At 40.2% G+C, this 285,535-nt stretch overlaps 10 protein-coding genes and 4 long non-coding RNA genes across 44 annotated transcripts; 5 read left to right on the plus strand and 9 right to left on the minus strand.

The window, feature by feature from the left end:
- Positions 1-18,079: 18,079 nt before the first annotated feature.
- Positions 18,080-44,268, minus strand: LOC147757340 (uncharacterized). 2 transcript variants are annotated; one of them, XM_086981384.1, is made up of 4 exons: positions 41,857-44,268; positions 41,620-41,728; positions 18,852-19,134; positions 18,080-18,716 (listed from the first exon to the last, which is right to left on the minus strand). In XM_086981384.1, exons 1-3 carry the CDS (start codon positions 41,925-41,927, stop codon positions 19,078-19,080), a joined length of 237 nt encoding a protein of 78 aa, XP_086837510.1. In that variant the 5' UTR covers positions 41,928-44,268; the 3' UTR covers positions 18,080-18,716; positions 18,852-19,077. The 2 variants fall into 2 exon arrangements, with proteins under 2 accessions (XP_086837510.1, XP_086837509.1); XM_086981383.1 differs by lacking the exons at positions 18,080-18,716; positions 18,852-19,134 and adding exons at positions 33,533-33,752; positions 34,013-34,192.
- Positions 44,269-44,418: 150 nt separating this feature from the next.
- Positions 44,419-48,317, minus strand: LOC111245409 (proteasome subunit beta type-5-like). The gene is made up of 8 exons (XM_022793745.2): positions 47,859-48,317; positions 47,206-47,278; positions 46,871-46,971; positions 46,464-46,549; positions 46,060-46,148; positions 45,747-45,903; positions 45,495-45,577; positions 44,419-44,668 (listed from the first exon to the last, which is right to left on the minus strand). The coding sequence occupies exons 1-8, from the start codon at positions 47,994-47,996 to the stop codon at positions 44,547-44,549; spliced, it is 849 nt and encodes a 282-aa protein (XP_022649480.1). The 5' UTR covers positions 47,997-48,317; the 3' UTR covers positions 44,419-44,546.
- Positions 48,318-49,415: 1,098 nt separating this feature from the next.
- Positions 49,416-56,421, minus strand: LOC111244143 (uncharacterized). 5 transcript variants are annotated; one of them, XM_086981360.1, is made up of 8 exons: positions 55,957-56,421; positions 55,010-55,211; positions 54,377-54,525; positions 53,602-54,130; positions 52,767-52,855; positions 51,004-51,363; positions 50,798-50,888; positions 49,416-50,211 (listed from the first exon to the last, which is right to left on the minus strand). In XM_086981360.1, exons 1-8 carry the CDS (start codon positions 56,032-56,034, stop codon positions 50,042-50,044), a joined length of 1,668 nt encoding a protein of 555 aa, XP_086837486.1. In that variant the 5' UTR covers positions 56,035-56,421; the 3' UTR covers positions 49,416-50,041. The 5 variants fall into 5 exon arrangements, with proteins under 5 accessions (XP_086837486.1, XP_022646612.1, XP_022646611.1 ...); XM_022790877.2 differs by having other exon boundaries at positions 49,416-50,208; positions 52,767-53,023; positions 55,957-56,418; XM_022790876.2 differs by having other exon boundaries at positions 52,767-53,023; positions 55,957-56,414.
- A 2,833-nt stretch (positions 56,422-59,254) lies between these two features.
- LOC111244142 (uncharacterized) lies at positions 59,255-159,247 on the plus strand. Of its 5 annotated transcripts, XM_086981355.1 has the most exons (28): positions 79,357-79,726; positions 102,149-102,299; positions 103,987-104,260; positions 106,668-106,882; positions 120,817-121,063; positions 125,085-125,186; positions 126,691-126,853; positions 127,369-127,529; positions 127,986-128,288; positions 132,575-132,716; positions 134,950-135,198; positions 141,038-141,238; positions 141,967-142,130; positions 143,651-143,761; positions 144,167-144,296; positions 146,428-146,575; positions 146,795-147,017; positions 147,731-147,829; positions 148,381-148,612; positions 148,810-149,796; positions 150,052-151,563; positions 152,772-152,926; positions 153,555-153,709; positions 154,420-154,570; positions 155,565-155,691; positions 155,957-156,043; positions 156,574-156,974; positions 157,949-159,247. In XM_086981355.1, exons 1-28 carry the CDS (start codon positions 79,585-79,587, stop codon positions 158,582-158,584), a joined length of 7,668 nt encoding a protein of 2,555 aa, XP_086837481.1. In that variant the 5' UTR covers positions 79,357-79,584; the 3' UTR covers positions 158,585-159,247. The 5 variants fall into 5 exon arrangements, with proteins under 5 accessions (XP_086837482.1, XP_086837485.1, XP_086837481.1 ...); XM_086981356.1 differs by lacking the exons at positions 79,357-79,726; positions 102,149-102,299 and adding an exon at positions 59,255-60,817; XM_086981359.1 differs by lacking the exon at positions 156,574-156,974 and having other exon boundaries at positions 79,356-79,726; positions 157,949-158,089.
- LOC147757341 (uncharacterized) lies at positions 61,784-69,585 on the minus strand. 2 transcript variants are annotated; one of them, XR_015322140.1, is made up of 4 exons: positions 69,147-69,585; positions 66,959-68,014; positions 64,998-65,134; positions 61,790-64,610 (listed from the first exon to the last, which is right to left on the minus strand). XR_015322140.1 is itself a non-coding variant. In XM_086981372.1 (3 exons), the coding sequence occupies exons 1-2, from the start codon at positions 69,468-69,470 to the stop codon at positions 66,995-66,997; spliced, it is 1,344 nt and encodes a 447-aa protein (XP_086837498.1). In that variant the 5' UTR covers positions 69,471-69,585; the 3' UTR covers positions 61,784-65,134; positions 66,959-66,994. The 2 variants fall into 2 exon arrangements, 1 of the variants encoding a protein (XP_086837498.1); XM_086981372.1 differs by having other exon boundaries at positions 61,784-65,134.
- LOC147757342 (uncharacterized) lies at positions 102,213-124,646 on the minus strand. The gene is made up of 4 exons (XR_015322143.1): positions 124,475-124,646; positions 103,972-104,224; positions 103,025-103,406; positions 102,213-102,567 (listed from the first exon to the last, which is right to left on the minus strand). It is a non-coding gene; the product is annotated as an uncharacterized LOC147757342 (long non-coding RNA).
- Positions 120,507-124,173, minus strand: LOC147757343 (uncharacterized). Its single transcript, XR_015322142.1, has 2 exons — positions 123,357-124,173; positions 120,507-121,045 (listed from the first exon to the last, which is right to left on the minus strand). It is a non-coding gene; the product is annotated as an uncharacterized LOC147757343 (long non-coding RNA).
- Positions 159,248-163,567: 4,320 nt separating the features above from the next.
- On the minus strand, positions 163,568-176,128 carry LOC111245973 (uncharacterized). The gene is made up of 12 exons (XM_086981375.1): positions 176,009-176,128; positions 174,000-174,267; positions 172,809-172,918; positions 172,253-172,384; positions 171,613-171,728; positions 170,386-170,613; positions 169,708-169,789; positions 167,028-167,173; positions 165,536-165,668; positions 165,086-165,175; positions 164,435-164,617; positions 163,568-164,162 (listed from the first exon to the last, which is right to left on the minus strand). The coding sequence occupies exons 2-12, from the start codon at positions 174,097-174,099 to the stop codon at positions 163,884-163,886; spliced, it is 1,599 nt and encodes a 532-aa protein (XP_086837501.1). The 5' UTR covers positions 174,100-174,267; positions 176,009-176,128; the 3' UTR covers positions 163,568-163,883.
- On the plus strand, positions 174,794-180,105 carry LOC111245974 (rab-like protein 3). 8 transcript variants are annotated; one of them, XM_086981381.1, is made up of 6 exons: positions 174,794-174,813; positions 176,336-176,563; positions 176,896-177,019; positions 177,593-177,717; positions 178,153-178,338; positions 178,954-180,105. In XM_086981381.1, the coding sequence occupies exons 2-6, from the start codon at positions 176,423-176,425 to the stop codon at positions 179,167-179,169; spliced, it is 792 nt and encodes a 263-aa protein (XP_086837507.1). In that variant the 5' UTR covers positions 174,794-174,813; positions 176,336-176,422; the 3' UTR covers positions 179,170-180,105. The 8 variants fall into 8 exon arrangements, with proteins under 8 accessions (XP_086837507.1, XP_086837503.1, XP_086837502.1 ...); XM_086981377.1 differs by lacking the exon at positions 174,794-174,813 and adding an exon at positions 174,814-174,952; XM_086981376.1 differs by lacking the exon at positions 174,794-174,813 and adding an exon at positions 175,032-175,193.
- Positions 180,106-181,609: 1,504 nt separating this feature from the next.
- On the plus strand, positions 181,610-212,936 carry LOC111245971 (protein-tyrosine sulfotransferase 1-like). Of its 13 annotated transcripts, XM_086981366.1 has the most exons (13): positions 181,610-183,570; positions 189,026-189,088; positions 202,879-202,949; positions 203,477-203,496; positions 205,747-205,902; positions 206,645-206,857; positions 207,062-207,222; positions 207,563-207,677; positions 207,927-208,085; positions 208,238-208,344; positions 208,550-208,696; positions 209,013-209,140; positions 209,499-212,936. In XM_086981366.1, the coding sequence occupies exons 4-13, from the start codon at positions 203,488-203,490 to the stop codon at positions 209,699-209,701; spliced, it is 1,398 nt and encodes a 465-aa protein (XP_086837492.1). In that variant the 5' UTR covers positions 181,610-183,570; positions 189,026-189,088; positions 202,879-202,949; positions 203,477-203,487; the 3' UTR covers positions 209,702-212,936. The 13 variants fall into 13 exon arrangements, with proteins under 13 accessions (XP_086837492.1, XP_086837489.1, XP_022650783.1 ...); XM_086981363.1 differs by lacking the exon at positions 203,477-203,496; XM_022795048.2 differs by lacking the exon at positions 189,026-189,088.
- Positions 197,857-206,651, minus strand: LOC111245975 (uncharacterized). Its single transcript, XR_015322141.1, has 5 exons — positions 206,530-206,651; positions 205,740-205,921; positions 200,814-205,618; positions 199,399-199,621; positions 197,857-199,109 (listed from the first exon to the last, which is right to left on the minus strand). It is a non-coding gene; the product is annotated as an uncharacterized LOC111245975 (long non-coding RNA).
- A 1,813-nt stretch (positions 212,937-214,749) lies between the features above and the next one.
- On the plus strand, positions 214,750-223,984 carry LOC111244124 (succinyl-CoA:acetate/propanoyl-CoA:succinate CoA transferase). Its single transcript, XM_022790811.2, has 6 exons — positions 214,750-215,096; positions 220,442-220,604; positions 220,922-221,156; positions 221,520-221,699; positions 222,083-222,337; positions 222,538-223,984. The coding sequence occupies exons 1-6, from the start codon at positions 214,925-214,927 to the stop codon at positions 222,952-222,954; spliced, it is 1,422 nt and encodes a 473-aa protein (XP_022646546.1). The 5' UTR covers positions 214,750-214,924; the 3' UTR covers positions 222,955-223,984.
- Positions 223,985-248,508: 24,524 nt separating this feature from the next.
- Positions 248,509-253,920, plus strand: LOC111244494 (uncharacterized). Of its 2 annotated transcripts, none has more exons than XM_022791697.2 (6): positions 248,509-250,051; positions 250,886-251,178; positions 251,410-251,566; positions 251,963-252,682; positions 252,939-253,147; positions 253,495-253,920. In XM_022791697.2, exons 1-6 carry the CDS (start codon positions 249,941-249,943, stop codon positions 253,559-253,561), a joined length of 1,557 nt encoding a protein of 518 aa, XP_022647432.1. In that variant the 5' UTR covers positions 248,509-249,940; the 3' UTR covers positions 253,562-253,920. The 2 variants fall into 2 exon arrangements, with proteins under 2 accessions (XP_022647432.1, XP_022647431.1); XM_022791696.2 differs by having other exon boundaries at positions 248,512-250,051; positions 251,933-252,682.
- Positions 253,921-281,663: 27,743 nt separating this feature from the next.
- On the minus strand, positions 281,664-283,183 carry LOC147757344 (uncharacterized). Its single transcript, XR_015321472.1, has 3 exons — positions 283,050-283,183; positions 282,748-282,865; positions 281,664-282,538 (listed from the first exon to the last, which is right to left on the minus strand). It is a non-coding gene; the product is annotated as an uncharacterized LOC147757344 (long non-coding RNA).
- Positions 283,184-285,535: the final 2,352 nt, after the last annotated feature.

A 285,535-nucleotide genomic window follows, 5' to 3' on the forward strand; every position in this document is an offset into this window, starting at 1 on the left:
AATATTTGTTTCTTAACACAGTAGCTACTGTCATTGTACGTCTAACCTGCTATGATTTAGGCAGCCAAAATCCTTTGTTTTTAATCGTAACACCTTGGTAGTTTATGTATTTGAATTGCTTTGTATGAAGACACGGAGTAGCAGAATGGCAGCGTTGGCAACAAAATCATTAGGTAGCAATCATTTGTGTTGGTCCGCTAAAGTGAAGAACGTCAGATGACCTCCGAGTGGCTGTCCGCCGTCGCATCACGCCGTGTACATAAACAATGACAGCATGTCAAGCGAAATGTCACGTTCTAGGACAATAGAGGCAAATGAAAATAAAAACGAATGGACTTTTACGTTGCCCATTGAGAAGTTATACATGTCGAAATAGCGCGCGTTCAACAACAACTCCAGTACGAGGCAGCCAGCTTGTCGGTGTGGACCTGCTTAAGTGTAGGGAATATTGAGTTTTTTTGCAGCTTCATTGAAGGACCTGTATCGGCGCTCATCCAGATAAAATAGATTTGTTGTTTCGATCTCTGACACGTAAAGTATAAGGGGAAAGTAGCGGTGCGCATAAGTATCGCCGTAGTCATCAAAATGACATAAACCAGCTAGCGTACATGCAGAATTATCATGCTGAAAAGTTGGGTCAGATTTTTCGAGGTAATTGATACCTATCTATAGCAGAAGGTAATGATGAAATGTGTTAGATGTGGGCTTTGGGTTTTAAGAGTGGCGTACGTGCTTATTCAGAACTGGCCCTACCCTGGGCTTGGCTGTTTGCTGAGTCAATCGCCTCCAAAACATGAGCACCGATCTATTTCAAGGATTACATACAGGTGTTCCATACAGCTTACTGGTCGCATGCAATGGTTAATGAAAGAGAGATTTTTTTCCTGCAGCTGCGAAGTCGTTGGTATAGTGAGCAAATTGCTTTGTATTAACCAGTAGGCCGTAAATAGCCTTAACGAAAGACTCCTGTTGAGGACTAATTGTTCAGACAAAACATAACGCTCATCTCGTGACCGAATAATAGGTGTCTCTATCACGTCCGTAGCCAACGATACTTTAAGGTATCTATCTCTACGCGGCATCTCTTACACGGCAAGAAAAGAAACTATTTTTCTTAGCACAATAAAAATTTCTGATAAAGAAAATAATACAAATGCTAATAATGGGTTTATATATATTAAAGTTTTATCAAGGTCCTCTGCTACAGCCATCTAATTAATATTCTCCCCCGCTTACAGGCGCACATGAGGGTTTCTATGTGTTATATCATATAACATATGCTTGGGAACGCTTAATGGAATTGTCGCAAGCTAGGTTTCTCCAATACCACATAACCGCATCCTCTAGCTATCGCATATTGTCTATATATGCATTATATGCTATCCAAGCAAGTCGAATCATGCTTGTATCTGTTATGCTTTGATGCTTTTGCTTAGTACCCATAGGCAGTAAAATAACGAACAATTGCGGCGCCCAGCTCACTTACCGATGTCTGACTCGAGGCAGTTCCCCGATAGAAAAAGGTGTTCATGAAGTACTAGCCCGAACCGAGGTGAATGATGACAGTAAGGTGAAATGGCCCCCTAGTTTCTCACTATTTCTAGTGGTGGACACGGATGGAGGCCACCCTGTCCCCACGGTTGTTACCGCAACGGCGGGGCGCTTTTGTCACGAACTTTGTTTTGGGGATCACGTACTAGTCAACGTCCAGCAGATACAATATAGTAGACTACGATCATCCATGGCGTACGCGTGGGAGAGCTGGCTGTTGGAGTGGCGTTCAAAAGGCCTTCCCAAGCGCTCTTACTGATACAAACCGGTATCCATCGGTATTCACATTGGTGGCACAATAGGGTAATAACGTGGCAGGCCAAACGAGGTACGATCCCTGGGTTGACCAGCCGGTTGTTGTAGTCTGTGGTTCCGTAAAGTGTTTAGTGCTGCTGCTGCTGCTGCACTGTGTTTTGACTGTCGCTGACGAAGATCACCCTGAATACGCTAATAATTCACTCCAAATACACGATGAGGTAGAAACAACAGCAAAAGCAGTGTTAACCAATCGTTGTTTTGCCTTTAGCCGTGCCCTTCCCTACCAAAAGCCTCAAGTCAGGCGTCCGCGTCAGGCCAATCTGGTCATTTACACGCTAGCTATATAGACGATATCCGATTAAATGCAATGTTGATGTATACGGCGTGACTGCATGTGTCACTTCGCAGCTAGATGGCATTAGTAATAATCATAGCAATAATAATAGATGCGTATTGAATTTGTCAATTATGGATTTGTCCTAGATGGGTCCTGGTTGTACGCTAGTATAGTTACGTGCGAACGTACAGCCCGTGCAGTTGTCGTGACAGTGGGTTGTAGCGAAATAACGCTAGCATAGGGCTTTTGCTAGTTGTTATTATTATTATTATGTGGGCTAGCTTAAAACCCCTGTATTAAAGCACTTAATGGAGTAACAAATTGCTATAAATAAGATGTTGTATAGGGTCGTACGTGACAAATGCAGATGTGGGCAAAATTTAAAGGGCAAAATTTTCGACGTTCAGTAATTTCAAGTACTTGAATATAGATTTTGGTTTGTGGAGTACCGCCAAATGTTTTTCGAAAAATTACTATTTTTCTTATTTTCAGGTAACGCAGTCTAATTCGGCTGAAGACTATTTTCGAAGGGATGACCTTTAGCATTTGTAGTAGAGTCCGGAGATTGTCTGAATGCGTTCTAAATATTCATGCATTTTCTGTTACGAGCGTGAAGACACGTGACAAACTTGAGTTCCTCTATTGCTTCTTAATTACTTCCTGGATCTGAATAGGACACGCGTGAATTCATACCGTTGTATAACTAAATTTTTGCAAAGAATATTTTTAGGCCTTAGTAACGTAATAGTAATAATCTTAAAGAGCTTTACACTGCAACAGAAAAGCAGTCGATGGCTGTTTCAGTTTCGAGGGAAAAGTGATCAGGGAAGCGTATCAACGTATTGGCCATAAATTGTATCCACATTGACCAGTCAATCAGCCAGCTTTGGAGGTTTTTGCATATTCAAGCCATTAAATATTACTTCAATGGTTCCCGAGAGCACGAAACGAAGTGTGTCTATGTCCGTATTCGAACCTAGACCAACACGTTCCCCAATCATATAAACACATGCTGTCTACCATGGAAAAACTACATAGACTACCATGGAAAAAGTGCCGGAAGCTGTAGATGTGGGTGGCTAGAGAGCTGAAGTTAGCATTTATCTGCTGACATTAGGAAACTATAGAAATAACCAGGTTTTTATTCACACAAATGATATTCAAAATCAACTTTAGCATTACAGACTTGTAACTGTTTTCGAAGTCCTGAAACCATGTAACTATGACAGGCAGCTCGTCCAATCTAACCGAGATCAGAATTCATTGGTTACCTTGCTAGTAATCAATTGATAGAAAATACCAGAGTAAATCTAGTTATTACTTAACTATGTAGCATTGCCCATGCTACTTCATCACGATCGCTTCGAACAGCTTGACGTCCCACTGAGGTAGCCGTATGCAGACCACTGCTAGTCTTCCTAGTTTTCCTACTTCATGCAGCTTTTCTGAAGTTGATAAGTACCTTGCTATAGACAAGCATGGATTTTATCTAGCTAGGCAGGCGATTTATTTGATTTCAATCCCTTAATGATATGTCATAGCTCCCTTCTAGCTGGACCCGTTACTACATCCTTTTATGGAATTTCCTGAGAAACGCCTATATTAGCATAAGGGTAAGTCTTTATCCAATTTTTTTTAAGTTACTTGCTTGAATACTGAAAGTAGTTTTCTCTTAGGCTTTACTCTACTATTGATCACTGCCAGTGACCAAAGTGACTTTTATAAAGCTAAATCTACTCTGCTCCAAAAGGCTATAGGAAACATCTTTAAATACTAGGAATTAAAAAAGATCAAATTCGCTTAAAATGATTATGATAGTAGGTATCGGTCGTTTGCCGGCAGCTTATCCAAACAAATCTTGTATTCTATGCAGTTAATCATTAAGGCACGTTGTTCACACAGCAGGAGAGTTTACAATATCGCGCACGATTCAGTTGCTAGTAAAGGGTAGTCGCGGCTCTTGTCGCATGGTCTATTTTCTGCCGGTATAAGCAAGTGGAGGCGGATATAACACCCTGCGTTGCGCCCATTCTATTGGCACTAAAATGGGGGGCATAAGGTTGTAGATGAAGGCTATGTTGCGAAACTAAGGAGGAAACGCGAAAGCAAGCAAGTGAGGGAGGCGCTTGTGCACTTCAGTGTACCCCTATGGAGAAGCCCAACAATCGGTTCGAATCCGCTTGTCATTCTCTAAGCGGGCAGAGATATCTGCTAGTAGCTCTCTCTTCGTCTTATGCTCCTTTTCTTGGAGAGAAGAAGTACTGGCTATAGAATACTGTCGATCCCACCTATCTCTCTTTATAGGTGTTCCTTCACATGGACGTACTCCACTGTTCTCGGCTGCCATCCCTGGCTGGTCAGGCAGCCCACTACAGGGTTGGTTGCTTAATCGGCTTTGCTTATCGAAGCTTTACACCCGAACGGCTGTGCGCACGGCTCATCATGCAGACGGCTGTGATGCTTCCAGCTAACTTTACTTTCATCGCTTCGTCCCCGGCAGCAGCAGCAGCAGCAGTGCTGGTGGATCCTAGCAGAATTCACGTGCAGGATTCGTATATCCATGGTCGACCCAAGTTCATGCAGCTAGCAAGGACCTCAGCGAGAAGTCCAGTTGTGCGGCGTGCGTGCGAGGCCATACGGAGAAAGAAAAGGGCACCGCGAAAAACAAGTCCTTTACTGGTGTTGATCGTACGTTTAGAGGGGCACACACGTACGCAGGCATCGAGAGTTGATAGGACCGATGTCATGACGAGATGGCCGGTAGCCTTGCTGCAGTCCATGCAAGAATCTACAAAGGAAGATGCAAAGTAAATTGCGAATGAAAGGGACGCAATTGTGCAAACTGTGCGCGATTTGGGATTTGGAACCGGGGGAGAGGGGCACAGGAGGGGTAGCTAGTGAAATCGGTGCTAGCGTCACAGTGGGAACTTAACAGGAGACAATTGCTCTATGCTAACACCACTCACGTGCCGAAACAATCTGTATCCTTTCTATGCTATCTATAGCACGATAGCTATAGTACGGATGCATGATATCGATGCAACGACAGGGGCGTGGGAATCGGTTAAAAGAGCACCGACGAGGTAAGCTGCCCTGGTGAATCTCGTTAGCTATAGCTTACCAAATGTTTGTGCATCAGTGTGTTATTTGTATAGCACGAAAGGAATATGGAATAACGTAATTATTTTGAGGTATTAAAGGGTTCGCTCTATAGTTCATGGCGCTGGGTTTTCTGGCTGGTCAAATGACAGCATTCACGGCTTCAACGAAACTAGCTTCGTGGATTTCTGAAGAAGGTGGATGTATACAGTGTACATACACTTATGTTAAGGTAAACTGTTTGCATGGGGCCTAAATCTCTTTCTAAGCCTGAGTCTATCGGTAGAATACGTAAATCGATCATAGCGAAACTATGTTCATTTCATCCGGAGCGTATCCAGTTAATGAGATATCTTTAATATTCGATCGGTATAATTTCGGTTAGCATCCAGTTTTAGCAACATCCATGTTTATGTATACTTTACGATCAAAGAGGACAGAATTTATCTCTACTGGCGCCATTCAACAGACGCTACAAACAGCCCTTTGATCTTACACGCACAAATATACATTACAGCCATTCGAAATAGCCTATAGGGACAATAGAAAGCATTCGTGGGAACCGTGCCCTTTACTCTTGCAAATACTTAATTTTTCAGTCTGATAAACGCTAATCCCTTTTTTTTTTGGACATACATGCTATATTCACTATGTTCGAGCGCGGTCTCTCTCTGTTGTTTCAACTTTCTTTTCTTTCAACTACAAATATAAAAATATCTCTGTACATAGATATACACTTTTGTATGGCAATTCCGCAGATGGTTCGAGCCGTCAGCAGCGGAACAAATCGCTATGTTGCAAAACGCCGCAGTAGACTCTAGTCTTCGGCGGTGCGTCTCGTCGTGGTCACATCTTGCAACCATCTGTGACCTCCCTATCCGACGCCTGTTTGGCAACAAGCGCCTTTGCCAGAAAGGCCGCCTCAACCCATTTCAATGCCTGTATATTCTTGAGTATACGGTCGTAAACTACTAAATTGCGCTTCATCTCTTTCTCGGGTCCCACAAGCTGACTTGATCCAATATATCGACATGGACGCATCGATATGCCATATTGCATGCACCTTGACGATCGAGCGTTGGTTTGTACTGTATAGTCCGCAATCCACAATGCATGCCCTAAGGAAGCTTTGGAAACCGAATGGACGCTACTGGTCGACGCAATGCATTTCTGTATTTTGCTCATCAAGGATTCTCATCTCTGAACGAGTTCGGGGAACGAGGATTCGATGTGAGCGTCGTTGCTAATGGCAAGATGCCGCCGCTCATCCTGCGTGCGGTAGGGATGTCACCACGCCAAGTGATCAGATTGGTTGGTCTTTATGTAATGCGGAAGTTGAAGCGGAACGAGTGCTGCGGTATCACAAAGAGCGTGTCGAATGCCTTTGACATGAGGAGAACAGGCAGACAACGAGGCAATGGGAGACGACGCGTGCTCTTTGCTAGAGCATCCGAACGGGAGGGGTCAAGGCGGTGGATGGAGTGTCGTCAGGAATGCCAAGGACTAGTCAGAAAGAGTTTGCAGGCTCACACTGGATACGCAACGAGTATACTGAGAGAAAACGAGTGGTTTTGTGGGGCGAAAAAGATGCTTTTACCACACACTGGCACCGCAAGCACTGAACTAACTGCGCGCTGCCGACAGCAGGTAAAGTAGCGGTAACACTTATTTGTTAAGATGCTGTATATATATATATATATCTAATCGCGTGTTCTCCTCACGTTTACATGACTTTACAATTAATTTTACTTTACACTGTCGGTAGGCATTTTTTTAACGATAGAAAGTAAGTAGTGCTGAATTGGTCAATAAATTAATGTGGTTACGTTGTGAGCATCACAAAACCAGAACTACCCGCGCCGAACAGTTTATTGTCCATACACGATTTGCAGCTTCAGAAGAAGTGGCATCACAAATTGATTTGTCATGTTCGATAGCAGCGCGTGCTTCGGACTCGAGGCCATGTTTCAGGGCTTCAACCGCTAAAGTCGCTGGCGTGCTTTTTGCTGTGGCTCCGCACTCGACTCACTAACATCCTCGAATGTCGCGTGGCGATAAAGCCTCTATTTTTTTTTTTTGCAACTTAACCGGATGATCAGTTACGAAAAGATAACGGTATGGCTGGCTATGCTTTGTCTTCCTCGAGAGCTTTCACGAGGTTCGTTGTATAATGTGCTCTAGCGTTTTTAGCTGTATTTCTCACTGTATCTGTTTTTGGCGTATCGAGTAAAAAGATCACGATCTTCTACTATACTTGGGCATCTTGTCCGGACTGAGAATCGGAGTGTAGACAAAAGAGAAAAAAGTGATATGTAGTGGGGAATCCCTTGAAACGGCGATATCCTGTGTTATAAGCTTCTTCAACTTCAACTCATCAACGGAGTTAGAGATGACCTGAACGAGCTAGGGCTGGAATGTTGCGGGGTTGCTGCCCTGCCAGACAGGTGAAGTCAGTCGGTGAGCCAATGGGCCTGCTGCTTGTGTCATAAGGTGTTCCGCGGATGACAAGCGGAGCAATGAGTCAGCCAAGGCTAAAGGAAAGACTAGGATTCTGCACGCCTCATGAGCCACAGGCATCCCGAGTGACACTTCTCTTAAGCTCAACTTTGAGGTCTTTTCCGGCATATGGCGAGTGTATCGGCGTACCTAGGGTTGTGCTTGAAATCACTGACTTTGTGGGCTTCATGGACGCCAGTCAAGTAAAGAAGTGTGGATGAACGGGTATTTCGTCTCGCTCTAGACGTTAAATAAGTGCAAAGAGTTATTACCGTCAACTTCAACTTCTATTCGCATTCAGGAATGTCGAAAATTTAAGTATGCCTGTTATTGTTTAGGTTGCAGGCGCGGAGCTGAAGTTTAGCTTATTTGCTCTGCGTAGATATATGAATGTTAATATATGTCAACCGATTAGCTCCACCCTGAAACTTAAACACCCAAATTGAGCCGAATTTAAAGATGTTTACCCTTCTGACGCCCTTAAAAACACGTCCTAGGCGAATATGAGTATGTGAAACATGCATGTCCCTAATCTATGAATCCCCCCGAAATCAATCAATGGGTATTTATTTTCGTCTACTTGATGGCGGTTTTTAAAAATGTGGCAAATATCTTAAATGGGAACGTTGTATTTTGAACGACCTTGACAGGAAAAGACAGAAACAAATAAAGTAGAATCTAGTATTCAATTCTACCCCATTATATTTAAGATGGCCTTCTGACCAGTTCAGAGTGGGGTATTATGGTAGAACACCCCTAGATGAATACTGGTTCTATGAAAACTTTCTGTATGAATGAGAAACCAGCAAAAACGGTGCGTGAATAGAATGTAGTTAACAGTTTTCTCAAAGGTTTCAACCAATAAACGTGCCAGCACTTTCACTTCTTATTCCATGTATCACATGGTATCTAGAATTATTATTCACGCATTTCCTACTGCAATCTAAGTTGTTTAAAGGCTAGCAAATATTTCAATTGGACCCTTGATAGACGAAAAGGCTAGCTAGCACGCAACGTTAGGTAATGCAGGTAAGAAATTTTCGCTAAAAACCATAAGAACATAACGAAATTTCACATTTTCCCCAAAAAACATTATCCGTTTTTGCCTTCGGCCTTCCCTTCGTTTAATAGTAGAAGTTGTAGTAAAAGTATTGGCCTCAGAAAGGTCGACATGAACCCCTCAAGACGCACCGGTTAGACGTAACCGGACACGGCCATCTTCTCTCTGCGGCATCGTCTTCCGCCCCGTTCCCATGTAAGTTTCATGACCGTTCTAATCGCTTGGTTCTCCGCTCTTCTACACCCCTCTCCGCGTTATGTGGTACCCCAAGCAATGTTCTCTCTGTTCTCTGTCGCTTCGCCTCGACCAAATCGAACTTGACCACGACCTCCCGAGAGGAAAAGCCAGCAGCAAGTTTCTCTTGTCTAGCCATAAATGGAATAAAGATTAGGGTCGGAATTTACGATAGATAGCGGTAGCGCGGGCCGACCACGGCACCGTCTGCTTGCGTTACCGTTCTTTCCTCAGCTGCTGCTGTTTCTGCTATTAAATACGCTGAGTCATTCCTGAACAGCTGAACCTAGGGATCCATCCCTCAGGACGCGAAGCTGCCCAGGCAATCAAAGCTTCGTGATGGCGATAGCTAAGGATCGAGCAATTCACATAACACCCTCTCTCTTTCTGTTTCTATCTCTCCCTCGCTCTCATACACCTGGATTAGTCCGTGACAGCGTTAGAGTAAGTAAGAGTATGTCGTAGAGGACTTCGCTGAAAGTGAAGTCTTTACGGGCGTTTCTCAGTGTGCACGACGCGACCTATAAAGAGTCAGTGAAGGGTTGGTCCTCGTTCGGGTTGATGTGGGTTTGCATGTCTTGAAGGGGGCATTTGTTCGGTTAAGTCACCGTCCTCTTTCTCTATTACCTTGCCTAAAGTCGGAAGTGCGGATGGAAGCAGAGGATTGTAATTCCTGCCGCTTTTCTCTGGGACACTGATAGCACGCCAAAGTAGATAAACTGGTCATACATTCCTGTCGCGTCTATAGAACTGCTCATACGCATGGTTACAGGCTAAACCGACTATCAGGTTCATCAAAGGGGAGTGGTCCTATATAATAGATTTGTGAGAGCGCTATGAGGTGAGTGAAATGGCTGCGGTCCTAGAGTAATAGCTGGGACAAAGAAGGGTTTTATCAATACAAACAGCAAGTATCCGAATGTATATGTAAATGTGCAGACGTTATGTAATACGGCTATTATGTAATACTAACGCAAGGATGTTTAAATTCGAACGTTTTTAATAGCGGGTAACGTTATCATGGAAAATATCGCGATCGTAGGCAAATTCGAGCGCCATGGCACTTAACGCATAGAGCCACTCAGCATCGTCATTGCTGCATAAAACCCAAACAGTTTGACTGAGAAATGTGAAAAGCTCTATGGTAGGTCAATTGCGTGCTATCGATGGTTAAAAATCGGATGAGGTAAGATGTTAAAAGTGGACATTGCTATGAATAGATAACCGATTAAAATGAAAATGTATCGCACCGTCTGCTCTTCAATTAACAACTTGTACGATTTAATATATATGCAGTTAAAATTAATATGGAGTTACTTAATTGGCAACCATGCCAATGCGAGGTATGCGAGGTGAGCTTCATTATCGACACGGAAGGCTTCTGTTGCTACCTTCACAGAGGGTTTGTCATTCTGTAATTAAAACAGCCCATAGGTTCAGTGTTTTAAAACACGGTTGTCAAAAAATATACTTTGCATAATCCACTAACGCAAATTTGCGTATCAGTATAAGCTGCGTGACCTTTCTTGCCTTTACCAATGCCTAGCTGGACGCTTTATAAGTTAGTCTCTGCGACAATCAGCTCCTCGAATCCCTTCGGATGCGGGTGCCAAATATCCAATAGTTTACTTTGATCGGTGACTGCGTCTCACAACAATTTGAAGTTGACTGGCGCACAGATGCCCATTTTTCGGTAGACTTTGCCACACCTGTGTCGGCGTTCACAACCGGTCAGCTTCTATTGCCGTAACTTCCTTAATGCCCTCTAGTCCCCCACTTCTTAACCATACTTCCGCGGTGTCTGCCTTCTTGTTTCGATATCGCTTTGTTTCTAGCCCCTGTTTCACATATTTTACGAACGATTTCGCACGAAACAGCCGCGCCAATGGGGTGGCTAGTCGTCAAAAAGTCGACCAAGGGATTCAGGATATGTGTACAAGTTTTTTGAGTGAAGTAAAGAAAAAACAGGAGGCCCGGTGGTTGGAGCGATTCCTTCAAAAATCGACAGAAACCCAATTGGGCAAATCTTGACATTTCACGCGGAACTGTACAGGCTTTCTTTGCTCGGTTGGCACCCCATTCCCCGTTTATCACTTTGTGTGCGACCAGCAGCCAATACAAGGTGCAAGCAGTTTGGGGTTTGAGGGGAGCATGTATTTGTCGCATGTGGTCAACGTCATTCCCGTCGAGTGCGCCCAGATTGCACCGAATAGGAATGGCCTGCTACCCAGTACCGACCCTTGAAGATGGTTTGTCCACTTCTTGGCTACCTCGTTCGACTTAAAACCGGTCGTTTGGAAGGCGATCACCCGCGGGACACCGTGGCGAACCGGCGGACTATATTGGAGCCGCAGCCTACGGTGTTACGGCCACTAATCGAACATTTCGACCATTTCGGCCGCAACTATGCTGAGGCCGGCACTGAAATGCGCCGTCGACAACTGCAAATGAAGAGTGCTATACACAGACTCAGAAGCGACTTTATTGAACGTCTTAATTTTTGTATTGATGCTTAATCCAGAAGTTCCTTCTTACATTAGTATTTAAGAATAATATTATATATCTTATATGCAAGCGCTGGCTGGAAATGAGATGGAAATCGGTGTTGTAAGTGGTAAAGGGACGTTGTTCTCGTTTAGTATGCTGATACGGATCTGTAAGGCTGTCAGGTGCCGGTAGCGGACATTCTTAGAATATAATAAAACGAGTAAAAAACATATATATATATATATATATATATATATGTTTTCGTCTAATATCTCAGAATGCCTTTTAACTTAGATTTATGGGACAGGCAGGATCTTCACATATGTTACACGCATGATCAGTTCTATCCATGTATAACACAAGCTCTCCAATTGACCACTGTTCCTTTATCCGCGATGCAATCACCATTAAATTATATAGATACTCGTAAATCGTTAGTCGTTCGAACTAAAGACAGCTGTATTGAATTGATTTAGATATAGGAATATAGACAGAGTTCGTTTCGTGCTTGAAGCCAGCTACCTAACGACAATACTGGCGCTAAAATTCGAAATAGAGATATTGAAGCCTGCCCCGTCGAATCACTCCCTCTCTCTATCTACAAAATCAATGCCATCGGTACGTGCGTTGTCAAGCCAAAGTGGATATTTTATTTGCCTCGGGCTCATTTCGACAATTACTACGTCACAACTGCACATAATGTTCTTAAGCAACAAGATGAATCGATAGTCATCGGTGCTTATGAGCTTCAATACACTCAGCCTCTCAATCGGGTTTATAACAAGTCACCTATTTGTAAAATCAGCTCGCAAAAGCACCGCAAAGGCTCAGCGAACACGAGATGACGATTAAGCTAGTAGCTCGCTGTTCAAGTAGACAGTACGAAAAGCCAACCTGTATATAGGTACTCTGTTGAATAGTTAGGTATTGCATCCAAGTGAGGTTGAGTTATTTTGACACTGACCATTGGGGCTGCACTGTTCATTCAGCGGGGTGTGCTTGTTATAGGCCACGCCGCAGCCTTTGTGTCCCCGAAGACAACACATCGTCACCACAAAGAGCCATGGTGCACACACAAGCTCCATATATGGAGTAACACTGTACCAGGCAAGGAACTTCGTTTACCTTTTCACTACTTCAGTATATCGTATCGCACCGTAGCGGCAGTAGTAATAGTAGATCCAACTAGAGTTGCATGCACTACGTTGTCATCACCCGCCGCGATAGCATGAAGGCTAACTTAAGAGCGAGAAACCAAGGAAATGGTCTCATTCATTACAGGAGCTGAAGAACGGATGGTTGACTACGTCTGTCTCAGAGTTGGTCGAAGATTTCGATTTCGTATTATACTACCGTTGGGACCAAAGCCAATCTAAGCAATCTACGAGCACTAGGACCATCCGAGCCTCAGCTAGGCTTAGTCCTACTCGCTCATTGGTAATAACAGGTGTCCGTATCGTTTCGCAATCAGACTTCTACTAAATTCGAGATATTTTACCCACAGCTTGAATAAAGCAGATTTAATAGAGAGTAAAATAATAACTTTAAACGCACGAGTAGAAGGTTCAATTAGAATTGAAGTTAATGCTGGAAAATTCGAGCGATGATGCTTTGTCGAAAATTTTTGCTAGAAGCATCTAGACACTGTACATATGAGCAGCATTATTATGGCTTTATGATTTAGCACCAACCGAATTATATGTGTTGAGACGCTGGCAACATACGGGATTCAAAGATGAAACGTGTCCCTTTTCTAGGTGTTTTCCTCATTACCACAAGCCCAGAATAGCCATATTACTGCTAATCAATTTTTAAGCAAAGAGGCAGGATCAGAAATTACAGTACAACCTGTATATAACATTTTTATACCATATATATTAAGTTTCAAAGGTCATGTTTATAATCGTTTAAAGTAGAAAAAAAAAACTGATCTTCGTATATGAAAGAAAACAGGTATTACAGCCTATTTGATCCAGGCAAGCACAACATCTTAGCATCAACATGGAGTAGTCCAACGTTAGATTTCAGGTCTTCGCCTACAGCGACAAATAGATCGTAGAGGTCAATAGTCCTCTCTTCTCTCTAACTACTATACCAGAAAACTAAGTTAATTGTTAGGTTAAGTTAATTATTTTTTCTCAGGCTGAGCATGTATTGTAATGTTCTTGGGCCCCTTCATACAGAAATTTGCCTACGTATATTGTATCCTATCATCCAAGCTTTGAAATGCCCATGTTCTTTTCAAGACACGCTACCTCATTGTCGAGGGCATCGAAATATTTAGCGCATTCTATTATATTTAGAAGCGAAATTGTTTTCAACTATATTTTGCGCAAATATTTTTCATATATACGGGAATAATTAATTACGCAATAAACCTATTATTAACCAAGAGTACTTTAAATAAATGATTCATATTTTACAGCACGAAACGAGGTGTGAACACATACGGTTTGTAAAGAAAACAACGATCAAAAATGCTCTATTTAACAATTATCATATGCGAAAATAGCAGTTCATAAAGAAGAAGCCTATGCGAACTTCTCAAATTCGTGACGCAAACAGAAAAGTCGCATCCATGGGTAGCAGTAAGTTTTACCTTGATTACCTAACCTTAATGCTTAACCTGTAAATGTGCATGTACCAGCCCCCAGACGACACTTGTGCAGCTGAAATTCGTCATTATACGAGGCAGCATATAGGCTGCAATGGGTAAACGGTGATAGGTGTGCAACTACCTATATTACTTGCTTTAGACAGTTTTATTTCTCGCAAGAGTTAGATGGTTTCCTCGTAATAGCGCAATGGGGAATGAGCTCGGAAAGACGTGGTGGTCTAGATTCGAATCCGGACGTAGACGCACTTTATTTCATGCTAGCAGGGGCCAGCCGTCATAAGTGAGGCTTAACGGCGCAAGTACTGAACATACTAGACGAAAAACATAAGCGTCAGATGCGATTTGCTAGAAAGCTGCCGAAAACGTTCAGAGGCTACCGCCAGGCGTAAGTTTCATCCAATTCAAATAACCTTCCCCTTCACTTGTCCTGGAATTTCGTTCTATTAACAATTGTCCACTGATGACACAGGACGTGAAGATAACTTGACGAACGCTATGAAATGACACTGCTACCGCTATTCCCGTTCTGATCATAAGCTTCACATCGCCTCGCCACCTGCGACATTGGGCAAGGATTGTACCCCGGTTTAGGAATTAGACGAGTCCCTAGATGCGCCTTTCATTGTGGACCGAAAAAAAATGTTTCTAAAATTTGCACTATAGAAGATAACGGAGCCATACCCCTTTCGTACAACGGACGATATCTTTAATGACCCAACAAATTTACAGTGAATAGGATAGCGACGGCTGGCTGAAATGCTTCAAGCAAACATTTGAAAATTTCGAGAACGGCTTCTTAAAAGTGACCTTTTCAATTGTTAGCAAGAACAAAAACAACGAATTACGCATTTTTATTACGTTCCGTATCTAGTGCCAGAAGGTGCAACTAAGCTTGGTGCTAAAGCCTTATGCTGAGACATTCCGGATCGTCCTGATTGTCTTACAGGTATCATAACCATTTCGTTGAGAGCGTCCTATTTTTTAGAAGTCGTAGATAGATTGCAATTCAGCGTTTTCATTGAGGTGTTTCGAAATTCGTTCAGGGGTAACCGTGTGAATTTTGCGTATAAAAATAAACAAAACAGTCTACGTATATTGAGTTGTGACTTTTAAAGGTGCCCGCTTTTATACGCTCCTGTCGATCGTTGATGTCCTATTGTAACGTGCGTCTGGACTAAGTAGAGATTCATCGTACACGTGCATATGGCAGCATGTGTGAGTCTTCCAACATCAGAGAGCACCGTTTCAGTGGATAAATGTAATTATTTGCCTTTTTCGTTTGGTTATGATACGTGTAAACACGGTGTCCCAAAAAATTATACACTGCTTTAATACATATAACTTCAATTACTTGTATTTATATATAGCTAATACTAATAAAAATCCATAAAAGACGTACAAGCGCAGATATTCAAAATTATTAGTGGTTTGGTCCATAGACTGCTGATAACGATTGTATTGATCCACAAACGTCAACACCATAGTTGATTTGGTGCTGTGTGGTATTAGAGCTTTTAAATATCTCAGTGCCTACAGTTTTCTAGCGTGCATCTTATTTTTCAGGGTATCCCAACAAAAGAACGTCCATTGGCCTGATGTGCGGGGAACGGACGTAGTAGTCCATCGGTTCATTCGATTTATTTGAAAGACTCTCATCAATATAAACTAACATACCCTATTTTTAGCAAAATTCTTTCTGTACACTCGTTAGTAATAAGTCATTGTATTGTCAAAAAAAGAACGGTGTTTTTATTCGAAACGGACCACCGCACTAGATTTGCTCGTGTAATGAGCCTGTATGGACTTACAGCTGCTCAGTAGGTGCAATTGCGTCGATCTATGCCATTGAACCCGATATCAGTGTCGTCGATCGAAATAATCTTCGAAAAGTGTGCATCCTGTTAACGTTTTTCCAAGTTGCAGAAACCATTTATAACTCTATATTTTTTTATGGGCAACATATACCGTTGTTGAATCGGAGCTTTTTCATTCAAAAAAGCTTTTGAAAAACGATAGACATGACTTATTGATGTCAGGACTTGATGAAGCTGTAGAATGCTTTGCTATAATTTTCCAGTAGTTTTTTTTTGGCCTGTGAAGTTTATTGATGTTTCCCACCTTTCAGAGCATTGTCTACGAACGTCCTGAACAGTTCCATCAGCTTCAAACTTGTATTTTATCCGAACAATTGTAAATCGCGCAGGTCGATCTGCCTGAATGATCTCTGCAATAATGTGCCTATACTCCCCATACATTGTAATACTTTATTGTTTAAAATATAGTTTGTACCCACTTATTATTTCCAATTAATCACACTTCAAAGAACGAAAAATCATAAAGTGATTACCCGTTAAAAGCCTCGTATATATATATATATATACATATGTAAATATCGTGTTTTTTTCATAATGGTCAGTCAGACACGATCGAACGGCTTACCCCTCTGTATTGAACACTGCATGACCTCGCTTATACGTATGCAACTCAACATATGTATATATATGTACGCGTAGATGAAAACCCGATACTCGTAGACATCCATCAATAACATCAATATATGCGAGAGACGTTTGATAATTAGCTTATTATCGCACCATTACCGCCATCCGTTAGACTGGGCGTATTTAACGCTTACGTGGCGTTGATTGGCGATGACGTGATACCTGCAAGCCGATAAAAATTTGATCATCCCTCATGTGATGATCGAATTGCGTCAGAAGGCTCAGGGCTCACGCATATGCTGCCATTTCGATGGGGAGTCTAGCTTTTCGCGTACATCACCAGTAGCTATAGCCGGCCAAGGGTAAGCTTTTTTATCCAAATTACTAAAGCTGGCAACAGCTCCTACATGTTAGAAACGTGGCTAAACTGTTTCAGAGAAAACTAAAGCCCGAGCCGGAACTAAAGCAGAAAGGAACAGAATTTGTAGCTTCTGCTGCTATGGAAGCTAGTGGGTATTGACGCTAGGCTGCACTTTCATCCTCGTACCATTAGTGGCATAAGGTGCTCTTCTTTGGCCGGCTGTCCTCGTTCATCCTAACGGGGGTAGTCGTCAAAGCAAGGCAGCTCGGAGTAGTTGAAAGACAAGAAAGAAGGGACGGTGAGACGACCAAGCTGGTCGTTTTGCTCGAGTATGTTCGGTTCATGCCCTATCTCAGACGCCTATAAAAGAGGAAGTAACAGGCGCCCAGACTGATACCTATTACAGGCATAGGCGAACATAGCTGTCTTTGAACAACTAAATGGTTTCATTGCTTGTCCTGTCTCACCGCTGACTAGAATGTCACGGGTATGCACCCACCAACAACATGAGTGCGTGTGCCTGTAAGTATGCAAACGTTATTCATCCATTCGAGACCGTTATAGTAGGCGTCGCAATTGGTAAGTTAAAGGCCTTTGGCTAACGACTCGGACAACGGCTTCACGTTCAGCTATTCCAGCAGTACTTGTATATTAACGGCAAACCAGGGTGCTTACGATAGTCCAAGACCATTATGGTGTTGCATTGAGATAGGGAAATAATAACAGAAAGAAGCACGAGAACGGGAAGCGAGACGAAGCCAAAGTCGGGAAGATGCTTGGCATAAATATGTGATTTGCGTACCGAAAAAGAAGGAACATATGGATGAAAGTATATGGACGTAAGCGCAAAAAGCAGAAACGATATGGTTTAGAAGCAAAGTAAATGATGTTCGAAATCATTAAGGTTGACGGTAATGAGAGAAAGCTTTAATTGTGCTATTATATATTATACTACATAGAAATATCATCTAATTAATAATTGTAACATATTGAATTTCGGTTGTGCCGGAGCGGATCATCAATCCAGAAGAACAACGGAAATTTCATTCCAAGGAGAGCAATGGAGCAAACAATATAAATAATGTTAAGTGATAACAGTCATTAACTAGCTTAGGTGTTCAAAACCCGTGCGTTCGTTTAAGAAACATAAAAAATGGTTTTATTGACGAATTAAAAACGCGACCCTTATGTTAGAAATCGGTTGCTGATAGCAAGGTCATTCTAAATAATAATAATAATAATACTAATGGTATAGTTAGAGGAAATTTAAAGTTTCTTGGAGGCAGCAGCGGCTGCAGGAAAAAGATACTTTATCGAGGTATTGAATTGTTCCATATTAGTTCACTTGCAAGTTTCGAATCCGCCTTTTCTAGTTTGCTCGGGAGGTTACAAGAAAGCTTTAAATATACGCGTAGAAACGCCTCATGGGCTATGTGTACATCTCAGCCATAGGGCGCGCCGTCCTAGGTAAGACTTTTTTGTGTATTTGGGGTCCACATGAGTCTACTTTTGTGTTATATAGTAAGGTAAAGGTGGAGCAACACCGTGAGAGTGGCAACGCTACCTGATTTATCTTGATATGCGCAGGCTGTGCATGGAAATGTCGTTCTACCGAGCTTCGAATAGACGGATAGCGCTACTTGCTAGAACTTGTCGGCGATGAGTTAAGGCTGAGTCGATGGTGACCGCACACCAGGCCCAACAGCGTGCAAAGACGCGTAGCAGTTGTGGCTCCCGCAGTTACAGATAGCCGCTGGCTCCGCATCGAGACGACGCTGTATACATAATAGTTACAGTTGTATATCTATACCTCATGCCTAAGTGCGTGCATAGATATTAGCCACAAATTGTATGACGAACTATGTATCGCATGCAACTGCTAGCAAGATATCGGACATAAGATTGCTTACAAAGAACTGTCGAAAAATAACTTGTACATCTTCTTTGTTGGTTTGTTTGCCTGCTTCGTATTATCACAGTGGTGGGTTTGGGCGGACGAGCGAATACAGGGTTGCAGCCAAACTATGTCTCGGCGCAATCTAGAGACACAATTCCGTCACATCTCTGTTCCGTAGTCATCGTCGTGCTCGCCGGCGGAGTCAGAAGGCGACCGCCTGTTTGCAGGCGGGAAGAAGCTCACTTCATCGGTGACGATATAGAAGAATTCGACTTCTCCGGGTGCTCGTTCGTACGCTAAACAGGGAACAGTCCATCAATACTTGACTATTAGACCTTGCTGGATCTACGCATATACTGTTCTGTCGTCCTAAGTGCTACTTGCTATTTGGTACGCGTATCAACAGCAATAGCAGCAACAGGACCAGCAGGAAGCGACAGATCGTATGTGCGACGGAAGCACGATGCAGGGTAGCAGCTTGGGTAAGGACGCTGTATTGGAAATGTAAATGATGTCATTTCTTGTAGCAAGAGTAGATGCGCGATTTATATGATAAACAGAGAGAGAGAGAGAGAGAGAGAGAGAGAGAGACAAAAGCCGAGTGGGGTACCGAAAAAAGGAAAGAAAGAAATAAAATAATCGCAGCCCGCTGTTCCCCGCGCCCCAGTAGATGTTGTGAGATCTAGTATATTGGAAATGTGTAGTAACATATTGCACAGTTAATATAGTCGAAATTACCACAGTCAGATAGTACGACAAAAGCAGCTAGATAATAATACCAATGCTGTTTAGAGAATTCATACAAAATATTTAAAATACATTCTGACTGTTGGCTACTGTTATTGTACTATTCCGGAATCGTAACTCCAGCTACGAACATCTCCTAAAAAACAAACAAATGGCTTTAACGCCAAGAGAAACATTTAACAAATGAAATCCTAGATCGGGTTCTCCGTTAAAGCATTCAACCAGCGTAGTTAGCAGACACTGCTTAAAGGAATCAATTTTACCTTATCAACGTCAGACGTCTTAGGTGAAACAACTGTAATAAATTCTCGAAAATGATATTTTTAAGCTGTATTTAGCGATGAAGGTTGAGCACAAATACAATTTATACATAAAAGCAAAGGAAAATATGACAAAAAACAAAAATAAAAATGAACTACGTGAGTCTTCGACCCCGTGATGGTGCAGCACTAACGTGGTTGCTTATGAAACTTAAAGGTACGTGGTAGTTTAGGTTCGTAACTTGGCGTGGACCTTATTTAGTCCTCGGAGGCTGTCGCCCGAAGCAATAACTAACAGCTTAGGTACATAACGTAATGTCGAAACATTTAATCATGTAGTGTCTGATATAGAACTCTTTATATGACAAACATATGAACATTGCAAACAGATGAAATTAATAGAAAAGACAGCCTACGTATCTGTGAGTTAAATGAGGTCCGCTTTAACATATATAGACCCAAGGGGGAACCACCTAACCTTTGTTCTTATTATAAAAAAAAACTCACGCAATTTTTCAGTTTTTATAAATCAAATGGTCCCAATATGTCACTGTTTCCATCCGCAGGAAGCATTTTTTATTACTGTTTTAGCCGTTTCCATCAACAGGTTGAAAGGGGAGCGAATCAGCTGCATCCATATGCCACAGTGGATCTCTGACGATACTGCTATTACACGCTTCATATCGTGATGGTTCGTCGTGCACGATTGTCCATAGTGAGACGATCGTTTTAGACCAACATCTACTGCAATAGGCTACCATGCCAGGTGGCATTGAGGTTCAGGCGATGTGCAGGCTTTGTCAGGAAGGATATGAGTTTGCGCCCTAACGGCCCGGAACGACGATTTTTCGAAGGATGTCCTCGAGTCACGGACGCACGTGTTGAGCGACGGCGTATCTGTTGAAGTAGACGCCTGTCAAAGTACATAAGCGCTTCGGAGGAGATAGTACCTATGTTACGAAGGCACAAGCCGGAACAATGGTTGTGATTGGTTTTCTTTCGTAGCTGGTTTGCCCCGTTTGCTAGTCCATCTACCATCTGCTTTGCTTAGCAGCTGCTGAATGATTTTAGCCATCGGGCGACCGTGGCGCTGCCCAAGTGGCAAGTCAACCAAAACGCTGTAACTGCGGCCTGCTGTGATCGGTCGGTTCCTTTGTCTGTTTCAAGATACCGACATCGGTAGGGGAGTGCTCAACCTGCGGATCTAGTTAATCTCGCTTGCTCGCCTGCCTATTCGTGCAAGTGCAGCAACACTGCATAAAGGAAAATGACAGTAGTAGCATTCACGAGAAGGCTATCATTTCGAACGAAGAAAGGCCTGTGCACCGTTGAGACGATACGAGGAAGTAGAGGGTTCTCGCTGCGGCCAATACCGCTTGCAGCGTTGCCGCTCCTCGTGATGTCTTGGCACGTGTGTTCGGATACTTTTGTTGTTGTTGTTGCGGTTCAGTGCCAGTCTACGAGTCAACCCGTTGTTCAAAGGGATATCCAACTGCAGCCGGAGCGTTCCATTTTGGTTTGTTCGGGTTATTACGTCTTCTATAAGTGCGGCAGTCGTAGCTGGATCCATCACCCTTCAGGCAGAGTCGACTCGAAGATGTTTGTTCTGCTTGGAAAAACGATTCATTCAGAGGACGCTGCTTCCTGGGCTGAGGTTACAGGTGGTCGCGATGCCGTGGGTGATGTTACTCTTCGTTCCGTCGACCCTTCCAGCAGTTGTCCACAAAGATTGCCGAGTGGCATAGCAAGAAATCGTGGAGACACTAGCGATTCAAGTCAGCCTTACGACTCTACTTATCAAATACGACAGATCGAACTAGCAGCTCTATTAGTAGTTATATGTAAAAAGAAGATGAACGTCAGAAGGAGCAACTTTGTCGTATATATATGATAGTTGCCTGCCCAGCTTTATACGAGTGGTGGTTGTCCTTTTTCGTGGTAATCATATAATCTGTCGTAGAGGGTTTTTTGCGTAAGTGGACGCTATTGCCATTATTGGTGGGAAAATGGTGGCAAGCTTACTGGTGATGGTGACGATAATGATGATGATGAGATCGACCCAAAAAATAGGTCACAAAATAAACGATATTTTTACGATTTTCATGTATATTGGTTGGATATGTATTGTATTGTTTATAAACAAATACTTCGATATACCTATGAATATAAATAACGTGAAAAAGTTTTATTTTTCATCTATTAATTAATGTTTTTATTCTCCCGATGTGCAACTCGACTGTTCTAATTTTTTGGAAGATTCCGATTCTATGAAATAGTAGCATTCGAGCTAGAAATTACAGTTGTCTCAGCTGTGTTTCATCCTCTATGTAAGCCAGTGATCTGGCCGACCTATCTTATTTAAAATTGATTATTTTAAAGATGCTTATTTACTAGAACCTTTATTCTGATACATTGGCATCAGAGACGCATCGGAAAACACACACACACACTCGGTAACAGATATATATATATATATGTAGTTGTGTAATAAAAAATAGAAGAAAGCAACCATTCGAAGATCATTAGTTGTACATGTGTACCTGGAGAGGCACTTGTAGAACTATCATTCCCTTATCCGTTTTCCCTTTGACTATGCTGTGGAGTAAAGCAAGAGCATCCGTTGGGTAGCCGACAAGCCACCGAAGGGAAGAACCATTTTTCCCTGCTGGCACAGCTTTTCCAGTACGCCCAATCACCTACTCGTTTCTTTTTCCTTTCCTATTTTTCCAGTGTATGTCGCTAACCATTGGTCCCAGTGGAGACAAAGGTTGAAGCAGCGAAGGGCCAAGCTGTCCTTGTCTTTTACACAAGGGTACCGTCATAGAGATGGAGGCATCGAAGGCACGGAGTGGGTGTCCTCGGGGTTACTAACTCTGTGACCGCTGCTATCGTTCGTCAAGTGATTTGCTGCGGGAAGAGCTGGCTGCTTGCCCGCTTTCATGGTAGGTCCCAAAAGGCTGCATGTTTCAATTTCCTCCTTGTATCGCCCAATCTTCAACCTATTTACCTATGTTCCTTTACCATTGGCGGCAGCATCACGATGAGTCCTGAACTAGCACAAGCGCCATTCGACCCTCTATTCAATCGATATCCTGACTGGCTACGCCTGTCGTACCACTGTTCCGGTCGTCTACAGTTTGCCAGAGTAAAACGTTAGATCAAAGTTCTGATGAGTCCGTGTCCAGAAAACAGCAGTTCAGGTTATGTGCCCCTGTACCACTTCCAGCTACTACTGGCGCGCTTAAAGGTACAAACGGGGAAAAATGGGGTGAAAAGAATAAGAAGCAGGAACGGTGAAGCAGAAAAAGTGATGTTAGCAAAAGTACTGAGCTAGTTTAGAGAAGCGGTAAAAAACGAATGGTTTCGCCATGCTTTATCTACCTATCCGTCTGTCTGTCTGGCCGGCGGATTTCAGGACTCACCCCTTAAAGAGCCATTTAGCATGGGAAAAGTTGAGGACAGACCAGTACTTTACAGCATCTAAATGTATTGGTCAAATGTTGATCAGGATGTCATTCGTTCAGATCTGTCTAGTCAGACATTGTTGAACACTTTTTAGAGAAACGTTTCAATAATATATAAGTATTCCGGGCACAAACGGATACGGAACCTTTTTTCATAATGAACGAATTGTAAGACGACGTTCTACTCTAGCTTCGCCAAGCCCCAATAAGTCATTCTAGGACATTAAACATTAGCTTTTCTCACCGTCTTCTCCTGTTTTCTTTTCGGACCTTAAGTTTTTGTTTTGCCGGTCATTACTGAAAAAAATAAATGTATTGTAATAAACTAATTAACTTTGTATGAAAACAAAGTGACTATTAAATGTAGCCAAAACCCTAACTGTTCCTTGATGACTGCTGAAGTTGAGATATTTGTATATATATGATGAGATATTTATATATATATATAATACAGAAAGGTGCTCATATTAGACCCTGTAGTGCTTTATGGAGGCGTAGTTTTCCGAGGTGAAACGGCTAGGTTCAGGAAGTACTAAGAGGCAAAAACAATTTGTTTTTATCCGAAGTCACGTATTAGTATTGCTTAATGTTGTTTAGAAGAGAAATGCCTAATACTCATTCAAACAAAAAACTGACATTTTTCCAGAAAAACCGAGATATTTAGACAAGTATACTTAGACTTAAAATGCTATATGACTACTTGATTGCTTCGCATATAATATGTACATATATATATATATATATATACATTTATTGAGGTTGTACTATCGATGTTTCCGATGAATTTGAAAAATCATCGGTCCTCTATAGTTCCCCAAAACCAGCAGGTTAATAAGCAGAACCATCACCTCTACAGCAGCTGTTGTCGAAACCCTACGCCGTTTGTTGTTCTTTTTTTCGCTTTTCCCGTCATTTTATTTTTATACGAATCGGCGAATCTGTCTGTTTGTACTTAGTACGATTGTCGACGCGTACACGCCTGGCGACGCCTAATATATAGGTAGTACTATGAAGTAGAGAAGTCCCCGTCGCGAAAAACGGCTGTCTGCAACAAGATGATAGCGACGACATCAGTTACACACTTAGCTTCTATTTTTGCCCGTCTGTTCATAACAGCGGTGGTCCGTAGCAGAGCCTCTGGACACAGACTTTGGTCTCCTGCTTTTGCCGCTGAGCCTTTGCCTGACTCACACGGTTTGGATACGGCCAAAGAACCATCCAAGCGGCCGAGGAAGCCGCGTCCGTTTCACGTGCCACCAACGCAGACATGACGGCCACGTCGTACCGTCTAACTGGGTCGGCAGATCCCACTGACGATGGGTGAAACGAGCTACGGAATGGCGGATGAGAAAAACGGCTGTTGTTGGTCGTCGGGAAGGGAGGGGGGGGACGCTCGTTGAGGGGGCGAACGTTCGTCGAGGGGCGAACGCAGGGTGAGGAGAAACTAGGATCATTCATAGGGGGTAGTAGATGAAGGCTGCGAAGAAAGACAAAAAGTCATAGAAAACGAGGAAGCAAGGGGGAAATGTGTGGAAAGGTAGAGAAGGACTATAGCACAGATGAAACGAAACTTGTTGGTTGAGCATAACGTGCTTGTATCTCTTTTATTAAGGGAAATCGCCATCGCTGGGACAGTCGCACATCTGCTAAATTCCGTTTATTGCTAACGGCCACAAAAGCGTCAGCCAGGGATAAAATACCTACTCCAAATGCTGCCAGCTTTCCTCACTCCTACAGCGGTTGACGGCTATGGGGGACTGTGCGATCATTCCTCTCTCATGAAAACTGACGGATACGCGTTCGCCTCCTACCACCCCGCTTTGCTCGCCCACTACCAAATTAACTCAGGAGATTTATCGGCGCCAAATTGCTCCCTCGAGTCGTTGCTGCTGCCACTGCTGTTGTTGTCATCGTCTTCACTCGTTAGAAGATCGTCGAAGTTTTTGCTAAGAAGAATGGAGTCGAGAACACTATGGCCATACGGGTGGTATGGTGAGGCCAGGACGGATACCACTGCTGTGTTTGCCGACACAGCAAAACCACACTCAGACCATTTTCTCTATACCAGTTTAATTATGCTGCAGTGTCATCATTGGAGTCGTCCACGTCGCCGGTATCGTTCTCATTTGACAAAGCGAAAGGAAAAAAAATTTGCGTTACAATAGACTAACACTTGGCTTGGGGTATTTAACAGTTTCAAGCGTTAAACACCGAACGGGCTGATTTCGGTTTCTGTTCTGCTGGCTCAGTCGAACTTTCGCCCCGTCTAAGGGATTCCACACATTAATTTTTAGCGAAAAAGATAACCCTATGATCAGAAATGAAAAGCATACATTTAGTTCGAGAATATAAGATGAAGGGTGATAGAGTCGCACAGGATTGCGTCATACTGGCGAATTCCACAGATAGCTAACATATAGGCGAGGAGGCAATGCAATGAGGGGGAACAGCAGGGGGTTCTAGTGAGCAAAAACGGCAGATGCCGCGTACAAAGGCCGCGAACACGAATATGGTATTAAAAAGAAATGATATCAACACTATAGAACGAAGCCCGTAATAGATTATGCTTTTTTTTTTTGTTTGAACTCTTGAAGGTAGACAAGGAAACCGTACAAAAAGATTGTCAGAAGAAAGCGAGCACCACTCGAACGCTATTAAACAGACGAAACGGTTGAGGGCAATCGAAACAAAGATTTGTTGACCGGAAACAAAAAACACTAAAGTGAATTTGCTAGCAAAAGAGGGTATGCTTTGCGGGAGGTCGACAGTTATGCCAAAAGGAAAACCTCTCTAAACGCAAGTGCCAAACGTTAAAAATTAATGTTTCTCTAGGGATTTGATGGCGTCAAGGTGACTCGGTCGAGGAGGGTCAAGAACGAATAACGCGCAATAACTCGCTGGCCGAGTCGTAACGGAGGGGTTTAAAAGGAAAGCGTAAGCTGGTGTTAATTTCAGTAGAGAATGAATGATCCACGAATTGGACGGGTGTCCTGACATGCATGTCTGCCATTTAAGCTGACATTATATGAGCGGACACCGAGGATGGACACTGACGGTGTTAAGTCAGTCGTTCCGTTACACCTCAGTCATTCCAGGTATATTCAGCTGTACAGGAAGGCAGACCGTATGAAATATATCACCGCATAAAAGGATCAGGTACCCCCCTAAATGGAGGTGGTTTTCGACTCTAGCAGCGCCAATGGATTTTAGCATGTTGCGTCATTTAACGTACTAACAGATATACTGTCTTGTAAATGGCATGGCTGCGTTATTACTAATATTTTCATGATAATGAGCGTTTCCTGTTTCAACATTCGAAATTAATCCACATGGTGCCTTTTAAGGCCCGCCCGTCCCTCTCTACAGGTACATAATTGTTGCAACTATAGTTTCAGTTTATTCTTCTTATAACTACAAATTGACTTCTGCAACTCATTGAAATAATATTATATAAACTATATAACGTTTTTCCACCCGATGTATATTTAGCATTTATGTCAGCGGGTGTTTTGGACATAAAACTTCTACATTGCTTTTGATTTAATCGCTTGTATCAATAATATTATTCGATTAACCCATAAAGCGTGTAGAGCATATATAATCGCAGACTATAAAATATCTGGCTTAACCTCAACATAAAAAACTGAAAATAAATACAGGGCATAGGTGATCTCAATCGCCTCTTAGGCTCACAGGGGTATCTTGTGTTAATAGGTAAATATAATAAAATAAAAAGATTTTAACGATTAAGAATAAAGAAGAAAATGCGTTTGATTTTTTTGTGGAACGGCGAGGAAAATATCTAGACGACCGTCGCACACAGTATGTAAAATAAGAACAATAGAACTACCACAGAAAGTTCACCTGTATTGTAAAATTATCATACTACTTGATAATTGATAAGGTACAATGAACAACTTTGTTAAAAAAAATAAAACACTACTTGAAATATTGCTCTATTTATGCCAGCAGCCTTGCATACTGTGTTACGTAAGTACTGTTTATAAAACCTCCGAATGATCTACCTTGGGGAACTCACTTGGTGCAGCATAAGTCGGGGTTATTAAAAAAAGTACGCTATCTAGCGTAACGACCTTTTATGGATATTATTGTATTATCATTTTCGCGTAATATATAATTCGTTTGACCTAAATTATGGGTCCCGAGTTATTAACACCGGCTGCATTGATTTCTTAAACTTTGCCGTTTAAGATAGCTAACTATCTTAGTTGCAAATAATCAGTAAGATCTTTGGCGGGTTGCCTTTATCATTTATAACAGTATTTTTCAGAGATTATTTTTTCGTTTTACAAAACCCTTTAAAAATTGCACCGGCTAAACCAAGAAAAACTTCACAATTAGAAGAAGTGAATGGATAGTGAACTATGAGGATATGGCGCCGATAGTTGAACAGCTCGTTTGCCAGAAAAGAGCAGTTGACATAGTGTTAGTTTTTCGCTACGAGGGCAAACGTTTGGAGAACGTACTAGACGTCATGCTGTTAAGTTGTCTAATTACCACGCACGACGTTAACGAACAAGTTAAATAGAATGATTTAGACAGCCGAACACGTTTGACGATATAGGCACAACATGCCTTGGTACTGATCTTAGACCAGGGCTCTGTCAATTTTTGTAAACACTGGTCTTCCACTAGGCTGGCTCTATATCTTAAAACCTGTCTATAGGCATTCGTTAATTACAAAAAAGTATAGAATTGCAATCATACGATCTAAACCCACATCAAAGCAAACTGTCTGAAGCTATTTAGCTAGCCAAGAGATTCGAACAGCTTCTTCCATGGTTAGTCAGAAAATTCTACATTAAGTCTTTGGCTATGTACAACTATACACAGATTGAGTGTGCACCAGAAAAAAGGAACTTAAAGGCGGATGCATCTGTATGATTTTTCTCGTGAAGGTGCAAGCACTGACAGTGTCCATAGGAGGTCGGTGAAAACACTGAGCAAAATACTCTCGGCAAAGCAATTACTCGTTATCAGTGCAAACATTCTAAAAACGGAGATGGAAATGTCGAAAACCACAAGGGAAGTGACTATACCACATAAACTCCAATAGAAGGACGTGTTTCTGTGACCATGGAGACTTCTGATTACCATAGACCATAGATAGAGCACTTATCGGTACAGGAGTAATACATTTGAAACAAGGAAACACTGAATTTAAGGAAGAAAAGCAAAAAATGAATTTCAAAAATCTGCTCAGGGCAGATGAAAACACGTACGTGCTTTGAAGATAATTTGCGCAGTTACTACTGGAAAAAAGCCCTGTCTAGAATACACCGCCGCCATGGGCGAGGTATGGCCAGTTGGTACCAGCAAGACGAATGACTAGGTGCGAAAATGACATCGAATAGGGAACAAAGCCATTTCAGTGGGAGCCCCACACAGATTCGGACGCGGGGTAATGCTGACTCTCGCAATGGACATCAAGAGTAATCGTTATGATGAGATATTGCTTTAGGAAAATAACCGACGCTGCATCATAACGTCCTAAAAAGCCACGATGCGATGTGATTACTCGACGACAGCGCGCCCCGACATCACCATACCTTGATCAGGACCTGAATCGAACGACGGTCTATATATACCTATGTTCTTCAAATTTAAGCGCGCGTGGTAACGTAGTGTATCCCATTGTCGATTTTCAAACCACCCACGATAACAAGATTAGGTATGACAATACAAATCTCGAATATACAGCTACCGAATACCTGTTAGGGAGACGCCCTTAACGTGTGAACAACAACAGGGAATACATCTAATGTATACCAAACTATTTCAGTTTTACTTTACGCAAACAAAAAGATATCCAAGTTTTCCGGAGAACCTTGTTATATACATAAAATATTAAAAATATATAATGCATAGTAGAATAAGCCTTAGGCTTACTAGTTCTGCGTATTGTCCCGTTTTCGAGGTCGATTATAGCGGTCACTTAATAGTAACAACAAGAGTAGATACTGTCCGAATGGAGTGACCATACGATACGACTGAGCGGGACTTCGAAACGGTGCGGGGCGAACGGTGCTTGATTGAATGTCTTTTCATTAATATTTTTCACTTTTTGCAAAGTTTACTCTTACTAGCTTCACGCCGTAGTTCTGTTTTAGTAAACGGACCCACCGAGAAAGAAGAGGCGAGCAATGGCAGCGATCGATGACGGTAGTCAGTGCAGCCATCACAAACTGTCAAATCAAAATGTCTCCACCAGCTCGTACTCCCCTGTCAAACGTTAAATCGATGTCGTCTCTCTAATAATTCACTAGATTAGATTAACGTATGGAGCTAGATCTAATCCACCGCAGAAAACTCATTACAGACTTGCCGAGCTCTTGTATGCAATGAATGCACACGGATTACATTGCAATCGTTATTAGTATCCACGACCCTTAGTGAGATTGACTTTATCGCCTCTACCAAAACTGCATTGATTTATACGCAACAGGGTAACGAATTCAGGTTGACATATACAACAGGCCTCGCAACTCGTCTTTTACACAAGCTCATACTGGGCTCACATTGTACGGAGTTCAGCGGAACAGCTTAGACGGTAAGCTGTTGCACCGAAATCTATAGACACTCGTCATCGTACGTTCAGCTGTGCTGCAGGCGACAATGGCCATCTAAACTAGTTTTCTCTTTTGCTAACAAAAAAGATGTTTGTATTGTACATAGTAGTAGGTATCGGTAAATTGACATAGGCGGCCTATTCGCGGGTGACCTTAAATTCTTAGTGTGTGAACTTGAGTCTGAAACGGTGCTATTGAAGTCCTATTAGTTTACCGTTGTTTACCTTTGAAGCAGAGCAGTCTAAGCGCTTAGATGACGATAATTAGTAAAATCCTTTTTCTACGGATTCTATGCGCGTTTTATAGATTAGTAACAAGATGGCTTAGTCTATTATAAACTAAGTTGAATGCTCCATGTTATTGAAATGATACTTATACGCAAACATATCCGATGTCCACAAAGAATAATATTAATCGAATAACAATCACATTGATACGAGGTTCATTGCGATAGACATAAACAATATCTTACATCTAACGTGTGAGCAGTTCAGTATAAAAAGGCTTTTCAACCGATACATGTTCAACATTGACCAGTTAAGAACAAAAGCCTTCGTTGCAGACTGACGCGTAAAATAATAACGATAAAATATACGTACGGAGAGCAGTGTTTCTACGAGTTAACACCAGGAAAAGTAAACAGTGCAACACAGCCGCTGCATCAGTTGGGCCTATTAACGGCCTTGCACTGCCTGCAGTCCAAGTACCCCATTGGGAACCAGGCTGGCTAGCCTTGCAACTAATATCAGTGGCGTATAGCAGTGGTACTAGATATTTCTCCGCAGCCCTTTCAATACTCCTCCCTGAAAACGTACAGTAACGGACAACTAGTAGCAATAGTTCGTACGTATTTCTACACATAAAAAAGGAAAGAGACGGGAGACTATTGTCGGTGTCACCGTATCAGACAGCGTGTCGTACCCCGGCGGATGTTTGGACACAGAAAGCAGAAACTTGTTTAGATGGAGGGGCGCCCATGCATTCGGCCGCGGTATTTTGCCATCAAGTGGAGAAAGGAAAATTCGTGAAGCAAAAGAAACAAAACCCGCGGAAGGGGGTCGAGGGAGTGTTTGTGCTGCGTATTTGTAAGACGGGAAGATTCAATAAGTTCACGACTGAAAGAAGTCGGCCGAGTAACTAGATGGCAAACAGAAATTGCGAGTGGGGCCAGACGGCGGCAGGTGATGATATTGGTCTTAGCTGAACACAGCACAACAGACCAAATTAGGGGATAGCGGCCCGCTTTATACTTGCATGTGCGAATGATTCTAGCTTGGCAGCGTTAGAGACGGCCGGAGAAATAGGACGAGGCGAGAGGTGAAAAGGGTGAGAACCGTATAGCCCCTTCGTTGATTCGGATATTGTGATCATATCGGTGAAGAAAATAAACCAAGCGGAAAGTAGCTAAGCTGCCCGAATCGGAACACCTAACAAATGTGCTTTTACATTGGACAGTATTAAAGATCCAAAGCAAACGCGTAGAAGTCCTACGTTTGGCCTTTTCACTCACGCTGACGTGTTTGACAGGCGCATGCCGTTACAGTTTTTTCGAATCTCAGCAGTTGCATCATTAATTAATCTTGAATTTTCCGGCTCAGGGTTCAACTCGCGTTTTATGTTTCATTATCCTAAAAACGTTGTGTTTCTTTCAAATCGTGAACTATTTCAGCCGACATAAGCCTCTATATTGTGCATCCAATTCTCAGTGGTCTCGCTTTTACTCGCAGGTTACTTTTGTTCTAGGAACTCGCAGTCGTATGAGCTAACAATGGATAGGCTGCCAGGTTAGAATAAATTGAGCGCACAGACCGGAACAGAACTAACAATTTGGTACAATCTTCTTTCCGAGGTTGCACTGAAAATATCTACAACGCGTTGTGGAGAATTTAACCTAAAATACTACTAATGCATAATATTATACCATTAATAATAATAATATCAAGGGTTTTTCGAGTTTGATATTCGGTACTTGAGCCGTGAGGCATTGCTTCATGCGGCTCGCTCCTAGCATGAATTGAAGTATACCTACGTTCCCTTTTAGACCGCTACGTGTTTCTAAATACGGCAGGCAAACCCATTCATCGTTATGCTCGCACATGGAATTGTTATGGTGTGTATTCTGCTGCATTTTTATTTATGAAGTTTCTACTAATACCGTTGTGCCCTCAATAGGAGTCTCCTCAATAATCAACTGGCAAGTGACATTTCAAGATACCATAACCGTATATAAGCTTAATCAAATGAAAAAAATGGAAGCACAGAATTCTGTTTTTGTTTCATATGCGTATGGGAAGTTTGAACGAGAAGTGGCTTGGATACACTCTGGAGAAATTCTAGGTAGTTCCCGTTGTAACGAGGAACTAGTCATTCTAAACAGTACCTTTAGGCCTAGTTTAAAAAGCTCAAGAAATATAATTCCTGCGATAGCATGGTGTGTTAAAATTCAGCTTGATGGAATGCCTTACAGCGGCACGAACCGCCAAATTTGAAACATTTAGTAGGCAAAATTTTAGTAGAAAAAAATAGACTTACGACCTTTAATGCGCAAAGTTGTACACTTACCTGCTGTTTTTTGGAGTGTTCATGTTGCGAATCTCCCGCACATATTGTCTCGAAAGCATCAAGAAAATTCTAAAAGATAGCTAAGAAATTTCCTTTAGGATATTAACCGGGTTGCTCCTACAGCTCATGGCAGATTTGAATCAGACTGCGGTAGAAGTCGAACCAGTCAGAAAGAAGCCCCTTGAGCAATTACAAGATGAGTAACTGGCTGGCTATAAAAGAATGGAAGCTGACTTACGCTATTCGCTTTTAGGAACGTTGGCGAATATACTGATTATTATTATTATTATTATTATTAGTACAAATTGAAACGCTCACAAAATTAAGATACCTTAAATATTGAAAATTGTCAGTGGCTATCAAGTACTTCCCAAAAAATTTATGAAACATAGTTGAGTCGGTAAATGTTCTAAAAACATAGTGCCGTAATATTTTTTTAGAACCTGATATCGAACCCTGTTCTTGTTTTATAGTTACTCATACTTGCTTCTCACTCCGTTCCGCCTGCAGAGTGTATATTATATGCCCGCATATGTGGCACGAAATGCTGGCAACTAAAGCTGTGTATCTACGCTACTGCGCGGGACGCCTTTATTTTGAGCCTGGATTTTCCGTAAGTTAGCAGGAACACGTGTCTAGACTTATGTGGCCAGCGTAAACACCGCGCGGTTCGCTGCGGCTAAGGATATAGGAAGTTCTGGTTGCAAGTAGATTGAATGTATGAGCAAGAAGGTGCATTACGGAGAACTTCCTTCCGCTTCGTTCTTCGCGAGTAGAACCTTGAACTTTTTACACAACAGCCCCACCAAATGCTCACGGTCAAACTGAATTAGGCTGTTGTCTATACGAAACTGAGGCGGTTTCATTGATGGTGGAAACGCATAGGAGACCAACACCCTGGTGAGTGGTACACACTCCTGAGGTTGCCTAACCTGATACCCTATCAAAAGCCGGCAGTCGTTCAACGTTGGGGACTAAGACACGATATGTAGTCGTCACATTACAGAAGGTTATAGGTAATGCAAGACCTTATTTATTTAAATTGTGGGCCTCAGTAACCTGATGGTCGCCACTACTTCGGACAACACTGGAAGAATCAACGGACCTTTTTTGGCCGAATAAGAACGAAGCACAGTACCTTATTCACTATTCACTATTCACAATACGATGGCCTGGTACTCGACGGTCGTATACGCAGATCGGCTGTCCCTCGTCGCGGTCCTCCGGCGTACAAGGCCGGGCGGTCTGGATTAGCGCACTTACGAAGCCGGTCAGTCCCCGCAGTGAGGCTCTAATAATGGATAGAAAAACTATATAGTCATAAGCGAGTTCTACGCTTAAAGCGTCTCATCCCTTATCTTTTTCCGTTCAAAGAAAGTCTCGGTGGGCCACCTTCTTTAGAGAAAAACGTAATTTCGTAAACGTAACGTAATTTCTGCGTTCCAACTACGACCTCTAGATTTTACCGTACTAACGCCCAGCCATGTTGATCCGACACTAAACGTTGTATTACCTGTTCTAATGGTCATTGTATATATGCAGTAAACGTACCGTCTCCTTTAACATTGGTAGGATGATTTACGTCAAAAAGTAAGGCTACGGCCTCATCAGTTTTCTGCAGACTCTTACGAAACGGCGGACTAGGTCATCTATACTTTCTTCGATCCCACCGCTGTTGCCGAATTTGTAGCAATGACGAGGTTTTTCAGTTGAAGACCCGCGACTGATCCGCTGGCGAGAGGATATTATATATCGCATATACATACATATATTTGTATGAAAAAAACAAGTCTATTATATAATATAGTAAGTCGCGTCGCACTTTCCAAAATCTGTGTGTGGGAAAGCGTTCTTATGAAAAATCATCGTACAAAAAGTGTTACATTGCACAAAGCATTTTACATGCTTGTATTATTATGGTGAGGAAGTTGAGGAAATCGTCGAACGTATCTTAAAAAAAAATATTATCTACTGAGATGAAATGTACTGTAAGCGATCCGCTTATTGAACTATCGTTGACTTATAATACTCTAAGAACCCTTGTTTTGCTTTATGTGCCTTGGTCGCATGCCCGCACAAATTTGTTGTTTATTACCAGAAACAAGCATGTTATTTTATATATATATATATATAAAATAACATGTAATAATATAATAATAATAAAGATATATATATATATATATATCTTTATGTCGCATTTTATTTTTTCTTCGTTCGAAAGAGACCCGCCTCAGTAAGGCAGTCGACCATTGATACCCAAGATTGGTCTTGCAGTGCCCTAAGTTTCAACCCAGCTATAACTGGTAAATTCAATGCCTGTATTACATACATACACTTATGATCGTGTACAGAAATTAATCGTAATTCACGTAATGTTCATCGAGAGAATTGGGTCGATGTATCGAAGTCAAGCGCGACGTCGTCAAGTTTTCAAATCTCTGTAGCTTAAAACAAGTTTAAGCGAATACAGAGCCCGCTCTGCTGATTTCAGACTAACAACTAGGGACCGATGAAAGCTGGTTAATCATTACACAGCTATTGTGCAAGGATGCTATTTCTTTCTACGGTATATGTGTGTTTGAACCATCACTTACAATAGGTTCCAAATTTTACTATAACAGTACATTGCTTTTAAAGAAAGCTCTTAAGATTTTAAAGAATTGGTTAAAAGCTGATTCTCAGCTGGCCCTCTATAACGCAGAGGATTTTGTTTTCTGCATTGAGGTATTATTAGTAAAAAAAAAAAAAAGTTAGTTCTGAGATAAGCGTTAATCAACAGTGAAGTGTTGTGTTCTAGTTTTTTACGAATTTGGCTCATCCTGAAACACTGACAGATGACAAATATATACGCTTAAAGTTCGAATATCCATGAGACCAACACGTTTTTCAATCGAATCGTATCCACGTTCCTTTTCTTTTGAATAACGTGAAAATTTCTAACTAAAAAATATTTCTTTCGCATTATGATCCGAGACACCTGTGCAGATAACATTAGAGGCCGCTTAGAGGCCGAAAACGTTTTTTGCTGGTTTGCTTCATATCGATTAATTCAATGTACTAATGGACAATCAATGAAAGTGAAGGAGAGTCGTTCGCCATTTCACAAATTACCGTCCCGCAAGGATTTTTTAGTGATTTTGACTAATGTTAGCTTTTTTCTTCAAGATCCCTCGACGGTGGACCTAAATCGGCCCCAAAGAGCTACTCTCCAATGTTTTCTAGTAACGGCATCTATCTGATATATTGTAGTAGATGTTTTGACTTCACAGTGTTCTTCTCATAAATTGTTGCTATTACTTGATGCCATGAAAAAGGCCGGAGGTAAAAGGTGTAGGTCAACTAGTTTTGCCCCATTACGGTACTGATAGGTTAATCGAATTCCGAATTAAGTAACGATAATGATACTATTGTACTGAAGCATCTTAATTAATTGCGCCGTTCTTACCATTTCCAAACAGATACATGCATTAGTGATTTTAACAAGAACAAAGGACAAACTTTGTTCTTTGCATAGTTAGTTTCTATGTTTGGATCGAAATTTCATACACTCATATGATAGACTTTTTCCATGCTTTCTTTTACCGTGTCCGTGAAGGTGCACTGCATGCTGAAGGACACATGAGGTGGTCTAAGTTTAACACTTAGCTTCGTGCTGGCAGAGGCCTGTCGTACTAAGTAGAAATGTGCGGCTTAAGTACCGACTGAATGCATGAAAAACCTTATCCCTGTTACATTGTACATATTTTGGTCGTACTCGTGCAATCTTATCTCTACCACGAAGATATAACACATATGTGGAAGCATTCACCCAACACGATACTTTTTGCTGCCATTCCTCACTGGAAAAGTATGGCTAATATAAGCTAGACCGTTCTTCAGATTGGAAATGAATGAGCAGAAATTCGGCAGCGGAAAGAAGAACCCTAAAGAAAGGCTGGAGATCTTGATTTATAATATACAGCACACTTCGGACGGCCACAGAAGCATGGATGATGTAAAGTACAGATCTGCTCTGCCTGTACATAGGTCGGTAGATCCTAAAGGCAGAAAGATGTTTTAAACATGAATCCAACAAAGGTGCCATTGCCTTATTGAACATATTCAAATTGTCTGGGCTGAACAAAAAATCGGAGAACGAAGTCATTTTTGCATAAGATTAGCACTGGAAAAAACAAATATTTTACGACGATCTTCAGCGCGCGATAACTAAAAAATTAATTAAGTCGCAAAATACCTTTTACATTACACATTTTTATGAACACCTAACGGCACTGCGTAGGATCTAAAAGTAATTCTTTATTATAAGCTTCTTAAACGCGGTGAAAATGTGAATACAGGCCGGAACTCGGTACAAGTCGTTAGTTAAACTAAGTCGAATAATTGACAAAGAACACCTTGAACAGACGCTGAGTGGCGCAAAATGATTTTACTGTTCGACAGCGTTAAGCTCAACGAGACTTTGACGAGCTGAAAAATTCGAAGAAACAGCGAAGAAAGTTTCGCTTCCGCTTTCCAGCACAAAGCTTGCTTGAGAAGAAATATACCCTTCTATTTCCATGTAACATGGCAAAGGATTCAAAAAGGAAACAAACAGACTCCTCAACAGATAGAAGAAAAGCAATTAAATATTTTTGCTTGAAGAGGATTATTTTTCAAAAAGTTAGCGACATTTAAATTCACCTAAAAAACGTAACGATCTTCTAACAAATCTGATATTAATCCACCTACCTGACAGTTAAAATTACATTAATTAATATAGTAGTATTCACTGTAACTTTACACATTTTTGTGCCAAGTGATAATTTTAGTTGTTTTTATAGCACCACAGCTGAAGGCTTTCTGGTGATGCTGCAGAAACCATCAGTAATAAAATCGCACTTAAAATGAATGCGTATTAAATAAACAGTTCGTCATTTTTATCTTAGTTTGTTTTGCCTGCAATCGTATCTTTCGTAATCCCCATTTTTAACTCAAGCTTCATTGTTATGGGTTTTGGCTGCTTTCCTTAGTCTTATGTCTCCTTTATTGGAAACTATCGAAATCCTTCGATATGGATTGGTATGGGTATCTCGTATTATTATGCACGGGGATGACAGTCTGCACTGAATTGATGACAACGGTAGAGAGACGTTTCTTGAACAACTTCGTGTGTCTTTAAAGCCATGTGCACGCTCTGAAAGATATGTTGAGCACTGCGCTCGTGCTCAAAAAGACCAAGACGTGTTTGCCCGCAGGTTGACGGAAATATGAAATCCAAAGAATAATTCTATACCAGCTCAAGTGAGATTAACGGCACTCAATTGCACAAGAAATCGACAAATCGTCAAAGGTGTGTATAGGGCAATAGAGTAAAATTAATCAACTTTGTTTGCTTTCCTTTGAATAGATAGTGGGTTTTACATAACGAAATTAGCGACCCTCTATAGCAGCAGAGTTAAGTCTGAAGTCAAACTGAGCAAAACTTGAGACTTGAACACCTTTTTAGGTGTGATTTACAAGAAATGCTTTATTCCACAAATACTTCGACCCTTTTAATTTATTTAATATGTACAGCAACCTGAGCGTGCAATGGGGTTATTATCAGTCTAATGAAAACAGTAAAACAAATGGGAATATATCGTGCGGTTTTCTGCTATAGGCCCTGTTACAATGGAGTATCGACAGTGATATCAGTTTCCTACATTGGCTCTTGTGCTGCCATTAAATCCTATTGAGACAGTCGCTGCCTGTTAAGATGACAATATTTATTCGCAGGCAATTTTCCATGAACTTGTGCCAGGCAAGACCAGAGAATCAAAACAGATATGCTTCAAGGGTACTGGAACGGCTAGAGAAAATCGAATCGTTGTTGGAAAATCTACTTACTGGTACATTTGCATCTAACGCTTTGGGCCGTCGATGACCGAGGTATTTGTGCCTGACCTTATTTACCGACCCAGTTATAACCAGTCATTTTAAACAGAACTATGTTTTTACTTCAGAAGTTATGTAGAGCAGCGGGGAAATTTTTACACGAGTTCACTGTTCCGCAGGTGTAGAATTCAATATTCAAGAATATCGTCATAAGATATTCGATATTTGGCCTGACTCAGATTGAGGTCTGTCGTACTGTAACAAGGCTGACACGGCAGATAGAGCCGATCTTGTTACATGGCAATATTTGGACAGATAACACAATGTTTTTTGCACCCACACTTTAAATATTGCCCACGATATGTGTTAATGAAAAATGAAATGAAAATATGAGTAGATTGACCGGTCAGCAAAAAAAAAATTTGTAAATTAATTCATCTCAGTTTCATTGTTGCTTTTGTGTTCAATGTAATTTCTAAGATTGAACTATATTACTATTATTCTACATTAATACTATGTAATAGTTCACCCATAAAGTGAATAATACCTTAGCAAATAAATTTAAAGATTAATATTTATTCATTCAAATTGGAACAAACCTATTTTCTCTTCTATAAGAACGTAGAACTCGGTAAAACATAACGTTTGTTAGATACTATATTAATATTATTATTCGAGGCTCTCTAATACTATATAATAATATCAGAGAGCTTCGAAACCCAAACTCTCTTTATTCGACAAAAACATCCATTGTAAGTGACTTCAGAGCTACCGCTGCGTGCAGCGTTTTAATCTTGACATTTCTGTAATAGTAGCATCTTATGGGCAGGCATTATCAGCCTATCTGGGTCAACACCAATGTTTTATTTGAAATTGCCTTAGAAAAGATTGTAATAAAAAAATAGTTGACTGAAACCAGACAGCCTCCTTCTACAAGAAATGTAGAAGGATATGATTTTTTTTTTATTTATACGAATAAGCTAAAAGGAAGGTGACATGCAAAACTGACTGCCATTTTTATTAGTATCATAAAATGTTCCAATTGGTGCATTTCTTATATAGGAAGATATAAGAGAAACGGTGTTTTTTTTTTCGAATTAATTAAAACGCATTTTTTGTGCGGGATACTTATGTCTCCTCAAAAAAACACAGCGCAAATGAATACGAATATTCACATACTATGCGAACATATCTGGCTGCCGGTTATAAGGCATAAGGCAAGCAGAAGATTGGTAAAACAGATATAGATAAATTGCAGGTGCGAAATTAGGTCTGAAGCCCATTATTGCAGAGGTTTGCAGATTTGACAGTTTCTCTTTCGATTATTCCCAGCATCAGACTTTATGTTTTTTTTGTGAATCGTCTTTCACTCGTTTTTTTTTTATAAATTTTTAAATCCTCCTCGCACCTGCAGCGGTTAGTCAATCCGCGGCAGTTCAGGCCTTCTATGAATCTCGACCAGAAATGGTATATATAATCTAATTTATACAGACATATCCTAATATTAAACCAGTTCAACACCTTATTTTAGATTTTTAGGGTAATGGCAGTGCGCGCATCACTCCTACTTATCATATGAATGTAGGTAAACCTTCATATAAACTTGATAACTATTCTATAGTTAAACCTGGAGCTTGTGGTGCCTTTTCTTTTAGCCTGCGGTAAAGTCTCAATACGGAGTAAAAATGAGCATCATGCATTCTATGCAAGCGAATTGATTAATTCAATTTTAACCTATTATAAGTACTTATTTGACTGATTTCCAAATATAGCTTTCTTATAAGACACAGATTACAATAGTATTACATATTCTGTACCTCGTCAAACTGGTATAAAAGAAACTAATGGAGCCAGAATATTTTCCTATTCAGTCACATGATATGCAGTTAGGACCCGAATAGGTGGATTTTTTGAAAGTGATTATGAAGATCTTACAGCCAATCTTGCCTATATCCCACCGGAAATATATTTTTAGCCTTCTGGGACGTAAACAACATGTTCAATTACTTTGCTATATTCATAATTAGTTTACTATATTTCTCTTTGAAGAACAGTACAGTGATAGACACATATTAGTGTAAAATATACTAATCGTGAAAATCTACTTCTTAAAAATTACACATGCTGTGTAGAACATGTCGATAAACGTTATTCGAAGCATCTAAAAACAGCTTCATTAGTATTACGCCGTGTAAATTATTAATATGCTCATTAATACTGTAGTACATGGTGGATAGCCTGGATGACTTAGCCTGTGGCTAAAAAAGGTTAACAGTTGCTACTTCGAGTTCCGTCGACAACAAACAGGAATAACTCCGTAATCTGTGTGAAAAAAGAGCCTCCTCATTATTGCTCTGTAGATATTTTCCTGTCGACTTACTTTTTCGCTTAATCGACATCCCGACTCCCCATTATATTTTCCTCTATAGTATCTATATGCCTTTCTTTCTGACACGAGCGAACTCGTATTCGCACGTGATGAGTTTGTTAAGTTTGACCCGCCCATTAAAGACGGGTCCATCCCGTCTTCTTTAGAACATGTCATCCAAAATCTATTCACCATATCTGTATGTTTATTTTCTCCGCAAGTTAGCATTAGGCGAGATTGAACGTCTTCGATGTTGTACAGAGCAGGAAACTTGATACAAAACAGAAAGCTTCTTAATCTCAGGCATTGGTCATTGGCATTGGTATTTTTCTTAGCTAAATACTGGCACCTGTAAAGAGCTGAGGATTACCTTCTTTTGTGATACGGTTGATTTTGTTAGGATGTTTAAAAATACTACCGATTCCGACATACTTTGTATAAGAATTTGTTTTGCCGAAAATCGACACAAAATTAACCCAACACAGGAAACGTGCTGTATAACAAAACCAGGCCAAATTTTACAGAGCTGTTTTATACAACTGCGTATCCATACGATAACATATTCGATTGGCTAGCTCTTTATTGAAGCATTTCGACATAAAAGGCGCTTTCGTTACGAGCAGCAACAGTGCGCTAACCTCTTGACCAGGAAGAATCCTCAAGCTTGCAGCTTGCTTTAATAGCTTCAGGAATGTGATTTCGATTGTTTGACCTGCACTAAAAATCAATGCTAGAACAAATAGCCTTTCGTCGGACTATTTTTATTCTTAGCAGCTATGCTTATAAATCCCCAGGATTCCTGTGGGGGACAATATTTACCGAGAATGTCCCCATGTATTAATCCCGTTCAGAATGTCTTCTTAAAACAGCTCTAAAGTTGAAATAGAGTCATAACTATGACATCACCGAAATAATGAGTAAATAATGGTAAAAAAACCTTTTGATGCATTAACTTCTTGCTCGGCAGGCTTGCTTCGACATTGTTCGGCCATATAAGAGCTTCGGCTTCCAACAGAAGCGATTTCATAAGGGCAAATTCATCGGATCTGTTAATTGGCATCACATGAAACAAACCTACATCACCAACGGAGCGACCAGCGAAGGCAGTCAGATATTAACAGCATGCGTCATGCGAACCAAACGAATCCAACTGAGAAGAGTTGATCTCGCTTACCTGTATTGCAACAATTTCCTGCAATATTCGAGCTTTTTGTATGCTGGGTTGCGACGCAGGTAGCGTGACATTTCGCATTAGACGTTCGCAAGCTTAGTCTGTTGTTTTCTTAGCTGTTTAACGTATCAGTTTCATAAAGAGGTTGTTTTTTGGTTGTATTACGGCACAGGCTTTACCCTTCCTCCGAACCATTTTAGCAGAAATACAAAACCACTTGTAGTAAGACAGTGGTAATGGAAGACACGTGCACTTCCTCATTTCGTTTCTTTGTCTTTTTCATCAACCTGCATTCACGCTCGAGTGACGCTGCCGTCTCCAATTGCCTTCAAATGTACCCGACTCCATTCCTTTTTACCCTTACAGTTAAAGTCGTTGCGCGCTCCTCAAACCATATCGATTTTCTCATGAGCTTATTGCTCCATATTACCATATTCTAAACATTTAATTTCCTTTGAGTGATCGCTTTCGTTGGCTAATACGAACCTTTCTTCGAATGTATTCTCTCAAAGCTGTTCCAAAGTGATTAAGGCTTCGGCAGGTTGTGCTTTTACGAGCTGGTTTCAGTAGGAAAGACCTCTATTCCCTAACTCGTCGATATTTTTCCACCTTTGTCATGATTTTTTAAGAGAAATAAAACCCAAAGAATATGAAGAACTCATTAAGTCTTAGCTAGTAATAGAGTTGGGACATTATGGTTTTGAGCTTCTCCCATCCAGACTCTACGGTAGCAAAGAGTCCTATCGTTACTAAAGGTTCTGTATGACTGATTCTCCGCATGCTGAAGTGTTCCAGTTTTTTCTTTTAATCTACATATTTATTAAACACTCCGTCGATACTTCTTTTAAATACGTATATGATAAGGAAATAGCCAATCTTTGACTTTAGTCCTGAATTTTAATTTCACTACTGTGGAAGCTGTGGTGTGAGCCCGACGTAGGCCGCGTACAAAGCTATACAGCAGAAGTAATTGAAAAAAATACGAAGTGCAAAAATTAACAAATAATATTTAACATATACGCACAAACAATAATCTACATATAAGGAGTCGACAATTTGTACTCAAAACAAACAGTGAGCCATGATGAAAACTAACGTAACATACTCCTTTACATTTTCATGTTTTAAAACTATACAGAACTATCTAGACTAATCAATGACTAACCAATGACTCAGCCTACAAAAGTACCAAAAAAAAAATTGTAATAACCTGCCACTAGAAAAAGTAATTATCAGTAAAGTACATGGCTACTCGTACAAAAACGACAGGTGTTTTTTGAACGAGAACATGAATTGAAGTAAAGCTTTTCGAATTAGTAACAAAAGTCTTCACGTTATAAATGCTAACAAAAACAGTATTAGACAGAGCTTTAGGACCTAAAACCTTTTAGCGTCGATAGCTTCATAATAATATTATAATGTCTCTGACACAGGAACAGGGTTGCGCAGTTCAATTTTTACGTTACGAAGAAAGTACCATAAGGCAATAACCTCCGCCGCGCATCTGAATTAAAGGTATAACTATATACATAATAAATAATAACTATATACATATAAAGGTATACTAAAAACCTTGGATAGAAACGTGTTAACGATTTTAAAGGGTAGAAGAATTTGGAAGTGGTACCCAAGTGATAAATTTTAACGCCCTCTTTGAAGCGTCGGAGCCGTACGATTCTCATATTCTGACCAAGGTATTCAATAAAAATTAAACATTTCCGTAAAAAATCCAAGTTAAAGAACAACTGAGCAACTTCTTTCTGCAGGTAATACTCATAGCTTCAGTAGAGCTGTGCTCAAGTTACGATAAACGGCAACCTCCAAGAAGCATATCATCAAGCACAATGCCAATGGATCTATTGTAGAATCGACACCGGGCACATTACTCCAAAGTACTGTTAGGACTGAGCGTTGGTCCTAGGCACATAAAAAATTATGTAGAGGTGTTAATTTATGTCGGTTCTTGTTCTCTTTGTTGGTCTTATCCAGTAAATTACCATGCCCTGACTTATTTTAAGGTATATACTATCTGCGTGCAATAGAGCACTGAGACTCTTTCAGGTAATAGGAAATTACAAAAAGCCCTAGAAGGTTACCCTCTAGTAGCTACAGATCTAGCCATATCGAATGTGAAGCGTTAAGGCAATAATATTAAACTATTTTGGCCTAAGTTTTTACGTGAAAAAAGCTAAAGATCGCTACTTCAAGCTCCGGTGACGACATATACTGCACCAAAAGTGCGATTAAACAAAGAAACAAACATATTAAGTGACAACGAATGATAATATAATGCTTTCTTTCATAATATAGTGGATGTTCGGCGAGTTCGCATAAACGTTTTTCGAAATTTACTTAAATTTTACAACTCGGCTTTTTGTCACCTTAATTTTCTACCCACCTTGAAGATCATGAAAGTGTTTTTTAGCAATACTCCTTACAATGAAGATCCACAGTTGCGCATACTGCAACCTCAACACTCGAGCATCATATTTGAAGTTTTACAAGTGACTTCAAGGAAAATAGTATATGCATTTTTCTCATATAACGAAAATGAGTAAGATCAGATAAAAGTGTAAGATGATTTCCAAATGTATTTATTAATAAGCTTCCACGTGTTGCAACCGCCTGTCGTTAACGTTCAAACACCACGTAGTCGTCGCATGCAGATTTAAAGGCGCTTAATGGTGCCGCGTTCATTGTTGGACTCCCCACCTCTCTTTGTTTTCCTCTTCATACTTGAAGTACAGTTCCATGCAATCCGTGTCGGAAACATGCGTCCATCCATCAGGCTTCATATGGTAACACCTTACGATACCTTTGCACAACATATTGCAAATATGACGACAAATTGAACGGTTGCTTTTAAAATCAGAAAATCTAAAAAAAATCCTCTTTTTCATAACAATAGGTGATATATTCACGATGATTATTAATAGGTCGAAGAAAGTGGCAATTTTCATTTACTATTTTGTCATGTATTTATTTTATTAGTTTTTTTTTGTCCGCCGTCCTATCATCGCTTCGTCGTTATTCTGTTGACTAATGTCATTTGACTAATGTTGCGAATCCTGTTTCTACATAATAACTCCGACATTTTATAAAATAAAAACTATCTATGAAAAGAAAACATGAGAATATGAAACAAATATGAGAAAAATTAGAAGCATTTTAAAAGTATAAATACGACCGACAAATCAGCAAAATTGACGTTATAAAAATCGAGTTAAACTTATTAAGTTAATGATAACAAAGTTAAGTACTAAACAGATATAAACCGACAATAAGAACAAGAGGTCACAATCGTATTAACTCTTTTTAGTTATCTCCTCAAGTTTTTATTTTCCTCCACTAATTTCGCTGTTTTTTAGATTCGATTTTTTTGCGTACTACATGGTTATCAACAAAAAAATTGAAAGAGAAAGCGATAAGTAAAAACCGCCACCAACTACCAATTAACCTAATATAACAATAATTATTGTAGCTATTATTATTGTTATTATTATTATATCATTAAAAGATACATTTTAATGACACAGTTCAGTGTCATAAAATGACCTTTTTAACAGCTATAAATACTAAGTAAAATTTTACTTTAGGTAATTTGTTACGTAACTATCCGACATACTTTTTTCCTTTCTTACCTCCAGAAGCGAAATCTCGGAACGTGGCTGCAGTGATTGCTTTCCTGCCCAACTCGTACGCCTCTTCATCAGTCATGTCAAATCTACAAACGTTACGACAAAAAAATTATTAATTCACAACATAATGAAGGCTTCTACTGATTTTCTTTCAGAGTAGGAGGCATTACTACTTTAGAGAGAGAAAGAGCTTTAAAAAACCGACTTTTTTTTTTAATAAATATTAGATAAAATTGCTGTCGTGATTCCACGCACCGGTAGTTGGTGTCGAGGACGCCGAGTGCGTATGGTGATCCAGATCCGCACGAAAATAGGTTGCCTGACATCCGGGTACCCGAATTATCGACCCAATACAAACCAGGTCCACGTTTGTCGTAGCCAATTATCATAGTTCCCATGGATAGACCCATACCTGTGAAACATAGAAAATGGCGAATTCAATAACAATAATTATCATAACGTTATAAGTGTAGTTATTGGTAAACTAATCATGCCGTACACCGTGAATGAATTAAAATAGTATGAACGCATACAACAAAAAAGAGCAAACTGAACTATTTCTCTGCACCTTTGTAATTGTAGAGAATGTTTGCAAGTAGTTTTGAGGCAGCTGCCACCGAGATACGCTCCTTGTTACGGAGTTCATACATACGACACCTGTACGCAATAAAAATCATATTATAAAGAGTAGACTAATGTACTGCCTTATGCCGGTTGCGGATATTTATCAATATGTTAATTCAAAACATTGAACGGTAAATATACAGAGAATTTTATTTCACTGGGTTGCGTTACGGCGCCTATGTTTGTTCTATATGTAATAGTTTATTTACATATTCATCAATCGTCTATATTTTATAGATTTGGTATCATCAATGCGGCTAAACTGGTGAGCGATAAGCACTTTATCAAACTGCGGATCCGAGATCTTTAATTTTATACCAGCTAGTAATTCATTAATTAAATAATTACCTTTCAGAAAGGATGCGAAGCCAGTAAGTGCAATCGGCAGCTCCTCCGGCCATTGTGCCCAATAGATAATCGTTGATTACGATCACCTAAAGTAACTCACCGACAGAAAAAGGTATAAACAGACATATGCTAGTGCGATCAGTACGTGCACATTTCTGCTATAGAGCAATGTAAACCTCAATTAGGCGACAAGACAACTACGATATGATTCCGAATTCTCCCAAGTGACTATTTCTGTAAAGAACAAATATTGTCCAAATGATGTATGAGCATGTAACACGTCTCAACTGCCTGTCGCAATCGCCAGTTTACCAGCAGCAGAAAGCGTTTTTACGTAAAGAGTTCCGAATGATAGAAATCATGTTGCAATTAAAATTTCTTTTCTAGTACCATGGCTATAATGATACCTTTTGAACGGACCCCGATGCTATATAGTTTCCACCAGTTGCTCGGGAGTCAACGCAGATGCATACGCCGCCCTGATACTTGAACGCGCACGTTGTCGTTCCTGCAACGCAATTATAATTAAAAAAAAAAAAATATATATATATATATATATATGTATATATATATATAACTTGGACACAAAGATGGCTATATGTATTGCGCATCGCGGAACTAGACAAATTAGCTGTGGAAGAGTGAAACTGACTTGGCGTTCCAGGCAACAACTATGATACTGGACCTCTGACATAGTGCATATGTTCTTATACTTAGATCGATTTGTAAGAAATAAGCACACCCTTGTTGAAGTTCAGGTTCAATGGACGACCATGCTCGTCCCGCTGCTTCAGATGAGCTAACGTCTCTACAGGCTAGAATAAACAGCAGCAGTAACATCACATCTTAATTATATCATTCAGCTGAATCATTTAAGTTATTGCAAAAGATCAAAAAAAATATTTCAGTTGAGTACCATTGCACATTTGAGTGCATGAAATTTATGGTGATAGAACAGATTTAAGTAACCTCATTCTATCATAGTAAATTTCCATGATTAATATAATAAAACTGGGATGTCTTATCAACTGCATACCTCTGCAATCACATAAAAAAGAAAATTAGGTAATAACAATAGAAATATATTTCAAAGAAACAATATAGAAAAACAATAATTCTCAATCATTTTTGAGTTTCAATGTGTGACCGTGGTAATGATAAATCTTCAGAACTTTATGAAGACATTAGGTTCGGTTCTATCTATCTTATTTATCTAATAATAGCCTATCGAAAGAACTAAACAGGCAGACGTCAAAGGGGTTATCTCTCACCTCAATTCAAAGAGAAGTACACACCCCACCTTAGCAAGTACGAATTTATATGGAGCTGTTGCAGCGATCCGAAACGAAGCTTAAATTGACAACTTGAAAAAAACTGTATCGAAAGCCCACCTACCTCGGAAAATGGAGGCACACAAATTTTTGAATGAAACTTTATATTATCATCCACATCTTCCAGACTTTTCAGCTCATCATCGCATCGCGGTTTGAACGCTCGTAGATGATCGAGTCTCACGAGACTATCCAAAGCCATTTTCTTCTTCACTCACGGAATTGCGTCAATGTAAATAGTTAGACACCGGCGTTCGTTTAACGACAGAAATATCCACCGCAATTGTGAACTGTCACTGTTTTGGCTGCTAAATTCTGAGCCTGTGTCAGTATCTTAGCAGACGACGTACAACAAATTACTCTGTTTTTGGCTTCGCTGGGACAGGCAAGGCAACTGGGCACAATAGTATTTTTCTGTTTTACACCCAGTGTTACCGTTAAGCATTCCATCAGACGGCTTACTCCCAGTACGAAACGAAGCTGCTTATGTCCGGATCGGAACCTAGAGGAGAACAATGGCACCTTGCAAAAAGTTATCGCGGAAGTGAATATGAAGAATATAACTGAATGGATGAATATCGGAGTTTAGTCGAGCATGGAGCCCGGCAAACTTTGAACTTAGTCAAGTGTTAGTAACTGTCAATCGCAATCAGTTTTGCATCTGTTGAAAAGAGTTGTCACTTAAATGTCGGACTAAATCACTCAGTTATGCGAAACACAACGAGGTTGCATATCCTTTTCATTTATGTATGTTAGTTAACGCATGACTTTGGTTATAACTGTTATGTCTTAGCTGTAATAGATATGAATACTTAGATGTTTAATAATTATGATATCTAAATGGCAGCACTTAAAATTCATGACCTATATTTGACGACATATCCTATTAAAAATGCCCTATAACTCTTCCAGTTTCTTTTAGCTGAGAAGGATATCGGGTCAGTGCTTGAAAGTGTATCTTCTACTGTATTGTTACCTGTTGCACAACCAACAGCTTTGCAGGGATATTCCAAAAAAATAAACCTTTATTATATTGGTTGTAGGTTCATTCAAGTTCGCAGCACTTGATATTAGAGACCCTAGCTTAGGAGATAACTGCTTGCTTTTAAAGTGGTGTAACATTTGGAAGCGATTGGATAAACGTTTATTACCTGCCCAAAATAAAGCATGCCCACGAACTACCAAAACTATTTGTATCCGCCAATATATATATATATATATATATATATAATGTGGTAGCGAAGCAAAATGTTTTTGTATAATGCTGTACATAACAAGTACTGAGTGCTGTATACTTTAGCGATGAATCGCACATTATTTTTAATGACTGGCATTTTTTTTAGTTTGAACTATGTGATCATTGTCATTGACCTCACAAAATATCACACAGTAATCCCACCGAGGCCCTTGCAGGGCTGCCGACTGGTAAAAGGGGAAAAGTTATGCTAGGGCGAAGCCAAACGCGGCAGGTTGCGCGTCTGTACTATATACTAGCTTTTCACACTAATAGACAGTTACACAGATCTGGATTACTTTTTGCTATTGATATCAGATTGGCTTGAACCTCGTTCAGAACACAATGCCATGAACTAAACTATACAGATAAAATATGCAAACACAATTGATTGCACTACTGTGAATCAATATGCGAGTACAAAAACATTTCCTTTTTGTACCGTCATAGTTTTATTTAAGTGAACGGTAGTACAAAAGGACAAGTAACACATCGCTACCTAATGTCGTTAAACCCGCAAGGACCGTAACACGGTTTCGATAATCTATATAACGATATCTATACATGCAGACAAATAAATATAAAGAGAATGCTAACAACAGCGCGTCCGTTTTTCCGGAGATACACTTCTATAAACCTATTAGCAGACAATAGATATTAATAATACTAGTCAATCAAGTATTCATAATACTACCTATTATATACAAACAAACAACATTGTCAGTGTGATTGAACTAGCTATATATAGGGTGTACATGAGACGGTCATACGTTGTCCAGCCGTAGTAAAAAGAAGTAAGTTAAAAATCAGAGAAGATGCTGGATAAGTTACAAAGATCTGAATTTCGCTAAGCAGGCTAGTCCTTATTTTTGGAATGCATGCGAAGGACACTTAGCGGCGTTTCCAAAACTTCTAACTATCGTTGAACTTTTATGAGGAAAGTTACGGTTTTGCCGTTTTAGTTTTCTTCCAGTGTGGGTCTCTTTTTCGTTGGTCTACAGACGTGATCCTTTCTAGCAAATCACCTCAAAGCCAGCGCGGCGCCTGCTTCGGGTATTGTAAGCTGGGCCTTGTACGTTCTCGTACCATGAATTTTTCACAACATCACTCAAATGGAAGGATGAGTCTTGAAGTAATTCGCTTCGCGGTGTAGCGTCTTTCGGAGTTGAAGCCATTAGACCTTCTGAAGCACAGTTATACGAGTGAATTAAAAATGATTTAACCTTGCTTGTATTTAGAATGGATTTCTTGCTGATAGCGAACTCGAGGGTGTTATAAGGTGGCATTTATAGACCGTCCCATGAATAGTGATTTCTTCTTTACAATCCCAATGCATTTCATGCATTATTTCATAGACTATCCGCGTTATGTTTCACAAATGAAGTATCTATTTCATTCATCGTTTACAAACTACCACTTATAATCCTTCAATCTAATTAAGTAAATATTGAAATTATTACGAAAGCTAATTTTTCTCAAGATTCCGCTTGACTAGGATATTGTATAAGAACATACTGCGAGGTACTTCGTAGATACGATCAGCTAAAGCAAAGCTTCAAAACGAGTGAAATAATAGCTGGTATGTGTCATACTCTGGTAACTTGAGCTATTACAGAAAAATTGAAAAAAACGCGCCGTGGCTTTAAGGTTGTACAATAAAAGAAAAATCTCCCTTATCATGTAATAAGAAAAATGGTAAATAAAATACTGCAAATTTTTTATTAATACAATTCAAAATGGGTGTTTAGTTATTACACTTTATAACTTACCTATATTTGTTCCAATGAACGACTTATAAGTAAATGTACTATCGCAGAGCTGACTTAGCCTGCTGCGTCGTCCCAGTCCAATTTCCCTACTCTGAAATTAGACCGGAAGTTCATCATGCATGAAAAGTAAATAGTACCGAGAATTTTTTTTACTGGAAACTATCCAATCAAGAAATGCATAGAAGGTATGAGTAAACTATTCCCACCTGATTCTCGTTGTGAAAAATTGTCGAAGGAGCACTCCTATCTTTTGCGGCTTCTTTCGTCATTTTGGGGATATGCCGAGATCCCTCCATCACAAACCCATGCTTCCGTCTTTGTGCTACCAAGCCTGTGGGGTTGTCTAGCGACGATTTCGTATTTGACTTTTCAACAGTCGATGCATCGTAATTATTCGTTTTAGTATCGTTGATCAGGCGCCTATTTCCTGAGGAAGCTGTGTCATTGCTGCTGGGATCCCAGCTGCCCGTCGGCTCCGGAGGTTCCACAATAAGAGCACGCCGTCGAGACTTTGCGCTCGATAACGAGGACGTGCAAATGGCAAAATGCGCAAACGGAGAATAACCCTGACAGTCAAGGAGCGTTAGCGTGCAGTATGCACATCACGAAAAACAACAAAAGATCTACCATTTCGCGTTTAGAGTTTACGTTCGATACAGTAAGATGTTACGGTATGTTTATGTAAATAAGATTAGGCAAAGTCTATGCCGATATTCCCTATTCTGCTTATAAAGTGCAACACTCTGATCAAAGGGCACTACTAGAAAATGGTGTATTGCTTATTATTTTCATTCACCTAATGTTTTACTATGTTTACAACACCATCCCTTCGGAAAACGACACGTATGTAATGTGTTTTTATATCGTGTAAAGAAGTACATTTCTATTCACTAGATAGACTTAGCAGAGTGCAACGCAGATGCTTATGTGACGCATCAAGTGTAAGCCTAGTGGTGCCTGAAATCCAGGTCAACCGAAGCCAAGTTTGCCTTTCAAGGAATACAAGGTGTATGCGAAAAACGTGCCGATGCATAATCGTTTCTAATTTCTTTATCAGTTTTGTTGCCTTTTGAGCAAGAACTCTCCTTCGTTGGTACTGCCCGGTGAACGTTTACGTTGTCACAATCGATCCACGCTAATTGAATCGTACAAAATTCATAGCGTACATTAGAATAAAAGCCAACATTACACAGTTGTTTTGAGATCATTTCCCGTAACTAATTTTTACCGTTTGCTTAGTAAATGTTCATCCTAAATCTCGGATCACGATCGTACACATCACATACCAACATACATTTTTCTTAAAGGCTGGTCATACGCTAATGGAAGCTGCTTTGATGGTTAGGCTCACAAAGCACCCAAAGTTCGCGAGTTTCAAGTATTCTTCGTTATACAGATCGATGCGACTTTTTCGTCAGATGCACTGCCAATTCTGATGACCTGTTCTATTAAAATCTGCGGGTTTCCCTCTGCAAGCGCCGATGTAAGCTTCGCATAATTTTATAAGTTATCCAGATTACGGCTAAGTGTGATGCACAACGCCCGCATTTTCACAGAAAGTGCGCCACTTCTGAATGGTGCGTTTAATAACTATCTAGGATTCGTACATCGGGCATATTTCTGCGTCAACTTTTCTATTTTTAGAAATAAAAAAGAGAAGTCTTGGAATAACAGCTTATTAGATACAAACAAGCTCCGTGCTAACGGATAATTATAATCGCATTGTGTGTGTGAATAAACCACCTAGAGCATTTATCTCCAGGGCCAAAAGGTCAAGCAGAAAATTCTTTACGATCTTTTGGTATACCCAATATAATTATGTTGCAATTACACTTACGATAAAACAGCCTTGTACTTAAAAGTCACCTTTACCACTGTTAATGATTTAAGCCGACATCATTATCTTTATTATTTTCTTTATCCTTCAACGCCCTTTGTTCCGAACTGAAAGCTTTTTTTCAATACCAACCTTTGTAGATTCATTGTGGTAACCTGGAGCAACGATAATAATACTTTCGTCCAGGATCGTTTTTTGTGAGGTATCCCGTTTCCTGTTTCCTGGATTCGGAAGGCCTTCTGTTAATTTCGGCTTTCTCTGGCTTGTCGAGGGTTTTAAATAGGTTTTATCAAATTTAGGATCCCCATGCTGAAGTGGCAAATGGTCGGATTCGCTTGAATCGGATAAGAGTTTCATGGACGGGCTTGTAATAACGATGTCAAGCACTTCTGAAAATGTTAATTTGCCATACAAGTAATCGTAATAGCTGCAAATGGACAGCATAGAGGCCTAGTAGATTGATGATTTGCCTTGTTTTCCAGGCATGAGGGCGTTTATTATTTCTATTCATTAATTTATTCATCTCTTTACGCCTAACTATCGGCATCGCACATCCGCAATTCATAAAGCAAATTGACGTAGCGTTTGAAAGGATTATTTTTTTTATTATGTTTATTATTATTGTTAATGCTGTTCTGGTTATTATTGAATGTAAAAACAAGTGGGTTACAAGAGTCACCAGGTACAAAATGATTCAGCATCATTACGTACGATGATACTGAAAACCAACTCTATTACTGACTCGCAAAACAAGTCTTCACACTATTTTGCGCTCGGCGGTAGCATTGCATAGATAGCATCATCGTAATGATCCTTTCTTCAATGCGCGACAGCATCAGGCGTTACAGGGTACAGTCAAGTAATTTCAGTTGCTAGATTATGCTCTAAAAGTCACGCATTATGATAACTAGTAGAGCAGCTGCACTATAACATGCACCGAATGCGATATCAAAGCAATTTAGAATACCTGTAATAGGCTGTAATCCACTATCGAGTGAACTCACGGCTGGTCCGCACTTGTCCTTCTGATCGGTCCTAGTCAATCCAGGTTGTTTGTGAACATCTCCGACGTATTCAGTCTCTGCCTCAATAGCATTGTCGTCTTTTTCTTTTTTGAATAACATCCGCTTCTTACGTCGGCTGCGCTTGTCGACGTTGCAGGACGGATTGTCGGAATCAGGATTTTCGGCAAGCTTCTTACTACATTCGTCCAGCTGCAAGCGTACCTCAAACTCTTGGACTCTGTCGGATGCGCCGCAAATATCATGCGTCTCTGAGTTCGCTGTGGTTCTGGTTCTGCTGATTGCGGGTGGCTGGCTGGTTACAGGATCGCTCTGAGCTAGTTGCTCAGATAAGGTGGTCGTTATCCAATGGTTTCCGGAAGCAGGAATAGATTCCATGATCGTTGATAAACTTTCGCCGAAACGAAAATACTCCCGTTCAGGGCGATACGTGACCCCCTTGTTAAGTTCAGCTAATGATTCCATCAAGTCGACCTTAAAGAAGCAACAATAAAGAATAAGAACGCTATACGTTGCCGTGATACGTAGAAAATATTCAGGTCAGTTATTTATTATTTACGCAATTTTTGGCTTTCTTCAATAATTAATATAACTGAACAAAGGCAAGAGATATCCTAATGTGTACAATCGATACATCATGATCAGTAGTATATAAATGTTAATATTTTTTGCTTGGTGCATCTGTAGGTGCTCCTCAGTTGATACTGAGATGAAACCCACCTCCAATGAAACGGGAAAGGTGTCTTCGTTAAGCACAAAGGCCCTCATCGTCGCAACACTTGAACAAGATTGGGTTACACGCTCGATAGTGTCGAGTTGTTTACTAACTGCCTCCAGCTGAAGTCGAATCGCTTGAATCCACGGTCGACCTATAAGGGTAAGTAAGTCGATTTGATGGGTTCGCCGGCAGTTCAACTATAAACAGTCTATAGATTTAGCCGAGCAAGACTTTTCCTTCAGTTTTTACGCTAACGCACTACAATGTCACGTACGCATGTTTTTATATTATAGAGTTTTTAAAAAATACGGGTAAGAACAGTTCGATTTTTATATTTATTGCATAATTCCGAAAGGTGGTAACACTGCACGATTTGCGACACCGATCACGCTATACTTTTTAGGCAAGCCTTGCCTTTCAATAAACGGTGCTTCTGCAATGAACGATATCGTAAGTACATTCAAACATATGTTGGAAGAAAATAAGTAAATTCCACGTGTCCCTTGTATCCTACACCAATGGTTTTGGTCGCCAAAAAGGAAGACGGAATATCGAAAAGGTGTACACCTTTTTCCCCTGAAAAAGACGACTAAAAGGCCAACTACCGTGAACGATTTATATGTTCTTGTACTCACACTGTGCGTATTTGATCGCGAGCTTTTCAAGCAGCAACTGTTGAGTCTTAAAGGCTTCCTCGGATTCACGCAAGAGGTTCACTTCTTTTGCGAGCTGATGATTCAAATCTCGGTACTGAGCTCGCTCCACGTGGCAACGTTCGTTTACGCACACGGATCGATGTCGTATCGCAGTCGGATGGCGCTTTAGAATTATTCGGCCCTACCAAAAAGTGGTCTGCTTTACTTTTAACGTTAAAACATCCGAATATAGAAGGTGGCCTTCTTCGAACTCTCTTCGTTCTTATTTGTTGGAGACCTCATTGAAGCCGAAATCGCCCCACGGGCACATTTTTGCAACATTTTTGCCGCTACTTAAGTAGCGGCAAAAATGTTGCATTCGAATTGCAGTACTCTAGCAATGACGCGTTGCAGGGTCTCCCAGCATCAAGATTGTAGCAGTCTCAGAAAGCTACGGAACGTGGAAGTACCATATAGGCGTCAAATAATCAGTTTTTTTATTTTAGACCATCCGAGATACGTTACAAATATATTATAAAGCGCACAATGAGCTCGTTGTCGCCTCACAAATGTGTCCTTCTGGATATTAAGAACATGAAATTTTATTACACTGTTTGCAAATGCGATATTATTATATTCGGTGTGAGCGAAAGGTCTCTTGACGATTTGAGAGTTTCGATTCTGCATCTATACAGTGAATATGCTATATGTACAAATTGATCAAACGCATTTTTCTTCAATGTCAAAAAACCTTTGCCGCAGCATTTATAGCACCAGCAGGTTAGCAACATGAAATGACCTCCAATACCTGATTTTGTCCACATATAATTTTTTGCCTATATACACTTAAAGGAGACCTTGAAAAATGCATAGGACTATTAGACATAATTAAGCGCGGATCCATATATATGAGGTCTGAATCGTGACGACATTGGTAAATTACTCACTATGGCAGACTTGGAACGAAATGGGTTGGCGTAACATTTTCGTATTCCTTTTCGGATTTTGGCCTGCCTACACAGCATCGCTTGAAGCACAACAAGAAACTTAAACAAAAATCATTTAGCTAACTTTTTTAAACCAATCCGATCGCGTAACACTGGCGAGGCACAGAATATCGAACGTAAACAGCGAATCAGCAACGGGCCATTTGTGGCTTGACACGTTCATACGATCATAGCGTCCGCAGACACGAAACCATCAGTCTGTTTATGGTCACACGAGAAAACAGAGGGACGCCTTGGCCATTGTGCACGTCGATTTTAAAGCACGCTAGTCTGAATTTCATCAAAAGCGTTTGCTGAATTCATAACTGAGTTGGTTCCCTGCGCTCTCACGACGCAGGGACGAAGAAAATGATCGAAATAAAACATGCTCTCAATTGAAAACAGCAGACCATTTTCGTCCAACTACGGGACCTATGAAATGAGCGTCACCTGCACGGCGAACAGATGCGATTGCTGCTCTGGTTTTCTTAGATCTGTCATTCTTTCATGCGTTTTTAGATATTTCACTATTGCCGATTTGGTTATTCTTAGGAAATTATATGTGTGAAGCTAACTTAAACTGTTTAAACTTAAAGTTTGAGTAAATATCAATATATCATTATATATCATATTATGGTAAGTTAAGAGGATTATGGCAAGTTCGTATGTCTTTAAAGCTGAACGATTCCAAAGCAAAAAAAGCTATTGTTGTGGTACACATTGAATGTACATGTTTGTTTTACAAGCCATCTACGCGACGATCGTACTCCGTCAAATTTTCGCCATTTATCTGAAAAACAATTATATATATATATATATATATATACGTTTTAGGATAATAATAACTCGCAATATATAATAGCTTAGTTTTTTTCTTTCAAGATAAAATGTTCGATAAAGAATAATTGATTATCCTTGCTGGCACGTTTTATAAACATCTTATAGACAAGCAGCAATGGGGTCTGGGGGCATTTTTTTTTCAGTTATCACAAGCACAGTCATTTACCACGTTCCACCAGAGTGTTGCAGCCACAGCTGCAATCACAGAGCTCAGTGCGAAATAAGTTATTCCCCAGAGATACGACTCTTAGTTCATCAGTACTGACCCTCTTGTCTAATAAGTAGTTAAACGCTTAACGATTGATCATCACACACAAAAAAATCAATCAATTGTAGGCGATTTATCTGTGAGAACAAGTTTTCGTATTGTCAGCCATTACTCCTAGATGCAAAGTGTGGCAGTTCCCGATTGCTGAAAGTTGACTTCAAGCAGCAGGACCTTTTCTTAAGTAAAACTCTTATCGGTCTATGTGTAAATACCAGTGATCATTTGTAATAATGCCATATGCATATTGAAAGCCTGCTAATTATCGCAAACAGAAGGCATAACTCTGGCGAAACTAAACTCGATAAGACATTTATTCCTGTTTGCCGTATTTAATGTGTCTAGATCACTATTTGAAATGAACCCTCGATCTAATCGTGTGCAAAAGAGATAAACATATCAAACACGTCGGTAGCCGAAACAATGTGCTTTTGAATGGCCCGTCGACAGATGATTATAAAAATAGACATTTCAAAATAGCGTGACCTGATTAATAACGTGTTGTGATTTAGGCACGATCATAGCTAGAGGTGCTCTAGAAGGTCCTGTTTTGTGGGTCCAGTTTTCCAATATCAGCAACTCGTATGTTGTCGTTTATCATGTTTCTTCATGTGTAAGTTTATAAACTTTATACAGTTTCATTAACGAGCATCTATGAGAGATGATCCAATTTTGTGTGCGCATCTTTCTTTACCTATCCCACTTAGCTTACGGAAACTATAAAAATATTTTCATTCATTTATAAAATATTGGCGTTCATTTTACACATATGTATGTCTCCATGTTTCACAAACGATAGCGTAATTTGTATTGTACTTAGTTTTTCATAGGTATCGATATGGGCAAATAAGTTAGTAGTTTATCAAATGTCAATACCCTAGATAAGTTCTCGCAGTATATATATATGTACACAAAATAGATGGTGACCCTGGTTCCCTTTTATATAGTCTGCTCCTTTTGCAGACTCAGCGTTGTTAACTAGCGAGTGTTGATCGCCTTAGCAGGTACACCCTTTTTGTTGTATAACTTTTACCATTACTTAATATTTCAAGTTAGGCACGTCCTTCACTGGCTCTTGGAAGCATCCAATCGCAATGTCCCAATGAAATTGCCACAAGCTCCGACGAGATCTTATAACCTGATGGTAAACATTTCCTAGCCAGATGACGGAGCGCATGACCTAATATTGTGGTCCCATCAATGAAATAGTAGCACTTGAAACAACTTAGTAACTTCGATTGTATAGCCACATTCACAAACATTCGTTTTTGCATGAAACGCGACGATCGTGATCGACGGCAATAAGCGGGAACAATATTTCTAGTTCACCCTCATCCGCTTTAAGACACAGAATTTTGACGATACTAAAGCGTACATTAACATTGTATGTTTATATTATCCTTTCGACGAAAAATAAAATGTAATTTTACATTTATTTTTACGTTTACGGAGAAATGTAAATGAAACATAGCTGCAGCAATCCTAAAACGGACTCTCTCGGAAATCGTCAACTTTCGAAAAGTTCGTTTGAATTCCGAACTTTTGTTGATTGAGAAGTTACTGCATTAGTCTAACGAATCAGTAAAACAGTCCTTGCCGCTATTTTTTCGACAATGTCATTGTATACAAAAGCAACAGATTGTTGTTCAAATAACAGCTGTCACTCTGAGTTCCGGGCAGTTTCCGTCAGATGCGTCAGAGTTGTACGATTGCTAGCTTTCGGGATTGGATTATTATGCACATTTTTGCTACACAAAAAAGTCGTTTAGTCTTTTTGTTTATTTCGAGCGCCTCTAGAGACACGGGGTGGGATTATCTTTAGCATTTCGTCCTTTGCATCTATCTGTTGTCTTCCATTACTTATCTTCTTTCATGATGGACACTGTTTCCCAGTTTCAATCAGAATCATTACATGCCCTAAGTTGAGTCCGAACCGTACATTGCCGCTGCTTTCTGCACAGTCATAGATGACAGCGTGTTTCTGGATGATTAAAGCATAGGGCTCCAGGAGTTGCCTCTATGGAGGGTCGCCACCTATAGTGGGTTAACGCTTCGCTCAAATGGGCAGAGTGGTACTGCGAATGCTCAGCTGCTGCCCGTGGACGAAGTGTCAGGCCTGGTCTAACATTGTTAACCAGTCTGGTGTCGACTGGGCGTGGATTAGGGGGCCAAGTACGTCCGTGTTTGATCCCTTTTACCCCGTCTTCTACCCTCGGACTCTCTCGCCTACCCCAACTAGCCTCTGTACCATGGAGTCCAGCGTTATACCACGCCCCCAATGTTGACACCGAACTTCAGCGTACTTTAGCAGCACCATAGAAACCTACACATCCACCCACGCCCAACATGGTCCTGTATGAACGTACGGTGTCGCGCAGGACTTGTGAGTAATTGTACTATCCTATCTTCTGCATAGAGACACACACGGCTATTGCAGAGACTAGCGACAGCATGAGTTGCTATCGGTAGTGTCCTGTTTACACATACAGGACCACGAATTACACACATATAGACATAAAATACTGGGCACAAACTTGATCCTAAGCGAGTTTACATACTGATCCTAGATTCAGTTGAGCTTTAATGCTGGCCTGACGACCGTTCTCCAAGTCAGATGCGTCTAACTACTCTCGGTGTATGCACGTCGTCCCGCACCATTTAGTTGACATAGTAGTGCCGAGAGTCTTGCACCGCTTCGAAAGTTACAGGGTGGCGTGCGGCACGGTCTGTGCCCACGCCGGCATCTTGTGACCCAAGAGTATCAGGAAATATACCAATGACGTGAACGAACAGAAATACCCGAACAACCTCAAGCTCGATCACTGCCATTCGAGTGGTACGACTCCGATCTTACTGAAAATCGAAACGGGAAGCTAAGGAGTAAACAACCAAGTTTCGTGCCGAAAAATCCATGTCGTATTCATCAGCAAAAGTAAAACAAGCCCAGTGTTTTTGTGTGTGTGGGTGTGTGTGTGTGTGGGTGCGTGCGTATGCGTGTCAATACTGCAGAAAATTCTCTTGTTACCATTGCTTGTTGATCCCCATGAGCACTATACTGTATCTCTATACTACACACTACTTTTCTATACTCAATCGGCGCAATCTATATCGTTACTTATATCCAATCAAGAGTACAATTAGGGCGATCTAGCCGTAACCCTTGTCTGTCCATAAAAGATCCTGCAAATTCGCTGTTCCTCATAAAGAGGATTTTCGCGAGTTGTCGCTGATCATCGAAGTAGGATTGTTGTCGTAAAAAGAACAGGCTGTCTCCTTGTCAGCAGAGATCGTATAGAACATGCACGATTTTAGTGCCGAGCTATTATATCGCCAGTGTCCCGATTACGTCGTAACTTTAGGTGTGAGTCTGAAGCCTGAGTTCTTCATCGGCGCTGTTATTGCCATAGAGGGGTTGTGTCCAAGCAACTGATTGCAAGGTTATACGCAGTAATTAACAGATAATTATATTTACTCGGCATCGGTACGTAATAAATATAAAGAAAGTGAGTGGTGCAAGAGGGAGATTTGAATACTGTTGAGACGTGCTGGTACCTGCGCATGGAGTGTGATGATATCGGAACCGGTGGTGACGCCAGACGCGCTCAAGGATGCTATAACGTCGTCTCCACGCCACGTTTCGAAGGGAGGTCCTATGGATAACATCTATAAAAGCTACGTTTTTCTCATCCAGTCAGGCTTTGGATACTATTATACATGGTAAGCTTTAGAGATATATGATCGAAAGATATTTAAATGTTAAACAAGCTCGTAAGCATGCGCTATGCGATCATTCATTTTCACTAGTTAGAGGGTACAATAAAGAGTGTCGTAGCAGTCTGGCACAGCCCGACCATCCGTTTGGTTCAATGAGGGACCAATGGACTTGATTTAAGTATGTGGATGAACAGCGGGTTTACATGTTGCTGATGAATGTCGTTTTCCATATCTACTCAAAAATTGTGTAGTAGAAAAAATATCGTATACAAATTATGTGGTTTAGAACGACTGGAGATAATTTCATTCAGAGCTTGTTTATATTTTTTTTAATGATAAAAATTGTATTAGTTATATGGTGAGAGTGTTGTCTATGTAATGCTATGTCATTAGTTTTCTGTTTAGGGAGGACGCTGCGCAAAGTATTAGCTTTAATACGTTCAAAAACATACCCCATCTGCAATTTTATTGAAGGAACAGTCACGCTGCCAGGGCTTGATTCGTGCCAAATATAATTCAATAAAAATTCATAGAACAAATCAAAACTGGCTTATCACTCGATGACACACGAAGTCGAAGGAAGGGTTCGAATCTCAATAGCCACATGTATTATTTTCGTTTCTGTCTAGGGTGAAGTGTGCATAATAGTTCACTTGTTTTGGACATCAGCTAATCATTTCAGATCGATGAAGGTAATTAAGCTACCCTATCCAAAGGGCACATATCGTTTGCTATGAGCGAGCGATACGATTCAACGATTGTATATTGTCAGCTATTCGATCTCAACCGTATTAATATATATATATATATATATATATATATATATATATATATATATATATATATATATATGTTCCCAGGTTTCTCAGAAGACGAAATAGCTACAAAAAGAAAATTGTAAGTTAATGTTACAGGTAAAATTGCGACAGCGCAAATTAAAAATCGACAGCCTTGTACACGATGTAAGATGTATACGAATCAAAGATATCAATAATTCCATCCAATCCTCTTTTATTATAGGTTAGTTTATCGTCAGCTGGGAAAAATCAGACAGACCATAGCATAGTTTATAATTATTATTCTATAATAGTAATATAATTATTTTGAAGAGATATTGTCTATGTCATAACTGTTATTGATGATATCTTGTTCGGTTTCTAAAATACATCCGACGAGTTCAACGCGTTGCCTGCGCGGACGCTGATCAAGCGATAACGAAAATCAGTAAGTTGAATTTGTCAACACAGACTAAGCACTTAGAAAAGAACTTGCAGGATGTTATTTTTAGTCGTGAGTTATTTAGAGAAAAAAAAAAGTATTCAAAACAATTAATTATGTAGCTTATATACATGGAAATAGAAATTCATCGCGGTGCGGTTCTCGTATTTATTTGGCATTTTATAGGCCCCCTCTTCCGACCGCTTCAAGTATGAGAGGGTTACTGATCTCGATCTGCCGTTTCTCAATCTGTCAACCGCTATTCGCTAAGGGCCTCTCGTAGATGAAGGATAGCCTGAATGAAGCAGATCTAATGTACATGTTGTATGAGAAGGGTAGCTCTGGCATAACCTGAGAGCTTTTCGTCTGTGTTTCTAATGACTCTTTGATTTTTTTCAACAAAATACTAGCGAGATGATGCTTAACTGCTACCCATTAGTGGCTGAGCGTTTGCCGCGGCCGTCCTTTCGACCGTGATTTTCTCTCGCGCTGTCAGAGTCGCCACTCAGAGAGGTTTCGCATTCGTTGCATAACGTCCCACCACACCAGGCTCGACGGAAGCCAAAAATATGTGAAATTTATTCCAAGCTATATTAAATAATGTTTAAGTGGTCCTCTCATTTCTTTATTGCATCTATAAATACATCTAGATGACGGCAGAAGGGTTAAAGTAGGCAAATAAACTGGCCTGCAGCTATCAATTCTTCGAATGCAATTACCACTTCAGTATCATGGCTCAATAACTGTGACTGTTACGATCCTATACAAAGCATCTAAAGTGTTTTTCTTTTGCCAGTGTCTTAGATTAGATTTCTAGCCATAATGGTATATTTATTAGCATACAAATTTAGCTTTTAGTATGAAACTTCTGATTTCTCAAATTCATCCATAGAAATTAGACCTTCAGGCTAGGACGATACAAAACTAGAAAAAGGACTGGCTTAAGTTTAGCTTTGCCACAAGCAAGTAAACACAAGTAAAAAAAGTTTTGATATGACAACGGCACCGACATAACAGGACAAAGCTGTTGGAAATTATCATTAAAAGCTGTTATTCCAAAAGCATCAATTCATGTAACTCTTGATGTACAGCTCCTACGTCTTCTGGTCAAAAGAGCAATATCTTACAACCATACAAACAAGATGAAAGCTTTCTATCAAATAAACGTATCGTAAACGGGTACAGTTGTCACGCAGTAACATTACATAACTATCTATCCTATACAACAGGCGTGACTAAATAGATAAAACTATTTATCAATCAACTCCAATGAGTCACTCAAACTAAGGAAGTCTGCACTATTTAGAAACGTTAATGAGCGCGACTCTGAGTAATTCGCATTACGTCCTCATCAGGGTACAATCGTCGACATATTTCATTTTGACAATCAGTATCTACTTGCCTTTTTTTGGATACGAATAAGCATTAAGCTGTCTTCTTTCGCTCAGGCTTCAATTATGTGAATCTACGTCTGCAAAATATTTTATGGCATTATATGGAATATATAAATCGGTCGAACTGAACCTCTCGCTTGAATACATGATCCACTGGGTTGTTAATATTTTTATCATATATTGATAATATTTTAACGTAGTGATGTTCGTGCGCCTCATGGTGTAACCTGCACCCCGCGTGAATCCTAGTTCATGAATAAGAAAAAAATATAGTGATTGTCTTCATGCAAATAAACCAGAGACCTAAAATTCATTTTTTAAGGATCAGCAATTCAACGCGCATTACCTAATTTCGTAAGGTCTTTTTGTAAGGTCTGTTGAGAAGTGCGGATATTCGTGAGATCTTGCGAGTCTGCCTGGGTTCTCCATCCCGACTTAACGGCCTTGTTCCAAGCTGAGTTTACGTCAATTGTTACAAAGTTAATTGCGAATCTATGACAGAACCTTTTTCCGAGCTACACTTGAGTTGCGCCCACATGAGTTCAACGACTGTTGGCGATATCGTGTTCCGCTCAATGTGTATGTGCATGCATATGTCCCTAAACGTGGGCAAGCAGAATGGCCCAAAGGAAGTTGGTCACACGAAACTATAAGTAATTGATCAAGGTTTTAGCGACCTGATTTCGTGGGTGAATGAAAGGATTTGGAGAGATGTTGGGTTGCCATTAATTATCCAGCTGAAGCCAGTAGTTTACTAATTAGGGTTGGATCAGCATCTCTACATCTGTGTGTGTGTACTTTTGGAGGTCTAGCTCTCACAAATGACAGAGGGGCTAATAAGGCCGTTAAGATACAAACGAACGCAGCGCCCTCCGTCCGATGGCAGCTTCACCTTTGTACATACCGTATAGACTTGGTCCTTTTAGCTTCTCCGGGAGTGATAGCTCCGATCAATCGCTAAGGCTGATCAGGGTGCTTTGGGCTTGGACCTTTGATGATGGCCGAAGGACATCGACAGATACCGTTCATTCACCAAAACTCGAGAAATGTAATCAGTCAGAAATACCATGCCAGAAAAGCTAGATGGAATTTGTAACAGGTGAAGGTGCTTCACGTTAAAAATCATTTGCTGCAGAAGGCCATTGTAAGCGTGTATTTGTGATTACAGGTCGACAACATCGAATCTAAAATAAAAAAAAAGGCTTATTTCATTAGACCAATGGTCGGACTGTTCCTACTACGACTGGTGAAATAGTGCGATTGATGAACGGGACGTGCGTTGCTGCACGCACATGCAGGCGGGTTGTACTGCGACATTGCAAGGTTTCTTTAGGTGTAAGTAGGTGACACTACTTGGATACAGAGACGATTTAATTACCATTAGCACAATTTATTTAATGATAAATAGACAGAAACATTGCAGAGAGAACGAAAATGGTCAAGTCAAGTAATTATCGGAACGACAAATAAGTATGCTGTCGTCGTATAATATTCACCAGCTAAATAGTTAAACAGTAGTAAAAGATAAATAATCGCTCACTATTAAGTTATGAACAGCGGCTCATACTTACTGATACGTCATTGCACCGACGTGATAATGGTCAGGTCATCTTAGATGCACAGGATCCTGCTAGCAAGCAACTGAAGAACACGATCATTCTGTTTCAATCGATCAGGTGTAAATTGCCGGAAGAGGGCAGACAATGACCTGGAAAACGTTAGCACCATGTCGTATCGCTGCTCGTCGTATATGAGTTGATAGCTTTATACATTGCTGATCTGGGTTTACGTGTCGACCGCGCATTATGTAGAGCTCTCATTTGCTATGCTCCGATCTTCAACAAAGATATATTTAATATGGGCGTATGTGTGTGTGTGTGTGTTTGTGTGTGTGGTGTGTGTGTGTATGGGTGTGTGTGTGTATGGGTGTGTGTGTGTATGGGTGTGTCTGTGTGTGGGTGGGTCTGGGTCTGAAACTGTCTATTGAGTACAGCAAAACATCTTTTTTCGTCTGCTGAGACGAGCCAAGTCCAACTGCTCGTAGGTGCATTGGCTGACATCGATGTATTGAGTCCCTAACCAATGAGCTAATTAAACAGAATATTTTAATCGTAATATGAAGAACGCATCGAATCATCGTATAATGGACCAGCGAACACGGTCCGAGCTTTTCCGGTGCCAGATGATTCAAAAAACTTAGTTTTTGTTGAAATTACGTGTAGTGAAATTAATGGAAGTTAACTGGGGTTACATTTACATCGAAGTGCATGACCCACCCACATATCCCTCGTTATATTCCTCGATTGGTAGATTATCTAACTAGAAAAGTAATTAGGTGAGCCTTAGTGAGTAATTAGGTGAGAAAAAAGCTCGAGTAACGAAAGGTATCGTTTATTCATTGAAGATCCATGCGTGTATAAATGTCCAAGCTGGTGTGCATAGGATTCAATTGAATAACGTGTATTATAAAGGGCTGTTATACTATTAAGGAATAAAGCTAGTAAATGATCATATTTAGCCTAGCAGTCTAGGATTCAGTGAAGCAACAGATGGTAGACAATATTACTAGGCGTGACACAGTCGGTGACACCTTTTGACTGTCGTATAGTGGTTCGGTGTTCGTATCGGTATAGTGCCTATATACAGCGAACACCACTACTCAATGGACCCATTAATGGAGGTTGTGATGGTCCGGTGCGACAACTACGATTAAATCTGGTGAGTTCAGAAGACCAGAGATACACTGATGTAAGCAGGAATGCAAAAATGATCATCCAGGACACGGGACATGGATCACGAAAGCTACGAAGCGTAACTTCACCTCAACAAAACCACCTGCCAAACCGGTAGCTTAGCAGTAATATAATCCACCTGACCACGGCTCTATAGCTGAGTGTCTCGGGCTATTAATGGAGATGGCAAGACAAATCCCCGGGCAAAGCGCTGATGCTCTTCGCACGTCGGATGAGAACCCTTAGCGTCCAACGTGTAACACAATGATATTAACGCGGCAGTAATAACTCAAATTTCCAGCCTTTTGATTCGAATCGATTAGCTACCACTGTCGTCAGGTTCGACAGTCTGACGTACCTTATACATAAACTGCCTTTCTTTGAGTTAGTGCGCAAGCAGAGAAAAAACAAATAATCCTTGACTCAATTTTATAGACGATAGGAGCGTTCTTCCTGAATTTCAAATAGAGGCTATTTTGTTTGGCGCGTATTGTACGGGAATAGCAACTCGCATTACACATATTGAAAGGTTTCTATACTTGATATGCATAACAGAATATTTTATTCGTCACTTTTTGAAACATTTTATAATATCGTTTCGTTTTTTTTGTGGGGTTTCTGCATTACGTCGTACTAAACAATGGGTCACAGATCAACTCGCATTGGACATATATACAGAATTGTACGAGAAGGGCTAAGGAGAAATATATACAGACTGGGCAGACTAAAGACCCCTCAGTTAACAGAGTAGACCAGCCCTGTCATCAACAGCAAGGATGTCGAAACGATTTGTTACTTACTGTCGAATCTCAAATTTAAGGGTCCGTTTAGCCTGTCTAGCGTTTTCCAGGGTGTTTGCCCGTAACAAGCGCCATTCGGACACTGTACGGAACCGCATACGCAATAGGACGAACGAACGAAGCCCGAGGCTCAAGGCCGCGCGACATGTGTTCTACGACAGCAAGATATCCAGAAGAAGGGACTTGCTTGGTAGGGACAAGCGCATAGCCATGAGCGTGATCTACGGGCCCGTGAGGTATGTGAGCAAGCGCGTAATGCTGTGCATAACCTAGAGGTTGACGGCTTTCATAGGTATGACCTCGCGAATTTGATGTTAGTTTAGGTAGAGAGATTACAGACAGGGGTTGAGCATACGCAGTAGTTTTAACAACGCCCACTGGTCCCGGTGGTGCGATGGGCGCTGAAATTACTGGCTCCTTGGACACAGCAACGGAAGCAACGACCACAGCCTTTTTCAGGTGTGGTTCAGTAGCCTGCACTAGAGCGTCAGCGTGTCCACGAGGATCAAGTTCAGTGTGGATGCGATAGTGTTCGCCATGTGCAGCCTGGCCAATCGTGTGACCTGTCGCCTTATGGGCTATTTTAAGGGGGCGAGCAAGCATGTTCACATTAGCGGAGTGCTGTTTAGCGGTGCCTGGTTCATTCGTTATGACGGTGGCGCGGAATCCATGTTTGTCAGCAACGTATTCGACCTTACGTTGGAGCCCATTGTGATCAATGAACGAATAATAGCCTTTGCGACTGTTGTATTCATCGGCCTCCTCTTCACGGGCCTGTTTGTTACCATACTTGTCAAGGATTTTGTAACCGAACTGATAACGTTGGTAACAGTTGTGGTCTTCATGGTTGTCGTGGTCTCCATGCTCATGGTCATAATGAGCTCTCTCATGGACAGCAGTCGGATGATGATGGCCTTTTATGATGGTCGCGCTTTTAACGGTTAATGATTCGGTGTGCTGAGTCGGCTTATTGGGAACTAACTTATGGTGACCGACTTCGTTCCCATGATAAATCGAACCCAAAACAGTTGCAACCGTGCACGATATCACAATCACCTGAAAATTTAGTTTTTCTAGGCTCGATTACAGCTGACGATTATTATGACTGGTTCAATGTGCTAAGGTTATTATAGATATGCGGTGATTTAAAATAAAACAAATAAGAGGGAAACAGTATTAAATTTGTCAGACTAATTAGTTTTAAGTTGCTTCAGGCCAACAAAAAAGATGGGAATTAACGTGTTTTAGTTAAAAATTTAGACGTCACAAAAAAATCAGAAACACCGTAGGGCTGGAGGATAGGGAGCTGCTTTCTTATCCACTCAAAGGTTTTTACTTAATACGCTTTAATTTTTCAAAAATTTACATTCCCATTAAAATTTCATTGTTTAATAGTTACGATACGACAAACTGAGTCCTCCTATTTGAAGCAATTATTTGAAACACGATTTTTACGCACAGTTGATCCTCTGCTACGTTTGTTAGTTGTTGTAACTGCGTTTCTGGTGAAACTGTCACTGAAATAATTACTCTTTTATGTGATACAAGTGATTACAAGTGTAAGGCCAACGCATTTTTCATCCCTGACGTACCTAGGAAATAGTCGCATCGTTTTGGCAGACTGCCTTTGAAAAAGAACACGTTAAATGAACATATACACTTCACCAAAAAAAAAACAAAAAAAAAAAAAAAACACTACTGATAAGTGACATTACCGAAATAATTTGGTCAGCTCGGATATTTTGGACCAATTAATTCACTTCTCAAGATAAAAACTCTACAAAAAATATTTTTTTGTAGTTTCTAATTTAGAGCCTATTTATTGCACAATCGAAAGCAAACATATTATCAAAGCTTGTTATTTCCTTATCGAAGTAACCCATATATACGCGCAGAATGTATTTGACGTCGAGATGAGCAATGGGTAGCCGTCGTCCATATTAGGCATTAGGACGATTTATCTCGTTCAACCCTATCCGAAAAATGTTTTAGTCGAGCGTATCCGATATCGCGCGACCATACTTAGAAACTGACGTTGCCCTACACAAAGTCCTACCAGGTTCTGCTGAACACATAGGTCGATGAAACGTCACACATAATCCTTGTCATGGCAGACAACATGCAATATTCTGTTGACCTATACAATTCAAAGGATGTCTAGGTAGGCTACTCAAGCTGGAACACACACCTTACTGAACATCTTGTTATTGTCTGGCTTGACCAGTGTTTTGTCTTGGCGCGTTTTATTTGCCGGCGATTGAGTACATTCACTTCGCTCGTCTTTTTCACGAGATGCGTCCACGGTTTGCAAACGATGACTGCGCCAGTGGTCTGAGTCTGGTGGCTTTCGGAGGCGCCATATATGTATAAATAAATATATATATATATATATATATTTGTATATAAAGTTCCTTCTCGCAATTCGTCGGTAGTTTCGGTAGGCAGGATGTTTCGCCAGAATGCCGTTGGCGATCAATGACGACGTCTCAGTGAAGCGACCGGTGGGTGTCATTCACCAGGCTAAAGTCAACGATACCGTCAGTACTGTCGACTTTAGCCTAACCATCGTATGCATAATAGTCACCATCATTACCAGGTGTAGCAAATCCATTATCTACCCTAACCTGGGCAAAAATATCGTCATCATAACAGTCAATGGCAGTACTCATAGTCGGCATAGCAGCGGATAGTAGTGTCGGTTACGTCCAGAAGAGAAAGTGCCAGGGAAAGCGGGGGGAATGGAAATGTTCGTGCCGATTTGACGGTCCGATTGCCCGACGTACGGTCATTTGTACGCAACCAAATGTGTAATGCGCCATTTTGTTTTTATGTCTCATAAACGTTTCATGAGTTAGTCGTCAGTGGTCGATGACGTCTTATTACGGAAAACCAGAAGGTTATTGTCGTCATCGCAGGTGCTGATGTCCGCTGTATCAACACCCGTTCATGGCGTTCAGATGTATTTCAATTCATGCCTATACCCTCGACATCCACAAGCAAAACTAACTAAAACGGTACTAATAACGACAACAGTGATAGCAATAGCGAAAACCACAACAACAATAATAATGAAAGCAACAGGCTCAGTACTAGTTGTAGCCCTGTAAATATATAATAGCAAAATAGGTGCCGTTTGTTTATTGCTCCTGATGCTAACCACGATGCATACCCCAGCAGCTCGACCAATCTGCCTGGGAGACATTTTCGATCACTCGCTTATATTTATCGTTCAATCACTGCTTCGGTTATTCCTGTTGCATCGCGGTGCTTTGTTACAGTCGAAGCTATAATGTCATTTAACCTATTCAAAAATCCATGCTCTATCCATTAAGGACCACCTGGCTAGGGGGGGGGGCGGGAGAACGCCGACGAACGGGTAGGCCTCTAGTGGAAATGGTTAGAAAAAGGACAACAAAACATCAACATCGCAACATATGCACACGTAGACACCCAATTTATCCGGAGACATGCACTCATATACATGCGATTTATAACTATCGGCTCCCGAAGCTTCGGCAAACTCTGCGTGAGCATACCTGAACATATTGAATACGGGTTACGCGCTTCTTTGCTGCCGTCGCTGCGGCAGCTTCTGTCTTTATCTCCACTGTCGTTGTTAGCAGTTGGTAGTGTTGATATTTTACTTATTTTGTTGATGTTGTAGTCGGCAGTAGGCCACGGTGCTCGTAGCAGTAGAAATAGCGATTTTGATAGCGATGACACAATTCGGTCAGCATCTATGTTCATGCCGGCACGAATTACTAGTGCCCCATGGCTGATGCTTGGCATTTAGCGCTCTTCTACAAAACAGAACGATCCCCATTCAAAATATAGCGGCACTAGGTGCCGGCATAAACACAGCAGCGACAATATCCCAGATCGAGAAGTGACCAAGAAACTAAATGATCAACATGAAGGAAGTTAGCGAGTTATTTAGATAACGGTCTAAGACTGGGGCTTTGAGCCACGGCCTATCATCTATGTACGTTCTCACACACGTTTTCAAATGCGAATGCTCATACACAACCGGACATATTGTTGCTCTGTATGTTGCCCTCGTATAGATGTGCGTCGAAACATATTTGCCTAGCATTTACGTTGCCTAACAGCGAAAACGAAATGAAGACAGCCAGTGGCAAGAGGCTCGTTCATGCCCTATTATGCTACTGGATGTTCTTGCCTGATAAGGTACCTGTGGTTGGAGGATTTGACGTAAGATACGATACGATCTAGCTCGACATAACGGCGGCTAAGGGTAGTACTGCTACAGATAAATAATGCAGATACGATTATAGTGTTAACCTCATTATGACTGCAGCTAGTCTACGACGCTTCACAATGTTAACATATGCGCTGTGAGTTTCATGACTTGAGACTTTATGAAGACGACAGCAATGGCAGGTTGAAATCCACTAGCCATTTGATTATTTGACTGTCTTTCATCATTCGAAAACCCTGTAACATAGATGGCGAGCTATGTGTAAACTATGGTTTGGCTTATCGAATCATCTTCGGAAGATCTTTTCGAGTAAAATGTTTCTGAGAAAAGAAAAGCAACGAGCAGGAATCTAACTAAAAACATCCATGGCAATGGTCTACGAGTCAATGATTTTCATTTACCCCTTGTAGAAACGACAAAGACACCTCGATTTATCTCACATATATAAATGCAGTGACGTTCTTTAGTCTCAGTTTTTGTGGTGGTTCCCCCTTTTCCGTTATCTGTAGACGGGACCTCAAATTTTTTTTCAATGCATTTTCACTGCATAGTCCATGATATTCGCCATAGATAGAACAGCAACTCTGTTACTTGCGTGTATGCTAATCTTAAATGGAGAGGCCAAAACCGCGCTGGTGTATTTTTTTGTTAATGTATGGGCCAGCCCTGATCGGCCACCAAAATGCCCAGAGGACAAACTATGTTTAATAAACATAATGATGCTCCTAGATCGCACAGAACATTTCTTTACTTTATTAATAATTTAGTGACATTAAACGTCACACACAGCTCGAAGACAACATGCAGGAATTACCCATTATCCATCAAACCCCATATTCAAGTGAACCAGCCGCCCACACGAAACAATGTACTCCATATTTTCACTGAAGTGACCAGCGGTTCCTCTGATAAATAAGGCTATAACTGTGGCTTCAGAATTTATCTACGTTCCTCAGCTGGGAAACTTTTCCATTGGCCCATCAAATATAGCAATCCTTACGTCTTATTTCCACTACTATTAGACACATGGAGCGTTCTACCTAGTGCTTCATTCGTTAGGTCCTTCTGGCGCTATCATCGAAAAACAAATTTTCACTCCATTTACACAAGCAAACACGATCCGGATACCGAAATTGCTGATAGTGCGATATCTATATTTTGACTATTTATGACTTTTACCACCCACATAACGTAACGAATTACTTCGATTTATCCGTAGTCATTATTTCTTTCACTTCGCTGGCTACTGCTCGACAGCTGCTTTCGATATCATTCTTCCGTGGATAAGAAACTACCCTATAAGATACATGATTACTGGACGGATGCAATACTCGCCAACGAGAGGTACATTTTTCCACCAACAGTTGAACGATATTCATTATCGAGTTGGGCCAGCCGCCTATTACCCGATATAACGTATACCTTCCGCCTGATCCCAGTCACTCGAAATATTAGACGTTGATATACTAGAGCGCACCGCTACGGCCATCCGCGTCCGAGACCACAGTATTCGGTTTGATGCGAGCGACAGTCATCCGCCTCTTATTAGGATAATGTTCTTTTTTTTTCCAATCTTCTTTTTCAGTCTTCCCTTGCCCGCACCTTCTCCGTAAATTTGCTCGTGATATTTATCGCCAACCAATAACAGGACACTGCTACGAGATTTCACACGTCTATCCTGCCTCCTTAGCTTCATACGTCAGTGACGTATTGACGTTTCTTCGGGCGAGATCTAACCAGTGGTCGCGCGGACCTGAATCTACTCCACTGCCCCGAAGATCAAGGAGGCGCCTCTTTAAAGCATTGCAAATGGGCCGTGGGACGATCCACTATAGTAGAACATAATCATCAGTGAATAATACTCCAAAGCACTAAACAGCAGAAAAACTATCTATGGATACAATATAAACTAACCCTTATTATACTTATAGCATGCAAACTACGTTTAACTGGAGCAGCAATAGGTGCTACAGTCTGGTAACGTAGTGCCTGGCTCGCTCTGTATGATAGAACTGCGGTGTACAGTTGTGTACGCTTTACATTTATGCAGTTCGGCCATAGGAAGGGGCATCGCAACAGGGGTAGACAATACTGGTCGCCGTTTATGTGAGAGACGTTGAAGTCGTATATTTACCGCAGTTGTCGATGTGGCTATACCAGAATAGGCAGATGAAACCGCAACAAAGATTAAACGATTACATTAGGAAAACGCTGGCCATTCGGGTCTATGGCCTGACATCAACAGCGCTATTAAAGACAATTTTATTGTCGAAAAAAAAGCGCGAGAAATATAAGTTGACAATGTTGCTCGAGCTGTCGATGCGAGTTCTATCACAATCATATAATGGGCCTAAAAGTTGCTCTAAGATAAACAAAGAACTGTTAGAAAATAAAAGAGGGAAAGAGAAATGGGATCAATCGAGGTCGTAATGAGTGGTGACGCTCTTTCGGGACAGGTGAAAAGTGGGGCAAATGGTACCAGCAGTAAGAACTTCAAGATATATTTTATCATATGAGTGTCAGTAAAGTTACGCTCAACAGATGGTGATTTTTCTGTCACGGGTTTTATTATTAATTACATCTGCGATGTTGAAATCATGAAAGTCCTACCCCTATGAGTTGATTAGCGATCTACGGAAGGCGTATCCTAGGAACAAAACAGTTCCGTAACATTCTAGATGTACCCAGAGGATATAAAGTTTCGATATATCGCTACATAACAGACTTCGTAAATGTCTAACAGATTAATCGATGGTCGTTCTATCCAGATATTGAATGATATGCATTTCGTTGTACTGCCATTGCAGTACAACAAAACAGTCCACCTCATGGACCATATCTACGAACAATACGACAAAAACCATATTTTGTCTGTGTGAATCAATAAACCCAAACAAAGAATATAGATCGCATCAAGACAGATATTAACTGTTTCAGATAGATATTGATTTGTCTCATTGATGGCAAAATACATTATATTGATTTTTTTTTTTTTTCGGAACGCCTAAGGTCAAACTATTAGATAAGGCGTGAGCAAAGGGTCAGAAGAACATACGACGAAGTGAATTAAATAATTTAAATCATTAGATTGGGCTTATATCTCCATATTGTAGCATCACTGGCCGGTCATATTGTAACCCTATCGTACATTTGCATTCTGCTTGCTGCTCTTGCCGGTTCGTTGGCGTAAGGATCCAATATTCATAGTCACAAATACACTCCAGGTGTTTGTATCGTAGAAAAGCCGATGATAGAATATGAATCATACTTGACGTTCGTTCTAATAGCTCAGAATTAAGGGCAGGTTTCGTATTGAACAGTTGGACAGAAAGATATAGAAAACTGCAAACCGCCAGCCGTTTATAATACCATCAGGTAAACTTTGTCATTTGCAATGGAATCAATAGGCTTACTGGTTGTAAATAGATGCTTTCGGCACCGGTACACACGGCAACGGGCGTAACAAAAACGAAATATTATCGGGCTTGATAAGAAATGAGAATCAGCGAGCAAAACAATGGGTTTGTCCAAATCAATATAATAATAATAGGCATTCGTAAAGTAGTCCTTTGTGGTTCAACATCTATAAACGCCCAGTTGGTATATGACAGGTAATGATTGAAGCGTTATTTGCTAAAATTTTTGCGCTTATAATATTAGCGACTATTTCTGTTTTTTTCTTTCGATCATCTGTGCGCCTACTTCCTAGCTAAAAATACTGTTTCGGTAAAGGTGCTTCAATTTCATGAAAAAGAATAAGTAAATCGTGAACTTGTATTTCATTGCCGCTATTTATAAAGGACCTGCTGACTAAGATTTTACTTTGATAATTCGAGTTTCGATAAAAAGGCGTACTTTGTGTCCATTCATTCTTATTTAGAACCTCCTAATATTAATCTGACATTTTTTCTCCTTGAATTGACGGCTTATATATGCAGTACCAAGCGAATGAATGAAGACACTGAGATCGATGTTCTCCCGTTGTTTTTCCAGACAGCCTGCACTGCGCATTTGTGCATTAATAAAAGCCTAATGGAAATATATATATGGATGGTCTAGATTAATTTGTTAATACTTGTCGTACTATGGTTCTTTCTTTTCATTTTCTATATTCTCTCCTAATGAGAGAAACGAAATGCTCTGTTAAGTAACATTTACACAGCGATATCTACCGTCCTTTATAAAATGCAATGTTTCATCCATTAAACATAAAAACGTACTGTTACGCCGTATGCTTATATTTGATGTATGTGTGACGTTCACGTAACGTTTCAATGACGACTCGTCATAGTCATGTTGCCAGACATTATAGAAATGAAATGATCAAAAAAATGGCATCGCGCACAGTAACACGCATATACAACCACTAAGTTGTATATTGTAGATTTATATCTGAACCCCCTTCTTCTTCTTCTTCGAAAAACAAAACGATTCCCCCAGCTACCTTACCTGATGCTGGTGCACCCACACATGTATTGCTGACTCGCTTGTTGAGTTACCTCGACGTCCTCAGACAGCCACACGAACAGCTAAACTTCACACTAGTGCGCTCTGTTGTGTGGTCTACCACCAAATGCTGTGACAAATCTTTTATGCCTCGTGCTGGTACCAGTGTGCTTATTCGGCCAAGACGACCAATCGCGAACGTACACACGGGTACGAGTACGCGGCAAGTGCCACCGAACTCCGCTACTGTTCAATTCCCTCTAACGGCGGTCACACGCGTTGGCCATCGCCAGCTAACGCTTGTTAAATAGATATTTACAAAATGCTTCGTATGTGTACATTGTGTGCATGTATATGAAACGACGAAATAGAGATGGGCAAACTGCGCCCCAGGGGACATAAGTGCGGCTGACGCTTTCACCGCCGCCGTCTTAACCGCAACAGGGCAAACAGGTGAAAAGAAGCGAGGACAAAGTGTATAAAGGTATGACGTTGGTGAAAGCAGTCGTACCTAAAAACAACTGGCCGAAAGTGGATTTCGACAGTCCATGCCATTACTTTTGCTGAAAACTTCGTTGGCCTTTATCTGCTCGATCGGCAGAGAGACCTTTATTTGGAGCAAAGCAGATACGTTGTTATTTTAGTAACATTCATTCATACTAAATCTCTCATATGACGCGATTGTGTAAATAAGTCAAGGTAAGGTAGTCACTTGGTGTGATAGCTCGCTTTTAGCTGACTGCACGTCAACGTAAAAGCAACGTGTTTGCGTGCTTTTATTTTAATAAAAAGGTACTCTTTTTTTTGTTTTAGAAAAAGTGAGATACGTTTTCAAGTCTACGCGACATTTAACTATTGCTTCTGTCGTAAGAAGTGTATTTTAAGCCTTAGACACCATCAAGATTGAGATTTTTGCAGCTTTTAGAGCGGTCAATACATTTTTCGTAGGCGCTTATTGGGTACGGTCGATTTCGGAACGTACACCTCCTTATTTTCTAGAATACAACAGATAGTAGGCTTTATTTCCAGTAGGTTTCAGTCATTCCGAAGCATAGCCGACCAGATTTTTGGTAGGGTGCAGGTACTGGTCTAAGCCCTTAAATTGCCAAATATGCTGCATTCGTTTGTAGTCGATTATGTACTGGGTTTGTCTCGCATCACTCAGAGCGAGCGTATACATTCATACATAATGTTTTAGAGCTTATAAATTATAGTTTCACCAAAAGTACTAATTCTGACCTTTTTTAGCATCCTCAATATAGTAATTATTCGACGATGTGTCCACGTTGAACTCATGCAGCACAAAAGGCGAACTAGTCTATGTTTCTCCATTTGGAGCTAATTTAAAGTTAACAGCAATACAAGTTAAAGTTAAACGCCTTGTGTGGCTTTAGCCTGTTAATAATTTTGTTCGCAAGAATTGATAAAACGGTTTCTCATCTACTGGTACGATAAAGAACATATTATCGTGGTAAAGTACCTACATATATAGGTGATCGCAAAGCTGAGCCTACGTTTCGTCGATTTAGTAAAATCACACTGAACTGAGCTTTGATTCTATTCTATGTTCGTTCTCCTCCCTGTCCACCAATACATACAAGTATACACCTATTATAAAGCCGATGCCGACTGATTCGAACTTTCAGCGTCAGAAGAACGAAATATATACACATTGCATAAACGGGTGACGGTGACCACGCGAAATTGATCCATCTGATCGCTTTAAAGAAGCAACTGGCTTGTTTGTGGTTCTTGTGATGAAGAGATAGATGCCAAATTGGCTTTCAGCCTTTCTCCCGAATAAAACTGGGAAACTGTAAATTTTCATCACCGTTCGCACAGTTCTAAGGCGTTACGGATGTCTCATCAACTATAATACCATTGTAAATAGAAACAGAACTTCGTAGTCCAGAATCTCGTTTCCGAAACGGTTGAATAGACCAAATCCTATATATATATATATATATATATATACAGATATATATATACATATGTGATTGAAAATGGGTTGAGCAGGGTTATGTTAATGATGGGAACAGCTGGGGTAGGTCAAGGAATAACAGGACACTAATGGTAGCATCGGCCGTTTGTACGAAGTGCGTTTTTTCAGCGCTTAGAGGCCACACGAACAGCTGTATAACATGCTATTTCGGCATGCATATGATAGTGGCCAGCTGTACTGTCGTCGATTGATATCCAATACGCCTTGCCAAACAAAAGATATTGCTTTATGGAGACGTAAATAAGATGGCTGAGTTTATTAATTAACAGTGATTCAATATTCAAGTGAAATATTTCGATTGAATACTTGTTAAGTAATAATACGTTACGAAAGCGGGTAGCCTTCATCGAGGGCTTTTTAAGGTAGTATATTCTGTTTCCCTGTCTATTAAGCCTCTACTATTAAGCCTCAAAATGTTGGCGATGATTTGACGTGACAAGTAATAATGTTACCAAAGCTCCGATTCAAGTTTGATCATGATCACTTTTCTCTCCACATATTTGTTATAGTTCTATCTGCGTATAACCTATACGGTACGTACCGGAACTACTATACCATATATTGCGTACGTCGATTCATCTTGTGTAGGAGTCACTGTTTAGTGCCGATTATTTCTAAATGATAATGAGCATAACGATTGGTGTAGATTCTTTTATAGATAGCATACAGCGGGATTTTAGCTCTAAAGTTCGTGCACTCTCAAATTGTCTACTTTTTCCCCTTTATGTAGTTCCCCTAACAGCGCCAATAGTAGCAGTTGAAGTACTAGCTTGAAGACGATGCCAATCATTCATTCAGATGCCCTTGCTTTCATATTTTGGTAACCTCACTTTAATTGACTCGATGCCCTATTCGGTTATGTATTTCTCTATTAGCCAGCACTTGTTTGTACCAGCTTGCAAGCCACCATCCCTCCTTCGGCACACTATAGCGACTATATAAAATTGTAATCGTTTACAGTATTACACAGAGAGTATTTTTGCCACTGATTTAGCGCCATCATCTTGACGACCCTTAAACAAACATCATACTACGTCGTTGATGTTTATCTCAAAATGCTATAACTTATGCCTATCTGCCCCTAGGGCTGTAAAAAAAATAACGTAACTCTCATTGCTTACGTTACTTTTATTTGGTGCCAGTTTTACACGGTCTGGTCATCCAACGTGGTTTTGTATTCCCTTCTAGGCGGTTTAGGAAGGCACTAACCAATGTTTACTATACACCAGCTTTCAGATCCACGAATGGTCAGCGACTCACTCAGTGAGTGAATGAGCGAGAAATTATCATAAGTTCAATCGCTAGTCAGTCAAGTAACATCCGATCAGAGCCATTGTGATCAATTCTGGTTCAATAAACATCGATGAACGAGACAAAAGTAAGCAAAACCTTTATCCAAGATCACACACTGCTGAGGGCATTACTGCGTAGCCTGTCTCTGTTGGTGCTGTGATAATACCGTCGTTTATGCTGAGCTGTACTAGGATAGCAATTGGAGCTGTGTAATGCGCTCATTCTTCATATGATAAGCGTATCTATACAGGGAATCCGTTACGATGTATTTAAGTATGGTTTGGAGCTAGCACGCATGAACCATTTGGTGGTACTTTTGTGGTACGTTTGTTGTTTGCAGAGACGATTTGCCGACATAGTCGCTTCCCTAACTAATTTCAGCGCCGCGTGGAAATTTATTACTTGACAGCGGCAACGGCGTTAGTCCACGTTCGGTAGCGTAACAGTATCAGCCGCAGTAACCGTAATAACAGTACAGATGGCAGCAAAGCTTATGCGAACGAAATTTGTTCCAGATAATTCTACATAACGTGCACATTACTATTAAAAGTACCCTCAATTTTATGTCACAATCCGCTACTAAGTTTTAGTAGGACGGCTGGTGCCCAGCACAAAGCTAATTGTGTTTGTTGTCCCTCTTCGACATGCGGCTTACATAGACTTTTAATGTTTACAGACAGACGTGATTTGATCAAACTACCACAGATGTTGTTTGTTGTGACCGTCCTCACTTGCGATGTCCTGTGCCTGTTTTTGCATAAAATAAAGACCAGGACAGCTTTTATAGCAGACCACCGATGCACCAGATGTATGTATGCATATATAGTAGAACGTGAATGAAAGATCGATTCTTGTGCTTTGTGAAATTCTGTCTCATGAATGATGCCGGCACTATTCAGATATTCAACAACCCTATTACGGTTACCGCTACGACTATTAGTGAGTTCTTTTATAATTAATATAACCACGCATACTGGTATTGTACACCTCGGCCGCTGTTTCATATGAATATCTCACAATGCTAACGACAAACACCCAGTGTTCCCATAGGTATCACAACCGATTTGGGGCGCAACTATTTACTGTCTAACATTTGTATGCAATGTACACGGCGACGTCCACCCGTCGTGCAGTGGATCCTTCACCGGCAATGCGCTCGAACCGAATCCCTCAAAAAAAAATAGAAAGCCAAAGATAATAGTAGACGGCCTAATATAGGTGTTTAATGTAAATGATGTGATAACTTGCTCATCGCAAATATTTAATTACTACTGTTCTTATAATTAACAATATAAGCAGGTTATCTCACATCTCAAATTATTGTAGTTAAATGCAGCGGCCGTTAGATCATTGACTACTATCGATAAGAGTCCTTCTTCAATAGTCGGGCCTGCGATAAAGCAGAAGAGAGAAAAGCAATTATCATCAATGCCTTGATCAGTCACATGACGTTATGGGCGTAGATCGTTATACTATGTTATTATTGGAAAGAACACAGAAACGTTGGTAAGAGATTACATAGTGTAGCAATGAAGGAAACGACACTTCTTGCTGGTCCGATGCAGTTGTTACTTCGGTCATACGACATTCAATTTCATGCATCCTCTTAGCGGTTAAACTTGACAATGGATACTACTCGGTAATGCTACGGTGCGACTACATCAACGTTCATGAATCGTATCACTCACCTACCAAAATGATCCCTTAGATGAAAAAAAGTGCTTCAGATGTCTACCGCAAGGTATGTGTGGCTCGACCACACATCGGTTCGGCTTATTGCTACTACAATAGACTTTATTGTACACGCACGGCTACACTGTTGTGTTGACACGAAACGATAAATATAGACTTATATTATACACGTACCTATGCTCAAATCAGCGTTGAATGCACACTTTTATAGTAGATTGGCACTGATCGTTAGACCAAAAGATAATGCTGTACATATTAATCACGCTACTGAATTCCGCCGCTTTGCTTCTCCAAGTCGGTTTTCACTCTAATAGGTATTCGTGTAAAATCTCCACCTTTATCGAACGGGCTAAACAACGGCGTCGCACTATGAGCTAAATGAACGTTTCGAGTTTTATATTACTCCCGGTACTGCCTTGGTACGGCAGCTGTTTCGGACGACTGGCTCTTTCGTGGTCAAAAGGAAGCGTTGCTACATCCGGCTTCGATCCGAGTCCACAGCCTAGGAAGAGTGACTACTACTACAAAGTTTAGGAATAGGCCTAGTAGACAAACACGTTACCACTGGGTCGTCGCGGAAAAGCCTGATCAGGAGCTGGCTCAATAAAGCAACTTCTAACCCAACGACACCAACAACCGGAGTTTAATTTGTGCTTAATATACCAGTAAGCTTGGATTGTACTATATGTTCCAATCAAGTGATTCTAACCTAAAGAATAACCGGAAAAAAACGCTTGATCTTGTTATGCGCTTCGTGCATCTGCCATTTAAAATGTAACGCACACCACGATAGCCATGTGGCAGGCTTGCATTGCATCTGCTGCGGTTTTATTATTACCATCAGCCACGCTAATATATAACGGCATCAAACTGGCCGAACAGGAACTGGCGGCTCCCGGATTTTTCCATTCTGGAGTTGAAAACTAACCAGACCTGTCTTCTTTTTCTTTCTTTTCGCGTGGTTACTATGACCGCCACTGTGGCGGGCTAGTGCTCGTGACAGCTGTGCTGCTGCGGCCGAATAAATGTTGTTATCGGTAGGAATCCGTTTGTAGTTTTCCAGGGCGTCTTCACACAGACCAACATGTTGCTGCTGTCCAGCTGTTCATAGGCCTCTTCAGCTCTTCTAGGGTCTTCGCACCTGTTTCCCTCAGCAGAGTAACCTGAGTCTTAGGGGTCAAGCCGAAGCTGTCTGCTCTGGATTTAAGCAGCCGAACAAACAAACAAATCAGTTAAAAAGCACAGCTAATCCTTTTTCCTAAAAGTATCATGCATTTAAAAGACTACGAAAAGCTATTAGGCGATGACTATAAGAAGGTAAGCTTTTGTCTGGTTTTACCTGCACTAGCTTCTCAATTCCATGCATTTTTTCTTATCCTGATAACCTGACAGCTTCGTTAGATGAGTCTCCAAGACATGTTTCAAGTGTTAAGGTATGAGCCGGGCGTACGACGGCAGGGGGTTCGCTCCAAACTTCCAATACTTCTACTTCCAACATTCGTCCTGAAGCAGAAACAAAAAAAGGGCAATTAGGTCGATGTCAGTGCATTTTCCTTGCGAGCAAAAGGTGACTAACGAAACCACATCCTGCGTGTCGGCACTGAAGTACGAGAAATTGTAACTCAATCATATATATATATATATATATTGTAAAGTGACACTTACATTTCATTACAAGCATTCATATTGAAGTGTATATAGCATTTCCACTACTTGGTTAGATAACAGTTAGCTAACGATGCCGGTGCGTAAGTAAGCCAAAGTCGCAACCTAATATAATAATCAAATAACTTATTATTTTGCTTTTTAAATCGTCGTGTACTATCATAAAATGTGTAGCGTACTTCAAAAATGAAATAGTGATTACAGTGAAACTGTATAACGACCTTGCTATAGAATATGTGCCTTTAGCTACAATTTGCCTAGTTGGCCTACAACGATGTTAGCGTGGATCGTAAAGCGTACCCCCTTCCCGCCCCTCTCGACCCTTCCAGTAATAGCAAATCTGAAGAAGAAGAAGAAGAATATAAAAAAAATTGCCCATAAACGTTCGTTTTCATAAATTATTACAAGGCAGTATTAATGATCCGTTTATCAGTGTCGAAGAATACGGATTAGCTATTGTCACCGTACGTTGCCGGTCGTAGCCGTACAGCCACGATGTCGCAGTTGTTACATCGATAATATCCAGCATAGCGAAACGGCACGATACATTTATCCTGGAATTTTACGTATTTCTTATCTCGTTCGTTGTAGCGTTCTTCATTTTGGCACAGCACTGTTTGCTGCTTTTTTTTCTCGTGACTTTTTACGGCTCTAAATATTGTGCCTATTTACTTTAGTTCGATTTCGTAATCGACAGCGATTACCGTAATGATAACAACGATACGAGCCATATTTACTAGTAGCTATAGTACGAACCAATGCTGTGCTAAAACTAATTACGAGTGTTATTCTAAATATTGCATTATCTAGTTGTACCAATGTATCGAGTATTGATATCAGAAAGACGGTAATCACCGGCTTGCAAATGAAAATTATTGCGATTTTGTTGTATTTTAAATATGTGCTCTCATTCAGCTGTTCGATATCGTTATATCTGTAAAATTAATTCTTTTTAGATATATATATATATATCTAGATATATATCGTTCGCACGTCCAGAGTGAGGAATAGCGCTATACAATTGCATAAATCAAATGTCGTGGCAGATCATGCAAGTCTGATATGATTTTGACTAGCCCTGAAATCGAATGTAGAATTCCTATGTTTAGTCATAGAGACCTGCGTAAGGGCGAGGGAGGCAGTAAAAAGTCCGATTACGCAAGGGACAGGTTGCAATGGAAATGTGCGTGGACTTGAGCAAGGGGCAGTTGTTCATAATTATCGTTCAACTGTGATTTTTGCAATATTGAATTTTGCCCCTTTGCTGGAAAAAAAATTTTTTTTACGTAATTTTTGGAAGAGATGTTTTGAAATATTTTCAGGTTTGTACTGTAACAGAAGATAACTAACACTTCCATTGGAAAAAAATAAACGTTTTAATTGGGCAGGTTCCTTCTCGTTTGTATACATATATACATATTGGTCGAATCGATGCTACGAAACGCATATGACAAACAAATAGTAGAAAATGTCCTTCATAATTTCGGACACAAATCAGCTCTCATCTAACCTTTTGCATTACCAAAACGAACAAGGCATTTGACCCATAAGCATGTGATCCGGTTCGATTCCCAACCTGGCCAATGAGATTGCTTTAGCGCTACTTCAATTGTCAGTAAAAAAAAACTACACTCACATTTGCCATAGGACGTATTGGCAATTACGAGGATAGTAGTGCGAGAGGATTTAGCTTTGACAAAGGCGATGGATCTTCTGATCTTTATCGAAAGACCTACGATGGGCTCGTTATACCCTTCTATTTACATCTGTTTCAATTAACCTCTTAGTTATTTCGTGTTCATCGCATAATTCCGAAGACTTGAATGAGGCGTATCACTCTGAATTGTTTCTTCCAGTATCGCATTCAGCGTGAGGTCTGTCTATGCGATAAATATAATCGAAGCACTCTTGTCTAAACAAAATTCAAAGTAGCTCATGTGTAGACATAATTTATTCGGTTCGTTTGTTTGTTTGTTATTATTATATAACATTTTCGCTTATGTACACATTGCATAAATTTTTGACTACTTTTTCCAGAAAAAAATTGGCAATAAATTCAATCCACTTAACAATATAAGTGCGAACTATGTGTGTGTATATTGGTAGCATAGGGCCCGAGTGCCCCTTTGGCAGTTAGCTGTGTAGAATGATAGACGAAACAGTTTCAGAACTTCACTAGTTGTTTAACAATTAACTTATTATCTATTAGTTACGATTTTCAACTCTAACTGAATTCAACTCGGTGTCTAATACGTAAGTTCTCTAATGCGCGGCATACCGAACTCTGAATAGTTCCAGCTATACCAGAGATGGCAGAAAGTTACCTTTCCCCAAACAAACATTAATAAATCACTTTCAAATCTAATTCTACCATTGATTATTCTGCCGCTCCGCAATAATCCATTAAGCACATGTCTCAGTTACATTCATACGACCATCATTCATATCACTTTGTAACGTCTTTGGAAATTAATCGTTACCAGTGCTCTAATATCTTTCCACCGTTCTGGGTCTTCCCAGTTCCGACCCCTTTTAATACTGAAGTTGTCCCTTTTCATCCCACCTACTCTATTTTATCGATGGTGGCCGTATTCATACCCGCCGCTATAGGTAACTGGGTTAGCGATGTAGTGGGCATTAGCCGGATGCGATGAGACGGTTCCAGGCTCATTTGTATGAACCGTAGCGTGGAATCCATGAGCATCAGCGATATATTCAACGCGACGAGAAATTCCGTGAGCATCAGTAAACGAATACGAACCCTTCTTAATGTTTTGTTTGTCCGAAATTTCATGGCGGGATTGTTTGTTGCCGTATTCATCGATGATTTCGTAGCCGAATTTGTAAGGCTGCGGAGAGTAAATCTCATGGTGTTCATATGTACCTCCAGCATAATCGGCTTCATCTTCGTATCCGCCGAGGTTACCTGCTCTGGCCATCATGGCCACACAAGCAAAGGCTGCGAAAATCTAAAATCAGACACAAAAAATAATCGTGATAGAAATAAACTTGTAAAATAATAATGATAAAATACATAGGCTAGCTGGCTAGCTAGCTAGCTAGCTAGCTGCGTTGCAAAAAATAAGTATTCATACTTATTTTTTATAGATCGAGTTTGGATATTTTTTTTGAAAATTCATAATTTCTATTTATTTTCTTATTCGCTGCACTTTTTCTTACTACGTAGTTTTAAAACGCTAAAGTTTCGTAGCGCCGGCAGTAAAAAATAAGTTCGTCTGTAATATTGTCGCTGTTTACCGTTAATAGTGCTATTTAGTGTCTTATAAAGTGTGCAATTGCTAGTAAGCTTTTAGAATCGTCGAAAGTGAAAGGAAGTTATTTATAAATACGCCTTAGCGCGAAACGTTGCTTAGAAAGTACATATAAACATGAACGATGGGTAGAGTAAAAACGTTACGGTATTGGTAGTAGCTTACAAGGCTGTCACTGTCCCTAAGCAGACTGACAGTTGACAATCACGTTTACTTATCCACTCGGTTCTGTGTATATCTTATAGAGATCATGTTAGAGAAAAGGAAGAAGCTGGTATGGAGCTCTTAAGGTCCAAGGTCAGGCTGTTTTGAGGTTGACGCAGGCACAGCTACGTTAACAGATAATGAAGAAAATAAAGTATCCGTTAATGAAAAGCCACATGCACTGAGTAAAGGCACAAATGTGTACGCAATGATGATGATGATGATGATGACGGCGTCGGTTCTGATGGTGCTGATAAGTGCTGGAATGCCGTTATACTTAGGATCACCTTAACAACAGCTTGTAACAGCAACAGCAGAGGTAAGGTTTAGAGGTTATCCTTGGGTGCACGAATCCCGCGGTGATCAGTAGGTAAAAGCAATTACTAAAAAAGTACACTCTACAGCCACGAAAATAGTAGCTTGGCAACTTTCGTAGATTCTGCCCCGATGATAGAGGAGAAGTAGAGGCCTTGGTATAGTCGCAGGATAGGATACATCAGCTCGTTAAAACTCGACGTGCTGTTTTAGAGCGCGTATACGTGCTTTGGAAACTGTGTAGAGGCTATTATGTACGACGTTTGTTGTAACTTTGCGGGCGCCGGTTAGCTTTACCTTGAACATTTTTGTGGTTTGTTCGTTCCTGATGTCTGAATGATGTTTGTCGTGTTTCTCGGTCCCATTTTAAACGATTGCCAACGTCGCGGTCCGGCCAGCCCTCGACTGTGGATAACGCTCAAGACCCACCCGATCGAGCAGAGCGCCATCTAGTGGAAGGTCCGGACTGCGGGAAGACCGCGATGCCATTAGTTAGCACTGTGATAAGATCTAGAGAAGAAAGAAAGAAGCAGATTGTGGTAATAACAAAGACAACCGAAGACAAAAGAATTAACGCCTCACGACAGGGAGACTAACTGAGCACGCGGATCTCTTCAAAGTCGCACCGATTCTCGCATCAATCTGGTGTTCTGCTAATTTATTCGATATGCGTTGAGAAACAAAAACGTAATAGTAGTTGCAGTAAGAGTAGGGCTAATGCTAATAGAGCAATAAGTCTAAGAAATGCAAAAGATATCTTTGGTCGGCGCGTTTCGGTGCAGCTTGTTGGACGACGGATAACGGCATAACCCGGGGCAAAGTTCTGTACATTGTTCTGTATGCGCGCACACAACAAACGGCGATCAAGCTGTTAGACCAATACAGCACATGGATGAATATAGTTTATTTGGATAGGTAAATTCGATAACAATTTTTGCCGGTCCTACTATCGCCACCTGCATAGTGCCACGGTAGCAGCAGAATATTAAATGAAGCGCCAGTACATCCCGTGCTAGGCAGCCAGTCGATCGTGACAGAAAAAAAGCAGGGATTGGTTACGTTCCATTAATGGAGATATCGGGCGGGGCGAAGGATACACTTAACGTTTACAGAGCTATCGTTCAGTATTGTTTTCATTGTCATATATAGAACCAGCGGGAACGGCTGGACACATCTCAATACCGAAAGTTTTTACGCAGCTGAACGCGGACGGAGTAAGCGTGATATTTAATGGCCACATATTGGGCCTCACAGTAGTAATGAAACTCAAACAATAGTACTATATGTATTCGTTTGTGAACGCCCGCATAAAGAGCAACAACGAATGGCGCCGCCGGCAGTCCACCGGTCGAGAATAACAGTAATGGGAAAGGTAGAAATGTTCCAAAAAGCCGTTTTCCACTATCTCTTTCCACAGACGGATGCTGATCAGACGTCTTTGCCTGATTATTTTATTCAATCAAGCGCTTGTCACTCATGATAATTTTCCACCTGTACGCAGTCAGCATGAAGATTAACATCAATCGCAGCTGAACTGAAGATTCATCGGGAACTACAATAGCTAGGCAAATTTGGCTGTTCGTAATATGATGTAACTGTTCTGTTTTGTATGACTGTGACAAAGAAACAAATGTGGTGCCAATGAAATAAATGCGTTTCTGTCTTCTTCCAGCTTAAATGGACCTAACGTACTTCACGGCTGAGGTTACTTATATTCTCAAAATGATTTCTCCGCAGTATTCTCACCAAGTACTTGAGAAACCATTTCACATTAAAGAGAGTTAATTAAAATATTTCTTCAACTTATTTATGAGCGTAAAATAGCTAATAGAAGTGTATCGAGGGAACGTGCTGACCGCTTTTTAAATCGGCCGGACAGCGAGGGCAGAATCTGCAAATATTGGGGGCAAATGTAGTATGGCAAAACATATTGTTTTCTACTGACGAAATATTATCATCTGCTATTAACGCAAAAACTATGTTGGTCTTTAATAGAAACTCGTTGAAGCTACCGCGTAGGCGCGTCTACGCGATCATGCAATGCGTACAGAGAGAGTGCTCGCTTGAAAACTCTATTTGCTTTATAACAGAACAAAATGAAAAGATGCAAAACCGTCGTGTGTAAAAGAAAAATCAAATAAAAGAGGATTCATAGAATATAGTGTCTGTGTGGTCAGGAAGCAATTCGAACCTGTTCAGAGCCGTATAATGAAATCGTGTACAGCCTGATGGCTTTTATAAAATCAACGTTTTCAGCTTTACGTACTAATAGGCATTGCGTTCATTCCGCCTATCAAATGTCTGTTAACCTTTAGCATAATTTATCGCACTGGGTTGGGTCTGACTGCCAAATAATCAGGACACCAATGTTAACTAGCTCTCAGCGTATACTTGAAATGCGTTTTTGTTTTGATATCAAGTAGAAATTGTCACGAAGAAATCGGCCCACTTTCTTCTAGCTGGGCCGCTCCGCCTCCCTCGGACTTTTGTTATATCACGACATCCCGTTATATCTTCGTATGTGTGCTTGTTAAAAACATTATTATTTTTAATAGATATGCACAGCCTAGTGTGTGACAGTTCATTAGTGGCCGTCACTGTTTGTGTGTGTGTTTGTGCGGATATGTATATATGGAAAAGCTTACGAGATAGCTATAAACTGGTAATATGGTCGAGATAGGAAACGCGTAACATTATTACAATGCTGTATTAAACCTACTGTTAAATTTACCGTTGTTCAATACCATGGGCGACACGAATCCTTTTCAACAGAATTATGCCATTGGGATACACCGTTCTGAGCAGCTACCGCCGAAAACCGACTGTTTACCACTCGCGGACTGTATGTAATATAAACGTAGATGTTGACAAGTAACATGATTACAATATTTATATAAAATCATGCAAATAATCTATCGTCCACTCATATGTTTCATGTGAACCCAATCACAATCGTAGCTAAAATAGGCATGCGCGTAAGAAAAACAGTGTCGTATGGCCTTTTTTAGTTTTTTTTCTCTTCTTCTAATAATTCCAACGTATTTGGACAACAACGTAAAATATTCCAGCGTATAAAAATAGGATACAGTGTGATCAGGTACATTTAGCCAGGTTGCAAAACTGCGGCATAGAAATCGCGATTTGCTCAAAAATGTTAAAGGAAGAGATATTTGAAGCTTTTATCAGAAAAACGCCGTCCATTAATCGGTTTGCACTTCATTAATTTTTCGATGAAGTTCCTTATAGTCCATCAACGTTAGCTCTCACTATAGTCTCCATTCGCCTGCGTAACTGGCTAACTGCCAAGTTGGACTGAAGTCGATATCGCCATTTCGTTACGTTTTGTAATCCCCTTTGCCTGCGCCTCCCAGTTCATTCTCAGTAGATAGAGTGGAGGCCATGTTGTTGTCTGCTTTTTGTATGTTACATCTGTACTTTATAACGGTGCTTTGTATTATGTCAAAATACATATTTTACATTACCCCCCTCCACCTCCCCACTCCCCCCGCCCCGCCCTGCTCAGCTCCCCCATATTCCACTCGATAAATACATAACACTTAGATATAATGAGGCGAGGCTAACGGTAATTAGGATCCATTTATGACAGCGGGGGCGGTAGCAACAATAACAGCAGAAATAAGAAGGAAAGTAGATGTTTTTGACCTTTCCTACCTACCAAGTAAAAAGCGTTTCCCCTGTTGCACTAAATTCGCAGTTTACTAAAGCGAGTTGAGAACTAATCCGAGTCATGATCCATTCTCGTTTGTTTGGGGCACGATGTTTTCATATGGGCGTTTGCGTATCTGACATGTCATCGCAGACGAACGTCAAGCCAGTACTGACAATTTGAAGATGACTATTATAATTACTAGACTAGAGCACAGACGACATTCACCGATAATGCGTGGGTCATCCGCCCCCCCCCCCCACATCCTCAGACGTCGCAATTCATTTTCTTTCATTCAAATAACTACTACAGTTACTATAACTGTTGCCCTCTGTGTTTCACAACTGGAGGGGACAGTCATTCCGGCTTTGCTTGGCTGGTACGTTAAATTTCTTAAGAACTGCAACGCCAGTGAACGAAAACGATGACAAAGCCAGCCGCTAGCAGCTGGACTCGCAACAGCGGCTTAAAATGACCAACGTGCCCGACTCGTCTAAAGAAGATCAAGTGGCGTCCCCTCAATATTTCCAGGAACCCTTAAATGGGCGCCATTTAGTGTATCCTTCCCAATTCGACCTGGGTAGCCGTTGAAGTAGGAGAAAATAAAAAATCGCGTAACGTCATCATCGATACATTGTACTATCATATGATCAACTATTGCTACAACTGGCTAGTTCAATGTATAACGTTATATGTGTAGACAATATTTTTTTTAACCCCCTTGCGATCCGTCCCCTTTTGCTGCGTGATGCCGCGCCGATCTACTGGAATACTTGGTATTATTCGTATATACACTGCGATTTCGTCACCGGTACTGGGGCGCTCGTAACGACCAACTAAGTCAATGGCAATTGTGTCATTGCATAATATTATGTGCTCTGAGCGCGTAATAGACGGAGTTTTACCTGGGCAATGAAAAATGGCAACATGGAACTATTGATGAAGCGGAGTGGACGGGCGAGGATTTATTCTGCCAAGTGAGATCCGGGGCTGCTAGATCTGCGGACAAATCGCTTGATCTGTTCTATAGTACTTTAAGCCTGTTAGTGGCTCGCCGTCGAAGTTAATCCGTTGAAACTTGTTTCCTGACTTCTGAAGTGCTGTTTCGCGCCTGCTTTAAGAAGTTGCGGCTTTAATATGGGTCGTTCGAATAAGCAACGCCTTGCGAGTTCGTTCCAATGGATCTATTTAGAATAACCAAAATTAACTATAGAATCTTTACAAGGCTGGTTTTTCATTTGTAAATGGCATTGTTTTTTTCAATCGATCGATTTCTTCATTCTTCACGTTCGTCATAGAACTTTCTCCTATTTATATATACCTGTTCGCTAACGAAATAGAAAGCTAGCTTAATGATACCTGCTCGTGTGCCTATCAATGACACGATTTGACGCTCCTGGTTTGTCGATAGCAACTGTGCAGAGATATGTCGACGGCTAGCAGCGTCAAAGATATCGAAGCTAATTTCAGTTGGCGACAACCGCGAGACCTGTGCTACTGTCAACGGTAATCGCTCGACAAACAAACTACCTGGCCGGCCATTTTCCTCTGCACATGTTTTTTTGTTGTCGTTGTCGTTGTTGTTGTTGTTATTACTTAACGACGCAATAAGAACGCAAAAAGAGAAGTCTAAATGCTGCTAAATTTAATTTTTATATATACTCACCGTACCTATCGAAGCTATGTTATTATAGAGCATATTCAAATGTTGCGCGCACTTATCCGGCTGATTGACTGACTTCAGACAGCTCGAAATAGTAGGTCGCCGCACCGATTTACAGTAGCCACTCCTCAGTCAAATCGCAGAAATAATTATGTAACCAGCAGATAATATAGCGGTAGCGGAATTATTGCATTTAGTTTTTACTCCTGGGCCGCTAGGTAGGCGTTGAAGATACGTTCCTTTCAATGGCTTTCTAGGCAGAAACCCGGGAAATAAATGTAAGTGTTGATACAAAAAAAAAAATACAAATAATAATTGCCCTCGTACCCTGGTCGAAGATTAGCGAACTTTGATGTTGTTTAATAGACTATTCAACCGGTTGGATCATCATTCACTTAGTATACATCGAAAGAGTTTCATGAAATTTCGTTGGGACTACAGCCTTGTTCACTGCTTCAGCAATATGTCCTGAAATTGTCCGACGTTGGAGTTTTTTCTTGCTGAGCCTCAAACTTAGAACCAACGACTAAATATAATGGGGGAGAGGAGGAGGGGCGTGGAAATAACTTTGAATTATATTCATCTAAATGTAATAGTTATTTATATTGACGATGTTATATACTAAGAATAATACAAGCATATAAAGCATTCAATTTAATATTTCATCGGGGTGACATATTAATCTCCCGAGGCATAATTATATTGCCATTTCGTTCAAATTTAACTTAAAAGTTAAAGTGAATAAGATAAGTTCTTAGCACATACTTATTTGACGAATATATTTTTCAGGTGTATTTATAGAAATTACTTTAATTTCCTCTCGTATCGCTCATTACAGTCAATATCATTCTTAACCGTCAACTTACTTGTTCTCTAAATTATGTATTCTTTTTTTTCTCTCTTTATGTACACATATCCATGTATTCCTGCGTGCTGTACAAATAACCAAAGCCTTTTTGACGCAGCTTTGTAGCAATTTTTTAATGCAATGGGCCATTTACGCGTCACATGAAATTTAGCCTGGCTGTTGCGTATAACCATGTTTATTTTTTAGAAAAATACTAGATCTCAACTATTATCTTCTATTGTAGAATAGACCGCACGCATATTGAAAATTAAAAGGAACACCCTATTTATTTGGATTTCTCGCTCTCAGTTTAATTGACAGCACGATTTGTACAGTATTACCTCACACACTATATATATATATAGGTACTTCTATTTTATTTAAAAAATTCCAAATAAATATTATCAAGCTGGACTTCTCTTGGTTTTTGCTTTATACAAACCTATGAAATGGATAAGAATTAAAACTCAGCAGCTCAAAAATGTCTTTGTCAACGGCCGAATCGGGCGCAGTTTTCAGGCGATGCGTTCAGTAGTTGTCTGTGTTTTTTGCCGTTTTGGCAAATGCGTGACTGGTGTGTCGTAAGTAGAACTTTTTCAGCGTGACATAGTTAAACAACAACAATGTGTAAATAAAAGCTACGAATGGTGGCCAAATGCAGATTTCGCCTAGACACGCTAGCCAGTTCCAACACACATCAAGCAAATAAATCAATAGCGGCAGATCAGAGCGAAGACAAGTTATTAATAACGAAGTTCTGTTAAATGTTCTGCTTGATTAGCAAGTTCTTTAGTTGTTCCGTGTAGCAAGGTAATATTGCGTAGAAGGACGCGCTTGTTTCGATTTTCGTTACTTTTGTACTTTTCACATTTTTTAAACTCGAAACTTCGAGGCGAGCTTTTTCTTAAGGCTTTCCCTCAAGCGCTTCTCCCCTGCGCCGGTGATAATACGTTTGTGTCACAAATCGAATGACGATCGAACGATCGTTTGTTGCCAAGTTTTCCTCTACGCACCGCCTTGTCATGTCGTTCTGTTAGTGTTTATAAGCAGTTAAAATTAGGAATAGCTATGCTGGTCTACAAACGAAGGCCAGACCACAGACGGCTTCAGCGTTCGCTCAGAGACGTCCGCTATACGTCGAAAGAGAGATCATGTTCGTCCAATTGTATTCTGTTTCATTTAGCAAGTCGCATACCTTGAACCAACACAGCAGTAATGGCTGTCATTTGATTCACTGCTATCGTAAAAATAAAGGTCTTATTTAGTTATTTATTGCTGATTGTGACCATTATTTCGGAACATTAAATCACTTGAAAATAACAGGATTATGTTCCTGATGATTAGTTCAAACTTCGATTAAGCCACGTGCTTTATTCTAGATAGGAACAGATGCGTGACTTCAGACAGTCGTTTCAGAAGTAGCTAATGCAGAACTACGTGCAAGACAGCTTGTAACAATGAACATATGTATTGTTGATTTCTAAAAACCTGTGAACAAATTCCCGATTCGAAATAGGGCCAAATTTTACGGATTTGACCGAACATCGCACGCCGACTCGTTCTGCATCGGACATCAGATACCGGTTACACCATACGCTCTTACAGAGCGGCTCCGAGATGATGTCGCCGTTGACTTTTCTTCCTCACTCTTCCTTTGTTTTTCGCCGGGCCATTTAGTAAATCTTCCTGGACATCAACGCATCGAGTACCAACATGAATCGAATTTGCGTTTATTTCGCTGTCAACATTTTCAAATATCAGTTGCGTTCATCGCCATACCTTTGCGATTTGCCACTCAATAAAGCTGCAACTATGATTCAATTGTCTGCGCCAGCTTCATAGTTTAATTGAAAAGCGTTTAGTAAATATTTACGGACGATTTTTGCCGTCAGGTTAGATTACGTTTACTGAGAGTATAATCTGAACATTCACATCTCTTTTTTTTGGGGGTGCTTCCATACCTTCGGTTTCCAGCTTAGCTTGTCCAACTAGTTAGATCAAGCTGTGAAGCAATAGACAGGCGTTAATGAAGCGGGTGGTAATCGAATTACCGCATCTCTATATCCCGAACACTTTGTTAGTCCTTCAGAAATTCGAAGTTTGTGAAAAGTGTGTCGAGAGGTAGAGAAGCTGGTATCCATTGTCTGTCGGCTAGTGATGATGAGTCAGTGCACCTTCCTGTATACGTAACTGTTTCGGTCTACGCACGTCTATGTGATGCCGGCCGAAGGTCAGTTTGATTTTGAGATAGTGGATAGATTCGAACTACGGAACTCAATTAGATACTGTCCCAATGCTCACTCAAACAAGCTACCTACAAAGTCGATTCAAAGTGAAGGATGAAGGAAGAGGCAACACATGGAAACTTTGCCGACTGCTACACGTCAATACTTCAATGTCTTCATGATGTTATGTCACTCCCAACAGCTTTGGTCCAGTACAGATTGCCCATTGCTCCATTTAGTTCATAGATCAGTTGGACGACGGAACGATTTCGAAATGAAGTCGGTGCCGGCAGATTCGACAGAGCTACCCTCTATCAAGCGCCTTGATACTTACCAAATGTCATTGTCACCATTTGATTTCTCATGAAATTTTTTTACCGTTGTCTGTCGCACCGGTGCTGTGTATTTTTCTATATTTATCTTAATCAGAAAGAGCTCTGACGCATAAGGCGATGTTAATGCGGCTGATGATAGCGAGTCAATAATGTTCGGTCCGTCAAATCGTCAAACGCGAAATCTTAGTACGACCTTCTCGGAATGTTTGTGGAGCAGATGGGCCCAAACGAAGGTCGGTGGAGGCAATCGAACGAAAAAATAACCCAGTAAACTCTACTATACTAATCTGCTAAAAAAGAGAAAAATGGCATTTTGTTGCAGATGCAAGCCCTAATGTAGGAGTAATTTCACACTGAATAAACTAATGCTTTAATTATTGCTAGTCGGAAACATTGATCTGAAATATTACTCAACATGTCATCATGAGATCTGCAACAGCGTTGCAATTACGGTGTTTTCAATGCAGTGTATGTCCACCGATCGGATAAGTAGTTAGTATAACTGATTATAGCCTTTCGAAAATAGACGTTTCTCCTTACGTCGTATAATTCTACTTTCGGCTAACTAAAATTCAGAAGACATAAGTTCTGATTCGAAGTCGCTCAGTGGTCCATAGAAAGACTAAGGGTTTCTACTCTAAAATTTTTCACAAGAAGCTAAATGTTGGGTGTGGTCATACCGAGACTATTTTCTTAATTCGGCTGCAATCGTACAACCGTTGTAGACAATCGCCTTTGCTTAGCAATGTATTATCCTAAAGACGGAAGGGCATCGTTCCCGGAAAAACATTATTGTCTTAGGCCATTTTATGCTTCCAATTTGCGCGGTAAATTTCGAATGATCTCAATGTTATTAATTATTATTTGTAATGTTATTGATAGTCACTCGCTAGCTAGATAATTAGTTGAAATAGCAAAACGTATTGTAACACAGTTGCCTATCTATATGTAGTGATGATATTGGTGCATCACAATGATTTTTACCGATTTGGCTATGGATGGCTTGGATTGGATTTATGGAAGTAAAGCATCATTAGACGATTCGTAAGTGGATATTTTCTTTAATATGCACATAGGACCTATTTTTTTTTATTTGGATTTTCGCTATACGAAACTTATCACGAAGCCGGGATGCTAATTATCGTTCTGCAATTGCCTATCAATATATACAAGTACGTCATCGTTTTCGCACCATCAGCTTTGATAATCTGTTAACTACTGAATTGCTTTAGGTATTGGTATGTTTCAGATATTGCTATCTTTGTGCAGGACATTTTCTAGGAACAAACAACTAGTATTGAACATATACCGGGAACATCTTCGGTTGGACTCGGTTCTGAGATGGGAGATAAACTGATATACCGTTTGCCGATGTTGTGCGTATGAAAGCATCCTGAGTTTTTTTATTTGATTATTCGGTGTAACGGATAGCAGGCTCGCGACAACGAAGCGTTGCCTAAAAATGGGAACGAATTAACTATCTTCGTGACCTGGAGGACACGATCCGATTAGCGATTATTAATTACATTTACTTTGCGTCTACTTGATATTCAAGTGTAAATTCATCCTTGGCCTTTTGTCCTATTTTCACCCAGTGAGCAGGTCAAGTCAAAGCACTGGTCACTGCCACACTAATTCGCTTACGTGCTAAGCATTACCTTGTCCTATCGTTCTTTGTGTCGATCGCAACAATTCTTTAAAATAGCGCTATTTGAGTTTATATCGCTACGACAGCTGAGGACAGATCATCAGTGGTCAGAGGACAGGACAAACATTTATAAATTTTGGTAATTTGCCCCATTTCGGTCCATGATTAGCCTGACTATGATGTGTGCTCCCGTTGCTGTAAATAGCTAAAAAAATGCTGTAAATAGCTAGTAAAAAAACAATGATGCTAGCGTCATCATGATCTTTTCATCAGCCCTTTTCAAAAGCTTCGTTGTTCTTCACCGATATTTAATGGGTGACATTATAAACGAAAGCGTCTTATTTCCAGAGCATGGGACACCAGCATTCTCGGGAAGTGAGAGATAGCCCCATCGTTGGGGGGGACTGAACGCAACATGAAGATTCACAGAAGCACAAACGGGGCAAACATTTCTACAGATTTATAGCAACAAATAGACGAGAATCGAAGTAGCCGAACATTGACACAGCCGAAATTAAATTGTATTGGCCAAATACGCTACCTAAAGCGTTAAATAGTGCTTTAATGTCACAAAACGGTCGCAGCTACTGCAAATTCGTTTGCGATCTCATATAGAAGTAATAGCTACAAACAAAACAGATAAATATTGTATTTAGGTAACGACCTGCCGTAATTATATTTTTCTATAGAAGAAGGCATAACTTACAGATATAGTTTTAGACTATTACCTAACATGTCTGCGTATTATATTATATAGTACGGTATATTGGAAATAATTTGCAATATTGTAAACGGCACAATTGAAAATGAGTCAATCAACGGATGACAGAAAACAGCTGAACTACTGGAGATACCTAACCTAACCTAACACTCAATAACAAAATGGAATTCCTTCATACCAATAAACTTTTCTGCCAAGAGACGCTTGCCGCGATTAAATGCCGCGACTCAATTCACCCATCACACTCCAGCAGATACCGTTACGTTCCTAAACGCTTTGTCTCTTTATGCTCCTATTCGTGCCGTTACTGCCATTACTATCTTCTCTGCTTCTGCAGTTAGATTGTATACTGGAATCGTTTTTGTGCTGGACGAAGTGGCCGTGGTCAACGCGGTTTTTCTGTATTTCGGCAAACACTAACGAAATAAGCAAAACTATTGCCGTTCGAAAGCATCTGTCATGCAGTAGCTGTTATATTGTCGTTATTGCTGCTACTGTCAATTTGGATTGGCATTTACCTGTCAACTAGCGGCATAATACATTTCTCTACTAATGCTTAACCCGCAATGTTGATAACGGTCACAGTCCTACCGTAGTGTTGTTCCGTTTCTAAGTGGAGATAGTAGGACTGGCCAGGGTACGCGAACACCTTTTTGGAGCTTATCCGTTATTGTATACTTGATTGTTGAGGTTTCTTCATGCCGGCCGGCCGGCCTAAATGAGTGAACGGCCGTTGACGCACTGTATATTATACACCTGCATTTAGGAAATGACCTGTAAGCCGAAAGTGTTTTAATTGTTGGTGGGTGATGAAAGCGAACGAGAACCACTGTCGAATAAGCACATTTCTGACAGATTCCTACGTTTAGCGCAAAACGTAGGACTGAGACAAAAATAAAGGATGCGAGTATTTATTAGGTAGTGTTTAAGTAGCCTAGGTATCACGCCATAGCAACACCTTTGTCAAACATGGTAAAATAAAAGCTGCCTTTGTAATGAGTACGAGAAACATTTCTCTTTTTCTAGACACAACGAAAAAGCCTAGGCCAAGCCCAAGCTGAATACCTACCCTACAATGTGTACAGAATATGTGTTTTGCATCACCACGCTCAGCACCACGAACTCTATACGACTAATGGTACCACTCCTATCTAAAATGTACAGTATACCCAATTAATAGGGGCATTTTCGCTGGAAGGGTTTTTGTATGTCCATGTAAAAGGTCACTATTGTTTGGTTTTGCAAACCTGGGAAGGCTTTTAAATCTTAAAAAAAAAACTTCGATATATGTATGTGCTTCTAAGGTGCTCAAACGAAGCAAAGTCCCGATACGTGCTTAGACATAACATATTCCTTGTAGTGTTGTATAATAAACATATTAAAGTAAAAAAGGGAAATGTGCTTTTTCTTTTTGTTCTTATTGCATCTAAGTTGACTTAGGATCGATTATCCTGATAATTATCGTATAGGATGTCGCATGGAAGACAGCACTATGGGCTATACCATTGACCAATAAACGAATGATCTTAGCTACAGTGAGTCATAATTGAGCGGCTAACGTTTATCGTACGTTTAGAAAAGTCATTACGTCGTATCGAAAATTCACTATTGTCGGGGCTCATTTTTATACCGTTAATCGACACCTTGAAGCTTGGCGTTTGCCTGGACAGAATTTGACCTTGGGCTATAGTGGTCCTTGACCACCAACCATGCATTGCTCGACAATCGACAAAATGCATTTCATTTTTTTTGTTTTTGAGGCTACGGATCAGTGATTCGTATCCTAGCTAATCTGCGATAAGTACTTTTCTTCTAAGCAGCGGCCATTGTTTAATGCAATGCCACCTGCCTGCAAAGACCGGAGCATCAAACACGTTGAGAATGGCCGGGATTATTATTAACTGTTTAAAAGATTTTGAATCTTTAATTCTATGATGGTGCTCCGAATAGTCATTTTATGCTTTGATGACTCCTAATGCTAGCGTGTCTAAAAAATACTCTGTATTTTATGCAGACTCTTGCCTATGGTAAACTTTACATATGGCTGACTCTGGCTGGTGAGGAAGTATTATAATTCACAATGCACGTTCATATAATATAACCGTGACGCCTCTAAGTTGGACTACTTACCTTTTGTCCTTTTATCTATTGTATATGTAGCGCATATCTATTGTATTTGTTGAGTATTACATCAGTTGCTCTCATGGTTAGAACTGCCCGACTCTAGACGAATCGGAGATGTTGCTTCGAGGAACGGTCTTAGCGGTTAGGCAACTGCTTACCGATTTGAAATACTTGAAGTGAGTTAGGCCAATACTAAGGAAACCTCGCTAATGTGCCTTAAACCCAATACCTACAAACGAACGTAAACTTTAACATCATCGTGTTCGCAGACTTGCAATATCAACTAAGAATTATTGTCTTTATTTTGAGCAAAGAAGGAACTTTCTCTATTGATCTTTCTGTAACTTACCTAACCTAAAACTAAGGAGACAATTTAAAGCTGGGCAACTCAGTTTCAGTTAGTCTGGGCCTTGGAAGGGTCCACACTGTCTGGTCGTTGTTTTAGCATACCGTTAGTTTAGCTATATATGGACCTCTTTAATAGGATACAATATCGATAAATCTATTATGTATTCTTTATGCAATGCAGAAAGCGATTAGCTGGGACCTTAGTACAGTTCGAGCTTGCTGCACCGGTTTCATGCTAATACTGGGTCTTTAGGCTAGCAAGCGCATCTTTATTACAGCAACCAAATTGATGAGTCTATTTGAAGTACTCTGTGGATCCATAACCCGATCAGCTTTTTCATGCTGGAATTGCTTATCAATAACATTCAGACAGGGTGAAGCTTATATATATATACATTTAGAAGAAGCTATTTCGATCCACGGATTGCTATCGGTCTAATCTGCTTTCTACAGATTTTTTAATAATTGAGGTAATCAGTAAAAAAATTTTTGAAAGATCTCGGGCTGCCTCAAAACAGTGGACAGCGAACAGTTTATAACTAAGTTTCTCGTATCAGTACAAACTTGGTACGCAAACAGAAAGAACGACATAAAATATTAATGAGTATTACTATTATGTATGGGTAACGCCGTATTTTAGCTGAGGCTGACCTAGAGCATTATTACAACACGCGCTACAGAAATAAAAGGGAATAGTAAAAACATTTTCAAGCTACAATATAGATAGGGCGTTTTCAATGTTGTTTGTAATACTGCTGGGCTTGATTTTAATAAAATAAGACAGCGTAACTGTTGTGACATGAGACTGTTTTTCATACATCTATTTGGCGTTTTTACAAGGATGCTATCTTACGGCGTTCAGAAAAGTATGCAGCCAATCTTACGAAACTGTGTAGCAATAAAAATATTTAAAAGTAGTACAAGTTCGTTTGGGTGCCTTTATTTTGAGCATCTTCAAAAGTCACGGAAGCTGCAGAGTTTCTTAAATTCCCCGCAGAGTGTTCATGCGGCTCGAAACGAACCGCAATAAAATGATTAGGCGTTTTGGATCTATTTGAAAGGCTCGTCTGATCTAGCGAATGACTCCAGCCGATAAGAATCATTCGGTTGTAGTCTGGTTGCTGTCTCTGTTAAGAAGACTGAGTGTCAGATTTTCACCCACCTGTTCGGCGCCACAATACAATTCCAGGCCGTTTGAGGCAGAAGTTACAATAGAATCAAGGATCTATCTATCCCGGATTAAAAATCAAATAAATCTGATCTTCAGAAGGCGAGAACGATTCTATTGTCCCTAAAGTTTCGTATGCAAGCCGTCTTCATAACTAAGGCTTTGTCGCTAAAAACCACGCGTCTTTAGGAAACCAGAGACTATGTCGTAGGCGAACTCTATAGCTATGTAGACACGTATTCATCGGTCGATGGCACAGAGAGCATGCTACGGTTATTAGTGACAATGTCAAGGGTTTAACGAATGTCTTAGACGATATGAAGAGTCAATCTTTTTCCTTGCCCTATATAAGCAAGATAATATAATTACATCATATTTTCGAATTTTTCTATGTAGTGCATGACACTATTTACGTTTAATCTTATGTGCATGTGTCCTCGATTTTTGTAAGCGCCCAAAAAAATTACTTAGACCTGAGCTCTTACTTTAGCAACCTTAAGACCATTGATTTTGCCAGCTAGCCTACCAGAGACAGGGCATTCCCTTTGCAGAAGTACATTAAACTTGTAGTCACTGATACTGAAAAATTTTTACTTAAATAACACCTGCCCCGGTTGTCAAACTCCTAACATGTTGATTTTTGCTAAACTACTAAATAGGGCATATGACTTACTGACCCACTTACTTTCGTTACCGTTTAAAGTTTCGAGTCCTGCTAGGACCATTGTACAGTAAGTTTGCAATGATTATTCGATACAAACGATTATCCCTATAGGTCTCTATGATGGAGTTCTTCAATTTCGTCTCTAATTTTATTAAAAACTATAGGCAAAAACTTTATAGTTTCGCTAAAAAAACAGACGCCTATTTTTACCGTAGTCAGATGCTCAGTTAACTTGTGCAGATGTTATTACTCAAACCGAGCAAAGTCTAGTTGGAAAAATGATGAGTAAGCGGTCAATTGAAGCAAAAAAATCTGACATCATTTTTTTAATTCGTTACTAACCGTTTTTGAATTTTTGCTCGCGGAAGACTTCTTAAGATCTGGCATTAATTTCCCAACTCTGATAAAAGAGTCTAGTATTTTTTATTATCTCAACTCAACTAAACTTAGCCGTGATACCTTTTGAAAATAATAGCAAATTTTCGTATGTAAAGAAATAAACGTGTTCATGGCTATACATTAGAAAAAACACGCAGACATTTACTCTTTCGAATCCGTTTACAACTCAGGTGGTTTGTAGGCACATTGCTGCCGCAGATCGATTGCTCTATAAAGGGTCATACTTATAGAACACTTGAACCCATTATTACCCCTCACCACCAACCCCAACAGCCTTCAATCGCTCGCTGGTGCAGCAGCGCTGCCGACCTGGGGTCACGCGACCTGACGAAATCTTGCGAACCCTTCGAATGACGGTAGCTGAAGATCATCGTTGCCGCCCTCGCACCGGTCGAGGCCCGAGCCTAAACTACTATTTGGACAGGTACGAGATGGAGGAGGAGAGCGAAACAAACGGACGGGACGTTGTGACATAAATACACACATACACAGCAAAGGTCACAAAGGGCCAATCGTCTTATAGATCTCACACTTCCAAACAAGACGCAATATATATACCATGACGGCGTGTAGTACATGAGACGAATTCTATTTGCCGGATTAGCTCGTACACAAACCGTTTGCTTCGGGCAGAACCACGACCCACCGAGTTCGAATAAACAAGCGAAGGATCACAGGAGACCTTCTCACTCCTGAAACAATTGCACCGTTTAAGTAGCCTGTTTGATCCGATACGACCCCGACCATTGCGGATGGGTATCAACATTTGACAGGTGACTGTAGTGGTGGCAATAGTCAGTGTGGAATTCGTTGTAGGGTCTGTGCTAGAGGTTACAAACTACCGAATTTCTTTGCAATTTACTGACTGGGCTAGCTGGATTTGGTGGTCTCTAACGCCACTTTGGTTGTGCGTTAGCTAAGGACACGGATTTATTTAAAAATATATTTCCTGCTGATTAGGAATCGTCGATCTTGTGCGCAGCTAAAAGGATTATTTTCAAGTGAAAAAGATGACCACTAAAATAACTCAAATTGAAGTATGAGATATATTGATTGCAATGACAGTACTGATAAGTGCGACAGAGTGAGGAATTGTCTATGTTGACACCTTGTAAGGTATGATTTGTTGGTATGAAAGCGAGCAGTTACCTTACGTGAGATTAAGGAAGTTTTTCGCTGTGGAACTTCTCTGTGGATCTCTGCATGGGCATCAGTTGATCTTCGACGTATCTCTCAACACTTATGCAGCTTCTGGATAGAACAGTGTGACGCGGGGCCACCATGACCTTGTTGATGCCGTAATGAGGGTCAAATGATACCCATCGGAACCAAGTGTCAATAGCTATTATCGGTGTTTTGATACGATGGCTCAAAGGCAAGCTTAATATGTACGTCAGCGAATATATTCTTCAATGATCGTATACGCCGGCGGCGCATTATTTGCCTTGTGGTATAGGTTAATGTCAAAAATACATTATGTGGGCTCATGGTTACCGTCGAAATGTGCTGATACAGCACAGCCCCAGGTCAACTATAAACAAAGAAACATAATTTGGTAGTATTACGTTTAGTTGTCACACAAATTCTACTACGACCAGAACGGTTGGCACGACCATCTGGTTAGGCTTGACCAGCACAGCAGTCCAACATATATCGGCCTTTAGCAAAAATTCGCTGCAAAAAAGTTTTCGCGATATAGCTACGAATAGGATTTCAAAGGTGTTATTCATCTAAATTTATAACGGTTTACTGTGATTATTAAGTATACTGATATCCGACTATTTATGATGAGACTGCGGACTGTTTCATACTATTTTTACTTGACTACACTTGTTGATCTCTCGACATTCTGGTATTGCGAGAGCGAAGTTAGCGGGCTGGTACATATTTGGGCTGCTATTCTTCAAAGTTACGTAGCTCATTAACTTATTTGGAACCACATCAGTATAGAGTGCTATTTAAGGATGGCATTTATCACTGTTAGCCCCTTATTCTGATTTTAGAGAATATCGGTGTATATATATATATATACACTGTGACAAGAAGTATAGCACTCAAGAATAATGATAATAATAACAGTAACAAATCTTTCTGACTATATCTTTGCGCAGGAGTCCGTTTTACAATCCCGGGGGAGACGAGTCAGGACGGCCACCCGAAGAGGGCCCTCTCGGCGGAGGCTTTCACTACGGAGAACAGCTCGTCCCTGTAGAGTCTCCGTCTTCTTCAAAGATACCTCCAACGACCAGCCGCGAAATACCACTACCTCAAGCGACGTCGACGCCAAAACATAATTCCATTCCACCGCCCACGACGAGAAGCCGCCATAAATCTTCAGGCGCTCAAGACCTGATCGCCTCCACCACACAACCGAATATTAAAAAAGTGAGAGCTTGTTTGAGTAAGTCATTTTAAAAATCGTACGCTGGGATTACCTAGAATAATAAGACAACTCTAAACATCTTTATAGCAGTTAGTGTTTAATTGTATATAGGTGAGCGTTATTTTTTTGCACGGAATTACTCAACTTCGAGTGTTGAACCGAGCATTTGAGCGCAGAAGGGCAAAATTGGTCGAAATTTGTTAACATATTGTACTAAGGCATATTGTCCGAGAGGAAGTATGTGGCGAAACATATCAGCAGTGATCTATATACTACTGAAACTGTGTATTTGTTTGTCCGACGCAAATCGACCTTGTGAAGCTGTGGGATCGGCTGATTTTTGGCAGTTAGCTAGAGTATCATCCGCAATAGAGCTGCGCATGGGATGGTGCCGTTTGGATACATACTTTTTTCCAGAGGTAATTTACTTTTCATCATATAACGTATGACGTTTAATTATCGTTTTTACAACCTTTGCCATTCTTTGGTGTTTTTTTCAACATTTTTTCATACATGTCTATGAAAAAAGTATAGGGGCCGAGACGGCCAATTTTTTTGTGGGGCTTTTGTCGAGAAGGTTCTTCCTATAGGTGCCGAATATTCACATGTAGATTTGGTAGAGGAAATCGTTCTTGATGCCAATCGTCAACCCTAGCCGAATTGAATCAAAATGCTCTTACACCTAACTTTAAGTTACTAGCGAAACTTGACATAGTATTCTATGAAAAGGTATTTTTTTTCTCGAAGCTAAGCGACAGATAATGGTGAGCTGTAAAAATGCTATATTTCGTTTGTAGCAAAAACCGATAATTCGGCGTGAACAAGGCAAAAAACGAACATAGTAACTTACACTGGGACGAAAATTTTATACGTTGAAGTGGAGGTATTTCTTGATACCGAATGAAAGTTTGCCGACCTAAATCCCACTCCTTGGGTGAAAAATTAGAACTTAATATTCATATTCTACATAAGGGGATTTGTTGACGCAAGTCGATAGATTCGAATAGAATAGAATAGATATTTTTGAGTGAAGACTGCGTAAACTATCGTATTGGTTTCTCTATGCTCTCCTTCTAAAAACAGAGCCAACCAATCAGCACTACAAATTAAAGTTTTAGAAATGTATCTCGAGGAAGACTAACGAGAGGGTTGGTTGAGCCTCCTGGCAAACATAGAACGAGCTGATGGAATAATTACACAAGCGAAACAAACTAGCTGAGCAGGGAAACTGCGATAGGATATTTATTATAGTTTATGTTAGGTCGGGTAACGGGAAAAGGGGCTCGGGACGAAACCCGAGTGGTAAAGTTTGAACTTTGAAAAAGCGACGTACGAAAGACCCAAACTGATACCACAGGATGACAAAAACTCGACTCCTTTTAACTTTTGGGAGAACTAGCCAAATGAATTATTTAATGCTTTCAATAATCGCACTTCGTACAGGTTCATGGTGCGAATGATAATGCTAATATAAGTACCATACAAAGGTTAAAAGACATATTACGCTTTGCCTTTGTAATCATGCCATGCACGATACACGCACAGATAATTTCAGTCATATATTGAACGTGTAATTTAGTGATTACATGAGCATTTGAGACCCGAGAATAGTTACAGACCTACTTGGACCTACGTTTCCATGTGTTAGCGCCGCTTGTTCTCGGGGTTAGGATATAACTAATGAATGCATCTCACATTGATCTCTTGTATGTTCTGACCATCCGGACACCTGACTACCTAGAAAAAAACAATACGGAGTTGTTGGTTGAACCGTTACGCCCAGCTGTTACCCAATTAGGAAGTAAATGATAGATGTTTAGTTTGTCCTACGATAGTGGCCTGCCTACAGAAGCAACCACGACCCATACAAACTGAGCTCCACAAAGCAGCGTTCTGTACAAGTCCACTCGATATACCCAGTGAAATGACTTCCTTTTTAGATAACATCGCTCAAATGTCATCTACGAAATGCGGTGCTACGAATGTAACATATACATTAAGTGGTTACGGTTATTTAAAAGGTAAATGATAATTTACATTGTTTTGTATTTAGCGTATCAATGAGATAAAAATTTGGTACTAATTCTATCTATGAAAAATCAGTGTTTGTTTGTAGTCTAGGCAGCGACAAAACAGAGATGTTCTAATATGAACATAAATAGCTTAATAAAAACCATATTCGATGAAGATTGGTCATAGACATAAAATTATGCTTCCAGACACATAAGCATTGCATGCTTTAATGGCTAAATAATTCCAAATTCAAAAATCGATCGGACCACAGTGTTTTTCTTTGAAAGGATATCGTCAGAACGACTTGGGGGAACCATGTGCCCCGATTCGATCTGATTATAGCACAATGCAACGGCGAGTAACCTCCCAACGGGATCTGAAATTTCTGTGCTACAGATCCACGTAGTTCGAAGTCCGTACGTAGACTTGCCGCCAGTACGGGCCATGCGAGAATTGGCGTCGTTATCAACCCCGGGGTGTCTTAGTAGCATTAGAAGTTTGGGAACAGCTGAAGATCCCATAGCTCTGTGGCTGAAGTTGGGTGCATTGGACAAACTGGAACAAGCACTTCTTGATGGCTACTGGGAACAGCTTGTCGGCAAAACGTCCAGGTGAGTGCGATATATAAGCTTTTTTAAGAACAACTCAATGCCAATTACGGGTATCATATTATATATCATACTTCGATCTGTAGTTATTTCAGAACAAACGACCTGTGATTTATGATAAAGTGTCACATCTTTTGACAACGTTCGCTTTGGGCTTGAATTAGTGGAGTTTAGTAACGCGTTAAAATGGTGTATAAGGAAATTTGGCTTTCCCGGCTTGCTTAGTGTATATTATGGGAATTGAAGGACGTTCAGGGCTATTGCTTTGTTTGTTTCCACCATTTCCTTATTTTTGAAAAAGGCCAATTGCCCAATATCTTCGAGCCTGTCGCGAAAATAGTTCCATAACACAGATAGCTGTCCTACGATCGTGTTCGATTATTGGTTCAGCGCAAGGCCCCACGCAAGTAGTGCTTTGTTTTTATCGATGGAGCCGTGCACCAGAATACTTGTCTAATCGTTTGGCTGTTACTCCAGGTCAAAAGTAGTAAAAGTCTTCCTTAGAGATAACGACGTATACAGATCTCTTTGAAGAAAGACAAGGCAAACGGGACCGGTTTTTTGCTAGGACATGCCAAGCTTATACTTTTTTCACGCCATTCCTACTATCGCACCATAAAACGAAATTTCGAATTCATCATCGGCCAGGTTCTCCACCACGGGCATTCGTATAAACTTAGCCATTGCGTCTAATTGCAGTCGGCCGTATGTTGTTTATCAATACGTCAATGGTGGTCTATATCATTTTGATTTCGAAGGAGAATCGGTGGTTACGATATTCACAGACAGCCAAAGCAAAACGACACTATCGGTAACTGTCGTAGATCAGTTTTATAGTTTCGTCAACAGGCCTCGAGGGAAATTTTGGCCTCGGCTAGAGCCGTTAGAGATCCATGCCACATACAAATTCATAATGAGGGACTTGAAGCGCGTTTCTCTTTTACTAAGCAGAAAGGCAATCCAGTGCCGCTTGTCGTATAGTCCGTTAATCCTATAGAAGATAATAGCAGCTCTCGGGTACCAACTCAGGCCGCATCGTAGATTTGAATTCGTTCGTATGACTATACCCCGGCCATTGGAAACTATCGCGTGCCCGTGCGAAATATACTGACTTCCCTTCAAGTCCATTGAGTATCGTTTGGGAACATTCTACCCTCCGGGACCAACTGATTATCCTTAAAGGTTAACGTGACGGCCTTGAACTAAATTAGGTTCCATTGTTGAATCAAGAAGTGTGTATATTTAAATACGATCAGTTTGGTTTCAAATAGAACTGGGGAAACTAAATACACGTTTCGCTGTAGACATACATCACAGGTAGCGGATACGGAGAATTGCCTGAGCTGAACAATCTGAGTCGACTAAACTCTGTATGTACATGTACTGCTGATGTCGGTGACGCTATTGGATAAGCCTATTTAAATGTATATTGAAATGTATATTAGAAAAGCTTAATGTGATATAAAATCACGCCGCTGTTTATCTGGACTCCGTCGCTCACGAAGTGGGCTACGGAGCAGCATGGGCATTCGACCTGTCGCCGAAATGATTACACATTGTGAAATAAATATTTGTTCTATCCGTTGTTGGCGCAATGCCGTAGGTACTTGAAAAATCGCTACTGTGCACAAAAATACACCACATTTTATAACTGCATATAAAATTTATGGCGGCAATTATAGGCGCGTAATTAACTTACGAAGCAACACAAAAAAGTATCTTGTACCAAACAGCGGACCGGGGCCACAGGGCCAATGGTCCTGATCCAGTCGGCCAGCTAGTTCCTGCAGTTTGACGCCATCACACCCAAACACAATGCACTTCTGTGCACTAGATGAGAAAATTCTATGTCTATGGGCATATGAAGGTGTTGCATGGGAATGAGGACGACAAGAACCAAAGTGCAGAGCAGTCTTCGTCTTTCACCTCATGATCTTGTCACGCTTCAGATGTGATCGACGGGCTAGCTCACTCCAGTCTCTTTTCGCTAGACTGACTCTGTGATAGTGGGAGTCTGGTGGTAACTGTACGTCCTATTTCAACTAGCTGGTGATAAGCTTCAAAACAAAGCGCGCTCTGACGCTCCATTCTTACCGCTTTTTGCCTACAGCCGCTGGATGCCATGTCCTATGAGTCCCCTCTCTGTCAAGCGGAGGCAGCCAGTTGTTCCAGGGCGTACTCTCCACCATCGCGTTACGAATCTGATCGCTAAGGCCGACATAGATCAGGCCTGACTGCTTGAAAGCGTGTCATGATATAGCGGAACGGACTAGAGCTAGGTAGAGAGTTCTTATTTTTGCTATGCAGCAGGTGCAATCATGGCTTTTTGCACTGATAACGCATTTGTCAATTATTTGATCGCGAGGCAGTATTCACTTATCTAGCGATATACGGCACTGGTACAAAGCTTCGGTGCTGCATACTTCAAAGTAGGTTGCTTCACATGGTTTAGTGCGGACGGCATCTGCTCGTTATGAAAGACTTCTATCTTTTACTATTATATCTAGCATCGTTTATCTTTGCTTTTATACGTGTATGTGCTTTGTTCTTGTGTTTTTGTTTTGTGATGTTGTCGTGAACTTTGAACGAAACGTAAAATATTAAAATTGAATTTTTTTTGAGACATTTGACAAGTATTGAAGAGATTAGAAGTGCCTGTGATTTGAATATTGTGAACTGCTGGGAACTAGAAAAAAGTGATTATATGGAATTGTTGCGCTCGGCAACCTTAATAAGCTGCTGTCTAGCGCCTACTCAACGACGTACTTTTAGGTAGGTATTTGTTCGTGCCTAAGCTATATTTGGGATGATAGCGTTTCGTTGGCATTGATTGGACGTGCGGTGACAGCTCGCTAGTAAGGGAAACAGTTGCGTTTCAACATAAATCCGTTCACCATTGCGTTAATGCGTTTCTATTCATTTGCCTAAATCGAACATCGGCGCAGTAATTACAATCACTTATTGTTTCTTGTCCGGGGCATTGCTTAACTCGGGCTGTAGCCCTCTGTAGCCACTCCGACACCTGCAGAAGCTTTACTGGGAAAAATATATCCTATAAGAAATTCGCGTAGGTAACATTACTAATTGTCACCGATTAACGTGATCCCACAATTATTTATATTGAAATGGCCCAATCATGCGGCTTCATTAACCCATCAGAACCGTGTGCTCTCTATACAACAATGACACATCAATCGGTTTTTATGTCGGCTTCATTGGGTTGAAGACGAGACCAGTATAAGGTACACTACAACGTCACCTTCATCAGAGTTACCGAATAGTTTTTCGCGTCGGTCGGTCTGTCGGGGTCCTAAGATGTCAAATCGACGGGATGTCAGTCGCTTTAAGATTACTGGCGTTACCTCATAAGACGGTACTCAGGGTTTTTCTGTTAACCAAAGACGACCCCCCAATTGCATTTCGTGGCCACATGCTATGCGTCGTTGATAAAGTCGAAGGGCTTAGAATCAGGAAATCCATCTTGTTGGCCAGCGCTTGTACGAGTCATAGCACGAGATTACGGGAAGCTTCTGTCGTACCAACTGTTATGTTCCATCTCTTGCATTTCGAGGGCAGTGGGCCGGCCAGCGGACAGCACAGATGCACTCATGGATAGACTCGACCGTAACGAGAACAAGCGTATGCGGCATAGAAAAAATGATACGGAGCTATCTGGTCTAACAGGCCGTCAAAGGACGTCGCAAAAACAGAACAAGCAAGCACCGAAGCATGCGAACACTCAATATCGGTACGCAGTATAAAGCGGGCAAATGCGGCAAAATGTAAAGAGATATATCCATCCATATGTAAAGTATATAGAGGCATTGGATTTTATCGCGATATTTTTAGATTCAGGCTACCGCCATGAAAATGGTTATTTATAAATGTATGATTATTTAAAAAATGATATTGAAACCATTGCAGTATCCAGCAACCTCTGTGTGTTATCTAAATGCGTAAATCGATTTCTTTGCTTCCTAACTGTACACCAATTATGTACACATAAAATAAAGCGTGTCTTGTTCTTAGTACGACTGCGCTATATTGAATATTTAATTTTCCAATGATTCTCACAGAGGACCTTTGATCCATGATCGCACGGATTGAGTACACGATGCATACCGCGCGTATACAAGTCGTGTTAACTTAAACAATGTTGACCTATAGCAAAGCGTTGCAAATGCTATAGCGATTGACCAGCACCCTACCAACGAAACCCATCGATGATTAGCTGACATATATGTCGATCATATATTCGTCAGAAGACAAACAATTTATTGCTGTCTACAGTTACGTGATCTGGCCATTTATGTTCCATAATCTTGTATCAATGAGGACTGCGGTCATGTGTTTGACAATAAACCATTAGATATCATTACGACCAAGCAATAATAGTAGGCAAAAGATCGGCCCAGAAAGATGGCCATATGCACTCACTTCCTTATTGATTAATGAATAGATCAGAGCGTTTACATGCACAGACCGTTCGGACTTGCACACCGATATCACGGGAAATTGACAGCACGCTTAAACTGGTCCATCAATCAAAATGGGCAGCTTAACGCTTTCTGTTCGGTATAGATGCAAGTGATGCGCTTATCTATAAGGTGCTATAATCTTTTTTTTTTTATGATTTAAATATTTCGCCGACGTATTTCTCTTTTGGTCATTTCATAGCTGTTATGAAGACCAAAACGTCTTCCATAAAACAGTTTCTAGTTGAATAGGTAAACTATGCTATATATATATAACTGGTGAAACTGAAAAATATCTATGAACAAACCAGCTACCCAGTACCTCTCTGTTAATAGGAGAAATATCAACATATATTAAATTCCAAGTAACTGTTAGGAAGAATAGACTCCGTTCTGTTCATCTGCCCATCACAATGACAAAATTACCGCGTAGCTTATGAAGGCCGCAGATGACTGCTTAAGACTTTATCATCGTACAGTCCCTTCTAGAAAGCGAAGTAACCGTGCACGCCTAATGAATAGGGTGCTGATATAAGAATAGGTTTCATCTGATCGTTCCTATATCTAAATTCGTCAACAATCTTATAATCGGCATCTAGTCCGCTGCAGGTCAAGAAGCAGTGCTTGCCCACCACCATAGTCAAGCCTATTCATAGCTACGGCCGGACAAAGCTAGTTACGGTAAAAAACAAAAGCTATTGCGGCTTCTATTAACGCAATCCATCTCAACAGAGCAAAAGCTGAGTGCAAACTAAACTGTATTACATATTTATGTGATTGCCTATTAGCAAACGTTTTTTTTTTTCTATGGCGTACAATAAAATATAACAGCAACATCGTATTGTTTGAAATATATCATAGGAAAATGTTAACGAATTACATATTCAGATAGTCAAAAATGGTCTTCCGCGTTCACCCGCACCGTTTCCTTTTCTGTACGCGAAACACACGAAGAATCATAATACAAACAAGTATAAATACAAAAAGGATCAGTAGAACATCATACGAAATAGATAGCCGTAGCTAGCTCATGTTTTACGTTCTATACCGCCCGCCGGGCATTCTAAGAGATGGCTAACTTCCAACACAAAACGAAGTCTGTTTATGCCCGGCTTCGAACCCAGACAACAACGTGTCCCTAACATTAGCAAGCAAATATGTGACCCACAAAGTTATCACTGGGATAGATCCCATAAACCTAGAAGTTCGTAAGTTTCTAATGATAGTGATAGAAGTTGACTAAATAGACACCGAAATTGAGTTACGATTGAGCAATGTTGTATAGGATACTGATTGCAAAATATATCTGAAGGCTTGATTTTTATAAGCGAAATTTAACCACATCACACGTGCACTATCGTAACTTATACGGAATGGGGTTAATAATAAATATTGACTGGTTCTACCCATACTGTCCAGCTTGCCGGTTTACGCTGCCTGAACTGTTAATCATAATATGTGGCCTTAATGAAAAGACTCCTGGAACTTCATGATAAGCTTCAGGAGCATTCTATACAATTACGGTGATGCAGAGCTTTCGAGGGTTCCGCTACGGCTCTGGCTTGTTGCAGTGGATTTTCCTGAAGCTCCTGGAAAATCTCAATCCTTTTGAAAGCTGTTGTGATGAGTATGATGTATATTGACAAACTTAGAAAAAAATTCGATGGCCTATTTAAACGCAATTTTCATTTTTTTGCAATCTGTTCTACGGTCTCATCGATTACTGAGCTTCTAATGTCTTCATAACACCTGTCAGTTCCGATGTGTTCCGAATCATCTCGCAAACGATCCGATTTTTTAGAATTGGCCTCCTTCCATAATTCGATCTATGACGTAAGAATTTTCATAAAATATGGGCTCTTAGCCAAAAACAGGATTAAGCTACCAGTTTAGATACTACAATTTGGCTTAAGTTTTTTAATTTAAAACTGATGCCTCCATAGGAACGAGCGAGGTTCATGTCGCATATGCGTAGTATGAAAATACAAATATTTGGTTAGCTATTGTTTGAGATATATTTAGTATGAGAATGCCATTAGAACATCCGTAGAAAGCAATCTTATTTTAGTATCTCAAAAACAATTATTTTGTAACAGAAGAAGTTTGTATTCCTTGTTACATCCTTGTTATTATCACAGTAGCAAAAATCGATCACGTTAGCGAAAAGTTTAGTATTGTTGATGGAAACCTATGACCACAGATACGACATCCAGACCCGACCCATTCACTTCAAAGTAGAACTAGGCTAAATATCAACTTGGCTACTAAGTCTCTGCGATAGGAGTCCTGCTACCCTGATATGAGCTACGATATCAGCTATGAATATTATCATCGAGCAACCGCTACGGTTATAGCCCGACCTAATTCTCCTGTTTCTTCTACGCATCTGTATCTACGCGTCTAATAATTGAACTAACAACAATAGTTCCTATCGCTCGGTTTATCATGAAAATCACTGTATCGTGATGATGAAGTCAGTTATAATAAACAGACGCCGCTACTCACACCACGCATTATGTTAGCATTGAGGTACGACAATCGAACCTGTCGACCTTTCATTTTGCCAATAAAGGATGCAGACGAACATAGGATACTTATCCGCTGTCTTGTTTCTTGTACGAAGTATTTTTCTTATACTTTCAGCAGAAAAACATCAGCATAATGTCTGGCTAGCTTTCAATAGTATGATATTTACATGACCTTTTTTTCGTTTTGCATGGATACCCGCTCGCCTTTTAAACCTGTTACACCTCAGTACAGATCCTTTGCCCTCGGAGATTTCATGATGCTTGCCCCATAAATGAAACGTATGCGTCTAATTAATAACCAATGGTAAGCTACATTGTACTGTATCAACGCGAGCCGCCATCATACAAAAGTGGAGCAACGACTTGTAACTTAGATCGGGGCGTGTATTCCTTTGCACCAACATCTCGCTAGAATTATAAACTGTTCAAAAATCAATCTGGGGACAGATAGGAGTTAACCATGTCCAGGAGACTGGAAGGCTATAGAAGGATTTTTTTACATTAGTGGCTGAATGAGCGTTGCGCACGGCTATATTCGATACCATAAGAATAGCCTCAGCGGGAACGTGTAGAGTCAGTCAACCAGCTAACTATGAGCGACACAGGACTGTGTGCTTCCAGTGCTTTAATGCTTTTTAAGATGTTACCAAGCCACAACGGTGAAGACATTGTGCGTAAGTAGTGTTAGTGAGTCCGCTGTAGTCGTCTAGTTGGGCTGAGTTCGGAATCTGGGAATCCAGTCTTGGTAAGTCATGAACCCAGCTGCAGTGGCAGGAGCTGTGTAAAGCAGTCGTGTTTGAGGGGTCAGTTGGTGACCCGCTGACCCAGTTTGAGCGCCCGTCTTCTCTGTCTGCCGTTTGCAAGGCGAAGGCCCTGCGGACCTTTTTATTTCACCCTCAGTCTCCGGTTAAAGGCGTCTGCCACTTCAACCGCTCCTTTCTCCTATTTACTACTAGTGACATTGGTCGGGTTGGTACGGTGGGATGGCTCGTACGGCGCGGAACAGTACAGAGGCTGGGATGGGTTGAGATGAACACGGGCAAAGAGCAAAAATTATAATTACGATCTCTGTAAAATGCTGTCAATAGTTTACGGGGCTATGGCAGTATCGCCTTTTGTTGTCAACTCTCTTTATACTCTTTTTTTAAGTTTATTTTCTATTATTATAGTTAGTTGCCCCTCTAGTATATGGTAAGGTATTGACTATTGTAATTACCATCATCCTCATCAACTGACTGATAGTTGTTATTTGTTGTGTGTGTGTATTTGTATTGAAGTTGGATTATCGTGGTACAACAGGTACGTATTTACGTGAACATAAAAGTATTTTCTCCGAGCCTCTTACTGATGGGCCTAGTCCCATGAATAATAAAAACCAACGATAACAATTACTATTACTATCAGTTTGTGCTATATAAAAGTCTAATGAAACTCCACTTAAATTAGTGCCGCGATAAAACATCCAAGTGAGATGATAGAACGGAATCGGGTCGCTCAAAATATCCGTAACGATTTCCATTATAATCATATTGTCAGCAAGTAGTTAACTAATGAATACCTCTATATTTCAAATTTTACGTTTGTTATTGCCGTTAGATACTCCATCAGATGGCTGGTTCCCAGCACGAAATAAAGCCTGTTTATGCCCGGCTTCGAGCCTAGACCATAACGTGTTCCTAAGATCACAGACAAATACGTTACCCACTGACCTATCACGGGGACAGGTAGTGAATACCTACTTTTTTAGACAACAATTCACTTAAACTATTTTGTTTCACTAAAAAAAAATTATCTCCGAGCTCTCGACACTATCTTGCAGACGACATACCGCAGATGTCCCAACGAACGGCAGCTAACTAATTAGAGAAAACGCAAGCAATATTAACAGCAACAGCACACGATGAAGTCGGCTTTAATTAGCTCTTAAAATAAATTCACTCTTCCCTTCTTAACGAAATGGATCATCCTTTATGTCTACCTAGGCTAACTAATATGAGGTTGTATGAACATTTTACGGTAGCAGAACCGGCGGCGGCATCGACCACACAAGTGGAGCAAAATTGAGAACGAACATAATTCCCCATTCGTCCTGCCCCTCATAGATCGGCTAATGCATGTAGAGGGCAACTGTTGTTTGAAATTAAACGGGCTCACATACACGAATAAGCGAATCTGATGCGAATATGATCTTGGTTGGACACTCTGTAAGATGCAATGAATTACTAGCCAGTACCAAGGAGGATAATATGGATTATAAAGAGCTTGATGGTAAAGTTGAAACTTAGTAATGTTTTGAGGCGACAAACTAAGTTAAAAATAGGACGTGTTGTTGACGAACTTTCGTGCAGTAACTTGTGATGACGTCAGTCTGTTGGAGGACAACTATGTTCGAAGACAATAATACTATTTTTTATTTTGTTGAAACAATTTTCCCCATAAGTTCATCGGTTGCGCGATCGAAGCATATACGTTAACTTAATGTTCGCAACAGAACTAAGGCCAAATTAAAATGCGAAAACCATCTAATGTTCTGTAGATTCGTATGAAAAACTAAAGGTAGACAATAGTAAATATTTTGCCTTATACAATTTTTTGTAATTAATATCAACTTACTAAAGAGCAAATAGTTTACTATTTATATAGGTTTATATAGTTTATAATAGGAATTTGTTACACGGGATCTATTGTATGTGCAAACTTGATACTTCTTATTAAAGATACTCTCAAATTGGATAATCTATGGTTTTGTTGTTAATTTTTTTTCCCACCATGCCACTACATTCTTTATTACTCTGATTTGGCACCTAAGGGTCGAGGTTAGGTTTGATGAGGGTTGAGGAGTTTGATTATAGAGACTATCTTTCAATATTTAAATAGATTCCTTAAAACGACCCAATTTAACTTTGAACCATGGTGATGGCCGGGAGCACGCTGGAAGTTGAATTAAGATAAGTTGCTTGTACTATTCTGGTTCTGTTAATTGGCTGATTGTTCAATGTCAGGGTTGTATATGCTAAATGAAACTACTCACATTTATACAGATTTATACAGCTACTTTAGCCAGATTAGTATTTGAAAAGTCGAAACTCGAATATTATTCATTCAAGACTATTTTGAGGTATCTCTTCAAACGGAAAGCGTTTCATTTCAAAGGATTTACCATTCGCATAGCGTTCTTTAACATTTTCACGACCCAATCCGATGTGCCTTACTCTGTATACATGTAATGTAAACCCCGTAATAAATGGAAGACACTATTGATTTATTGAGATACATACACGTTGCTTGATCAAGATATAACATCCAGTCTTAGATAAGGCTGCCTCTACCTTGGATCACCTATAGCCATAGCATTAGTGATAAATCAGCCGGCCATGAAAACTCTTTTGCGAAAAGTCTCTATGTGCCTTATTGCATGAAGACTAGGACCTCTTAATTTCGATTTCGTGATCTGAGTCCATTAGAATTGAGCTGGCATCGTTCATACACACACACACGCACACACGCGAATAACAGTGACCGGATCCGTTTGATCTATTCGTTGTTCCATTCGCTGCTTTCTTGTATGTCTATGCTTCCTTTCTTGTCATAAAGGACAGATCTGGAGAACGAAACTAGTTAATAACTCAGACGAGCTTGATCCTAGCGTATCAGTCGTTGATCAAATATGTCCTTGCATAGATACCCATTCCAGCTAACTGCGCTTATGATTAACTATATTGTTTAGCTTCTCCGCTTTATGACCAATCCATAGTCGATTTCCGTTCGCCAAGCGCTACAGGTCCTTACTTACACAGGCAGTCTGACGGTTTCACACCGATCGTCCAAATGTGAACTAGCTTTGTCGCCTAAAACGAACAGGTTTTGTTGATTAATGAGTAACGGGTTTAGCCCTACGAATCTTTGCGGGGCAGTTAGGTCTAGCCGTTAAGGGTTACGTGGGGCTGAAGGGCGGTTGCGGGAGCTGTCGTTATATTACTAGAAATCAGGTCGAGGCCAACGATCCGCCAAATGGCGGCTCTCTCCCGCTCTCTGTTGGGGTCATTTCGCCAAATTGTCATGAACACGCTTGCCGCTTTCACTTGGCTGGGGTGCGTTATGTTGGCTTGCGTTGGTCAAATCCCTGTTTGTACTCTTTTCGACGGGATTTCCGTCACGGCTATGGCGACGCATGAAGAGTCACATGTCAGAAGCAACAGTGAGTTAGCGGACAGACGTCGTACATGAATCTCAACAGGCTAAACGCCAGCACCCGGTATATGAGTGTGGACTCCGTCGCTCTGAGGACTTCCCGGAGCGAACTGGGACTGTTGCAAGTAATTACATTAACCGCGTCTGACTTGACGTGGAGCGAGACTAGAAAAAAATTATAATTATCCATTCCCTAAAGTCGAGAAAACATTCGTAATAATGACAACTTGTGCACCATGGGTGTTCTCGTATGTTGGTTTAGTGCAACAGTAATTTTCAGTTTAAGGGATAGCGTAGGACACCTTATTTTTTAACCATATGTTCGTGCTTGGATAACAAAGATGGCCTGATTATGTGCAGGATATTTACTGATAAAAGCGGACAAGATAGATTAGACACTACATCATTAAGGGGAAATTTTCTGTCGGATATGGCTATACAAGAAGAAATTAAATAGACAGCTTATCATCTTATGATCCATAAAATTTATGATAGATAAATAGTCAATTATTAAACATGCCAGGAATATGGAACACAATTATAAAGTTAGTATAAAGCTTTCCAGTATGTACGTTTTCGCACACAATATAACTTAGGCTCGTCTTTGTAGCAACTCGAGTATCTCACAGGTAGCGTTCTAGATGCTACTATGTGTTTTTGCATTGTTTGTTTTTTCAGGACGAGATCAATTTAAACTTACCTATAAGTTCAAACTAACATACATTGTACCTAATTACTAATTAATAGTAAACATCATACGGCAGCGCAAAAGACCGAAGGAAAATGGCTCTCACATATTTTGCTTTTTTTTTTTCAGTGTAAGTTTATGCTTTAGTATCTCTAAATGGTTGCAGTATCATTATTTATTATTCAGGGATAGCATACAACCGAAACGTATATTATTCAGATACATGTATAAAACGCAAACGAAACTCCCAAGGTGTAGTACATTCATATCTGTGTATTTTCCTAATAAAATATTCTTTCATAATCGTTTTCATATAGAAAACGTGTTTTTTATTAAACCTAAATAAATTTATGTATTGAACTAAGTTAACTACTTCTTCTGTTTAACAGCATACGTGATATGCGCCCCCTTTTTTTTTGTCACAATACTCACCTTTAGGGCGCGGGACGCATTGTCTTTCTCGCTTGCTTTCATTTAAAGCAGTCAAACTTCTGTTATGGTTGCCTTCGCTCTAACTGATATAGTTAGTACCTATTTGCGTACCTGAGCAGAGTCCCGTTATCATATTCAATATTCCATCAACATGAAAATAATCAGTATAGATTTATACGCAGTTTATAAGTTAGTTTAGAACTGAGCTGCATAGACGCACCCTTTGTCTACGATGACGCTCTTACGAGCTGGTCCGCAAAAGTGTAGTTACGTGATTGTCACACGCACCGCGCGGAAGACGAATAGACAAAATTCAACTAAAAGGCCACTTTGTCCTAACCCCTTTTAAACCTCAAACCCTGATATAATTACAATAGGCGATCTTGAGGAACTTATGCTACTGTCATCGTCGATTCCAGACTGGCTATTAAAGGACAAATTTGAAAAGTTTTACCCGCCCTTCGAATAACTGTGCCTGTGGGCCAAACCAGACGTCAGTCCGGTCCATCGGGCATACTCTCGCGGCCTTCACTCGGAGGTTAAACGTCAAAAGAAGCCTCGCGGGGTTGACCACCCTCAGGGACCCAACTCGCATGAGGCTTGCGGGTAATCGTGATGGATTAATATGCGGCGCAAACTGAACGTTCAATAAACCTTGAAGCCCTTATTGCATGATTCTTTTCATTCTACGTGAGCCACATAATAGAGAACAGTTACGGAGCGCATGATGGTAACTCTTGAAAGCGCGCGTGCTCAGCTAAAATGTAACTCTGAACAGCGCCAATACAGATCTAATTAGGTTAGGTTATTTTATGAGAACTTAAAAATAATATTGTTTTAGATAGACCTCTGACTACATACGACTAGTTCTATCTAAAAATTAATAATGGTCGAGGATTATAAAATTTTCGAAATGGTCCAGTCTTTCGAGATGGTGCCTAAGTTTGGACTGGACGCTTTTGCTTTATTGAATCGGTTGGATTAATTATAGCAAGGTTACCAGAATAGCATTTCAAGTGCGCCATTAATTAACCTAACCTATCGTTACTGGTAACGTTCATTATCGTTAACTTACTATTTTTTTATATGTTTTACAAAGTAATATCACTTTTTTTTTCAAATAGATCTTGATCGCAAACTCTGCCAGGCTGGGCTTTCGCTTTTGGGGTCAATTTAAAATCTAGCGGTTCCTTATATATATATATATATATATATATATATATATATATCTAGTAGCATGCAGTATATGATCTTCCAGCAAAGAAAGTATATAAATTTTCTACCAAGGTACCACAATATTAAGAGACGTAGTATTCAGTCACCTTACAGCTTCCCATTAGTGAATAAGTATTTAGTATTTATTTGGAGCTTACAATTATGATCTTACCAATACAATATATTTATATAATGTTTGCCAATAAACATATTTGTAGCCTCATTGGCATCACTAATAAACAAGTTTATCTCAGTCATGAGCTAAACGAGATCGTGAATTTCCAGGTCACTTAACAATAGCGAACTTGAATTCACTCAATGGCGATTCACTCAATTACAAAGATATAGATCTGTCAAATATCTGGTGCTTGATAGGCTCATTGTTGTCTTTCGTTCATTGTTACTCAGGATTCCGCAGGTGTCACGCTTCCTCCGTCAAGTGCCAGCAGTTCAGGCCCGGATCGAAGAGATCCACGAAGCGGTTGTAGCTGGAAGACTCGACCTCGTTCGAAGATTGATCGAACACAAAAAGTTTGCATATAGCCGTGATCCTCAGGGAGCAACGCCGCTGCATAAAGCTGTCCTCTACCAGCACCCCGATATTATTTCCTTCTTCCTCGAACACTATCCAAGCACACTACACGCCCGAGATCACGTTAGTCATTATTTTGCAGATATATCTGTTATCGATATTTGCAACAATTGTCTAAAGTATTAAAAAGGAAACCAGTCTTGTATGAATTATTCGATAGGTGCGTGTGTGTGTATTGTTTTTGTTTAATCTTCTTTCTTTACACTCTCTGTATGTCGGCTTTCACTGTGGCAAAGACATCTTCATACATTGCTAACTACGAGTGGCGACAGACAAGTTAACTTTTCCCGAAAAAAAAAAATATATATATATATATATGTTATCTAGGTTTTTTCTAGGCGTTTCGTATTCTGCCAATGTGTTTATAGATAAAATGTTTTCCTCGAAATTTGTAATGCAAATACTTCCTGATGGATCCTACGTTTCACTACCTGTTTAGGTTTTTATCATATGTTTACTAGTAGTTACAATTGTATTGTATTGCAATGTATTTTAATACGCATTCTAATTGACCATATAAAAACATACTATCGATGAAGCCTTCAATGATTGATGCCGGACACAGTGGATGGGGGCATGAACCCGATCGACGCAGGGTCGCAGGAGGTATGCGGAAATGAGAAGAGACGAACTGTTTGCCCTCGTCGAAATTGGCGTTTTAACGATTTGGCAATTCTGGCTGAAAGGCACTACTCAAATTCCATATCCACCTCATATCGTACAAAATCAGGGAAAAGCAAGGGTAGAAGCTGTTTCCCGTGTGTAACGGTACACTGAATAGCTAAAAGAAGAGCTAGAAAAGTGCAATGAGGTGTCCTAGACAGATATTAAAACCATCTATCTTACAAGCACTAGAACCGACCTTCATTAATCAATACTAAAAGCTAGTTGGAAGGAATGGAATGCGCCACACGATTATTATTAGGGTCAACACCCATTCCGGGTCTGTCTGCGAGCCCGAGCGGTCAGCATTGCCAAGCCTGTCTGCGAGCCCGAGCGGTCAGCATTGCCAAGCTCTGCAAATCTGGCCATTCTAACCAAAATGTTTTCTGTTAAAAGCTTTCTGATTAAACTGTTCCGGTCGGCCAAATACGTCACGTCGTAATGCAGGAGGTTTTCTTGGCTGTTTCGCTTATTCGCTCCAACTAAGGGATACGTGCTTTGGAAGCCGCTGATTAGTGAAAAGTTAGGTTAAATCCCTCAGTTACAATTCGCAAATTATTTTATTTTTAACTTTAACAAGAATATCAACGAAACCTTTTATTAAAAGATAGATGCTAGTGAAAGACTGTTTAAAGTACTTTTCACTAAATGAGTTTCAAAAACCGCGCGCTGTAGGGGCCTCTTAGTTGAACTAGTTCACCGGTGCTAATTTGGTCCAGTCATTTGAATTTTTAGAACTTTTTGTTCGCCATGGTAGTCCTGTAAGGTTGAACTTGTTCTCTCTGACATTTTATTCTGCCGCGAATAACAGAAACAGTAAATATTCTTCCCAGAAAGTTTCAATAGGTATTATCCATTTGTGCAATTTATATCGTATGCAAAAGCCTGAATGTGCATATTTCTTGAAGCTTTTCATTTCCAATACTTCGTGTTTCATTATGTCTAAAATTATCCTAATTTTTTAAGATGAAACAAATGTAGAAAAGGCCAATGAGACCATTTCGATGATATGGGTCGAGTCACTAGACTCAACAGGAAATTTATATGTGACCAATTGCTCAAAATGTTTTTTTTTTGCTTTGTTATCTATGTACGAGCACATTTTCTATATGTCCCCTGGAAATTTAAGTGATTGCTGTCTTAAAAAAAAAGCCATGGAAAAATTCCCAATTTAGCTGAACCACCCTCTTCATTTTACACAAATCCAATCGTTTTTATAGAATTTTAGATATTTTTTATCATTTTCGTCAAATCAACTGTACCTAAGGAGATTCGTTTTCATCTGCAGTTATAATTTTAGTTGGTAATTTCATATTTAAGTGCAACGACACTAACAGCCCACTACAGTAAAGGCGTTTACTTTTATTACATTAGAGTAAAGTGGTATTTTGAAGTAGTTTCATCTTATATATCTTAACCTGGCCACATATCGGCGCTAGAAACTAATATTTTCGTATATTTCATGCAGGGTATTAAATGTGGTCACGGAATAATTTCGAATTTTTTTTAATATAAGAAGTATAATGTGACAATCGTAATAATAGCGATGGAAGAGCATACTCCTTGCTATATTATAAGCCTATTTTAGCACTTGGTGGTTGTCCGAAGCGGTGAAGCCGGATACACTGTCTATTTATAGCCGCTGTGGCCCAGATCTTATTCTTTACTGTAACAGTGTTGGAGTGCAACTCACATTCTATTTTGATGACGTTAGCATGAATATGTCTCGTGCGGGTCACCGTTCATGGAAGCTTTCATTATACATTAGTTGTAAAACAAATTGACATAAATACGAATTCTGGTTGATATTAACACAACTTCGCAGCAAGGTTCAGAGGTCTTTATGGCCACCATTTTTTGGCGCCAATTTTGTTACGCGTCGAAAGCACAACGTTTGCTTGGCCTCATTATGTTTCCCAACACAACTGGGGCACGTATGTAGTTACATATCCTGCACGGCACGACTGATATGTATCAGCGACAGCTTGTCGTACAGTGAGTCTAACTTGGGTTTACTATTTGCAGCTAGAAGAATGAAACGATCGATATCGCCAAATTCATGTTTGAGTCCCTGTCTTGCTACTGCTGTTACGCTGTCAATCAATACTTGGAGGTGGATAAACCTCATCACTGGCCCATATTCGGCGACTCATAATAACTGAACCATTCCCTAGTATCGATATGATACCTACTTCCATAAAGCACGTCGCACTCTCTACGTTTTGCGCATATCCTAACCTGATACAAAGCAGTTGTGTTGCAGCAAACTGATAACCGGTTTCTGACAATTTATCATAAACAAGCCATTTATCATCGATTGACGATTTATGGCAAAGAATTAGGCTGGGTCAGACTGGTGTCGGAAAATTGGGTTAACCCCTTCTGGCTGTTCTACTAGAAATGGTCGAAGCCGCGCATCGGGAACTAACTGTGTAGGCATAATAGAAATCAGCTTTTATGCATATTTGAGAGTTAAGGGTCCATGATGAATAGCGTCTACCTCATCTAAGTTGAATAGAAACAACCCAGAGACCAGATAATCTCTCGAAATATTCTCGAAAATATTACTGGGAATTTAAACAGAATAGATGTTTTGTGTTGTGATCCTTTCAATTAAGTGTGTCAATAGATGATCATTCCAAATGATCAGAATCCATATTTGTTAAACACTCATGTTTTGGCCAATAGATACATCCAGTAAGTAGAACAAAGCGAGCCTACTAATTTAGGGTTTGTCAAACGGCAACTCAAGTTGCGAACTTGCTGTTGCCAAATAGAATACTTCTATCTACGTGTTCGGTGATGACTGACCTGTGTGAGTGGCGAAGTAGTAGAGTCACCATCTGGCAGAGCTATATCATGAAACGAAATACTCGTTTAGATACGTGTGCTAGTTATCAGTTTCGGTTCGTTGTGTGCTAATCGATTTAGAAACTGACAACAAATGTAAACGTATAAATAAATATGGATCAGTATAATGCAGACGAATTCATACTGATGCAAAAAAAATGACGAGCTAGCTTTATCGCAGTCTTTATAGAACTAACAAATCATCAGTTTGGACACTTGTTGGTATAGTTTCAATCATCTTAAGCAGAACTTTTTTCTACATAAATTATTGACATTTGATTAAATTTGCGCAATTTAATTTCAGCTGCCTAAAATCCACGTCGATGCTTAGGTGCCCTTGTTTGGGTGTTTTCAGCTGTCATAACCTAAGACTCACAACTGGAAACTATAACCTATCTAAATTTCCATGTTTAAGTTCCCGTGTATAACTTGGTAGAATTTTTTCGTAGTACGTATAGGACTGACTGCATGTATAGTGAGAACCCCCGTACAAAATTCCAGTGTTTTCTTTGTTCTGCAAATCAAAAAGTAACGGAAACAAACTCAAGTTATATTCTGTTTATTGTTACAGCAAGGACGGACTCCGCTCCATTACGCAGCTGTGCTCGAGAAAGATCCGGAAATCTACGACGCGTTACTCGAACATGGGGCCGATGAGAACGCCACCGACGTGGCAAGTATTGTGCTATGTGGGCTTCACTAACTACTGCGAGCTCAATTCAAACGTTTCTTTATCGAAGACTTTGTGTACGGTGTGATACGACCTAGTTAGCGAAGCTTTCCAGAATGAAAAAATGCTTTGAAACAACATCCACTTCTGTGTATTTGCTTTACGGCTCTAAGCGTGCCGAACGAACAATTTATGTAAAGTCAGTCGTAGCAACGTTGTATGGTACAGGAACTTATTAGAAACAGTTAATCGAGGCTGTTAATTACACTGGGAACGATCTGACGTAGCGTCCTGTTGAGCTGTCTTACATACGGTCCTGAAGTTTGTGCAATGGCACTGATCTTCATTCACTTATTCTTAGTATTGTGCCGGACGATATTTTTTAATATATTGTGAGCTTAATAATCATGATGTACCAATTGCAAATGCTGTTTTTGAACTTACAGCGCCGGGAGAAACAACGCAGGACGAGTATTTTATCAAACGAATTAATTCATGTCACTTGACGTTACTAGACAATAGTTAATTGAAAATGTCGCATGGGCGCCTTAAAAGAGACCCCCTGAATTGATATCGATCTCAGCTTTGTTAGGGGTCGTGTATATTGAGAAGCGTTTACAAATCATCAGTTTGGACACTTGTTGGTATAGTTTTAATTAAGTTGGTACATTGGATCAATTGTAACTAACATGCGTTCCGTATTTCGTACAGTTCATCGAGCTCAGTTATAACCTGATCATCTCCTTAGATCCACCTAAATCGAATCGCTTCCTAGAGGCTTGCCGTCGTTCAGATTTTCTGCTAATGGCGAAAGCTATTCTCGAAAGCCATCTGACTAATTACCGTAAGCCTAACTATATACATTGTTGGTAATAGAGCAATGCCCCCAAACAAGATCTAATGCCACATGTAATCCATGGACGAATCTAGCCCACGCTTCTCGTTCTGCAACCTTTTGACAGCGTATAGCAGAACCGTTTGCGATTACATCAGTTTAAAGCCTTGGGTTAAAATAGGACAGTAGGCTTATCTGTAAATAAAACCGTTTTTAAATACTGGAAGGCAAGCCGGCGGTGCCCAGTAAAAGCTTTTATTGGTGAGTGACGCCATCGTTTGCTGTACTATACGCTATAATAACTTAATTTGTATTAGCTATAATTTACTTTGCTAATAAAAAAATAAAAAGAATAGGAAGTGCCATGACAGTGAGCTAGTAACTTGATTGTCTACGATGCGCGTACACGTGTTCGTAACTAAAACAACAAGAGATAGGTCACCCAGTAGAAATCAGCAAATGTAAATAAGTTGATATTCCGGACAAGGCTGGCCAGGATTTCGGACCGTCTGCTGATGATGAAATAAAAACTACAATAGGCTCTCATGAATTAATGAAAGCTAAAAAATAATTCGATACAATTTTTAGTGAACAGAGTGCAATAGTTAAGTACAATGGTTGACGACTATAGCCTTCTTATCTAACGCCTTGGCACCGAAAAACGGTTTTCAGTACGGTCACACTCCGACGTACTATCTGGAATCCGATGAACTTACTGTAGATCAGCTTCAAGAGGGCATGCACCGATCTGCCAGGTGTCGCGAAGGGACGCTGCACAAGGCGTCCCGCATCAAGCATCGAGAAAATTTTGCCATAAATAGAAGTTTTTCGGCCAGTAAGTTCTCAGAGGCTATATAATAGGCCTGGCAACAGTTAGTTCCAGGATCGAATATTGTTTAGGTACATGCTGTAGCGTTCAAGATCATGCCACGTGATGCTGAATTCAAATTACGGTAGCAAAATAAATGTAAACAACCCAGTTCTCCTGAAAGGCTGATTATCTCCTTTTGTTTGACAGCGATCGACGATCTAACACAGCCTTCGTATACACTTTGCTTAATATTCCGTCCATTAATTGAGCCAGATTATTGAACAGATCCTAGCGCACGTTGTTGTCGATTGCTATATACACTGGGCCGCTGCCTGCAGTAACAATAAGCGGACGACTAGTATCGATACCATCGAATAACTTAGTGCTGAGACTGGGTATCCGGGAACGAAAATGCTACGATTTGTACGGCACTTCTCGACTCTCGAACCGCACAAAACTAGGACGAGACTCTAAATCAGCGATAGAATCTCAAAAATGATGATATTTCCCTGATGCCGTAATGCTGCTACCTTTTGCAGAGCGGGCGGGTAATCGAAGCCAAGTTCGTGAAATGATTCGTCATGGAAATCTAGAAGTTTTGGAAGAGCTCGTACTTCACGGCCACGGTGATAAGTTACTGGGAGAGACTTCATCCGATCCTGTGGTTCAAGAGTTTCTTGATACAGTTCCTGGTTACATGGTAGGTGTCTTATTCTAGTTTAATTTAAACTACTGTGGTAACAAATCGTTGTCCACAGTGTGGTCTTCTAACATGCATTGCTTCTGATTTCACTACAGACGTTGCTAATTGTTTTTGTTTACTTTCTCAAGACACCATGAGTAGTTGTAATGACTGAAAAACTTGCAATTTAGTTCAGGCTTGATTATATTGGGCTTTGCGTCAGGATAGTTTTACTTTTAGGCGGCATCACACAGATACCTAAGATGTTTCGAAAATAAGGATCTCCAAATCCTAAACCTTTAAGAAAAAATAGCAAAAATACCACCGCTTCACATGATACGTTTCGTTCATAATGTTATCTGTTAGTTAGTAAGTACTATAGAACATACAAGGTCTTTGACATAATTCAAATTTGTTGTCAACGGAATTGTTTGCCTTGCCATATTTTCCTCTATACGCGTTTCATGTCCTCAGGAGCAAATTAACGACGTGCACCGAGCAGTCGTTCGGGGACGGCTGCGCGAGGTGCAGACATTAATCAGTCACAAATCGCTCTCGCTAGCCCGAGATGCGATGGGACTGACCCCACTTCACAAGGCCGTTTTGTTCGGACATTACGACATTGCCGAGCACATGGCCTTAAATTTTCCTGCGTCGATGGCCGCTAAGAGCCTCGATGGTCGCACAGCATTGCATTTAGCCGCTGGCCTACGCGACGGACAAAAGATCTACGATATGCTGATCTTCGCCGGCGCACCTGCCAATATACTGGATTCGGTAAGTTCTTTCGAATAGGTATCTATAATGTAATCAAGTTTACAGAGAAAATGGATGCAGGCATTGCGTGTATTCGTGCCATTAGTCAATGTGTACAACATAGCACAGAAGATAACGGGGCATCGCACATTCTTCATAATGATTGCACTAATTAGGTATCTATCCACCTATGTTATGATCGTTGTACGGTGGCTGGTATCATTACGTACTTAAGGTGTGTGTCTCACGGATAATACACAAAGGACGGGGAGTAGCGGGCAAGTGTTAATTCAGTTGAGATGAACAATGATTCAGGCTTACTTTTTTGTTTTCCTGCTGTCAGTTCTCATTTACAAAATTTCCCTATTAAACGGTTGCTGAACATCAACACAACGCCAATATCTATATGTAAATTTTCCGAAGGCGACACTCGTCCCCAGGCTCCGCAATATATACGGTGCGTACACACATAAATAATCGCTTCCTTGTGTTATCCAGCCACAGATTTTTTTTGGCCCACGCCTCCAGGGCGTGCATATTTGCTGCGGTGTGACGTTGAAGATACGAGAGCTTTCTAGGATGTCATCATATCTTTTACTGATACTACATATATAGAAGAGGTTTAAAATCCACGTGAACTTATTGATCGAAATCATTGGTCCTTAGTTCAACTAACGCTCCTACGCTTGACTGTCTCGACTGTTAACGATCAAAATGCAGATGAGGATTTACATGCAACTTGACATTGCTGTAGAGGACTGTAACCTTCTTGTGCGTTAATTGTTTGCTTATGCAGAGCTCTAGATAGCCAATGCTGAAATAAAAGAAGTATACTAACGTGAAGCTTTTTCTAGGTAACCGTTGAATTGTAAATTTAGAAAATTATCATATGAATGTGAAGACGAAGTCATTGGTTTCATTATATATATTTTGGCTAAACTAAATCTTTTTACCAAAGAACAGATAACATGTTTAGTTATCAACTCGTTAACACACTATCAATTTATTGGGAAATTAAGTATTGATTGTTATTAATTGGTTTGTTGCCTTTGTAAATATAAACGCGCTTTCTCTCTATAATTATGGTTCACGCCAATCTGCCGCCGTTTCATTGAAGCTTTACGTTGTTTCCTTAAGTTATTTTCTAAATTGGAGGGGTTGTGCATTGCATAAGGGGGACGGGATGCATAATCTCGTTCGCAGCTATTACAATTCGACCAGGGACAGACGGCACTGAAGTTATGGTTTTCACCATGCTGTCTAACAACTTCTATCACGTAAGTTTTGTAATCGTAACTGGCTAAATCTAGCCCCGAGGATCAATAAGCCGAAATTGCGATTCGTTGGAAACAAATGACGGACAAGCGTATGTTCAAGCATGAAGAATGAGTTAAATAATGACGGTGAATCGTTGCCACAGCAGCTAACGTAACATCCTTGTGGGCATTGCATCGACGTGTTTGATGCACCGTTCGGGCAAGAGAACCCAACGCTCTGTGCTCTCTGCTACCGTAAGTAATAATCGAGTTTGGAACTTAGGTCTCACCCGGTCTTCTTCTTAGAGGAAAGCAACCGATCCTGCTGGAGGGGATCGTCTGGGGCTTGCAGGGCATTAGAATTAATATGATGAATACGTTTTGGTGTACCTGCGCTTAGTATATACTCGAAACCTTCTGGAATCGGTTCCAGCAGACGCCATAAAGAGCCGTTCGATTGGTCATCGTGGTTTACGAGTGCAGTGATGTTAATTCGTGATTCGCGCTGTTTGGGATTCACCCTTTACCTTTTTACTGTCGGAAGCGCACCTATTTTTCCTATAGACAGTATCACTTCATTAAAAAATACGGCCAATGAAAGCTGATTTAGAACAAGTAGCTCTAAAGCATATGACAATATAACTTCTATATATATGGTTACATTGTATTAGCCTAATTCCTATGTGCAGCGTCCTTAACTCGAATGTATGGCGGACGTGTCACGTAGGGAGGGTTGCAACGTAGCCTGTTCTACATAAGAAAGCTTATGTTATTAAGTGCTCGGTTATCTTTATTTACAAAAGATGCGTTTTCTGTAACTTATACGCTACAGAGAGTGTTTACTAATAACAAATCTCAACCCGTGTATCTATACGCATATCAAAAAACATTTACGAGTTAAAACTACGCTCATGTATATTATGCAAAATAAGCGCTGTTTATACAGCAATGTGTTCGTTCATTAAACCCGAAACATCCGTTTTTGTAGGTTCAAAACTAGAATTTCGCGCTACCAGGCAGCCATCTGAAGCATTCCTTAACGGCTTAATGTTACAAAGCTGAATTGCCCATGATATTTACGGAAAGAGGCATACTCTATATACTCACGTCCACTAATTAGCTGGTCATGTCCACTTTGAAATACTCCCCTTGATTTCATCGAAAATTACAGAATAAGGTCACAGAATTCAAGGTCGTGCTTGAACCTGTCTCGAAACTAAAAGTGAAGGATCATTGCCTGCGTTCTAATCGTCGAAAGAATTTCGTGGATCCAATGCGTGAACTAGAATCCATCTATCTTTCTTTAGCAACCATTTCCGTAAGGTAGGCGATGTCTTTTTTTGTTAATGATACCAGCGAACCGAATCGACTGTTATTGGTGATGCGAACTTCATTAGCAGACATGTCGTGTGTCGCATCAACCCCACGAAGTGCTCGTGTAGCCTCGCACAGCGCTCCCTTTCCTTGTACCTCCCACGCTCAACGTCATGGTCGTAGCGACTGATCAAGCCCTAATTCTCGGCACAACTGTCACAAACCCATGGAACGATGGCTAGAAGTAGTGGGCAACGTGTTCTTGTTCACAGTTATCTACCATTTAAATTTTGGCTGTCGTCTAGAAGTATTCTGCTCTATTGGCTGAGTACGCTGTGACTGTATGCTGTAGCAATCTAGCAGCGAAACCCTTAGCGACCCCTCGCCCCCTTCTATCCACCTGTCTCTATAGACTGTATTGTAGGGCGTTAATCGTTAGGGGGTGGCCAAACAAAGAACTCATCGGGCAACCGTTAGCAGACAGTCAGCCAGTTTTTGCTTAACGCTCGCTGGAACAAGGACTTGAAACATTCCCCAATCAAAATCAATCGTCCGCAGCTGTTGTTTATTTAAAAGCGCCCGCAGCAGCCCCCGGGCGCTCTTGTAAGAATAGAAAGCTTCTGACATGACGATCACCGGTATCACTTTTACTACTCGGCGGGCGATTCGAAACGTACTAAGACGACTATAACACCAACGACCCCATCGTGGCTTGAGACAATCATAGAACGAGCCTAGGAAACGACAGAGAGAACGCAGTGAGACTGATCATGTGGACTGTGAATGAAATAGGTTCGGTCGCAGTACTGACGAAGCCGCAACTATCTTAAATAAATTCGTTTCGCTAATCAGCGATAGAAGTAAAGTCGATTACGATCGCACAAACGATCAAGCGGGTTAACACTAACGGCTGTTTTTTCGGCCTGGCTAGCTGATCTCATTTGCAAGTAGAGCAAAGTAGGACAAGACCATGTTTACGATTAGTACTAGACTGGCGTCCGCCTATATGACCTGCTGCTGCTGGCGCTGCGGCGGCTTGTTCCGTTGACACACTTATAAGCAGCTAAAGGTCTAAGTATAGAACAATTAAGGAACGTGCCGGCATTGAGTGCCGTCAGAACAAATACACGAGCTTAATGAGCGGTTTGTCGGAACTAAGTTGCGACGGACGGGTTGGACCGACGAAATGCGTCGTGTCGGCTGGAATTGGCGGTAAACAGACAATGTTTTAAAACGTGCAGCAACGGTAGATGTACATATTCCATGCATATATAGCTAGCCGTGCACGATTGTTGTAGAAGCTGTCGGGTGCATTAGCTAATAACAAATTTGTGGAGACGTTCTGTATGTATCTTGTATTTTGAACTATGCAACAAAAAAACAAGCCGTGCTCATCAATCAAATATAATTCATGGCTATTATTGCTTTCAAATTGTCTACATTTTTTTAATTTTAGGCCTTTTTAAGCCTATGATATATCAATTTTATGAAATATTTCAAAAAAATTTGCAAATATATTATTACTATTGACAATACCCTGTGTATCCTATTGTATTTTAAAGTGTATTCTATCTAATGTGGTTATACAATAAGCAAATTATTTTGATGTAAATGTTTAGTATAGTTCCAATCGGCGCTATTCAAACACACGTGTGTGTCTACGTAATGCTTATAATATGGCTGTAACTAGAAGCAAAACATTTCTTACTTTTGCACGCTTATCTTTGATCATTGCAGAAGGGGAAGAATGCAGAACAGTACCTGAATCATCCCGAATTATTGGACCTAGAGCAAACGATCAGGAAGAATCAGCTCGCCAACGCGACGTACCTCGGCAATACTATTTCGAAGCTTAAGTTCCTTGCACCTAACGTTACGAGTACGTGAACTTACGGCGAAGTAGTCAGTTTGTATTAAGATAAGAAGATGATCAACCTTAGTCATGTGTCTACTTTCAAAAGCAACTCACGCAATAGAATTCCGGTGCACGCTCTGCATCTTCAGTTTAATATTGAAGATAGGCGGTTCATGTTCGTATTAGCTTATATAGTGTGCTTAAAAGGATTTCTTCAATACTTAACAGTACAGGATGTCCACGCTCTAGAGAATCATGTTAAGGCTTCTGATATTGCAGGTCATTTCTAGGATCGTTACAAATTCACCTAGATAAGGTTTACAGTGTCCAACAACACCATAAAGCCGAAATCAAAGGGAAAGCTGCTTCCAGCTTCGTAGGCGATTCGAAGCAATTTTTATTTTTGATGTAACAGAATATAAGGTTAACACTTTATGCAGCGTTTCTGCGAATAGCGTTCTTTCCAAAATCTATTTAAAGCGCGTTTTGATCATCAGACTCGTTGGAAGTTGTCCAGTTTATTCAAGTACGTATTAATAGAAACTTGTGTGAGATGCCTTCCTTAAAAGAGAAAGGCCCTTAACATTCGTTTACAATTCGATCTGTGAAAAAGCCAGGAACACAAGACGTTGAGTGATGACCTTTGGAAACGTTATCATACAAAGGCATGAATACTAAACGCACCCAGCTTGATATTTAGTATTTAGGGTTCCAATTAACTGAACACTACTAAGATAATTACTATTAAAGAAAATTAAAATCTTGGTTTTGGCAGACCCACAGTGTGGTTTCGAATTAACCGTTAAGAAGGCCAAACCTAAACATCATAGCAAATTTCCAGGGACTTTTTAATTACCTGGCCGAATCCCATCGATGCATATCTATCTCTATTGGAGACTGATACAAGGCGACAATAGAGCAGTTTCGCTGTGACACAGATTCACTTCTTAATCCTACCGTTGAATGAGTCAATGGTTCATGTTTTGTAAAAAAATTGAATATGCATCATATATTATGTAATATTTGCAAATAAATGGTGCCTATTTCCAATTTCTAGAACTGCCATTAGAATATTATTCAACTGATAAGAATCCTAGAAAATTTTTGGCGCGATTTTTTCGCCCCCGAGCAATTTGGCTTCTTCTATTGCGATTTCGTGTTTAGCGCAGTAGAAGATATACGACGTCTTCATTATCAACACGGTGCCAAACGTCAAAGTAGTAGTAGTAGTAGTATGTAAATATTCCATAAAGCTTATAATGCATATGGCTAACACACGTTCAGCGAATGAGGGCGCCACATGTCGCCGTTGCTAAATTAACGCTTTTGCGTATACTGTTGCGATCTATTGCCACTGGCGTTGTATTGCACAACGATTCTCAACTGACTGACAAGCACCAGCAGGCAAGAATGAAACTAATACAGAAAGCGATTCCCTCTTATTTCTCCTGCCTTCTGACAATAGCTACTGTAGCTGTTGCTGAGGTCGTAGGCCTCGTGTCTGTCGTGCCCGTGCATCTCCTCGTCGATAGCCCTTCATCAGACGCCTGGTGGCGAGGGCTCGACCTCTTTAAGGGCCCGACGTACTTTTATTGATCTGTTTTGTCCCCGGATCCGCAGCCTACAGAACCAACTTACATCCTGCTGCCAGGCCAGTCGATCGTCGATGGGACACATTGTTGAACGGACCGCACGCACCGCCGCTTCTCCGTGTCTTCACATCGAAAGCACTCGCTCAGACGGCCGGACGCCGTCGGCCTCTTCTGGTTCAGTTTTAATCATCCAACCACCGAACCGTTGACTGGCCCCATAGACACGGCTACCGATAAAGGACTTCATGTGCGGTTTGCTGGCTGTCATGTATTGCATCTTGTAGCTAATTAATATACAAAAAGGAAGTTACCCCAAACACTGCAAAGCGCAAAGACCAACACCACGGAAGGAACAGTCAAATGCGTTTATTCAGCCTCGTGGAAAGACCTATGTACAGATAAAATAATTGCGTGTTTTGCGTAGTTTAAACTTCAAGCTGAGAGAACGGACAAATGAAGACACTGTACTTCGTGCCCGTTTCGCTTTGACCAGCCTTTGAGTTCGTGTGACAATTTAGCTACTAGTTTTGCAAAACGGGTGCTGGTATAGCAATATTTTACATTGGGTGATCTCTGTCGGCCATTTATTGCCTCAGTTATTGCTGTAAATATGTTTATTGTTATGGAATTTTGCATGTTCATACTGTGATCATATACTATTGCAGAGACCCAGAGCGTTCTTCACGACCGTCTACTGTTCAGTAGCAATTTACCGAATTTCAAACAACCCTTTGGCGGATCTGAGAATTCAGACGCCACTCCGGTGACGCCGCCCAGTCCACCTACAGAAGACGAGCTCAACAACAATACAACTAGCAACTTGTGTCTGGGATATCTAAAAAGTATGCCGCCACAGCCCCCAGCTGCGTACAGGAGGTTCTCCAGAGGTCGCCTTCCCCCTGTAGAGATACAAGGTATGAGAATGTAACTGTAATTGAATGTAGGCGACGAGACTGTCGCACAATTCGACGGTCAAATATGCGCAGCTTCATGTGGTGTCAAGCTGACTTTGCAGACTGATCTTTTCTTTGGCTATGACTTTTGTCGAGACAAAAAATATTCCAGTGTGGCGCTGTTTCTGCAAATTAAATTTCCTTCAGGCTCAAATTAGCTAACAAATCTTTAGGAGTAGCAAATTCAGGTCATGGAAGGTGTCCACAGTTGCTAATTAGGTTAAAAATAGCATTCGCATATATAAATAAACCTGTGTCATAGGCAATAGGTATGCACAAATAAAAGTATTTTGTAAGAAATTGTACATGCATGTGATGATTTCGAGACACAAAACAGGTAGCAGGTATGAACCATGCAAGAAAAATTCTATTTCTATTTATTGTCTAGTCATATTGCAATTAACGTATATTTCAAACGGTTGGTTGTGAATTGTCAGATGTCCTGTTTTTCTCACTAGCTAAGTATTTGACAACGAAAGAGGGGGCAAACAAACGCAAAATAGTTCTATTTCGATCGATGTGATACTCTAAATACCCGCTAGTGCCGATAACCGTTACGGTTAAGTTCGATATCCGTTAGAGCTTATCCAAGGTCAACCCCTTCTAGCGGACAATTTGGCGAAAGAAAACCTCTCCCACCTACTTTTACTTTCTTCCACCCAGTCTTCAACTATTGTATCAACTAACGTGCACATGTGTGCATAGTACTTTGTTTAATAGTGACATGTTCTAGAGACACTCCGTTGGAGTTGCCATTCTATTTTGGATGTTACATACCATAGCTTATATCATTTCATTCTGTTTATTTTCTGGCCAAGCACGATTCACGATTACCCCTATATTAGCTCTATATGGATGATTTACTAATGTTCCACCCCTTTTCTCTACCTCTATATGATACCCTATTTCTATTACACTGATATTTTAGAAGAACGGGTCTAAAGATTATTAAAGTAGAACAGATGTCCGTGTGACATGACGAAGGAGCCATGTGTGTATGTGTTCTTCAAAGTGGTGGTCGTCGTAGCTGCCGAATTTGAGAACGTTCCTGTTCGCTTGCATAGAGCCACTAAAAGACAAGGATCGTTTCTAGGATGAGAGGTCTGAACTAGGAATTATCCTTGGGAGACTGAGGGGTTTGGACGGAGAGGAATCTCAAACAAAGAATTCGTCAGCATCAAGGAAATTGCTTCGAGTAAAGGTCCGATGTCATCGATCGTCCCAGGTAGCACGATGTCTGTGGCCTGAGCATTTACCTCATAAAAGCGATGTTCAGTTCCAAAGTTTAGAGTGGCAGTTTTAGGCGGCCAGCGTCCTTCTTGCCATTTGCATAATAACGGACCAGGAGAACCGGAGATAGACCGAGCGAACGGTGCATCGTTGATTTTGACTTTGTAAACATCGGTGGTCCAAACGTTAAGAATTAGTCTCTACGAAACCGTAGTGTATTAGGAATGAGCTTGCAGTACAATAAATTAGAGCAAAAGATATTTTTTTTTAGACAAAGTGTGGTAAAGTGTGCGTAGAGAGAAAAAAAGTAATTTCTAAAATTATTTGAACCAGTTGAGACACGGGTAATGAATGCATGGAGATGCAATACTCGATTGTTTCAACCGGTGTCCTGATGAGCACTTTTAGTCTAGATAGATGCGCTGTTTTCAAAGTCTTGCATTTCAGAAAGCTAAAAAGGCAAAGATGTAACGCGCGTTCTGATGGACTTACTCCATACGCAATTTAAATTTATCTAAAGAATCAGTACGAAACGATACTAAACAACGCGATGCGTTTTGAAATACATTGTGGAAAATATAACTATGCTAGATAAAGTAATTTTTGCCAAATTTGCGTAGTATTCTAGTTACACCTCGTTGTGAAATTTGTTAGAATAAATTCAGGCTGAAAATACACAAAATCTACGTTTGGATGTTTTTAATTACTAGCATAGTTTGCTTTCCACTTTAATCGTATCGCGCTCATATCGAAACCACGCATTATAATAGTCGAAGTGCCGTAAACAATATTTAGTGGGGATTTTTAAAAAAAGCGTGATTTATAGACGTACCATTATATCAAACCTAGAATACCTTGGTAATGGTGCCCACCTTAAGTATACACGTAAAAATTTTATGCATGTATCGCATCGATTTAGTGGGTGGTTGTCATCGATCTAAAATATAGCGTTTACTCTACGTTAACCGTATGTGTGCAGTGTGATCATCCGAGTTCTGATTGTCATTCTGCTCTGCTCCGCAGACGATATTTACTGTCCATGAAAATTTAACTTCTAGCGTCTGCTGCTATGACATACAGTTGGACACCGTAAACTGTGTGATGATGATATAATTTTTTAATTAAACTCGCGGCAACTACCCACTTAATTGCTACAATAGATGAATCTAACTCTGGTATCGTAAAATTATCGAGATACAAAAGGACTTCGTTGCCTTGCGATGGCGCTGTGGTCACAGCCTATCGGCCGCTATGGTAGACGTTGAATTACCCGTATACACACTATCAATAGTGAAAATGGCAAAAGTGCCAAATTCAGATATCATAAACTGAATCAAAATCTCAAGCGAAACTTGAATGGTCGAAAATTGACGATAGTACGAGTTGTTCGGAAGTGAGAAATATTGCTCAATTTATCAGCGACATTCACCACCATGCTTCGATAGATTCGAGTTAGATCCATCATGTCAACAATAGATTCATATCGACTGTTTAAAGATCCTGAAGTCAATGTCTTGGAAGTAGGTCAGATTTAAGAGTTAAAGGTAAAGCGACCGTTAGGGTTTCAAGGAATATTTTGAAATTGAGCGGTCCCTTTCGTCTAACAAAGTGAAAGCTAGAAAACCCAAATGTGGCATTTATAGGCGTTCTACTATGAGAAATGGCTATAAATACCGTGCATCTGGAGTAAACGTGTTTTTAGGTTAGTTTGAATAGAATCGATTAGTGCGTACCATATTTTACTTCAAGTAACGAGTATGCTAAGGCAGACCGTTAAAATTCGTCTTGTGAACGACAGATTATTATTTTAATTCAAACTTTTGGATTCACTAAAATTGAGCTTGAATTTCTTAAAAGTCTTTATTAAATTTTCCTCTTTTATTAAATTATTAAGTAAAAAAAGTTTCATCGGAATCACCAGAACCTGTTAATGCAGGTCCCTAATTAAAATGGACCATATTTTGAAGCTTCCTATGTATTTTTGAGACAAATGTTTACTTTTGTATATTTTACATATTTTCCTTCGTGCTTCATTTCTCAGAATTATTCAAAATAAAATGCAGGTAGAAAGAAAAGTTCAATTTTTCAAAACATATTTTAAGATTTTTTTCGAGGTTAAGAATGTAGAGAGTCATTTCTAGTTAAATAAAATAAGGGTATAGAAAGATACTTAAAGGTTAATTAGATATATTTGCCATACGCTATGAAATGAAAAATGTTTACTTTATTCATTTGGTAAATTTATATTACTACAATTTTATTGATGTTATCGTTATCTATTTCAACTAGACTATTATAGTAGTATTGATGATATAGAATATATGGAAAATTTTAATCATTAATGGCACAGTGTTAACGATAAATAGTTTTTTTTATTGTTAACACATATTTTACTCTATGTACAGCAGACCTGCCCACAAAGCGTAAATAAACGATGCCGCTTATATTTATGCCCATCTGGGGAACCTGAAATCGTCTAAATTTATAAATAAAGATGAACGCATAAAATAAGAAGTAAGCTAGTACGACGTCTAAAATGAAAAAAAGCCTGAAAGTTAGTTTTAAACATATCATTGTAGCCCAAAAATTATTTTGTAGAAAATATATGGAAGCTTCATTTGTCAATTATTGATGGTAAAGGTATAATGTTCCCAACAGCGAAGTTTTTTTAAGTTGGTTCACGAAAAAATATTTATATATTTTATTATTTTATATGAAATATTTTAAGTATCTACCCATTGCAGCACCACTTAGAATATACACTATAGTTGTGAAAATGATCGAGTTTTTAGATGGTCACCCGGCCCCGCACTTTTAGTTAAAATGAGTAAAAAATTACTTTAATTAAAATTTAATTAAAATAAGCGCTCGTATAATAATAAAAGTCAGAAGATGTTTCTAAGGAATCAAACCCAAATTTCGACGGTTTCACACGCACTTCGATAGTTAGAGTAATTTTAAATTAATTTCAATTAATATTAAATTTAAAAAAAAATATATATATATAAAAAATATAAAAAATTTGCTCTTTTATTTCAAAACAACGCATTGCTTAATCGTCAGTCCTCTTAAAGTATTATTTTATTCTCCTCTGAGCGAATTAACAACATAGCAATAATGTGATTATTTAGATGCAGTTTGTTGGCACTAGTGACATGATTTATAGTGAAAAAACATAAAAAAAAAACATTTGAAATTAATTAATGTATTTGCTATAGTCTGTCATAGTTGATGGAGACAGCATATTTTTTTTTTTTAACTAAGAGATTCTTTTATTTAAGACCGTCAAAACCGTCTATACCTTGTTGCTAAATAGGTACAAAATAGTACTACCGGTCGATAAATTAGGGAAAAAAATTGATGAAATTATTGCGAAAGTCCGAAACGTGAATAGCCATGATATATCTAGGAAATAAACATCTATCACTAAATAGCTGTAAACAATTGAAAAAAGCTTGTTACGAAAAAAATAGCACGTTGTTTAGATGCCACATAAATTGACAGGGAACAAGTTAATCAATTATACTGCTGTTTGCGAAACTCGTTCGAAACCCACCGAGACGAGAATCATTTTTAGGGTGGTTGTTCACGGATAGTGAAAAATAGATTAGATGTAACAATAACGTATAAATGAAAAAATCAGCTCTACAACCTGTAGCTAAGGCCAGACTGACGCCAATGAAAATGATGCCATGTGTTTGGGAGGGATTATAAGTTGCTACCGCTTCGCAAAACGATTGACTCGATTGACCTTTTTACCAGTACCCAGCAAGATTGCGGCCAGCCATCGACAAAAATCGACTCGAACTAGTTAATAGAAGAGGCGTTGTCTTCTTTAGCTACCTGGCAGGAATTGAGAGAACCTGAATGTTTTCGTCCGAATCTGGCACCATCAGACTGTCATTGGTTTAGATCCCTGCAGGACCACATAGTGGTGCTAATTTAGTTTCAATGGAGGAATGCAAAGTTGTTCAATGGAAAAATGTCAAAATCCTTCGTCACAGAATTTTTGCAGTGATGGTGTTCATGGAAATTACGAAGAAGTGGCGCATAGTTAGTTTCGTCATATTATTTTAGCATATGAAGTTATATGCCTTCACTTTGGCTTATGGACGCCTAATACTTTTTCCATAACCAGATATGAACAAGTAATAATTTTAACTGGTTTTCATCAATACTAAACTCTGTGCCAATTGGTACACCCTGGTTCCGGAAGTAATTATATACGTATGAACAAATATTGCTATTGTTTATTACTTAGCGCATAATCAATAACTTTTATTATCGCAACTGTATAGAGGTTCACTAACTAGTTAAACAACAAATAGCCTAAGGTGTTCATAGTCGAGTCATTGAGGTGTTTAATACACGAGGGCCTTTGCGCTAATGTCTCTGACAGAGCTTACATACGTTCTTCGGTTTGGCTTATTTTTCCTTCTGCGATATACATTTGTCTTGTTTCACGCAATCCTGGTCTGGTCGCAAAACGTTAACAATGAACAAAAACGCACTATAACAATCGTGCGTGGCTATCGATCGCACGACTCGAATTGCGTCGTCGGTTGAATAGGCGAAATGGTCACTGCTGAAAAGCTTCGTGAATGGATTGAGGATCAAAACGTGGAAAAACTTCATGAAACCGTAATGAGTGGGGTGGCTGACCAGCTAGGTAAAGACCACCCCCGGGACGAGGTAATCCAGGCATATCTGCGCCATGACGTGCCTAATCTCATGAGGAAGTTTGAAGCAATACATCGAGCGCTGCAAGAAGGTCCGTAACGACTAAACTATTTTACGTTTTCGTACAAACCTGTATCGGAAATAATCTATGAATGCACCGTAAACCTAATTAGCCGTTAGTGGGCCGCAAATAGAGTAGTTTGGAGTTGGCCTTATTTTTGGGAAAACGTTGCCTGTGAATACAACTCACTATGCAGAGCTAAACAGAACGTCAGATAAAAACAGCAGACCGCTTTCATATTGGCTAAACTTGTTCACAACCAAGTCTCAGTGCTGGTTTTGGGGGCTGAAAGCTATGTGTCATGTTAATGGGCCCTAAATGCGAAAGATGAAGCAAGGAAACCATTATTTGTGTTGAAACTTTTGTGGCATAGCGGTCTCTTTCTATGATATCCTATTCGGTTTTCGATGTCGCTGTCCATACGCTTTTAACGTCTTCATTCAAGCATTGTCATAACTCTATACACGAGATTTTTCATGGTATTAGTAATTTGAAATAGTTCGTACGAGTTCGCTCGATTTTCGCCCGAGAAAAAATAGAGCGGTGGACAAATATGGAAACGAAGCTGTGATATACTGCATAGGAGTCGGTGTACTGCTGCTACCACACTGTTGTCGACAACAGAACCGAGAATCGAGATTAATCACCCAATCTGGCCAACAAATTGATAGAAATTTTGACATTGTAAAAGAAGAAAACGCACAGCCTATAGGTTTCCTAGACGTACATTTTTATAATGATTCATGATCATTTGGCAGGCAACGTTCCCGAATTGGAGTCACAACTCGAGTCTCAAGACTTCGCACTAGCTCGAGACCACTTTGGAATGACGCCTTTACACCGAGCCGTTATTCTTAACAATGTCACCTCCGTCAAATTTCTCGTTAACAGATTCCCAGAGACTATCAACGCGCGTGATCGGGTTGGTATGCAAGGACGACTTTTTTTTAAAACCTTTTTATCATATGTAAAGAAAAATTGTAGTTTGGAAATGCATACACTTTTCCCTAGCTGGAATCTAAATCCAAATGGCCTTTTGCGCCTTCGGTTTGGATTTCGGAGATGAGTTGTTAGATCTGTCAACAAACAATCTAGCTAAAAATCATAAAACTGCCATGTAGGTTCGATTGTATATTATTAGTTTTCATCTATACGCCTTTTTAGCGGCTAACCTGATGTATTTAATAGTTATCATTTTCCGGAATAGGTCGCGCTTCACTGTTCACAAGTACTTCGGCTAGTCTCCCGCACATTAAATATGTCTTAAAACTTTTCCTCTAATCAGCAGACCAGCGATATCATCAATGATTAGATTAATAATCGCTACATAGACTACAAAACTAAGATACGACTGCCCTGTTACATTTTCTGATATTACGTCCACTAAACAAGTTTACCTGCAGTTGAATTTATTTTACGGTTTATTTTGTACTGGCCGACCTTTTACGCATTACGACCAACTCGTTTGATAAACATTGTTGAAAGGAGTATGATCTCAATCGTTATACGGCTCATTGATTACCACTTTGTCTCGCTACCCTGACGGTTTCCTACGTATGATCTGGTGACCCTTGACTACAATTCATGCCCCACATAGAATTTTCTGTTGCATAGCACGTATTATTGAATTCGACGGTGAACCCGAGAAGTTGAAATATTTATTTCAACTTTGGTCGGAATGAGATATGAACTTCTGTAAACGATACAGTAAGAGGCGGATGGCTGATTCGGCTGTCGTGTCCCTATGTGGCGAAAACTCCGCTGCCCCCCGTTGGAGTGCTGCCGACTGCCAACACAAAGACCTAGACGATCTTTCATCAAACGAGGTTTATGGGTAGAAAATTGACGGAAAGTATCGGTAGTCGGACTTTTCCTGTTACCTTTAGAAGAGTTAGTCTTTGTTGTCTTGATTTTATAGGTCTAATTACGAATACTTATATGCATTTAATGAAACAAACATATCTAGCTTTATATAGTACTCTTAAAATAGTTCTATCTGTCGAATTTTGAAAGCGTATGCATATCTGTTACTTTGTTTTGCCGTTATAGCGAGTTCTCTTCTACCGACCGGCTGGCCGTTCATATGCGTGTATTCAAACAAAAAAAATTGTCAGCTTTGAGATGTTGATCCATAGCTGTGAATTCGAATTGCTGCTAAAGTTGACTTTCATCAATGGTTGTCTAGCTTGAAGCCAAGTTGATCTTCAAATCAAACGATAAGTTTCAGGAGGGGGACACTCAAGGAGGGAGGACGACCGGAAGCGAAAGGATCATTCTACTGCTGGGTTAATTTTAGTTTCAGTTGCATTTTAGCTTTGTGCCAGCCACGATATTGACATAGGCTACAAGTTCTGAATCGTCAATGGTTAACAAAATGCTGTTGTCCTGATACATTCCTGAGCGAAATTAAGCGAATTAAGAATTTCCATTTAACGACTTCAGGAAGGCCGCACCGCGTTGCACTTTGCAGCAGCAATATCTCGTAGGACCGGTAAAAATGGAATGTTCAGATATCTTCTTCAAAATGGTGCCGATAATCGTATTAAGGATAACGTAAGTACGGCATCGACAAATATAACGCGATCTTTTGTCATGTTCCTTTGTTCTTCTCTGTTAGGTTTAGTCCTCCATTTATGTCAAAATGTAGAATCTATAATTATTACTAATATTTGTTTTGTTTATTAAAAAATTGCAGCAAAAATTAACTACACAACTAAGAGTCGACTTGGCAGCAACGCTTCTTAACTTAGTTACTTGACGTTTGCTAAGCTTGGTAAAGCAATATATTATTATATACTTAATATAATGGAAGGTTTTTTGGCAGTGCTTAGCCTTGGAGTAAGTTCGCCAGGATCTCAAACAACCACGTTAGCGTTTTGTCCGGCGTTAAACTGTCCTGAATTACTTTTATTGCATTTGCCGCTCTAATGTACGGATACCTACCTACTGTATGTACAGCGCGGCCGCCCTGCTGAATACTACAAGAGCCATCACCTACCGATTCCATCGGAAACCGCCCTTCTCGGATCGAGACGAAAGCTCAGGAGCAAATCAGAACCTCCCGTGCGAAACGGCTTTAGAAGTCAGTGTGAGTATCTAAATGAGGTGCATTCAACAAATACATCCTATGACTCGCAAAAGTGGACTCATAAATGTCCGATGCTAGAACAGCAGAAGTTTTTTGAAGCGCAATGACGGGAAACACCCCGCTAGTAGGTATCTATACAGCTCAGACTGATTCTAATTCGCTACTTTAAAATCCTGTTCGTTCGAACAACTCCCGAAGACTAATATCACTAAAGTTAGCTAAAGACGCTGTTCAATGTTTGAAAACAATACCATTTCCGCTGAGTTTCTCTGACAGACCACATTACAAGACAGCAATTTTATTTACAAAACAAAACAAACGTTAGACAATGACATGCGTAGTAAAATAGGCGTAACATAATACAATTGTAACAATCACCGACCATGTGTTCATCTAGTGCAATTTCTATTCCCTTCTTGCATCTATCAACTCGACAAAATATCTATCTCTCCCTCAAGGGTTGTCCTACCAAACAAGGCCCTACACTCTGAAATAATGAAAGGTGTTGTCTCTCTTGGAAAAGCTGCTTGTGATTTCCGTCACGTTCATTACTTCGAGGTCGCCGAATATCCGCGGCAGGCGTCGTTGGGCCGGGCAAGTTGCTTGCCCCCCGGCAGCAAAGTGCCGTAACTGCACAGTAGATGCATACACATACTAAACGCCCATTTTCGTATGACTACCAGGATGATATGGCGGTCAAAAGGGGTAGAACAGTGGCAGAGCAGAATTTTAAACGCGTTAATGAAATGCCCAGCTATTAGTTAAAATGGACTTCACAAGCTAGATATCTTGAAAGTATGTTGGTGTCAGCCCTGACATAGCGTTAGCGCTTTTGCATGCAAAGTGCTGGAATATTTATCATGATGGAAATCGTGATCGCTAGCAGACGTATTCAAATGTGGAACGGTCCATTGGACTGTTCAATTATGTCGGCTTTAATCAACGGAAAGCTGCAGTTGGCTAGAAACAGGCCTTGCAGCTTTTTGACCCTTGCTCACTGCGTTTGCTAATCCTCTAAGGAAATCGTTGTGACCGTGTTTGTTATTTTTTATTGGACACATACGTTGTCTAGTTTTAACACACAATATGTTAATAGTATATATCATCAAATAATCTCGCAATTATTTTCGGGGATAATACTGGCTTTTAAAAGGATGTCTATTCGTTGATTTCAATTGTTAGGCACGAAGAACGAAGTTCAGCACATAATGTGAAGGATGTTAATAACTTCAACAGTAAGCTACCTTAACTCGCTATTTTTAGTTCAATAATCGGATATTGAACGACGGTCATTGTACACAATCTATTAGTAAGTCGCTAGTGGGAGCAGAAGACACGCGTAATTAGGTTGAGAAGTTGACAACGCACATAGAAACATAATGTAAGGAACAACAAACTACTTTGTAGACGATATAGGGGCGTGTATCATATTTTAGAACGTAATCGATTTACAGTGTGTATGCATTGCCCAGCATATCATCTACTGCATTTGTCTGCGTTATAAAAAATATCCATCCAAGGGAGTAATTATAAAAAGTATAATTCATACCAACTGTGGTATTACCACAATTTTGACCAGTTTTTGCAAAAATTCGGTAATAAAATTGTGATAGTCGATAGCTGTAACGAAATATCATATATATGATGTTCTGGATCAATATACGGCGCAAATTCCCTCTTGACAGGTCCTCTCGTTAGTATATTGTTATAATATACACCGCATGATATATGCGGTGTATATTATATCAAATGTTTGCCTTTATGTAGTAAACGTTCGTGACTTACGACAGACGCTGCTGGTCTAAACTACTATATACAAAAAGTTAAACTACTTCCATACGTAGAGAATGAATTTATAAATAAGTTAGCATAAACGGAGAATGATAAGGGCAGATTTACATATTTCGCATAGATTTCAGCCAAAGAAGAAAACGATCATCAAGTTCCCGCATGATATGAGAAATTCGTGTATTTTTAACCTGCCTTTCGTCGAATAATGCTTCGCAAGTATATGGCGATCGATCCAGCTTGCTAAAATGCAGGTTTTGTAAACCTTCTAGCTCAAAGATCTTATATTTACATTTTTAATTCATACTAAGATAGGAAAAACTTATTTTTGACGGCAAAATAGCTCTCCTGGCTAACCAGATTTCGGAGAGGATCACGACGGCCCTACAGAAAGGAAGCGTCCCATTGGCCCAGGAATTAGTCATAGAGGGCTATGGGAAACATCTTGTCGGTAGAACAAGCTGGAACGAGGAATTGCGACACTATCTCAGGTAAAAGAGTAGCTACGTGAACAAAACATGCGTCTGTTAACCGAATGCGTTCGTTCCTCTATGTCCATTAAACTCTATTTTTGTAATGTGTATTTTCTAAAAGGGAATGATACAATACTTTCAACTCCTGTTAAAGCAGACAGCATCGCTCACCGGATTGATGATTACCACGAAGGCCTCTGACTTTTACTGTCTTGTGTTAACATTACTTCGAAACAGACAAATTCCTACACAACTCGTAAGCATCGAGAACCTCCACCGGGCAGCCAGTACTGGCGATGTCCAGATGTTAGCAATTATTTCGAATCGAGACGACGCGCTGCTGCGAGCCCGAGACGAGAATGGTTATCAGGCGATTCATATAGCAACAATAAACAGGCAACCCGAAGTCATTGAATACATAGCGAAAAACTACACGCAGTACCTAACATCAAAAACACCGGTAAGAAAGTAGTAAAAGTGGCCCCGTTTAGTAAATTTACTGCATGTATTATGTGTCAAGGGTCGTTTGGATTGGCTAATCGCCGTAAAGAGCGGACGGGCCTTTCCGTCCTTGAAATTTGCACTGCATTACAGCAAAAACAGAAGGCAAGCCAGTAGGGGCTGCTAGAAATTAGACCGTTGGTAGAATTGATCGCGTTCCGACCACTACGAGCCTTAGGTAGAAGTCGCATCTATTCAGAAAGGGTAACATAGTACCATTATAATGCCTGATTCCGTTACAAAAATGGGCTTTGGAATCAAGGACCGTTGAACCGAACCATGCCATCTATCTTAATGGCAATGGGTCTATAGGTCGGCTATCGACCGATAGCGAGCCCTTCCGATCAAGCGATACGAATCCATCAATAATAAAACAATATCATACACCGCGATAGTTCGAGGGTGCAATCCTATCATCATATAACAGTACACATAGCTTAGGTCACAATAGGCATAGGACAACTTTAGCGGTACGGCAAATGTAAAGTTCTGTTGGCTGTCGGTGTTCAATATGATCACTACCATCTTGAAAAGACATAGTTCATATTAAGTTCTGTATGTATGACTGATTCAGAGTGGAAGCAGGGGGCCTATTGTATTTAGGTTGATATCGAAGATTTTTTAGCCTAGGAAACTTTGTTTAAAGTGACAATGAATTATCGTACGTTTCAGAATGGACAACAACCTTTACATTTAGCAGCTTTGCAGAAAGATGCCGAAATTTATCGTCTCCTAGTCAACTATGGCGCCGATGTGCGCGCGCTAGATTCGGTATGTCTTATACATCAGTGCATTCCAATGCGGAGTAACTGATTATTTTTCTATATGTACACATAATACACGACGATACGGATCTATCTTTCGAGTAAAGAAAGGCCAAAGAGGATGTCACAAAATGATCCAATATCCACGGTTTTTAACCTAAGTTCACATTTGTATACATATATATGTTATTATATCTACAGAGGAACAGCGAATCATTTACGTAAAGTTGGACAGACAATTAGTCCCGATAATCGACTCGTTTGTAATTCTCCGAAAACCTTTTTTTTTTTTTTAACTTAGATGCTAAGGCTACACAAATGATTGCCTTCTCAAGGAAGAATCATACAAAACTTTATGATATGCGTATTGCCCCACGCCTATATATCAAGCAATTATAAATCGTTTAAGCATGATGTTTTCTGTCGCAAACATGTCCGGCTTAGTATTCATTTCAAATTCCCATACCTACAAATATAAAAACGTCAATATCAGAGCCTTAGCTAACTATGTAAAGCGATGTACCGAAAGTTAGGTGATTTTTTTAAATTTACTAACAGCGCGGACGAACTGCCGAGTTCTATATGCGAAGTCTGGGCGCTCCGAAGAAGCTAGCGACAAACCCCGAACGCTTCTATGAGGACTACTCGCGTCGAACCGGAGCCGCTCCGCTGCCTGCTTTAGGGAGTGCCTTTTCCCGAAAGTCGATGCCCGACGTCAATCATGTGAGTCGGGACGTACGTACTCGAACGAACAGCGAATCCAGTGTCATTAGCGACCAGGACGATCACCGTGAGTTTTAATGTGTCACCGATGAGTAAAAAAATTTATTTTTTAACAGGTTTTTATCCTTAGGAAGTTTGCTTGACGTCTCTTGTTTGTTGCTGTTGTTGTTCTTGCCGTTCCCGAGGTTAAGCATGGTTTCATGACCATTACGTGTCTGTTTGGCTGTAAAGCCTGCATATATCTAACACTGTTTTGGACCCCAGAGACACTTGGCGAAAGCGAAAAGGACTTGGATAAGGATGAGGAGCCGGGAGATGAGGAGATTGATTCGGGCATCCAAAGCGAAAAGAGCAAGACGCCTGAAGGTGAAGATGTGAACGCTATCCAGACTTTCGCAGATTCTATCGCAAAAGAAGTGGTAAATGAACCTGCTCGCAATGCTGCAGAGCAGGTAGCTGCGGTCAATGACGGTGAGGACAATAGCGAGGGTGAAGACCAGCCAAAGTGTCCAGAAGATGACGTTCACGAGGAGCAGGCTGAACCGCATTCTGAAGAATTAGAAGAGGACCCCGAGAGATTTGAATCAGTCAAAGAGGAGCAGAATAAGGCCGATAGTGACGAGATTGACGAACAAAATAAGATAGAAAATAATAACGATCAGAACGATGCTGCAAATTATCGAGAGCATGAGACTAAAGATACGACAGAAGCAAACAATGCTGGTGATGAGAAAGAAGCAACCACTGACGACAACAGTCCTCGTCAGGACAAGGATGAAGTGACTGCAAGGGACGCGGCCGGTACTGACTATAAGGCCGTTGAAGAAGATTTACCTCACAGTATAGAAGCGGATGCTGAAATGTCCGATGAAGGCGAAGGGGCAGAGGCCGCATCAGGAGAAAAGGAAGCGGAAGAAGAAGAGAATACTGAGAACCTTGAGAACACTGGTGCAACTGGGGGCGTGGAACCGGTTGAAGGCGGTGCTGAAACTGACGCTAATGAAGAGAACCACGAGGAAGAAGAAGTTGAGAGAAGCGAGACAGACCCAACTGAGGTAGGCGCAGAATTGCGGGTCGACAGAGGTGATTCGCAGAGGCAAAATTCGGTAGTCGGCGAGCTTGAAACGCCGGAAGCGGCCAAACGGACCTTGTCGGCCATTCCGGAAGTGCCTAGTTCTAAGATCTGCGCAACACTAGATACAGAAGCCGTTGAAGATGAAAACGGAAAACGACACGCGAAGAGCGTTGATGGTGAGTGCCATGCACACGCCATGCCATAGATTATCCCAGATGGGAATCATTTGGTAGCAAGAGATGACTGAGTTAGTCAGCGTTCAACAAAAAGCCCACGTTCCGTCTACTCAGCGTTGCGGCACTAACATCATGTTGCACCCATAGCTGTGTTTTGCATCTTGTGTATGACTTGTACGTGTTTGCTTGTCTGAGCGGATTTGTATAGCATTGACCATACATACATTGCGTAAACTAATACGGGTGAGGTTACAGACGGTGAGGGCGATCCTGAGGCAAAATCGGAGACGCCGGAAACAAACAAATCTGAGAAGGCCCAGTCTGATGTCGACAATGAGACTTACGCTGCGTCGTCGGAAACCGTAACTGACGAAGAAGTAACTAGGCAGGAAACCAAAGAAGATCAAAATGCAGCAGTGGATGAGGAACCAAGAGAAGACGACGTCTCAGGTACAAATGAGCCAAGCGAGTCCAGTGAAAAGCTCGAGGCAGGGACAATTGCAAATACCACAGCTGCCGAGGGGTCAGCAGATGGCACCCCTGAAAACGAATCTAATAGAGGTGAAACTAAGCAGGAGAAAGTTTATACAGGAGGGGGCACGATGGAGGAAACTAAAAATTCTCAAGAAAACGAAGAAGCGGCTGATCAGGCTGATGCCGAGGACGGCGGCGATGATGTGCAAATAGGAAAAGAGGAAAAAAGTTTAGAACGAGAAGCAGAAGAGAGTACACATAAAGCCAAAACACCTACAAATGTAGAGGTCAGGGCAGAGCAGGAAGGCAACCTTGAACAAGTCTATACGCAAGCGACCGAAGCCTTCGAAGACAGTATCAAGACTGACGAGGAAGTGAAAAAAGAACACGAACCGCCAGACGATGCAGAGAAGAAAAAGGCATTGAACGAAGTAGGCGAAGCGCTAGAAGCAGATGATAAACCTATTGAGGATGAGGCAGCCGAGGTTGAGGGAGATGAGGAAACGAACGATAAAGGCAGAACCGAAGTCGAAGGAGGCGAAGGAGCCGACGGCGATGAGTTCGAAACTGACATTGTTGAAAGAAATTCCGAAAATGAAACTACTGAAGTGGATGGTGAAGCAGTCCTGGATGATACAGCTGAGGACGAAAATGAAACTGCAGATAAAGTTGATACGGATGTACTGAAGGCAGAAATCGAGGAAACTATGCAGAGCGAGGAGGCAGCTGCGGAAGCGATCGAGGCAGTTACGCACGAAACCGACGGGACAACTGAGAATAAAGAAGAGGATGAAGCAGAAAAAAATAAAGACGAGCACTCCGAGGAAGATAGGCCGACTGATGAAGGGGATGCCACTGCAAAAGACGCAAAAAGTTGTAAGGATACAACAACGAAGACCGAGGAAAATGAAGATAAAGATTCCGAAAATGAAATCACCGATAAAGTCGAGGCAATAGCTGAGGCAGAAAAAGCAATTAATTTAGAAAATGCAGAAAATTCTGACGCAATAGAACGGAAGGAAAGTGGCGAAGCTTCAGAAATCGCCGAAACAACTCAGAATGCAGATGATGAGGTGCCGACTATTGAAGGAGTAAATGATGATGTCGCGGTTGAAAAATCAAAAATTAACGTGAACAGCGAACCAGAACAGTGTGCCCCAACGACTAGTGATGCGTTCATCGAAAACGTGGTATTAGACGTCACTAAAACGCCTAACGAAGCGCAATCAGGTCTTCGTACGCGAAGTAAAAGCCGTAAACGAAAACAGGCTACGCGGATGAAGGCTGCAATGGGTGAGTTGCCATAGCAACAAAACTGCACCTAGTTTATTTTGCGGCACGCCCCAAGTCAGGAGTCGATTGAGACTGCAACAGCTACATTTTGACGTGCACAAGGACTCAACCCACACTTCGTGTATACTTCACTGTCTTCTGTATTTGATTCACGTTATTTCCATACACTTCTGTCAAGCTCTGTCTTTTTCTATGTTTCATTGTATCTTTCGAGCACCGTTTAGACGACAGGAAATATTTCTTCCGTCCCAACAATAGTTTTTCAGGTGGTATATCGTTCTGTTGTTCAGTTCATTTCGAGACACAACCAGCGATACGTGTCTATTGTATCTGCCACCTCCTCTCGAATCCCGATGCAATAGTTATCAAACCAAGTCTCTTCAACTGGAACGGTACAGTTGCAATTGTTCAGCACCAGGTGACGCATAAGCTCCAAAGTTATGAGGCAACAGCGTCAACGACTGTTACAAAGTACACTTGCCGAAAGCGCATGCTGTTGCCAACACCTGCTGTCCTTAACACACTTACAGCTATACTACCTAACGTTAAACTAAGCTCAATCTGGCGGAAAACGATCCCCGGTTGCTTAAAACTACAACAATGATCTCCGGTCCAATATGTCCCTAGGCCGAGGGATGTCACGTTTTGCCCCTTGACGTTGTGTTACTGGCCTGCTACTTCCAGGAACAGGTTACATCCCAAGGGTCTCCTGAGACCCTGTGTTCTACTTTGTATCTATGGAGAAAGCCGTACAACACGATACTGACCGAATAACAACGGCTACCGGAACGTTAGGAGCCCAAGTCCGCGTTTTTGATTAAGTTCAGACTACGAGCAGCGGCAAGCCGTTCTACTTCTGCCGGGGTCCTAAGCATTCAAATTTCGTTTGGTTCAAAGTTTCTCCAGCGAGGCGAACATCATTGAGATACATACACGCTGCAGAATGATGAATTGCCAATTACAAGTTAATAGCGCTCTCATAACATTAACTGCCATTAAGATAAATTGAACAAAGTTTAACGTTAGATGAAGGTATAATTCGCACGGAGATTGATTTTTGTTTCTAGTTGGGAGTTTATTGTTTGTGATAGTTGTTAAAGGCATCTTCGTTTATAAATTCATTCGAGGCGAAATCTTTGTTTTACGTGTGTAACACCGAATTGTAGCAAATTGATGTGTTAATAAGTGCGTCTGGCCGGTGCTTTTAGATCGGTTAAATGAACTTATTGACTACTGGATTAAGGAAGAGGACCTCCTACGATTGGAACATGTAGTAATTGCTGGACAAGGAGAACGGCTTATAGGGAAGACCTCAAGTAACCCCCAAGTGCAGGAATTTCTCAGCCTTGTTCCAACCTATATGGTAAGTCAACCCAGCATCAAATAGTGAAAAGTTGTTGTGTGATAGTGGCCATAAGGCTGACGAAAACAGAATTTAAGGACCTCTTGATAGGCGTGACAAAGAAAGCATTTTCTTCTTGCTGCGGAATGCCTCCTGCTGTAGCAAGTATTATAAATAGCAATCACGAATATCTACGAATACCATTACAGCTCCTACCTAATACATACGAAAGGGATGATTCCTTAAATTTGGTCTCACAAAGAGGATAGCCAGGTATAATTAAAAGATCAAAAATCCGATACCTGTAACAAGAATTTCTAAAAAAAAAGCAGTTAATTTGACCGTTTAGAGGTCAATTGGAGACGAGATGAAGTACCTTCAGTCCTAATTATCCCTAATCATCATTTAAAACCTTTGTGCCTTTGACCGTCGAAACCTGTATCGTTTTAATATTTATTGTAGATTTCCTCGAACAAGGGAACTGGCTTAACGAATACTGATTGCGACAAAGCTCATAGATATGATTGCATAGACACTTTTTAATTATTTCGTATCTGATTAACCTAACGTCGTATGGCTATCTACGTGCCATTCTAATTAAGAGCACTGAGCGCAATGTGGGTGTGCGTGTATCTTCTTTGCTCGTTAGGACAAAATCCAGCAGGTACACCAAGCGGTGATTAAGGGCGACGTACACGAAGTTAAAGAGTTGTTGACTAGGAAAAGATTCGCCCTTAGTCGGGACGTGAACGGGGCTAGTCCGCTGCATTTATCTATTCTCTACGGCCATCCCGATGTGCTCAAGTAAGTTCACAGATCACGTGATCAATTGTGCAGTTATTAGTATTTGCCGCAGGCATGTTAATGTACCTTGCTTCAGGTTTTTGCTGTGACTTGTTTTCTTCAGCTGCACCCTGATCACATAAATAGATAGACAGCATGGATGGAATTAAGCTTTTCGAAGACAACCTACCGTTATTACTAACTAATACGGTTCAAGAACTAACTTACTAACTGCAATAGGTATTTTATTATTATCAGCACAATTCCAAGCGCGAAATTGTATACGAAATGAAGGATATGACCGACAACTACTTTCACACTGTGCAGAATACCGGCTCCATTGAGCAGTTTTACACTTATATTATATGTTTTGTCTTGCGTCTGGTACCGTCAGACGGCTGCTTCTGTCGTCGCGAAACGAAATGTGTTTAAGACCGGACTCAGACCACCATGTGTTGCTGAGATTAGCAGGCAAACACGTTACTTATTGGGAACTCGATTTCATGCTAGAACGCTTCTCTCAATTATTCTTATATTGCATCAGTGTATACCGTGAAGTCGACCAGAAAGCGTATCATTGAATTTGGCTAAGTATTTGACTCCGTTATATGTAGTGGTCAAAATGTTTCTAAAGCAATTTTTGTGTATTCTATCTAAGTCAAACTGTTTTTTTTTAGATCCTGTTTGTTAGTATATAAGACCTTACTGTTTACTACAACATTATTTTGCAGATACATCGTTGAGTTCTTTCCAGAAACGTTGGATGGACCCGATAACGAGGGTCGTACTCCACTTCACTACGCCGCAGTAGCACCAGTCATCGATGTGGACTATTATCAGATTCTTCGAAATGCTGGAGCAGATATAAACATTAAAGACAAGGTACAAACACATAGTAACTAGTAATAACAGGTTTTCTGCTACTATAGTTTAATTATTCGCACTGAGTTCTTCGCACACAAAATTAATACATCGTAGTATTATTTTCTCAAAACCAATTGTTGTAGTAATATTTCGTCTTATAAAACGTCTCTTCAAATATACCTCAGTAATAAACATATAACTTTCGAGATATGCAACTTCGTTTGAGGCAATTTTGCATAAAAAAAAAAACACATATAACAAGCGCTATTAAATTTAAAATACATGACAGCACCATATTTTTGCACCAAAAAATGAGAATAAAGCCACTACACAACCGTTAACTCGCGAACCTCGGCAAGGCCCTTCTCTGTGTAATTTCAAATTGAAAATTGGAGCACTATCGCTCGTCCCGAAGAGGGCAAACAAACCGGAGCGTGCACGATAGGTGGCATAACTTTAAGAGCGGAAACCAAAATTCATCAATGTAAACGCGGAGGTGCAGCAATTAAATCCGCTCGCCTACTCTCAAGGTCAAGCCTGGTTAAACCGGAATACCTCCCAAATCGCACACACCCATCGCCAACGACTCTACACTGATTCTGACCAGAATTACTAATGAAACATGGTGGTCTATACACGTTCAGTTTCGTTCGTTGTTGTTAGGGCTTTTATTATAGTCATTCAAATTCTATCCATTCAATGAATACGTAAGCATGTTTCTCTGGTACACTTTGACTAGGCAGAACAGAAAACTCTTTCATAGAACTTAGAGTACAGTGTCCCATGCCGACGTATCTATCCAGCGCTGCACCGATCGTTTCTGCTGTTTGAAATACCCATAAACATGGCTGTAGATGCTAGAACAAGCAAGGTCCTTGTACGGTGTATACTGTTTTTAAATATTTGTGTTGTTATGTGCTGTTAAATATGTGTAATTACTGTTTCTGAACTTTTTCTCTTCATTTCATGCCTTCCTTTTCTGTCGTTTCATTTACCGGACTGTTGAAACTAGAACGGAAATTCAGCGGATTTTTACCGTACCCATCCGGACGCGCTAACAATCGAGGATATCTTCCGCAATTACGAACATACGCCCGGCCACGACGATTCTGGCATTGACTCAGACCGAATAAACAAAGGTGACCAGTCAACGTTCAGCGGTTTGCATTACGAATCAATCGAATCCAGTGTTAAGAGAATTAACTTTACAGAACGGCATCTTAAAGGAACTGTTTGTATACCGTTTCACACTACTGAACTTTCATATTCCGTTGCAACTCAAAGCTCCTGTTAGTGAATAAACATAGGTAAGGTAAAAACAAATCGTTTAAACCTCTGTTATTTATTAAATGTGCAGTTTGGCTAATAAGTAGTTCGCTTACCGCGCAACCGTTATTTTTTCAGACCGATCGCCTAGCGCGACATCAGGAACAGCTACTATGAGCGACGTTAAACAGGAAGTTCGGGACACCGTGTCCAATATGATTAAACGTAAGACTAGCAAAATATTTGAGCCTAGTGATTTCTTGTTTATTCTATTGGCTGTAACCTGTTCCTAATTAAGTGAAATAGGACTGAAATACTGTAAATACGGTCGCTATATTATTCTACAATAGCAGATTAAAGCATAAATCGATACTAACATAATATATGACAGTTTGCTATTCTTAATCAGAAACTAATTAGCAGTTACCCCCACCCGAATTAATGCCGTCACGTAGAGGTTGCCTTTGTAGTAGACCACAGTATCTCTAATCGAATACTCTACATATAGAAATTACTGAGAAAGTATTTTAATTATAATTTTAATATTAACGATAATATTATTTCTTTGCTGCGAAGCAAACATTTCATAATTCATCCTTTTAATTTATTCTAATTAGACTCCTAAAAAGTGTACAACGCACACGCTCATTTGGAGTACGATCAACGTAGCTATGAATATGGATTCGTTTAGAAAAATGACCAAAATATATTTGATTTTTCGCATGACAATACCGATTGGTTACATTGATCAATAGAACTGAACTCGGACGAGCGCGGTTTCGTGGAGCGTAGCGGAGTTGAGGCCGTCCTGGTAGATGCTTTGATCGTTGTCTGCGCTAAGAGGCCAACCACGCCCGTTTCCTTCCTAGGAGACTACCTTCTCTGTATAAGTGCTGCAAACAAACAGCCTAATACCCAAACAGTTCCTACACCTGGACCTGACGAGGCTACTCAAATGATTATTAACGCATCGGTCGCACATGGGAAACCGGCAGCTAAAATGGAAACGTTTAGAGCAGAGGTCAGTAAAATAGCCCCGCCGACACCTTCTGCGGTGGTTGCTTACCCAGCTGCAAGCGTCCCGGCTAACCCCGTGGAATCAGCTGCGACCAAAAGTTATGATACGGGAGCAAAAACGTCATCTTTAAAAATAAAGGTAACAGCAAAAGGAAATGTCATAAACCTTTTGCTATGCTCCGAAGGCGAAAGCTGGCCGTGTATCACCGAATGATTTGGTTGTGCCTAAAAAGACAGCTAAAGATTCTATCCCGAACGCTCTGAATTGGCTGGAAGCAGGCATCTGGAGCTTGCAGAGCTACCAGGCGAGATCGGAGTGATAGCTAAAGTAGTTTGGCTCAATGCGGCATCGTGGTACAGGGCGATATTCATAACTTCAACCTACAGCATCCACCACGCAACGACAGTAGCTCTGAAACGAACGACGAATCGCATAAAAACAGCTGGTGGCACTCTAAGCTTGGAGAATCGCAGCTTTTCATTTTCTGACTCAATTTTTGCGTGCACGATACTATAAAGAGCATTGATTGATACTATCTGTACAGGGCGGCTTATTACGCTGAAAGTGACAAGTCAACCGCGGTGGTTATAGAGAAAAAAATTTAATAAATCATTTTTCAATAAATCTGCATCACAGATTGCATGTCTATGGATCAGATCAGTGGGTATTTCTGATGCTTCGAAAACATTCGTTGGAGTTTCCTTCCTAATACTGCCAAACCGTATCCGCTTGCTCAATGCTTTGCTAACATATTTCCTCGGGACATTGTTTCATGTGAATAAAAGGTCGCATGAAACATGTATTCAAGGCAGACTGCCTGACATACATACCCAATGTTTGCTATAAATGCTATAATTCTATTTTAGGCAGCGTAATGAACGTTTGGAATACGCACATCAAGAACAATCATAGATCATTATATAATGTCTGTACGAGTTTACAATTTGTTTGGTGCATTCAGGCTGTAACTTGCACACTGAAAAAAAATCGTGTTATCTTAAATTTTTTCTCATGTTTTCGAGTGTTCCGACTTAAGCGCTTCAAAACGCACCTATAGCACTTTCATTATGCCTGTATCATTTTACTCACAATGTCCTTTCCCGTATTTGCAGCCTAAGCCATCGCCGGCTGTATCGTCGCAATCCCGAGCACCAGAGGTACTTCTAGATCAGCGAATAGTCACGACGCCACTTTCTGCCTGTCATTTATCCGTCGTACAAATGGATCCGCCTTCGATCTTAGCAGAGGTTTCGAAGACGTCTATGCCATCTGCGATGCTTACACTGCCGTCATCAGTAGTTTCAACTGTTAGTGCAGCGCCCGTCGTTCTGACTGGCATGCCAACTCCTTTGACGGCCTCTTCTTCCTCGAAATCTAACCTGTTATCATCTCCAAACACTGCTTCTACAACGGTAACTAGTGCGTTCGTTGACTCTATGGGTCCCCAACTGGCCGCACCAATGATGCCTTTGGTTACACTACCCACCAACTCGTTGCCCGTAACTTCCATCCCGTTAACGACAGCTCCATTCTCGATAGAAGCTCGAGAACGAACTGTTGTGAAGCCTAAGACCTCACTTCCGGTTACCAATGAAGCTAGCAGAGCTCCTCTAAGTGAGGTTGCCACAAATACTGAAGTTGTACCTACCACGAGTATGGATAGAAACAATGGCGTTATGCCGCCCAAAATTCCGAGAGTAGCCGATATGGCCCAAGCGCCAAATGTATTGTCAGACTGTGAACGATAAACACATTCTCTTTTTTAGAAAACGAAACAATGTATTTCTCCTAATTTTGCTTCTACGCAGCATATTTATACCGTCTGCGGGTTATTATCGAATCGATGTCACTGTCAAAATAACCCAGACATATTCGACGCTATTTAGTTCTGGCGGTATATCAAACTTACATTAATGTATCTTTTTGTTCCTATCTCGTGAGACACGAGACAGATCCTTGAGAAATAGAACAAGAGGGCAGGCAAAAAAAGAGTCAAAGCCTGGCAAAAAGATCAGCTTTATATGAGGGTCCTTGCCTGTAGTTTCGCTAGGCAGAACTCAGGTATAAGGAAAAGTTCTCGTTTCCAATTGACTACTAATTCAGTATACGGGCAGAGGACGCTGAACGAGCATGCACCACGCGGGCGAGACGCTTCAGACGATATCAGCAGAGCCCAAGCAGAATGACAGTGTAGGCGTATTAGGTCCGTCCTTCTATGTAGAACGCCTAGCTGGGGCCTAATAGGTAACTTTAAATAACTGTAGAATTCATTTCTGCTGGCAAGATTCATCCTTGAATCACAATAGATTCATATAGTATATGTGTAATAATAAAACGATAATACTGACATTGATCATATCCATAATACAAGTAATAAAATTATAATGAAGTGGGCGAATTATGTATTTAAAGCGTTAAATCACTTTTCCGTCGTATATTAGAATCGAAGCTTTGCTTGACAAATAACAACATGTTGCATTTAAGGGGGTCTGTTTTGACTGGCATATATTTTGGATGTGAGTGAATGATATTTCTGAGCTGGTCGTTGAATCCTTTATTATTTCGAATGTTGAGAATGCGGTACTACTCTTTTTTTGCTGGATAATTTCTCCCACGGAGGAGATTAGTAAACTGTTTGGTTTTTGGCTAAAAGAAGGAGTTTGTGTGATATTTGTGAACTGACTGTATTCGCTTGTACAAACAAGTTTGGTTTCAGAAATATTCGGGCCATTTAGGTAAAGGCGGTGGGTTAAATTCCTTAAATCTACAACAACGAAAAACTCAAGCAAAGTATTCCCTTCTTCTTTTACGATAAACATTTCCAAGGTTGAACATTTTTCCTACAAACTATTTTGTCGTATTTCTGCAAAGCTACCAAATTCACTCTGGCAAAGCTCTTTTTGAGTCGTGAAAATGGCGAGCTCGTATGAGGGGAAATTAAGTAAACACTTAAGTAAATCTAGAAATACTTACATTTGCAAGAATATGAAAAACCGCGTCTCCAGCAAGTTCTGTTTAACATCCATTAGGAACTATTGTTGCTGGTGAAGATGTGTCTAATGTCTTCTCTTTCCTTGCACAAATTCTATAGTAAATGGCAAGTAACAAGATTCAAACAGGTCACACTGATCTTTCCAAGTTAAAGAGTTTCCGTGCGGTCTCAATGTTAAAAATAAATGGTTGTTATCACCAGAGCTCTTGTCACAACTCCGCTTATTTTCACTGGTGTGCAGAGTCAAATATATAGGAAATGAAATAGAGAGGGTGTAGTACTTTCGTCGTATCGTCTGTGACTTTGATATAAGACTTGATCGTTTCGTTTAATTAGAACAAACATTCTAAGCACACGTTTTGAAGATTACTCTTTGGCAACCAGCTCGATACGAGAATATCAAACATTATGTGCTCCAAATGCTATAGTTGCCGCAAACAGAATCTTCGATTCTGTTTTTTCTACTATTCATCAAGTTTCTATAATGTACTGCTTCCCTTTGCATCGCATGTATACATATTGAAATCGTCAGCCAGCAATATTAAATCACACGTGACTATATTTAAATGAGTTGCAAAGAAAAAAGTTATTCGGGTGCTATTGAAATTAGGTTTACATAGTGTGAACATACGAGGCTATTATCATTTATAGGCTTCTCAAACCATACATTTCCAGGATACTGTAAATGTTGAAGAAGCAGCAGCTTTCATTTTAAGGCATTTGGTAATCCTGTTTCCCTCAGCAGGTATTCGCAATGCGGTAACCACATGGAAGAGGTTTAATCGTGGGAAAGGTAAGGTTATTAGCAATTCCCCATCCAATATGTGGAATCTTATGCAACCAGGAAGATAGCTTTCTCACGTAGAGATTTCAACGTAAGTATACACCATTCAATTCCACTAACCCCAGCTACAATCCGAGTAGAACACCGCGTATTAGCGCCACGAGCGTGTAGACGCACGCTTACTATGGGTATAGGTGCAAATCGGCATAATGAATAGAGTAATACATTTCGGCGGAAATTATTAATTGGGCATTATAGACTGGAGAGGCCTGTAGAGCCTATTATAAATATCACACATATGCCAAATGTGTTATTTACTCTCAAATACATGGGAAGCAGGCAGCAAAACCGGTCTCTGAGCATTGATCTGCAACTGCTCCAATTGAGACAGACGAAGGTTTTTTAAGGTGAGCTCTTCTGACATTATTTAATTTTACTCAAATTTTGCACCTTTGTCATAGCAGATATGCCATTTAGTCTGCATAGATGAGCCTACGTTCCATAGCGCGTCTCACTTCCCGAGCCCTTTTAACGGCGTTAACTGGTTAATGTGATTTGAAGCTTGCGTTGCTCAAATAAGACATTGCGAAATGATGAAAAAAGAGTAAAATCGGAGTCCATCTACATCAATGGCACAAAATCACACAATAATTTACGTAACAGGAGGTTACAACAGTCTAGGGTAATACTATCAGTCACTGATATATAAATATAAACCTAATGTCCTCCTTAAATTATAAAGATTCTATTCCTGGTTGCGCAATTAACGCGTACAGTTGGCGTTAATCATGTTCGTATTCCATCTGCTTATATATAGAATATTAACTTAAAAAACGTTTCTCGTTCGATTGTTTCTCATCTGCCGGGCGCTATGGTTTCGCTACGTCGAAATTCTATCGCAGTAAAGCGCTGGTTTAGGGTCATATAAAAGTCACTCCGTTCATAGATAGTTCCTTACCGCCTCGATAAATATTTCCTCTAAGTTATTCAAATATTTTCCCCTAGTACATGTATTTGATTTCAGTACATAGGTGTGTTATTAAAAAATAGGTTATTGCCGATGCAGTGTGTGACGATTGTCACAAATTACTTATTAGATCAGAAGAAAGACATATTTCTAGCGGAATCCTTGTCGTTTTCCCACTCCTTATGTCATTGCTTGACTAGAACGTGCTGAAATTGTAAGCTAAGTAAATAAGCAATACAGTTTAGTCATGATCCCTTTGTCATTAGTAAATAATTTTTCGGCTTTTCAAAATCTCACTGTCGAGGCAGATCAACGTGATTACGCGCAAACCAATTAGTTTGGGCACTTAAAAATATTCGTCACTTTTTACACCTATGAGCACAAACATAACGATCAGTAATTATCATCCAACAGCCATACGTCTAATCCCCTCAAGAGGCGGTTGAATTTACGCACGACCGCCAAATTTTCAATCGAATATATATATGTATATTAAATAGACCAAAATCGATGCCGTAACGCAAAGCACTACATTCTTGCTTTGATAGGACAAAAAGTACTTTGAGCGCAAAAAGTCTGTAAGAAGGCACTCAGCTATACCCGGGTTGGCCACTAGATTCGAACTATAAGTTTGTCGCGTGTGGTTGTCATCGGGTCTGTAAACATGACGACCTGCTCAATAGTGACATCATAACGTCAAGACCTTTTAGCGCTAATTCGATTTTTGCTGATTGTTTCTGTGATGACATCTTCTGACTGGCCGAACTTACGTGACGTGTGTCGACGAGAGACTGCGGATAAGCACATACGGCCGTTTCGCGAAGAGCTGTTTCAATCAGATTCGAGGACAAACAAAGGTCGATGACGAGAACTCGAGCGTCTGTTGACGGATGCCTATAGCAGTGCCTGTAAAGTGGCGAAATAAATTCTAACTTTTTACCAATAAAAATGAACACTGAAAGCGAATTAAGCTGTAATTTTAGTTTATCACAAATGTCATCCCCTGGAATCCCCTAGCAGTTGACACATCCTGTTAAGGCCGTGACACATTATAGAACAAGTCTTCTAAATAGTTTCTAAGGTAAATAATCAGATTCTTGAAGTTGCTATAGGTGAATTACACGCTATTCAGCTTTAAAGCCATTGTTATTGGCTTCTTTATGGTAAGTAGTCTTGTTTATCTAATAATAAATTATTCCTTATAATCGTCAATTGTTCTACCTTATAAAGGAAGTACAATTCAAATTATCAAGTTAAAAACTCCTATTATGCATACAAATGATTCGGGTTTTACTTCTTGTACTGCTTTAAGTGCCGGTGCTAAACGCTACAATCGCATAAACGTCGTTTCAGTTGAAACAAAAACGCTAAGATGTGTAACGTGTCTCCCTGATTAATCTGCAATAGTAAATCATCAACCTCGATCATCTCGAGATCCTTCCCGGCTGGCTTTGCTAATCGATATAAACAAGGAGTAATAAAAATGACCGACCCTACAACGAAAACTACCTAAAAGTCGACTCTTATCAATCTCTGTCCTCTCGTACTAAACATGGCTTAGTTCACATACTTCTTGATTGGTCAATGAACGCATACACATCTCAGAACGACTTGCCAATTTAAGCGACTAGCACGGCTATTAGTTATTCCCTGTGATATACAATAAACTCTCCCGAAAATCAGGACCGCGTTCAGTAACCTATTCGCAGGGTCATTCCTTATTGAACCGCTTGTTCTAATTGCTCCAAACTTGCTTATTAGAATATTTCAAACTCAATAAACTCCTTTGAAACGTAATGAGCGTTATGTTAATAGGACAAAAGCAATATATCTATCTTACAGGTCGATAAACTTCTACCGGTGCATAGCACCTTCAAGTAGAGCTTAAAGGACTCGTCGTTTGAAGGAAGTCGCTCTGACTGTATACTATTCGATTTAAGATGATGCGAAGGGAATACTATTGAAGTTAATAATTAAGTCGGTAAGCATTTAAATATTTGAATTTTTTTTTTATTTACAGTACGGTATACGCAGTGTCATTCAATAAACTTTCTTTGATCAGCGATAGTGCCTGGCAAAAAAAGCGCCATCTCTTCACCTGCCACCTACATGTAAAGGGTTTAACATAGTCATTCCTTGTCTCAATAACACTGAAGACATTAGAAAGCATAACTCCTTTTAAACCACCCATACTGCGCTTAGCGTGTACACGTTGCATCGCCGAACACATGGCTATATCTATAACTTTCTGTGATTTCATGTTTGTTCTATGTTGCGTGACACACAGGTCCGCAACGGCATTTTTTACATAAGATCTTCGCCAGTGATGCCAGGCCTAATCGTTCGCTGCTTTGTGAAGCGATTTGACTTGTTTAAACTTAATAAAGGTCGCAGATATTGTTTGATAAGTGACGTTTTTTGGTTAAGTTGCAAACCGGAAGTATGAAATTTATACGGGATTTCAACGACATTATAGCCACTGGCTCGAAGCAGACGCACCCGATGAGCTGGGCCCCCAGAAAGATACTGATCGTTGTAATAACTTGTGAGCCCGTGACACACTAAAATGATCTTGTCTCCCACCTGCAAGCAGAAAAAGTTCGTCTTTGTTTTTGAAGATAATAATGAAAAAAAAACAATTGGGTAAATTATAATTGACACAAATTAGGCATTTTCGATTCGACAGCTGAGTACATGTTGCTGCGATGAACTGTTACATTCTCGCAGATGTTATTAGCGAACGACTAAGGTGTATACAGAAGAAAAGATTAATAATGTAAGCTAAGTCTACTGCTAATGCTTCTAATAATAAGGAATGTAAAAGGCTTGAATTTCATTAAATTCCATATGCTTACCTTGACGTCCTGTTCAACGTACATTGGCATAAAGCATCCTATTTTAGCTTCATGTTCAAGTTGTTCGGTAACTATAGCATAAATTTCCTTGGCTAGACGTTCCTGTAACCTCGAAGTCACTCTCAGATGGTCCTGCTTTGTTTTCATGCGATATTTGTCTATCAACGTAGGTTCCACGTTTACCTCGTTGGACCAAAAAAGAACCGAAATAGAGAACCAGAAAAGCGTAATCGCAGCGGAACAGAAATACTTAATTTGTGCGCATTATGATTAATTAAAAGATCTAGCACTTTGATCCCAATACAACAACTTTGTTATTACATTACTAGTCGAAACTGTTTATTGTTAAATATATGTTTATAGATGTTTAAATTAAACTCGCACTTATACTTTAACTTTTTAAGTGTTGGATAAAGATTTCAAAAAACATCGTTCTTGAATGATGAGGTATTTAGAAGTAGATACGATGCACAAGAAATAGAAAATTATCTATGTATCTTGTAGGGCGATCAAGGTATCCCAAGCAGTTCTGATTACAGCTACTGATGAAGTTTGTGAACAGATTCAGAGATATGCGATATTTCTGTGATCATCGGCGATCATATTTAGACCTCGTTCAAAACGGCTATTTACTAAATTAGCTGTACATACCAACTTATGTATTGACGGGGCTTCAATTCGATAAGAATCCCATATGACTGCCAGGCAATAATCTAGTCCGCGAAGATCTTCTGAACGCAACTGAAAAGTGAACGTGAAGATACTCTAGTAGGTAGAGCAAATTCTATTTATTTCTATCGTGCATCGAATTAGCCAAGACGTCATAGCAAAATTGTGCAAACAGGAAGTCCATCAAGCTATACACGTGTTAAGGGACAACATATTCAATAGCCTTTTTTCAAATATGAATGCAACTGCCCAAATAAAAAGCTCAAATTCAGAAAAACACATAAGAAACGCGCTTTGATAAATGAGATTTTAACAAGAGTTGTTTACTTGTTTATGAAAGATATAAGAAGCTGCTCTTTGTGTGTGTTTTCTTATTCGATGCATTGTACCATGCCTACATGTAGCATAATATAGGTCAGTTTATATTCTAACCTTGTGTGGATCGAAAGAATTCATGTAGAGTCTCTTATCGTAAAACCCCATCATAGTCAGTGACCACGTGCATAGCACGAGGAAATAATATCGCCGGTAGTCGTCGATTGGATTCAAGACGCGTTCAATTAACCTGTTGGTACCAAAAATAGCCATACACTAGGCATATACAATATGAATTCAGTCTATGTGATTCAGCGTTCAAGTTCTACAGTGTAACAGATAACTTTCAGTTTATTTATGTCAAGCCATTATCAACAAGGTTAACTGTCAAAATCGAGTTCAAGTAAAAGTAACAGCAAATCGAAGAATTTCTAATGATTATATATGTCGACATTAGTAGTTTAGCATGGAGTTTAATTATCGCATTTCGTTACGTGTCTCCAGCACAAACTTTAAGGGACCATAAAAACAAACGTATTCGCATGTTACTCTAGTTAGGTTATCTGTGGATAACAAGTGCAGTCAAGGAGAACACAAAAGTTCAACCGACAAGCCAAGATGTAAAACGCGGGGGCATCGGTGCAATATATATATATATATATATATATATATATATATATATAGATATATACAGGTATCCAAAAATTGCATACATTAGTATTAACTAGATTATAACTTTCTCGTTTTCGTAATTAATTGGAAACTATTGGATAACATTTCAAGCTTAATTGACTAACTTTGATTTTCAAACGCTATCGAAACTTTGAAAATTTATCAGAAGTACAAAGACAATATCGTTTAAATAAAGAATGTTTCAGAAAAATTAACCTATGCGACTCAATTAACTGGATGAAATTCGAATGGTTCGAAATGAGTGAAACTATTGGGTCCATGTTTTGGAAGCACTAACTAAAAAAACAGGTACTGAAAAATTACAATGTATCTTCACAAAAAATTCTCAGAAGAATCAAATAGTGACCTTAGAAATTTCAAATCAAGTGTCTATTGCACCTTAGGTTGTTGAAAATGGAAAAGTTATGCTTCAACGATGGTACATGTTATTGTATATAAAGATAATCCAGACTAAACAAAATTTTGCGAATAGTACTTGGAAAGTCTGAACAGAATCCACAGATTTAGGAATACATTGTTTGGTATATTAAAAATAAATGTCGACTACTGATTGACATAACTATGGTTACTAGCTAACTCTAAAAATCTACATGTTAAGTGTATGTAAATCACATGGACGCAGAACACCATACGAACTGGCCAAAAATTTCAGGGTGTTGCGAAACTTCAAGCAAATTACTAATAGGATTATTTCTTTTTTACAGTACAGTGACAGGGTCAATTACTTGGTTCTACTCAAGTAAATATTTTACCATACATTCGGGAGATAAATTTTTTTTATTCCAACAGAACAGCTGCACACTATCATCATAATGTAAGAGCATGTTTTGGTGAGAATCTTCCAAACTGATGGGAACACGCCGCTCTTTTCCTAGATCTTACGCTAATAGACATTTGAAGAGAAAGAAAGACGTACCTTTTTCCTTGATCCGCAGTAATATGTAAATTAAAATAGGCGTAGGTAAATAGCATAGTGCTGATATATTTGGGTCTGCATGTGTCCAGCTCGGCCATGAGGGTTAAGAAAGCATTGTAGACAACCTTTGCATTGCATAGTTTTACCTAAAAACATAACGGAAATACATACAGAGTGGGGCAATCATTCGGACAAATTCTAGTCCGCCGTAACGGGCACGTGTTTGTCCGCTATCTTTGCTGCTAGAAAAAAAGAACAGTTTTTCTAGAACGAATAAACAAACCCGTCGAGACAATTATTATTTCGTTGGTTTTACAATTTGAGCAAAAATTCAGCTAATCCTTCTGTCTTGAACAAACCCTCACAAAAAATTAAACACCGAGATCGACAGTGTAAGTGATTGCCAGCTTTTATGCGGTTCCTGGAAAACCCAGTGAAGACTTTCATGAGGCAAACTAAAGGATCTTCAATAAGGTTCTGCTTTAAAAGGCTTAAAGATTAATCAAAATAGCTCAAAAAACCATTTGAGTACACCTAGGCATTTGATATAGAAATTAGAAAATAAAGGAGAGGAAAATATAAATTGCCGATTGGTCCGTTTAAATAAGTTTCAGCGATTGGCTTTTTTTAAACTTTTTGCGCTTTTTTGAAATTTTCAAACGTTTTTGTCGTTCCAAGTTCTCTATTTTTTAGACTTTAGGCTTGTCATCAGCTTTGAATATAATTTCGTCGTACTTAGCGTATTTGAGCGACATTTTAAGAGTTTATACTTACCAAAATCGCTTCATGTTCGGTTTTTCGCAAATTAAAAAGACTACTTCGAAAATGATTAATTAGTGATTTATGTCTGATCTAAATTTGTATGGCAGCGAATGGTGATTATACTAAATAGATATGATTGACAGAAATAACACTTTTAGCATGTGGAAATTGCGTCGTTAAAATACCCGTAATTTCATTTAAGTATTGTCATTTAAAGTCTAAAGTTTTAAAAATAACATATAAGAAAAAAACAAGGATTGAGATGTTCTACCTTATATAATACAAAGGCGTTTAAAAATAATAATATTAAAAGGAAAACCGCGTAGGAGAGTGGCATGGTTGAGCGATTTTTTACCAATAACTTAATAATGAGCTATTTAGCTGGACGTATCTAGAGATACATACAAAAAGGAATATTTCTAACAACGCCTGTAAATCACTATTTGCAAGCGACTATGCATAACATTAGGTTGGAAAGAAGGTTCCCGCACTTTGAAAAAACTTCCTTTTCCCACCACCCCTTACTTGTCATTTACTTCCGATATACAGTTCGAAAATAGTTCGATGCTTTTATTTTAGCCGTAGCGTGTTATTTATTTTAACTGCACTAGCAACGTAAGTGTTGCGAGTGCAATTAAAACTCGAAATTACTCCCCAAATATGAATATTCCGGGCGGAAAAAGGGTGCACTTTCGACACTTTCTGTATTACCGGTTGCGTCGAAGCCAAAACACTATTGAAACAACCTGGAGTATTTGCCTTGTGCAGGGTATTAACAATATGGCTAACAAGATCGTTCAAAAGTGGTTTAAAAAAAAACGGTATCAGGGATCCAGGAGGCTCTGACCGACCGTTTGAGCTCTACGACGACTATCTGAAGGCACTTCCAAAAAAAAACGGCTGAGAGACAACACGGGGATTAGCCGAGCATATGGGCGTAAGCAACGCGACAGTGAATCTTTTGCATTTAGATAGAAACTTGGGCCTTGGATACCTTATTATTTGATTGAATCGAACAAAGCAGAATCAACGCTGCATCTCAACATCTCGCCGGCTATCGAGCGTCTTACAGCCACAACCACCGATTTCTGCGCAGAATTCTTATCGGCGATGACAAGTGGTATCTGTACGTCAACATGAATTAGAGATCGGAATGAGTGAGACAAGCCAAGAACCAGATTTCAACCATGTCCAGGAAAAAGTTATGCCCTACGTTTGTAGGAGGTGCGAAAGCCTAATTCACTGACAGTTGCCTCCTACTAACCGAGCAATTGATTGGCACATTTATTATATCGAGTAACGTAAGATTATTTAAGAAAAAAATCCAACAAAGGTCAGGTCATCCGGTTCCATGACAACGCGAAACCATAAACAAAAATTGGCAAAGCTGTTCCCTGGACTTCAAATGGAAAGTTTTGTTGTGCCCTTTACATCTCTGGATGTTGCGGTAATGGATTTTCGAGTCATCGGGTTAACTGAGCAATCCGTGGCCTTATCTTTGACACGGAACGGGTTAACTGAGCAATCCATGGCCTTATCTTTGACGCGGAACGGGTTAACTGAGCAACCGGTGGCCTTACCTTTGACACGGAACAAGAACTCAAAACATGGTTAAAAACTTCCTTAAGATGAAACTTACTACTCCCTGCCGGACAAAGAACGTCATTAGCAATAGCGGAACATACACAGTATAATAAATTTTGTCGCACATTTAAAATGTAGTATTCTCTTTTTCGTAAAACACGCGAATATGTCACCGCCCACGGATCGATATAGAAACGATCTCCGAAAATGCAATTGGCACAAAACAATAAGAGTGTAAATAAATATCAGCTGCGTATCTTCGAGTAATATGTATGAACTCTGTACTGCTAAATTCTACGTTAGGATTATCATTGCCGTGGTCCGCTCCTATTACCTGTGTTCCAACGCTGGCTACGCGCACCTGAGATTCAAGAGACCAGCTCTGACTGTCCACGTTAGACAAAATATCCAAGAACCTAAAAAAGAAAATTTCCAACGCTACTACTACATTTTACACTAATTCAATCGTGGTCTACACGAATAATGCCAACGGGATGGCTGCAACCTACTAATAAGCCTACAATATCGTTAACTTTGTTCTGAACCTCCTAAGGATGTTTAATACTGCTATAATGACATCAGGACATCTTTAGCAAATAAAAACTTAAACTGGCTGTTCTCATGTAAGTACAGCGGTAGCGTGCCTGCCTTCTAAACTTAAAGACATATGAGCAATTATTTTAAGGTAACTATGTTTGATACATAGAAACACACATACGATACTTTGTTCGGCGTTATCAACATCGACAAGTCATGAGTGATGCGCTAAAGACTAAACTGCACGTATGATATCACTGCCTTACGCCACTGATAGTACAGCGCTATTTGTGATCGAATGTAATGTAAAAAAAATTGTGCACAAATGCAATAAGCAGATGTCAGCCATTCTTCGGTACGAAAAACTGATTTTCGTCATTCTGGCTCAACATACACACACACGAACTTCATATACTTGTCGAAATATATACAAAATAAATATACTATTCTTTACTTTACTCTAAAGACAACATACCTTTTAACAATACCCACTCTTCCGGTTATTGGCACTTGTCCATAGCCACGAAGCAATTTTGCAAAAGCGGATATATATCTCTCCTCCACGGGCTCGTCGGACCTAATACTGTTCTCGACAAGACTCATAAATCTTTCCCACAAACTAACGCTCACGATGTTAACCTTACATTTGTAAAGCGAGTAACTCACAATGGCAGCTTCTGCGATGTCTAATGACGCGAGTATGCTTCATTATGGCAGCAGTCATCATGAATGCCAATGGTATCAAACATTGAGAAAGACGCCGTTGGAAATTCGCCCACCGGAATAAATAACAGAATGAAGTAAATCTGCGAGTTAGTTTAATAGAGGTGTAGATTTGCCCAATGGATGCCCAATCATTAGATCACGTTTATTCACGCTGCTAATTTATACCTTTTCGATTCGTATAAACAACACGTTACAGTAGTAATATCATATATGAATGGTACGTCAATACACATACTGAGACCTTCGTGTAAAACACACTGCATTTCAAAGGGCCGACAAAATAATGCTTCGGGTCTTAGTTAATCTTTTTTTATTGCTAAAATTACAAGCGAAAAAAAGCAATATTGAATAGAACAAAAAATTTAATTTTGCATTTTCATTAAATTTTCATAAAATTAAAATTTTAAAAATAAAGATATTATTTCGTATTACTAAACCGGTTTTAATTATAGAGTACTTCGTTAAGATCAACGTTTGCGAATGGATCAACTGTTTAGTTGTATGCCAAAAAAAATTGCAAATTAAAGGTAATTGTCTAAATTTACGATTCAAATGCAGGGTGTCATTTCAGGATTTTGACAAGGATTTACATTTTCATCAAACGACCACATATGCGTATAATCCCGATTACCATGACACATATCGACGAATCGTCTCTTAGATAATCAAGGAACCCTTGTGCTATCTTGCCCTTTCCAAAATGGTGCCCGACATCTTTCTAGCTTAAACACGTAATAGGGTTATATAAACACAGTAAAAACATTTTTCAAGTAAACTATACGCAGTCGATTTGTCTATCAGGCGCTTACATGATTATTTCGATATGTATTACAGGTTTTTACAAGCAACCCATCTATAGCCAGAAAGTCGAATACACAGAAAAACATATGTGGCCATAGCGGATGAAATAAGAATTCGATCTTATAATTTCAATGAATTAATTTATGACAATTAAGGCTCAAGATTCTATACTCACTCGGACAATACGCTTTCGACGCATTCGACGGTTCGAACAGGTATCTCTCGAATCAAATTAGACAAAAACAAATACTGTACCACCTCTTCGGGACTCCATTCAGCGATATGGTGTGACTACAACGGATACGATTGACAGGTCGACGCTAAAAGGTATACTTGTTTATTTCTTATGAATACAAATAAATATTAGGGCAAGATGAGAACAGGCAATACCAGTGTATGGTGCAAATAATTGAAGTTGGGCTACCAAAGTCGTTTATGCATTCGTGTTCCGCTATCAAGCTAATAAGTACTTCCAGCTGAAGATGCCTTATCTTTTTTAAAGTTCAGGCCATCAATTATGTGTATCATTGAACTAATCTACCAAAAACTATTTAAGCGAAGGAATGGTACCAAAGTTGTTAGACCTCCCAATCTATAAGAACTGGCGAACAATCCGTTTATAAGGTAAGGATGTCTACGATTCTGCAGCTCTTAAAAACTCAATACAATTGGGCACTTGAGATGAACAAATCCGGGGTCATTCATTATTTTAACTAATATATTGTTATTCCTGCTTAGATCAAGTAGGAGCCACATTAAGGTTCAGTCAAGCACAACTAGGCTACAAAAACGCATAGAAAAACTACGTTCAATACCTGTGCGATGAGTATGCTTTTAAAAAGGTTACTTTTGAAGATCCCACATCTGTAATAGAGATCCAACACTACTATTTGGTCGCGGAATGAATTATTCGGCAAAGTCAATTGACAGTATTGATCCACAGCGTTCTAAAGATTGACAAACAATCCAGATAAACACAGCAATAAGAACGTCAGTAAGCATATAAAGTTTTACTGGATTTTGGTCTTATATGTGAGAAAAGTAATATTTCTATCAAATCCATTACTTCCTTAATTTAATCATTTGCCCAGGACAACATGATAATCATTATCATAATTGGTTTCTATGTGAATTTTAGGGTTGTATGAGAGAACACGAAATCGCAATTTTCATTGATGTAATAAATGTAAATACTCGTTACTACAGAATTGCGGCTCTGATTCTAATCCACGTCTGGTAGAAAATGTCTCTCTTTCTGGTTAAAGGCAACGGAGATTAACAAAGGACAGGGGTCCAGCTATTCTGTACTGTAATCGATACGTCTAGTTTTTAGCATCCTTTACCCAACAGGTTTTTAACGTGATTACGCACCCCTAGTTTCATTTGCTGCTCACTCCTTGTGCCCCTAGGCACTTCATATCGTGACATGTGGAGCAACACCTCGTAAATGCAATGCAAATCCAGGTGTGGAATCGTAAGCGCTGCAACAAAAGTACATCGAATCCATGTTTTAGATAATCTTGCAAAACTACATGTGTCAGTATAATCAACTCCGTTGCTAGCGGAAGTAATATAATTACTAATGCTTCATTGACATGACATTGGTCCTGCCGAAGATGTTCGAAGTTATTCCCGTTTTGGTCACTACGTTGCTGCTAGCGCTGAGCTAGCTATTGATTCTTCAAAGTTCAGCAGACATATTATTTGGTGCTGATAGACATCCTTACTTAACTGCGGCTTCCAAATTTTCTAATAACGTTGCTTTTCTGACGTAAACTTTACCTTTAAACTATCGCTCCAGAAAAAAAGTCCAGATCTAGGAGACAGGCAGGATATTTTATGTCGCCTGTTTCTTCAGTGTCATTCCTACCCACCTCTTTGGAAGACTCAATGAAGGTATACTCTTACATTATGGTGATAGCGTGCATCTGTGTTGTGCTATCGGAATTAAAACTTGCCCTCATCAGCAAAGTCTTCTCATTTAAATTATTTACTATTGAAATTTAAATTATTGGCATTAGTGACTGTACTGTCAAAAAGAAACACTCAATTAAATTTTCGTATGTACATTTTTTAGTGTACCCTGTATAAAAATATACACGTCGACGGAGCCGAACCAGCCAAGTATCTTAACAAAACACTTTTCTCTTGGCCGACCCTTTGTTTGGGGTGCTTCATAACTTCCAGTTTTCAAGTCCCTCTGGACACTACTACAAATGATATTATTAACGAAGTGCGTACACTTGTTTTGTAGCTCGCAATCTCCACATGAGTATGTCGGACTCGGTCTTATCCTCTCGTTGTTGTTGAGTGATTTGATGGGACTTTAACTTACACATCGTAGATTAATGACATTAGAATCGTCTTACAGGTTATCCTATTAATAGCCAATCATTACGCTTTTAGTCAAAAAGGACTTCATGAGCGATAACCTCTAATCTAACCGCGGTAATTGGTGTCCAGTTTTTTTAAGTAGGCTACCATATGTATAATCAGCTTTAAATTATTGCAGTTTAATTATCGCTTAGTCGTACATGTTTTAGTACTCTTCAGCTTACTGACCGAGATCATCGATGAGTTTTGGATTGAGATCCTCTATCTTCGTGTTCGTTGTGTCGGAGAAAAACTCATACAGACAGTCGGCCGTATTCATCGCTTTCATAACTGTCTCTTTGTTACTTTTTAGCTTGCCGAAGATGAACTTGTCTCGCTGGGCGAGAATATTGTAGAAGTACTCATTTTCTGTTTTTTTTTTAGTTAGCTGGCCCCCCCTTCGTATCACCGACCGAGCCGTCGTCGCTGTAGACAAGTATCGCGAGTAAACGGCTTTCTGGAAAATATTATAGTTTAATCGATATAGGTTCATGGTTAATATATCGTTTACTTGTACGCGAAACGCGTAGTGTAAATGCCTCTGAATGCTTCTTTACAACAGTTATTTATTCCAATCTTCATATTATGTGCCTGAGAGGTTTAAACGTCACTACACACGACATAATTGTCAAAAAACACAGCCTAGAAAAATCTTTGCTAAAGAAAGCAAGCGATATAATAAAATGTCAACAACATCGAACAGTAATCGCGCGTTCTAAATTCGGTCGCAATCACTTCGGTAACTGAAATCAACAATATTACCAGTTCTTATACAGTTAACTACCAAGCGCTTGCCATAGAAGCTTCACTAAGAGTTTCTTCGCAAGTTTAGTTAGTAAGAAGGAATAACTTCGAAAAAAAAAAGACTAATTGAAATAACTGAGTAAAAAATGTACATATGCTCAGGCTAGTCAAAAGCCGATACAACGACATCGATCGAGGTAGACCAAGAAAGTGTGACAGACAAAAGCGGGATCGTACCTTCTCGGATTGTACAAAAAGTGTATGGTAGTTTAGTTCGAATTTTACGCCGGGAGTCGCATTAGCACAACAACCTGAGCTTCAACATGAAACGTGCCTGTGTGCTAGCTAGCCTTTCATGACATAAAAATCGAGTAATCACTATGTTTTTATTAGTTCAGGTTGGTTAAAATTACAGCCTTAATGTTTCTTCTAGAAAAAGACACCGAGCTTTTCCGTTATATATATTTTTCTGTGAACCTTCTTGTCGGAGAGGTATCAAAAGAAAAAATCAAATGTGGCAAGAATAATTTAGGTTTAACTGAAAACAGAACACGTTCCCAGATTAAATTTGATTAGTTGTTCGAAAAACTGAACCTGGGAGACCCGAAAATATCGGGCCGCGCTCCCGATGGGATGCAGGTGATTATGAGCTGGGAGAAAATTCACGTAGAAGCATTGTTGATTTACGTTAGGGAGAGTGTTCTTATAATGGTAGAGAGTATGCGTTGCAGGTCAAACAGCTGTGACAATTGTCATAATATTTTCAAAACGTGTATTTCTTTAATTTTGCTTCCATGTTTGTACGTTGATAAGTCGTAGATAATACCTTTTTGTACATTGTACTGGTCCCCTTTGTTTTTTTTTTTATTTTATTGGTCTGTTGACCATAAAAGCGACATTGCATACACGTTTAGGTTGGGGCATTTAGAAACGGTTATATAAAGCAATGAGCCTGCTTGTGCCCAATACTTGACCGGATGTGAATGTCCGCCTATGAATTCATTCTGCTATATCCTATGTAATGAAATAACCATGGAAGTTTCTAGAAGAAATTAAGCATTTGGCAATATATTACATCGATATGAGTGAAAAAGAGATGGAAAGGAGAGTTTTAATTACGACAAAAACACCTTCCTTTTCTAACGCAAAAGAATCGTTAAACCCTTAAACTGTATGTGGTAATAATAGAAACAAAAAGGAACTATAGAGCTATTCATGAAATATATCAAATATGAAAGACCCATGAAATATTCTCTTGCGTGTAAAAGAAGTAGTTATTGTATATTCTTGTGGATCCATTAATTAGAGAATTAAAATATAGAAGTAAAATTTACTACTAATAATAATGTTTCCCATTTCCTAAGGTTATTTCTTTTCCTGCTATTATGATATCACTTGCTATGACTTCGTTCATGTCGAAGTCGGTGCATAAATCAGATTGGTTGATCAATTACCACGTAAATAAAAACGAGAGAGCCTTGTGGTTCACATCTCCAACAATATGATTTAAAGTTCGAAAAGTGTGATTTTACAGAATACTCTTCATACTGTGTCGGTTTACATGGATAAGCAGAAGCGCCTTAGGTATTAGTGGAGATGTTGCGCCTGAAAATGAAAACAGCAGTAATATTATTATTGTTATCGATACTCCTGCGATCTTATGCACAGGAAATCGTATCGTTTCCTTATAAAGCACTTTTTGTGCAACTTCTTTCATAGGTTTAGATGCAAATGAAAATCCTAGCCAAAAATTAAAGTCAAAACAATATGCGTCTTTGCAGAAGGAGGCGATTTCGTTCATAATTCCATTTTCATAGACCGACGTTGAAGAGTCTATTAGGCAGGGAACTTGATAGAAGGCGTACGTAATGAGTACTATAAGCGTTGAACGTGTTAAGGTGCTAGTCCTCGGAGATTCCGGCGTGGGCAAGTCGTCAGTCGTCCAGCTGATCTGCTCTGGAAGGCCCGCCGCGAGATCACTCGCATCGACCATTGGATGCAACGTTGAGGTCAGTTCAGTTGTTTAGAGAGATAAATCGTTTGAGTCCAGTGAATTTTTCATCTTGATTGATCATTTTTTTAGTAAAAGTTGTCACCGTCTTTATACCAACAATTTATTTTAACGCGAATACGAGGTCTACTGAAAGAAGTAAATCCCGAATCCTTCTTATCCGCGCCATTGACTTTTCTACACAAAAGCAAAGGGGTGTGTCTAAAAATACTTTCAAGCTCATTTTAAATAGCCATTAAGTAGTCAGTTGTTACTTTAAATGAGTGAAAAGCAAAAATTATGCTCGTCGCTTTTTTTTATTATAGTATGAAGCGTTTATGTTGTTTCCAGGTAAAGCTACATGAATATCGACAAGGAACCGACCAACAACGAACGTTTTTTGTCGAATTTTGGGAGATCGGAGGCAACACGGGCCACGCCAATGCTCGACGAGTCTTCTATAATTCCGTCCATGGTGGCTATATTTATAACATTATTATTCGTTTTTATTGTAGTACTCAAGTAGTAAGTTGAAAAGTACTCCTTCCCAGGATCGCACATTACTACTTGAATCATGATTAGTTAAGCCTAAACCGAAATGGAGGTAACTGATCATGCTTACAAAGATCTGCATTACACAGCAGAGAAGGTGCTATTTCAAAGAGTAAGAAAGGTCATGGGGACGAGCATTCCTAGAATATAAGAGATGAGCTCTAGGCACGTGAATAACAATTCAGGGTATCATCAGTAGACAGTAGTAGTGCTAAATGTGACTACGGTGTTTTGTTTTTATGCTCGTGTATTCTGTTGTTTAGGAATAATAACAGTTAGATTATTTCGCATACGCGATGTTGTTTAATGGAAATAAAGTTCATAAGACGATTCAATCTAAGCGTCCTATTCCATTACACTATATGAATGGTGTTCATCTAACGGAACATTGCTATTATAAACATCATTATCCTTCGTTGTAAAATAATTTCAGTATGGAACGCACTGAAGCTGAGCTCTAATTTTTAGATTCGCCTCTGTCTGCTGTCTATTGCAGGCATCGTCCTAGTTCACGATTTAACCAATAGTAAAAGTCACGATCACTTGAAAATGTGGCTGGCGGATGCTGTTACGCGGCGTTCAGGAGGTGAATTTGATGCTGAAATGTTTGCCGACCTACAGGTATGCTAAGGTTTTGTGCTGATACGAGCTCTCGGGTTACAGTTATCTGTTGTTTTGCTCCCAAATGGATCACGAAATGCCCCAGCGAGAGAGTTAATTCTGCTTAATATTTTGGCATATTCAATCGCGCCTGCATACGCTGAACATGGTGATCGTTTCGACTTCTTAACGTGATTTTTCTTTGGATTTCATTTACTATATTTTGAATTTTGTTATATCGTTTCTGACTACCATAGGCTATCTTGATAACGCCTAACGTTTTAAGCAAAAGTTCCTTGAATCTTCTCTTCATCTGAGGCTGAGTCGGGTACGGAATTCGATTCCGTTCAAGAACTTGATATATTAATAATATTACAGATGATCAAATATAATATTTTTTGGCCAGCCATATGTGTACTGATCGTTACGTAAACAATATGCTATTACTATCGTTAGGTGCCTGTTTTAGTCGTTGGCACAAAACTGTCACGGGCAAGGGTACAGCATCGGCGAGGCACCCACATCGCAGACCTTTGCGGCGCCGAACAAATTTTCGTCGATTCAACGGGAGATGGAGAGCATAGCTCCAGTCTTGCTCCCGGCTCCTCCAATGCTGTTAAGCTATCACGCTTTTTTGACAAGGTTCGAGTTTATCAGTTACTTTGTTTATGATACAAAAACTTAGCCCATGAGTTCAAACTTTTCAATTTGACAGTTTCTTTTTTTCTTCTCTAGCACGATTTTTTTTCTACATGTAAAGGCATTTTAAAACTTTATTTGATTCCTTTATCATAAAATTTTGGTTTAGTCTCAGGCTCAGTTTAGCTATATGTATATATATATGAAAATCAAAACTATAACTTTTTGGCTACAGGTTTCGTCTGCACTGTAGATTAAACAATGGTTCTTCTTTACTATTAACTAGCACTGTCTGTCATGCAGGTAATTTTGTCCCTAGTGATCATTGTCGAGGTATTCGGCTCATAGCTTCTGTCTATGAAATATGTCAAATTGATTATAACTTTATACACAAAAATGCAATTGATAACTTTTTCGTCATTCATTATGTTCCTCATGTCTCCTATCATCATCGTCATCATCGCGTCCAGGTGATCGAGAAGCAGTATTACAGTTCAAAAAACGTGTTGAGCCCCCAGCCACCGTCGGCGTTTGGCGACCGTAGACGGCCTGCGAATTCACCGCGCTTTTTACAGCATGTCGACTAACGCCCCATTGAATGAACCCCTTTGCTTCTAGGTCTCGGCCTGTTACCTCGTCAGAATCGCACGCTTTGTCATCGTTTACATATATGAAGACCGCCAAAAGTGGATGTTGAAGACGATTTCGCTGTTTCGAAGCCGTAAGATGAGGCGACTCGTAAAGGTCGACGGCGATGGTGAATACAGCCGGCAATATTTTTGCAGTAATTTGAACGACGATACGAAGGGGAATGAACGACGCGACGGCATTTAGATATGATTCAGCACCCCAAATGTTCTACGGGATATAAATACTACACGATTTGTGCAAATAAAGAACAATATTTATGTAGAGTGTAGGGGTCACAACGTGCATTCTCCATAGAATATACAGTTCTGACTTGCTTTGTCACAGGGCCAAAGCCAAAAAAAACTATAGGATAGGCTGGCCACACTTTTACGCGCGTTGGAAGTTGAGACTCTTCGCATATAATTCAGTACTTGTTGAGGGCAATCATACGAGAGTTTTTCTGAGCCCTCTTAATACCATCAGATTAAATTGTTCTGTAGTAATGTCTTTTGCTCTAAATTTATCCATATATATGGACGGCCAGCTATTGAACGTTTCAGTGGTCTGATTTAGTCAGCATTATGTTCGCGAGCGAAAATGCAACGAGATAACATTATAACGGCCACAGCAAACTTCAAAAAGGAAAATTCAAAGAAAGGCATGGCCATTGCCAGCAATATTGTCACTAGCACAAAAGCTGACTACAACAAAAAGGCATAATGAGGACGCGGATAGAACTATGAATGTGTTAATCGTGTGTATTTATGTCAAACTGGAATGAAACTAGCGAATAAAGGAATATGTATTTGAGACAAGGAAAGATAATGTACCAAATAGAACATGATTTTGAAAGATACTCGATTTGGTTTGCATCCCTATAAAATGAGCTGTGCACATCAGGTTTATCGAGTGGTAGTTCAAACAATGATATTATCAAGAAAGTAAGTTCAGTAGCATTCTACTTGATTTGAAGGGGTAAAAATTACTACTATCAGCATTAGTGATATAGTACGGTTGATCACCAAATTTATAAATAAACGTCTATCCTTACGTTAAACGGCCGTGATGAGGACAACCTGTAGCATGTACATATGAGTAGTTTGTTCACCTATGTAAATAAAGTGCATATGCGTTTGATAATTTAAAGTGTGATTTTTCGTCTTTGGATAAAATAGACACGCATACATTGAGAGAATATTCTGTTGACGTGCGCCACTTAATTGTAGTGCTTAATTAATATGTTAACAATCCAGACAATCAAAGTGAAACGAGTTAAAGAGAGTGGCTCTTAGTGAAGTGTTTTGGTGTATCGCACTCTAACGAGTGGAAGTACATGATTAGAGTTAATTCAGATGAGCTGGTAATTTTTTTTAGTTGTTTAGAAACGGTATTGAGAATAGAGAAAAACTACTGCTGTTCAGCGGTAATTTTTCTTTATTCTCTATTTTTGAAAGATAGCGTAATCCTTTAATAGATGTAAGTAGATTTAATGTTATGAAAGTCTCTAGTACCGGCTACGAGCGCGGAAATATTGAGGATCAATATTGAGATTAACGAGGGATTCATGTCAGGATTTAGTGTCATTTCGCTCGAAATGTACACATTTAAAATTAGTTAAAATTTAAATAACTCTTCACAGTAACTGCTAATTTCTTTGTCTTCATGATAGCGCAGTGCACAACGCGTTTGTCCGCTAAACTTAGAAACATGCAGTGGTTTAGGTTCGTATCGGGTTGTAGATACACTTAGTTTTGCCTGCAGGAGCCAACTGTTTAAAGTAATGCCTTACGGTTTAGGTAGCGGAGCTAAAACACGAAAAATATTTCTTCAGTCTTCGTAACACGCTTCGCATATACACTTTCTACTCTGGAAAATGTATCAATTGTCGGCGAACCAGCTCACCGGTTAGATGCTTTTCAAAAACAGCGCGTCACATAAGAGGACTCACAACGCTACAGCTTAGTGGGATTCCTATTTTTATGGCACATGGTAGACGGACAAGTGCCCTTTTCGTTGATGTTGGAAAGTGACAGTGTTTTAAGCTACGGTTGTAAAGTTCCATTTTGAAAAAATAAATAATTCTTATTGACAACAAAATAATTCTAAGCTACTCGTGTAAAGCCGAGGAAGTCTCCACTGCGTCAGACGGTTGTAGTTTTCCGTAAGTTCTAATACCTTGCTACACTCTTCACTACAAAAAAGACTTACGCTTATGGACATCAGCTAAGCAAAAAAGAAAAAAAAAAAAATATCAAAACGCACATCGTTCAACGGACGTATGACTTCAAGACCTGATTGGCCGATTTAACGGCTGAACTCGTTTCCCCAGGATAGAAGAAGCTTGCACCTAGTCGTTTCTTTATAAATGTATTCACATCGTCAATAAAATTCAAAAATACTCAATTATATCAAATCACTGCATGACAACTATCAGACAAGTATTTCAATCTCGTTGTTTCTCCAAGACGAGCAGTCAAAATCGAACGCACAGCTTCCTTACTTTGGCCATCATGGTCAAACACCGTTGATTTATTTCTTAATCGTTATATCTCTTCGGTGTCCAATTTCAAATTGTCCCGCCATCCATCAGCGAACTCCACTACCCGACCAATTTTCGCACTCTCCCCTTAGGGGTGCCTCATGTGCCAGCTCTCTTCCCAGCCGTTGCTCCGTGCGTGTCTACGTTATGTCGTTTTCTCCGTTGTACTACGATCTGGTGTGCGGTTCTATTAACGTGCTCGGTTCGGACGCGCCATTCGACCCAAACTCCATTCTCTGACAGTGACTAAGCTGACGTTCCCTGTTTGTCGCAGCGTTAGTCAGCTAGCCAGCTGAGAAGACAGACAAGTGTCAGCACTATAACAACAGCAGCGGCGGCGGCGGTGGCGCAAGTGGCGTCAGCAGTGGTCAGAATAGCGCAGAAAGAGCGCTCCGGGAGGCAGAAAGGGGGCCGTTGGCGAGAAGAATTAGTGACAAATATCCTAACTGAGGGCCGCAGCAGCAGGAGAAGTCACCAATGAACAAATAGAACAGCGACAGAATTGTTGTGAGTGGCGCTTGCCGTGCCGGCTTCGACCAGCCGGAGATCCAGCTCGCTGTTGAGGCAGCAGCTTCGGTACGAAAACTGCTGGTGGAACGTGAAAGGGTCATAACGAAGAGTAAAGCGGTCATTGGATACATTTTGACCGGTTCGGCTACTGTCACTCGAAAGATGGCACGGGACCCTTATTCAACTGTTAACAATACTACTATATAGGACTTTCGTTGGTAGCCATAGCGGCAGACGGTGGGGGAGTGTGGTTGATTCGCTGTCGTCAAATAACGCCAGAAGAGTCGGCGGGCCTGTTTCTTTGTCGTGATACCGTTTTTGCCATCTGTTTATGTTAAATTCGTTGGATACTTCTCGGGGCTGCTATATGTTATCGTGCTAGGAGTCACGATTTTAGTGTTGCCTTTTCCTGTACGCCTTATCCTTTCGTAGTTTCCTTCTGAACTCTTGCGTCTGTCACCTTGTCGCACTGATGGAATACTAAGCAGTTCGCAAATTAATCTGGCCAACACTAAAACTGGCGGTGTGCTTCCCGTCCAGCCCATACCTTCTACAATAGCGGCTGCCAGTATATCTTGCCGCTTGCTTGTGGTTGAAGCGTTGCTCCTATCAAGCGGAACGACTTATGCTTCCAACTATTACTTCACAACAGTTTTTAGTTAAGCTACTACTTAAAGCAACAAAAATTCGTCTAAAGGAATTCTTTTTGGTAGAACGTCGCCGTGGATAACGGAAGGCCGCAGCGAAAAGCCGAATGCAGCAGAGGGATCCTTCGAGCACGACACGAAGGCAGGCGAAGTTCGCGGCCGTCGTCACCACAGGACCCGTTTATCCGTTGTCTTGTCCCTCGTGTCCGGATAATTATTATTGTTAATTCTACCGAGTTTTCTACCGACCTACCGAGTTTTCCCGTTTCGTCGAGCTGATTCGTCGTTTCACTTGCTGCGGCTGTTAATCGTTATTGGTGTTGTTGTTTGTGTTATTGTTGTGCTCTAGTAGCGTGTGCGTATTCGTCGCGCGTTTGCCTGTGCCTTTACGTCTTCAGTCTAACTTTATCTAGGCTGCCTGTTCGAAAGCGAGGAGAGGGAAGTTTTTGTTGCTGCTGCTGACAACGACGACAACGTAAGGAAATCACAGCATATGAACAAATAAATGATACAGGTTAATGGCATCATTTGTAGTGGAGTAAGTGGCATCGCCGAAGGCTTGAATTAACGAAGTCAGCGCTGCTTGAAGGCGATAACAGGTCGAGGTAAAGCGGATCACGGTGAGCTTTAGAAGCGAGAACAGCCACAAGCGGGTGAATGGAAGTTTTGTAGGGAGCTATTTTATACTGATTTATTGACCGGAGCGACGACACAATTCGCGTAACCTCATCATTATGCCTCGTTGTCATTCCTGGTAAATCTCAGGCTCCGCATAGCTTTCCTTTATTCGACTTTGCTGAATTGTCGGTGTCAGTAAGAGGCGGCAGGACGGACTTCTGTTTGGACTACTAAATGTTTGGTTATGACGGCAACTGCAACATCGACCACAACTATCGGATCAGCGCAATGGTAAGCAAGAGAAACGTCGTTTTTAACAAAAACAATCTAGGAAATTATATACACCTTATAAGAATTTAGTTGTCATTGTTGGTAGCCACTGGCATATTCAAGATGGCTCATTTTGTTATTTAAATTTTAACGTTGATCAGTAGTCATCTATTGTATATTAAACCCTCTAAGATGTTAACTGTAATATTAACAAAGATGATTCCGTTTGAAATGTTTCGAAGAGCTATTTTTTTCTAATATTCGAGTCAATTCATTGTTATTGGTTATTATTACTAGAGTACTACCAATATTGACGTCCGGATGTATGTTCACTTGTACAATATATATGTACAATTTATAATTGTTAGCATGACTTTTCTGGTCTGCTCTATCTAACGTAGTTGGTCTGAGGTTAGTTAAAAGACTGGCTGTCGATTGGTGCTTTGTGGTTCTTGAGAGAGCTATTGTTGTAGTAGTCAGATAGAGAGATGAGATACGCGATCCGAAAACCCCCAGCGTTATGGAAGAAAAACGGAACTCACGTCGCACGGTTAATTGACCAGAAGTTAGCGCAGCTGTTATCGCGATCGGCAGCTGCATGTCGGTCATTATATAGCAGAAATAGACAGGATATGCCAAGAAAAACTACTCCGGGTTGAGCATGGAATCGGCGATACAACTCTTCATTAGTAGTAGTTGTTGTTATTGTATGGTTAAGAGTGAAAGTTATAGTAAATATAAAGCATTTGAAAAATGAAAGGGCGCTTTCTTGATTGTCTAGTCCCCTATGTTTGGCAATTCAAGTCGGAGTTTTCTTTACATTAACTAAAGAAGAGAAAACAAAATCTTCCTATTGCTTATGAAAACAACATTTTAGTTTATTATGTAATATTAACATTACTTAATTACGTAATTATGCAATGGCGTGCGGCAGGGATTATTTTACAGCCTTCTAGATGTGAGATCTGTGTATATCCGAAAACGGGACAATTCCATCGCTATGCTACATCCAAGTTCACTGACTAACCATTATAAGAAGTTAACCAGACTTATTTTATATATATATATATATATATATATATACGAAAAAAATGGTTGTGATGCAAACATGCGAATTTGTAAAAATTACAAACTTTACATTTACAACTTCGCATGTTTGCATCACAACCATTTTTTTCATAAAGGCTCTTTTTACGCATCGATCTGCAGATCAGTCATTATTAGAAATATCATAATGGATAAATAACTGCATTTAAAGCTTAACATTTAGAAATTGTGTTACAATATATTCACGAAATCGTTGTGAAACAGTGTTTGTTTTACTGCATCGAATATCACCAAAATTGAGATATCTATAAATATTTATTTAAGGTAGTAGCGCCAGATATGTTATCATGAAAAAGATGTTATCATGAAAGAACATTACCTTAAATTGAGTACTTGTAAATCGAATTTTTCCTCAAGAACAAACATCTTTGGCATACGTGAATGTCGCTAATTCACTCTTAGTCGAATATTTTTAGCGGATTATGGTAAATCGTCAACGACATTTACAGGTGTGTTTCTGTCTCTTCTAGCCGGCAGAACCCAGCTTTTTTACCTCCTAAAAGAGAAAGGCCTCATTGGTCCTCTGTGGTGTCACTAGAGTGTTGCTAGGACAAAGAAACAATTTCAAAGTTTGAATAATTGGGCACAGCTGTGAACACAATTGCTACGTTCGATCTCTACGAACAGTTTTAAATGGTGTCCACATTTCCACTTAATGACCTTTATATTCCAATGAAAATATCATAAGTATTATATCGTCTTATTGATGATTGGATGATTAAGGTATGTTACCGTTTAAGGACAGGTTTGCTATCGCTGTGAGCGCGATTGAGTTAGTATGGAGTAGTGAAATGGAATGAACCCTTTTTTTCCAAATAAAAACTAGTGTCCGATGATATTTGTTAAATTTGAAACACCAATAACTAATATTGAAGAATAGCTAATTAAGTGGTGTTACGGAAAGACAAAAAGTGTCGCACCCAAAACATCCGCTGATTAAAGTGAACGAAAATTCTTTGTTCCAATTTTTGTGTCCAGCTTATCTTAATTAACTCTTTTAGACAAAATGCATTAAGTCACTATTTAAAAAAGCTCATACTACGATTCGTGACGCACTATTAGTTCATTGACACTATGCTTTCGCCGGCGAATGCATTTCGTTAAGATTGCAATGCATAAAATGTAACGAAGGTCATCACATTTTATATATTCGCGTAATGTCGTAACAATATGTTTACCCTAGCTGAGCTTCTGGACAAATGATTATATAGACACTCGTTTTTTGCTTTGACCCGAAATCTGTCTACAGGACTTCAAACCAAACGATTAAAATTTAAAACTACAACATATATTTTTCTGTGAAAAAAGACTCCATAGGAGATATGTATCCATCCGTGAGAGGTAAACTTCAATTGAAGTTTCGAAAAAATTATTATTCGATCTAATGAACATCAAGGTTGACATAATGAAGAAGCGTTTACTAAAGGTTCGATACAGTTTTTTCTATATGTCTTCTACCAGTCTTTACATACCAAGGTTCTATTTGAGTGAAGACAGCTCATGCAAAATAGAAAATTAAATCGGAAGGTATCGTAAATCCCCCTGTCCCACCAAGCGATATGAGACTATCATTATTGTGTTATTTATTGATGATAGTAGCTCATACCCATATTTCTATTAGCATGGCTTGTTGTATTCTCAAAAAGTTATTCTGTTGACCCCCCACTGGGATCATCTCCATAAAAACAGTATAAACAATTAACAAAAAGTGCTACATAAAAATCTCAAACACTGGCTAGTATACACTTGATTCCAGTACTCACAGAACAGTAGAGACCACTGAACGCACTGACAAAAGCCAAGCAACAATTATTTTCAGCGAGATGCGTTCCTTAATCTTTTTCTATTTAATTATTTAGTTAATTATTATATATTAATTATTATATAAGTTAACTTTTGTGCCAAAAGGAAAATATTTTCCTTTTTTTTTATTTGATTGTATAAACCCATTTCTTTGATGTGTCTTTTACTTACTGCTACATAAGAAACGCATGCTACTAATGCTTTAATCGTTCTCTTCAGGACGATTATATTGACCTTCTATTAGGGGGTAACCGCGGCTCCCGAAGATAACATCAAGCGCTTAAATATGTTTTTAATGATAACTTCGACCGCTGCTCTTGTTTCTATGATTATTACCGATGTTACATTTTCCCGACCATTCGTTCATCAGCTATTTAATATGTTTACCACCATTCTCCAACCACCCTGGTTTTCACTGCCATTCGGAACATTCTGATCTCATCTGGTCCCGGAACTTCAAATGTACAACTGACAGCTAACCTTTTGCAGTGACTGAGGCAAACTCATTCACTTTGTTCGGGGTTGGACAGGATTAGCTAGTGACTCCCTGTTTACCATGGGTAATTGCTAGGACTATACAAATTTGGCTGCAGTTGTTGTTGTTATTATTATTATGGCTGGTACGTGTGTTGTTGTGTTAACGGCATTAGCACAGCTACAGTTATAACGGTAGCCCTTTTTTGTGAAAATTATTGTGGGGTGGAAGGATACTACAGCAGCTGTCGTGTTTGTAGAAAGTTTCCATTTTTTTCAATAAATAGGTTAAATCATCTCTTTTGTTGTTATTGTTGTTGTTGTTGGTGGTGCTTTGTTGTTACGCCCATTCCCGGCGATGAAATGAGAATTGGAAAATGAGTGCGGCGAAGTCGGCACAACTAAGCATCAGGCCTACATAATAATTCATAAGAATTCATGTACTAGTCAAAAGTCTCTGGGCAATTGAAGAGTAACAGAATATACATAGATCCGATTGTGCAATACATCTATAACAGGAGTACTTTTTTTAAACGTGCCTTAAACTTTTGGTCTAAACTAAAATGAGCATGCATTCGCCCACTATTTGTACCACAGAAAAAACCACTGAACTAATGGAAAATCGGCTCTTTTTAGAGCAAACTCATCAAGAAAAAAACCAGTGCGTCATTTTCAAAATTTCAGCAAAGGTAAGTTATTAACTAATGTTTATGCTGGACGAAGCCCCACCAATAAAAAATTACCTTTTGTATGAAATCGACGGTCCACGTTGTTGTCTGTTTTCACGTGCCCTCCGAAAAACCAAACAGATTTCCAATACCTAAAGACCTAAAGGACTCGACTTGAAGGATTCGAAAATCTGTGAAAATGGCCCAAGAAGCTCTTTTCAATATAGCTGGATGGTTTACATATAAATTAGTGGCCGTTTTGAAGACCAGAATATCCCGATTTGCTCGTCTAACTAAGCTACAATGGTAAGTCTTCTTGAAGCTCCGCGTCTTTTTCGTGTTTTGTACGTATCGGCCGTTTTTAGTTCTTGCTTGTACTTTTGAGACTTTTCATCTACTGTCGGACCAAAATCAGATTCCGCTGGCATTTTTTCGTCTATAGCGTATTTGCAAATGATTTTAATATTGGTTGACTCACAGGTACGATTAAAAAGTTATCTGCATAGTAAGGGAGAAATATTTTGACAATAACTAGTTGGTGATTAGGTGCTTCAGTTGAGGATGTAATTGCAGCAAATGATAATATATATATACTGAGATAATGGTATTGGAGAGGGCAACGGACAAAGAAGTTCCAGCTGAAAACATAGACGGGCACATTAATGCCGACGTCCGCCGTGGGCACGAAATTAACGTGATGTATAGCACCACGATGAGATCATTATTACGGCCGCCCTCGTCGTCCTCACTATCGTTGCCTTGAGTAACGGCTAATAAGTAAATGAAGACCTTTCTTTCTCGCTGTGAATCCGCGGATAATGGTCAACCGACGTTTGGGCTACGTAGCTGTTGTTGTCGCTAACGTTAGTTGAGCCTCTGTTGAGCGAACTTCTGTTGATTGAAGTGCTGAATGGCGGATACCGCCACTGCTGTTTTGGTAGTAGATATGGTGGCCGTTTTTTTTACAGAGAAAGCAACAGATGAGCAATGAGGTTAATTATCATCTGATGTCAATGACGGTAACCGCAGCGATTGCAGCGACGTAGCAACATCTCGCTGGAGTAGACGTGTGTGCAATCCTCGAGACAAATTTGTTTACTGGTTGTTGATGCTTAGAACATTAGGGGTTGAGTGGGGGAATAGAAGTTAGGTGAGATAAAGGAGAGCACAGCTAGTTCACACCATGGCCTACATGCAACGAAGCAGTATAGACACGCGCGAAAACTAACGTTACTGTAACAATTAGACATAAATTGAATTCCTAGGAAAGCAAATGAAAAAAAGGCGGGACCGTTGTAGGGGATTAGCTCGACGCTAATGTAAATAAGCGTTATATGTTTAATGAAATACAACAACTATGGTGAAAGAAATCGCTATATATAGAATTTTTTTTAACATAAATCTTTGGGTGTTTTGATTTGCAGTGACATTTAAAAAATAATTGGACCTAATTACCCAAACAAGGTCAACAGGGTTAGCAGTAGAAGGTAATTACTGACGATAAACATCGTAAGACTACCTCAGTACACTGTTCTTAGAAATACATTGTAAATGAGTGCCACACATCAGAGAAAAAGAATCAATTCAATGTTATAGTGAAAAAAACCTTGTTAAAAAAAAATCATACACGTTAAATAGTTTTATTTTTTGACACAAGTTGGAAATAATTATATATGGCAAAAATAAATATATCGACCGATGCTTTATTTGATTGTCTGTTGAATCCAACTTTCGAAAGACCTAACGTAGTATGTAAAGATATGGATTTTCATAATTAAATCGGGAGTATTGAATTGTTAGTGACAGTTATTAAAAATGTAATGTGAAAATACAAATTGTTGTAGAAATTAAATCAAGACAGCTATTGCCAGTATTCGCAGGAAGAGTATATTTTATATGGAATTTTCCGGTTTCGTCCGCTAGTATTTTTCATATAGCAAGAACAGAAGCTAAAGTGGATGATGCTATATTTTTAAATAACGTTGAATGAATTATTTACTCGAGTGTACAGTTATTATACTCACATGCATACCGCATAACACTTGGAAACAAGGTATTCTATCTTGGATGGCCCGTCTGTACAAGTGACACACATGTTGCCTTGCGGAATTCCCAATGCAGAAACTGTTTCGTCGGATGTAGCGGCGTTTCCCTCAGACACCAGCTTTCGGAATTAGGATTACACGCTAGACCTAGTTGTCAAAATTTCTATGTTAGACATTACAGTGGTCTGGGAACAATCCGATACCACAACTTCTCTTAGGAGCAAACTTGTTTCTATCTTATAGACAAATGAATGCGGTTTTTTCAGTTGTTACCTACGGGAAGCCATATCGTATTTGTTACGTAATTTGGTTAGCTACGATACAGCTTTTGATGTGAGGAACTTACTTTTTGTGGATTTCTTGTGTAGCCTGAATGGATGAGTAATGCCTCTATAGAAATTATGATTACAGTAGGTAATTCAATCTAATGCGATCCTAATTAATGAAGTCAGATATAGAACAACCGTCGAGTCCAGCTGAAAATAAATTACGTGTATCAAGCTTAAAGAATGAATAGTCGATAAACAATAAATTCCGCTAATTAATTGACTTGTATAGTCGTTATTAACAAGAAATCATACGATGACCCCATTAACTTCAGCCGATAGTCGTGTCAGAATAAGTAGATGTGTTAGTACTAAAAACTTCATCATTAATTCAATCAAACGTATTTCGTGACGTATTAATAAATGACGTCTATGCTAGGTGAATTAGTTCTTACAATTTCTCAATAAATTAAATATTATCATATTTTCCCCTACAGATTCATAGTATAGTGACAGATGACAGACGACAGACGAAACATTACCCAATATGTTATACAATTACTGCAATACTCTGAAGTGAGCGCACTTATTATAAAATAGGCAAAAAAAGAGAGAGGCGAGAGAAGTCAAACAATTATTGTATTTTCTGATGTCGGTCAGAGGGAGCTCAGGTAAGATACCGCTAATATCGAACTTATAGCGCCGGCCTCCAATGGCTGTTGGAATAACAATAATGCTGCATGACACGTAACAAAAAGTTTACATAACTATCACGACGGAAGAGCCCATCATGTATGAAAGAATATTAGAGATTAGTGTAGATTACGATAGGAATATATTGATCAATCTGGGCTGGGTATGCACTTCTAATGCTTGTGATTGGCATTGACATAGTCGTATCTCCTCCACTGGGTCTCCTTTTATTTACACTCACACGATATTATATCTCCTAACAGTTCAACTACACAGATTATTATTGTTATTATTATTATTCGATTTGTAGGCTTAAACGTTCTGGCCCTTCTTTCTTTGCTGGGTTCTTATCGACATGTGTATGTTCACGCGTTCTATGATGTCAAAGACGAGAGATGTGTAAGCAAATGAACCCGGCCAATATAGCTGAAGTTTGGTATTGTTCATCGTTATAAATTCACATGATCGATTATACTCAGATGGCGCTTACTTGTTTGTAAAAGCCGCCAATTGTATACCAACTGTTTTGATTATCGCTTAAAGTTTAGTGTATGGTATCGCATATAAATTTTTCATTTCATAATCTTGTTGAGAGATTGAACTTAGCTAAAGCAAGCTTTGGCACTGATTTTAAAAATTACTTAATTACATTGTGATAGGTGTTTAATTAAATCAGTGTTTATTCGTTTAAGAATAAATTGATGCGTATGTGATATTTGAAGTACAAAACCAAGTTCATGAAAAGACCTTTGAGGACATTTCAGTCAGAGTTCCCTTTGTTGGAAGAAGGAGCCTCTGGACCTAACTATTGCGCGCCTACTTTTAACCCGCTTTCATTGTTACCTCACGTGGGTATTACACTTTATTGACTTAGTATGCACTGTATAGGTCGTATCCACTACATTAAAATTCGGCTGTTTTGCCAAGGTTAAACAAATTATCCTTGACAGCTGAGTAAAGTTCGACACGTAGAGCAATGTCCGGTGTTTTTTTTACATTTTTCTCGAATCGGGCCGTACCTCGTGTTTAATTTGTTTTGTCGATATGTACGACACGGGGCATTTCATAAATACAACTCACCTCAGCAGCATTGGTTGAGCTGTTGTATAAAACTTCTATAGACTGAACCAACTTGGTCTTAAGTACCACATTTGAGAAGGCTAATGTTTGTCCAGCTTGTTTCCTGAGGAACGTGAATTTTCCGACCTGTTTCGGCGGTACTCCAAGGAACGGCGTAAGGATAAAAATGACTTTATGCTCAACTAAATTATATTGAAACTGCTACTTCTATCCAATTGTTCCCTCTGCATTAATGTTTATCTTTATTTTTGTATCGTTTCTTATCATATCATGGCTGGATTTATTTATATTATAATGTGCTTATTAACTTTCTTTTGCATGATTAATTAGAGCTTGTAGCACCCTAAAATAAATGACCAAATTAGCAAAAGAAGCGGATATCTCCTAACCGTTACATATGCGTTTGGAAAATCTTAATCTATTATAGCGGACAAATGCCAAAGGCTTGGCAGCAATGTGTCCATGAATTTGATAAGACGATATCTTTATATGATCTGCTTTTTGTGAACGTTGATACCAAGTACTTTTTTCATCCAACCTATAAATTTTCCTTACCATTTAAGTCGATGAACCAAACGGCAGATAAACAAAACATTGAATGGATAATAAATAAGTTTTTCAAAATTGATATTGTTATCCATAGTGGTCAGTGCAATTAAGAAGAAAAATTAAGAAGAAAGGCGTAAACATATAATAATAAGAATAAGCGGTGGATTTTTTTACGAGAGCAAAAATGCATTCAATTTTATCGGATCTTATTAAAGTTTATGGGTGAAAGATCACAGGATTTGTGCTGCCTCAAGAAATTTTCAATGAAGACTGCTAATCTTTTTAGAATCGTTAGGAGAATATATTTATACGAAACGTTGCTATACGATCATTCTCGTGGTCTATTCGATAAAGGCGAATACATTTTAAATAATATGTATATTAATAAATAATATAATAAATAAAATGAAAATTGCTCCACCTCTTGCTTGATTTATGCATTACTAGAGTCCAAGCTGAATTCGCTCTTATTCGACATACATAAAATAGGCCATTTTGCAGTTGCAAACTACATTTGATACTGCGAGTCAAAGAAATCTGGATCTGCAAGCCACTCCCACATTCGTTGATACATATATAATAAATCCCATCTTCCCAAATTAATTTACTAGTTACTTTATAACCTTTCGTTCTTATTTGCGAGACAATTTGAACATAGTCACCGCTGAGACCTAGAGGATATAATTTTATTTCGAAGAAACAGAATATAGTAGTATACAGTATATATAATGATAATGTAACCCAGTAAACGTTAATAGTCGAATGTTTTGATATAACAAACCGACGCTGTTGAAAATATTTCAATAAGACAAACGGAAAACCGGCTATGAAGTCCGAAGCACTGCTACTACCGTATTTTGAGACGAATCGTCTCCACTGAATAAAACTTTTTTCTTGAAGCACTCAAGATGACTCTCAAGATGATGTTCCCATATGTCTTAATCCGCACTCCTTCGTTGCTTGCCGATCTTCCGGTTTTTGAATTTTTTTGAATTTTTCTAGGCGCGCGAAGTTTCTGTATCTACCACGTTCGCAGATGCTAGAGTAGTTCCATACGATTTGAGAACACTGTATATTTCTTTACGAGCTTGTAATTTACGCAACTTTTGTTTAATCTTTCGCTATCTTTACTTTGGAAATTACAAATTTTTTAATCGCATTAACTATTTTTCGAGGCGGAAACGTACCGCGGAAAAATTAGCAACGGCACGTGCTTAAAAACCTTCTTGGATCTTTTGTTTACTAGTAGGTCTGTACGCGTTAGTTGATATCTACAGTGCGAGAAGAGTGTAGCATTTCTAGTGGCATATATCGGGCACACAAATGTACTATTTAGAATTATAGATAATAATGCTATGATCAGATCTGGCACTGAATGTAAAGGTTATTTATCGAAAACAACACTTTTAATTTCCAGTATAGCCTATTGCTTCTATGACCATATATTTGTTTCCTTAAAAAATGCTAGATAAACTATTTCTATTATTTGAAGGGTTATGTAAAAACTAATGACAATGCCTTACTACCTACCACGTAGTACTAAGCGCAGCGGGAGCAATCGCGTGCACGACAGAAACCATTGCTCAATTATGATGTCTGCCTCTCTCTTAGATACGCACGCCCGAACTCAAAGACCATCCACGCAAAAAAATGACAGTCAATCGGAAAATCCTTCTCGGCTTGTTGCTCTCCTAACAAATGTCGCCATCGTCCAGAAGTGTCTAGGTTAGACAACGACCGGAATAACATCAACGTTAGCCACGCTAGTGACAGCAAGAACTATAACAACGGGAATAACAAAAACATTTTAATAGCGACTTGTAGATCAGACGTTCGCTATCTAACGGCCCAACAATGCAGTGGTGGCGGCAGTCGCTGGCAACCAGCGGGAACGAACATAATGGTGACAATCGAAGACAAAGCGGGAACATCATTCGCTACTGCTTCGGTCTCAGCAGAGAAAAGTACATAGGACTCAACATCAATGCCAGCGATCCACTATCACAACAATGAAGACGCTGCTAGCAAGTGCGACAAGCAGCCTAACCGTACGAAAAAGAACAGCTGAAGTCACGAGAGACGCGACGGGGTCACTGGGTCTGTCCTGCCCTGTAACAGATCACTAGCTGGCAGCGGCAGAGTCCCTCCATTATTACATGTATACAGTAGATGTTAGATATAAATAATAGGTGTCGACGCTAACTATACCCGAAAAAGTGTTGCTATTTAGACCCGGCGAAGGGGACGGGAGGGGGGTGTGGGTGTTATTAATGTCAACGCCAGATGGTTGCGCGGTGGCCTATTTGATGGTAAGTCGTTAGATGATCCCTTACTGGCCCCTATGATGGTAAGGGAATACCGAATGCTGAGAGCAAGCTAACTGATGCTGCTTTTGTTGTGGTAACAGCGGTTGTTCTCAATGGTTTCCACGTGGTCCTTTTTGCCCTATTCTTCTTTTCGTCGCTTCTTTTCTGGCCTAGTTCTTTATTTTGTCTCGCAATTTCGTTGCTTTCACACATCGTCGCTATTGTTTCAACAACCGCGAACTGTGGCGGCAACCGTTAAGGAATATTATTGATAATTAATTCGTTGCAATTTTCTAGGCACCACTTTAGTAGAGACATTTTGAGAGATTTTACCAACGAAAGTCATGACTTCAGTTCGATCAACCTTCTATTTTTCTTTTTAGACGTAAATATAGCAAACTAGATTCAAAACTATTTGAATCAAAATGCTTGAAATCTGATGTAGATATACTACTAAATACTCTTTCAAAAGTTTTTGCAGGGATTAGTCGAATGAGACAAGTTAAAGATAAATATGAATTGATCCATGACGAACAATGACCATCATCCAGGATGACGGAGTGATACTAAACAAAGATACACTTTATCCACTGCAGACTGCAGAGCGAATTAAAACCTACACATGGCCTCTTCGCATGAGAGCCCCGAGGTAGCAGAATATAATAAATTGTTCTAAGTGGGTCGAGCTGCACAGAATATCCTTACCAAGGAAGTATGTTGTGCTATTATGTGCTGCTAACTTCCGGCACAACCCTTGTATTATAAATGTTAAATTACCCTTATAAATAGTAAAAACAATTTGTTAGAGACGTCTTTAATCAACTTAGTGAAATATCAATGCTAAAAATGGCATTATAGAGCTTCAAGCTTTCGGATCTGTACTGACTGCAACAGTCTATTAATATATTTGGATAATACCAGTGACTGAAATAGTTTGAACAATACGAAATATTATAGTATAGAGCATGGGCTCGAAGGTAGTAGCGTTGAACAGACAAATAAATCTTTTATAATTCTTAGTCTCTTTGAAATTTTAATGTGGAAAAAGTGACAAATGTGCTCCTGTTCCATAATGAACCTAGGCAATAATAAAGATAATATAGTAATTCCTTATGTTGGAGCTTGGTCCCTTCTAAAATAGCACCCGTGAACTTCCCATAAAAACCTGGCGCTGTCTATTTCTTATATTAATCAATAGGCCTCAGTAGAGCTAAACAGTTTATCTGCTCAAAGTTTCTATAAAAAAAACTTTAGAAAATGTATAACGCCGTATCTAGATAGCCATGCAAGGATAGTAGTATTCGAATAACTTGCCTAAAGTACGCCACTGTCAAGCCATTGTTTCGGACTCCGCCGACGATACATACTACACAACCTGTACGAATAGCGGAACTTACTTTCAAATCTGAATTTTCGTCGACTAGCGAAGTATTTACGTTTAAATCTTATCTAAAATGAACTCAAGAACTGCGTAGTAGGTAAGTAGCTGAAGTAGAATTTACGCGCTGTTATATGGTGCTATCCAACTTCGCTATGCTTGAATTCTTGCTATTGCGGCAGTGCAAGCATGGCCGTTCTTTATTTATGTTGTTAATGGACATTCACCAGAACTCAACACAATTAATTGGAGACTTCTCAGTGCAGTGGTTGGAGGTTATGCAAGTAGTGTTCGCGTGCAAAAGGCCAGACCATTGCGACTTATTTTCGAGGCACTGCCGTCGATGGTGTCGATATTTAAAAAATATTGATCTCGCGTGTGTCATACCAGTAACGTTCACCAGTTTTAGCTATGCGATTTTAACGTGTGACTGAGAACGTCGCTGTGTGTACCACGACAGGACCTCTAAATTTTGGTTGGAAACATCCTAATCGAGTAGATTGACGTAACCTATGATGTTCTCGTTCAGTTTGTTTTTCCTAGAAACACCCAGCTGCGATTATTTTCTTTCAAATAAGCGGTAAAGCAGCAGACAGAAAGCAAGAATCCTTGTTTTTGTTGGTCTCACAGGTAACGCGGCAACTAGACTTGCAACAAATGTTTTCTTTGGGCCAATGTTGTCCCGGACAATCATCGAAAGAGATTGTTCAGAACTATTAGCAGAGGCAAAACGAGTTAGATGCTTTTCGGGTAACCTTTCCAATATGGGTATGTTATTCATCGTTTCAGAATCGCGTAGGTGACTCGAACGAAGCTGTTTTATATGTAAAATACGGGTATCTATTATTGAAATGTGAATCTCAATGGTGGCATCTTAAGTCTCGATGAAAACTAGTTATGTGAGATTAGTGAATTATCTACGTGACTTTTTTAAACCTAATTGGGCATTGGATTTTGGCCCAGAACAAATCAACTAAAATCGCATGTCAACGGAATAGATGTTTCGTTGTGTTTTCACACACGTTCCCGTGTTATCCTGTTGACAAAAGTTGAAACACAACTAACTTATATATCATGGAATATCTTCACTTCCTGTACATGAACGAAGTAAAACATTTGTGTTAATGAGACATGTCCGCATAGTTCGGTCATATGGCGACTTAAGATATCGATCACATCGTTTGCTGTCGGCGAATAAATCCATATAACGCAAGATTGGAGCGCGCCATCGTGCACTCGAAAAAAAACTCAAGTCACATTTTGACAATATGCAGTAAAGGTATTATCAAAGTGTCGCTAGACTCATTTAAATATGCATCGTTAATCAGATTTAACAAATAAGGGTCGGCAAAAAGAGATCAGGAACAAGTGCAGCTCGACCCATTGAGCGGGTGGCGCGAAAAGTCGTTGGACGCATTTCGGGACAAAAAACAGCCTCGATTCCATCTTTCTTTCAATTATTGTTGCGATAGAATATACGCAGTACTCTCACAGTCTTCGAAGCTGCATTAGACAGGCATTAAGCATATCTAGAAGGTGTGTCTTGAACGATACACGTCCCATAAGCAAGACGTTCTTACCCTGAATTAAATCAAATGGCCTTCCCTACGGGTAAGTAAGACGACTCCCTTTATCGTGAAAGTTCCATCCTAAAGTTCCTGCATAACACGCTGAAGCTTTAGAATATCTCTTTTTTTCGTTTCGTTTCTCCATTTGTTATTGAAAAATATTATACCAGGACACCAGGTTCAATCCAAACTGACTGCAAATGAATATCTAACAATTATCTTTTCACAAGATTATCTGTTGTTATTTGGCAAAGGACTTGAAAACGCTTTGTACTCAGTGCTTTTTCTGTTTAACGTACCGGTAACAGACGCGAAAAGTACACTAAAAGACGTTCTAAACGGATTACTATCTTTTGCTATTCGAAGATGATCTGAAACATTTTAGTAAAAGGCTCTACATTGAGGACATTATAGAAATACAGTTTATTCGTGACGGGTACAGATATTTATCTGGTTAAGTATTTTTCAACAGTATATAAAGCGAGATATTTAAATTATATTTTGTAAATATATGCTTTTTATTAAGTATAATGGCCTGATAACGGTTCGTGTCGTTTAACGGTATAGATGGATTTAAAGCAATGATTGGAATTGTAATATAAAGCCTTAGCTAACTATTGATGGGTTATTCTGTGTGGTCAAAAAAGGGGGACTTGTTATATTTCGGCCATATGCTTTCGTATTTTCGACTTGTTTTATTTGTGACAGGAGGAACATATGCGAGAATATTAAATCTAGTTATAGAAAGAACAGTGTCAAAATGCTTTATCTTTTCATCATCACGGATTCCTGTTGATGGATAGGGTTAGGTTTCTGGAATCTAGATTATATTATATCTGTCTGTTTGTGGCAGGACGTGTGATTGACATTTTCGAATTTTGAAATTTAAGTTAAACATAGATAAACTGGAAGATGTAAATTATGTTTATTTTTTTAGTTGGTCACCTGTGACCCATTACTATAGTATAAAGCCTGTAAAAAGAAAATGCTTTTCTTATATAGATATATTACAAAGCAAATGTGTTTCTTCTTATAGCCGACTGTCAGCTGTCTCTTCCACGGCAGACTTCAATACCACTACTAAGTGATTCGTCACTTTTGAAGAGTTACCATTTTCAGTAAGTGCAAATTGATAATTTTTATTTACGCTAAAAACAATTTTTGACCATGTCGTAATATGGCGGAAGTTGCCCTGAAACCGACTGAAATATTTATAAGGAAAGATGCCTTAACGACAATATCTGTGACGAATTAACTTAAGCTAGGCGTGTGTTTCGGCTAAACGTTTTTTTCACAAATAGCCGCGTTATTTAAGCTTTCATTTTTATCTCAAATAAATTATCGAGAACATACTCGACTTCCCAACTCCAAGAAGAGGTAAAGCTTAGAATCGTTCTTATAGAAACAGATTACGATGATTTTCATTAATGACCATGATAAGGCTATGATGAAATGTCAATGTCTCACTCGATTGAAAAATTATTATTAAGTCGCCACCCTTACCACCGATACTCCTAAAGGAAGAGGGCTGAAGCTTGATTACTTGTAGGTGGACAAATATCTATTTTTACGTTGCGAAAATAAATCACCAGCGAATCGCTTGAGAAATTCATGTTTCTTCATCTGTAACACGTTACACAAAGACAGAACCATCATTTAATATTGTGTGACCTCTTACGGCGTCAACAAACCTGTCTCGATACTGCAGGTTGTAGTAATACATTCAATGAGGTTTCCAAGATCGTGACATCGGATAGCCTTCGGATATAGCTAGTTATATTGCGCATACGTAGAGGGTTCATCTGTTCGAAAACAGTTACTTAGCAGTCGGAGAGTCCTTGATTCACATCGGTACAAATACGTACGTGAAATCTATGTATGATAACTATATTGTATATATATATATATACACCTGGACGTAGCTTTTCACATAGTGCAAATTCCCGTTGAACCTAATAGTAACCTCGTTCGGTTGTGCTGCGTTGGCTTGCCTTTCCCTTGGACATCAGGCCGCTGTGCGGAAAACATCGGCGATGACCTATGCTGCTTAGCTTGTACAATTACTCGCTGCCAGACGTGAAGAAGTGGATCAATCAGTGGACGGTCATGTGGTTCAGGGTAGAGGCCTGTGTGTCCTGGCACGATACGAAACAATATGGTTGTTACTGTTTCCTTTTTGAACGCTCAAATGAGGCTTCTACTGCCACAGCAGATATATTGGTCTGTTAGCATTAGCCAGTTCAACTCGACAGTCGCAAACAACGATGAATGCGTATACGTCGCGCAGGACAAGGACCCTATTCGTAAAAGCTTTGACAAAGGTACAAGGCGATAGGAAAGGCTGGGGGAGGGGATGGTGCAATAGTGAACTGGCCGATGTTTATTTCTAACAGGTCTTTTTCCATTAGCGAGGTCACTGCCTGAATGGCTCAATATGCAAAAATGGCTAATTAGCAAGCATGTTTAGTTATTTATTCGATAGTCATTACTATACTGTGCACGTTGGCAACCTATCTGTGAACAGGTGCAAACAGAATTAGGATAGCTTCCTTTCGTAAAATATGGTACATTGTTTTTATATCTAAGATAATAGGCATGGTGTAATTAGACGATGACATTAAGCGTGTACTCACTTTGGAGCTACTAAACCAAGCGGACGTTTCTTCTATTTCCTGGCACAGGGGGTGTCGGCGAATCACGTAATATTCAGGAATTTAACTATACTATTCTACATTGTCGCAGTGTAATAGGTCGCAAGCATTAGTCTTGGAAAATTATGAATTAAATGTTTCGCTGTTACTGAACGTCTGTTATATTATTCTGTATTCAAAAGCAACTAAAATTCAAGTCTAATGATAGCCGATCAAATCGGGACTCTACAGGACATTGTAACGTGCAATTACATATTAAATACGACAAAATTATTTTCGGTGTGTCCTTCTTTTTGGCCCCGTAACGTGAAACGGAAGCCAGGCAAGAACTTACTGTACAATTATTATTACTATTATAGTTACATTGCAATGGCTGGAATCACTCCGAACCTAAGCTGATATCCCGTGCCATATTCTTTCATAACGCGTTTCTAGAAAAATCAAATAATATTATCTTGAATCTGAATGGTAACGCTAATAAGAGTATCATGACAGGTGCGTAAACGGCGTGATGCGATCTACGATTCCGCCAAGTTATGGCGACGTTATTAGAACCTAGTGAACGGCTGCCTATTAGGCGGGCAGAGAACTACTTTATATGACTAGCTTAAAAAGTTCTACAGTCCTACTTCCGTCTGTATACCCTTTAATCTAAGTTCAACATGCCTAACAGTACCTGCTGCCAACTGGATCAGTTTGACAGGTTGTAGAAAGAATTGGCCTTGTGTATCAAGTGCGTGCTATCCACTTTCAATCACAATCAATTTCGTTAGATTAGAAAGTCATCTGGTTTCTTTGTTTGATTGCAATGAATGACATTAGACGAATTCTGTTACCCATTACGCTACGGCCAGTAGCGCTTTATGTCTCAAGTTTTACGTACGGTACTGTCATTAAGCATTCCATCAGACAGACGGCTGACTGGCTCCCAGAACGACACGAAGCGTGTTCATACCCAGACTCATAACCTGTCTCTAAGACTAGCAAACAAATATGGTACCCATAAACTATGACAGGGACCTCCCGCAGATCGGTTTGCCTAATCGGTTCGTCTTAGCGCTTTCCACCAGTACACGCAGATATCAGTGACCCGCGTTTGTGCCGGGTGACGTTCAAATAAATACAACTGAGGTTAAGCTCCTGCTCTATATTGCTAAAACGTTACATTCGTGTAATAGTACGAAAGGGGTTTAGATTATTGTGTGATTCTGCCGATAGCGTGTCTAGCGAAGCTCCCAGATACAGTGGACTCAACAAAATCGACGAAGGGTTTGGCGTCTCTAACATTAGTCGAGATTTGCATTGCGATATGTTAAAGTTTATCAAAGAAAACATGTAAGTACGCGGAGTACATTGATGATCATGCCCAATTTATTTAGTAAATGCCTGTTTACATTAATCTGTTTAGTTATTCGGGAGATTCACAGGTCGCTTATCGCTAAACTGTTTATATGTATTATTAGATTAGAGTTATCTACGCATTCAAGATTACCTACCAGAGTAAAGTGACATATAAATCTTAACATTAGCATCTGTACTTCAATTGTGCCATTATTTTTGACAGTGCAGTTACTAGCGCCAGCTGCTTGAATTTACTGCAAAAATTAGTTTTACTGCGGATTTAGGAGCACCTTCGTGCAAATTTCACCTTCAACAGAAGAAAGCATATGCACCTTATCATTGTCATGTGAGAGCAAACCTCAATAAGCCTCTACTAAACGGACGAAGGATTTCCATATAATAGCTCACACTCGGCGCCAATACAGTATTTTTTGTGGGGTTGCCTTAAGGATAGGGTCAACGTCTGAAACCCAATGACACTGAAAGGTTCAAAAGCCGCAATTGAGCTTATGAATTAGTTATCAGCTCGATCTACTGCTGGTAAATGGTCATAATTTAAAGCATTCGCAATGCGAGGAAGACTATATATTATACAATTTTGATAATGAAATTCAAATATTAGCCATATATAAACAAAAGCTGAAGATATAATCGCCTAGAGTGCGTATACATTTTTTGATACACCTTGCATATATATACAGGATTATCTGCCACGTTTCTGCTCATTCAACCCGAGTATAAATACACAAGACGAATACTTTGAATCACGATAAGGATATTGTTTATCGTTGTTTTTTTTTTACATGAGCATCTGGATGTATTTTAGGGATCTTACCAACTCCGTTCTATCTATTCTCAGGAAAAAATCGACTTTCTTTTGAGAGCTATTCTCAGTGTGCTTTCTAATAATCAGAAGCAAATACTATCAGTATACTAAAACGAGTATGGCCGCGAAAACCCTATGCGCTGTTCCGTGTGAAATGGAGAGCAAGCATTTTTCAAAAGCTAATTTATGGAACTCCGAAGTTAGTGATGACGTCATATTTTAGCAATAACGAAGCGTGAATAGATGGACTTGTTCAAGTCGAATTAAATTCAAATAGATGGAGTCATTTCTAGAGGGGGCTACACTAGACGAAAAATATCTGAAGTATTGCTGTCATCTTTATGTAGTATGAACAACAACGTGACTGGTATCATATACAATGTTATATACTAGGCTTGTGTTATTTTGTTGAATCGACCAGTCGTTCTATAGACAGTTTTAGACATGTTTTTTATTGAAAGGGAAGACTTTACCACGGTAGAAATTTTTCGGGTCACTATAAAAGGCTAGGGATAGCGTGTGTGTGATGTTAACAGCAGCGGTCTAAGAAGAACGTTCGGTGGTATCGTTTCAGGCCATAGTACGGTGGTGTAGTGACTCATTTGAGGAGGCGACGGATTGGTTATTTCCGACGTTATGCTGAAGGTAAGTTATGCGTAATGACGACTTAGAGCGACAACTTATTAGGACACTGGCACTAAGAGGTACTAGCTTCCAAAAGTGAATGAGCGAACTAAGAGTTGTCACCACTGATAGCAATGCTATCAGAAAACAGTTTTGATAGAACATTAAAATACGCGGGACTTCATAAAGCCAGCATAACTGGAATCAATTTGATATCGATATTGTCAACAAGGATGGGCAATTGAATGTTTTCTAGCATGATGCCGACACGCATCCAAATTCTAATTCAAACATAAAGCAATAGCCGGGCTCGGAAAAGCGACAAAACATAACGGCGCTAGCAGATAACGCTGGGCGATCGAAAAACCCATTGTAATTTCATAAATTGCAATCATCTCTTATTAAATGACTTTGGTACAGGTTGACCAAGGACGTGGTAGCTTGGCGTCGTTAAATCCTGGCCTATAGGAGTATACGGATGAAGTTACCTAACGCAATATCAAGTTCCATTGATTAATTTTGGCCTGATCTGGTTATCATAATTACAGAGGATCTCAAGATGATGCAAGTAAGCTCTGCGCATACGCATAGAAATCACAAGCTAAGAACCATAAGCCCGCGGATACATTCGTTGGATCGGCGTCATCTAATACTGCCCGCTATATGTTTAAATTTTCCCTCTGCGAGCTCTTCCCTATTAGTTTCCGATATTCAACAAAGTTTGAACGAAACGAAAGTCTGCGCCGTATATTGTGTTAGTTATTCTACGATGTGTAGGCACATATATGCCTTCGATTCGTTGATAACACGGTATTCACACACCCCTTGTGGTCACAGTCAAGTACGCTCTAACTTCAATATGCACCACGCAGTTAATTATCTGGGGTTCTTGGTAAACTTTCTCTTGTCTTAATACGCTCAAATACGTCTCGTCCTTCAATGTTAAGCTTTGGTCAAATGAAAGTTTTATTAAACTACTTTATTAAAACTGAGTACTGTCCCGTATGATTGGATTTAGCTTCTGTATAGTGTTGAGCTCACTGCATATATGGCTTCCATAATAAGTACATAGATGTTTAGATTTTTTCTCATACCGGCAAAGAGTAAAGGGTAAAGAAACTGATTTTTCTTACGTCTGCGCATAAAAATCCCTAGACGTTGCCATGTAATTAGTTCATTTATGAACATTGTAATTTATTGAGCTGTATAAGATAACTGTCACAAATGAGTAATTTTATATTTCGTTTCGAGATAAACAAAGGCTTTACCTGCGTTAAAGTGGATAAAAAAGAGACGCCTGCGCAGACCAATCAGCCTATAGGAATTAATTCCCTGAGCAGACAGGCTTTTCATGTAAAAATATGATAACGTCGGCCCTATATATATACGATCCGCTTAAGCTTAGAGAATATATATATATCTTCTTTGAGCTTAACCGAATCGTGGTTGAAGTAAACAAAATTAGCTTTAGACGTAAAGCTACTGGTAAATCAATAAGCAAATACATTTCTGTGGTTTTGCCGTTTTTATCGCAGTTTATTATTTTATTATATTTTTTTCTCCATTAAACTAAACCAAGTGGGCTTTGTTGGGTCATTTTCCCAATGTTAAGTTTCATTCAGCGACATGTAAAGTAAAGCGTGTATGTTGTCCTTCGTGTGAAATAACCCGGTCACAAAGACAACCCAAATGGTACGATTCCGGAATTTAGCAGGAAAGAGCAGGCCTACAGGTGGACCCTGGGCCGGGTGATTACGTAGCGTGATTTGGCAATTCCTTGCACTGCCTTTTGTGTTAGCGGATCAGGCGATGGCAGCTTGATTAGTCTAACCTACAGAGACAGCAGCAGGGACTATTCCAATGTATGTTGTTCTTTGGACGTGACTGACATAGCGGGACGCTTCTTTGCTTTGGGTCCGGCTTCGCCTGTCAACAGTAGATATTGTAGGTGAGTTACAGAAAGAAAACTTGTTTAGCTAGCCATGGGGTTTCTGGCTAGAAGGGGTGGGGGGTGAAACGCGCTTTGGCAACGCGTTTGGGCTGTTCCAGTAGAGGAACGAAAATTAACTGGGCCGCACAACAGCTAGGACACACAGAACTAAGGCTTATTGGTTTCCCAGTTTGTTTATAGTACGTCTCGTATATGTGGTTATTGCAAAATAACCACACTAAAAATACACCCACGAATCTTGGCCATATGGCCGTTCACAGCTGCAGCCATATTGGTTATGTGGCGCAGTGCACATATCGTATGATCTTAATATAGGTAATCCGATCAAGCGAGTGGCGGTCGGCGGTCTCACTTTTGACTTTAGTTATAATTTACCGAAGAAAGTCTTTTCCTAGCTTTTCAGCGTATTTTCAGAGTAAAAATTCGAGGTAAATTCTAAGTGTGATAACGGTGAGTACACGAAACGAGAACGGTTAGCCCTGAGCTCTTATAACCTCCTTATTCGGCGATCCTTGATGATGTTATGTTCAAAGACCAATCCACTTACTTTTTATCGATTCTAGCAATATAGAATCTAATATGAGCGGTTCTCACACAATCGTATTTTGTTCGAATTCTCTTCAACCACATGATAACGTCTTACCCTCAACATACACAATTGAAGCCAGATCATGTTCGGAAATTGCGCGCTTGTTTCTACAAGCATTGATAACGACGTCGGTTTCCATATGAAGTTACTCTTCAAGCACATACAAATCGAAACACATCCAATGATTAGTTATGTGTCATGTGAAAGTAAGCATACGTATAAATATATAGATCAAATGCATGATTATCTCCCTAAGTTTTTGCGATCTTACGTTGAAGGGTTCCGGTCAAGGTGGTGTAAAGCTGAAGGCAGGTGAAGAGTGTCTAGTATCGCTGTCTTCGGCCGAAAAGATCTCCGCCCAGGACAACATTAGTTACAACAATTCCAAGGCGAACCAGCTATACCACGGCGGCACGATGGCATCCTCACTCAAAGTACGCTTTCTATTTAGAGCTTTTTAAAGAATAGATTATTCCGCATGCGTTTATTGGCAGCTTGTGCAACGTTGTTCCTATCTGTTTAATAAGTGGGGTACGTCTATTTAGCGAATACACTTTACCTTCTATTCCGTCTAATTCGTTCTATATCAGGATGCGTGTCTATTACTAGCATTATTAGATCAATTCGATATTCTATCTACATAATTTAAACTGCTCGTACAATATTCAGGTAATAGGCGTCTGTTAATAAACTTCAGAACTTTCTTCAGACGCGATTTAGATTGAACAGTCCTACTGCACACGCCATTTTTCTGATTGTCCAAGAATCTAGAAGGAAATCTTTCCAGATGACTAAAATAAGCGAAAGTAATGCAGGATACGTATGTAACATCGATGCTGATTATGGTATATATATATAAAAGAAAAACGCCTCTATACACGTTAAACTAATGGTGTGTGATAAATTGTCAGTATTGACAATGTTAGAAACAGATTTTAAAAGGGTGGCGTACGCTTTTCCTCTGCATGATTTTTTAGTATATTAGCGCTAACAGGTTTAAATAGAACGATATGAATATGCTTCGATGAATGATATCAGATATATTTTTCATTTAGAATTACCACAATGGCTGGTCATGAAAAATGGTCCTCCTGTTTAGAGGTAAGTTTCCCTACGGCATGTTTGATTGACGCAATCAGGATGTTGTGCTTTTCCGATGTTTATCGAAATTTTCAGATACGATTCGGCGGTGTCAATGGAGGGAGTGGAATTCCGGTGGCCTTGCTGATGCTACATTCTCGCCGTTGGGCGATTGTGATTTTCCTGGCAGGTTTATGCCTCGCTCTTTATGTGCTGCTACCGCCAGGGTGGTTCTGTCGGAGCGTTTGCGGACGATACGGTTCAGGGGGCACATGGGACACAATAGACGCTCATTATAGAGCAAGCGATGTAAGTCTAGTTTTTCAAATTGATACAACGTTTCTTGTATTTGAATTGATGTATATATTTCTCCGGAGATTGCGTTCGAAAGCCGTCTAGATTTTCCATGTAACGATACATATGTAAACTGAATTTTGGACATCATCTTTATTCTAACGACTAATGTTTTGTATTTGTGACGGCGTGTGTATGCTTTTTGACCTATTTATTCAGAGACTTATCACGAACAAGAGTGGAGCACGTGTTAAATACAATACAGATATGCCGCTAATTTTCGTCGGAGGAATGCCACGAAGTGGAACAACCCTTATTCGAGTACTTCTTGATGCCCATCCGGATGTACGTTGCGGAGAAGAGACTAGGATCATCCCCAGGTAGGCCGACTGAACGTAAAGTTAAGGATCTTGACAAGCAGAGATTGATTTACACCAGATAGGTATCGTAAGGATATGGATAGATACGGTCGAACTTTGCATTTTACAATCGGTCATAATGGATCTATAAAAGTCGAAGAAGTGCTAGTTGCGTTTCATACATATTCTCTTAATCTAAGGTCTTTATTCTAAAGACTTTTAATAATATGTAAAGGCACTCAAGTCTCTCGACAATTTGTGTGCATCGAATATGTCCGTGGCTGATTATTACTCGTTTATCTCGTTACACGTTCCACCGATTCGAACTGTGGCTCTCGATGATCGAATAATCGAATTAAAGGCTGCTGAGTATGAAACAGCAGTGGACGAAAAACCCTACAGAGATGAACCGCCTTCTCGAGGGCGGTATCACCAACGAGGTCATCGATAGCGCTGTTTCCTCCTTCATCCTTGAGGTAACACCTTCACAGTTTTGAAAGATCAATCCTTCGCCTCCCGTTTGTATAGCTTCATCCTGTCTTAACGAAAACTGCCATTTGTTTATTGTGGGTATTGCTTTGTGCGTTACATAGACGTCAGCCTCCTTACTGACTTTTCCTTACGACGTGCTTGATCTGTAGATCAAACAAAGGTTTGACCACCCTAGGAGACATCGTTTTCGACAAAAGTTTCGTCTCACCGCTCGTGATTTATTCTGTGCCTAGGTGATCGTCCGTCATGGGGAGCCTGCACCTCGTTTGTGTAACAAGGACCCGTTCACGTTACGAGCGGCAACATATCTACATCAGCTTTTCCCTAAAGCCAAATTCATCCTAATGATACGCGATGGCCGAGCAGTCGTTCACTCAATCATTACACGAAAAGTACGTGTCCCATGGACTGCACGTTTTTGTTATTACACATGCTGTATTCTATTTAGAAGTAGAAACTATAAATGGAGCATTTTTATAAAAACTTAAATACTGTTTACTGGACGTGTGCTGGAATCTGTTCTGCGATCGCATACATTTTTCAGGTGACTATAACAGGTTATGATCTGACGAGTTATCGACAATGTTTGAAAAAGTGGAACCAGGCAATGACGAGCATGTACACCCAATGTCAACAACTAGGGACCAAATGGTAAGGTCAAATGAGAACTTCCAATATATTGTGGCCTCAAACTAATGGACTGGTAATTTTTAATAAAGCTTGAAAGATATGAAATACGACTAACACAAAAAAGTATCAGAATTAAATTCATTGTTGCCTAAAATGGCTACATAAAAATGGATCGTAATTTATGCCTAGTTTTTATTTGTTGAACTACTACATTATTGTTAACTAGGTGTTTGCCAGTATATTATGAACAACTTGTACTTCACCCGCGGCCTTGGCTCGAAAAGATCCTTAACTTTCTTGACGTTCCGTGGAGCGATGATGTCCTTCGTCACGACAAGCTGGTTAACAAGCCCGGAGGAATCTCACTCTCGATGTAAGCTGCAGTGCAATGCTATGTCACTCAATAGGGCGAGCGATATTCATAGGTTGTACGGTCGTCGTTTTAAGTTATGTATCATTCCTGAATGTCTTATGCTGTCCGGCGCTGTGTATAGACAGATCGCTCGGTTACTAGTTACGCTTGTTTAAACGTCAAATTCGTTCAAAAATCATTGTAATACGCTGAAATAAAACAAATGTTCACGGACTATGCACCGTTGTGCGATTTTGCCAAGAAATCGAAGCTTGAACTGAGCGATATTTAAGTGCATCTGTCATATTGCTGGTGCTTTGTTCTGTTTATTGACTAGGTTGGAAAGATCGACAGATCAGGTGATCAAACCAATTAACATGGAAGCCCTTTCGAAATGGGTCGGAGCGATTCCCAAAGATGTCGTCAAGGATATGGCACTAATTGCGCCCATGTTGGAATATTTAGGTATGCGCGATGTATATTAAGCTAGCGTGGTAGGTATGTATTACTAAACGTGGAAATCAACCATGTCCTTCGATTTGATTTTTCTTTCACTATGCCCAGTTTTATACAGATTCACATACAGAATCACAATGACTAATGGTCGTGAGATACAACAAAAAAAATGACTAAGTTCGGGAGGTAACATTTCAAACAGTTCGGTTAAAATCACGTCAAGTCATAGAGCTATGACAGTGGCGCATTAAAACAAGCTGACATTTGCGGATTAATTCCTTGATAATTCTAATAGCCCACCAGTACCAACTAATAGGGTTTTCCATTTCTTTTTTCTGTTATTCGGCACTGTTGTACCACTTTTTAGGCTACGACCCTGCCGCGAATCCACCCGACTATGGTAAGCCCGATTCGTTCGTACTGAACAACACGAAATCGATTAAGCAGAATGTCGAAGAATGGCGAGCTAAGGAAAATGTCGTTGAACGTGAACGTGAAGCTTTGCGACGAAAAATGGCAATGGAAAAGAACCACCATAAAGACGAGCAAGATAACGCCAAGGACCGATAGGTCTCAGCTGACGTAGACAGCTGAAATGACAAGTTCAGGGTAGCGGCACCTGTCGCTTAGGCGTACGATAAACAGCAGTCGATTCCGTCGGTAATATCACGGAATAGCGTCAGTTAAACGCGTTGATACGACCCATTTTATTTAGGCCGTAAATTAACGTTTGTTCTCCTTTAGTACACGAATGCAGTGGCTCAATCCATTGGCAATGAGCGAGAAAATACCGAATCCTAGTTTGTCGATACATCCGTATATGATCATTTCACGTAACTAGTGTCTGGTACCATTCGTCAAGTTATTTTCATTGTGTTTTACATTATATAGCAACGACGCTTATCAAAAACAGTTCGTTGAAGGGTGTGCGTGAGCTTTCAAGAGCATTTCACAGTAATGAATTATATTAAAACGCTTGGCTAGTCCAAGTGATTACAATGACATGTGGTGGCAGATAAAAAGCGAGGAAAGGAGTTCAAATCGCCTGTATTCAAATGTATAGGAAATTTTCTCTAATTTATTGAGAGATTTAACTTTGAATTAGTTATATTTTGTATAGCGAATCAAATAACTGATTACTGCCTGACAATATTTGGATATAGCGGACTATTTGGATAAAGCGAAGTTCCATGCGATTCGCGTCAATGGTCAGCTTCGGTGGACCTTCACAGTTTATCCATAACAGAACAATTAACATGTTTCTCCCTCGGTAGTAAGTACATTGAAAGCTTGTTCTGTTTTAGTCATCATGGCAGCTTCCTTTTATCTGTTGCATCGTCCGTGAGAGTAACGTATTGAACCTGCCTCCACAGTTAGTTTTTTCCCTATGATTTATTTACTCTTTACTGCCTCCCTGCGAGTGTTGACCGGTGTTCTCTCGTTTCGATTTATTACTGTTTTACCATATTCTTACTTAATTTGTATTGCATTGCATTCCATAGAAACCATCATCTGCGGACTTAGACATCGTTTTGCTCAGTTAATGGTCTCCTGATACCTGCTCCTTTTCCTCTTGCTGTACGTCTTCTGTTGTATAAACTTAGTCACGTTACTCTGATGCTTTTATACGGGTAACGCTTTTCTAACATACCGGATGTCTCCTGTTTTCTACTGGATGCTGATGTGTTCTATTGTTTCTCAGATACCTTGTGTTATCATTAGCTTTTACAGTGAAAGATGTGTTCCGCGCTTATTTTCAAGTGTGTATTTAAGCTTCAAAATGATAACATCTAAAGTCTTAATGAAATCAATCGTGGATCTAGACTAAATGACCATCGTGTTTGCCTTGTTAGCATAATTTACGACTCTGTTCACCGGCTAAGTGCTCACCGGAATTTAGTTTCTAGTTAAATCGGCCCCCAAACGCACAGGTTGCTGTATCACTCAACGCCGCAGGATTTCCTAGGATTTTTTTGAAATTTGGAAATATAAAAGAAGTTAGGTTCCATATCGGGGCATTGTAAGGCAATAACGGCTGGTTTTGAGACGTAGTTCTAACCGAATAAAATATCGCTAAGGATTTCTGTGAGCTTTCCATTTCGGAGTTGAACAGTAGACCGCAGCTTTTGAAATCACTAAAGCCAGCATATGAGTTCCTGTGGTGAGAGTATGTTTGTTCCCGTATTGCAGCAGAATTTAGAAGAATAGAACTTTCGTACAATGAGCGATCGGCGCACAAGACAAATGTTTCACGACGCATTTTCTACGTTGTAATATCTAGTAATTGAATTGTTTTTTCTAAGCGCTGCTTCGGTTTTTGAATAGAACGTAGAATGTAGCTAGCTGTATACCGAAGAGTGTATCAAACAAATGTCTCTGGCCTGACAAAAGCATCGATGCGTAATCTTTACGCTAAAGGTTTCTCGTTCAATGAAGGCTCGGTGTACAGAGAGATAACTAAATTCCAACAAGTACCATTTCCCGAAAAGGATAGATTTCCACAACGTCTGCTTAGATTTATTACATTTGTTCAAATTTAGATAGAAGACTGATCCACTCAACCTGTTTCTACGATGCAAGTGCTGATTAGTGCCCCATTATATTTGTACGTCATTTTGTAAAGCTGTGATCGTGTTTTTGTCGGGAGATGTTGGAATCGCTATGGATCTCATTCCCTGTCAATCATTTATTTCTGTTGGCATTATTGTATCTACTGGAAATCTACCACAAGGAGGCGTGATCCAGCCGATACGCTATCCCAATGTGTAATGACTCGGTAATGGGAAACGATGAAAGGAGACTAAATCCTGACCTCTAATGTTTACACAGCAAAATGTAAGGAATACTGGACGTCCGTCAGGGGCTGCTTTGTTTCGTATTTCATCAGGGTGCCGCTGTCAGCCTGCAAATATTGAAACAGGAACTGGTGTCTTCTTAGGTATTTTGTGTTCTCAGCGCCGTCTGAGCTCTGTATCTGTAAATCTATTGTTCTATCAGAACTCTGTCATACACTACACAGACTTGGAGAGACGGTACATTCGAAACGAATCAAAGTGAAATCTTATGTCAAACTAAAGGTACAAGATAATGAAATTAAAACGCTTAGATATTATTATTAAGAATAACAAAAATTATTGGCATCGTACATACGAATTGGGAAGTCGACAAGTAACTGGATCAACATGAAGTGCTCAGACTCGAATTTGTCCTGGACTAGATCGAAGTTACGTAGCGACTATATTGTATTGTATAGAGATTATAAACATATGCATACGTGCACGAAGCTAAATGATACGTCAAAATATTTGTAGATTACCGCTGATTTTGAACAATGTGTTGACATCGATGAATCACGCGATTTTTCACGAAGTTTTCACGAAACGGTATAATGTAATTAAAAAGATGCTTCATTTATGGGCGCAAATTTGTATACCAAATATTTCTCGATCCGATGTTAAGTAGCAGACGATAATATTAACCGCAATGCAAAACAGGGCGCTAAAAATACACATAGCTTAGACCACGGTAGGAATCAAGTGGGAAGTAACAACAGTGAGAACACCGAATCTAATCATGTATAACTAAACGTCAATTAGCAATGTGACAACAACTAAAGCACCCCAATAGTAACATAGTAACATCATATATATGGAGAACAAAATGGACTGGAGCCAAGTTGATGAAGCTGCAGATGTCCTTTGATGCGCGAGTGTTGAATTGTATAATAAAAGAAGTATATTTAAAAAATGACTCAAGCAGTAAAAACGAATAAAACAAACCTGAATTCTAGGTTGCCAAAATTAAACTGACTATTGATTTAACCAATCTATGAGCTTGCAAATGGTAAAAATCAGTTTGATTTTTGAGTATATCTACGATGCATCTCGATAGTATTGTCTAGTTTGTATTCTAACTATTTAATTGTTAGCAGATAGGTCGTACAAAATCCACAAGATGCAATCTTGCTTCCTTACCTTTGCAATACATGTTGGATCGGATGGGTACGTAAATTAAGTTGTGTATAGTTCACCTACAACTTGCCAATGAAGATCAAATAAATTTTTTCGCAGAAAAGATTTAATCAAAATAGTCATTGACAATAGGAGGATTCGGTAAAGTTCACTTTTAAGAGTTCTGATAGTTAAGTTGATGACTATTAACCAGCGTGTGTCCCTATTGTTTTGTGTTATATTTTTGGAGTAAAATCAGTTAGCGTATTGCCTATTAATAGTTGAACTCATGATGTTGGACTTCAAGATTGTTTAAAATGCGTGACAAAGATAATTTTAATATTCTACAGGAATGAGATTACGGTTTGCCTCTGTTTAGGTATAAACTAATCTTCGGAAAACTTTTGAATATGCAAGCAAATTTGAATTTGTTCGTTTTAGAGTCTTGTATTATAGGATACTAGATAAACTGATAAAGCTTAATACATACATTTTATTATTTTAAAACTACTCCGGCTTCTAGGTCCAATAAGGTGAAACTGAAGTATGGTGTTGGAGTTATATTTTCGAAAAAAACAATGACGCGATGCCTGAAGCCATACTGCTTAATTACCTTCACGTTGGGATTGTCTAAATACGCCCGTCTAGCGTACAATCTCTGATCTAAGATCTGATTTTGGTCGGCAACATCTGCTTGCTGTGCATTCTACTGTGAAAACATTATAGTGAATGAATACATGACGAGTGTAATCAGAGTTTTTCTAATGCTAAAGATATCAGAGCTTATGACCAGCGACGGTAGAGTGCAGGTTTGCTTTCCAAAATTCTACTATATGTCTGATTCGACAAGATGCGCAAAGTCCAGTACTTTATCAAAGATACCCTACATTTCTGCTTACTTCAGTAATACACCGTTTAATTAACGCTTGACTTCAAATGAATTATGGTCCTTTTCATGGAACATAGCTGTGTTAATTTACTAGATAATATGGAGCGATGTATCCAATATACGTCATTATATTCCGTATTTATTTATCAATAAACAATTTGTTTACAACAAAGAATTGGTTTTAGTATGTAAGCAGAGCACGAAAAAATGCGTATGCTCAAATAAATAAATCTTATTGAAAAAATTATAATTTGATGCAACAACTAAAGGAAATCTCATAACGTCATAGGACATAACAGAGAAAGTTCCCTATCTATGGTTTTGTCTTCATTTAAAAGGTTTTCACCACAAAGGTTTTTCACAAATGTGTTTTAAGTACAATTTAAATATCAACCTGAGCTCAAAAATTTAGCTATATCCACGTATTTAACCTTTCGGAACTGCAACCAACCATACCTTCAACTTGTCTCTTCCAGAAAACTTAATGGAAATATTGGATTCTGCCTGCACGTTAATCTATTTTTATTCTGTAGCTTTTACCGTGTTTTACATCTGTTACTCAAACAATTAATTACTTCAGATGGCTGGATCCCAGCACGAAACTAAAAGGTTAAGGTCTATTGTGTAGGTGGCAAGGGCCAAGTCAGACTGTTCCACCACTCACTCATCTGTTTACTCAAGCGAGCATCCCGCGCATTGTCCCACGCACTAACGGTAATGCGTTCATCCTCGTGGATGTCTGTATCGGAGACTTCTCATATAGACGTCGTCTGCTAGCGGATCATCCAGTCAGCCTTCCGTGGACCTTGTGATCTGCAGCAGTCGTCAGTGTTTGCTCGTAGTTGACGAGTGGTCGGGCAAGCCAGTGGTGCATGAAAGTAACAGAAAACGTTACAAGTAAATACCTACACTCTAAAATAGTGACCCTACACTCCTGTTTTATTCTTAACAACAATGCTTTTTGCGGTTGCGCGGAAATGTGGCCTCCTAAGCGCAACTGTTACGCGGACTAGCCCCGCAGCGCTGAACCGTGGATTGTATAATTATTCGCGAGAGCCATTCATGGCTCTGGATCGCAAACCGAAAACAGTCAGCGCCGATGAAGCCGTTAGTGTAGTAAAATCAGGTAAGTAAGTTGATTAAAGCAGTGAACACAAAGACGTACGTATTCATTTAATAGTTCCAAGTCAACGTCACTATATATTTGTAATGTAAAATTTTGTCAGCTCTGTGATTGCCAATGGGCGTCTGTTCATTAAGTGTATTTTTGGTTTTTGGGTCAGTTTCTCCCAAACCAGTTCTGCTTTTTTTTATGATACGGCAGCAGCAGTCACCAGCATTTGAGTAATTGCATTATCTCTGTGGTTATGCCAGGAACATGAAAGGATCATTTGAATTTCCTTTTCCGGAAAAAGTGCGACGACTTTTACGTAAATTTTTACAAAGTATCTCAAAAGTGCAAAGTAATTTGCACCTTTGAAATAATTTATTCTGCTTTTTTTATTATCAAGGTTTTGGCGACGCAATATTGTTGTGTACTTATTCACAAGCATGTTTTAACAAGAAACGGTTCCTAGAACTTGCATGTATTGTCTATGAGGGAATAGATCAGTCGGTACTATGTAGTGGTTAGAAACGAATGTTAGTCTTCGCTCAGTTATATTCCATCGTTATTCGACTTCCGTGTAGTTAATTCACATCTGCCAACAAAGGTCGCTACGAGGTTTCTCTAAGCAAAATTTCCATTTTAATTACGTTTACGTCTTTTTTAATCAAAATATTTTTTTCGACTGTTAAAAATTATATTTCAATTACAATAATTTCAGTTCCTTCGTCATTTTACTGTACTCCCTTTGTGAGGACACTCCACTCCCCGACGAACAACTTAAATTACTGCATGTACGTGTCGAACAATTTGCACTTGCCGATGTTAATATTCTCGCTCGTACAATTCACTGAACTATAGTTACCGTTGTGCCTGGTTCCCCGCTTCCTAGGCGCCAGAAAGCATGAGTGATCTCCATAGAAACCCACCTTCGTTTTGAGCAAACCTATTTTGAGCGCTCCTTTGCATAAAGACTTATGCGTGATTTCACGATCAGGGTGCTGTGATACTGTTATCAGAATGAGCCAATCATAAGCATAACTGCCATTAGCTAGACAGTGTATTTTGACGTTGGCATTAGTCATCAAGACTGTTGCCTTGCATGCATCGACAAAGTTTCATGCCATGATCATTCCATGGGCGGAAGCAGCAAAAACACACTACCATTTCGCGTTTCGTATCGAACGATCTCAAACGATGGACATCGCTTGACGGCCAGTGAAAGGGCACGGTCTTTACACAGATCAGTATTGGACTTCGATAGTCAATTCCTTGCTAAAATGTTACTCCTGTGGACAAAACCGATTGGTTGTCCATCTCTTAAGCATTGTTTTTGTTGTCCCTATCTAAAGAGATTTTTGCAAAACGTGATGATACAGTGAGGTTGCTTTACTGCTACAAATGGCTGGATAGGTGACTAAGTGTTCGTGAATAGTCGAATAGTGTGCGTTATTAGATGTAACGCAACAACAGTAAAGTGACCTTTTGCACGATAGTCTTATAATGTTCCCTCAGTCATGGTCAATGAGAAACAAGTAGCGGTAATATTTTCAACTTCAAATTAAAGAAAATGATATATACTACTCTAAATACGTTTTCGGGGAAAAAGCCTAGTTAGAACTACTGAAAACAGGTACATCATGAACGATAGGTAACCTCGACAGTAGTACTCGAATCGAATGTTAAAAATTCGGTAAATCATTGCTTGGTATCGTCTACTTATTGTTCAATATTTGTTCTTAGTACTTTTGGCTGCATCAATTATGACAAATCTACCATCATATCACGACTATATTATGATAACAATTTATACATTTTCTATTCTTAGCAGTAATTACAATGGAATGCATTAATTCAGTGATATTCATTCTTGGCTATATGAGGCCTCTTACGCTAATTATTGCACGAGTGACAGCTAGGAACTAAGTCCATATATCGCCAATATGACTCGTTATGGTGATTGCATTGACTCATGCGGTCCGTGGGGTAGGTGGAAAAGTATCTTCTATGAAATAATCTTTTGTAATAGAATAATACGCTTCAACTGGGCTGAAACAGTCTATCTCTTATATTGGATCGAAACAACCCGCTATGAAGTGATGGTCTCGTGGCTTGACACAATTATTTATGGGAAGCCAGCCTTGCTTGGCGGGGGTAGCGTTGTGGGCTTTTGATTTGTTCGTCTAATCCGTTTGTGCTGATTAGATTCTAAATCTAATCATGTACTCTAGAAGAGTATATGATATATTCTTTCAACGCGTTTCCATACCTATACCAAAAACTGCATGTAGAAATTGCGCACATCGCTAATGTTCGAAATCATATCTCATAAATGAGGTTACGCAGTATAACAAATACATTGCTAACAATAATCGTCACGCCGACTAGCTGTTTACTACAGTGCTCGTTAGGGGTCGTTTCAGATAAGCGGAGTCATGAAAAAGGTTCAAATATCAGGTAAAGCCCACGTTAAATGTTAATTATCTACGTTAACTACGTTATCTATTAACACGTAGAACTGTTGGTTTTATCCAGTAGAATCTTGTAGAATCGTGTTAACTCCAATTCAGAGAGTGAGAGAGAGAGAGGGTTGCAATTCAAAAATGTTCAATTCAAATTCAACTTTGGGTTCATATTCCTAGGCACAGTAAGTGATGGATCAAAATGAATTCTATTTACATCATAGAAACAAACGGTTTATTTGACGAAAACTGATTATTGTAATTTTCTTTATATGGCGATCTAAAATTGTTATAACAGTTGCGAAAACTACGAAAAAGGTAAGCAATGAATCCATGCCTCTATAATAAGGGGATGATTTTTGAGGGACAATCGCGGTATCGCTGTTGATTATATATTGTAAAATTTTGTGCCCTTATTTTCTAATGGACCTCGGAACATAGAAACAACGATATGTTTCCACGATCAACGCGAAGATTTCTGATTAATATTACACAAAGCCTAAAAAGCTATCACCATTTCATAAGTTAAGCAGATTGATAAGCTCGTTTGTTAGGCCAACAGACTCTGATCATTAAATAGACAAAGTTGAACCAGTATATGCTGAAGCTCGATTCGATGCGATTCGGCAGAAAAAGACAAGCGAACTAGGGTGAACACTCCAGTGAAGGCACGTGCGTTCCATGCCCATGGAAAAACGGAATGCGGTACGGGGCAACTTCTAGCCAATTTCTATTCCGCTATAGTAATATGCTAGCTAAGAACGACAACTGTATTACTATTTAACACGTGTAACTGAGATGAATTTTTCGCACCTTTGGGTAACTCGCGTGTAGTGTTTTACCGTTTATCGCTAATAATACTCTGTATGTTTGATTCCTTTAACTATGCGCTCGATCTACTCTAGGCAAAAGCTCCTAAAACGTACACGAAATTTATTAGTAGGTAAAAGTGATATGGGTCGCTGTTTCTATTCGGTACGCAGCTGAGAGGGCTCGTTCAAGTATTTACCTCTTCTTGAAGTCCTTCTCCAGATAGGTGGACAAGCGTTTGTTTAGCCGGTGACAGACAACGAAGAGGAAGCTACTTATAGGTCCTGGTCACTACTAGTCGTGTTTGGAAGGTAGTTTCGTAGAAGCGGGCAAGAAGGACAGTGTAGCAAGCTCTGTTTTATTATGAATAAAGGGCTAACTTATCGTAAGTTGTGTGTGGTATTACTAAAAGACACCGCTCACAAGAAAAAGGAAAGTTTCTAGTGTGATCATTTTAAGTCGTTAACATAATAATTGCACACATAGCATAAGTCAATGGATTTGCGAAAGACTTTCAGACCCACCAAACAGGTGAGCCGTCCGAGACTGTCAACGTTACAACAGCTAATTTATGGAAGTTGGCATAATTCACAAACTTTCAAGCACTTGTGTCTCCTCGCAGGCTTCAAATTGTATGGCCTGCTGACAGTACCCGAAACCTATTATCCTCCAATTTGATGTGATATTCGAAACAAGAAAGCACTTGCTCAAAAAATTGATCAAAATTACAAGTAGGTAGGCCATAAAGAATGCACTTTTACTCCTGGGGACCTCGCTGTAGCCTTGCGTAGGAAATGAGGGAATATATTTGCTGTATGTAAAATGTATTGCGAATAGTCTGACGGAAAACATGAGACAAGTGAAAGGTGTTGGTAGAATGAAGCCAAACTAATGATAAAACTACAACTGAACACTGAAAAAAAAACGTGCGATACTGGTTCAATATCATACGGTTATTTTTGCTACTCGATATGCACGACTTGCTTTTGTCTATTTTCACATTCGTGTGCAAGTGACACGTACAATACAAAAGGTAGTTTATTTTTACGAAAGTTTGAACCGACTTATTCGACAATGCAACCCTATTTACAACCAATGCGACTAGCAAGACACAGTTTCGCAAGAGACAAAGTCGCGTTCAATGTATCTATTTTTAGAACGAACTAGCAAACCTAGTACTCTCTGACCTTACCAAGGAAAGAGACAAGGGGTGAGTGGGTCTTCTCTTCAGGTCTTCGAATGGCTGAGAAAGACTCGAAGGTCACCACTACGCAGGCTGCGAATATAGGAAACTGAAGTATTAAACCACCGATGGGAGTGGTCAGGTAGGACGCTTTGTAAAAACAGTCATATGGGTATGTTTAAAATTATGCGAGTTTTGTCCCATGTATCTTGAAGAATATCTCGCTCCGTTCTGAACTGATATCTGCGCGTAGGCTAGCAGATGTTTGAAAAATATCATATATTCCAGATATAAGTAATAACAGATACTAAAATGGCAAAAAAAATCTTCGTGTTGATTTAAAAAGGACGAAGTACTTAACTCAATTTTATGAGGATGTGTAGGTCAGCTCTGTGATAAAGTTTAATCGTTATACACGAGAACTCGAATCAATTCCATTTCAAACAGGTTTTGCTGTTTATTTTACCGACTGCATCTGATGGCATGCTGTTGTAGGGTCTGATGAATCATTACCTCTTTTTTTATTAATGAAATTAATAATAAAATAAAATAAATTAATAAATCACGACACAACACAGAAACGTTTGTTTTCCTGTTAATTGGTTTATTAGTACTGAGTTCGAATCGAAATACGCTCGCAAATCTTAGAAGCTTCAGATTTACTCAATCGACACAGTCCCATGTGGTGTCTATGTGGAACGAACCACTCTCTTTGACAGTTGGCTTGATATTTTATGGTGTATTACTGTTTGGTTAATTCCTGTCGTCAAAATATATTCGAGGGATTATTGCTGTTATTATTTTGTCACACTGACATAATGAGCACTTGAAAAAGCAAAAGAAATTATCATACAGCATATCCAAAATTTGGTCCTTGAATTAGTTCTAATGAACAAATCGTGTCATTTCAGGCGATGTGGTATTTTTGCATGGAGCAGCAGCCACACCACGTGCCCTTGTGCCAGCTCTTGCCGAGCACGGCAAAAAGGCTGGTCTTAAGGGGGTCACGGTCTGTCACATTCACACCGAAGGAGCGGCTGAATACAACGACCCAAGCTGCGACGGTATCTTCCGGTATGTTTTTGGTGATTTTTGCCAAAACAAACAAGTCCTTCAAAGTGACTAGTAACTTCCGCTAAATTAAGCTAGTTAGCTGGACGGCAGCCACACTGTTTAAAGGTTTGAGCATCTTATAATCCTCTGATGATGTCAAATTTAGTTTGCTTATAGTTACGAAATTGATGATTGGTAGATAACGCGATTGAAATATAAACTTCAAATGGATTGCACATGAATATTAAATGTATCTGCTGCTAAGAGCAATTTTTTGAAGTTGATGTTGATCCTATTTTGTTGCTTGATGACGTTATGATTTTGTCTGCGAAGTATAGATCATGCTCGTTCTTCACGGGGGCCAACTGTCGCAAGGCAATTGCGGAAGGTCGAGGAGATTTCGTCCCAATCTTTCTCGGCGAGATCCCCCTTGTGTTTCATCGAAAAATTATGCCCGTTGACGTAGCCATGGTCACGGTGTCACCTCCTGATGAACACGGGTACTGTTCTCTCGGCACCTCCGTAGACACGACCCGGGCCGCACTGATTCACGCAAAGCATATCATTGGACAGGTATGTTAATCCATTAAGAAATAATTTCCGTTTTGCTCTAGTATGATTGAGAACATTAATTAACATTCGGCGGACAAGAGTTTCTCTAAAAAGCTTTTTTTTAGTTCGATTGCAAGCGAATATTAAACATGGTTTTCTCAGTTCGTACTGCATAATGTAAGACTGCTCGAATAAGACTTATGTGATTTTCACTTGTAACTTATAGTGGCCATTAAAAAAAAAATATCTTTTTATTGTATCTACCATCATAAACCTTATCGCTAGTATCGCCGGCAGGCTACGTCAACACTTTTTGTCGAAGTCATATTAACGTCAAACTCCGGTTTTGTTTACTCAATGGACGACTGCCCCTGATGTATACAGGTAAATAAGAACATGCCGCGAACATTCGGTGATGCATCGGTTCACATATCGCACTTCGACTCACTTGTAGAGGGACACATTCCATTGCCTCAACATAAAGCTAACGAGCTCAGTGCTCCTGAAATTGCTATCGGCAAGCACATTGCAGAGAACCTTGTCGAGGATGGTGCTACGCTACAGGTCAGTGATTGAGCTATATTATAATAATAAATTGTGTAGTTTTTTTTGTGTCTACACATCCGTTTATAATTTTCATTTTTATATTCTCACAGAAGCTGGATAATATGGCGCCTGGAGTATGACGGGTTCAATGTAATGACCCGTTGCCATGTAGCAACAAATGCTGAAGTCAGAGGGCGAAAAGCAAAACTTTGTTCAAATCGGCAGATGTTACAAGACTGGAACCGGCGGATGTTTGTCATAACATCATGTACTTAACAAGAGAAGAATAATGATATGTAAACACCAATGTGTATGAGTTTATAACAATAACTAGAAATTTATTAGAAAGCATATGGACGGGAGAATAAATCGTTTTCTTGGTCCGTTACGTCTTGTTTCAGATGGGCATTGGCGCGATTCCTGACGCCGTTCTGACACAGCTTGGCAATCATAAAGATCTAGGCATCCATTCAGAAATGTTCTCTGATGGAGTTGTCGACCTACTGGCTACTGGCGCTATCACGAACAATAAAAAAGTCATTCACCAGGGAAAACTGGTGTCCTCGTTTACGATTGGCACCCAAAAGCTTTTCAACTGGATGCACAACAACCCTTCGCTTGTCATGCTTGATACCGGATTTACGAACAATCCTCAGGTAAGTTATTGATTAGTAGCCGTAGTACAAATGCTCTGAATTTTAAGGTTCATTATTAACAAAAACTCATATGAACCTTGAAACCCTCAATAGTTACCAAATAGTGTAAATTGGAGCCAGAATCGCGTTCAATTAAAAATATCCCATTGAAGCTGAGGTCTTCATACACTATTTTTGATCTCTTTTTCTGTCATTATCAGATAATTTGCCAGAATCCAAAGGTAACGGCAATCAATTCTTGCATTGAGGTCGACATAACCGGTCAAGTCGTTTCCGATTCGATTGGACCACGTATCTATTCGGGCTTCGGTGGACAAGTGGATTTCTTGCGCGGCGCAGCTATTTCTCAAGATGGCCGCGGCAAACCGATTTTGGCCATGCCTTCTGTTACCACCAAGGGCGAATCAAAGATTTCGGTGTTCAATAAGGTTGGCTCGGGCGTAGTAACCACGCGTGCTCACGCCCATTACATTGTTACCGAATACGGTATTGCGTCACTGTTTGGCAAGTCCCTCCGACAACGGGCGCACGCCCTTATCAACATTGCCCATCCCGACCATCGGGCAAAGCTCGAGGAAGAGGCTTTTAAGCGGCTTAAATGCATGCCATCACCTTAAACGATCCCCGGATAATCGATGCCGCAATTTGAGCAGGTGCGTACAATACCAGTCCGCGTCGTATACACCTTTTTGTAGAAATCGATGATGAATTTTATATATGAGCACAGAATCGCCGATCGCCAGCGGCAATGACATCGTCTTGGGGGGACAAACAAATGAAAACGTCACTCATAACGTACAATAGATGATAACAATAGGTAATAAAATTCGTCCATGAAAAACACGATAATTACAAATAACACCAAGGATAAAGAGTCTACAATTATTTAAACGAAACATGACTGAAACGTCACAAGCACGAATAAATATAAGACATTGTAAACATAATTGTTTTTACAGAGCCGGGTTCTTTCTTTTTTAAGTTTTTTCGAAATATAAGTAGTCAATTTGCCAAATATATAAGGTCGCATCCGTAATCAGACGACTTGACCACGGAGACCAAGAGAAAAAAAAGAGAGGAATGTACTTTAGCTGGAAATTATTCGAGAACTGAAGAATGTTAAAAAAAGCAGCAATGCCTTTACCCAGGTACAGGCAGGCAATCTTTTACTCAGGTACAGGGAACTATTTTTAATTAGATGGGCGCTTCTCATATATATATATATATATATATATGGGAAGCAGCACTTCATATGTATATATGGTGTGCTACTGTATATGAACTTGCGGGAAAGTTAATAGAATGGTAGCGTTTTTTGTGCAAAAAGATTTGCAGCGTTTGTTTTCAGCGATGCATGTAAGCAACACAGAGGGAAAGAGATAAGGCTTCGCTAAGGAGAAAAACAAGTTGTTCAACCTTTTTTTTTTTAATTAGTCGTTAGCAAACTTAACGACAAAAGCAGATGCCGCATGCATAGGTGGCTGTCATTAGAGGTTGAATGTAAAATATTTGTTAGAATGGATACTACCGCAATGATCTGTTTTAGAACAAAATAGCCGTGAATTTGGGCATCGATTACTGGTAACAATGACAAGTGCAGATCAATGAACTGATAAAATCAAGAAATAAACAGATCTATCACGCGGACTCGTTGTTTTTGCTGACAAACTCGTGCGTAGAATGCATACTTCATCTCAAGTAAAATATAATTCTTTGGTATGTTAAGATTCTTTCTCCACCTATTTGATAGAGGTCACTTCAAATGTCTCAGGTGAAACAACTGAAATAAATTCGATGGTTTCGAATTCCTCCAGTCATACGTGGCTGGCGGCGTTATGCCATTAGCGTAACTTCTCGCAAGTGAATAAGATTAATTTTTGTTTAAGGTGTGGTTTCAGCCGATTTGCGGCTGCACTGAGTCCCTTAAGATTAAGTGCAAACTTTAGTTACGATAGATGAATACATAAATGTAAATTAGTATCGTGATACATCACGTAAATGTGACATTCTTCATTTCGAATTGTTAAATTTGCTCACATTAATTAACTTTACTTTATAGCTCTACGAAAAACCTGGTGTTTCGTAGCGGCTGTTGATAGCCAGTTGCAAATATTCTACCTCTAAAATAATTAAATTTTCAAACCATAAGGACTAGCTCTGGACTATTCGTTTGGTAACGATTTGTCACTCAAGCAGTTCAAAATTTAAAAAAATGACCTTAGCTCGTCTTATCGCAGAGTTTAGGTAAATATACCCTATCAAAATTCATCCAAATATGTGCATTCTAGATTAAATATCAAAAAGTGTTAAAGTTTATTACTTAAAAAATATTTAAAATTCTCTTTCGTTTAGTCGATCGTCGAAAGTTTATAAAGACGAGAAAAACCAGCATTTAAGTGCAGGCTCACAAGAACCTCTGCAAGGAAGGAACAAGAAATTGATATGATTTAGCCAATAGAAGAAACACACTCTGAGCAATTCTTACGATGTACAGCACGCAAATGTGTCTTTATTATTCTGGAAAAACCGCGAAAATTGGTCCATGCACTACTCTCGTTGCTATCTGTTAACCAGATTTCGACCGTAGAAATCTAGTCAGGTGTATTTTAATTTTACACTCCCGTGGCTCTCAGTCATGAAAAGCTAGAAAACAATGGAGATTGTGGACCTGAGGAAGATTTCATGCAAAAAACAGGCTAGGATATCTTAAAGCTCTTAATAAAGGAAGTTATCCTGTAATACGTTTACATTAAATTGGCGAGATATACACAAATCCATGCCTAGAGGCTTTTGAGGATCGATTCCTCTTCAGGAACCACGAATTTCGAGTCTAAGTCCTATAGATTAAAGTCAGCATCCATGCTATTAAAACGATTTTGCCAGTACTGACCACAGTTCAATGTATAGTCCCAGACGCAACATTCGTTTAATTTAACATATTATATAATTATAAGCACTGCTTAAGTATTCAACATCTCTTCGAATCTATCGCCCACAAAACAGTTTCGCGACCGTATCTGCAATTCTAGGAGCCGCTACTTTAACGTACCTCGCCTCACGACCTGCTTAGGTGTTTAATCGCCTTTGCGTTACCACATTTTGAATGACACTATTGTCAATCGGCGTTTTTCCCTTACCCACAATTTATCCTCACCCATTGGCCGATGAAATGGAATAGGTAACAATTGAAACCAGTTTCTCGTCCCAGCTTGTCGATCGGCTCTCCCGCGTGACTATTTCCACCTAGAAATGGGAATCAATGTCGTCCAACATCGGCCACAAAAACTGGACAAGCGACAGCAACCGCTATAGGCAATAGCAGTGGTGGCATCAGCAAACTTTTTTACTCCCTTTTCCCGTTGTTGTCCTACGGCGCAACGTTCGCTTCCTTTTCTAAAAGTATCACCTAGGGAGATATATCCATTCAAACCATCGTAGAAGCCAAGCTATTAGAAGTTTGTTTGTAATATCACTTGCCTTGGAGCGGCAACAGAAACAGCTGTACTGAAACACAGTTGTATCGCGCGTTTGCACCATTATTCCTGTGACAGTTGTTATTGTTGTTGCTATTGCGGATATGGTTGGTCCGTTTGTCGGTGCGTGGTCGTGTCTTTCTAACAGCTTCGTCCTCTTTTATTGTTCTATTGGCCTCTCAACAATAGCACATTCGCACTAACGCGGGCGGCCGGTTGAATTGGGTATGTTGTAGTTTGGCTAAGTCGAGTGTGAGATTGGTCTTTCGCCTCTGTCTATTCTGTTACTGCAACAGCTGGTAACGTGGTCAGGAAGTTAGGCATGGAGTTAGGAACTTTGCCTTGGAGTGGCAGGATAAAGCAGGCGGAAGCAGGTACAGGCGTTATAGGTGCTTCAGAGGTGGACCAATGTCTCTGGAGCACTGACGAGACCTACAAAATCATTTCGTGTGAATGAAGAAACTGACTATCTGCTAAAAAGGCAGGGGGCGGAGATGTGAGGCTCATACTGGAGTTAAAGACAACAGCAAAGTAGCTGCACTAATGAAAAATGTTTTGTGGCGCTGCATCTACCAAGTCTAACTTGGCTCCACCTTGATAAGACTTACATATTAGGTTTTGCCCGGATCGAAGACTTGACTTGAAAGAATTTTCTTGTTCGAGTATTCTGCCGGAAAGTTTAAGCAATAGACCTTCCTTAAATGACGTCGAGACTCAGTAAATGTAAATTTCAAGTTTTTAGTTATGGCCTTGAACAATGTGATTTTTCTAATAATATTAAGTGATACCTACAGGTTGACGTAAGTTTGGTTTCCAGTTTCTTTAGGTCGCCATCGGCTAGATGTAAGTGGACTACAGCTTACTTCCGGCAGTTACAAGTAAAATTTTATCGATGTAAGACTGTATTTCATGTCGTTTGGGACACATTAATGAATGTTTGGTTTTCCCCTTTATTATTTCCACGTCACGTAGTTTTTATAAAACAAAAAAATCTGTGCACATTTTCTATTTTTGGAAACGAAAAGCTTTGCTTGCATATCAGTTGAAAGATTAATTGACATACAGATATCAAAGGGCAGGCAGCTGTTGAATTGTTCCAACGACATGTAATTCTAAAAGAAATAAACCTTATGTATTTTTGTGCTGACTTTTGAAAGTTTCATTATCATAAACGGTACCATAAGCCAGTTCGCATAAGTCGCGAGTTCGAAACTGGATATGCGCGTGGAATAGTTTTATTTATGAGATACTTAACAAAGAATTATCATCTCAAAAGAGGAAGCATGAGATTAACCCAAAAAGGCACAGAAGAAGGCTGCGTAACTACGAGGTGGAGAGCACACCTCAAGGCAACAGTACGGCTATCTAGGAAGACTTCAGAGCCGGAAGTTCTGAGGCGCTTCAGGCCAAGGGTTGGCCAAAAAGGTAAAAAAAGGAAGCATGCTAGTCAAAACACTTCGATTTGGCTGTTTATTTTTTGTTTCTAGCTGACGCTTTCAATATCTTTGGGTAATGACATTAGTATCGGAACTACCCAATTTTGGGGACATTTATTTTGAAGTTTGGTCTGACACTTGAATTCTGAAGATTTAATGATTTTCCATTTTGAAAAAAGTGAATGAAAAATAATTATCTCAGTACTAAAGTGATGTATGTTTCTTAGGGCTAACTACAGGTACTCGATGAGCATTAGTTTTCATTGAAAAACAGATTTTCTGCTTAGGACCTTACACTCGTATACCACCGAGCAGATTGTGCTTATTCGTCTATTCAAACTTCTTGTGCCTTTTTTTACACAGAGCCCTAGATAAGAATCCGGGCACAAAACCGCATATAGTGCTTATTCAAATAGCGATGTGTCATTATCGCCTTTTTAATATCCATACATTTGATATGGATAGTCCGACAACGAGACACAACGATATAATCAATTGCTTGCAATTTACCGCTTCGGAAATATATATATTTAACATTTCGAGAACGAAGCTTTTTTAGACACAAGGCTCACCATAGCCTGATGAATAGCCAAGCAAATAGGGACATTATGGTTGGCGTGCTAACCAGTGATGCGTGAATACGTATATTTGCGATTTTTGCACATGGTTTGTGGTATGGGTGTTATATGAAAGTGTCAGAAATAATCGCTCCGAGTGTTGCAGTCATCCCAGTCTGTATAGGTCAAACGGACGAATAAAGCGTGAATTTCTTGGCCAGAAGACGCAAGCAACTCTGCTAAGGTGACGAAATATTCGCTTTCATTTTGCGAGTAGGGCGTGTACTGCTTCCTATGGTGATAAGCATATATGTTCTCTAATGAAATAATGGAAGCCCCAATTGAAGGTCTACATGGTGATGAAATATATCATAGATATTTACTTTTGTCTCAAATTCGTCGTTATCTCAGATGAGTTTGATGACTAAGCTATGTAAACCTTTGATAAAAATTGACTTCGTAGTTATGGTACTTTTGTAGTTTTGAGTTATTATTGGGCATAACCCATCGGGCTTTCAATGGTTTGATTTTACAACCTGTTATTACAATTTCTCAATGTTCACGAAGTACTTAACACGATCTCAACGCCTACGCAAATATATTTGGTTGATCTGAACAGTTCGATTGAATTCTCCTGCTCCAGAGAAATTAAGGAAACTGCAGGTCATTGTGGCCTTAACTGATGCAGGCAAATAGCAGGACAAGCATTCGAGAAAGCCGTACACTATTCATTACGTTTTACCAGAGAATTCTTTCAACTAATCCGTTCTGCTATTCACATGGAATACGCCTGTATTGTGCGAAAAGATGTGAAATAGGAGAGTTAAAAGAGAGCACGGTCGTTTTTCTACGGTGTGGTGTTTAATTGCATGGACTTACTTAAAATTGTATATAGAAGATGTTTGGACATATGCTAGGTATTATTATAATAAACGAAAAGGCACGTGCAGCTCTACTTTACCGAGAAAGGTTCTCGAACGTTCTAAGTTCAAAGCGAAGGCACGCTACGCCTCCATTTAGAAGATTGAACGACTCTTTAATCGTCTGAAGAACTGACCTTGGGCACTCACATGCACGTTACGTGCATGCACTGGTCTCTAGATAGATTTCAGGATGTATGATATTGCAGTAAATCAGCATGTCAAAGCAAAGGGGCTTCATGTGTAAAGAACTTTCTATGTATTTGAATATACTGTGCGATATCAAAAAAAAAACGGCTTCGTTTTCTTCTACGTCGTTATATTAACGTTGAAAAATTAAGTTCTTTTTTACATTCTGCTTGTATCCGCTTCCTCAAGGAATTTATTATGAGATTTGATCTGAAGAAAAAGGTACGACAAAAAACTAATCGGCCTGCGTTTAAATTTAAATGTTTAAAACGGTATTCAACCGGTGCCAGTCTACATTTGAATAAGCAAATTTATTCATTTTAGTAAATTTGATTAGTTAAGCTAAATAAAGTAACAGTTGTTTTTTCTTGGCAAAGCTAGCAAAGCAATTTCAGAAAATATCTAAACCCGGCATAACCACCTTATATAACACCTGAAACAAACAATCACTGTCTCATTTTGTCAGGCCTAAAAAGCGGCATCGTAACGTAAATCGACCACAATTTCATATGATTTGTTCCCATTAAGACATAAAACATGCTCGTTTTCATTGCTGTAAGCGGACATACTTTGTGAAGGCTTATCCTAAATGTCCCTAGCAGTAATGTCATCACTTTCGGATAAGTTACCACATTTCGGCAACTTAATTTCTCCTAGAATTCGACACCTTGCACCCGTGATAGCTTAGTGGCTAACGTATTTGCTTGCTTATCTTAGGAACGCGCGTTGTCTATATTTAACCCGGGCATAGATTTCGTTTTGTACTGGGGTGGCTAACGGCAATACGAGACGCAAAACTTGAAACAGGGTTGACTATCGCATGTGTCCGAAATAGGTTTTCTGCGACATGCAGCACACGTACTTAACCTGCTTCGTTTTGTCGTTGACTAACTTCCTTCAGTGGTGTGAAACTAAACATTAATCCATGCAATCCCATTGCACTGGAAGTTCTGAGGCTTTGCCTAGTAACCTGAGGTACTTTCGTACCAAAGTGCACTCCTGTGCAGTCAGCCATGTAACCACCCCCCTCTCTCAGTAAAGAGCGCACGATGCTCCCTGGGCTCAGGAAGAGAGAGTGACTTATGAGTGGGAGAGAGAAACGAATTATGTTCTGCCGACTGGAATTCACTAGTGAACGATTGAAAGTTGGTTTGCAGCCCAACGGTAATCGAGCTTTTGTGGTAGTTTCAATAAAAGGAGCCAATTGCCCTTAACACAACATGCACAGAAACTGGCTGATGGCGTATGCCCCACCATAGATGGAAAAAAACGTTCATTGGGCTCGGTACTTCTGTTTCGAGACCAGTAACATTCAAGGATACGTATAATACTTCGCGGTACCCTCGGGTATAAAACAATTATTGGCAAGTATGAAAATCTATACTGATGTGCTTTTCGCACATTACAAAGAGTGCAAAATGCGAAGAGTTTTCTTTTTAGCTTCGGTCGTAAGTAAGTGAACCACGCGTAGTGCCATCGGATAAGAAATTGTATTTCCTGCTGCGCGTCCCGCAAAATTTATTGGTCGTCTGTTCTATAAGACGGTTACTTACCTAGGTTTATTTATTATTTACTAAAAATAAGCTTTCAAGTTTTTTTTGTATCTCGTCATATTCACGGTAGTTGTAGCATTTATAGCTGTACTTAATTACCATTTTACCAAGCCGATAAACTTTCATTACATGGGATTATCCTTATGTCAGTAGAGGTCAGAATGGGTCGTTGCCAGGTGACAGCCACACAATGCATGATTCCTTTCTAGCTTTACCAAACACATAGCGTCAATCTGGGCTTTGCTACAGACTGTGGAACATAATTTTTATTTTTTTTCAATTCAAATATTATTGTTGTATGTGGCTTCTTTTATCAGGCGTTGTAAATTCTTTTAGAAATGGCTTGACTTCGTTAACTCACCAAAAACCGTCTTTAAGCAGGGTTTTCTCATAATGTATTTTGGCCATAAGCACGGGCAGCATTCGTACCCTTAGCGTAATGAAAGTAGCGAGTTTTCGCAATTTACATTGAGATAAGTGATTTTAAAGTTATGCAATTGCAAACACGGTCAATACTTTTTCGACAATTTAATATATACATTGGATGGCGAACGTAAATGCTCAGTTTGCATTTAGCGATCACTCTCCAGCTGTGGCAGTTGCAACTGGTTGCCTTGTTGGGCTAACACTAGACGTTGCTGCTTACTTTGAATGGTCTTTCTGCTTCATAAAGGTTAAGAACAAACAGCGGTTTCGATATCCCCAGTCCCCAGAGTGAAGTACTGTGAAGAGGCGTTGGCGGTGGAAACTGCGCCGGGCTGTCATGATAAAGCGGAGCACCTAGGAATGGCTCTGGTATCGGGGCTTCTTCGATAGCTCTTAAGGGGTTCTCCAGGACCGGGTGTACGGATTTCTCAAGGGTGCTTTCGGGTCTTCCCTGGCATCTTCAGAGGCTTTGTCGGAACGGAGAATATAACGGCCTAGTCAGAGAACCGTAACTCCAGTGGGCCACTGATATTTGTCCTCTTCCTTCTGCGTTCTTGAAGTCTTCGTCCTCGTCTCTTATAACGCTGAACTCTCGTAACGGTTTCTGCTGCCAGCTGCTGCCATTCGTTTTCTATATCCACCGTTTAGTAGCGGAGCTGCTGTTGTTAAGGGTAGTGCTGTCACGGCTACGGCCACAGCTATAGGTCCGGTCCGTCAAAGGCCTTTAGCCTCCCTTGAAGTGTTTGTATTGTAGACTACGTACCAGCAACGGCGAGCGCGGCCACGCTGGCTTGAGGTTGTTATAGGGAGGAAACCTATGCGGCTAGCTCAAGCAACCTTATGGCCCTATTGAACGCAGAACTATTGCCCCCTCTGCCAACCCCGCCTTTCGCTGTTGCTCGCATACAGTACATAATAAATAATAGAATAGTTTATACATACGCACAGTAGGACAGCCAGCGACAGATATGAAAGAGAAGTCAAATATAGATAAGCGTGCGTATAGGGGCATATGAAAAAGGGAAGCTAAGCGGCCTCATGGTTGCGTTAAAGCTTTTGGATGCTGGGGGTTTTGCATATTTGCAAATGTCCTGTATTGTTCCCCGTGATCATGTGAGCATACTACTGTGATAAATCGCGATATGGCAAACCTTTCCCCGCTTGGCAAAGTGTTCTACGATATTTGGTAAATTAGAAGGGTTGCTGTAATAGTTTTAGTCTGTCGTAATCATTTTAGCTTAGGAATAACATTCATATTTGCTTATTTAGACGCGATTTACTCATTCTGTTGGTGGTAGTAACTTGCATTTACATGCTATATGGAGACAGGCAACAAATTTCATTTTCATGAAGAATAGGACCCCTCGGACTCGACCCAGACACAAGTGTCTATGTACAATTTCTTTTTCGTGTAATTCGGACATATAATCACTAATTATACACTGAAAAAAGGTGACCACTTCCGTACGTCCATTTTTGCATACTTGGTCACTTCGGTGCGTACATTCAAGACAGGTGAGTCCTGAAGTGATGAAAGGTTTTGAGAGGCAAGATGTGATGCGGCATTGGTGATTCCATTACAAACGGTTTGCTCACAAGTGCTGCTAGTATTATTAGACATATTATGCGATCACATTATGAATACGCTGGTTACCTTTGCATATAGCGACTCTGGTATTGTCGCCTGGCGTCTGGAGCTACTGAAGGCTTTCTTAGAGTAATAGTTGTGGACTTGCGGTAGAACTTTTCTTGGGGTTGACTGAACATTGCTCTCACATTCGGGGTTACACATAGTTGCTCGCTCAAAACTCGGCAGGATAAAAGCGACGGGATTGACAGTAATCCAAATCGATCCAGGTCTCGGTTTCAGCGTTTCCTTATATCCTTTGGGTTGGAACTGTAGACATCTTTCCGGTTGATAAATTCATTGGCAGCTCTCAGTTGAAAAACCACCTTTGAAATTAAAAGGAGAAATATGGCGGCAATAAATTTCCGCTGATCATATCACATAGTGCACTCCCTCATGGTAACACCATTGGACCGGTATTTTGTACAAGCTTAGCAGTAACCAAACCTCAATAGAAAAGCTAAATAAACGATATGAGCCTACCAGTTTGAATCACGGCTCTATGTCTGCTCCGTATCGTTAATAGTTGTGTGTAAAGTAAGGTATGATCTACATGTAAACCTATACCCGTTTTCTGGCCATGGAAAATAGGTCGCGGCACACAGCTGTAAGCTGACATGGAACGAGTATGAGGAATTTTAGCCACTTTTTTTTACCTAGCGGTTGGTCGGAGCTGTCAAGCGATTCAAACATGCTCACTGAGTAGCGTCTCTCTCACCGCCCACGGAAATATCCGAAAAGCCCGATTCTCGTCTTTGCTAAGACTGGTAGTGACCTTTACATTAAAAGATGTATTTTACTAAGCAGCGTGTACACTTAATGGAATTTTCAATGTCCTCGACATGGCTAAACAAGGCTTTCAAAAAGTTCGGTACTCGGACACGTCAGCTAAATCTTTAAATAGTTATGGTTGCTCATTAAACAATGATCTTTTCAAAATGTATTAATACGATTCTTTTTGTGCAAATACTAATTAGCATGCTATACATCGTTAGCCCGCGTCTAAGACGTACCGTTAAGCAGAGGACAGAATCCTTAAATAATCAGTGTTCGAAAAGTATGCACATGTAATCATTTTTATTATTGCAAAGTTCTGTTTAATATGCTTTTATTTGATTTCACTCCAAATGTTCACATCAGCTGACTGAAGGAAGTATGACACAAAATAAAAAGGGGAGGAAAAACAACGGTGCGCATTTAAAAGGTCTCATGGCAGGCACCGTCTGATTGGTCTCATTACAAAGTTTGTGGTAGTGCTCAAAGTTTGCACGACCACTGCGGTCTGCGTTCAAGTAAATGAAGCGCGATATCGTCGACTTTTTGTTTTCGGTGCTGTCGAATGTCAGAACCGATAGAGGCGCCTCGTCGAATTTGGCGGCTGAACCTCTTTCTACACTCTTGGCTTCCACGCCTTTCCTACGCCGACTCCGTTGGTGTCCGAGCCTTTGCTCTCGACATTGTGTCTTGTCGTCGGGAAGTCATTCTCCAAACCGTCCTAGTCGGAGTAAGCCGCCGCTCGGAAAAACCTTTCGATTCTGGAGGATAAGCAGACGTCAGTAACATGTATAGCGGAAGCGCCATCGACACTAGGAACAGCAGCCGCAGTATCGGCGGTACAAGCAAAAAACTCCGAAGGGTGTTGTCGTCGTAGCAGCCGTGGACACCATAGCTTACCAGAGGCTTCGAATATGTGACGCTCTTTGGCCCGACCACGCGTCCGCGTCCAAGAGCTTCGAACTATGTAGTAGAATAGATCCCCCTGCTTTGCCTTATGGGCTTTACCCCTGCATTTCCCTGTTCCAGTCCTTGCCAGATCGCTGTTCCCCTTGTGTTTTCCGCACGACCATCAGAATAAATGGATGCTGAAAAAACATCCCTATGGCAAAGCGGCGAGACGAGACAAGGGATCGTCGTATTTGCAGACGGAAAGTGCGGGGTTATATCAATGAGCTGGAAAATCGACGAGGACAAGGACGAGTCGGGATGAGAACGACACAAATCGAAGAAAAGGCTCAGGAGACAGTGCAGTGTGGCATGGTTGGGTTTCCTTTGCCAAATCTAGTAGGATAACAGCCTTTGTCTCTCTTTATTTGTTATCCTTTTTTTAACGCGTACATCGTTTTTCGAACGCATCGTGCTATCGGCCGTTGAAAGTCCATGTTCTGTTCAGCAGAGCTCAAGGCAGTAACGTTAGAACATCGGGTGGCGAAAGACACTCAGCAGTGGCTGCAGCAGCAAACAAGAGCAGAAGAACGATGTTGCAATTTTTTTTTGCGTGCAGTCATTTTAGTGGAACAAGGTCATGTGTCGTCAAGGGCGAACCTGAAACAAGTGGATGTAGATAAGAGAAGGCAGCGGTAGGGAAGAGACATTGAGCTAGGAATATTTGCTAGAAAGTGTCGTGGAGTAAATGCCAACCGTTACTGTATACAAGTACTGCTGCTACTGTAGACATATATGACCACGATTATGGCATATGAGAATAGATGCGCCGGTACCGCAAGAAGAATGGAGAGATATTGAAGTAGCAAAAAGGGGATGTTGCAATGGATGGTTTATGCAGCACGCCGCGTTGATCTCGAAGAGGAATGGATAAGCAGGAGAGGATTGAATAAGCAGTGAATCTTACTGTATGCATATATGTCTAGATGCAATGATAGAAGCTATCTGATATCGGCTCCATTTCCAAAATGGGGATGGTTTCCACCTCTCCGTATCTGAAGAAAGAAGCATTGGTTTTCTTAGTTTGAAGACCGTCTAATAAATTGTGCCACGATGCTTTGTCAAATATTGTTTATCAAGGGCTTATGGCTGATTCGGATACACGCTATATGTTCCCGTCTTAGCTATGCACAAGTTTGTGTCGAGGTTCCATGATGGCAATTTATTGAGAATAATCTTACAAAATAATTTAGTAAATTGCTATTTCGCCATATGATATGAAACTGGTAGTAACAATTGGTATGAGAGCATGGCCGAGGTTCTCAAAACTATGGATGATTGACCAAGCTTCGAGCATGAACAAAAAAAAGCAGCAATTTGGTGATTTATATTTCAGTTAATGACTGTCGGATCAATCAAGGTTAATCAACGCCCTTATTAAAATTAGGCTTGCGAATTTCAACCTTTAGTCCTGTTTTCTAGAAAAGTACTATGAACGTTATATAACCAAATGTTTCGTTCAAGGTTTTCGACCTAGTTCAAAAACATTATATGCTATAGCTTTCTATTCCAGCCTGTAGTTTTTCTAACTGTTTTTCGCTGTCACTGACCTCGGGCGATAACCTCTGAAGACCTGCCGTATGCAATGTCGGAGCGGCATCGCCATAACCTGCTTCTCATATCATGCAGATTACCGCCAACTCTAGGTCAAAATCCGGTTAATGGATAATTTAGTTACATAGGCTCTCTATATGAGTTTGTGTGCGAAGGGATTCGCAAATGCTATGGAGGCACTGTGTCGTCAACGCTATAGGACGAGGAGAACCAATATCAGCAGCGAGCAGACCTTTAGCCACACCAGGTAGAGAAACCCATTCAAAGTGAATAGAAAATGATACCTTATTTTTTGTCTTACCTAAATAAAATAAACGAATATTTTTTTTAGTATCTTTACTTGATGTTACGTTGTCGTCGTTTAATTATTGATTGCGCATTTTTTCTGATCAGTTATACCTATTGCCCATTACATACCCGAAAAAACCTGACATACGTTTAAGTTGCGCTAATTAAGTATACGTCAAGCTTATACGCCCACTGTCATACATTATCGAGAGTTTTCATACTGCCATTATGACGTGTACTTATGCTTGTAAAATAGTTAGTTCGTGCATTTACTCTTCACAGTAGCGTACCGACTTCGAGTCGCGATTAGCCACAGTGGAATGTACGAGGCTCGTTTATGGTGCAGATTGCCCATACAAAATAGGATCGCATCCTTGTTCAATTTATTTGTACGTTGCAAGTTCTCCGGCGCAAGCCAATACCTCGTAATGATAGCAATACTCTCGCGACGTGTTGGCTTCTTATCTTTTTTGTGCAATCTCGGAAACCGCTGAATGCGGGAGCTCACTCATTTCGATCATCCGCGAGAGCTTCCTTGCTGTTAGGATAGACAGTGCTTGACACGCCTGCATTTCCGCCATGTCGCAGTTATGATTTAGGTAATAGACGTGCTTTTAGAGGGGCGGAAACTCAGCATGCCGGCTGGTCGTCTTACATGAGGTCATCAGCAAAAAGGCGTGAGGTTATCAACTGGGCCGATAACGAGGACGGCCACAAAAGCCAACACTCACTCGATATTATTCGAGCGTTTTGTTGTTGTTGAGCTTCCTTTGTCGACCCGGTGCCTTCGTGATTTTTCTTCGGTTATCCTTGTTGAAGGAAGCATTTGCCGTTCGTAGATCGAGCTGCTTGTCGCAGGCGCTCACAAACCCACTCTTTTACCAAGCTGTCTACTTACCTCATCCCATAGCACCGCTAATGGTCTCCGATGGTCAGTGACGATGACTAGGCAGACAAAAAAGCCATACGACAACGCTACGACCGTCAGGACCGCAAAAAAAGGACCTTGGCGGGGAAGAAGCGGAAAGGAAACCGCTACCACACCATCGCCCTTAACAAGCTAAAGTGATGACACGGTTCAAGTGAACACGACGTGTTCGGTTAGGAAGTTCATTGGAACCGGTAGAACGATGGGCTCCCGGCATGATGAGTGTATATATATTATTTTTTTGAGTGTCTCAAAAATTGTACACACAATGTGAATGATTATAATTTTTGCTTAAATTTAAAAGAATATAATCGATACCTAAATTGCAAAAGAATCTACATAAAATGTATACATCTTTATTTTAGCACAGATGTGTAAAATTATTACCGTTCTAGCCAACACATTGTTGATGAGGGTAGACTATCGATTCACAAGTTTGAAGCAACCCTTCGCTTTACTATGGGACACTCGTCCTCGGTTGCGACTTTTAATGTCGTCGATTTTTTAACGTAGACTTTGTCTACAACGTATCTCACAAAGAACTCCCATTGGCGTTAGGTCTGGAGAACGTGCAGCGTATTATATAAGACCTTTTTACTCAACTTATTAATCCCCGAAAATGGTGCACATGGTATACATTTTTCCAAGGACCACTGTCCAAACAATCTTCATTGGTAGCGTGTGCTATTACGCTTAACTTAGAATGCAATGAAAGTGTAATTTGCTGATGCCAAACTTACGACCCGATTGTCTTTCAGATGTCGTTGGTGTTCATCCGATCGCCTGAAACGTTGTTGACGAACATCCTGAGCAATCCTATTTGTTTCAAACTAACCTGTCGTCCAATTTATTGTAAATTGTGTAGGCGAATTTAGCTGAAACTGCCTGCGATATTGTCTCTGTATCAATGACATTTTCAGATATAGTCTCCCTGCGTAAAAGTTAACCCTGGGTTACCTATTATTTACAGCTAATTACATCCCGAAAAAAAAAGGGATAATCACAAGATTATGAGCTTTTTGTACGCACTTTTGTATACACTTTTAGGGCATCATGTACTTTGTTCCATCGGTTGCCTCTGACTGTTCCACTTTTCATGCCGATCCTACATCTTCAGATTCCCAAGCAGGAACGTGACTTTCTACCAAATTTATAACGATTGTCCTTAGGCTGGCAATAGCAAAAACGCTAGATATTGTCCTAGCAACAGCCGTGAAGCAATGTACACGATTCGCTAAATAGCGTAGACGGTATGTTTTGCTACGGTGTATGTTTTGACGAGTCATAGCCGTTACCAAAGTGATGGGAAGCGGGTTTCTTTCTACATTAGGCAGTGACAAAAGGAGAGAGAAGTAGAGTGAATATTTATGTACTGTTTTGGATAGAAGTGTGTTTATTATTCTGAGTTAAACTTTTGTTTGATTTAAGCTAAACTGCAACATACGTATTTACCCTGTTGCGGTCACTGGTTGATATGGGAGGATAGGACGGAAGTAAGCGTCCTCTACGTACGTTTATACAATAGATATATTTATTAATATAACAATGTAAACAGTATCATAGTTTTCAAGGGTAGATAGATTTAGCTCTTGAGCTGGCTGACGGAGGAAGAAATAGCCAAGATGAGCATACACGTTTCTAAAAAAAAATTTGGGGTTGTGTCTCAATGACTACACAGAAAAAGAAAGAAAATGCGCCTGATGAGAATATGATGACACTTTCAATATAAGATTTAAAAAAACAAATGCCATTTTGATTACGAGTATACGCTAAAGCTGTTTACGGATACGTGTTAAGTTGTTGCGAATATGAAGACAGTAGATAGGTTAGCCCGAATAAACAAGTGATAATAGTAATAACTTTAAATCGCAACGATTCGTGAAAGACCTTGAATAGGTCGCGCGTTTTGGTTGTGAAGTGGCGACAGTCTAACGTTGTCTCATTTATATCCAGCTCAATCTGTCCTCTAGGAAATAAATTTAACCCGTGTCTCGAACCCTATGTAGCATCTAATTATTAAGCCATGCAATTCGCTCTGAGAACAGATGCTGGGAACACGATAGTAATTCTACACGAAGCATCGTACTATATATTTGGCTCTGACCATTGTTTTATTATATTAGATAATTTGCAAACTATTGACGTCGTACTGCATATTCGCTAACTCTCAGCGTTTTTTTTTAAATAATGAGCTAAAGCGAGACGCAGCAACTTAGAGACGAGTAACGCGCACCTTAAAGTTGCCTAACTTGTTAACCCTACAGTACTTGTAGATGAACTTCGACTGGTAAATATTTCAGCCTTTTAGAAAATCCGACTGGGAGCCGGCTGAGCTAACTTAAGGATAAATTAGTTCAGAGAGAAAAACATTTTTTTGTTTCAAAAAAATCAATTCCTAGCGATCCAGTTACTGATCCGGAAATTTATCGAAGATTAATAAAATAATTAGGCACGGAAACTTCAAGGGAAAGCACAATACGTGAATAATGCCACGTAAAAATGAGATCGGAGAGTTAAAAAACCAACAAGAAGATAACCAAATGTTGGATCCGGAAAAATACGAAGGCATTACCGTATTCGAAGAAGCTTATCACGAAGGCCGGGCTTTGAACGTAAGGAGTTTATTAGTAAGACTGGCACTTCATATAAAATGTATCACAGATTTATAATCCAAATACTAACTATGTGGAGGCTGTGTGAGGCTGTGATCAGTCGATTAACTTCAGGTCAATTGAAAAGTCTTGTGGCTTATTTTACAAATAATTTGCAAAAAAAAAAGCCTCGAACATGCGGTTTCCAAAGACGAAGCATAGCTCAATCTCTACTGCCAGTTTTAAAGGGACCAAACCAGAAGATCGCATCGTTCTGAGAGTTCAGTAGCAGTGTCGAATAGGTTTGGACATAGGTGATGGCGAAATCTATAATGGGCACCAGGGTCATCTTGTAGTAATAAGATATTCGCCGAAAATCAATGCACGGTAGTGTCTCGAGTTTCCTCAGAGACCCATTGGCTGTTAACACGGCAGTCGGAAGTACGCGGTCTGATTATTTGATGACAACGCCAGATTTCACTGCCATTCCTCAATTATCTCCTGGATTGAGCGAACGAATATCCATCTTTGGCTATTTACCATGTTATATCCGTATGATTACGGGGCTTTCCATGCCCTAAAAATGGCAACTGATGGGAGAACACATCCCAGTGTCGACTTACTTCAATTAGAAAAATTACATATGAGGACCCAAACGATAGATATATGGCTGTCCAGATGCTGTGACAGCTCTAATTAAAGGAGACGACCTTTAACACATTTTGTGAATCGTCATTTTAGCCCAACTAATTAAACCACCCAACCAAAAATCCAAGTAACAAATTCATCGGATTCGTCTGTAAGGGTCTTACATTTAGCATTTCAAAAAGTTATTCTCGGCCAATTTTTCTAGTAAGTTCTACCGTACGTGAAAAAGAAAAACATATATACTACAGTAGATATAGTTATGTGTAAGTGTATTAATTAAACACTTTTTTATTACGTGGCCAAAAGATCAACTAAAGACGCCTTTGTTATTGGCCGTAGAAGGTATGGCTATGTCTGCCAGAGGCAAGGCTGTAACATGGTTTTATTCGAAAAGGTCAGTCAAACAACAAAATGCTCTTTTTCGTAAAAAGGGCTGTGCTCGCAGAAAGTAGCCGACGGCTTCTAACACTGCCAAATTAAGTAGGTCAAAGATTATGATTCGTCCACTATAGGCCTACATGAGTTTTTGTGGCGCAATGTAAATCTGTACGGTCTCAGACACGGGCACAGCTATGCACTCTAGCATTTTGTTTGAGAAAAATGGAGAGAAAAATTGTAGCGCACCGTTCTCCGAAGCAATAAACTCGAACGAATTAACACCATTAATTATCATCCTCATGCATGATTCTTTCATGATATAAATAATACTCTGTGCTAAATTCTGATCTATGATCATGATTATCCGCAATGAGGTAGTATATCTAACACTATTGTTTTGTTCAAACGTAATATCAACAAAGTTGTTAAAATCACGTTCAAAAGAGGCCACATGCCACATGTCGTCGACGACAACAACGTCTGGTGTAACGAGTGCGAAACATCAATGGCTTAGTTTAAATGGGCACCTACACACACGTGTATATACGTCTACTAAACTCAGTTGTACTTTAAAGTTACTCAGTTATTTTGCCAAACTAGCATCGACGGCATCCGTCTTCATATAGACCCGAAATGCCCTGGCTAATGGAGCCCAGTCCCATTTTGGCTCCAAGGTGACCATGTAAGATGCCTTCATGACTTATACGAAACGTAATATGCTTTCAGTCTGCTTTTGAGAATGTAGCTTCATGATAGGTGCTTACTATGGTTATTTATAGTGCAACAAGAGCCCGATGGAATATGAAGGAAATACATTTTTTAGAAAATATTTAGCAGTTTCGTTTTTTAAATTATCCAAACAAAAAATCCAATAACGCAAATTGCTGATAATAATAAATATCTGAAAAAATGAAAATAAATAAATATCTGACCCGCGTACATTTAAAAAGAAATCAAAGTGTGATAACATTATAATGTAGAATTACAACTCCTTATCTTAAAACACCCAGCTAGACTTCTCTATATATACAGAGTAGGATACGAGTCCCTTGACAGGTTGAGGATCATTACATTAGTTTTTTTTTACTGTCATCTTTACGGCATTTTAGTGTTTTTCTATTTTCAAAGATACAGAATAGAGACTCTGACTGTAATAGCCCCTTTTTGCACCTTGTACATATATTTCAATATTCCGTCACTGCGGTATCAAAGCGTATAATGCAACTCAAACTTTGGTGTTCCGAACGGCCCTATATTATGTCAAGCGTACCTTTTTTTCTGCGCAAACCAACCACGCAAGATCTACTAGCCTTCTCATAAAGGAATCAAGGTTAGCTTGTTGAAAAAGAGCCCGCTAGACGCTAAGTTACGCGCCCCGCGAGACCACTTGAAGTTAATTCATCTCAATATTCGTTAGAATAGAAGATTCAGCGATATGCAGGTAAGCACACTTACAAGTATAAGTGATTTTAGAAGAACAGATTTGTGTTATAATGTATTTCACGAAATGTGCTCCTCGACAAATAATAACTCGGAGACGTTCCGAACATATGACGCTTAGTTGTTCCAGGATTTATTTGTAATGAAATTTCTTGAAAAAAAATCCGACGTATTAAGCTAAGTTGAGGTTTATGTTTTAGGATGATATTGTAAACGAAATCGGCCTCATAGAATTCGTGGAAAGCAGATACGTTGTAGGGCTATAAACGTATTGTAACCCTACAAACAACGTACCTCGCGTTCAAGTTACAATAGACATTGATTTACGATCGTCGCAAGCTGTTACTGCCAGCCGATAGCTGAATTTAAAGCATCTAAATCTACTCTTTCTGTCTGAAATCACCTAAACCGTTACCTTAGAGCTTTCTAACCAATGTGTGCTATAAGGGAACTCGACGGATAAATAATTCTCTCTGATGATATGTAGAGCCTTTGAAGATTCTGTTCATTGCGAATAAGTCGCTCAGCTAAAATCATTGCGTCATTACGTGCAGCGCTTTTCCCAAAAGGAAGAGGACTTTTTTTTTTCAAGCCAAGCTTCAGTCGTTGCGAAAACAAGCGGTCATTATCAAGCACATGAAACTGCTTTCATCCCGCCCGAATCTATCCTACGATATTGCATGAAACAATGGGAGATAAGCAGTTTAGAATAAGAACCCCTAGCTCAACCTGCTTACCTATCGAAGGATCGGTCAAGTACTTGCTTTAACATCAATTTTCATAACGTTCTTCCGTTTATGTACACAGAAGACTTGCAGTATTACACGAACATATAGAATCCCCTAGCACACCCATAGTCTTGGTTTATACCGATACCAACTACTCTGTTACGCCGGAGACAATGCTTGTTACAGTAGGACTATCCGTGAGATATCGTGTGGCGTTGTTCTATTAGTCGGCTGACGCAACGGCAAAAGACTTACTAAGTTAGAATACTTAGTTCGGCACGTCTAACGAAGCTCGATAAGCGCTCTTCGGCGTCACAGTAGCAGGACAATAAGACAGTAAGGCTAAGCTAATAGGTGTCCGTTGATGTGACGTAATAGTATATTATACTACTAGAAGGCCATCTCAAGAAGAATATCGTAGCAGACCATTCTTACGGCGATTCAAGAAAGGATCAGGGCTACCGCAGCATACTGCGAAAATGGCATCGAGGCGCGTGGTGCATAATCCACTGTTAGACGTCTAATCGTATCTAGCTTCTCGGGCTCCTTATTGTTATACTCTGAGGAACAAGCGGCTGGCCGGGCAAATCCTGTTAAGCAGAAAGAATGCCATCCATGTTTGTCGTCCTGGGCTCGGGGTAGAAGACATCTGTTATCAACAATGAACAAAAGCACCAGTTATCAAGAAAAAAAAGCACATAATACTGCTTAGCTAACCCATACACAAAAATACAGTACAACTATGTATATTGAACAGACTCCATCGTAACCGGAGCGTCTCATTCATACGGAAATAAATGAAGAAAAAAAAATGTTTCCTATTCTTTCAGTCAACCAGTCCCTTTATTTGCTGGCTTCTTAAAATAGACGTTGTTAACATCATACATACCTATGTTACAGGTTCAGTATAAATGAATCGTAATGTAGAAACGATTGTATTTCGCAGGAACTATTATTATCTAGAGTCCGTCAGCTCAGATCGTTAGTGCCTTTCCCTCACATCTGCTACAAGTTGAACGTACCCCCATAGTATGCATGGTAAAAATAAATCACGTGACTCAGCCGTCGGTGGCGTTACCTGCACCATCGGCACGTGTCTGTAATCACTGCGTGTTAAATCGTATGATTTTGATACTTAATAGCCATAATTTGGCTTAGGCCTTGAGTGGAGGCACCTTCGTTGGAGAGGGATGCCAGCGACTCGGAGCACGCCTCCTTCGAAAGAGCAACGGACGACGATGTATCAATCAATATGATGTACATGATGTTCCTTAAGCCACCCCCGGACGAGTTTTGGTCCCTTTACAAGCGACGTGTCTCAGCGATCCATTGCACTTCCGTAGCATACCAATGAGAAGGAATATCAAGTACTTTTAGGCGGCCTGTGGGACACCGTAAGTCAAATAGGTGAGAGAAAAGATGACCTAACAATAGAACCTAAAGGAATCCTCGATATAGCTGGTAGCAGACACGGTTCATAAGCTTATTAAGAAAAATAACTGATTACCCTTCGGTCCTCGGCTGTATTGTAGAGGCAAGTCAACATAGAGTTGTTCGGCGACTGATCTGCGATAAAGGCTAAAGAAAAACTGGGGGCAACATTGAAAATACATAACCATTAATGAGGTAAAAAAAAACATTTGAATTGATAACCAGTGCGTCATTTCATAACATGGCACAGTCATATTGAGCGTGACCTGATGCGTTATCCTAAACTCGAGGAATTGTGGCTAAGTGTGCTTGAGTTTAGCAGGGTTCTCTGCGCTGCTGCAGGGAAGCTGGCAGTACACGAAGCTCAAAAAATATTCGTAAATGATAAGTTCCTTCCGTTATCTAGCCTGTCTTTTTTCATTCAGCAAGAGCGTAGCTTTACAATAATGCGGTTAGTCGCGTTTTCTTAGTATCATGGTCAAAGTCTGGAGTATTTTTGGATGGGCAAAATTTCAATAAAATCGTCTCGACTTTCCTTCAGTAGTCGGTTGAGTTCCGTGGCCTAGAGCGGATACATTCATATAGCAGAGAAAATAAACAAGAAGTGTGGGTTTTAAATAAATTAATTGAAACTTTCCTACATGTAAAGATAACTAGCATAAATTGGTTATTAATGATATCGAGTTATAACTGCATTAATTAAGAGTGAATTAACTTGCTGAATAAGGTTAGCCGGGTCGGTCACTAATTAGATGGATCGCAAGCTGGTCAAGAGGTCACGGCAATATGAATCTGGGCAGATCTGAATCGCTAGAAATTACCATTCCGTTCGCAAATTGCGTCAAATTACCTTCCCTAATGCGACGACCATATATAAGCGTGAACGAAATGAACACATAAATAAAAACGGTAAATGATCCGTCTGAATGGAGCACCTTTCCGTGCTAAGTCTACAGGCCTAGCGTGCGGCCTAATCATTACCACGATCTCCTTTACTCTAAATGCGAATTATTCCTCCCTCAGGGTGTAGGGAAACGCAGCGACTTCATTCCTATTTAACGTTTTGACTGAAGTTTCTCGCTTGAATTTGTCGTATAACTTGCTTAAAATGGGTATAACTAAAATAAGCAAGGCATCTTTCATAATCATGTGCAATTTGACCACCTGTTAAGTTTTAAACGTACTTAAGTTCTTATTGAACACGTCGAGAATTTGTTAATTTCCACGCGTGATCGCCAACAATTGGGGCGTGTGTCATTGGATAAGACGAATAGCCCGGGAAATATATTTATTTGTTTATTTGAATTTATTGTGACCCAAAGTTTAGTTAAAATTTCCACACCAACAACAGAATCACGTTGAATGTGGGGATCTATTTAGTCATACGTGCAGGGCAGAAGCTTGTCGCTGATGTTGCATAGTCCAATTAGGATTGGTCACGATTAGAATTAGGCTTTAATTTGAGTTAGTCTTTCCTTTGAGCCTGTCAGGTTTCGTCTGCTTGAACTAGCACACGACATGACACTTTTCCTGAAGGTTGATGCCAGCAGGTCAACCTCCGCAAGAACGCGAAAGGAATCAATCCTTCCTCCTTAGCGAACATTTTCATTTCCGTTGAGTATTTCACTGTCGTAGTCTATTAGTTGTAAGAATACTCTAATAAAATATCGGCAGTTTTATTAATACACGGTAATAATAATAATAGTAGTACGATTTGGCAGTAGAGACTATTATCACTTAACAACAATTGCCTATGCCTGGTAAATCTATTCCGTTGCTTCAGTTTTATTATTTCTCGCATCGTATAAGGACAATGGTAAATATCGGTGTTTTCACATGTGCATATTCATTAGTTCTTTTCCCTTGTTCTTCTTTATTCCAGCTTTGTATCTAGAGGCTGAAACCTAGCATATACTACATGAGGAAAAGCAACCTCACTCCGTCCCTATCTCATTCATATCGACGTCGTCATTCGTTCTATTTAAGGCCTCACTGTGACGAAGAAATGGCAGGATTTGCGCACCCACATAAATACATATTATGCAAATTCGAGACATTATATCCAGCTTACTAGAGATTACCAGTACATAATGAACTACGTTACCAAGAGGGACTATAAATCGTGCACTGTAGATGCTAACATCACAATGCTAAAAATTAGATAATGGTTAAGCGTCGTACCACCTTAACGTTGATACCGTGTTCGGGCAGTAGATCGGTCTGCGTCCGACATGTTCGTCCACATCGACGGATCCTTTAGCGATTGATAGACACGTTCGTTTGGTCAAGCTTGCAAGCCTGCGTAGCTGCTGAGCTGAGCGTGCAGAATAACTGAAAACTCGCCAGCGGCATTCTGCATAGCATGCCTCGCTGTGAAATTGCGACAAGTTTGAGCCCAGTCGAGGTCACAACGAGCGATACAGACTTGGAAAAATCATGGACATTAGAAGGAGTCTACCTGGGGAAAGGCAGCTATGGTCGACCCGCTCGACGGTGGTGGTAAAGAGCAGCAATCTTGATACGCCTGTCAGAATATAAATAACGTCGCTAGTCAGTAAGATGCAGCGGCGTATAATGGCATCAAGTCTATTCATATAGCGCGTTAAGGAAGTGGAATGGTGACATAAGTAAAATGGACCCTCTACCTCTGGTAGCTGGTTATGTTGCTGCAGCATCTGACGCAACGTTTGAGCCGTGGCAGACCAGATGGGACCGAGAAAGCCTTCGTCGTCTAGTCCCGAATTGTACGAGAGCCCTTTTCAGACTTTTTCTGTTGCCCCCCGTACTCCCTTTCTTAGTCGGACACGGCAAGCCATGAAGGATCGTTACTAAGACGTTGAACATGGGCGGTGACGATGGTGGTGAAACCAAAGGCATCAGCGAAGGAACAGCAAAATCGTCATTCCAATGCTTTTGTTGCCACCTTCATTAAAGTGATTTATTAGAAGTCTACAAAACTGGCGTAAGTACGCCTCAAATCAGCGAATATGTCCGACCCCGGTAACATTAGCGACGGCAAAATGGAATACACTTCTGTTAGGTACTATGCAAGCAGGGCCTAACGGGGTAGGGTGCCTGAGACCAACTCGATGGTATACGAGCACGAACTATCCCATAGTGGTCCTGCCAGTGTCTAATCAAGCTTCGTCTTTCAGATCTTTCGTCCCGTGTTACGTCGTGTTAACGTAATTGTTGACGCCAGCGGCACAATAGATGTGAATATGCATGTAAACTGGGTCATGCAGGGGCTAGGTGGTGCTGTTAAGCCAGACGAACGCACACCTAATATGAAAATACGTATTAATAAGAACAACTGCGTATAGATAGCGAGATTTACGTATCGTGAAAACCTTATGGTTTCTTTGACGTTCTGACCTTCACTAGGTCACTTCAACGTTTACACCTTCATTCGAAACGATAAGATAGAGCGAAGTGGTTTGGATTATTTGTATCTGAAATACTTGTGATAAGATTTCGTGCACGATGTCACTTTTCAGGATGAACTACTTACTTAGCGCCTTCGGATGTTGTGCCGCTGAACTGTGATTATTGAGTTTCTGTATAAATCATTGGATATTTGTATTTAAACATACATTTTGCGGCAGTTTATTGGATTTATTAAATTATACAAAGAAGCTTCTTAGAATTATATGCCTTTTATAGAACTTTTACTAAACTCTTACAATTTAAGTTCACAATAAGATTCGCGTAGAATTTGCTCGGCTCGTGTCAACCAATTCAGCTCTCTGGGTATGATTTTTTTTATTTTTTAATAAATGCGGTTTGTAACGTAAACGCCTTATTTACTGCTGCGTCATAGTGGAAGATCTTTTTAATCAGCGCAATTAAAATTAAATGTCAGTGTTAAAAAATTCTCGCCAGCTCGCATTTAAGGCTAACTCAGCGGTCTACTACAATAACACATACTTTCCATTTATTAGCCACAATCATACGTTGTAATTTAGATTTGAATGAAAGTAAATCATGAGAAGATAAATGGCTTACTCGGAGTTTCCTAAACTTTCCTTGCGCATTTATGATCTCGTCAAGTTCAACTGAAGAAGCGAATAGAATTTGCCAATGAAAAGGTTGGAAAACGACGCTATTAAACCCGAGTACAACCGACGGCCTGAAGCTACAGTAAGATAATCTTCTATTTGCCTAAAGCATAGCATTACTTAGAATGTTGACATATACCACCAAAGAAACAGCAACCAACCTAAGTTACCCACGAATTATTATTTTTTTTTAATTTTATTACGATTTACGTAAAACCGCTGAGTATGCCTGCAATAGTATGGTTGATCAGCTTCCTATCCTGTATTATCGGTTCACTCCAACATTTAGTTATAGGCGACGTTCAACTTGACCTGAAGAACTTTACGATCATCGTCAAGTCTTTTTTTGGGGCAAGCCTGGCTGTTTCATATATTATTATTGACTTTATCATTGATTATGCAGGAAAGTAAGGTACAAGTCGTCGACCTACCCACAAGTGCACAAATTGTATATTTACAAACGAAACCAAATGTGAAATATGCTCTTTAAACGCCGAACACTATGCACGTTTATTTTTAGTCAATTTAGTCCTGATTTCCCTCAGGGTTTAATTGTCCGAAAGAGAAAAACCTGATTTTGAGTCTGTGCAGTGGTAAGTTTAGCAGAGTGATGATCGTTCAAATTGTTCCATTGCTTCTATTGACGCCAAACCGATTGTCACTCTGGTGAATAGGCATTTTTTGCATGTAATGGTTGCCTGCAAGCGTTCAGACAGCGAAAACAGATGTAGGAAAACAAATATTACGCATTTCCAGAAGAATGGACCGGAAAGGCACCAAATGGAGCGGTATATTTGAAGTGGCATAATTGAAAAAAAAAAAGGGATTTCCGACTAATCTATGAGTGACTCCAGGCTGTCACGATCGAAATAAACCGAGGATGGTCAGTGCTCGTTTTAATTTCTGTCATAGGAGTTTATTATTTTGCTTAGTTTTATACCATACGATGCCACCACGCCATCTAGAAAAAGCATGAATCATATATATATGGCCCGGAAGAGCCTTCGATTGATGGAAGGGAACGACCACATAAAAAGTTACATCAAGCCCCTGTAAGCTTTCATTCAAACCTGGACCTTTGTTTTTTTACATGCTTTGAGCATACGCTAATATTGGCGTAAGAACGAGATAACAATAACTCACACGAGATTCCTTGTAAGATAGATGATGCTATCAAGCTCATCACGATACGAAACCCAGAGGGCGAAGAGTATATTTGTACATTTCTCATGACGTCTTTCAGTTAGGCAGAAACTAAAGGAAGTTTGTTATGTGCATTTGGCCTACGACTATTTTCATTCTGTCAAAAGGCTGTCTGACTGGTTGACTAAACGGTAGTTTGTATAATCCATGTTACTCAACATAATTTTTTTTGTTTTTCTAGCAAAATTCTGAGAGAGTTAGGATCCAGAGCAGTTGCAATGAAAGTTGATACGTTCGTAGAGCGATTCATTTGAAAGAACAAAGTGTTTGGTAGTGCTAAGGTATACTAATGTTTGGCTACGTAATAGAATCCACTCAACAACCATCGAGGCTTACGCTACGGGTTTAGATCCGATAGATCCGACGAAGGGCACTGCAATGTTCTAACAGCAATAAATTCAGCGATCTTATGTTCTTCTAGGCAAAATTCACGTTAGTTTTTTTTTGGGTTCGATGGAAATTAATACCGCGAAAGCTGCACTTGTACGCGGAGTGCTGTTGAAAAAATTGGCTTTTCCCAACGTAACATGCTCGTACTCGACTTCAGGCGAAGCGAACTATCAGGTAAGCACACCGAACAATTGGTAATTATTCATCATATGTTTGCGTCCACAAGAAAACTCTATATAATGGATTGATGTTATACTACCGCTAGACCATGGGCCATTTGATATAGATCATTTGACATACGTACTAGCACCCTATATTCCGTAAGGTGTCCTGCCTTGAAAAAAGCATTTCGCTGGAGTTCATTAGCGGCTGTACACCTGATTGACGAAGGAAATTGCATTTCTTAGTGTGCAGCATCTGTCAAAAGATAAGTTGAGCTGCGGCATGTACCGTTACGCTTGTGGCTATGCGGGCCAACAACGGTGTCACGGCAGCGGTGGTGTTCTTTCCAAGCGTCGTCGAGCACGAAGGCTAAATTTCTATTATAGCAAAGTTTACTATCGCATCTACCCGTTTTGATAGTGAAAGCAATCATTTAGGTATGTGAAATTATACATAGTTCTGTTCAGCAGCCATATTCGGTTCAAGACGGCTGTTTATTGGTGCCGTGAACGATTCCCCTTACATAGATCCCCATGTAAAACACAAAGTAGCAGCTGCTCAAGAACGCACAGGCAGCCAAAAGTCCTACCGAAAAGATAGTCCGCCCCCAACCCCTACAGCTTTTGACACATATATTTGTAATAGATTCTAGCAAAACACACCCAAAAGAATGATAAATCTATTACGGATTTCGTAGTAGGGCAAACACCCAGGCACCTAGGTAGATGGGTCAAATGTATTTTATCGATATCGGTGCCCCGAAATTAGTTTGGGTTACATATTTAATGAACAGACTCCTTTGAGTAAAGGAATTATCACATTTTGTTTTTGCCATTGCTGCTGTAGGAAGTGTTTGGTGACCTCAGCCTCGTGCTGTTATATCATCCCCTGACGGCTGACTGCGTCTATCCATCGAGTCAGGACGGGCCTGGCCGAAGGCTTCGAATCGAAATTCAACCTCAAGATTTACCAGATTCTAATCTGGACGTAAGCAGCTCTTCTGCTTCGGATGCTGGCCTTTTAGGCATACCTTTGGGTCGTCTTGTTGGTCTGACATCTGTGACTCCTCAACATACGCTAAGGATTGCCCATAGTCAATGTATTTACGATGATTATCGCGTAAAGTTTTTTTACATCAGGTACACTATCTTGCTACAGTTAACACAAGCTGTGCTAGGTAAACGTTTATTCTTCTATTGTTAATTGCTAAATTAGTTTTGACTGAGAACTACCAAATGTAATTAATCTATCGATCTGTGGCTTAGGTTCAATTTATTTCAAGTTGAACCTAAATCACAGATTATATATTCATGAAGCTACGTGTATCGCCTTCGCTGATACTTTTTGAAATTCGGTCTTTTCATTGATAGATTACCTACAGAAAGTGATCTGGAAGAGTTCCGAATAGCTTTGGAAGAGATGGTAAAGCTACGCGATTGCCAGGAAGAGCGGTTAGAACCGCAGTTTCAAAATATTATCGAAGAATCCCGAAGAGAAACTCGTAAGCAGTTAAGAACTACCAAAGCTGTAAGCGTCGTTTCCATAACCTCGTTTAATTGTTTTTTGTGTATTTGTGTGTTATTTTGGGAAGAAAGATCGTATTGGATCTCAGTTCTGTTGTACTATTTTGCTGTCTGTACTGCCCAATTCAACCAACATATTTTCAATACATTTTCTTTAGTTTCTTTTATATACTCATCCAGATACTATAAATTCCACATGTGGACCTCACGAGAAGTTCACGCTCCCGTAGGACTGCATAGCCACTTTTTTCAAATAAGTTGTATCCTTTCTTTGTTGATTTTTTTGTGGCATATTTCTCGTGTAGAAGGCTGTTTAGATTCATTTGATTTAATAGGGTCGCGTTCTGTCCTAAAACATCATTACTAATAGCTCTGGGGCGTCGCTATGTTCTGTCGTCAGCGAGAGTCTCGCCGTCGATCGCGCATCGACCAAACGGTTGATGCCAGCGATCCCCTAATGCTTCCACCGCCCTTCCAAGACGACGAAACTGAAGTGAAATCCGAAGAGAAACTATTACTAGCCGCTTCGCTCTTCCGCTTTCAAGTAAGTCAACATGCCCATTCGTATCATAGCTGCAGTGCAACAAGCACTTCCGGCGACTATGATTCGCCTGAACAAGTGCTCGGGCCAACCGCAACTCTAATGGTAGATAGCGCCAACCTGCAAACAGACTATTCAGGTGCTACCGCTGACTCTGTAGGCGGCGCCTCAAGTGCCTCGTTGATCCCTGTACCCGTAGTTGCTACGCCAATAGCGGTTCCCATACCGCCACCTCCTATTGCAAAGGCCACAACGAATTTGTCAGTCGAACTTGGCCCCACTGAGCTTTCGGGGGATAATCCAGAGGCCCAAAGGCAACTCGAACAGCGAACAGCCCCTACGCCAACATTTCCTCCTTCTGCGGGCGCAGGTATCAGTTTTTCGAGTTCGAAGACCCCAAGCGCTGTCTCACAGAAGACTCGGGCGCAGCCATCTTCGTCAGCAACCTTGACCGAGGAACAAGGCTCGCGGCCGTCTCTCTCGCGTCCTCGTGGACACTGGAAGAAGATCGCTGCTAATGTCAGTGTTCGGGTATTTCCGTTTGCGGGTCGGGCGATGATCACTGTTATCAATGACAGCGTAAGTACATGCAGTGATGTAGATTTCTCGATTTATACATTGTCCAGTCAAATTTTGTGGTTATATATATATATGTGGTTCAACGGAGAGATTTATTGGTTCGTACGACGCTGTGTATGGTGCGTATGTGTAAGTGCCTTTGTATCTAACTAGGTCGTGTGAATACAAAGGTGGTTCGTCTTATGGAAAGTTTTTCAAATAAAACTTTAAATTCTATTCACGCGTCAAAATGGTGATTATTTGATGATTTGATTAGCTTGGACATTACATCTATGCGACCTGGGTGCATTCTCGCATGACCTGTACGCAATTAAACAATTCGGGATATCCAGATTTGTTCTTTCCTGCTCCCATAAGATCATCCTACAAAAGCGAATCCTGTGACGAAGCGGGAGAGTGGGCTCTGATTGGATTGAGATTTACCACGGCAAAAGATGCACAACTGTTCATCGATCATATAAATAGGTGAACTTTCACGAACCGTTTGAATCGTCGCTTAGCCCACTTTACCTATATCAGAAATAACTAGAGATACTGCGAGTTTGCTTTCTTATTTGTACTTCAAGTGTGACTTACTGGTATATGTCAATGTAAAAAGATGAAGTAAAAAAAATGGATCAAGACGCTTGTGAAAAGTCTAATACCATCGTGTACGTTGTATATACTGGTTCGGTTGAAGGCTTCTAGTTGGTTGTTTGTTTACTGATTATTATACTGTATGATGTAGACTGTCGAATTTTGCTTAATTAAAGAGTAAACAGGGTATCCAGTTCATCGTATTATCTAACGATAGTACGTATATTCATATGCAGACATCGTTCGCGGCTGCTTCTACGAGAGACCGTATACAAGATGGAGCTACCTTCTACGCCAAGATAACTGCAGATTTACAAAGATTTTATCTTCGGACTGTTCAAGCGTTAGAAGGCTATTTGACCCTCGACATCAAGCTGTCGTGTGAATTTGCATACAGAGCGTAAGCCGGCCAATGAAGCCACGGCCACGGCAAGATCGGTGCTAGTTTCAGATTTTTTACGGCAACGATTGCTAATACGGCATATTCGTGTTTTCTATGCTCAGCCCACCTTCGAGTATTGATTTTTCTTCATGTTTTTTTGTAAGTGATATTATATCACAAAGCGGGCAATCGATGTGGCGTTTGTCAGCAATAGCATGGGCATGTGCCTGTAGTCTAGGATTAGACGGGACCTGTAGGTTGTTTGGAAATAAATGGCGTTTCATTATTTCTTTGCTGTCCTACTTTTTGGTCTACGGATGATAATCGTGTTATAAATTACTGAAAAACTCGTTTCCTATCCAGCGTTTAGCATTTTTTCCTCTTTTGTCCAGGCCACAAATATCACCGTTGTATTCAGGCTCCACGATAGGACTTTTGGGTAAAAAATAATTGAAATCGGTACGCTAACTTTTCGCCAGTACCGAAGAAGCTGCAGAGGTAATCCAGGAAATTTGTCCTGCGTAGTAGAAGACTATAGCTACGAGGTATGAGCTCATCTGACAACTAGCATCTTGGAAAAGGCAATGTAAGACAGTTTCGTCGAACTCGGAGTAAGCTTAGCGTATTTTTTGAGTCTACAATGACAAACGTCACATAGTAACCACCGTAAGCACCACAATTATTACAAGCTGTTTCGGCCGCGTTTTGATTCCGCTGTGGCAAAGATAGTTCAGTCGAAAGTCAACATAGTTTTCTAGGCGATACAACGAAACGACCATAACGACAAAGCGAAAAAATATCTTGTCTAACATTAACAAAAACGAAAAAGCGTAGCAGAATATTTTTTCTACGAGTAACCTAATATATTAGTTACGTCACTTCTCTCTAGCAGCTCGTAAGAGTTGCCTGCCAGCTTTTTGTTCCTGTAGTTCCAGAAATAGAGCCGTGTGTCAGTTTGGCCTTCCTCAAAGGTCAGATAGGTATAATGGCGTGCAGCACATGTATACAGATGTGTGACGTTCGTGGAGATTTTTCATTTCCGCTGTGTGTCGTAGTTGTCATCAAGCCATAATTACACGAATCGGTCGTCTATATAATGTTCACTATAAGAACAATCAGGCGCAGCATTTCATCTATCATTGGTACGATATACTGGCTTACTAATAAAACGCTCACCCAGGACGTTTCCTGACTGAAACGTATATATAGAACGGTTGAGCAAAATAACCTTTTCGGTACATCATATCTGTTGGTTACACGAGTGCCACATCAATAAAGCTTATCTTCACACAGTAACTGAACAGAGTCAATGTCAAGATTTTGTATTTGAAATTGCGAGATAGTCTCGTTTAGTCGTCAACAGAGATCATCGAGAGTAGTCGCCGTGTTTAATTTTGCTTGGATTGTCTAGAAAGAGCCTTCTAGCTTTTAAGGCCAGGCTGGGCTTTGGCCACAGACGAACGGCGGCCTCACGACCCAGCGGCCTATTGTGAAATAGCAATGCGATTGTCTGATTCCGGCCGGCCAGGCCGCTGCCGTTGCACTAGCGTAGACGCTGCTAGTGATAGTGGTGCTGCAATGGTCGGTCGTAAAGTGACACCAGCGTGAACGCCCGCTTGTCTTATCCTAATTGAGACAAGTTGCCAGGCCTCGAAGCGAAGTAACGATGCTTGCACAGCCAGAGACACCGGGGAAGCGAAACGACTGGAAACCGCCAACGGTCGTTCGCTGCCTCTACCTCCCTTAAATTCTCCTGGGGCACATCATTTTCCATTTTAAGTTTTCCCTACGGAAATCATCGGGGCGCCTTCAGACCAAGATTGGTTTCCCCCGGTGCTATGACCGGTGGCTTAAACACTACCTCATTGGACGTCACTGCCGTGTTTTCTGCTTAGCTCAGGCAGACGGCCAAGCTGTCGTGAGTGAAAAAAGCAGATCGGGGAGCAAGGTGAGATACTCGCCGGTGCTGATCACTCGGCATCAGCGTGTGATCTGCGTTTCCTAATTTACTTTCACTTGTTGCAACCAGTCAACAATGCGAACTATTGCTGCAGATTAGTATTAACTAGGTATGCTAGCTAAGGCATGTAAGGGGGCGCAATTGGGTTATAGCGGGGAAAACATATCTAGAATTGGATTTTAGTGATTTTTTTAAGTTCGATTACCGAAAGAATAATTGGATTTTGCGGACAATGAAGAACTTCAAGTAGTTAAGAAAGTGTGGTTATGAGGAGCTCCTTATTATCAATTCGATATCTGCAATTTAGACAGGAATAGATAAGTCAGAAATATAATAGGCACCACCTGTTATTTACATTGCTTTTTGTCGTACTTTGAATTGACCATATAGTTCTGTATCGCAAGACAGCCTTTAACAGGCAGCACATTTCAAAGACACCAGAACATTATCGGTTTCCGTCATAGTTTCTCTGGAACATATGACGTGAATACACGTCTATATGTACTGGATAAGGCTTTAACAGTTTTTTTCAACATTTCGTCATGAAATTTCAACTGCAGGAAACGTTTTAGTTTTTTTTTTACCAAACTAAAGATGATACGAATTACCTTTAACATATGTGTTTAATGGCTAACGAACAAACATTAGAGCCAAATGCAATAACACAATTAACGCTAGCTCTTGATTTTTTGTCATGACACTTTCTTCATCGGTATTATCATGGAATAATCATATTGTCGTGTTAAAACACCGCAAATACAGGTTACGGTTCTTATTTCTACCTAAACGATTCGACCCCAACAATCGATGCGCAGCTGAAATGAACTTCAGAAAAAGACACGAAGTGACTTGAGGGCATGGCTGTACGTATGGCAGGATCATCCCGTAGCGTCATCATCGAAAACCGTCCAGGGGCGTTAAATATGGATGTTCTCAATCCTCTTCGAAGAGAGACTAGCCTTCAGATTCGTAAAATAGACTCTCTAGAACTGATAGCATAGCTAAGCAGATACTCGTGCTCAATATGATGACTTAACGATAGTAATAATAATAACAACAACAACACGCCTATAAGAACACAGCGCTTGATTCCTTTCAACCTCAACGTTGTTTGTACCTACATTCAAAGGACATTTGTATGTTCGTACACGGTGCACCGCCTTCACGTACTTACATGTTGACGCCAAGCTTAGCTTGCAAATCAAACGTTTGGCTGCCTGGCTAGTGGCGCCATCTCGCTTGCTTAGGTTCTTAACTACTTCGAATACGTTTTCCCTAGAGGGATTTCTATCTAACGTTAGCTGCTAATGCCGGTGCTGCTACTTTCTGTGTTTCTGCGAACGACTGATGCTGCTGCTGCTGCTGCTGCTACAAGCACTCAACGACCGTTCAACACTTTTGCGTCGAAGTGAATCATTGCAGTAGCACCAGCTTGTCACGCCCAAAGGGGCAAGTTTTTACCAACACCTCTTCCCGTACGGCTTATCGCAAGGCTCTATGGCAATATGCTGTCGTCCCGAACGTATACTGCATATAAGCGAATGTGACCACGTCTAGTCAGTGCAAGTAGTGCGGGTTGGCGACAAAGGCAAAAGCAGATGCCACGAACATTTAACATGCCCATGCATTTGCTCTAGTGTGGCCGTTTCTGAGACGACTTCTACGAATGGTATACCCTTCTACTCCCCTGTGACCATAGTTACTCCTGCTGCTGCTAAAGCCTCTAGAAAAAAAATTATGGCACCCTTAGGTGATTATTGCACCGTAGCTCTATCGTCCCCAGCATTTCGCAGCATGACACAGACGTTCTAGTCCAAGGCTGACGGGCAGTTCAAGACCGAGCAAGTCTGGGCATAATCTACAAGATGGAAAACTGCATAAGTGAGCGGTGCATTAAAGAGGAATTGATAGCAATGCGGATATCTACTTAAGTTGGCTGTGCACAAATGAAATTATGCCCGCAGAAAATGCATGCCATGAGGTGCATTTATTATTGTATTGATAAATGTTGATACAACATTTACGATTTATTTGACAAGTCAAAAATTTTAATTAAGATTTATTAATTTAATTGATATTTGCAAGCTATTTTTAGCTTCAAACCAACTTCACCCCGTCGGTTTCTTCATTCCGGTCTTCTTGTAATCTCGTTGACGTAACACTATAGAAAGTCAGCTTTCTAGATGAGATTCTAGGTATGCAAGGCTGGATGTCTTTTATAGAGGATAGCTATCGAAATCATTAATAATTTCCGCACTGGGTCGCACTCTCAATAATGTTAAAACAAATTCATAACTATTTCACACCAGGAACATTCTAGTATCCATCATATAGCGGTTTTAAATTAATGATCCCTGGCTTTTTCAGGCAAAAATTTAGTTTCCAATACAGAATAAGATAAACTTTGAGAGATGGCCACATTTGAACACACAACTGTATCGGATCAACGTCGTCACCGCGATAAGGTTAAAACCTGTACGTGTGCTTTTTTATTCTCCGTTTTTTTTTTTGTGTGTAGTAAGCTAAGCCGTATAGCACGGTTAAGACAGGCCATATTTAAGTTGTTGTTGAACCTTGTTAGATTTGTTTGCGTTGCTCCTCCTGGTTAACGTAGATTAGACCGCAGTTTCAACCTACAAATAAGAGCAGAAACAGATTATTTATTCACTACGAACGCCAACTGACCAATTGTTCAATTTTGACCATAAATACGTGCAGTCGGTCGCTGCGTGCACAAGGGTCAGGAAGGCTAGCGGCGAAGCCATAGCAAAGCGATTCACAGAATCGCCATTCAAACACGGTTCTTTAATGTCTCTTAGGAATCCCTAAAACAGCAGCTCGACACACTCCAACAAGAATCGTTTCCTTCTTGTAAACGTGTACAGGTCGTTGTGGTCTCCTTAAACGCATATGCAGTGTTCTACCGCGTGAGATGTTTTCTGTCGAAACCAATCGAATAGATCAGCCCTGAACTCATTCCCTGTCTTGGTGCTCGAACGATTTTAACCGGTGCTGAGGTGACCCTGATAGAAGTATACAGGCCTAACCAGGCGCTTCTGAAACCAGCCGTAAACGCCTTCCGCTTTCTCCATAGACCTCCCTCCATTGAGCAGGCTTGATATAGTTCAGCAACGGTAACATTGATGGTACCGCCGTTGGCTTTTTCTTCGTCTGCCGACATCAACCGTCATCGCATTTAGTCTCCCGCCTACATTTACATTTCTCCAGCTGTTACCTTGCTGCAATAGCAACACCCACTATCGGTACAAATGACGCTTTTTCGTTCCGCTCGTTCTCATCTAGCAATTATAGGCGGAATCGTTTAAGTTATCGGTACGCTCCATGGCAATATCAGGTTTTTCATGCCTTTTATTTAGTTACACTACAAACCACATTTATTAATATAAGATGCGCTTTCTATAATTAAGACAGTAATATGCTGCCATTCGCCTTTGCCAGGCAATTCTACGATCCGACCTGGGCACCTTGCAACAAGCATAAAATTGACATACAGCATTATGTATTGAATATTTATGGATGTAATCGTCACCTGGTTCGTGATATCTTTACGACATGTACAGTAAGTGGAGGATCTTAGACTACAAATCCTGGTGTTTCTTCTTTCCGTCGGTCACGGGAGACGACAAAAAGGACAACAAAGGGTCGAAGTTTCTGTTTCCAACTCGAACTTAACACCCGACCTACTAGGACACCTAGGGGGGGGGGGGGTGCAAAGCTTTCCAAAAAATATTGGCCTTTCTAATAGTACGAACAGCATGTATGAGACGCAATTTCAAATCAATGCAGTTACATTTACACTTACTTCAATAGTGGTGTGATCCCGTCAGGTGCCGTCAGGTCTCGCCAACTCAGCTTTTTCTAACTGCTACGTATGTCGTGGACGGCAGTCGGCTCATTGTTTCTTTCGGAACATTTTAAGAACGGTTCATAGTGTTAGTTTGTGAAAGCTTTCAAACTTGGTAACCATATTATTTGTTTTTCGGTGTTATTCCTTGATATTATTGGCGAACGATTTTTGCTTTCGGGTTCATTGTCAGGCTACGGTAGGGAATTCTTGATGATTGTCTATAAAGCACTAAGCAAATCTTCTTTTTACTCTATTCGTCGCCTTTTTTTAGCTCTGCTCATTCGGACCCAACTTCGATGACGCAGTCCTCGAGGACTATTGGCGACTGTTGGAGGCGGAATCTGCCATGAAGCAAATATCGCCGGGTCGTCAATGGAAAGATCATCTTTATAGCGAGATCATGTCGCTAGTGAGTTATGTGGGAGAAAATCATGAATGGCAATCGATAATCGAAACACGGAATGGGTGGTTTCTATTACACGAGCTTAAGCAATTCAATGGATCCAGAACGAACTCGTATTTTGAAATCCATGACCATTGAATAGGGATGCTGACAGCAATTGTTAGGAGTCTTCCTTATTGCGCCCATGGACATTTTGCATACTGCTAATGTCGATCCGCCAGGCCGAGATCCGTATGGCTCGTTAAGTAGCGCATGGCGGTGCCAGATAAGAAACTAGAAAGCGAATCAGCACTCCAAATAGATATTCAGGTATAACAGATGCTAAACTTCTTTACCGACCATTCCCATGTTTTAGTCTGGGTCATCTTCATTCGCTTTAGGATATACGATCATTCCTATACTTTACCATAACGAAAGCTGCGTCCAGGATAACGCAGCTTTCTTTATAGGTATCGAACAAAGGAGCTCCTAACAAGGCATCAACGATATAGTCTTTCTGCATATAAACATTGAATAATCTATCGGGTGCGCAAGATTTATGGTTAGAAATTTTAGCGGTATCCTTCTTCATGGATTGTAAACGCCTTCCCGGGGCTTTCGATTAGAATTGTATCGCTTACATCCAGGATGGTACAGCGTAGAGCTTTAAGGATTTCCAACTCGACTGCGCACCTCCTTTAGAATGTCATAGTAAAGTATAAAAGCATGTGTGGTTTCTTCGAGAAGTTTGAGTTTATGTGTTTAAGTTCAACTGGACGCGCTTGCGGCTATTTTTGGGGAACCTTTTCGGCGCGAGCGATCAATAGCCGAGTCATGGCTCTATGCAATCAGTTTCGTCCTGGTTTGGCAGACGGGAGCGCCTAAGAACTTCGTTTGCATATTCGACTTTCGCCTATTGATGCGACGTTTCTGATAGGTATTTGTCTGGGCGATGCGTGTGACGTTTACACCGACAGGAACGTGTGAAGTCAGTAATCAGCTTTCCCCAAGTGAGCTACCCAGACTGAAGTATTGCACTTTCTTCCTGGTGATACTCCATTGCTAACGAATCCGTATCACACGAAGGTTGGGTTATTCCTTTCAATAACAAAACTCCAAATAACCAAATTCTTCTAGGATTTCCAGAAATGAGGTCAGTCTGACCTGGTCCAATCCGTCAATGCTGGTATTAAACTAGTCTGTTCGTACCCATATGAAGCACCATGGAGCCGACAACATCGCATCAACTTTTTCTATTACCTAAATAGTGTAGTCTACTATGACTGGCGCACAAAGTGCATATTTCTTTAACAACTGCGAAATTGCCTTCAGTAATCAGTGAAAACTTCAGTAGACTCGGACGCTGTTAGCGTAACAGAGCTATTGCACTGCTATCACAGAACACTTGCATAAACGTCATGTATTCCTTGAATATCAGGCAGCAACGGTAGTGAACGAAAAATGAACATCTTCGTCGTTCCATTGTATTATCTTCATTTTCAATCGTTTTAAAATATTTACGGGCTTTCTGCTTGGGTTATGACACTCTCACACAGTTAGGTCTGGTGGCAACGGGAGCTCCCTCGTGAACTTTGCTGCGTACTGCCTAAGTTTTTTTTTCTTAGTTATTCTTTCTTGCTGATTTTTTTCTTACGCCCGTTTTTTCTATTTTACTGAGCCTGAGGATATCTTTCACTGGCTTTATTATTTAAAAACCTTTCATCCTCACCGATATATATGAATTGGCACCAGCTGTGATCCTTGTTGCGATCCTGCTGCGAAGTCCTCGTCCTCTAAATCGATTTACTCTCCTCCAGCGCTATCTAAATTGTATTCATTTGTTTTCGTTGCTAGTAATGGAGAAAGGTATTGTAGCTGCCCGTCACCCTAGGCTCCGCAAAGAGATCTCGACTGAATTCCGCGTTCTAATCTCGAAGGTACGACGTGTATGCACCGAATTTATTGTATTTATAAGATCAACATACCGCGTTTAATAGCGTTTGGGCGCAGTTATATCCGCCTATGTTAAGAAATCTGTCGTCGATTATAACCACTGGCATGAGGCAGCTTGACCCGAAGGATGAGCACTGCGTCCTGCAAACAATTCTGTTAGATATTCTAAGACGTCATATGAATTTTTCGAAGTAAACGAACGTTCCACGTACGTTAATTGATGCGGCTTTGTAGTGTTGTGGATTACTTTTCTATCTACTTTTATCGGCCAGATAAGCGATGTAGACATCATTGAAGGGTATGTTAAGAGTTGCTTTCACACTGCTCCTGGCGGCCATTGCGAACTTTTTGGCGGCGCCAACGTATCTCGGGTTTAAAATTTAAATCGAAATCCCAAAACTTAACTCTTAAAACCTACGTTGCAACCGTAGATGCAGTCTTCTAAAAGCTTCCATTCCCACTGTGTACGAAACTTTCTAGAAGAATTGTATTTCCTACTAAAAACAAACGATGATAAACAGCAAGGCAAAGTGCTAAATAACAGATTTGGTACTGCTCGAAACGGCGTCATAAATATCGATTGTTTGTTCAAAATAATCAAAAGTTTCACTGTGTATCCTATTCTGTCAACTATTACCATCTAAACAGGACGACCCTTCATTTCATACCAGTTAAGATTGGGGGAAATCCGCAAATTATCTTAATAAAGGACATATTTAATTATGCAGTAAATTTGTAACACCAGTAGAGTAGTATTATCCCTGAAATTCTTAGCGTTTTACTAGCTACCATAATGCAATATACCGTGAGTATACGCCTAATATAAAATGGCTTCAGCAATGACCACTACTTAGATCGTTCAAATGGTTTTCTGATTAATATCAGAACGCTTTATAGTACGGTGAGAAATGATATTGGGGTGTTTCTCTTTTAAATGTGTTATTTAGTTAAAGCCGCCTTTTGTTCCACCAGCTTGCGTGTCTCATGCTATTTTGATAGAGATAAAATGAAAACTCGCCAACTGTCCCAACGCCCTAAGCGTACATGTGTTTGTTTTCTTTAAAATTTGCTTTTTATACTTAAATATTTCTATACTGTTTGCTTTTTTTTTTTCGATATACAATTGATTCCTCTCTTCGACAAGTCTGTTTTTATTCAATTGTGTGGCGAACGGAATTTTATCTTGAGTTTAAGTTCAAAAGTAGTTGGTTGCATCTCCAACGCCTCTGATACCTCGATTTTTGCAGAGCTTACATAGCTGCCGTATTAGCCCGAGACATTTGTGTCGCGTACTTTGTAGACCTAAAGAAACACAGGCTCAAGAAGATTGCTTGCTAACATAAATAATGGAATCTTGAATTTGAGGAGGAACAGGGTGCGGCCAGACATTTTAGGTCGATGAGGATCTTCTGAAGACGCTTGCGGAAGACGATGGTCAGCAACTAACTGATCAATTGGCCGAGGTAATACACTGCGGCTATGGCATTATGTTCACCCATATTAGTCTAGAGCCATTCGCTAAAAATTACAAGTATGGGTACTACTGAAACTGAGTGAGACCCAAAAGGGAATGCCTTTTAGAATTTCTGACATCAAGCAGCACACAACCATTATACCGAACTTCTAGAGAGAATTGCTACGGGGGACGAAAAGTGGTATTTCCGCGTTGAACGGAGAAGGAAATTAGGAACCCTTGCAGGTTTGCCTAAGCTCTTAATCAAACTAAATCTGCATCCGAAAAGGCCTTAACTCGCCTTAGATAGGGCTTGAAGGATTTTACACATTAGTAAATGCTTATGAGAGACTAAACGGTTAACAAGGATTTACATTTGGCCCATGAAGTACACAAGAAAAGACCCGATAGATAAAGCAAGGTCATTCTTTTCTACGACAATGCCAGACACGCATGGCAAAGATCATTAAAGTGCGCCAGCAAGGTCTTGAATGGGAGGTCCCTCTACACCCTCCGTATTCTCCAGACCTCGCGTCGACGAATGATTAGGTTTTTCGATCAGTGGGAAGTTGAATTGATGACACTACATTTAGCAGGGAAAAGGGTCTCACGCACCGGGTGGAAGAGTTCAACGCCAGAGCACAATGTTCTTGCCAGAGCGGGATAAATCAACTAGCTGAAAGATCACAGAAGATCGTCAAAATTCACAACAAGTATATAATATTTTTCTCTGGAATTGAAGTGAAGCTATAGGTTACGTCTGCGTACCACAAACACAATGCTATGACAACCAATGTTAAACCAAAACCTTCTTTGATATGCCTGTGTACGATGTTATGTTAATAGGTGTCGTCCATTTAACTAGTCATAGACGGCTTTTAGTTAGCCATTTTCGCTGAACGTTACTCGAAGTGTTCATCACCATGGTTCGGTCTACGATCTAACCACCGCGTACGTTTTTGTACTAGTACGTTTTTCTATGCTAAAACAATATGTCGCATTTGGTCGATTTTGCGCTTGCTTCTAGTAGGTTGCTTCAGGCTTACGAGGGATTATTCGTTGTGTCCTACAGCCCGATCGATCTGGGCTGTCATACCGCCATTTGTTACCAACATCGCCACGACTTCATCAAAGTACGAAGGTGACACTAACCAGTAGGGAATTCCCAATAGCCGAACTGCTACCGATCAGTGCGTGTTCTGTGTGTGGCAGAAACGAGACTAACATTTCTTAAACTCGCAATCTTCTTTTACTTCGAACTGCTGCAATTTCGGGGATGCGTTTACATTGAAGGCTAATATCACACTGGTGGATCCGGCGATGGCGACCCACGACATATACACATACAGGAAGCGCAACGCCCGAATAAATGATGCTTGGCCAGCTGAAATGGCGCGGCTTTAGCTAAAATCCTTTTATATATCGGCCCCTCATATCGCAGGCGACAGAGGGTAGCCGGAAAAACAGCGCTAGCAACTGTTGGAAAACTAAACCAGGCGACCTTGCCAGGCCTTATCAAATACACAACAGCACATCGTAAGCCGTTTCGGTCTGTGAAAGCCTTCTCTTTGCCAATCCCTTAGCTCGATTGCTCTGGTTACTGCCTGACTCCTTCAGTAGGAACGGGTTGCTTTCGAATCACAGAGGTTAGATGACCCACTCGGGTCTTCAGAAGGTCCTATTGGGTTCGAAGCACGATCCAAGCTATTTCGAATGATGCTTTCTACAACGGATAGTACAGGAAGTCAAAGCTTAATTCATGTTTCCGCTATGACAGTCATACAAAGATGCAGTAGATTTGCACGTCGCGACTCGGTAATTTGGCAAACAGCTTCGTGCTTTGAAAATTGTATCTAGATCACTAGATCTTTCTGGCTTATAAACATGAAACAAACACGCATCAAAGGACGATTATAACCGGGTCATAAAGGGGAAGAGTCGTTAAAGGTATAGATCCATTAGTCCTGATAATGGATAGCTGAGCAGCTAGTATGGAATAGAAGTGATTTCAAACATACTTTACTGTGTTTTCTATCTAAAGGGATAGAGCCAGCAAACCTAAACGTTTCGACCATAAGCGACAAGTAAATTGAAAGAAATGAACACCGGACTCACTGCACGTCTATTAGAATGTAAATAAATTAACGGCTCTACCTTAAGCGTTATCTATTTTACGATTTTCCATGTTTGGCTCTGTCGAAACGGTTCCCATACCTATTTTAAGCATTAAAATTCAATCTTTATTTATTCGCTTGCACGCCTTGCTCGTATAGCAGAGGTCGACGGACAGGAATCTTAATACGTAGCGTTGACTTCGAACATACAAATCGTACGCACACTCCGTAGACAGATTTTACCTCATGGCATACTCACGCGTAGCTAGCCAATACCTACTGAGCTAAACAGCAACAAACATTACTCACAAGAAAGAATAGACAATTTACATGTATATGTGTTTTTACGTTCCGCGTAAGTAGTCTCCATCGGTCTGTAGACGGTATATACAGACGGCTCATTGCAGATGTTCACAGAACGGAAACAAGCTAAACTGCTTTACAAGCATGCGTGACGCTACCATATTTTAGAGACTAGGATTCTTTATTGCTTTCAATCTTCTAATTGCACCGTTTGAAGGAAGCTTATTTAGAAATCCAAGAACATTCAGCGCTTAAACCTATGTACATATTATCAGCTAAGGGGACTTTACGAAAAAATTTCTCTAATATTTTCCTTCTAATGTAAACCTAACAACTCGGCAGAAAATAATATCGTCTAGATCAAAATAAAAAATAAGCAATGCCCGCCCGTCCTTCAGCAGACGCTACGACCGACTTTCGAGCCCACCCTTTATCGACCTAGCTGTCCTTAAGTGGCCACGATCAAATCGCTTTTAACAGAACATTCCAGGTAAAATACCCTTCACTTTTCCCATAGCAGAAAGATGAAAGGGCTCAGAACCGGACGCAGCGAAGCCCCTGGGTGGCGTATCTCGTCAGGATACCTCAGCAGCAGTGGCAACAAGAGAAGTGACGAGAAGGGAACCAAGCTGCTCGTAGGCCAAGGGCTCAATACAGAAGAGAGCGATGAATTAACTACACCGTTTCTTTATTTCCTGTCGTTCCCTTTCCCTCTCTCCCTCTCTCTCTCTCTCTCTCCTCTTACTTTCTCTAATAACATTTCGTTGTCGGCTACGTTCTGTTGAAACTTACTTAGTTCACGCCAATGAAAACGACGCTGATAATGACGGCAACAGCGGGGGATGGCCAGACAAGACGGCGTAATAAAACTAAATTCACTTCAAAACCAATGATAATAGAAATTATTGAGAAGCTCTATGAGATGAACTATTAATAGGTACAAAGGCCAAAAAAATTGAAGTCGAGAAAATTGCTATTGAAGAAATCGTTTCATCGTCCTTTGCGACGCAGGACATCGGAGAAACAAAGCTAAAAAAAAAGCTCAATGCATTTAGTTATTTTCGTACTAAATTAGTAATCGTATTACCCGTATAAATCTTTTACATATAGTTTAATTACGATATACAGTTTCTTAGTACAAACAATTGGTTGGTTTGACATGCAGGTACTTTAAACGCAAAATGGCTTAAACAATACTAGTGGTAGCTAATAGCAGTAATAATAACAATACAACACTATGTAAGTAGAAGTAAGTGTCTCATGCTTCACGCCCGGTATTGGCACTAGATCTTGCTTCGGACGGCTGGATCTCAGCACAGAAGTTCTACGCCCGGTTCCAAACACAGATCGCCACGGGTCCTTAAGCTTGCCAGGTATTACTGCGCCATCTACAGGCCAATTTACCTCTAACTATAATGTAGTTGTTTTAATTCCTATTACTATCGTGTAATTGATCTAGTTTTTCTGGGATAGTTTCCACTTTGCTATTTGAATTTGTCCTACGATATCCCCAAAAGCAGACACGTTCGCCTTACGATATTTTTGAAAAAAGACGTCACAGTTATCGCATTAGTGCCAGGGTCCATTGCTTCACTTTAGCATAGTGATGAAAATAACTTCGACTCGTTGCGTTTCGTACCTATTTTGATTGCCTCTCTTGTAGGGGCCGTGTATTGGTGCAGTTGGGTTTCACTATAATGGCCATTTTCGTTCACTTTGCCTCGTATTGCCATCAGATCTGAATCGGTCCCTGTCGGCTAATAAACAATACGGCAAAATAGTTTTCGAAACTGATATTGATCGAAGGAGTTGGCTTTGATCGCAAAGATTCACAGAAACACTGACGTCTCGTATAAACTCAATATGTGTAACACATAGTGCACTTAAGTTAGCTTCCCGAATTATAACTAAAATGATTAGAGACTATGAAGAAAAATGTATGTATCTGTTCTTTGGCATTGTTCAACCGCTACGAGTAACGCCGTCGTCTAGCCTCTCCTTCAGGCTCGTGTAAACTTTTTTTTGAGGTACATCAAAAGAGAGTGAGTGAAATCAGTGAAAATCACGCCAGTCCTAGTAAAAAAAGCGGACCCTAATAAACAGCTTGTTAATGACATCGTGTCAGCTTTAGTATGCCAAACTTTGAATCGCTTGGTACCCTTGAATAAAAAATATAAGTACGATAAGTTGATGCCTTTTCGTTATGGATAATAATGAGAGGTACCAGATACCTAGTAATCATCCTGCGATAGTGAAAGGACACACGGGTGGTCCGCCAGGCGTAGGCATTAAAAGCTAGTTCTTTAAAGCAATGTTTAACGCCAGTGCCGTACGTAGAGTTCGAAACATTGACTTATATAGGCAATGGCGACTCTCGAGTTAACAGAACTATAAACTAATGGCATCGTACGAAAGCAGGTCGTTTGGATGCTATCCGCGAACGGTATCTCAAAAGCGGAAGCTTGTCTACATTACATGCGTGAAATATACGCTGAGATAGAGGACTGTTTAGGTTACCAGCTTTGAAAGTGATGAGAATGATCTATTAACGCTATTTCATTTATCCGCAGACCTCGTCCGATGCTTACCGAAGTTTAGCTGTGATTACATTTAACACGAAGCTTGCACCCCTTGGCGCAGCTGGCGGTTAACAATTAGCTGCGCTTCTACAGTACCGCGGACATTCTAATATACATGTAATTGCTATCGGTCATTGCTGAACTATATGACAACGTTGAAAGGTATTTGGATAGTGGTGATTTTTTTTCTAAACTATTAAACCGATTTCATCTGAAGGAAATCATACAGTGCAGCACTATGATGTAAGACGAAATCCAGGAGAACCCTTCACCAGTGCGATGCTACAAGTAGATACATTTCGAATCGTTTGTTTCAACACGAGAACGATGAAAGTGACCTCTTTTGTGTTCCACTTGATATCACCAAGGGATTACGTTTGCCTAAGTAAGTTGCCTGAGCTTCAAGAAGATGCAAGCAAATCTTCATGGTGCTTAAAGTGCTTGACAAAAGTAGGTTGCTCATCGATACAAATCTCTTGATAGCCACATTCACGATCTGATTACTAATACAACTGTTAAAGGTAGTGTCAAAATGAGTCTGTTTTATATAGTTGACCGATGCATAGCGATAGTCACACAACTGGTTGAACTGCTGGCGTGACTACGTTTACCTTCGTACATAATCTCATGCTGATAACATTTATGCTGTATAAACGGTCCTACGAAGATGTCGTACTAGAAGCCTAGAAATAGGCAAATGCAACAGGTTTGCACGTACACGTTACATGCGTACGCACGTGTCAGTTTTCGTTACTTTTGCGCGCCATCGAACGCTCTACCCGTATACTGTAGAACGCATCGCGTGCTAGGCTCCATAAGTTAAAAAAAAAATGATACCTTGCATCCTCTCACATGCTGAGAATAGGTTCCCACTTCGAGGGCAATTAGTTCCGCAAGCAGTTTTTTCTTGGGACGCATCCTGTCACCGTCTAGGTTGCTTACGGGAAAGTTTGAAGTTAGGGGAGGATACAATATGTTCTTGTTGGATTTCATATGTAATATGTGTATAAGCTGTGTAATATTTTCTGTCTAATAAGGATAATACTAATTATCAAGCATACATTTATTATGAAACATTCGTCGGTGAATTACCTCAGCTACTTGATGTGCGTTGCAATTTGCCTGTATCAGATATTAAAAGGTGTAGCTTAGCGTGTGGGAAGTCGGCGGCTTCAGAAATCAAAATTGCAGTACGTAACACACCTTATGTTAGCTATTTTGGAAGCGGCTGTTGAAATCAGCTCGGAAATCGGATTTTGGGCTAACTGTCCCGGCAAAGCAAAGACGTTGGTTTCATATGGCGTACGGATATGGCTTGAGAACTCGGTAACGTAACGCGCACCCGAGTCGTTTCAACATAACAAAACTGGTAGACAGAGAACTCTGTCGATAAAGTTAACATTCCATTACGTCATCTCATGCAACATGTTAGCTGCTCACGTTATCTTCGGCTGGCCGCATGTAAAATGCGTTATTCTATTTTGTTTTTATTACGCAAACGACTCAGCTTATCTTTTATAAGACTAGTCATAGTCAAAAAGCTTTTGTATCTACAATACAAACATCGAAACTAAATATGCTTCTTATACCGACGGTTTGCACAAAATTGACCGTAAGTTTGTTTCGATAGCCATACTTCTTGTCGATTTCTGTAGGATGAAAATGCAAGCTAACTTGCAGCTGAGGCAAACATCGGCACCTCAGGACGTAGCCCGTGATAGGCTATGCGACTTAGTAGTACAGGTGACTTTCGGTTCCATGAGCTGTACTCCTATATTCTTCTTGTACATGTTGGTGTGACTTGTGGCAAGCGAAACTCTAAAAAGAAAATCTACGAAGTTCAAAAGGAAAAAATAAAGACATTGGTCTTTTATTATATGTGCATTGCACCGAAGACCTTCTGTGAAGACAAACGAGCTAGGTGGAAAGCATGAAAAAGCTGCAAGAAAAACAAATAACCTGGTTTTGGCTTTTACTTTACCAGCCTGAATGGTGTGCACAAAAGATACATCGCAAGAGGACAGCAAACGCCGTCCACTTCATAGTTTCCGCGCACAAAGTGATGACGCTAGCCAAGCAATCGCTAGTTTTTTCGGTAGAATTTTCGGCTATTACAATTTTTGTATAAAAAAAACATTCGGAAGGTCTCTCACCCAATCAGAGTTGGATGCACTTCAATATTTTGTCACATATTGTTGAGACGATGTAGGAGAGATCAAAAAGTGTTTCCCTCAGTCGACCTATGGCACAGAAATGCCCATATATCAATTGGGTCGAAATAGGGCAGAACAAATTAACGCGGTTTTTTACAATTAACACGAAATTGCCCTGCGCAACAAATCGCTATTTGGCCAATTCGTGCTGTTTTAACCCATTCACCTCACGTAATCAAAGGTTTTAAGAAATTTAAAATTAATGTATGCTAAATTTCTAATTAATATCATAGAGGTCGTCAAACCAGCGAGGAAGCATTTCATGCGTTTGTCTAATTGCATGGACCTGTATCGCTCAAAAGGTATCTAAAGGTAATAGCGACCCTTAGTTAGCTAACAGGTGACTAAAATGCTTTGATGATTACACCATGGAACTATAAAAGGAAGCTCATAGATAATTCATTTTCAGGACAGGAGTTTTCAACGGAAGGCTGTACCTGACCCTAAATTCATTCGAGATATCTCGTTACCACAAGCTGATCGAGAATCGTCCTCACGTGGCCCAGATGGGCACCTTTGGCGGTTGAAGCTGGAAGTCCGACACAATTTACCCAGAAATAAAAAAAACACCTAACAAATAATTAATAACAAGCTAACCCATGCACTGAACAAATATTATTCGGCTCATTTGTATTATCCTATCCAAATAGATGTAGTGTACGTCGCAAGAGTTTTCCCGATCCGATGATTGTTGTGATAGAAAGCATGAATGTATGTAACCGATTTTTAAATAGACAAATGCTTTTTATCCCTTTTTTTCTTTTTTACAGAACTTATAAGAATCGTTGCATATTTTGATGTTCGTGCATCTGAACACCCAGCTCTAAAACGTTGTCAAATCTAAGTAAAACTAACGATGCTAGAGACCAATAGTAATTTGGGTTTTTTCTTTCATAGAAAAAAATTCCCGCGACCGACCCAGTAATCTACTAGCTGTTCTTTGACGGCAGTCTCATAGCGAACGCCTAACATGTACCTCCACACAGACCTCCAGCTGTCAAGAATTGCATGGTTTTTTCGTTGCTAGTAGGCATCCTGATGCCTCCACAGGCCATCGTAGCATCGTGCCCCTGAATGACAGTCATTTTACATGCTACCAGAATTAAGGACAGGACGGAATAGTATCGGTTCAGAGGATGCTTCGGGTGTCAGACTTCGGTATCGAGCGGTATAGTTTTTACCTACGAATGACGGTATCGTCTCTCCCTTCTAATAGTCCCGGTCGTCACAAAGGTTTTCACTTACCTGGGATGTCCTGTGTTTTATTCTACATAAGCATATTCTATCGTCGTTTCATTTCACACTTGATGCAGCATAGCTGTGTACCAAGTTCAAAGTATTGACAGAAACGTTTGATGCGTGGGGCACGGCCGTGTCAACAACTATCTTTGTCTATCGCTATTAGCTTTTTCCGGGCCCCCGTAATTGCTTTACTTTGTCTTCGTTTTCTTCATATGATCAAGTCGATCGTTCTGAAGCTGCTTGCCGTTCTGTGCTTAAGCAGACCCTGTTCAGATGTAGCTCTTCATTTACCAATAACGAAACTTTCATTCGTTTTCAGTTGTAATTTCTATTAGCTGGATGATTCTCGTGTTTTTCGCGTACCAAAAATGCAATTTTTTTTATCTATAAACTCGGGTACAATCTTGCTACTGCCTAGGCCAAAACCGTTATTTCTATTCGGTGTCCTTCGTACTGTTTCATAGTAGTTGACATTTTTGTTATCACGGTTTCTTTTGTCACCAATGCGTATGTGCGTCTGCAGCATTTTAGTAGAGGCTAGATATCTTAACAATCCACATGCATAAAAATCACCATCGACTCTTCCGCCCTTCTAACCAGTCTCGATGTCCTCTCTTGTTTTGAAGCTGTGTAAGAGTTTTTCTTCAAAGTGATGCCCAGGTGCCTGTGTGATTAGTCGTTCGTTATCTGCACTGGGATATTTAACTCTCTCTCTCTCTCTCTCTCTCTCTCTCTGAAGGCTCCTCTGTTAAAAAAATCACTCCTGCTCTTTTAGACGGATTAAGGATCAGCTGAAACGAGCCAGCCCACCCGTCAACGGTGCTTATATGTTGGTTCTTCTGGTATACAGCTTCTGGTATACAGTCGGAATACGGAAACGTATCGACAAAGAGGTTGTCGTATTATCATACTTAAAAAATATGCTTTTGTTTATTTTGATAATAGTTGTATTGAAAACGAAGTGTTCTGTTACGGAGTAATTTTTCTCTGTGGTTCAAAATTGGTTCCAAAGTAACCGAGTACTACTTGCCACACTGAGGGATTAAAAAGGTTTTCAGCTTTCTGTCATTCGCCTTTGCAGCTCTGTTTTACAATTGTATCTAAAGTAAAGACCCGTCCGACTAAACCTCACGCACTGGGACGCCAATCCAACAAAAATGACATATTGGGTAAATGACACTTTACGTAGTCTGAGTACGTAGACTGTGCCATTTACTTTCGAAGACCTGGGTTGAACTCAGCCACATAAAAGAATAAGGCAGATTGTAGCGATGTAATTTATGTATGCGCTCCAAACGTTCAATTTAACTCATCTTATTGCATGCACGTTACCCATTTTTTACTTGGAGATAGATAAGGAGTCACCTGGTTCGTTCAAGAGGCTAGGTCATGTTTCCATTGGACGGAATCGCTGACCTGAATACAGATCAACCATAGCGTATGCATGAATTTCACTCGGGCCACTTTACTCTTTATGTATATACATACGCTGTGTGTTTCAGCGGCTGACTAAACATCGTTTCTAAAGAATTCTCTTATGGATATGGGAATAACCAGATTCGACTGAATAATTACCACAACACGCACCATCCAACTTTCTGCCTCTATTTTAGTGGTTTCCATCCACACCTATCGGAAAAACCAATGCTGCTCCTTTCAGAACCCACAAACTGCACCAGTCCCCACTTAAAGGTCTCTGAAGGCAAAGACAGGTACAATGTATTCCAACAAATGTATGCAAACTTTCTGTTTCTCCTCTTCAGAGTGTAATTAATTGGAGTGGATTAAGATAAAATTTGAACGAAGAAAATTTAACCCAAGGTCTTATAGGGAGTATCGCAAGGAATTACAGAGAGAACCACCTATGCAACTTGCAATGAAACGGATGGAAGTTCATAGGCAGCAGTCCAGGAACCAAAACGATCGGCGAACTTTGTTAGTCAAAAAAAACAGTACTGCAAAGTTAAAAAAAATAGCCTAAAAGTTGCAGGACAATCAAGTCGCGGGCTTGGAGTCAATAAATAAAGTATGCGTTTTATCTTGCACTGTTGAGAAGCTATACTCTAGCAATGGTATCAATGTTCCGTCAAAAAAAGGTTATCCGGACTGAAGAAAATAATTGTTTGAACCAATCAAGCTACACTCAAATCAAACAACACAATGGAAAATTTTCGCAGTCGGATGCCCTAATCAAAGGATTAATTGGACTATCATTTTTTGTCAGTACTTGAATTAACTGCAGGGTTCTATTATAGCACATGTTAGGAAGAACTTTGGGCGGAGTCGTAGTGTGATGTAAAAGCTTATCTTGAAAAAAATCTTCTAAGAGTGTGGATTAGACAAACAAGTTTCACAGAGTATCCTGCCGGCCCCCAAACATGACGCCAATAGACTCTGAAGAGGGAGTATACGCCGTAAAACCGACGACACTAGACCAGTATAAAAATAATGATTGAATCAGAATGCGCTACGACACCAAATGAAATAGGGGTAGATAGTAATGCTATTTATTTGCGACTAGAGAAAAAATTATACACATTATATAGGTTAGCTTGTAATTTAAATATTAATTATATGTAAATAAAAGCGGAGCTTACGGTCATTAATTTTTAGGACACTCTGGCACTTTGTCGAATGCCATCGTGCGGTGAATCTTGCTTCGGTCCTACTAACAGAATAGATCAGGATCGAGCATACTCGTTGTATCGAACTGTATAGAAGTAATCATTCTTCACATCTGAGGTATGTACCTCTGTTTCAAACATGTGTGCAGATAGATGTGCTTTTCCTTCAACCAATGGGAAAACTCTATGTGCGTAGGTACTTTGTTGAACCGGTTTATATATAGGTCTGCTTTAAAAATACTGGTATTAATCCATACGAGAAAATCGTTCGGGTACACGTCCGCTGTTGCTTATTTTTAACGACTTCAGATTCGACCAGTGCTAGTCTTCTGGACAAACCTACTTCTTCTAAGGCTCGCACAGCAACACCGAAGATAAGTTTCCCACATAAGTCCTTTGCCATCTAAGGAGTGTTTAATATTCACGAACAGCACGGCTAGAATAATAATATATGAAAATTAATATTTCGGTAATTTTTCGATTTTTTGTGTATCCTGTCTTTCGTAACGTTGAAGCCGTCCCAGCACTTCGCCCTCCCCAACCTAAATCGACAATGTCTTCATTACTCGTTTTCAGCCAGGGAATATTTTACAATAATGAGTCTTCACTTGTTGTATGCTATACATATTTGATAATATGTAGTCTACCCCGTTACTACAGGCTTCGTATTTCTACCACTGCACTGATTGTGGCGTATATCGTCTTGATTTGAGATATGCAAATGCAGTTGAGAATAGCTGATGTTGGTACGTGGCTGGTCGCCTTATAGGTTGTGTACATAGTATCTTGTCTACCCAGCAGCACCAGAACGACGAAGAATACCCGGGCCAGATACCCTGAGCCAATATAGAGACAGAGACCAGAAGAAGCGGGACCGAAACAAAGAAATATATCGCAACAGAGTGAGGTTGCAAGTTGTGTCTCTATGTAGAGCTATACATGCGAGCACTTCACAGACGCTCGTGTTCCCATGACTGCCACCCCCGCACGCCATGACTGAACTCACCCCATTCACCTCATTGTTTCATCTTATTCTAGCTGTGTCGCTCGGAGCTGCGAGGACGACGTGAGAACGAATTGACGAGCCTCCTTGCTAGCTCACTTTTGGACCACTGCGTCCTCTTTCGATGATCAATATGCTCTATCTCCAACCCGTGTCATCTGCAGTCAAGACCCATCCATCTGTGTTTCATCCGCAAGTTTCGCTAAGACCATTCGTTCATTGAGATCAGTGAGAGATTGGTCTCTAGGCCAGTTTTTCTCATGAACCACTTGTGTTAATGTTACGTGGGTCCACTCGTTATAAGTCGCATAAGCAGTCATCACCACCGCTGTAGGGACTGCAAGCGCGCACCATCCGACTGAGGCTGCTTCGCGACTCAGCCCGAGTAAAGTGAGGGGAAAAGCATGTGATTTGTTGAGTGGCTGAGTGCACCGATGGCATCATTGGTGATAATACCGAAAATCATGGCGAAGACGACGTACCCGCCAAGCCGACGCACTGGCTGCTGCGTAATATCTCTCACACAGTTTTGGGCTATAAGTCGATCGGATTTACACAAACAGCAAGAGATCGCTCGAATCGACGATGCTAAGTGTAGTAGTATACGTTTATTGGCTCATAGTGGTGCCATGTGTCTGGAACGCAGTGCACATAGAAAATAGGCAATTGTACACATGTAGTGTAGGCGGGCAAAAATAAGAATAGTGTTGGCATCACGTAAGTTGTAATCAACGAGATGTTCCGTGACAGTGCGGCGGCAAGGTGTTTACCGAATAAACTTGAAGTTATGTAACGTGGTACAAGCTGAAACCGAGTACATTCGTACTCCGATTTGTGCTGCGAAGGCCCAGTGGTCTGAAGCAATGCTAATCGGCAATAGCGGACACAAGACCAGAAGCCTCAGTCATTTACAGGATGAACGTGGGTTTGAAACGACGAGGTTCGTAAGTGAACTGCGCCAGTAAGCTTCCGGGTTAGTCTTTTCGTCTGCTGAGCTCGAGATGCCAGTTGTTTCTGGGAAGTTAGTAGAGATTTGCGGGTCGCTTCAGAGACTATAATGGCATTTCAAGTGTATTGCAATTAATTATGTTCGGGAAAGTTCATGAGGCGTTGTACAAAATTGCAAATGACGATCCATTTCTCTTGAGAGTAAATATCGCGGCAGGCATGTTGAAATTCTTTAACCGACAACACACATTTGCCCTCTTGTTACTTACACTTGGCGCCATGACAGCTAACCTATGAGGCCAACCTCTTGTGTAGTCGAACTTCTCCAGCTGCCACTGACAAAATCGGTACTGACTAGATAGAGTGGAACTAAGTTAAGATTAACTGGCTAGCCGATATTGAGCGTGTCTGCGTGCTGTTTATGGAGCCTTCTCGGCTTACGCTGGAGAGTCCGCGAAAACATAACAAACATGAAATCTCTTCAGAATTTCGCTAGCTACTAACTAGACTCTAGCTGCCGCTATCAATCTGCATTTTTTTTCCACGTGAGTTAATAGAACTTGAGGAGTCTGTAAGTTGAGGGTATCGTGTAGGCAGTAAACGGCATAGCATATTGTTATGTAGAGAAACTCGTCACTTCAACACCGTTATTATCATCATCAGTGAGACATTCACTTCAGTATGCTTTTGACTCTTTTGTTTCACACTTATGCCAGATTTTACCAGGAAGCCAGGAAGGGTGTTTGCGTTTCATTGATTTCTCATACAGCAGCATGGCAAAAATAGGTGCCCTATTTCACACCAAAATAGAACACCGCACACATTAAAAAGATAACAAAAATCCTAAAACTTTACTACATGAAATATAGGCTATTTCTTAAAATGACATTTGTTACCATTCAGCTTGCGAGTATCCAGTTCTATGATTGAAACCACTGCTATCTTCAGCGGCGTGCGCGTCTTAATACGATTGCAGTCGCATCCCTAAGCAATATAAACTTGTTTAAACGAACGTTTTTCAATGTTCCCTGCTTTAAGGCTGGGCTATTTAGACACTGGGTAAGTTCAAAAACTAATCTTGCCCGCTCGTCAGGGCTGCACGTAGAGAATCCCATTGGCTTCTGCGTAACAGATGCCCCGTGAAGAGCGTGGACGCCAATGCAAGAAGAGAAAAGCGGTCCTGCGCTGTCGCTCACAATCACTCTTCTGCTGAATTCATTTCGAAAGAATCATTTGAGATTTTTTTTTATTAAAGGTTCCAAAGCAAGTTTTATTGTGCTCAGAAATGGTCGAGCGAGCGAGAGAACGAAGTAAGTGATTATTACTTTTCGAAAACATTCTGTTTTATAGATAGATTTAGCAATTAATTATCTCGAAAAATAGCAAATTTACCCCTAAAAGTATTCGTCTGCACGAACATACAGTGACAGAAATGTACGCACAATATACCCTATGCTCAGAGAGAGAGACTGTCTTGCAAACGGCCCATGCACAGAATTCCGTAATTAATTGTTAAGCTTTTAGTTGAAGCTGGTGTGCCATAGGAGATCATGCTGCTTTTGGGGGGTGAGAGGGGCACGAGGTGATTGATAGCTAAGTGAGCACAATGCTTGCATAGCCCTCTGGACATCTGCAGATGAGCACTACTATGATAAATCCATTAATTAAAAAAGGCTTCTGCTCCTGTTAGTGCTTTTCGCCATGCTTTTCGTTACTCAATACAATGTTGTTCTGAAGATTGTATCTCGGTCGTAAACTTTACACTTGGACATGATTTAACCTATGTAGCAGTCTAATTTTTGAGCCTTACTATTCACTGATGCGACGCGTTCTGATCCGTATCGATGAAGAAATATTCATAAAACCGCTAGCTAATGGTTGGCTTGCGAACAAATAGATAAACAGGTCCTTAATCGTTAAGGCTATTCATTAGAGTCGTTGTCGAGTTAAGCCATCCTAGTCAAATAATTCCAACTAACTGTATTTACCTTACGTAGGCAAAGGTTAATTATTGAACTTTAACTAGGACGAAGTCGAAATGTGCCGTTACTTGTCGTGGCTGGTTTCATAGGAAAATTTCGATCCTTGTTTTCAAAAGGCACTTATCGAGGGACATCCTGTTATTGGGACGACACAGGACCTTTAATACACATAATGAGGTAGTCACATGATTCTGCCAACTGTATCGCACGTGTGGTGGCTAAAAGGAATATTGATAATTCACTATTTGAGAAACACTGGATGACGCGTGCCGATTTTCCCCATGAGGATTTCCAATAAAACACTTGAATCAAGCGATGGATTGACGTGTTGCAGTGGAAAAGCACAAAAATATCAACACTAAAAAAATACCTTATGCCTGCTACATGGTTTTTGCAACCTTGTAAATCACGAGCCATATATCTAAGGTTTTCCTTGACTCTGTTCATTTAGCTGCACCGAAATAAGTAACTGAAGCAAAACGTTATAGAGATAGGCTGCCTGCTGCCAAACCTTCTTTCGGGGTGTTTTTTTTTTTTCTTCAATCGTGTCTGATGAATAGCGTAGGCTAATGTTTAATCACTATACGGAAGCCAGTAAATATACGTCGACGATAATGGTGTGATTGTACTGACCCACATGCTAAACAGGGGAACTTGAACGAGCTCCATGTGGCAACCCCGTTGCTACATGCTTGTGCGCGTATTCGTTGCATTCCTTTATAATGATGCACCTCAGTTAAAGGAAGAATGGATGAGGCACAATAGCTTCACTTGTACATCAGTAATTTCGAAACTCGCGTTACCACTAACATGACGAAGTGAATGTTTCGATATGAATCAGGAAGGAAGAGCCCCTAAACTACTCTAAAATCGTCATGTCTGCAAAACGGTCCGTTTCGAAGGCACGTATCTGCCTGTAAAGGTTTTATGCAGGACATAGTAGGGCGGCGGGAAACTGCTAGCAATCAATCAAGCTCGACGCGAATAAGGTGATCTGGTAATTTTCAAAAGTGAAGAAGTATCACTGCAGTTAAGTGGGCAGATAAAGCTAGAAATAATCTCGTATTGTATATGCAGCGCTTTTTTCAACGACGATTGCGAGCAACGTTAGCTGGGGGTGGCAGGTTTTGTAAATAGTTCGACAAAGTTTGAAGAAAAACATCCATTCTGAAAATGACCTACGTAAAATCATAACATGTATTACTACTGGTACGTGCTTATCATCACGAAACAGGTATATCTACGTGAATGAAAACTAAGAAAAAAAAACATTGAAATTGTCTGTACAGAAGGGACTTTACATTTCGCCATGCAGTTGCAAGGGGCTAGTTGAATGGATGTTGCTTATTAAAATCTTTGGAGAAACGTAGATGAGGCTTGTTCAGGTTTTTGGTTGAGGCTCTTGTGAGCAGAACTTTTACTGGCGATGTTTCAGTCTGAAACCCGCTTTTTAAAATTGCGTTCCATACGACCACGGGTTCTTTGCTGCCAGTTCTAATCAGTCAACTACACGGTACAGCTGAATGCGGGACCGTTAAGGGGGATGTCAGCCTGCCATGTTCTTCCTCCTCCCTTGGATCCATAATTAGAACTTAATTCCAGTATTATCTGCCCTAAACTGTACACATGCGCTAGACCCACCCACATCAAAACTTAAACAAGCTAGCTCCCGGCCTTGTTAGCAAAACGTATTCAACCAACCAGTTGCACGACTGACGAAACTGCATGACAAAGTGCGCTTTATAAACTCCGATGGCCCCTATTTGTTCGATCATGCGAGAATTAATATTTTATATATTGTACAATCAAATATGGCTCGCCTATTGAAATGCCTATCTGTGTTAGTGTTTTCGAATGTGCATGTAAATTTCTACCAAAAAATCTATAATGTAATGTACTATGTGAATACCTATAGGACTGTTGAATACCTATAGAATTATTTGTGTTAATCATATAATTTTACTTTGGAGCAGCTCCTTAACCGCCGTGAAATCAGAAGGTCAAAGTAACTGCGAAAAAAATAGTCATAGATAAGTTGTTTTACCGACGACCACCGTATACAGTTTACTCTCGCTTGCCGCACGGGACGAACCGAAGCAAGGAACGAAGCAAAAGTAAGGTATATTTCCACTGTCTTCCCTTTCTCTGTACTCAGGTCTTTCCAGAGGTTACTCCTACGACCCTTTTTTGAAGTGCCTCTTCTCCCGACGCCGCCGACAAAAACCCCATAACAAACTCGTTCACGTTTGACTCCGTCCCTCTTGTTCCCTCATGAATAATTCCTTTGGTCACCAGCTTCTTACTGCGTTCAACCTCGCAAGTTTAGGGGGCCTGAGCTCGATTGAACTAGACGGAAGTTCGTTTGCCCTCTAGCCGATTTTCTACCTTTACCCATTACTGTGACACCTTCTGAGGCTGCAACTGCCACTGAGGTTGCGCTGCTGCTCTCGCTATTGAGCCTATCGCAGACGATGAGACGCTGATAAGGATAACTCTACCTCGCTTCAACGCCCGACGCGGAGCATTGGAATTGGTTACACCAAAGCCCTTCGGCTTCTCCTGTTATAAAGTACTCCACTGCCTGTCGGTCAGGCGGTGCCATATCATTGGTGTAACAACCAGGACACCTTGTCGGGTTTCCGACATGACTGCTTAGCTGAGTCGCGACCGGCCACCAAACTACGATGACAGGATTCGGGGTACATCACTGATGTCATTAATGGGTCAGCGTCACTCAGTACGTAGAAGGTTTCATTTGTGGCTTCACGTTTCACTAGTGATCCCTCGTGGTAATAACCCTTCACTGGTAAGCGCTCTTTCAGTCTCTACCTCTTACTCTTCCGCTTCAATTTTCATATTGTATCTCTACCCACTTCTTGTTGATGGAAGATGATGTTCGCTTGTTATCTCCGGCCCACGAATAGTAGCGCTCACGCATGCGGGCGTCAACTAAAGTCATAGATGCTAAGCCAACTGATAGCTTTAAGACCACTACGATAACTGCCTCGTTTGGACGTGTGTGCCAGGTATCGACTAGATCCCTAGTCGAAAAACGGACTAGTATGACAGATTCATTCACAGAAAGTTCTTTTACCATATGTAAGGCTTTCGTATAACACAAAAACCTTGTATACGCCACTACACTATATAACCTTATATTTAGGGAAAATCTCAATTAATATAGTTCATAGTAACAATTGTTCTGATAGGCGATACACATTGCACTACAAATAATCTTACGGCAAGTCACGACCCTCCGTAGTTTCTTTATGTCGACTTATAATATCCACCATTTGCCTTCTTACCATTAAGTATATTAACATTGATTTTATTATCGTTTTCACCAAAATGATGTCCTACCTTGTCGGTGTTCGACTAGACCCAACTAAAACTGTCCTATTCCTGCCTAGCTGTCTTTTTCCTCTGTATTCGGATGCGCACCAAAAGCCACAATAAGGGCTTTCTACATATATGTGTGCACACTTTACGTCTTGATGGCGAAGTGTAGAGAAACGAGCAGAGGCAAACCCCACCGCTAACGCGGAGTTCGGTGACGGCATGATAAAATAACACGAAATACGGTACGGCGCGGCCGGAGTCGTTTTCAGCTCGTTTCTTGAAAGGTGTCATCTTCACTACCCCCGCTACTTCCCGCCGGCTCGCCATTACTCAGCTTAGTCATGACAAACAGAGAGTGAGCGTCCCTCTCGCATGAAGCACTCAGCGGCTTAGTTTGGTGGTGTCGACTCTTCGTATAACACGGATGAACCGTGGCACTATATTTTCTCTCGCTAGATCGTCCGGAGCCTGCTCAAAGGCTACGGTAGTTCCAATGGCATCCTTCTATAGCTAGGCCCCAGCCCAGGCTAGTGGTATCAGAGTTCGTTCTGATGACCCAGTTGTGCGAGCGAGCGCGAAGATATCCAATTAGGCAAACCGGCTAGCGGCGGCTGGGCGCGAGCTCAGTAATCAAATCCAACTCAGATGAACGTACTTTCACGATGGAAAACCGCTTTTGCTGTTGCAGAAGAAGGAGGAGAGCCGCGTCGTTGCTGGTACCAAAGACACTCCACGTTCGCCAAAGGACGCGTCATGGTGTTACCCTACAGCGAATAGAGAAAAGATCCCACTAGCGCTTGGACCAGTAGCAGCAGCAGCAGCACCACGGCAGAGACTACCGACATGAGCGAAACTCCGTTTAGAACGACGATCCTGAATCTGCCGTTGCTCTTGATGTGGCCACACATTAGTGCCATTATAACGGTTCAATTATACTGCAACGAGAGTGGTAAAAAGCGAATGCGATGGGCGGTCCTGCTTTTAATATAGTTGCCGACCTGTTAATTCATCACTGGTCGGTTCTCGGATCGTTTAAGTGATGAAGGAACAACTGCGCTAATCACAACTGTCGATTGTTACCATTATAGATGTTACCTAAAGTTAGAGATTTATGTCTATGATTTTTCAATTGTTAGGAGTATACCTGACGGTTTGATCGGAGTGACAGGACTCTGGTTGAGCTTTGCGGAGCCAATTTTCGTAGAACCAGCTTAGTCCTTTGAAATGTTTTATCTACAGGAGCAACACGTACGGTAAATCGTCTATAATAAACAAATGACAAATCTCATGTACAAGTACCTCAGAGTGCACAATCCGCTCATTTGAACGAATCTCGCATATGAGAAAAGCCCAGAAACTCTAAAATTTTCGGCTTTACACGAGTAAGATATGATTTACGGATAGGGACACCTAAAATAAAGCAACGAATCAAGCTGTGGTACTTACAGAGATTATGGTTGCTTGCTGTACGTGCAGAATACCTCTTCGTCTGCCGGCCGACTAAAAAGCGGTTACGTAACAGTTACACACAAAACAACAGTTCGAGCCCCTCTCTCGTTCTCCCTCTATTTGTCTTTATAATTCTGTTCTGTAAAATAGGTATCTGTTATTTTCCTGATTCTTTTAGTCACTATGGCAACTACCTCCACGACTATACTTAGCCTCCGTAGTTACTGTTGGATAATATAGCTTTTTCTCTTTTTCGCTCTTTCTCTGGCATTACCGCTCTGCGTTGCTGCCGCCCCCCCAAAATGTCGCGGAAGTCAGTACAGGACGGGACATTGAGGCCTGCATTCGATCTATCTGTCTCGTTCATGATTCGCCGACTTTAGCCTGCTTCCGTCGTCTCTTCCTTACGCTAAGCTTTCTCACACCCTTTATCTTCCCCTTCTTTCGTCTCTCTATCGTCTGCTGTGCGTTGCTTTCACATATAAGCCGTTATAAGAAGTGCCTCGTCCCCGTGGCGCCCGTAGTGAAGTGCTTCATACAGCCGTACGGCTGACGAGGATGTCGTGTCGCCCTATGGGAACAGGTTACGAGTACAGCTTGTTGTACATACAATTCAGTGCGGGGGTAGCTAGTTAGCGCGCACCTAGGACCTTCTGTGGCGCTTTGTGAGAGTGGAACAGAGAGAAAGGGAATCTTCGTTGAACGATGGCTCGGTCACAATATAGCTGGCTGTAATAGGCTGCGGCTGACGGAGGGGCCGGTTCCGTGTGAGCGGTTCCGGACGAACGACTGTTAAGGCTGTTCTTACAGGCGTGCTTGCTCAAGTATTAGTTGCAGTAACAGATGCACGACTTCGACAGGAAACGTTCGTTCTGCGGTTGTTCTCTTCGGAATAACGACATTTGCAGATATTTTGCTATGACAACTCCTGCCTGCAGTTCCAGTCTAAAAACGTTGAGATTTGCAAGTTTACTGGCATCGAGTACCTTAGTTTAAATTTATTTAAAAGTAAAGTAAAGCGTGTATAGACAAATAGTTAACGTAGTATCTTGAGTAGCGGTAGGGTGGTTACCAGCAGTATATTAGTTATAAAAACTTATTCTCCTATTATAAAGCTGACGGCGGGCACTCTTACTGCTGGACATAACACGAAATGTAGGGCGATACCTCTGTTGGTGAGAGATATTCATTTGTAGAAAAAACTATTGACCTAAACATATTAGTACGACTACCCGTTACGGATGTTAAGTAGACAGTATGCCTTCGCAGCGTCGCCGAACTGTGATACGTCGTCGTTTCGAAATTATTATTTGTTGTCAATAAATTTTATTATTTATTGTCAGTTTACCCATTGGTGAGTGACACAGCGCTCCTTGATAGCTAGCTAACTTGTGTTTAGGTTTAGCCATTCGCCTAAGAGCATAACTATTCGTCTACGCGAAGGTGCGACTGCGTTTAAACTCTCCCGGAGAATCAATAGAACGTATAACATTTTTTAGCGGCCACGTTCAGCATTGTCCCTAAAACTAGACATATACTAGCTAGGCACACTGTATTGAAAGAGGAACTTTCCTTTTTGGCACTGTCGCAATCAGCTTCACCGAATGCAACTTAGATTGAATCAAGTGGTCTACTAATTACCTAGCTAATCCGTTATCGAAACGGGAAGGCCATAGAATGTTGCCGGAAAACAGTTACCAAACAGACTCGTATGCCCAGCCGCGGAAATATCTTTAAGTACTTCGAATTTACGCAACATCGACCTCACTCCACCCAACTAGATATCTGAAGTCCGCTGATTTGAGGTAACGTCTTCTTTATCATATAAGCACTCTGTTGCATAAGTGACTCAGGCTGCAACCGAAATCAAGTATTCGCTTCGTATCGTCTTTCCCAACATTGAATCGTAACGTCAAAACGAAACATTCTCGTCTACTTAGGAAGAAAAGACAAAAGTTAGGAAAAATTTAGGACAAATTTTCCATTAATCTCAGCCTTAGAATGAGACATTTTTTACAAGATGCTTCCAGATAACCTTTATTTTATTTTCTGTGGACATACTACATATATATATATATATATATTTTGCCTTGTTACTGTGTCTTCTTGTTTGAAACATCGAACATGTGGGCCGTAGTACGGCTTTATCGATAAGATCAACAGAAAACAATAAAGGAGTTGTCTGCCTTATCTTATACGTGACTTAACGGCCTTCGTGTAAGAATGTAATTCGTTCATTGTTTTTACGTTTCAGCAGTCGAACACTTATTATAAACATGACAAACACGTGTATATATACATAGTTACGCCTTGTGAATAAAATATGTACAATCCGAAACCCAGATGAATAGAACGCGTCATTCTTGAACATAGTCAGAATCTTTATGGGCCATCAAAACTTGCCAGTGTGTAATTTCTACGTTCATTACGCCCAGACGTTTCTCCCTAATCGATGATATAGTTCATTAATGCGTTTGCCTTAT

The sequence above is a fragment of the Varroa destructor genome, unplaced genomic scaffold (assembly GCF_002443255.2).
Source record: "Varroa destructor unplaced genomic scaffold, Vdes_3.0 BEIS01000002.1, whole genome shotgun sequence".
Lineage (NCBI taxonomy): Eukaryota > Metazoa > Arthropoda > Arachnida > Mesostigmata > Varroidae > Varroa > Varroa destructor.

What these genes read in the sequence shown, in the direction of transcription:
- LOC111245974 (XM_086981381.1), top strand. Translation starts at nt 176,423, where the DNA reads ATGAGTACTATAAGCGTTGAACGTGTTAAGGTGCTAGTCCTCGGAGAT. An exon ending in CCATTGGATGCAACGTTGAG is followed by an intron (nt 176,564 to 176,895) that starts GTCAGTTCAGTT and finishes TGTTGTTTCCAG; the next exon opens with GTAAAGCTACATGAATATCG. An exon ending in AAATGTTTGCCGACCTACAG is followed by an intron (nt 177,718 to 178,152) that starts GTATGCTAAGGT and finishes TACTATCGTTAG; the next exon opens with GTGCCTGTTTTAGTCGTTGG.
- LOC111244142 (XM_086981355.1), top strand. Translation starts at nt 79,585, where the DNA reads ATGTTTACAGACAGACGTGATTTGATCAAACTACCACAGATGTTGTTT. An exon ending in CACAACCGAATATTAAAAAA is followed by an intron (nt 104,261 to 106,667) that starts GTGAGAGCTTGT and finishes TCTGTGCTACAG; the next exon opens with ATCCACGTAGTTCGAAGTCC. An exon ending in GGCCATCCCGATGTGCTCAA is followed by an intron (nt 153,710 to 154,419) that starts GTAAGTTCACAG and finishes ATTATTTTGCAG; the next exon opens with ATACATCGTTGAGTTCTTTC.
- LOC111245409 (XM_022793745.2), bottom strand. Translation starts at nt 47,996, where the DNA reads ATGGCTTTGGATAGTCTCGTGAGACTCGATCATCTACGAGCGTTCAAA. An exon ending in CATCGGGGTCCGTTCAAAAG is followed by an intron (nt 46,550 to 46,870) that starts GTATCATTATAG and finishes GAGTTACTTTAG; the next exon opens with GTGATCGTAATCAACGATTA. An exon ending in CCGAGATTTCGCTTCTGGAG is followed by an intron (nt 44,669 to 45,494) that starts GTAAGAAAGGAA and finishes TGTTGTGCAAAG; the next exon opens with GTATCGTAAGGTGTTACCAT.
- LOC111245971 (XM_022795047.2), top strand. Translation starts at nt 183,514, where the DNA reads ATGTTTGGTTATGACGGCAACTGCAACATCGACCACAACTATCGGATC. An exon ending in CAACAACTAGGGACCAAATG is followed by an intron (nt 208,345 to 208,549) that starts GTAAGGTCAAAT and finishes ATTGTTAACTAG; the next exon opens with GTGTTTGCCAGTATATTATG. An exon ending in GGAGGAATCTCACTCTCGAT is followed by an intron (nt 208,697 to 209,012) that starts GTAAGCTGCAGT and finishes TTTATTGACTAG; the next exon opens with GTTGGAAAGATCGACAGATC.
- LOC111245973 (XM_086981375.1), bottom strand. Translation starts at nt 174,099, where the DNA reads ATGAAAGCGATGAATACGGCCGACTGTCTGTATGAGTTTTTCTCCGAC. An exon ending in AAAGCATACTCATCGCACAG is followed by an intron (nt 171,729 to 172,252) that starts GTATTGAACGTA and finishes TATCCGTTGTAG; the next exon opens with TCACACCATATCGCTGAATG. An exon ending in GTCGAAAGCGTATTGTCCGA is followed by an intron (nt 170,614 to 171,612) that starts GTGAGTATAGAA and finishes GCCATAATGAAG; the next exon opens with CATACTCGCGTCATTAGACA.
- LOC147757341 (XM_086981372.1), bottom strand. Translation starts at nt 69,470, where the DNA reads ATGACACCCACCGGTCGCTTCACTGAGACGTCGTCATTGATCGCCAAC. An exon ending in ATAACAAGATGTTCAGTAAG is followed by an intron (nt 68,015 to 69,146) that starts GTGTGTGTTCCA and finishes CTAAATTTTCAG; the next exon opens with GTGATTGTGATATCGTGCAC.
- LOC111244124 (XM_022790811.2), top strand. Translation starts at nt 214,925, where the DNA reads ATGCTTTTTGCGGTTGCGCGGAAATGTGGCCTCCTAAGCGCAACTGTT. An exon ending in AGCTGCGACGGTATCTTCCG is followed by an intron (nt 220,605 to 220,921) that starts GTATGTTTTTGG and finishes TGCGAAGTATAG; the next exon opens with ATCATGCTCGTTCTTCACGG. An exon ending in AGGATGGTGCTACGCTACAG is followed by an intron (nt 221,700 to 222,082) that starts GTCAGTGATTGA and finishes GTCTTGTTTCAG; the next exon opens with ATGGGCATTGGCGCGATTCC.
- LOC111244143 (XM_022790876.2), bottom strand. Translation starts at nt 56,034, where the DNA reads ATGCTGTGTAGGCAGGCCAAAATCCGAAAAGGAATACGAAAATGTTAC. An exon ending in TTTTTCACAACGAGAATCAG is followed by an intron (nt 50,889 to 51,003) that starts GTGGGAATAGTT and finishes GTCTAATTTCAG; the next exon opens with AGTAGGGAAATTGGACTGGG. An exon ending in GTTCATTGGAACAAATATAG is followed by an intron (nt 50,212 to 50,797) that starts GTAAGTTATAAA and finishes ACTGTGCTTCAG; the next exon opens with AAGGTCTAATGGCTTCAACT.
- LOC147757340 (XM_086981383.1), bottom strand. Translation starts at nt 41,927, where the DNA reads ATGTCACGCTACCTGCGTCGCAACCCAGCATACAAAAAGCTCGAATAT. An exon ending in AGGAAATTGTTGCAATACAG is followed by an intron (nt 41,729 to 41,856) that starts GTAAGCGAGATC and finishes GCCAATTAACAG; the next exon opens with ATCCGATGAATTTGCCCTTA. An exon ending in AGAAGTTAATGCATCAAAAG is followed by an intron (nt 34,193 to 41,619) that starts GTTTTTTTACCA and finishes TCCTCTCGCCAG; the next exon opens with CGGATCAGTCGCGGGTCTTC.
- LOC111244494 (XM_022791696.2), top strand. Translation starts at nt 249,941, where the DNA reads ATGGAAATTAATACCGCGAAAGCTGCACTTGTACGCGGAGTGCTGTTG. An exon ending in CAGGCGAAGCGAACTATCAG is followed by an intron (nt 250,052 to 250,885) that starts GTAAGCACACCG and finishes TTGCTGCTGTAG; the next exon opens with GAAGTGTTTGGTGACCTCAG. An exon ending in GTAAAGTTTTTTTACATCAG is followed by an intron (nt 251,179 to 251,409) that starts GTACACTATCTT and finishes TTTCATTGATAG; the next exon opens with ATTACCTACAGAAAGTGATC.